The 261,777-nt window shown below is 43.6% G+C and overlaps 2 protein-coding genes across 2 annotated transcripts in view; one reads left to right on the forward strand and one right to left on the reverse strand.

The window, feature by feature from the left end:
• The window catches only part of LANCL1 (LanC like glutathione S-transferase 1), a 19,246-nt gene extending 6,265 nt beyond the window's left edge, over positions 1-12,981 (reverse strand). Inside the window, exons 1-5 of the mRNA XM_074145077.1 lie at positions 12,863-12,981; positions 12,468-12,585; positions 4,721-4,928; positions 645-780; positions 168-314 (exon numbers count right to left, since the gene is read on the reverse strand). Coding sequence (XP_074001178.1) covers positions 168-314; positions 645-780; positions 4,721-4,928; positions 12,468-12,585; positions 12,863-12,946 — 693 coding nt within the window. The 5' untranslated portion in view covers positions 12,947-12,981. The remainder of the gene's footprint in view (positions 1-167; positions 315-644; positions 781-4,720; positions 4,929-12,467; positions 12,586-12,862) is intronic.
• Positions 12,982-34,926: 21,945 nt separating this feature from the next.
• On the forward strand, positions 34,927-136,676 carry CPS1 (carbamoyl-phosphate synthase 1). The gene is made up of 38 exons (XM_074145247.1): positions 34,927-35,049; positions 42,085-42,194; positions 45,919-46,063; positions 47,144-47,233; positions 47,978-48,034; positions 51,245-51,337; positions 55,612-55,701; positions 56,776-56,904; positions 57,488-57,594; positions 57,998-58,139; positions 61,905-61,982; positions 63,510-63,608; positions 64,311-64,406; positions 68,542-68,731; positions 69,318-69,475; positions 70,248-70,376; positions 72,868-73,012; positions 73,402-73,612; positions 74,698-74,896; positions 77,057-77,233; positions 82,301-82,419; positions 94,376-94,517; positions 96,358-96,423; positions 96,966-97,029; positions 101,620-101,801; positions 110,077-110,271; positions 110,844-110,911; positions 113,176-113,251; positions 116,753-116,830; positions 117,849-117,956; positions 119,165-119,254; positions 120,671-120,841; positions 125,203-125,277; positions 128,226-128,324; positions 133,515-133,574; positions 134,547-134,659; positions 135,188-135,317; positions 136,578-136,676. The coding sequence occupies exons 1-38, from the start codon at positions 34,927-34,929 to the stop codon at positions 136,674-136,676; spliced, it is 4,503 nt and encodes a 1,500-aa protein (XP_074001348.1).
• Positions 136,677-261,777: the final 125,101 nt, after the last annotated feature.

Genomic DNA, 261,777 nt, shown 5'->3' on the forward strand with positions numbered 1-261,777 from the left:
GAGAAAGAGAGAGAAAGAGAGAGAAGAAAGAGAAGAAAGAGAAAGAGAAAGAGAAAGAGAAAGAGAAAGAAAGAGAGCGAGAGAGCAAGAGAGAGAAAGAGAGAAAGAGAAGCTCCCCCTTGTCCAAAGAAACATGAAACAGCTGGTAAGGCCCTTCCCCTCCTTACCTGCATGAGATAGTAGTAAATTCCAGCCAAGCCATGGGCTGCACCTACATAATACTCCTGGTACCACTCATACATCAGGGGGCTCTTTGCTGTGAAGTTCCTCCTTTTAGCCAAGTTCTCTCCTGAGGCTACAACTGCCTCACAGACCTGTGGATAGGAACAGATGCAGGTGAGGGAAATGCTGCTGTCTTGGACACAGCACAGTGAGTATCCTGACACAGAACGAGAGCTGTTTTCTGCCCAAGCAGAGGGAAGAGTGTGGGTGAGGGAATGAAATGTATGCCAATGGATATGGATTTATACGGATGGTGGGAGGGCGTGTGGCGCTTTGTCCCTTTGGAAGAAGAGCAGCAGGGATACCATGATGTGGTTTCTCCCTTGTTGCCAGAGTTCTCTACATCTAGCATTAATTTTTACCTGCCCAAAGTTAAGCTGCATGGGAAGAGACAGCTAACAAACCAGCAGAAGCCACAGTACCTGCTGAATGTGACTTAGAGGGATCTTTTCCTCTCCGAAGTTCTTGTTCACAAATACCAGTGCATAGAGATAGCCCACGCGCCCGTACAGCAGTTCATCTGGCACTCGTGGGTCAAGCTTATGTAGATGGAGCAAACTACAAAGAAAAATTCACACGGGGGAGATTAGAGGACACTCAGCCATGTAACCAAGCAGTGAGACTGGAGCTCAAAACCACGACTTATTCCTTCGTGCTTCCTGCACCCCGGGAGATGTCAGGGCAGTTTCTAGGTCTCAGCATTCCAGCTATGCAAGGCGGAGAATCCCCCTTTCCCCTCTGCTTTTTGTTTTGGGTTATTGCTTTAGTCTGCTCAGCTCTTTACAACGCAGTTGCACTATGTGCTTGGTTTTGAGCACCAGCTCTGGGAAAGCTACTTGTGGGGAAACCTGGGATACAGGAAACGGTCAGCATAAAGTTGCTGACTGCTCAGGAAAGGCTGCCCACCATTACCTCCCTGTGATGCTGTTGGCACGGCACACTCTGCCAAAAAATTACTATTTTCAAACTAAACTGGTATCTGTTTACTTTGGCTGCTCAAGGAATGCTGGAAGGTCAAACTAGTGCTGGTGGTACGTGGAAAAATCTCAGAAGTCCCAAAAGAAAAGCCCCTTTCTCTCCATGCCTGCGAGTGGCCTGGGTGCACACTGTTAGTGGAGAAAGAGGTGACCCCATGAGCTAAAAATCCAGGTAAGAATTGGGGAGAAGCAGCTGGAAACGTCATTTAACATCAAGCCTCTGTGGCACATGTAAGAAATCTCCTCTAGGGAGAGCTAACCGGTAGCGAGGGCAATCAGCAGAGCGTGAGTGCTGTGGGTTGTCTGTGGTGCAACCCCACACTGAGGACAGCTTGGCTGGCACCAGGCACAAGTGGAGAGCGAGAGGTCTGCTGGAGTCAGATATTTTCTTTGCCGTTTTTCTAGTATCTAATAACACTTTATCTAGTGTCGCAAAGTTGGTGATATTCCTGTAGCGCAAACAGAGACTGACAGCTCTTCACACTGGTGCTTTGTAGCCCAGTTCACTCTCGACACCTCTTTGTTTTGCCTCCCATCACAAGCAGGGATGTGACTTGTTTTGGCTTTCTTCTTCTGTTCACCCCGAGACAGCAATCTGAAAGATGTCATCACTTTTAAAATACCAGCATAAGTGGCTTCACGGCTGTTCTCTCAGCTGCTTCCTGCTGTTGGCGGCAACAGGGAGAGGGCGAAGAAACCAGCCAGGAGAGCTGTACGTGTGTAGGGCTTCCCTGTCACAGCAGCGTGAGGAGCAGAAAAGGTGCCTTGGCAGCCTTTGCTCCTGGGCAGAACAATGTGTCGCAAAGGAAAGAAGCAACCAAATGTCCCAAGTACCCTCAGAGCAGAGCGAGGACGCTGGGCTGTGACTCCCCACGGCAGGAAACTTTCCCTTGGCACTGGACTCAAAGTGAGCAGGGATATTGAAGGAGAAAACAAAGAGCAGTGTCTCAAGGTGGACTGGCCCTGTCTCCTCACGTACCGCTTGAGACGTGCATTGTTCCGTGGGGAAGATTTCTTGCAGATTAAACCCAAGAGACAGACTTTACATCCAAGACTATGAGTCCCTCTCCAAGCAGGGGTCCCTCTCTCAGCTGTGTGGGTTGAAAGGAAAGCCCTGCTGCCTCCTCATGTCTCCTAGCCCCAAGTACAAGGAAAACAGATGAAGAGGATGGTTTCCAATGAGGAAAATGGTGTTTTGACACACGGATTCTGCCCAGCAGTGGGCTGGTCAGAAGAGATGCTGGCTGGTGATGTTCAGCTCTGAGATGTCAGGGAAATGTCAGGTGCAATAGAAGGAATGGATGGGTGGATAAACGGTAATACCCACAGTGGGGATTTTCTGCTGTCTGGATGTGAAATCTTCTTCTCGTGGGGAAATCAGGAGCAGCTGGAGCTGGAGCTACTATTCTTGGTCCTTATGCATTACTGCTTTTACCTCTAGCTACTTTCCCAGCCAGGATAATCAGGGGAGGAAGCCTGCCAGCAGTTTCTGTTGTTTTTGAAATGTGGGGCAGGACTGCATGGCATGTGTGCGGCAAGACATGCCGGGGTGCTGCTGGACTAATTGCATGCAGAAGGCATTTCTTGGGTGCGAGGGGGTCTGAAAGGAAAAGTCACTCCTGCTCACCCATCAGCCTATTACCTCAATTGTCAAAAATCAGTAGTTTCTGGACAGAGGGAGAGCAAAGCAGCTGTAGAGCAAAATGGGATCTTTTTATACCACTGGCTCTAAAGGGAATCTTTGACCTTCTGAATTGGTGGGAGATGGCAGGGAAAAGAGGACTCCTGGAACACAGCTCAGGTTTTCACAGGCTCCTGGAAAATGGACTGCCCCGAAACGTTAAGTCTCTCCAGAGCATAAAAGCACATTTTTTGGTCCTGAACTCATTTAGGCTAAGAACAAGGAGCTAAGAAAAAGCAATATTCTGTCTCTTCCACTGCAGGTAAAACCTGGCTGATGGATTCTCTCCTCAAGCTCTGTAAAGATGAGGTGCTTTAAAAGACCGAGAACAAAATGGAAAGAGGACCTCCTTCTCCACAGCTGTAATACAAGTGCACTTTCTATGCACTCGCACTCCATAACTTAGCAATTGTTCCATAACTAAATAGCACGCTCAAAATCCACTTAAGAGTTTCGATTAAGGGAGCTATTTCTCAAAGAAATACTCGCTTTTTAGAGGTAGCACGGGCAGGCTAACTGCTCTGGGAATTGGTGGCAGAGTAAGGACAGTATAACTGTTCCTTCCAGAAATCCACATTTTTCTTTTCTCCTCCTCTCAGATGTATGAAGAAACCAACTTCCAGGGCTCTGCCTTTATTATGCCATTAGATGGCAGTGCAGAATTAATCATGAGTTTCCGTTTTGCCACAAAACAGGAGGGATATGGGGAGAGGAGAGCTACAGTAAAAAAACATGAATTAGGGATTTTTCACAACTCGGGGCTTATGCATTCACCCGAACTGGCCATTACTGTTTGACAGATTAGTTCCCTTTTTGTTAGCATATATATTAATCATAGTGAGATTCACCACTGACACAGTATTAAGCAAAACCTAAACCACAGATTATTTCAAGAATATAAAAGAGAATTCTGTCCTCAGACTGACGGTATCCACATAAGCCAGAAGCTATTCTTGGTTAAGGGAGTGGGAACTTGGTGTCCAAACCGTTCAGGCACGTCCCTGGATTCCCACCCAGGGCTTTTTTAATTGGTATTATGAATCACTTGCTCATGGCTGTTTAAGGGCACTCAGTGTTGCTACAAAGAGTCAGGAGTTTTGTCTTGGTTTTGTGCTGACCACGCATAAATTGAAAGTCTTTACAGGGCTGTTTCTCACCTTCTCAAAACTGATCTCCCTTAAGCAAGCAAAGCTTGCAACTGCGTCTCCTTCACTTTTTTCCTTCCTCTACCACATGCTGATCTGACTGTAGGACTGCTTGTTTGTCCTTTTCTTAAGTACCCAACAAAAATACATTTGAAAACAGTTGAGGAAAGGCAGGAAATAGAAATAAATGAATCATAACCAGCTGCACTCAGCAGTTGAAAGGGATGCTGTCAATCTCAGGCTTAAGTCAAAGTCAAATAACAAATAGCAAGTGGAAGCGAGTGACAAAATTAATCTAATAATCCTGCCACATTTCTCCTTTTCATCAAAATGACTGTAAAGCTAAATTTAAGAGTTCTGAAAAAACCAGCAGACCTCACCTTCTGGGTTTCTTTTTTAATTTTGGCATTTTTTTCTTCCTGTGCTTATCGAAATTATTTTTAAGATGGCAATACCAGCTGAACAACATCCTTGCTCCCCAGCCTGCAGGCTGCCAGGCAGGCGTGTTTGTCCTTAAGAGAGCTCTTCCCCCAGGGCAGAACAAGTTTGCAGTGCCTTGCTAAGCTAGTGGATCATCTCTCACATAAGACTGCAAGAAAATGTATTCAGGCTTGGCGGAGAGTGCCCGGTACAAGCCTAGACCAGCTTTATGAGCAAGAGGACCATTAGGTCAAAGATGCAACCAAGCGTTTTACCGAGTGATGCAGTCTTCTGACTGCTTCTGGTTCTGCAGTTTGTGGTAGACGACAGCAGCCACTGCCAGGGGCCCGGCATCTCCACACAAGAAAGTGATGGATCGTCTTGTCAGACAGCTCAGGCTCTTCTTCACGTACTCGTGGGCCACCTGAAGGTAGGCTGGGTCTCCATACACATCATACAGGTGCAAATACAGCAACGCAATGCCTGCAAAAGGAACATAACGGTTGCTTCCACCAGAAAAGTTTACCCTTCCCGCTGTGTGCCCTGGCTGTGTTAACAAACCTAAAAAACCTCAGCCTCTTCTAGGGCATAAGCCTTCTAGATAGGCTTCTCAGGCACATCCAGGGCCATAACCCATAGCTGCAGCATCCACAGCTGCTTTTGCTCCTTTGTGACCTCCTTGTACCTGATGCTGCTCATGAGTGAACCGCAGGTCAAGACAAACAGCAGTGTCTGACCCAGGAGGTCCTGGAGGACAGCAAAGCTTCTGAGACACAGGTTACGTACAATTTTAGTAGCGAGGAGTAAAAGATGAGACTTAGACAAACCCACCTAAATCTATCAACTGTACCTAGGACTGTTGCTAAACAGTGGAGGAAAAAAAAACACCACAATCACCTTTGAGCAAAATGGTACTTGTGGCAAGGCAGTGCTCAGTTGTTACCTTATGTCAATTATTTTTTCCCATGCCAAGAGGTAAAGGGCTGGGTCAGTTAGCTTGGATTAGCTTTTAAAAAAAGGGACATGTCATCAGCACTGAGAAGCAGCACTCTTAAGACATCCTACTTGGCTCTTTTTTTTTTTTTTTTTTTTTGTCTTCTCTCCCACTGGGAAGCACCAGCGAGGTTGTTACAGCTCCCTGGATGTCATCTCCTGCTGCTGAGCAGGTCCCAAGCCCTACGCCAGGGACTGGTGCACCCTAGAAAAGAAAGGGGCTGCCCAACTCTCCTCTGCAGCACATCATTCATAAGATCAGCCCTTATTTGAAACATAAGCAGCAACCTGGAACGCTGGAAAAGGCTGCATGGTCCTCCCTGGAGGTTTTCAATGGGCCGGCCAGCTACAGGAACAACCCCCCTAGGTAAGAAGTGACATCATCTGCTGTCCTTTGCCTCTGTCTGCCGTGTATTCATCCAGCTTTTAGTAGGTAACTGAGGAGTCGGAAGTAAGTCTGAAAGGTCTGCCACATTTGAACCATCCTTGGCATCCCCAAACATGCACTGAAGAAAGCTACTGGACTACACCACTTTGAGAAAAGCTTATTTCTCCCCTTACCAGTAACCATTTCTAAGACAACACAGGTCCTGCATTAAGCCTGAATTAATAGAGCCAATCTCTGCAGATTTTGATGTGGTGAGGCGGGTGCAAGCATGCTGCAAAATTACTTTCCACGGTACTGAGGACAATTTTAAATTTGGATCATTTCTCATTTTGCATGGGTAATCTCCAAACCTTCGTGCTACAGACAATTCAATTCCACATGTATATTAAGGGCAAATCTCCATTTCCTGCTGAAGCTAATAACCTTGTCCTCTCTTTAAGCAGTTCAGCGTTAGTATTTCCAGAGAGAGTTCAGATGTATGGTGCCATCACTCAAGTCTATAAGGATGTGGATATGAAGCCCTTCTTTAAAGGGGAGCCTTCCTCTTCCACCTAGCAAATGCCAAGTGACTACTCCTGATTTATTTAGCACCTAGCACAGTTTCTAGACTTTAATAGGCCCGATAACTGTCTGAGCACAACTTGTACTCTTGATTTGTCTGCTTTAATATATATCTTCTTGCTTTGTAAGTAGCTTTTATTCCCACTGCCATCTTTCCACCCTAATTATGTACATAACTACTGTGCTAACACCACTGTTAGGACTGAATTCTCAGAAAGTTAACGTCTCAGAATTGTTTTCCTCTGACTTCTTTGCTGCTCCTCTTTTAAAAAACATTTCTTGTTCCCTTTCCTCCCACACCCATCCTTTTCCCATCTTTGGAAAAGACTCCAAAAAAACCATACTGAAAGATGGAAGGGATGAGTTACTTCCCCAAATCATTAATTTTCCCTTTTTCTTTAAAACCCAAAGGCCTTACAAACTGAATGTAAAGCCAATTCTCTCAACTCATTCCTGACGGAATTCAGACTCCCAAGCTGATCAGAAGGGCACAATGCAGTGCTGCCTTCAGCCTGCTGCTTGCTCTGTTGCCGTCCGTGAGCCTGAAAGCAGGGAAGGCCAGCAGAGGAGGGCAGGCCCATGCATAAAGTGGGCAATGTTTATAGATGTATGCGGAGGGATACAAAATACAGTCACCTGGGTGGGGAATATCCTACGTTGACCTGTATGGCAAGATGTAGGCAGCGTATCTCAGAGGCAGGGCAGTTTGGGAGACAAGAGAGTTTCCACTTGATGAACTTGGCTCAGCCAGGCAGTGTTGCTTTGCAGAAGCTATTCCACAGCTCTGCCTCACTCCCTTTCCAATAAAACCTTCCTCACCCCAACTGCGCAGGTACGGTTTGCCATCTGACTGGGTGTTTGTTTGGCTTGCTTTAAGTGCTACACAAACACAGCATCATCTGTCAAACGGGGCTAGGTAAGCAGTGGATTTGCTCCATTTCTCTGTGCCCTGGAGGTCTGTGTTCAGCATCCCAGTTGGAAATGTGACCTGTTTTTGTGACTTCCGAGACTCCTGGTTGTTACCAGTAGAACTGCCACACAGTGGCTGCCTGTGGCCTGCTACTGCCAAAGATGTTTGGGCTCTGTTCTGTGTATTGGTTACTATTGTAGTTTCTCCAGATTTCAAAGTTTTTTACTCCTTGCAGTGTTAAGACCTGCTGCATAGCCACATGTGATGGAGGATGCATCAGACATCACTTGATGATGCAGGACTGCAGTGAACACATGTGCTAATGACAGCATATCCCTTAGCAGGGCTCTGATGACTGAAACTGCCATCTCTAGTGAGCAGGAAGCTAATACACTGGAGCGTTAATGCCCAAGATGCTTGCTCACTGCAGGGAATCAGGAGGCAAAAATAAGTTCCGCGTGTGTCTCATAAAGCCTGTTTATTGAACATCTTCAGTAGGACAGTAGACGACATCTCTCTCCTCTTGCCATCCTGTATGAGCAGTATTGTAGGTGCAGAAGGGTGCTTTGCATTAGAGATTTCTTCTGAGCAGGGCTGAAGAGGAGACTTAAATGTACGTAGCAGAAATGGAATTGTTTGCACAGGTTGGCTAGTGCTGATGGCCCTGACTTTAGCCACTATTGCTGCCAATAGCGCAGACATCGCTGGAGATACCAGAAAAGTTCTTGCTCAAGAGCTAAAGCACTGCAGCAGGCTGAAAGGATCTCTCATCCGTACGACCATTCTGCTGATCAAAGAGAAGTAAAGCTGTGGCTCAACTTGCCTGCAAGTTTAGACTTGTTCTGTATGTTGGATTGCACTACCATTGCAAACAGTCCTGCTGGTGGGAAAACAGCAGCAGTGAAACAAAGCTTCCCCTTCACACTGAATAATTCAGAATGGATGAAAGTGAGAGGAAGCACTGCTCCGTGTCAGCTCCACCGCAGTCCCCTTGCTGACAGCACCAGCAGGGATGCGCATTAGACTGTTCTGAACATGCCTCCTTGTCCACCAGGAGCTGAGCTGCAACGTGGTCCTTTCACAAAGGCTATCGGGTTTCCATAAGAGCAGATTTCTTGACCTAATCTGCACCAGTTCCAAATTTGCCATCTACAGTAATACAGAGCTCGGAGATCTTGCGTTGACCCAGGGAAGTAAGTCAGTCAGCACCCTCAAAGCAGGATGTCAAACACAGAGGGAAGAAGCGGAAACCTATCTCTGCACACAGCGATGAAGCCTGATGGTTTCTAGTGAGAAACCTGATGTCATTTTAATGAGTGAGGCATGGGGCAAAAGTTACAGAAGGGGTGGCATAGCTTTACTGCCCAGCTCAAAAGATAATAAGCACCTTTTCTGGTGCAGATGCATGGGATGTTATCTTGCGCTCAGAAGTGTATGCCAAAGCCATGCTGCATGGGACAGTGAGACACCTTCTCCAGAGGGCTGTATCACCCCATGTTCAGAACTGTCTGGGAAGCCACAGGTGCATTTTACTGCAGCTTGCCTTCCTAGTGCACTGTGGGACACGGGGCATTTCTCAGGATGCTTCAGCTTCTCCAGCCTTAAAACCTTGGTAAGAAAGCTTTCACAAAAGAAGCTTTACCCCCAAAAAAGCCCCAAACAAAAAAACCAGCCCAGCCCAAACCAAAGAAACACACTATCTCATCACAGAATCCTACAACAGGGTACATCAGAATAGACCCATGGAGGTGATTCGATCCAACCCTCTGAAAGTAAAGCCAACTTCAATTTTACATCCCATTGCTCTGAGCCCTGTCCAGCCAAATACTGACTATCTCCAAGAATGGAGATTTCATGAAAACTACCCACCAAGCACTTGGCAGGAATGTGGTTTATGTGGGCGACACAAAGTACTCTATTCTCCCTCATCAAATGCGGCCTCACTGCCTCTTATTCTGTAGGGATTATCTGAGGATTTCTGGTTCTTTGAACAGAACTCTCTCAAGGAGATGCGAGCTCTCTGTGTTCTGAGGTTAAAACTAAGATACTGCACTAAAGTGAATGAAAGGTGTTTTTCCAGAAGGTCTTTTTCCTGAACCAGTACGGTCAGAATTTCCATCCATGCTCAAATGGCTTTCCTTTCATCTGATGTGTCTTTTGAAGAGTCCTTTCAAAAGGCAACTCGGCCCTGCTCCTCGTCTCTACTCACCAACAGGCCAGCCAAAAGCTGTGGGTGGGGCTGGCCAGCTGGACTCACCAGTCTGTTTCACAGGCCCTCAAGCTTTAAAGCCATGACTATGACATTGCTAGAGATGAGAATGCTTGCAGAGGAAAGGAAATCTTTCCCTTATATACCGTTTCAGGTGGCAGATCACCTTGTAGTCTTGGAAGGACATAACAGCCCAGCAGGCTCTGGACTCAGGAGCTTCCTAGCTTCTGCGGGCAGCTAAAACATGACAGGAGTGAAGTCAGTCCCCTTCCATTCCCTTTCCATCATCCGTGCTCCCAGTTGAGGTAGTCTTTGGAGCAAGGCCTCTTGCACTATGAGAAATACCAACACATGTGTACACGTACTCTTCGGCATCCTCACGCTAATCTATTTGAAAATGGATGAGGCAGTTGTACTTCTGCCAGGATTTGAACTGCTTCCAATTCAGAATTAGCTTACGGCAGTTTACCTTCCCTCAGTCAACACTCTGATACCAATGAAACAGATTAAGACCACAAAGGCTCTTACAGCAGTCTAGCTAAACTGATTAAAAGACAAGACAGAACACAACAGCTGAGTGTGGTCTATACCCAGGCACGTACCAGGTGTTGCCTACGGGACCCTGATCTCTATGGGGAACTGAACGAAACTGTAACGAGCCAATTCAAATGTGTTTTGAGGGCATTCAGCCGTACGCTGGATAATCTTGATCCAAAGTATGTTTTCACTGCCTCCGAGATGAAAATGCAAGCCCTTCTCTCCCTCTGCTCCAACTTCACGTGCTGAGAAGCTGCGGCTTCCCTGGCAGAAATGCAGACTGGGGGAACAGGGCTCTGTCAAGTGTGTTGGGAAAGAAACAGGCACCAAAGTAAAATGCCAGCATATGCTGTGTATTACTGAGTGTAATGTAGTACACTCAAGTACGTTACATTTCACGCAGAGTTTGCGCTAAGAGAGCCACATTTCAAATCTCTCTTATTAGCGGCCACAAGAGTGCGGGCTGATTTCAGACTGCTGGGCAATGATTTACATGAGAAGATACTCAACAAGCCTTTTCTACATAAGCAATTACAGGAAAAAGCTGCTCTTGGCCCAATTAATTTTGTCTCTGGAAACCAGCACTGAATAAATTAATACAGCTAGAATTAGAAAAGAAGGGAGGGTGACAAAGAGACAGCGTATTATCCGCAAACTTCACTTTGCTGGCTGTGACCTGCAGGAAATCTGTCCATGGGTTTTTTCTAATCCTATTAGCTGAGACGAGAAGGTTGTGTGCCCAGTGAGGAATGATGCCTGGGAGGAAAAGAGGAATCTCTCTTGAGAAACTTCCTCCCAAATAAAAATGAACTGAAATCCTACCAGAGCTCTCAACCACTGTTTCGCAGCTGCAGTCACTTTCCAACATAAAGCTCCTTAAGGCCACCCTAAGGAAGGGAACATGGTCTCTGAAGAAGGGTGTTTACCTTCTCCCCGCAGACTTTCAGAGTACTCCTAATGAGCTAGCTGTCCTCCTGCTTTATCTCCTGAATTATTCTGGCCAGAGGTAGACTCTGCCATCATGCCACGTAGCACCCTCATGACTGAAGACCACCTTTACAGATGGAATGCTTTCCATCCGAGGAGCCTCAGAGCAGGGTCTCACAAACTGGAAGACTGAACCTGTTTCCCAAGGTGAAATCAGCCAGTGCTGAACAAAAATGCATAAATTCACAGGCGGCAGGAGCAGAGTGCTGCCAGGCAGCTACTGATGAAATCAATGTTCTCCCACGCTGGAATTTAATACTGGCACCCTAGCATTTCTTATGAACTGCTCTAGAGTGCCTGTCTACCTTACTAAAATTTTGAAGTAGGCATTTCTGGCGTTGCTGTCATCAAGCTGCAACGTTAGTTTAGCGACAACACGATGAACACCATTCTCCCAAGCAAGCTGTTGGCATCATGTACCACTGCATCCAAGCACAAGGAAGGCAGCCGCACCCAGATTATAATGTAGAAAGATGCCATTTAGGATTGTAGTGTATTGCCAAAAAAAAAAAAAAAAGCAGCAAAAAATCTTGTAGCAAGCATGAGATTAATTGCAACTACCCCAGGGTCCCTCCCTAGAGCCTGGCACGGTGCAGAGAAGGCAGGAAAGCTGACAAAGCAGTAGCCAAAGATGAGGCAGCAAAGAAAGGTGTGTCCTCCCTGGCTCCAGTGCGTAGGAATAGGGAGGGGAAGGCAGGGCATGCTCCCACAGAAGGAAAACCAGGTGGAAAATGCAGAACACAAGAAAGACAAGCTCCTAAAAGCTTTGCACACAAGAGTTAGTGTGAGGAAGGCTTCCATCCTTCGTTATACTCACATTTGCATTTCTGCTCCTCCCAGCAGGTACTGGAGCAGAACCAGCCCTGGCTAAGTGGAGGGGCACTACCTGGGGAACAGGAATGGAGCGACCTGCCAATCAGACAATGTCATAAGATAAAATTCAGCCCAAACAGAAGAGACGGACATTATCTTAAGCCATAAGCTCACCGCTACCATATGCAAGGACTCCTTGCAGGTAAGCCATGCAAGCCCTGTCCTTGCATCGACAACACACATCTGCCTACTTCACAAGAGCACTTGTCACCATCCCCACCATGGCCACATTTGGAGCCGGTCCCTTCAATGGTTCCCGTGTTTGCTCTCAAGCAGGTGTTGGCCTTCTTGGTTGCATAAGTTTGGCACTATCAACCGAGAGAAGATCCCATCCTGCCTTGCAATGCCGTGATCTTCCCTCTGCAGCTTGAAGCCTGCTCCAGAAACGCTGAGTCCCGAGAATGATAGCTCCTTGTTTTAAGGGATTAAAACATGCAGAAGCAGCACCGTTTTTGACACAGATCTACTGTGACCATTCAAACAGCCAAAAAACCCCACGGTCTGCCTTGGCCTGACCTAGAAGTCCACTCTGGAGATCTCCTGCTCCATCCCATCCCACCCTACCTGCCCAGCCGGTGTATGCGGTGCAGTCCTGGGGGTCTGCAGACTTGAGGCCCCTCTCCATCTGCTGCAGCAGCTCCCTGATTTTGTTGTTCACCCGCTGTGTGAATTCTGGGGTCAGCTGTGGAGAACAGAAACAGCAGAACACCATAAGGTGAAGGAAGCACTGACGGGCAGCTGGACTGGGGCCTTGCCAAGATGGAGGTAACTCGGAGGGAGCACAACCAGGGAACCAGGGCTAGCAAACCCTTAGGTACCTCAGGACCAGGCTGGGCTCCTGTCTGCCCAGCCTGGCTTCGCGGCCAGGGAAGGAGAGGGCCCTTCCTGGGGAACGGCCGCCGCGCTGCCCCGGGAAAGGCCCGCTCCCGCCGCGGCCGCCTCACCCCAACCCCACTCACCCTCCCGGCGGCATCGAAGTAGCCGGTGGCCAGGGACTTGTCATAGTCCGCGTAGGGGTTGGGAAGCGCCCGCTGCGCCATCATGGTGCCGCCGTCCCCGCTTCGCTTCGCTTCGCTCCGCCGCCGATCCGCCCCCGCTCCGCCCCGGAAGGGAGCGGGTGTGGGTGTTACCGGCCCGTCGCTCCCGGTCTTTGGGCCGCGCCGTACTGTGCGGCTTCAGGGGCGCCCTGAGGGGGCTTTGTTGGGGTTAAAGGCCCCTGGCAGCTTGCTCTGTGGGCTTTGGATGCTCTTTTCGGCTGGTCCTATAGGCTTTAGGGAGCCCCTTTAGGATTTAGGGGCCCCTTCAAGCTGGCTTTGTGGGGTTTATGGGCCTATTGTAGCTGGCTCGGGGCAGGGGGGGCGGGAAGTGGGCCTAGGGACCCCTGTACAGTTTGGGGTCCCCTGGCAGCTGCCCCTGTGGGGTTTAGGGAGCCCTGTCGGGTTTAGGGGGTCCTTGCAGCTGGCCCCATGGGGTTTAGGGGGCCCCGTGGGGTTTAGGGACCCCTTTCTTGCTGACCCTGTGGGGTTTAGGGGGTCCTTGCAGCTGGGCCTGTGGGGTTTAGGGACCCCTTTTTTGCTGACCCTGTGGGGTTTAGGGGTCCTTGCAGCTGGGCCCGTGGGGTTTAGGGACCCCTTTTTTGCTGACCCCATGGGGTTTATGGAGCCCTGTGGGGTTTAGGAACCCATTGCAGCTGGCTTAGAGGGGTTTAGGGAGCCCTGTACAGTTTGGGGCCTCCTGGCAGCTGTGCAGCTTTGACCTGGGGGTTTAAGTGCCTGTTGCAGCTGGCCTTGTAGGGTTTAGGGAGTCTTGTAGGAATTAGGGGCCCCTTGTGGTGGGCTCTCTGGTGTTTAGGGGCACTGTGGGGTTTAGGGGTCCCATATTGTTGGCTCTGTGTGCTTTAAGGAGTCCTGTGGGGCTTAGGGCCCCTTACAGCTGGCCTTGTAGGGTTTAGGGAGCCCTGTGTGGTTCAGGGGTTCCATGTGGCTCGCCCTGTGGGGTTTAGGAGTCCTGTGCAGTCTGGTTAGCCTGGCCCTATGGGACTTGCAGGCCCTGTGGGGTTTGGGGCCTCTTGCAGCTGGCCCTGGGGGTTTTGTGGTATCGTGGGGGTGGGTACCTGGTAGTTGGCCCTATGGGGCTGGTGGCCCCACGTGTGTGGTGTGCAGGCGATGGCAGAGGGTCAGTTCAAGGAGCACACGTTGAGTCCTGCTCCCCTCCAGCAGCAGGAGTTCCCCGCTGGGGCTGGGCCTGGATGAGACACAGGGATTCTTCCTTGTTGTCCTCTGCTGAGCTGCTGTGTCTCACCTGCGCTGGCTGAGCCGCATCTTCATTGTGAACACAGGGTAGGTCCCTATGATTCATAGGGCTGAGCAGTACTTTTCATCCCAAATGCTACGTAGCTGTGGTGCTCTTGTGTTGGGGGTCTACCTGCAGTCATCCTGTGGTGGTGTTCCCCTGTGCAGCCAGCTGTGTGCTGTGTACCTTTGGCTAGAGGGTAGCATTCATTGGGTTAAGTTGTCCTTGTGTGTCGTGTTTCTGAATCGAGGCCTTGTTGCCTGGTGTTAACACTGTGCCCAACTCCCCTTTGCCTGACTCCGTAGGCCTGAGACAGGTTGTGACCCCCTGCTTGGGGTCTGGCTGGCTGAAGGGCAGGACAGGTGCAGCTTTGGGGCTCCCCAGCACTTCTAGCTCTGCAGGCTTGCCTGGGTGTCTCTTAGGGAAGCACAAATGAATGTGGCTGAGCTTGAAGCTCTTGGTGGCTCGTAGAGGTCTAAGTGCAGTGGTGCTGCCCCTTGTAGGAGCTGAATCCATCTGGGTGGATTTGGGCGAAACAGCTGCTCTAAGAATTTACCTTTTGGCGGTGATCGAGAACACCCATGGGAATACATTAGGGCACTGAATTAATCCTTGGGCCAATCATATAATATAAGGGATTCTGGTTTTCAGTCCATGTGTCCATCCATTATTATAAACTGTAAAAGTAGAGCTCAAAGAAAAGAAAAAAAAATATTGCAGGAGATGGTGAGAAATAGAAAAGAGGGAATTCCAATTATGTTTGCTTTCAGTTCCTTTTTCACTCAGCTGTTCCTTGTTTAGTGAATTTCAATCAAGTCAACGTTGCCTTGCATTCAAGGCAGGGAGATGGATTGTGCAGCTTTAGTATTCAGAGAGGCAGCTCTAGCATCAGCAAAAATAACATGGGGTCTTCTGCTTATGGCCAAACTCACAGCCCTGTATTATGGTCTTCCCTTCCATCTGCAGGTCAAAACAATATTCACTGCTCTCATTCCCCCAGGCACAGTTCAGTGTTAACTTCCAGCATAAGGCACATCATTTCAGCTTTAGAGTCTTTCTTTTGTCTTTGATTCCTCCCACATTGTTATTTTTTTTTCCAGATCACTTAAAGATAAAGATGCTTCTCCTAAATTATCCTGCCTGTTGTTCTCACCCACCCTGCCAAGGAGTTATGTTTCAGTATGTTATTTTCTAAATGGTCATGATCACTCAGGCTTTGATGGACCTGTTGCTGCTCAGGATAAATCCAGAGTATCTCACTGTGGCTGTCACCTGGAACCCAGGTAAGTGACTCATAATTTGTCCTTAGTAACCTGCCCATGCAGAATAGGGAATGAGAGAATGAAATGAGCCTGAGAGGGAAGCTGCTTCTGTGTTCCCATTACAGTTGAAGTCACTTTGGGGGTGTTTGGGGGTGGGGGGCTTGTTCATTCACTTTGTCTGAAAAGGGTGATGCTACATTTACTGAAAACAAAAAAGGCAATTACAGCAGATCTGTTGAGAACACATCTAGAGATGAATTTTGTGTGGAAGCAGCTATCAGAGTAGAAAGAGAAAATGGTGAGAAAACAGGCTCCAGTAACCTTCCTGGCAGTCCCATCACAGGTAGCCCTAGAAAAATCTGTTTCTGAAGTGACTCACAATTAGTGGTTGAAAAGACATCCCAAAATCTTTCTACCTGTGAGAAAAGAACAGTATGTAATATTTTCTGCACCACAGCATTGTCTAAAAGACAAATCCTTACTGAATTTCGGCTGTTGGTGATCCCTACTGGACTGGTAGCATGTCTGGGGGTCCTCTAGTTACGCGGATAAAGCTGATGTTTCACAGTCCTCCCTGAAGAAAACCTCAGGATGCCTGGATTTCTGCTCCCTCCTCCTTCCAGTGAGGATGTGAATCGCAAATCTTTGCCAGATGTTACAGCTGCCTACAGACTACTTGGCATCCTGCCTGAGGACTTACTGAAACATCTCCTACCTGAGAGGAGATACCTCCTCCTGGAGTCACCATCTTTCACTGGCTGTAGGCATCCGTCAATTCTGTAATCTCACCTAGCGCTAATCTGCAGTCAGCAGGTGCCCAAGTTGGATGGTGTAGATGTGGACTTGCAAGTGGCCTTTTCAAGGTGGTGGTTTGGCATCTGCCCCTCTCCATAGCTTCCTCTCAGGGTTGGCTTAACCTCAGACTGGCCTCCATGCTGTGGACCAGATGGCCTTGGCATAGTAATCCCGTAATAATAAATGTGAGGGTTGCTTGTTCTGCCTTTATGACTGCATGCTGTATGTGAGGGAGGGCAGTGAGCAAGGATAAGGTGTCCTTCATAGCCTTGTCAGATAGAAAAGGGGATTTGTGAGGCTGTGTGTGGAAATGCTCCTCAGAACATGGTCATCCTCACTATGTGTGAGAATATCCTGGAAAACTGTACTGGCAAAGCACTTGGGCAGTAGGAGGTTTTACCTCCTGACAAATCACCCCAGGTATGTCTTGGCGCGTTCGCAGAACTACTCCAACACAAGATTTTGTGGACATTTAAGAGATGTAATCCAAGTTGTGGCGTTTATCTCCCTGTCTCTGCTTTCTTTTGTTTCTTTTTTTGTGTTGCCTTCTTGTGTTCAAGCTTCAGACAGCACAGAGTAAAAGTGAGGAGCTTCCCAGCTGTATTTATTAGCCTCTCTTACACATTATTTATTCAGGAGCAGCATGGCTAAAGATGCTGCATATTTAGGACTGATGTCCAAAGTGTGCTAAGGCATATGAAAGATCAAAGTCAAAGATGTCCTTTTCCTCTTTTAATATAACAACTTTGAATATCGGATGTTGTTTCAGCTGTAATGCTATGTATAAAACAGATATAATTCTAGAAACTTTGCTATTCTTTAATATGAGAGCTATTGCTTACTGTATTTGATCCCAGTAAAAACTCAAACCTATATTAAGAGATTGAAGATCTTAGTGCCATTCTGAAGCTAAGTAGACTTGTTTTTGGAAGGTAAAGGAAGTGTTATATCTTGGCATTAGGACAATTTTTCATTTTAGAAGGATATCCAGAAGAGGGAAAAAGCGTCTTATTTTATTGGATTCTTTTTTCCAATTCTCAGTAAGTGTGGCTGCAGATGGCATTGATTGTTTTTCTTTTAGCAGCTTCTGTGAAGAGATCAAAGCCTGAGTATTGGTCACAGAAGCTGAACTAAGCTAGTTGATTATATTGATAGTATATCTGGGGCACCACTCACTTATATTCTGGCTGCATTTGTTGTGGTGGCCAGATGTTAAGCTAAGCGTTCACTAAAACCCAGTCCCGACTCCATATATACACACAGTTGTGTGGGCTCTGAGCTACCGATTCCCATCCAGACCTCAGAGATGTAGTAGGTGGTTCTGTGGAAACACCAGCTCACTGCTCGTTAGCAGGCAAAAGAAAGTCAGTTGTTACTGGGGAGGGAAAAGAGCACAAGCCTAAGAATGCTATTATGTATATCCGTGGCTCACCTGCATCTCAGATAACGTGTTTAGGTCTGATCTCATCTCAAACAGGATAGCAGAAGTAGAACTGGTACAAATTACAGAACTGATCAGGCCAAAAAAAAAAAAAGCTCATCATCTGTGTGGAATGTCTTAAGTGCAGGGACTCAGCAGCTAGGCTAGGACTATTCAGGCTGGAAAAGAGACATCTAAAGAGGGCTGTGGTAGATGTCTGTAAAGTCTTGAACAGTGCTCACAGATGTGGACAGGCAGGTGATAGACTGGCTTTCAAAGCTAGCAGACATCGACTGAAACGACTGCAGCAGCATTCAAAGGTGAAGGAGGTTGTTCATATAGTTAAGCTGTGGCAGGTTGTCAAGTAAAAAGACATCACTGTGCTTGTGCGTGGGAGGTGCCTGAGCCACCGACTTCTGGGAGTTACGAGTCTGCGCTAGGGGACATGGCCTGTGTTTGCTCGTATGCTGCCCGAGCATCAGACACGAAAGGTGGTATTGCAGGATTTCGTCTGATACTACGTGTTTATCTTTTGCTTTATGACATGTAAGCCTGGGTAGAGCAGTTAATAGCCTAACAGTTTTGTGATGATCTGTCTCTGTGTCAGCAGCAGCTGCACCCCACTTAAGCTACCAACTGCCAACCGAATTGCAGTGTAGCTGCGACTTGTGTTGCTGTGGCTTTACCCTGCTTTTTTGGGGCTCAGCCACTAGATGCCCCTGTCCCACAAGCAAGAAGCTAGAGGAGACCTGCACACAGAAAGCAGCTATGCACTGCCCAGTGTGGGATTCGTGGCTGTTTTCTGTCGTGAGTAATGAGCAGAGGTCAGTGGTTCTGTGCATCAGGCCCAAACTCTTCGGAGAAATGCACGGAGAAATGCTCTGTGACATTTCGCCATTTTCTTCTCTTTGTGGGCTGTGAGATATCGACCCCCAATGCAATGGGAATCCATCCTTTCTCAGCAAATGAAAGAGAGAGGTTGGAGAGCGGGCCTGATAGAGAGTAAGAGATCATTAAGGGCTATCTGTGGGCAGGAGCAAAGAAAACCAGACAGGAAACTGCTGAGAGGTGGATGAAGCACTCTGTTTTGGTGATGAGGTTATCTTGGAAGACAGTAGGGTTTGTTGAGCCTTTGATACATTTTGATCCCTGGACAAGACTGACATCAAGTCAGATTTCTTTTGCTTTGCTGTCATGGCTAAAGCAGTTCTGCTTAGGGCACTTGCATCCTTAGTGCTTTGTCTTTAAAGTTCAGTGTGAGGACTGGACATGATCACCAATGGAAACATGATGTGGGTATGGCTGATTGCTCACCCTGGCCCTGTGTTTGACATCTGTCTGCCCCTGCATTCACTGTGCACGTCTACAGGATGAGCAGTGCACAAGCGTGACTGTTGACTTGTTTGCTTAGCCACGTGAACTGTTTGGGGTGGCAGCGATCAGGATCTTTGTGACACTGAGCAATAAAATTGTGCTTTACAGGTGATGTAAGGACTCTTGAGGGGCACTGAAAGCACCCTGTTGTTTCATTTGCTACCCTGTGAAGGTACCTTTTACCCCTTCCTTATAATGGATTCTGCTATTGCTCATGTGCAAGTGATTTTTTTTGGGAAACCATTGGGTGTCATGTTTTTGAAGGATCTTCAATCTTGAGTGTCTATACCATTGGCAATTGGGACACCCAGGCAAAATTGCAAGGTCTGTTCTGATCTAGCAATGCTTTGGCACCTGTGCCAGTATCATCATATTTGTTCTCTAAATCCACCTTTATGGTAATAGATTTATCTATATTTGTTCTGGTCAGTAAATATGTGCTGTCAGGTCTCAGGTTTGATGTTCTGGTAGGTTTCAGGTATCTGCTGTTTCTCGGCGCACCCATCACACTCTGCAGCTCTCTGAAGATCACTTGTTCTGGATTTCCCATTGGGATCGCTCACCTTGATTCCTGTCGCCTGCCCCGGCTAAACTCGCTGCTGACTGCTGTGTTTCTGTGGCTCTTCCCATCACTGGAGAGGAAGGTGGTGGCTGGCTCTAAGGAGGGACTTCTTCAGAGCTTCTCGTCTCCTTCAGGGAAAGTGAGTAGAGATGGATCCATTTAATGAATGCTGTGGCCAGCATTTTCAGACTTCAGATCCAAAAGGGAAGGCAGCAGGTGAGGAAGGAGGTATTCCCATTGTGATGCAAAGCAAGTCAGGGCAGGTAGTGCACAGTCTCCTTCTGCTCAGAGATTGGCTGTGAAAAAAACTGTGGCTCAATTTCAGCCCAAAATGTTTCCTTGTAACTGGTATCCTAGCAGTTTTCCTGTAGCTTATAGATCCTCTTACAGCCAACCTTCCCTCCTGCAGGAAGAGTCAGTGAGTCACACACCTACAAGAGGCAGGTATTCATTAGCATCACCTAACACAGTCCCTGTGCTAGTAATAGCTGTAATTAACAGTGTCAGTAGACAGAAGCCCTGAGACAGTTTCTAAATAAACTACTTTAAATCTTGCCCCCTGTAAATGTGTAATGCCACCTAGTGAACCTAATTTTCTATAGATTTCTGTCTCCTGTTGAATACCCCAGAGGCTAATAAGCTGTGAACTTCTCTTGAACTCTTTTTCTCCTGGTTCAGGTGTTCAGAATGGCTCTTTGCCAATACTTCAGCTGGGTGCTTCTTGGGGTGAAGCTGGGCTTGAAGTTACCTTGAACTTAGAGGAGGATGGAGATGGTCAGATCGTCCTTTCTGACGCATGGTTAATTGTGTTGACAGTTTTATGACTGAACAGGGACTGGTGCGTTAAGCGGTCATTAACAAGCATGCTGGAAATGGCAGTAAAGAATCTTTGTACGTGGTGGGTACCTGGTGAAGGTCCTCTTCCTCAGCGGTGGTGCTGGGTTTGGTGCTGCTGTGTGCACCCTGAGGTTTATGCCTAGCACAAAGAGAAAATAGATCAGCAGGGCTTGTCCTGGGTGACACTCATCCAGCTCTGCGGAGGCTGGACCTCACTGTACCCAGGGAAAGAGCTACCCCTGATGAAAACACAACAGAAATGCAGTCATGGATGTGCACCTGACCTTAGAGAACACTTTTTTACACCTTGGATGTGTCCATAACTCTGTATGCTTTTTTTTTTTTTTAAAATTCAAAAAAAGCGAGCAGTTGTGCCCAGGCTTTCAGAGGGAGGACTCATCCCGGCTGGCACAGGGCCGGCACAGCTGCCTGTCCCTCAGCCACAGGCCATGTTAGCAGAGCCAGGAGGACAGCACTGCGCTTTCTTCTCCAGAGAGTGACATCTCTTGATGGGTCGCTGCCTGGAACACAGGAACAGAGCTTGCTGTGTGCTGCAGAGTTTCTTGCTCTCCTTGTGTTTTATATATTTTGCTGTGTTTTTGTTTTCAGAAGGGCTTTTTAAAGCTTAGCTGTTAAGGATTGAAAATATTTTGCCAACTCATAATGTTGCTCAAAGCAAAGGGGCGGTTTCCTTGCTACGTTCGCAACCTCGTGGCTTCCCACCTTGTAAGAATAATGTTTCATCTCGGTTTACTTTCTTGTGACTTCTCTTACAATGCAGATCAAAGGAAAATAAATTAATTGTTCAGAGTACAGATGTACGTGTTACACTGAAGATATTCCTCCTCAAGGATTCTGTTCTGCAATTAACTCATTTCCAATTTCTCACTTTCTAATTTTCCCTTTCAAGGAGTTTTCAAAACAGCGAACAACGCAAACAAGAAGAAATCTGGTGCACAAGGAGGGAGCCTTCCCAAAGAAGGCTCTTGGATTTAGGAGGGTGTGGATTTCTGCCATTTAAAATGTCTGCAGATTATCATGTGTTTACTTGGCTGGATTAGTTGATGTTGTTTCCAGTTTGAATGACTAAAGATACTTTGATATGGCCCTTGCTGGCAGGCCTTATCCAAGAGGCGGGAAGAAAAACAAGTGTGAAACTAGAAATTTCTTCATTTGGTCAGCAGCAGCGCTGTGCTCAAGCCATGAAGTTCATGATCTTGTCTTGTGCTGAATGGATTATGAACACAGGCAAAGCATCCACAGGTTTGCCTGTGAGGGACTTACACTAAATGCCACAGGTATGGCTTTAGTGCCTATATATTCTTCAGCCTAGGCGCAATATGACGGAAGTGTCCCATATATATTATTTTAGGCGTGTGGAGGGAAAAGGGTGAGCATAACACCAGAGCATTTCCAGCATGGTGAGTTTGAAAGCTGATAACTGTCAAAAAGTTTCACATTCCTTATTTTGCTAGGATGATTTTTGGTTATTATTTATTTGCCCTTTGAAGAAGCCTAAAAAGGGTTGCATCCTGACTTTTCTAGGGGGATGCAAGCAGTGAAAGGATGAAATTTATCTCACGAGTTCCCCTCGTGATCATTGGCAAATTTGGAGAGAGTATATATTAGCTGACTGGCAGGATGGATGGAAATGCTGTTGGGGACATTTACTAGAGAGCGCTGTGGCTAATGTTATCAAAATGGGTGCTGTCCCAACAGAAGGAACATAGTACCTTGAAACAGATATTTATCACATCTTTAGCTGCCTCTCATGGAACCCATTTCCCTGGAAAAAAGGCAGAATTGGCAATAGAAGGCAGTCTGAATTGCCTTAGCTGCAGCTATACTCATAGCTGATACCGGGCTGGTACTTAAACACAGGTCTCCGTATTTCTTCCAAAATCCTCTGGATTTTATTTTTTCCTGTGGGTTCTTGCTACTGAAGCAGCAGCCCTTCCTAACCTCTCCCACCCAGTTATTGAATCTTTTTGTGCCTATGAAATTACAGTCCATCTGTTGTAGGAAGCTGATAATGAGAGGATGGTCATAAACAGAAAACTGGAATCAGTCGCAGCATATCAGCACTGCTGTTCTACCTGCTGGATTGTGCGGGTAAATGTATTAGGGACAGAGCTCTAATGAAAAGAGTATATTTTGTCAGGATGAGGTGTTGTGGTAAGGGTCAGGAGAGGAGGAGGGCTAGGGTAAAGCCAGAAATTTGAATGGGTAAAGGTTTTAAGCTTCACGTGAATTAGCAGAATAAAAAGTTTGAGTCTTTTCCAAAGTCATGGCTTGAGACCAATTTCTTCTGCTGTTGATGCTGGAAATCAGACCCATGCTGCCCAAAATGAGCTTCCAAATTCTTCAAAGCACGCTCCTGAGTGTGCCACAGCTGCGGGGAGATTGCTAGGGGCAGAAGGGAAGGAGAGAGAGAATTAGGTTGGCTGGAAAGGTTAAATGTGATTGCCGGAGTGCATGACTGGCTGGCTCCCCCACTGGAACAGGAAAGAGGTAACACTTGTGTAAAGCACTCTTTTGCGGATGATGCCCCTAACATTCCCATCCAGACTGCCTACCAGCTGATAGGTTCTTTCCACTATATCATTTCTAAATACTGCGTGCTTAGTTCAAACGGTGCTTTCTGTTTGTGACTTCCTGCTGCTCAGAGGCAGACTGTGTGAGGCTCAGACAGCAGCAAGTTGTATCCTGGTTACCCGTGGCCCTTCTGCATTGCTTGGAAGAATTCAGCAGTGCCTCTTTACAAAGTTGTCTCTTGATAAGCTTTCTCACCTCTAGGACTCTGGTTTAGAGAACTCTTTTCTTTTTTTCTTTTTTTTTTTTTTTTTCCTGCTATGACACTCTAGATGCTAATGCTTCAAATAGTTACCTCCTCCCTTGCTTCAGCTTTCATGTATCAGCTTTGGTGGTCCTGTTCTGTAGACTGAGAGACTCCTGGCCAATAAGGCATGCATCTGATATCTGGACAGCTGTCTGAGATGGAGATTATGCTTGTAAGAAGCCTGTGTTACAGGGAGTGGATGCAGTAACATGCAGTTGTTCAGACACAGCAGCACTTCAATGTATTTTTGTTCCATATTTGAACAACCCTGGGCTAGACTTGAACTAGAGTTTCACAGACAACACGTCAGCTTACCGTGGATGATAAGAGACAGTGATCTTGGACACCTCACTGTACGGATACGTGTTTTTAAGTGCTCCCGATTCTGAGGGGTCTGTATTTTTCAAGCCTTATTTCCTCCCTCAAGTCAGAAATGTCAAACTGAAGCTCTTGGCAGGGAGGTTGGAACTAGATGATCTTTAAGGTCCATTCCAACCCAAACCGTTCTATGATTCTGTCATTCTTCTTGACCACATGGTCTGTATAAGACAACTCCACATCTTTGTTGTGTTAAGCACACGCTGTTGTTGAGACCCCTATGATCAGAGACATGAAATGAAAACTTTCCGGTTGTACTCAGCTCTTGTGGATTTTTATCAGGTTAGTGCAATTTCATTGCTCTGGATGTGGTAGTTTATGATTGCTTTGGTTATAATTGATTGTAGCATGATGGAATCCATAACGAGTGGAAATTAATGAATATAATTTATTTTGTGTTTTTTATGGCAGTGGATAAAGATGGAAAACCAAGCATTTAAATTACTTTAATCAGTACAGGAAAGCAAATAAGCTACCTTTGTACTACTCTCCTTTACAATTTTCTCATTTTACTAAAATCTGATAATATTGTAACCACATCTGTTCATGAAGTTAGCTATCTGAACACTAAACCTTGTGTTGAGAGCTCTTAATTGAAGTAGGCATTAAACCCCCCCTGTGTATATTTGATATATTCGTGCTCCAGCTTTGACTCTCGTGGGGCTAAGCCAAGCAAATCCACAGATGAGGGTGGTTTGGTTTTTTTTTTTTTGATAGTACTGTACCATATTGACACTGTCCCAACTGTGGCTGTGCAAGGAACTACATACCAGCCACTTCAGAGGACTGTTGGAGGAGTGTTGGCCAGATGGGACTTTTTGGTGTCTCCAGCTCTGTGGTTAGTTACTGTGCTCTCATGGGGGGCAGGCCTGTACGCTTAGAGGAAGAAGGAAAAGCATCTTGTGTTCCCTTGGCCTTATCAAAGTGAACAGGGGCTCCCTAATTTTCCTCAGTCATCATCTGCTTTGTCTTTCCCGAAGCTGAATGAGACGAAATGGTTCAGTATTTAAGATCTGTCCTTCTGCCAATGAATGAAGAACTAGGACCATGTTGCCTTTGGATACATAGTGACTTCTTCCCATGGGGTGATTAATTTAAAGCCTGTTTAACAAGACTGTCAGAGTGAAATTAGTGATGGGGACATACAATACAGAATATCCTCAGGGAAAGGACAACCTGATTGCACCCAAAGACTATGGCACTGGTCCCACTTGCATCTGCTGGGGCTGTGTGCCCTGTTTTAAGGTGTGCAAGAAAAGTCCCCGCTTAAAAGCATTAGACTTTCTTAAAGCCCAGTGGTCTTTGTGGGGAGGAGCCTATTTCTGGGGGCTTTGCTACAGAAGATGCTAGTGTAAAGGGCTGTATTTGTTGAAGTACAGCAGTATGTATTGCTGGGTATAAAACTTTATCAAGTGTCTCTCACATCCCCATGGAGCATGATATAGTCTTATAATTAAACTCACTCATAAATTTTCCTTGCTGTTATAAAAATACTAGCTGAATAGACAGTCTTGGAGTTCTGGGCTTAAAGTCCTGAACAGCATCAATGACTTTTTCAAACTTCTACGTTCTCCTGCCCCAAAATTGTTTTTCAGATAGTCAAAATCATGTTCCTTCTCCCCCTTCCCAGTTAAATGACGTTGCAGATTCATATAGCAAGAATTTTCTGCAATATTTAAAGAGAGATCTCCATCCTCAGGCACCTATCTGCCTAATGCATATCTATCTGTAAGTTAAAGCAAATGCTTCAGTGCATAGCCCAGTGTACAACAGCCAAAGCTTTTGATCTTTTTTTTTTTGCCACCAGGGTAACCACGGGAAGGAAAAAAAAAAAATAAAAATAGTAGGAGTGAGGAGAAGAAACAAGACAAACAAATTTTGCAAATCCTTCCAATCTGGAGCACCAGGCATGAAGCAACAAGGAAAATGCTGATTGGTCATGGATTCTGTATATATGGTGAGAGACCAAGGCCATGTTAAGTAACTCCTATGAAATGTGAACTCCCCCTCCCACCAAAACCAGGAACATCTAGCACTGCATAGACTGGTGCTAAAGGGTAAGAAACTAGGCTGGAGATAAATGTTGTGCATTTCCTTTTCTATATATTTATATCAAAGGGAAGATTGACTCACTTTCATTCTGTTGAAGTTAGGGAAGAAGCTTTCAGTAGAAAACTTTCTGTATCTTCTCATATAGTATACTTCAATCGGAAGGGGCCTACAATGATCATCCAGTCCAACCACCTGACCACTTCAGGGCTGACCAAAATTTAAATAATATTATTAAGTGCATTGTCTAAATGCCTTTTAAACAGTGACAGGCTTGGGACATTGACCACCTCCCTAGGAAGACTGTTACAGTGTTTGACCACCCTCTCCGTAGAGAAATGCTTCCAAATGTCAAGTCTGAACCTTCCCTGATGCAGCTCTGAGCGATTCCTACACATCCTGTCACTGAATATGACATCTGTTGCAGTAAAAGAAATGTTAGAGCATATTATTAGTAGAGTGTTTCTGCTCAGGACAAGCTTCATTGAATAAGGCTGGGAGATGATACTTTTACCTAAATACTCAAGGTACTAGCCCATAAGTTAATCATTGGGATTCATCATGTGTTCCACGGTTTCAGTGGAGCTGCTTTTTTCCTCAAAATGAGCCTGGCTTTAGGTGTGACCCAGTAATGTGTTGGGAACAATGAGCCTGTTTTATCTGGGTTTTTTTGTAGTCCAGGGAACAGGTAGCTGTCCTGCAGGTGGGACAGTTATTGTAAATCATATTTCAGAGTCCCTGGCTGTGAGGACCTGTTCTAAGAAATATATATGTCTATAACATGCTCTTGTGATCTGGTGCTTATCTCTTCTGATGGATGGTTTCTTTCTTTACTCGATTCCTTACTTCCCTTCTGGGTCTCCCTAGTCGTACATCTGAGATCACAGACCACAGGGTAGTGTGTGATGGGTCTGGCCAAGATCCTCTGTAGATGTTCCCTGAGAAGCTTGGGTCAAATTGTCTGTCCCTGGTCAAAATGCCCATGAAAACTATTTGGTCATAGAAGTTTTGATTTTAGTGAAGTTATGTTTGAGTTGGAAAAATGGACCATCAAAGAAAAATAACAAAACTGCCCAGTGAACACAGTGTGTGCCTGCGTGAATGCACATACAGTTTTATATGCATAAATTAGCAGCTGAGGGACAGTTTATGTTGTAGCCTTCATTCTAGATAAAAGCCTATTTATTTACAGTCTAATCAAGGGCAAGTCAATTTTGTTTTCCTTTGCTACAACAAACACACTGGGGCATGATAACCTATCAAATATTCACCCACAATAGAACTGCCACAGAAGGAAGCAAGCATAAGATGAATCTTGAGCAAATGTAGATAATCTTGCATTGTAAGGTCACATTATTTTTAAGCTGTGTAAAGAATGTGTAGCATGTGGGAGACAGTGTTTCTGTAGCCTTTTTTGTTTTATTTTGTCAAGCCAATTTAGCCATTTTTAGGGCTTGTTCCACTGGGAACAAACCAACGGAATATACGAGCCTCTGGAATCACAAGGGAAAAGGGATGACTCGTAATCCTGGCCCCCATTTGTAAAAATGTCTTTTTAGAAAGTGTCAGGGAATGAGAAACCTTGCTGCCTCCAAACATCTTCCAGTAAATAGAGTTCCGCTCTGGACTGAAGTCAGACGCTGCAGACTCCTCTCGGGTAGCTCTAAGACTCCTGAGGCCGGTCTCCCTTGGTTGCATCAACGTGAAAATAAGAGTTGTGTTTGAGGTGTGGCGCTCCGTCGGGGCGCTGGGAGCAAACTGCACTTTGTATAGCCATTATTAGTCCTCGGGCAACGCTCTTGGTGGTGGCACTCAGTTTTAGCTAACTAAGGGTTTTTGGAAATTGGCCTTTTGGAATAATGTCAATCTCCTTCAGGTATTTCAAGGGTTTTCTATATTTCTTCCAAGTCAGCTGATCTAAGGGGAGCTGCTAATCCCAGTGGCAATGGAATTTGACCCATTCTCAAGACGTTGATTCTTTTTTTTTCTTGCGGAAGATAAGAGCCTTATCTCTGTCAAGTTTGGGTGAAGCATGAGCTCCGTATCCCAGACAGCAGGTGACTGTACCCTGGGCTGCTCAAGCCTTAAAGAAAAGTTTAATCTCCTTGAAAATGGATTTTCTCTAACCTGGGGATAGATACGTAACAGTCTTGTTGTCAAGCATATATAAACTTTAGTCGTCAAAAGGCTGTCTTGATTACTGCTTATACACAAAATTTGAAAAAGAAGGGAGGTGCCAAGGTAGACAATTCAGAATTAACAAGAAATTAACTTTGATTTGTTTTGTTTTTTAAAGCCGTCTTCCACATGGCTGTGGTTTGATATTTTCAATTATTTTGGTACAGCATTTTTTCCTTTTACAAAATGAAAGGTCTTTATTAGCTTTTAAAAGCATCATGTAAGATGTTAACTGAAACTGTCACAGGACCTGTTGATTGATCATTACCACTTTTGTATCCTGAATCCCTTTGGTATTTGCTGCTGCCCCTGGATACTTTGGTTGTTTTGAGGCACGTTTCCTTCATTTTATAAAACTGTGCATTGGGTGTGAGGGTCTGTTTCCACAGCTACGTATTTACTTTGCAGAACTAAATCACTAGTAGCTGTCAGCTAGACTGAACTATTATTTTTGAAGAAAAGTGAAACTGCATCTCAGTTTGATTCTGATGCTTTTTGACATTTCAATTAAAATACCACAATGAAAGTCGTCTTTTTTTTTTTTTTTTCTTTTAACTGAAATTTGCTTTTTGGCTTGTGTTTTGAAAACAAAACAAAACAGAAAGAAAATTTTAATTTCAAAGAAGAAAAATGTGTTTCTCTAACCACAAGAAAAAAAATGTTCTGCAGTAGTTCAAGTAACTACTTGCAGTATTTCATAAAATCAGATTTTGAGCAACTCTGTTTAAAACATATATTTATACTTTATTGTTTGTTTGGACTCCCAAATGAAAAGTGGCATTCAGTCAGAATTAGGAAGGTGTTTCAAGTTATAGTTACTGTGTTTTCCATCCGAAAAGATGAATGTATCCATGTTTTCTTCAGACTGGGCAGCTGAAGACCCATGAGGAAAGAACAGGCTGAATTTTGCACTGGATCTCAAGCCCTCACCAACCTCAGACTTAAGCATCTTGTTCAAATTCATTTGCGTTCCATTAGTTAATGTTGGCTCAGGGCTCAGATCTGACATGCATGTTTTCCATGAGAAAGGACTCACAGAAAATAAAAAAAACCAAACATGCAACAATTGATTTGTTCATTCTTACTTTTTGTTGTGTTCCTGTAAGTGAGCAGTAATGGGGGGGAACTAAACTTCTGTAGACAGGGAGGGTGACTTCTTTCCTCTGAAGCGCGTTCAAGGGAGAGCAGCTTTCAGGATACCTGGAGTGTGGTGAGCAGGAGAGTCACATCAAGGAGCTGGGAGAATGGTACTCATGCAGAGAAGTTGTGGAAGGAAGCAGAGAACAAAATCCAGGTCTCGGGGTAGAAGGGATTAGGGACTGGAGAGGACTGGGCAAGTTTGCATCTCAGGAAGGCACTGAGTTGGATGAAAAACAAGCTACAAGCAAGAGGACACCTATAAGGGCACAGTGGACAGCTGAGAGCTGTCCATTCTTAATTCCTGTTCTTCTTGCCTTGTCACTTGGAATTGTTTCCTTCTAAAATAATAGCTCACCTGAGTTTATATTCAATCATTCCTGTCTTTTATTAGTTTAAACGCAATTTGGTATTCTTTGGGAAGCTCAGAGTAGAAAAAAGTTTAGGGTGGAGTCTAGTTTACTAGGGCTACTGTCATATCCATTCTATGCTTAACTGCAACTGGAATAGGAGGGTGAAAGCTCACAGTTTTATCCAAATGGATTCAGGTCTATGATAAAATAGTAAGTAAAAGAAAAGTCAACAATCAGCGATGCTTGGCTTTTTGGATAACAACCAGTCTCTCCACCTCTGAGGAATCAAGCAGGTGGTTTTTTAATAAGGTTTATTTGGCTTGTCACTAAGTTAGGCAAGCAAAGAAAGTGGTTATCAATGTTTATGCCACATGAAGGCACTCTGAAACAATAAGAGAGCATACAGGCTCAAATGTCTGCTGTTTACTCAAAATTTGAGACTGAAAGGGAAGAGGGATTGCTACGGCCAGTGTTTGATCTTTTTTCTATCTATATCATATATATGTAAACTGTCATATACTTCTGTCAAGGTACCAGTTGGCAGGAGCTGTCAGATCCCAGGTGGGGCAGAATGGATTAGCCATTCCCCCAAATCATGCTTCATACTAACCTGCATGTGTCGTTCTGCCAGGTTTCATGAACTTTCACAGCCGTATCTCTGTGGATATGCACTATGGTTCATGTGATATGAATTCCCAACCGCAGGGCAGTGCCAGGCTTGTCTTCCAAGGATGTGTGCTGTTGAGCTGCACACACAGAGGAGATCTGATGCTTCCACAAAACTTTTATCTCCATGTGTGAGTTCTAGAGAGTTAATCTGTGCAGGCAGAGTGGACACAGCCAGTATATCTAGCTGTCCAGAAATTCTAAATGAATGTATGAAACCATCGATTTCTGCTAATGCAGAATTTCTGTCTGGAAAAATATAGGATCTGGCAAGACTTGAATTTGCTATAATTTGAAATGTAACTTTTTAAAATTTATCTTCTGTGCTGAGGTCAGAACCATGTCTTAGATTTTTTTGGTCACATCTACAAACCTTTTTTGCTTCATATATGAAGGCTGAAGTTCTCTAATAATGAACTGCTACTGTTTGGCTGGACTTCAGGAAGAAGGAAAATGTCAGGATGTACAATCATGTGAGTGGGTAAGGGTGAATCAAAATGTGTCACCCAGTTTTGAAGACTGCTTTTTGACCTATCCCATCAAAATTTAAAATACGCTTTTCCCCAGACCTCCTCTAAAATAGGACAAACTATGGGGAAAAAAAAACACGTTCTGGATGTGGCTTAAATAACAGAATTCAGGAGAGCCGAGGGTAAAACTTGCACTTAATTCTTACTCCTTTCAGTTTCTTTATATATACTCAAGTGAAGATCCGCCTTAGTTTTGAAATTCTTGGCTTGTCGCACTTTGTATCGCAATTACCATGTTTTCTAAACATTGTGGGTTTTGCTTGAAATGCTTCATTTGATCTGAGGTTGGCTCAAAGCAGCAGATCTGAAAGTGTAACTGAGCTTGATTTCTACCCTGTAGCAATCCAAGAGGATCAGGTGATAGGGGATGCCTGGATGCTGTTAGTTCATTTGCATGTGAACAAGATAACTTCAGTTTATTTCCCCCCCCCCATACTGCAAAAAAAGGTATGATCTCTGAGGTAATGGGGTTTTGATAGAGTTGTTAGCAATATGCTGTGAACAAAAAACGTTATCTAGCTCAAACTTACTGTTATATCCACTGCAGTGATCTCGCTTGATGAACTAACACCTGATTAGAAAACATATGGAAAGTCTTAATATTTTTCAGGTGCTTTCAAAAGTCTTACTATAAGATCCTTGGGAAGCAAGTGGAGCTTGCCTTGAAATGGAAGACAAGGTTTCCAAGTAATTTTGAGGGCTTTTCTGCTGGCTCTAGGGATGGAGGAGAGAATTTGTCTTGTTCCCTGTGGCAGCAGAAAATTTCGGTTTTGCTGACACCTTCAACTATTCTGCTTTTCCACTCAATATTTTTGAAATGTGTTTAGTCAGGGCAAGACAGGATGGTCAGAAATCAGACACAACCTGGCAGATGGCAGGAGAGATTTCCAAAAGAATCTGAAGGACACCTGGGGAAGAAAAAAAAAAAAACTCCTCTCTGATCTCAGCTACAAGAAGAAGAGTCCAAGCAATTCATCTGGGCTGCTTTTTACCCTGATCCCAATGCAGGGGAGACTTAATGCCACTGGGGTTCCGCTGAGCTGGAGGCAGCTACTTCAGACTTGCACTGACATGAGTCTGGGCCAACGTGCCCACAAATTGGCCCTGATCTCTTGTCTTTTGAGTAAGAACAGAATTATCTCATGCTTTTTATAGAGAACTTGAAAATGAAAAATCCTGCATAGCTTGGTTACTTATAGCAGAGCTTCCCAGCTGCGGTGAGCGGCTTTGGGAGCTTCCATTTTGGGGTGCCAGTCCTGGGGTGCCTAAGCAGGGCCTCCAGTGGTCTGAACGCTTCTCTTCTGAAAATCAAGCAGTTTGTTTTAAGCCTCTGAAAACGTAGGCACTTAGCTTTCTTTGAATATCTTGGCCCTGGGGATTTACAAAGCCACAGACCACTGATTTTGTTTGATTTTTATGGTACAGCAGGACTGTGGGATGAATTTAATTTCTGGTGGTTTTCACTTGTAAACAGGAAGAAAAAGCTCCTCATTTTAATGAGTATTTTGCTCTCCTTGTCCTGCTCCCTCTCTGTGTGCAATATAGTGTAAATGAATATGAAACAAAAGGCAGTCTGCCTTCCTCTAAACAGCTATGCCAAGTCTAAGACCATGTTAAGGAAGCCTGAGTTGTGAGTACTTCCCCCTCCTCCCCCCAGTATTTGAACTGTTCTTCTCTGAGTGAATCTTCTGCCTTCATGGCTTTACATTCCTGATTTATCTGATAGGTGCCCTTCCTCCAGAGCCCCTGCCCAAACTGTCTTTCCCAAAGGGCCCACACGATGCAAGTTTTAAGGCAGGTTTTAAGCGTCTCCATAAAACCATTGGTCTCTGCTCTCCTTTTCCCACTTGTTTATGGTTGGTTTCTTTTCCAGTATTGATTCCCTGTTTCTTAGTTATTCTGCCTCTTCTTGAAGGTCTTTATGTTAAGCAAAGCACATACTTAAGATCTGTCCAAACCACAGAAGGCTTGTTTGTATGTTGACAGATTTTTCTAAACTGAGGCTTCTCTCAGGAATACCTGATACATTTTCTGGCCTTAAAGAGTCAACAGTTCATCGCCTCTTTTTAGCACATTGGCAGTGAGACAAATAGCTTGGATGTTTTTTACTTTTTTTGGCCGAGGGAAGTTCCTCCATGATGGTGGAAGCTTTGAAAATTAAAGTGGTTCTTACACTGGAGGGATAACCTTCCTAATCTCAGAAGGTCTGAGGTGGGCTTAATCAATTTTGATAATAAAACATGAATGAAAAAAGGGAAGACAGCAAGGTCAAATCTATAGCAGTAGTCAATGGGGCATCCTTGCTGTGGAGGTGATGAAGGAAAGTAGATTTTTGTGTCCCCCCCCCGTAGAGCATTTCATTCTTAATATACAACTGCCACGTGAGATGGGGGGAGTAAGAGGGCCCTGAGTAACTCCCTGACGTTGGCAGAGAGTAAAATAGAGTGCAGAAGTTGCCCGTCAGTATAGCCGTAACAAAGGGTAGTGCTTGTAACCTTCCAAATGCTATGTATGACGTTTGTGGCAGTGTAAAGCTAACATAATGTGAAATGTGACTTTGGAAGAAAGCTGGCTTCTGAATTTCATGGGTGAGTGCATGTTTGTATATTAAGATGACCTTTCTAGTACAAGCCATAGGTGTTTGCAGTCCATTCACTTATAAGCACGCCTTTGCTTTCTGTACATCTCTTCTCCTGTGTGTATCTCCAACCTGGATCACTACAGGCTAGAGCCAAGCAAAAAAAGGAATAGCTAACTAAAGTGTTTCCCAGTTCCCTGTATTTTTTTTTGTTTGCAAAAAGTGCAATCCATGTCTCTCAAGCTCCTTCTATGAATCAGAACGGTTGTCAGCTGTCTTGTTGTAGGAAAAACGGCTATGTATTTCCTAAACCACACTCAAGTTACCAGGGAACATTCTTGGCTTGACTTCTCCCAGCTCTGCACGATTCCAAAGCTCATGTTAAAACAGTGAGCTCTTCTACGCCCAGTCTATCTTCCACCCTATCTCTGTCTCTTTCAATCATCTGGGTTCAGACCTTTGCTATGTGTTTCTCGTCCAAGTCTCCAGTAAGCTCTCCACATCACAGAGGGTACCCAAACCCATTGCGCTCTCTTCTCTGTCTTTTATTATGTACGTGATGGTTCGACCTGGTGCTATAATGAACTGTGCAGGAAATATTTTCATGTGATACTGGCATCAATTTAGACTAATCTCAAAGCACTGTATGCAAAGAAGTCCTGATCATTACTGTTGGTGATTAGAAAAGGTCATCTAAATCCTTTACAGAAGTATATGCCCAGCTGCAAAAAAAAGTCTGTATATATCTTTTTTTTTTTTTTTTTTCTTGCTCTCAGGTAATTGAAACTTTGATCACCTGGGTTTCAAAAGACGCTTCATCATTTTAGTTCTTGAAGAATAATAATGTGCATGCTTCTCCCACAGCTTTCATCTTCATTAGGCATTTTCATGTCTGGCTAATGAGGAACATGATTCTTTTTGAAGACTATAGTGTAGGGTTATAGGGAATATGTGATATTTACCAAGGTCTGTAGTCAGTTCGGAAATAGCATATGGAACATTTCACCCCATGTCAGCTGTTGTCCATTGAAATTTTACCAAAAAATGTTTTTCTCTTGCAGCCATTTATTTTTCCTGGTGATGTCCCTTCCGTTTATTTGGGGAGGGGGGCAGCACTTTGGGACCCGTGCTACAGCTTCTAGTGATGGTGTGAAAAGACTATGGCTTTCCACAGAGATCGGTCTTCCCACTTTACTTTTAGTACAAGTATGCTTGTAGCAGTCACAGGCTGTCCCACTAGTTAATGTGTGGACCCCAGATACACGTTGGAGAGCACTCAAAAGCATACTATGAACAGACTGTCTTAATTTGCCGAGACCACATGCCGGTGCTGTTCCTTGTCTCTTACTGAAATGTAAAGTGTTTGTTTCAGAGGGTGAGGACTGTCTTTGTTGCTGTGGGTGTGATTTCTCTAGCAGGTTTTGCTGTCTTCCAGCAGGCAGAGCTGGTGTCTGGCCTGTGATGCAATCCCTACGACAGTGCTCAGAGACCAAACCCAAAGAGAAGTGTTGCAAGGGTGTCTAAGCCAGCACCCCTCCAAGGAGGGGTGGGAGGAGGTGGGGCTGCACCAGAGACTTTTAGTGACAGAATAAATGGGAAGGTGTAGGGCAGCGCTGTACGGTCAGTCCGGTGCACCCGCTGTATCTCGGTTGTCTTCCCCTGAAATCTGCAAGGGTGTATTGTCTGTGCCAAATCTTGAAGAAATACGTACAAGCAGATTTTTGTTTTGACTAGTTTTCTTTAAACTTTAGCTACCGATCAGCAACTTTCAAGATGACAAGGATTTTGACAGCTTGCAAAGTGGTGAAGACTTTGAAAGGCAGATTGGAGTTTTGCAATGTGTCTGCTGATCACCGGAGTTTCTCAAGGACTGGTACCAGATTGTTGAGCATCAAGGTAACAGTAACTGAGCTTCTGTGGTTTAAGAGATGTGTTTGGCATGCTGAGAGATAGCTTGCTGCAGATAACAGGGCTTACCTAGACACATAAAATTGAACCAAAGGAGATTTGTCTGAACCCTAAGCAAGGGGATTGTTTGGCTTAAATAGTTTTATTGGCTAAGCAAACACACTTTTTGTGTAGTCTGGAATGGAAATTATAGGGTAAATTGCACCAAAAGGTGGAAGTTCAGGGTTTCAGTTAATTATTATGTGGTATTTTCTTTAGAAACACCCCACCCTTCAATAGGACTGATAGCTAGCAGAGCAGATCTTTCAGTCCATATGAGCACGAATCAGCTAGATATTTAAAATATGCATCACTTGAAGCTTGTGATTAATCCTGTTGGATCCACAAAGGATCCATTTTCAACATATTGAAAACCATGATGACTCAGAGATTATTCAGAGAGGTAGACAATTCTTTGTGAATGCATCAGAGTATCAGCTCTTGATTTATTGGGAAAGGAACCCCTTAGTTCACTTCCCCAACTGTCTTCTGCTCTTTAGCTGCTTTCTTCAGCTCTTATACAAGAGCTGCATTTGACCAGCTTTGCTAGTGTAACTCAGGCAGAGCACCGTGGTGAAAATGGACTTTCTGTGTGAATTCTGTAGCACTTGCAGTGTTTTGTCATCACACGCTTTGCGTTGAAAAGGGACTCTTTCTTGTGTATCCTGTTGAATCAACAGTGTAATAGAATTAGCAACTGGAGGAGTGATGTTTCAGTGGGTGGTGGGGAAGAGCTCTTAGAGACTTGGGCTGGGGGTACCCAGTGGATGCCACCTTACCTGGCAGGGTGGAGTACAGGGCTGATCAGCGTCATTTCCGTCCACTGAAGACTCGGGTTTCTCTTGCCTGTCCCACAGCCACTGATTTTTCAGGAGTTCTCTGAGCTCCTGGCAATAGACCCGTTACTTTTAAAGCAAAAATTGACTGCAGGGAAAAACTACATGAGGAAAAAGGCATCCCTATTTTCATCCCTTCCTTCAGCATCTGAGTTCTCAGTTTAATTTTGTCTCACCTCCACTTAAAAACAGAGCCGGTGTTGTGACTAGTGTGGCCCTTGAGATCTCAGCTCAGATTTTTAACACCAACTTTGCCAGGGGCCACGTGACTCTGTTTCAATTCAGAATCTGGAATACAAAAACCTTGAGCCTTTCCTGGCCCGGGGCTTTTGCTTTAAGACAGTGTCAGGCTTACACACCTTTTTGCATGGGACGTACAGAAGCAGAAGTGGAGACGCTTTCTAATATACTTATGCAGCAGTAAAGCAGCAGGCCTGAGGGAAAACTTAAGGATAAGTGGTCCTAAAATTCTGACCGATTGCATAGCTTTGCGTCAGAGTGTGGAAGTTAAATGTAGTTGTGAGACAGGCGACCAAGTAGTGACTTATGGCTGGGTTTAGTGTTCCAGTCATCATTAGGGGTAACGGATATTTGTAAGAAGTTTGAAGAAAGAGTGAAATGTGAAGTAATTAAGGTGTGTGGGCTAATGGCAGTATAGGTAATGATCCCATTCTCCCATTATTGCAGGCTTAAATGAGCGTTTAGTTTCCTTTTATTGCTTTTTCTCAGTGGGCTATTTTAGGGAGCATAACAAAATGCAATGAAAACATGTTTCTAACCTATGTATAAGATAGGTATTAGAGAGCATGAGGGAGAGGTGGTAGTTTTAGTAGAGTGCCTAATAATTCTCCAAAGACTGTTTTCTGTCCAGTTAAGCTCAGTATATGTGGGGAAACACCATCATAGGTGTGCAGTCTGAGATGTGGGGACTCGCAGGTCCATATTTCCCTATTGCATCCCATCCTTCAGTTCTAAAGGAGCGAAGGAGAAACGTGTGAAGGAGGGGCACAGACAGCAGATCGGGTGAAAGAGGGGCACAGAGAGCAGATCGAAGAGCCCTGTGGGCTCTCTTGGGGGGTATTTAACATCAGTGGTTTCAGGGTAATCAAGCTTCTTTATAATTCAGGAATGGGCAGAGAGACTGCAGCTCAAAGCTTGTATCTTTTAATGCTCATCTGAGGCCCATGTAGTTAAATGGGGATGTAAAGAGTAGTACAAGCAATAAATAGGTGGCTTGTAACAGTATAGCTGGCTCGGTAAGGAGAGGATTGGGAGAGCTATAAAAACCACCAGGAGCAAGCTAAAAATATAGTTAGAAATGAGAGGGAGAGGAGGAAAATTTTGGGGCACTGGCTTTAGAAACTACTTCAGCTTACTGTAAAAGGGCTCTTCAAATACATTTCGAGGCAGGTGGAAAGTAACTGAGAAAATGACTGTATGGGAAGTGGAGAGATGGGTGAGGAGGTGAAAGATCAGTCACAAGCTACTCCACTCCTCTCCCTCTGGAGGTGAAACTGAAGGGAAGGTAAAGCTGGGCCTGTTCATCTAGAGATAGGGGAACTTAGTGAGCTGCTGCTGTGGGGCAGAAGAGGTGCTCATTTCCTTGAGCGTTCACTGACTTCTGCTAGCTTCTCCTCTTCCTTTGACTTTTGTCACGAGCAAATATTTGTGGCATTGTTGTGAACAGTCTTAAGAAGAGTTCACTTTGTAGGAGCTGTGGCTTTTCCACCATAGTACCTGTGTTGAGTTTCTGGCTTTGCTTTCTCTTTGGCTTGGATGGTAAAGGAACCCATCCAAAGCCTCTCCCTAAATTTAGCCTGAGTGTGAATCTTCTTTGGTATATCCCAAGACGCTGCTTTTAATTCATTTTTTATTCCTGCTCTTTCTTCTCCTAATTTTAGGAAGAAGCAAATATGCTAAAAGAAAATCATGCATATTAAAAAAAAGATTGGTAAAGGAAGTCTTGGCCATTAGCAATGTCCAGATAGAGATTTTTTTTTTATTTTATTTTATTTTATTTTTTTTTTCAGCCTGTGATAGCATAGTACTCACAAGAAGAGACATTTTTCTATCAAAGAGAAAACTCCTCCTTTGTTGCTGGTTATTTGGTCTTGAGAGAGTGGATGTAGCACAGTCCTGGCACCTTGCTTTCTACTGTAAAAGAAATCTAGTGGCTTTTGGCTTCTTCTGCATTTCTGGTATGTTGGCTGTTATGTAGCCAGCCAGATTTGTGTGCCGAGAAATGTGGCAGAGGCTGTTATGCTGCATGGAATCATGGCCTGCCTTAGAAATGAGATGTTTTATTGTCTTACTGGAGGGTAATAAACTGGCCTGCGCTGAAATTGAATCCCAGCTGTGCCTCTGCCGTACATAAGTGCCCATCCTGGCTTCAGTACTCGGTAAACTCGTAATCCTTCAGCAGCCCAGTGTTCAGGGTTCAACTTGGCCTTGCCGAGACAAACCGAAGGGTTTCTTCGGAGGGGAAAAACTTAACTGCCTTGGCTGGTTACTCTGTGAGGCAAGTAGAAAAGATGAAAAATTACCTGTTCCCTTTCCAGTACAGGGGTTTATAGCAGACATGCTTTAAAAAACAAATTGTACTGCAGATCTTTTGAGGTTTTTGCAGATCTTTATCATCCATCCTGTAGATGGGAAGGGCTGCTACAGCAGGGAACTAACTGGAACTAAATTAATCTGGTTTTTTTTTATGTTCTCTCTCCTTTTTTTTTTTTTTTTAACTGCTATAGTGCTTTGTTTAATTCATGTGTGAAGTTCTTAGTGAAGTGGGACCTGAACTAGTTAGCTGTTCAAGTTGCTTTGAGAAAATGCACAAAATCTAGCGATACTGCAGCAACAGCATGACCCTCTCTGTTAGCCGTCTCCATCCTCAAAGCTATTAAGAGCCCTGCAGCCTCTCTGGAGTATAGGGAGCTCTGCTAAAGGTAAAGCTACTGGTGTGTAGGAGGGAGAAATCAGATTGCAAACGGTGTTTCCCACACTGGGTGTGTGTGTGTAAGAAACATTTTAGTTGAGACTACAACAGAGATTTATCCGAGACTACATGGGGATGCTTCTGAGAAGGGTAGAGACAAAAGGACTTTGTGGAAGCTCTGGGGGGTTTCTTTATTTCTTGCTTGTTTTTTTGAAAGTGAAAACCTCTCCCAACTAATCCCCGATTGAGCCAACTGGCCTTCTTTATAGCCTGTAAATCACTTTTCACATTAAGAACAAAACTGAAAAGACAAGGTAGGCTGTCAGCTTAGGGATATGGTAACACCTCCGCTGGAAATGTAAGCAAGAATAATTGCTTCTAGAATGCTCAACAAACAAACCAACCACTTAATTAAGAATAATAAATCAAGTAAGGGAGAGAAACATTTGAAAATCTATCCCTTGCTATAGCTGAACTGGGAGGCAGGTTATGGTTGTTCAGAGACATTCTTCTGCATTACTTGAATGCTGTGTAGGGCCTCTAATAGTACAACAGGGACTGCTGTTCAACAGAAATTATTTCTGTGCTGGCCTGGTGTGTAGAAGGGCAGGTGGTCTGTGGTGGGAGGAAGGACATGCAGATTCCTGTCAAGTACTATAGAATCATAGAATCATTTAGGTTGGAAAGGACCTTTAGGATCACCAAGATTTAGGTTGAAAAGGACCATTAACCTAGCACTGCGAAGACCACTTCTAAACCATGCTCCAAAGTGCCACATCTACGTGTCTTTTGAATACCTCCAGGGATGGTGACTCAACCGCTTCCCTAGGCAGCCTCGCTATAGTGAGGGTGAAGCTCTAAAGGTCACGGTGATTCCTCTGGATTTTGGCCCTCAGGAGTTAGATGGATCTTAACTTTTTGGTCATTCCATGGTTGTGGACTTAGATGCCTGGGGGATTCTCCCAGGCTGTGTTTGCAGTTGAGACTGCAATTGAAGTGATTACCCCAACTTATTCCAACGAATGGTAGACTTGCTTGAACTGGAGTTGATATTTGGCTGGACTCAAATCCGTGGCTTGCTGGGGGAAAAGATCCATCTCTTGAAACCAAGGCTGAGAGAAACAGGTTCCTATACTCAGTCTCCCTTGTTGGCAGTGTGGGCTGGGTTTCCAGCAGGCTTCAGAAAGGGCAGAGGTCCAAGCAACCTCTATGCTTTGTAATACTTTGAGTGTGTAGCAGCTTTCTGTAATGAGGGGCTTAGTCACATTAGGGAGCTGATCAAACTGTAGTTTTTATTTGGGCTAAATCTAGAGGATTTAGCCACAAAAACTGTATTTATAACTAGGGTGGTGGTGTGGATGCCCCAGCCCAGTCCCAAGCTGTGACTTCTGCCCCCACCCCTGACCAGCTCCCAGCTACCCCCTGGGCATGGCTTACATGGCATGGAATACCTGTGTCCCTGCTAGATCCTGGAGAGAATTATCCCTATCCTTGCTGGAACCAGAACAGAGGTGTGGGGGGGGTGTGTGTGCGCGTGTGGGATTTTGGTGTTGCTGACTATCCCATCCAATGGTGTGGGAAGGTTCAGAAAATGATGGCTAAACCTTTTGAGAACGGCTGGATGTTTGACATTAATGAGGAAAAAATGCAAAGCTAAAAGCATCCCAGATGCACGGAATTCAATTACTTGGCAGCGCAGTTTGATTTTTAGTGTATTTTGCAGTACATTAGTAATTGATCTGTGCAGTATTTGTAACTGCAGAGGAGCTCTAGATGAATGTTTGCCATGATTGTTACAAAATGTTCAATGCTGGGAATAAAATTTCTCCTGTGATTGTTCATCTGATTTACAACTAATGGAAAGTAGCTCTCCTGCTCCTTTCTACAGCAAATTGATCTTGATTCTTCTTTAAAAAAAAATCCCAGTAAGAGGAATTGTTCTGTAAAAAACCCAATATGAAGTTAAATCATGTTGAGAGCTGCTGCCTGGTGGCTTGGCACATCTCCTGTGGCACAGACCATTGGGACTTTTGCACTGGTCATTGCCCTGTGACTGCAGCTCTGTGCCCAGGAGGCAGCTGTGCTTGCATTCCAGAAGTGGGAGCTTCTTGGGGCTCAAAAGGTTCATTGCCCAAATTCTTTTAAGCCCAGAAATTTGTTGGCAAATCTATTTCCAGCTTTGCTTACTCTCTCTCTTCCCCTGCATGTCATCGGTGATCCTACTGCCTGAAGGAATCTCCTGACTCATTCTGTCATTTCTGTTGTGCATATACTCGTTATTTTTTTGGCAGAGGCTGGAGTTCCCAGGTGGTTTCCCATCAAGTTCCTAGACAGGCTAAGAAAGGTTTAGTTTCCAAATGAGGCAAAAGAGATGGTGTTTAGTCTGGTATGTGCAAAGACCCAGCTGTGCCAGTGAATCTCTTAATGACTTCTGCAGAAGTCGCTCTCTGTGTCCTGTTTTTCTCATCTGTAAAATAGTGATTAAGCCTGTAATGGATCCCACAGTTAGTGTGGGACTCAGTTCTGCTAAATGCTCTCTGAAAGAGGTGCGGTTTTATGGGAAGTTTTCCTCTCGGCTGCTCGTTCCATATCTACCTCTTTCAGCACAATTTGTACCTATCCCTCAGGTAACTGAGACCATGAATGTCTGTTTGGTCCACGCGTTTGTCTCTTCTTGTGTCCTACAGTGGAACGGACTAATATTGAGTTTTGCCATCTGACACCAGTCTAGCTAAGCATAAGCTTACTTTTAGCGGCTTAGGTGTACAGTTGCAACAGAAATTAAGCACCTATCAAAGGTCACAGCTGGATGAGAGCCAGCATACTCAGCAGCAAGCCTTGAGCAACGTTGAGGAGAGAGGTGATCCTCTCCCTGCAGAGTTATGATATTGGTTCATTGCAAGATACAAGGGGTGGAAGAAGTGGAACAAAGTGATACGGAAGGAGCCAGGGTGATCCCACAATAATAGCAGCACATGCTCTGCTTGCGGTGAGGTTTGCCAGCTGCCTTGCCCTCATTAGGAGCACAATGTTTCCTAAGTATTAGAAAGAAAAAGAGCATCAGGAGACTAGTAAAAGAGACAGTATCTTGGCAACTGGTAATGGGAGAGGGGCAGAAATACTTACAGCATGAGAGGCAGGTGCCCTAGGAGTTACCTGTATAATCATCAAGCGTTTTCCTCCTGTGTTTGAGTCTCTTCATGTGCCTTTCTCTAGGCGCAGACAGCGAACTTGGTGCTGCAAGATGGGACGAAGATGAAGGGCTATTCTTTTGGCTATCCATCCTCCACAGCAGGGGAAGTCATATTCAACACTGGTCTTTCTGGGTAAGGCAAAACCAAATGAGATATAAGCACCAAAACTTCTCTGGGAGCTTGTTAAAGTGTGAAAGCTGCTTTTTTCCGAGCTCGTGGGGTCCTCATCCCAGCATATAATGTTCTATATAAGAAAACACTCTAGTCCAGGGGTACAGCAAGAGATATAGTTAGTGAAGAGACTTCAGGCAGTCCTCTTAAGTCATAGCGTTTGTGGTGATGAGCAACTTTAGAGATTGATATAACTAACCATGACAGTGAGGTATGCAGGGATCCGATCACTTCCCATTGAAATGCAGCCATTGCTGAGTCAGAGCAGAGAAGCTGTCTTTGTCCTCCCTCCAGTGCCTTGATCAAATATAGAAGCTTGAAGCATCTGCAGCCTCCTGAGTAATGGAACTTGGCTTCTTAGTGCAAAATTTTTAAATCCCAAGGTTCCCAAGTTGGTCATCTATATATGACCCATCCCTTATGACGTTTATTGGCTCATACAACAGTTAAGGATGCATTTAAACTCTGAGAGTAGGATCAGATTCACGCCTACCCTAGCCTGACTCTCTGTCCTCTTGAGTTGTAGAAGCCAGTGGCTCTCTTAGGATGATAGCAAAATGCTGCCAGTGCTTTTGTTGAACTCCTCAAGCAGAGTAAATCTGCCCAGAGCAATGAGGCTTTTGGCTAGGAGAGGGACGTGTCCCTGGGGAGGTCAGACAGCTCGGAGGTTGTTGGTGCTTGAGCTTTTTCTGCAGTCGTTTATAGTTGTCTTTGCCCAGCTGCCTTGCATTCCCCAAATTCTGCTCTCCTTTGGAGAATCAGTACTCACAGGATGAGTTTTTAAATGATCTCATTGGTGAGAGTGTTAAATTGCTGCAAAGGGGAATCTGTTTGCAAAGTTCTGCATTAGGAGGCAATTATTTAAGTGTTTTGACAGCACTAATTACTGGCTGTGTTAATATACCTGCCAACAAGCAACTGTTTAATATAGATCAGAATGATGGAGGGCACCAGAGTTCTCTTCTCGGTGATAGATTATGGGCAATAAATCTTGTCACATCACAAAAGTCAAGGAGGACCTGATGGATTAATTTCCTCTCCACATGTTACTGTGGCAGCAGAAGCTGTGTTTGCTCATTTTCTAGTGATTTGGAGAGGATGCCTGTGAAAGAGAGATCTCTTCTGTGCTGGGGAGCATATGGACATGGAGGGAACATTCAAAATGTAAGGTTGTGTCTTCAGAGCACTCTCCAGGAACGTGACCTTGATTGATTCAGAGAAGAGGAAGATAAGAGGAGACTGTAAAAGTTGTAGAAGTGGCCACTGCTTTCTGTGAAATGGATGTTTCTGTTCTAGATGCTGAGTGGGGTCAGCATGGGCTCTGTGCTGGGATGATTCATATGCTGCTCTGCACCTTGTCTCCTCATCTGGACTCCCCCATTCTGATTCATGTCAGAGAACAGGGAGGCAAAACACTTGATGTACGTACAGCTTTCAGGCTTGGAGTAGCTAAAGCTGACTGAAATGTCACATGACTCTAGAACAGAGGGCAGAGACCACTATTTTGGGGGTGGAATGTTGAATTTTCATTAGAAAAGCATGAGGATGAGCTTTTCAGAAACATTTGCTCAAAAAAAAAAAAAAATCCTAGTATTGCTGCCATCTGTTTGGCATAGGAAACAAAAAGGAAGAGAGGAGATTTCCAATTAAGAAAGAAGAAGAATTACAACCCATAAAATGTTCCCATGTTTGAAACAGTTCAGTAAACGCATTTGCCTCCAATAAGTCTGCGTGTGTTTCCCATGATATTCTAGCGAGAGAACTGATTGACGGGAGTTTACTGAAGCCTTTGGGCAGGCCTTTGGGCGGGCACAGCAAGAATTGGACCTTGCAGCATCTTTGGAGCTCATGCTCCCATCTGCTCCTCTGTGGCTCCAGTGGCTCTCTGTCCTTGCTTGCTGATTACAAACAACATGCAAAGGTTAATTACATCAGCTTTGTCATTAACAAAAAGTCTTTTGGAAGCCTAGCCAATTGACTCGGGAGGAGAGAGCAACGCCAAACGTGCACATGCCATGCACTTACTGCAGTTCTGTGATCACGCTGCACTTTGTGTGGTTGTTTACCTGCAGCAGGAAGTGTAGATTTGAACAGCAGGAGAGGCTTACCTGAAAATATTTCATGGCTGTTGTTCATTCGACATGTCATTGCTCAGAGCTGGCTGGCGTGCTGCGTTGTCTGTATCTTCCTGCAACCATTCCAGGTTTTGTGAAGAGTTTCCCAATGTTTGACAATTAATCTTCTGGCAGTAAGTCTGATGTTCCATAAAAATGTCTCTTGTGACTTGCTGATATCTGGTAGATGGCTCAAGTTGCCAATTATGTATTGTTTAAACAATGATGGCAATAATAAATTATATTTTGTATGGGGCAGATTCATCCTGAAGTGTCTTTATGCATTTGGCTAAATATCTGTTTGGATAACTTCATCTGTTGCTAAATTACAGCTGCTTTTGAGTTGAAAGACAGCAATTGTTTAATGGATTGCTGCAACAGTATGCTACAGTATAAGGGGGAAAGTGAAGGACTGTGTGTTGATTTAGCTGAAGAACAAGAGCATGGGGATGTAGATGATGTTTACCCTGTCCCCCTGTTCGGGGTTGAAAGTGAGACTGGATCTACCGGGGCCAGAGCTGGTACTTAGCAAACTCCTAGGTTCGATCCTCCACTGCAGAAGAATGTTCCACCATGCTTTTAGACCTGTCTTTGCTGAGAAGGGTATTCAGGCAGGTGCTTGAACAAGGTTGCTGTTCCTGGGACTTCTGCCTGGGCTAAAGATGAAAGGCCGTGCTTTGGGGCCTTGTGAACAGGGTGGACTGCTGGATCCCAAAGCATTGCCTTCAACTTGCCTTCTCCAGAGGTATGCAAACCGACTTCCAAGCACTTAGGAGTCTTGTTAGGTGAAATGTGTGGTGTCCTGTGGGTGGGGACCTGGAGATCGCCTAGAAGAGGTGCCAGGCCTTTTCTGGGGGAAGCTGCAGAAGTGGTACTGTGGCAGGGTTTATTGACAGAGCAGGTAGGAGAGAAGAAGCCAGAGTAGTGGTGAGGAATTACAAGGATAATTCATAGCTGCTTCTCTGATTCCCCAGACAAAAAAAAAGGTAGGTATAGATTTGTCTACCTGATCCCCCACAGAAAGGGCAGTCCAGACTGGGGAAGTGATCAAGTCTGGGCAAACAGCTCTGTTGTCTGTTGGCTTTTCAATTTGAACTTTCTATTGCCACTGAGAGGAGCAAATCCTTACACTTCACGAAGGGAAGGAGACAGCAGTGACAAAGCACTGCCCACATGTGGTGCCCAGGGAGCGATCAAGCCCCAGTTATCTATGGGTCAAATGATATGCCATGCACTTACTGCATCTCTGTGATCTCTCTGTGCTTTGTGTGGTTGTTTACCGTATGTTAAATCACAAGGAGTTTGAGTTTTTTAATAGCTCCTGTGCTTTTCTTAAACAAAACGTGAGAAGCCAAAGCCTTTCCTTGTTCTCAGTGTCAAATGTTTAATCACAGATGGGAAAGTCAGGGCAGATTCACAGATGTGTTTGCTTTTATACTGAGAATGCTTTCACATGAATACCGTTTCTGTCTTTTTGTCATATGGGAATTCAGACCTGTCTTGTTTTCACTGGCTCTTTTGATTTCCTTTCAACTCTGGACCAAGGTGTACTCTATTGCTTCTTCATCTAGATACACCGAAGCCTTGACAGATCCCAGCTACAAAGGGCAGATTCTTACACTGGCTAACCCCATAGTTGGGAATGGCGGCGTGCCGGACACGGCTGCTTTGGACGAAACGGGCCTCAGGAGGTTTCTGGAGTCTGATGGGATCAAGGTAACAGTGGGAGATGCAGAGGTGATCCAAAGGGTGATGCTAGCAGCCTGAGTGTGTGTGTTTGTGCAAGAGTTGACTGGCACCCTCATAGAAGTTAGAAGGAATCAATGATACCCAGCCTTTCTTTTTCTTCTTATGGATACCATCCTTTGGAGGAGTGGTGGCAAGAGATAATCCATCTTGCTTTGTGTACCAGGCCATGTGCGGTCTGAAAGTGCTGTGTTTCCCGTCAGTGATACACATGCTACAATTTTTGTGAACTGCTGTCCTGGATGGCTTTTTTTTCTACATTCCCTTCTGCCTCATAATTGCCAGTGTCTGCCCAGGACTGGTTGCCACAGACAGCTCAAATGCCAGTGAGAATGAGAAGTTTCTGTGTGCTGAGACTTTTCTCTATATGCCTGTACTACCACAAACAGGGGAGGTGACAGCTGTGTGGAGAAGGCCATATGTACTAGTGCAGGAACCACCACCCTGTGGTGACAAGGGATACTGACTAGGAGCAGGGCTGTGTCCATGCAGTGGTGGCAGTACTGAAAAATGAAATAAAACCATGTAATTGCAGAACCAGTGAAATGCTTTGTGTGTCCTGAGGTGAAATGACTCCCTTATAAGCTATCTAACTCCACTGGAAAATGGAGTTGACTTTTGAAATGAAATGCCACTTAAAAGTGGAAAGCTTTCTTAGACAAAAAAATGAATCAAAATAAACATTCTGTCTTGTCTTAAATTTCCATTTACTTTTCTAACGAGAAGTGTTTTCTCAGTTCGATGCAATTTGAAGGTTTGGTTACCTGGCAGCCACATTATTCTATGAATTTCCTAAGTAAAATGGCCCAGGTACAATCGTGACAGAGCACTGAAGTCTTTACCCCTTTGCCAGGTACCTGTTCCATGCAGTCTCCCTGTGCAGACTCAAGTTTGCTGTCTTTTCATTATATAAGGGCAGTGGCACCATGTCTGCCTGGCCTCGAATTCAGTCTGTGACGTGGTTTGCAGTGGATGAATAGTGAAAACTCTTTAGATACAGGGCAAGTTCAGTGATCCTTCAGTGCAAAATGACATTTCTTCTCTCTGCAGGTTTCAGGTTTGCTGGTGCTGGATTACAGCAATGAGTACAGCCACTGGCAGGCTGCTAAGAGCTTAGGAGAGTGGTTGAAGGAAGAACAGGTGAGTAATCTAGGGGTAACTGCATTATGAGAACAGACCTGTATGTATGGGAAGAGGGGGAAGAACTGCTGGCTTTGAGCTGGTAATCACTCTTTTCCTCAGATGTTTTCACTGGTCTATACTGGGCTCGTTCTATGTTCCTTAGTTCTCTGGTTCTTCCTCAATTTCTCTTTTTCAGTGTGCCATGGTATTTCCAAGATCTATCCAGAAGGAATGTTAATTAAATGGCTCTCCATAGATGATGATGTTTGAGATGTTTGGCTCTCCATAAAAAAGATACACATTAGATTATATTCTATTCTCTCGTCAAATGTTTCTGTAGTACTGCTCCTAGTGGTTGCCACGGTTGCAACCTCAGGAGATGTTAGCTGCCAGAATCCCACTTGAAGCCATGGGAGTCAAGGATGTGTCAGTAAACTGTCACTGACTCGTGACAGCTGGGAGGGTTAGGTGCTCATAAGTAAGGCAAAATGGGGCTCAGAAATGAGACAAGTATTTGTCACATGAGCTTTTTTTTTCATTTTGTGCTTTTTAGTGCAGAAACTAGATCTGCAGAGCTAAGCTTTTTAGGAGTGGGAATAGGGAAAAGTGAAGAACTGGAAGTGAGGCAGCCTTGGTAATAGTGCTGCCAAGAGACAGAGCTCTGTGAACAAAGGCATGTTCTCAGCAAAGTGATCTGGCTGCTGTCTTCCTCTGTCATAGCTTCTTGTTCTCTAACTTATCCTTCTCTTGTGTTTTCTTCAGGTGCCTGCACTGTATGGAATTGATACCAGAATGCTGTCCAAATTAATTCGTAACAAGGTATGATCAGCTTCCCTTCATCCCGTTGCACTAACCTTGCTACTGCTGGGCTGCCTTGACCTCAGATGCTGCTCAGGTCCCTGTCCCAAAGGCTTTTTGCCTTCTGTACAACTGAGGCAGCGTTCTGATCTGGAGAGTTGGGCAGAGGGGAACCTGATGAAATTCAGCAAGGGCAAGTGTAGGGTGCTGCACCTGGGGAGGAATAAGCCCATGCACCAGTACAGGTTGGGGGCTGACCTGCTGGAGAGCAGCTCTGTGGACAAAGACCTGAGAGTCCTGGTGGACAACAGGATGACCATGAGCCAGCAATGTGCCCTTGTGGCCAAGAAGGCCAATGGCATCCTGGGGTGCATCAGGAAGAGTGTGACCAGCAGGTTGAGGGAGGTTATCCTGCCACTCTACTCTGCCCCGTTGAGGCCCCATCTGGAGCACTGGGTCCAGTTCTGGGCTCCTCAGTTCAAGAAGGACAGGGAACTGCTGGAGAGGGTACAGCAGAGGACCACAAAGATGATTAAGGGCCTGGAGCATCTCTCTTACGAGGAGAGGCTGGGGGTCTTTTTAGTCTAGAGAAGAGAAGACTGAGAGAGGATCTGATTAATGCCAAAAATACTTAAAGGGAGGGTGTCAAGAGGATGGGGCCAGTCTTTTTTCAGTGGTGCCCAGTGACAGGACGAGGTAACAGGCACAAACTTGAACATAGGAAGTTCCATTTAAACATGAGGAGGAACTTCTTTACTTTGAGGGTGACAGAGCCCTGGAACATGCTGCCGAGAGAGGTGGTGGAGTCTCTGTCTCTGGAGACATTCAAAACCTGCCTGGACATGTTCCTGTGCAACCTGCTCTAGGTGGGCCTGCTTTGGCAGGGGGATTGTACTAGATGATCTCCAGAGGTCCCTTCCAACCCCATATCATTCTGTGATCCCAGGGAGTTCCCTCTCCTTAGTTTAGCTCTGGGTTTCCTGTTGTATGTAAGTGAACCAGCACAAGCTGATGTAAACAAAAGGCCTTAGGTAGCTGTGTCAGAAACAACAGGTAGTGCTGTCAACTACATGTTGCCTCGGATAGTAACAGTCAGAGTGAGCAACATCTCTGTGAGATATTGTGAATAATAGGTCACAGACAGCACCGTCTTTGGTCAGTGGCAATTCTCCTGCTCCTCAGAGACAAAGGAATGTCTACAATAACTTAAGATGGATTCCTAGCTCAGGCTGGTTTTCTTTGGCTGAAGCCTGTTATTATTTTTAATTGTCATTACTTTTCTCTGGTTTCCAAGAGCTGACAATTGAAGGACACAAGCAGGATTATGTTATGGAATGGAGGTTAAGGTACATTTCACATTTGCTAAAACAGTGATCAAAGCCAGTCTGAATGTAAATGCACCTTGGAGGCTTTTCTTCTGTAATGGATTATTTGAAACTGCTCTTTACTTTAGGTGATCACTTTGCAGTCTGCAATCCAAGCCCACACCCCCTTTCATTCCACAGAGCAAAATATGAACGACGCAGCTTGAAGAGAGGAATATTTGTAGAAAGGAATTTTTATGGGAAGATAGGGCACTGTCCTGCTCTTGTACACAGCAGACAAGTGCAGCTTAATACAATAGAAAATGGCAATACATTTTCTACTTTCTGGAGACATACTGTTTAATGGATCAGCGTTCCTTTCATCCAAAGTAAATACGGTTTCAATGTTTATCCTGTAACTTAGCAGTGTATGTTAGTAATGCCCATTATACTGGGACTCTGAGTGGTATTGGTTTATGGCTTTTAAAATCATGCATAATGTAGCCTTTTCTCCCAGACTTCTCAGATTGAAAAAAACGGCTTAGTATTTCACTCCATGCCTGCTTATAAATTGGGGGTGAGAACAGGGCTTCATTATGATAAAGGCAGAAATGAGCAGTGACTTGTTAAATTGGACTCTAAAGGTAAATGCAGGGCACCATTTGGCTGAGTAATCAGTAGCCAGGGAAGACAGTGTTCCTGTTTGAAAGCAATGGGTTTCAGGCTTTGTCATCAGCATTTAAGGGACTGACCGCATGGTGGCACTCAGCAGTTTCTGTGGTTCCCAAGAACCTGACTTGTTTGAGATGATGCTGACCTTTTCAGCTCCGTTCCACGCAAAGCAGCCTGGAGTGGTTTTTGGTGTAAGGTGCTACTGGAGATTGGATGTCAGCCACTGTTAAGAGCAAACCTCTGTCTTTAAAACTTGGCCTTAGTAGTGTGCATGGCAATGCAAGATGCTGGCTCTTTCTTGCCCTAGGAAAATGGCAAGGATGCTTCAGATATGGCCAACCAGGGGAAGTATCACTAAACCCAGTGAGCAATCCTGATGGGCATACTGGTCTGATACCCTGATATCCACAGGGCAACCTGAGTTTAACATGTTTTGTCATGCGAGTGTTACAGATTAAAAGTTACAGCAAAACATTGACTTCTTCTGTTTCACTTTCCCCTTGAAAAAGTTCTTGAAACCTTTGAAAAATCTTGAAATCCTTGAAGAGTTCTGTATTGCACACCCTGTCCCCATGCTGAGAAGAGGTTAACCCTAGGTTAATCCCATTTATTCCAGGAGTGGGGAAAAGCCAAAACAGGGATTTTTCCACTGAGAACTTTGATGAGCAGAAGGTGGAGAAGGAAATGCTGCTGGCAGAGAAAGTGTCCTAGCTTCTGTGAGGTGGTAACAGCAATAAAGAGTAGAGCTTGCTGGAGGTGATTTTTTTTTTTTTCTAACAGTTTATTCAGAAAACAGCTGTGCTGACCTGCCTCCTACAGGGCTTTGCCTTACGCCAGCTCTGCTGCCTTGTAGCTATCCACAGGAGGTGACTGAAGACCTCACAGTGGGTTTCCAAAACCAAAAAGCTTCAGACTGCTTTGTGGATTACTCCCAGATCTATACAACCATTATTTGGGGATCTGAATTCTGATCCTCTAAGAAGGCAACCCATTTTACTGTCGCTAGACAGCTTGCCAAACTGCCTATTAACAAATTTTACTGCTGACAATGCCTTTCCCTGAGTGAAGGATTTTAAACAGATTTTTGATACTGTGGTAGGCTCATAAACTTCTGAAGATGCTAGAAATGGTTGCAAGCTGCCAAGAAATCATCTCTAAACAGCTGTTCCAGTTCCTGTGCCTGTCAGCACCTTGTCCCAGTATTCACAGCTTCTCCTTTGCTCACGCTTTGCTGTTTACTGGTGTATTTCCACAGGGCACAGTACTTGGGAAGATTGAATTTGAAGGTCAACCTGTGGAGTTTGCAGACCCAAATAAGCAAAACTTAATTGCAGAAGTTTCAACAAAGGTGAGAAGTTATTCTGTAGTCCCAGGGCTGTACACTCCAGGTAGTAATTGCTCCCCATTTGCTCTGGGAATTGTCCAGGCTTTCTAAACAAACAGTTTAGGGACCTTTTCTAAACCAAACACCTTTCCAGACCTTTGAAGGACTGTCATCTCAACATCATCCTTGTAGAATCCCCATGGCTCCTTAGGTGCACTGCTGAAAATGTAAAATTAGCTGTGTTGAGCAGAGTGTAGTCTGAACAGTACTCTGATCAGAGGATTGTGTGTCACAAAGACAGGATTGAAGAAGTATCGAGGATACAGCTAGACTTAGTATATGGTGGACATTTTCAAACATAAGAAGAATTAATAAAAAGAATGATTGCTTTCCTTAGATAAATTTCAGGAAAGCTCACAATAACATTTGATAAAATTATGTCTGAACACAGATTGTTGAGGTGATTCCAGAAGATATTTATAGATTTCAAAAAGAGACCAAGTAAGGAATCCTCTGTATCTAATATTTACTGGCATTAACTACTTTGTTTATAGATATGTGCAGAACAGCAGTTAAGTTTGTTCTCTGTTAGCTGGGTATGCAAACTGTGTTCGACCACAAGCTGAGAAGAACATAAAAAATCATGAGGATGTATCAAACCAGGCCCATATTAAAAATAAGAACTATTCTTGTTCCAATGCAAGGGCTAATGTGCTAAATTGCGGACCCTTTGGGGATTTAATTGTGGGATAAAGAGTGCCTTGGGTGCTTAATCTCATTGACTGAAGTGAGAACTGAGCATATGAGTCCCTTTTACAAGTTCCATGCTTACTGTGGTATTTGCAGCTCCTTCAAGATCAGTGAGGCTCCGGAAGAGCTCTGCAAATAGTTGTGTACTGTTCTGCGCACACACTGGTGTGTTAGTGGCATGAGTACAAAGTAGTCCTGAATAGACTGCTCGGTGAGCAAGTGGGAATTTGAAGCCCAGTCTCCATCCAGGCTTGGACTTACAGTAGTAACTGGTTACCTGGGATGCCATTGGAATACATAGCCCACATGGCAAATCTCACCTTCAAAGATCTCACCAACTCATGCCAATGCCTCCACTGTGTTTTGAGTCAGGGCCTTGTTGCTACGCAGAAGGATGGCAATTGCTTGTTGAGGTTGTGATCTATGATTGCAAGATACAATTGGAGCCATTTTGAGCAGTAACTCAGAAATAGGTAAGGTTGCTGATGCTAAACTCTGCAATTACTAAGAGAGAATTACTGTAAAGATGCTGCAAATAGCTTCTAAAGGGGAGATATAATAAGATTAACGGAGCTTTGGTGGTTTCATTATGTTTATAACTTCATTTTATAGGCTTAAAAAGCAACATCACAAATAAAGCTGAAAATTAAGTAAGCTGTTCAATGTTGGTAATTACTGGACATGATAATCTATCTGTTGCCAAACAGCTATTTTCATGTAAAGCAGGATACAGTAAGATCAGGAACCTGCTTATCAATTGTGCATTAAGAGTGATAGATTTTTTTATTATTATTCTCCTCCTCCCTTCTTTAGATGCTAGTGGTATAGACTCTATTTGCTAACACTGCCTATACAGGGTGGGGAATGTAGAAAACTGCCAGTATTTTGCAGGAACTTTTGTCGGAGATGTATTTTGGTGCACGTGATGGTCAGAGTCCCAATGCAGATGAGAGGTATTTAACCAGTAGGCAAAAAGTCACTTCTATCCACTCATACAGCCCCACGTACTCTTTTTGTTCTTAGCAGTGTTGCCAGGCAGGAGTTCCTACTCTCCCTGACTACCGTCTCGCAGCCTTCCCACACCATCCTTTCAGACTGGGACGGTTTTTTATAGGCTGCACAGTGAACAGATGAGGGAAATCCTCTGGCTTTAGAAGGAATATATTTTTTAACAGTTCTCTGATCCAGTTGCCAGTCTGGTTTCAGTCTAGACGTGCTCTTGGCCAGATGCAGGGGTCAGTGCTCTGCAGTACAGAAGAATAATAAGTGTGAGAAGTGGAGGAAGGGTTGTGAAGACAGCAGCACCTAAAATCAGTCTTGCTGCTGAAGGAAATGGTGTAACAAATTATAGCCTAATTAATTGGACAGGGAAGAGTTTTGAGAGTAGTTAACTAAAGTACCTCAAAGCAATTTTGTCCCACAACTCTCTCTGGCCATTAGAAGGGCCAAGGATAACCTTTGAGGGAGATCGTTACTTCATAATATTTTGCAGATTGTGAGGAACTGAGGGGTCTCCAAAAGCCTTTTGAAAAAGGAGGCTAGGATTTTCTTAAGGGAATCTGGCACATGACCCTGAGATAGTTTGTGTGAGAACTGGGCAGCCTTCTTGAGATTGTTGATCTCAAGCAGATTTGAAGATTTTGAAACCCACTTCTCAGAGGCCTGAAGGACAGCAGGTAGGAGACCCATACAGTTCCTGTGCAGTGGTACAGTTCTACCTTGGACTATGGAAGTGGAATCCACTTGTATTAGTAACTGTGAAGATATCATGTTTGATGTCAAGCACAGCTTCATATCAGAAGTCTTGAGTAACCTAACAAGACCCAGTTTCAATATGATTTCCATTCTACTCATTCTCAAAAAAGGGCTTGTGGGGTACTTTGCCCCACATGATTATGTAGTATGAACTACAAGATATGTTCCCATACAAAAATCTCCTTTCAACATTACACAGCAGGAATTGCAACAGCAATGGTAATACTAGTGGCTTTGTGCTAAGTCATGTCCTCAGAGGTGGGTTAGGGACCATTGGTGGTTCATGTGTTGCAGCGTCAACCATTGTAATGAAGGGAGGTGGCTCCTTGCACCCCATCTCTTCCACCCTTGCTCCTGACATGGCAGTAAGTCATGGCATGGCAGTCACTCCTGATGGTGATCAGAGCTGCCCTTACATAGGAAATGCTCTTGCATCCTAAAAATCTCTTCATCTTAATATTTGGGAAAATAAAAGTTAAAACAAGAACTGAGTTAGGATAACACAGAGGGAGGAGTTGTAATATTCTGCTAAAAAAATTCATCTTGGGTTCCTTATAGAGGGGGATATTTTTCCTTCTGGCTGATCATAATCCTCCTATGAAAAGATTCAATTCATCACCCAGCACCGAGCATATTGGGCATGGATTTTAGCATCTTTAAAGGGAGCCAGCTGTGAAATATAAATGCCAGCGAAGCTGATTAAAAGGGAGTTACTTAGTTCAAAAAAAACCCCACCAAAAACCTTCTTTTTCTGTGGTGTATTGCATAAGAGAAAAGTCACTTTGGAAAAAGTACACTTACCAATATCAGCTTTCAGAAGCTGACTGTAACTGCAGGTAGGCACAGAGTTTGTTTTTAGAAGGAAGAAAGCTGCCTTATGTGCTTATTGATGAATAACATCCCAGCCTGGTGCTACCTGCAGTCATGTAGCAAGTGAAATAATTCAGCAAGCTTCAGAAAGAAGCTGTTGATAAAGAACCTTACACCAGTGCTACAGCTGTCTGTCAGTACATCTGCATGTTGCAGTATCAAGGCCCATATAACATAAGGTGGTTTGACTTCACTGTCTTCCGTGCTGTTTGTGACCAATAGATAAGTGGTTGTACAGAATGTAATGGTACAGATTTGGGACTGATGATAATTTACTTTGTGGAATGGGTTAAGGAACAGCAGCTAGAAAAGGAGAAGTGTCGTCTGATATGTAAAACTGTCAGGTTCATATGAACGTTGGTCATTCTCAGTGGCCTGCTTGGCCTGATCTGTACTGCTGTGATGCACTAGAGGTGAGTCGTAGGATATCTCCAGCTGTGCTATGCTTTGGTCTTGCTGTGACTGGAGAGTCAGGATGGTGTTCAATGTGATGGCCCTAGAGCTGGTGTGAAGTAGCCTTGCTCCACTGGCATCCACAAGCAAGATAACTTCAGCTGAAAAATCCCTCACCGCGTTTCTGGCATTTCTCTTGGGCTGCAATAATCTGTGAGAACTGGCTTGCTGCTTCACTGCTAATGAGGTGAAATACAGGAAAAAAGCTTGTCATTAGCTATGGAAACAAGTGATTTCTTAGGGATTGCTGTTGCTTCTGTAATCAACAGTATATAAAAGAGAGTTATAACTTCTACTTTCACAGAAAAATGAAGGAAGCGCTAAAGTCTGCGGTACTTCTGGAGATTTCCATGTGAATTGATTGTTAAGTACCAGTTGCTGCATGTTGTTGAAAAGTTGTTCTGCTCCTTTTCCCTGTGCTTTGGGTGTGGGGGGTGATCTGTCATTTACAGCATGGTCTGTCTTTATAGGAAGTCAAGGTTTATGGCAGAGGGAATCCAATTAAAGTTGTAGCTGTCGACTGTGGACTGAAGCACAATGTTATCCGTTTGCTGGTAAAGGTAGGTCAGTGCTTTATGTCCTTCATCTCTTGTTTTGCTTCGGTAAAAGCCTTGCCTGTATTCACTGTCCTTCCTTCCACCTGGACACATCCATTCTAGAAGCAGTTTCCTTCCTAAAATGAGGTACAATTTTTAGGATGATTTTTATGGACTGGGAGGTGTTTTCTAAACATGGTGTGCCCTATTGAGGGGGTAATGAAGGGGACCTCTGCAGCAACCGCTCAGCCATGAGAAGAATTCCTAGAATGTGAGCTTTAAAAAGACACAGTGCAGTGTCTCTAAGGAACAACCAAGGAAGGTCAACTCAACATTATCAAAAATAAATAAATGGGGGGAAAATTTTCACAGTGAGGGTGGTGAATGGCTGACACAGGCCCAGAGAAGTTGTGGAATGCCCATTCTTGAAGATACTGAAAACTCAGCTGACCAATGTCCTCAGCAACCTGCCCTGAAGTTGAAGTTACCCCTACTTTGAGCAGGGTTTGGACCAGATGATCTCCTGAGGTCCCTCCAGCCTGAGTCATTCTTTAATTCTATGATTCTGTGAAAATCTTTTCCTGTTAGCACGGTGGTGTAGCAGTCCTTGCTTCTCTAGGTACACAGGAGGAATGAATGTGGTATCCTCTCATTCTCTAGATGTATAGGGTTTCCCTGTTTTTGTTTTTTAGTTAATGTGGATGTTTGTCCCATTTTTGATGTGCAGAACTGTTTCTGGCACGTCATAGAATGCAGCTGTGAAGCCTTATTTTAGCAGTTAGGATGAATGCACCATGTAAAAGTGAAAATATTTTATGTGTGTACATACACACTTATTTTGCATTCCATTAGTAAGTTTTGATCTAGTTAGTGAATTTCAGACAAACTTGAAAAACACTGAGATGGCTCAAAGAGACTAAGTCTACCAGTTTTGTGAAAGTAACCTGTGATGAGAAGCCTCATTACTGTCCCTGCTAAAGAAATGGCTGAAATCCAAACTCAACCTCTGGGACATGAGAGCATGGGAACAACTTCCTGACACACATTCATTTGTTCCTCTCCTCCCCTCATTTGTTGTCCCCTTGATTTTTTTCCCAGCGAGGTGCAGAAGTGCACTTGGTTCCATGGGATCATGATTTCACCAGCATGGAATATGATGGGCTCATAATTTCTGGAGGTCCAGGGGATCCCATGAAGGCCCAGGAGGTGATTCAGAATGTCAGAAAGGTACAGTGTAATAGCCATAGGCCAATTATTCTTGTTTATTTGCCTTTTTTTTTTTTTTGTAAGTGCCTGAAATCTAAACAGTTGGTTGTACTAAGATATTACGGACCAAATGTCATTCAGTCATTTCAGCTGCCTGGGATATTCCTCATCTTGGTCAACTGGGAGTTGTCTCCAGACCAGTACTTACAACAAGGCCTTACAGACCTTAGTGAACAATACATAGTAAACATGATTACCATAATTACCTTAAAGTACCTTGTGCTCTTTTAGGACCTCTGTGACCTTATGAAAGAAGAGCCCTGATTTCACAGTCCTCCCATTTGAAATGATGTCACACACTAAATGGCTATGATGCAGAGTGTCATTGCTTATTCCCATTGAGTAGACCGAGACACCAAATTGCGCTCTGAGGTTTCCCTCAGAAGCAGAGGAAAGGAGGAAACTTTCCTTTATAGGCTGTTGCCACCCTTGCATTCAGCTTTTTCCCAAGTCTGTGGGGCTGCTGTGAGGGAACTAGCATGGTTTATGCTGGAATTGCTGAACAGAGACACTCCAGTATCTCTTGAAAACCTTTTTGTTTCAGGTTCTGGAGAGCAATCGCCCAGAGCCCTTGTTTGGAATTAGCATGGGGAATCTAATCACTGGAATAGCAGCTGGAGCTACTTCCTACAAGATGCAGATGGCCAACAGGTGCAGCAGCTCTTCTCTTCCCAGGGCCCAGACAGACCAGCTCAGTATTGCAAAAGGCCACAGAGCAGCAGTGCTTTACTTCTGAGCTGCCCTAACGGGAGCTAGCATGGCAGTAACGTTACTTCTTCATTCCAGCCATCCTCCTTGACTTTAATTTAAACTGCCGTGTCATGCATTGCTTTTTTGGAGGGTGTTTTGAAAGTCTGTGACGTAATTGATCCCCATCAAACTGAAGGACAGCAAAGTTTCTCCTAGGGTTTGTCGTTTTGAGATTGGCTGCCAGTATTGAACAGCTACTGTTGAACTGCTATGTATGGCCCCACAGTTATCAGCTCTTCCTAATTGTGGCGTTTGGACACATCTAGCACTTCTGTTCCCTGTTTTCTGATCCTTTCTCTTTCAGAGGACAGAATCAGCCTGTCCTGAATGCGGTGAATGGACAGGCTGTCATCACTGCTCAGAACCACGGTTATGCCATCGACAGCTCTACCCTCCCACCTGGCTGGAAACCTCTCTTTGTCAATGCCAATGATCAAACGAATGAGGTGAGCTCACACAGTGAGTAAAAGCTCACTACCTTCACTCTGGTGAGTGAAGGCTCTGTCTCACTTTTATTTCACCTCCTGGAAGCTTGCTTTAGATTACAACTAGTTATTAGGACTAAACTTGATGATCTACTGCACTTGGGGCCCTGCCTCACACCCCAGAAGATGATGAACCATCACCACTGTTCTCCATACTAGCCCGAAGGGTAGGATGGCAACAGTGACCTTATGATTTCCCTTGAACAGCTGCCTTATTAACTTCCATGATTTCCCTGCCATTAGTGGTGCTCACTCAGCTACTGTTGTCTTAGGGCTTGTGCTGCGGGTGTGCTAGCCTGTGTCACTGTTTTGTTGTGTTAGCTTTGTGTTGCCTGCACAGAAAAGGAATATTATTGCAGTCTAATTTGGTCTGTTATTGTAAATAGAATTCCAAGGACTAAAGTCATGAGAGAGAGAGAGGCAGTTACCTCAAGAGAACAACTTCCAGGACCTAAGGTAGAGGTCTCGTGTCAAGTGATGTCCATGTAGGGAAAAAAAAAAAATAAAAAATGCCTGGCCTCTGGTAGTTCACAGCTGAACATGGAAAAGCATAGGAAGGAGAACAATATCCCATAGCTCAGTTTTGACAAGGTCAGACAGACATTGAGACAGATCTCAGGTTTTGTAATTGCCCATTTTAAATCTTGGCTATTAGGCCCAGTGTTGTACAAGACTTGTTATTTATCAGAAAATCATTGAAAAGAAGGTATTTTTAAAAGCAATTTCCCCCACGGGAGTATGCCTCTCCATTGTTTTGTATAAATGCCCCACATAACGTCTGGCAGATTGAACAGTGCTGTTCAATATCATATCCTGGCTATGCTTTGCAGGGTTGAGGAGCAGTAATTTCCAGCTGATGGTTTTAGAATAAGTTTGTTGTTTGTCAGTTGCTGTTTTCTTTATCCTTACAAACGTATTTAAACAGAGACAAATGTTACCAAACAAGATATTCATAAAAAATTTTGCATCTATTCATTTAATTTTTGAAATGAGTTTGTTTTAGCTGCTTTGGCAAACTGAACCCTTTCATCCCCAGGCCTTTCACGTTTGCTTTAGCTGAAGATTGTAGATAAGTGTGATGGTGCTTTTGCATAAAGCAGATGATAAGGTTGGACGTGAGTCTTCAGGATCTAGAAGCATGACGTTCTTTTATGTGAGCTGAAGGACTCAGTGAGCCCCAAAGCAGCATCACTCTCCCAAACCTCTGTAGATGGAGAGGGACAAAGAGCAATTATTTTTTTGGCATGGGATGCACGAACGGGAACAGGCTTGGATGGACTCATGCCCAATCTCTTGCATTCTTCTTTTTGAAAGAGGAAAAAACACTTCTTGTGACTGACCTGACCCATCACAGCTGGACAGGGCCAACACAGGTTTACAAATACTGACAAGCCATGGAATGAATTTTTAAAAGATATTTATATGTAATTAGAAGTAACATGAGCGTTCAGGGGAAAATGTGACAGAATGATGAGATTTTTTTATTCTGAGGGCAGAAACTCATACCATAATGGATCAGCCGTGGTCAGTAGCTCATCTCTTATCCCTATTCTATCCCAGCATCCCACCCTGCAGTTCTGGGTGGCACTGTTGCTCTAGAGGAGCTGTTGGGACTCCTTTGTCCATTCCTAAGGGAAGCAGCTTGTATCAGAACTATTTTTTCCTGGGTTCCCTTTTGAGGGACTTGGAATCGTTTTGGTTGGAAAAGAACTTTAAGATCATCGAGTCCAACCATCAACCTAGCACTGCCAAGTTACCACTTAACCATGTCCCTGCATCTACACATTAAATACCTCCAGGGATGGTGACTCAATCACTTCCCTGGGCAGCGCACTCCAACACTTAATAACCCTTTCAGTGAAGAATTTTTTCCTAATATCCAATCTGAACCTCCCCTGGCACAACTTGAGGCCATTTCCTCTTGTCCTATTACTTGTTACTTGGGAGAAGAGACTGACCCCACCTCACTACAACCTCCTTTCAGGTAATTGTAGAGAGTGATAAGGTCTCCCCTCAGCCTCCTTTTCTCCAGGCTAAACAAGCCCAGGTCCCTCAGCTGCTTCTCATAAGACTTGTTCTCCAGACCCCTCACCAGCTTCATTTCCCTTCTCTGGACGCGCTCCAGCACCTCAATGTCTTTCTTGTGGTGAGAGGCCCAAAACTGAACGCAGTACTCAAGGTGGGGCCTCACCAGTGCCGAATACAGGGGGACAATCAATTCCCTAGTCCTCCTGGCCACACTTTCTGATACAAGCCAGGATGCTGTTGGCCTTCTTGGCCACTGGGGCACACTGCTGGCTCATATTCAGCACTCCAGGTCCTTTTCTGCCGGGCAGGTCTCCAGCCACTCTTCCCCAAGCTTGTATGGCTGCATGGGGTTGTTGTGACATAAGTGCACGACTCAGCACTTGGCCTTGTTGAACCTCATGCCATTGGCCTCAGTCCATCGATCCAGCCTGTCCAGATCCCTCTGTAGAGCCTTCCTACCCTCAAGCAGGTTGACACTCCCATCCAACTTGGTGTCGTCTGCAAACTCACTGAGGGTGCCCTCAATCCCCTCATCCAGGTCATTTATAAAGTTGTTAAAGAGAACAGGCCCCAATACTGAGCCCTGGGAAACACCACTTGTGACCGGCCGCCACCTGGATTTAACTCCATTCCCCACCACTCTGGGCCCAGCCATCCAGCCAGTTTTTTACCCATCGAAGCGTACACCCATCCAGGCCATGAGCTGCTAATTTCTCCAGGAGAATGCTGTCATGGTGCGGAAAAGCTTCACTAAAAGTCTAGGTAAACAACATCCACAGCCTTTCCCTCATCCACTAAGTGGGTCACCTTATCATAGAAGAAGATCAGCTTTGTCAAGCAGGACCTGCCTTTCATAAACCTGTGCTGACTGGGCCTGATCACCTGGTTGTCCAGTTCGTGCCACATGATGGCATTCAAGATGTTCTGTTCCATAACCTTCCCTGGCACTCTACTTCCATCTGGAATCAGGGGCCATAAGCAATCAGAGCTATAGGGTAGTCTGGACCATGCTGCTTGGTGCTATCAGGCCATACAAATGAGAAGTCTCTTTCTCCTTTCTGAGGAAACTACTTGAAACTACAAGTACTGTCTCCAAACTTAGTTTAAGTCCTTCATAGCTCTTGTTTATCTGGAACAGTAGTCCCACTTCATCACAGGCCTGCCTGACAATGATCCAGGGCAGAGATCATGTGCAAGACCCTGTGTCAGTATTTAAAGTGAGTTACGGTAGTAAAGAGCATGACCCAAATCCATCTCTTCTGTAACAGAACCAACCAGACCAGGATGGTAGAATCATTCATTCCGTAACAGTCTTGTCTGAAGTGATCTTTTCTTGCCATGTACGTTTTTTCTTCTCTGCCTGGTGCAGGGTTACTTCTGGAGGGAGACTAGCCTATCTTCTCCCTTAAGTGTTTACAACTTAGTAGCATTTGATGTTGTAGTGAAAGGGATATCTCCACTATGCTTCTTGTCCACGCACAGCTCAGTGGGCATTGGTGCATTAGCAGAAAAGCAAGAGGCTCAATGTCTCAGATACGACATTGTTTGAAGACTGGGAATTAAATGGGTATAAATTTGGCAGCCCCTAAAACCAGCCCGGTCCTTTGGTCTTCAGTGGTTACAGGGGTAAGGTGTGGCTTTCTTTTCTTTTGCCTGCTTTCAAGGAGGCATCTAAGATGATTGTTTTTATTCCTGCAGGGAATTATGCATGAGACCAGACCAATTTTCACAGCACAGTTCTACCCAGATGCGAATCCTGGGCCAAGAGACACAGAGGTATTGTATGAGAATTGATCTGGGCTTGCTTTCAGATGGCCTGGGGAGTACAGATATGTATCAGCTACAGTGACGAGTCTTTATGTTGGTGATGGTCCTAAATCTCGGTTTTGGAAATGTCAGGATCCTGACAGAGGGCCCAGGTATGCATGGGCTTGTGTCTGCTTAGCTTGATCCACAGCTAATTACAATCAGCAGCAAGGCATCTATTGACTGCTCTGTGCTTTGGATCAGTGATTCCATTCATATGATGTGTATGCCTTGAGTCCTGGTGGGATTATTTTTGTCTTGGAAGTTACTGAAGTGCTTAAGCCTTTGCAGGATCGGGCTCAAATCTCTTGTACCTGGGGTGATTGCAAAAGGAAAAGGATTTTATCTTAACAGAAAAAAATACTAGCCAGATGCTTTGTAATAAAACCATTAACTTTCTAATACATTTTAGTTCCACTTTCAAATTTTATAATTACTGTAGAGTTATGTAAATGGATTCACACTTCTTCACTCTGGTTCTCCTAAGTGAAATGAAATTTTAATCCCCCATCTGTGACTTCGCACAAATTCTATAACAACTGGTTGCGTAGTCACAGAGTATGACTAAGCAGCAACGGGGGATGTGGAAGGCAGAGGAGGCATGTCTGAACATAAATAAACTGTTTAGCATTTCTTGAGAGAGGAAGATGGAAGGATACATGGAAGTGCTTATTTTAATCTTAATTTGATGATGTTGATTGAACCTGCAAGTAAATCTCTTGATATCAAGAAGTATCCTAGCAATCTGATTGACTAGTGAGTCTCAGAGAACTGAAAACAACACTCAGCTGTGACTTTTCCAAGTCTGTGCACTCCCACTGCTGGAATGGGTTTGATAAAATAGTGCCTGTCGTGCTAGGCTTGCAGGACCATCCATACTTCTTCCATAGGTGAATCCCAGCAGCCAGCTTCAGGGGCCATGTGGACAGAAGCTCTGCAAGCGTGGGGTCCAGTGAGGAGCTTGTCCCACTCTCTGTAGCTGCCTATATGCCAGCGGTGGTCATGCTACTTCCCCTGCTTGGCATGGCTGGAGAACACTTTTCTCACAGCTGATCTGGGATCTCCTCTGGAAGGACAATACTGATTTAGCACAACTGATGTTTATATATACCTTTTCAGATCCCCGCTCTGTAAGCAGGCTCCATTCCAGATGGTTCCCTTGAGCTAGTTAAGTGTATGGTCTTCTGTATTTTGGCTTTTAATGCAAGCTCATTCATTACACTGCCAGCCATAAACAAGCAGAGCACACAGAGGTGATTGATAAGTGTTTTCTTCCTGATATGGCCTCACTTTCTTGAATGCACCTTTTTCAGATAAGTTAAAGTTGTTAAATAAATTTCAAATAATGATCCCATCTTCTCTGATGGTGTAAATCTGCCTTCTGAAGGCAGCAGAGCAGAGCTGATAGCTTGAGCTCACAAATGGCCTGCTTTTTCCTTCTTTGCTTTGTATGTATTTAATTCCACTTAATTAAATACACGTGTTTATTTTTCCTAGTTCCTGTTTGATTCATTTATTTCACTGGTTAAGAGAGGGAAAGGCACTACCATTTCTTCGGTCCTGCCCAAAGCTGGAGCAACAGCTTCTAGAGTGGAGGTCGGTGTACAGGTACTCGTTATTCATGCCTGTCAGTGAGGCTAGGAGCTAGTTAATTCCTACTAAACCCACAGTACAAAATGGCACAAAAAGCTGGCCATGAAAGTCAAAGGAGGCTTCCCTTACAAAGGCCCATCAGCTGCCTGTCTCACAGTCATCGGGTGTCTCTTGTGTTATTAACTTCCTTTTCTTTGAGAACGTTTCAAGATCTGATGTTTCATGTATTTTTTCTTTGTAGTTCTCCCAGGAAAGGTACTCTCGTAGCAGTATATGGGGTGCCCTGGGATAATCTGACTGTGAGATTTTGTGCTAGCAGCGTAGTGTTGATGCTCTGTTGCTTAGCAAATAAGTCTGAAATTCCTAGTGTGAGCTGAATTTCATACAGTTTTGCTACTTAGAAGGCAGATGGACTTTGTGGGCAGCCAAAGTGAGGCATGGTTGTCTATAAGCACTTGATACAGTTAACACGTTTATTGTATACCCTATGCATATGTCATGTGTTTCTCTACCTAGAAATATATGGAAGAAGTCCAGTAGAAATATTCTTAAAAGTAAAACTGCAATGGTTTTGGACTTTCTTTTCTTTTTAGAACTTATGTTTCTTAATTTGAGGGTGTTCAGTGCGGCACAGTCTCTGTTATTTTGACATTCGCTACCACGGGACTGATTTTTTTTTTTTTTCATGCTATTTGACACTTCTAGGTCTCCAAAGTTCTCATTCTAGGATCTGGGGGTCTGTCGATTGGCCAGGCAGGGGAATTTGATTACTCTGGATCCCAGGCTGTGAAAGCCATGAAGGTGAGAGGATACTCTGCAAATACTAACCTAATGCAATTTACTTTCCCTTCTCACAGCTAACTATGATCATCCAACCATGGTATCACTGGGGCAGGGAAGCTGGTGAGAATAAATGACTCTAGGCATTTAGGAAATTTAGGCATATTTTTGTTTGTGAATTTGTGGATTGAGTGACGTGAGGTAACCACCCACAGTTATCTTCCGAAGAGGGACATTCTCAAGGTTTCCATTGCAGTCTTCAAGCAGTTTATTTGTGACTGATCACTCCAGGGTTTTCATATTCAATGGAAATGAACAGGAGGAATATTGTCAGCTACACCTGAGCTGAAATTACCGGAACTTTTGTGATATTACAGCACGCTGCAAGGTAGACAAATAGTATCAACAGCTGAATGGTTGGCTGTTGTCAAAACTGTTATGGAACAGATTTTGAACCTCTTATCAAGGCAGTTTTTCTGAATGGTATTTATTTTAAATGGGATGAATGTTTAAAAGTTCATATATGCCAAGTTTTGTTTCTAGAATAGATTAATAATCTTGAAAGATATGAATGAAAAGTCATTCCAAGTAAACTTATTACCTGGTTTCTGATGTTCCCTTTCTGAAGACTTCAGAGCTGTATTATTCTGAAGCAAGCAAAAATGCATGCGTACTTCTGACCATGCCTGAGAAATGCATGTATTTAAAACGGTGCTTGTGCTGAAGCATCCTGCGTAGTGCACTCATATGGTGGGTTTTGGGCTCTGATTCACTCTGACTGCTTCATGCTGCAAAAGTGCAGAGCACCTAGAAAGGGTGTTAGGGGAAAAGCTCATGCTAGGAGAAGGTGTGTAAGCACAGAAATATTCCTGTGTTGGGGTTATCACTGGTAATGTAACAGTTACCTGGGCTCCCTAGTTCATATCTAACCTCATGTGAAGAAGGAGAGCTTGTAGAGGTCTGACAGATTCAAAGTAGATGTACCAGCTGCCTTCAGATGAGGTGATCATTGTGAGCGGCTCTGAGGCTATTCTGACGCTAGGGCCATTCTATTCCTGTACTGACCCTGGAGTCAAGGAAGGAAAAAATCAATTACGGTAATCTTAAATATAATCTGGGTTTGCTCTGTGTTGGTCCTGGTGGTACAACACGTATTGTATATGGTTTGTTTGTGTACTGTATTGCTGTTGCTGGCTACTAGTTCAAACTGGCCGCATCATCAAGACAGCAAGACCGAGTTAGGAGTAGAGGATCCCAGAGTTGGTGAGTTCAGATAATGACCTGAGTTGGAAAGGAGGCATCTCTCTCCCTTTTTTTCTCTTTTGTCCTTCAAACTCAGCTCTGGTTTGTGGAAGAAAGTGGATTTTTTTTAATGATAAATCTCCCTAGCTTGACCTCCTACAGTGCCCTTTCCTTTCCTGTGGCCACCAGCCAGCTGCTCTGATCTGCAGGCTAATCAGCCATTCCAGCAGCAGTGCTTGCGCTTCCTGACCTTGCCTCTGGCAGAGTGATTTACAGTTGCATTTTAGAGAGAAGGTAGTTGGTCAGTGCCTGCCAGGGGAAAGCTGCAGAGCATGGGTGGGAGAGATCAGGGACAATTAACAGGAGATAAGAGAGATTTCTTTCACCTTAGACTTTTTCCTTTTTTTTTTTTTTTTTTTTGTTATAAATAATCAACATTGATTCTCACTGTTGGATGTTCTGATTCATTCTGCTACGTACTGCTGTTCTTGCTAATCTGCTGGGTGCCAATTCATTATAAGAACGTGCTGTTGTTAGCATTCAGTCCTATACAATTAAATGGGTGCCTCCTTTAAAAAGTAAGATCCTGCAGAGCTGGGACTTCCCCAGTCAGTGAATTTGTATTTGCAAGAATGTTCATCAAAGGTAGGAACATCTTCTGAAGAACAAGACCTGGAAGCATCTATGAAAAGCAGAGATTGGCTTGTGGTCCCCTGAAAAACCTTCTGGATTACTTGCTGTGGGGATTCTCCCAACTGGTCTGAATACAGGTGGATATTACACAAAAAGAGGAATGGAGCCCACTGTTTTAATTAAGTTCTAACAAAGATCTCTAGTCAGGATGGCTGGCCATGTGCTATGTGCTTATAAAAACTTAAAAAGGCAGAAGTTGAAGGAAAGGGTTGCAAGGACAAACTGCAAATGCATTGAAAAACAGCATCCTGAACAATGGGGCCAGAAGATGTGATATCAGCAAAATGTGTCTCTCGTAGCACAGTGAGCATTAATTCTTTCATTAATTATCTTCCTCCTTACTGCTGGATGGGCCTTTAAGACACCTTGCCCCAGATAAGTAGGATCTCAAAGGTCCCTTCCAAGCATGAGGATTCTGTGAAAGAAAAGGCTGAGATGTACAGAAATTCCAGCTTGTTTGAAAGTGATACGCCTCTCCCTCCGTCATTAATTTCCATTTCTGAATACATTTATTAGAGAAGAATATTTTGGTTAGAGAACTACTCTTCTTCCCTCAGCAGCACCATGAAAACTACCCAGTTTGGGGTCATTTGTCTAAATCCAAAATATTTTCCATAAGGACTTTATTTCTTCTTTCCCTTCTCTGTTCCACACATTTCCAAGGAAGGTGTGCTTCAGTGAAAAAAGGTAGGGGGAAAAAAGGTCAGAAGAAGTTTACAGCCAGTCTTTAAGGCGGCATTTTAAGTTATCAAAGAAAGGAGAAGAAATGTTACTCAATACTTGAACTGAGCAGTCAGAGTTCTGAGTGAGAATCCCACTGCTCCAGGTGGGAGGCGAGCTATATATTTACATAGGTGAGCTATATATTTGTTCCCCCAAAACAGTGGGTCAATCAATCACAAATTTTAAACAAACACAGAAAAGGCCTATGGCATTTTAATGCTTATTGTGAACTGGGGAAAAATAGCAATTTCTATACTTGTCCCAGGAACACTTCCGTAGCATTTGCTCAAGGAATGGCTGACTTAGGCTACCAACATTTTTTCTATTTCTTTTTACTCATTTTTTTAGTATCATCAGAGTTCCTGTTTATAATGAGACTCATCATTGTTGTTTCTTAACCTCCCCAACTTCCATATAGCAAATCTTTCTCTTAAAATGTATTTTGCATCTATATTTAGCATTGTTTGCAAATCATTTGTAGAAGTTTATTGCCTTACAAGAAGTTGATGGAGATTAGAATGAGTTCCTGTAAAAATGAGGCCACAGCCTTTCTACTTCCCAGTCCGTCTTTTTAACAAAGCAGTAGTACATTGTTCTTTATCTGCTTGTGGCTGATGTGGTTTTTTGTGGCTTGGCCACATTCTTGTCTCATCATTATTAGCAACTAATATTTCAAGAGTGAGGAGAGCTGATCTGCCCAGCTCTGAGTCAGACTTTTCTATTATCGAGCAAACTGTAGTGAATTTCTGTCTGTAGCCAAAAGAGTGTCAAAACTCCGATTGGTATAGCAGGAAGCAGATACACTTTATTATAACTCTATCTCATTATCTCATGTGTGACAGAGAAAAAACAGTGTGAAGTTTTAGCTAAGCTTTGTCTTGCATATGGAGGCAGAGTTTGTCTTTTAGTAAGTGCAATATCAAAAAAAGTCATGGAGAAGATTTTTAAAGTGATAACACCAGGAAAATTAAAATATCTTTATGGAAAGTCAAAGCAAAAAATGTATTCTTGTACTGTTACTTATCAGTACAAAAAACTGAGAACTATCTGGACACCCACGATCAAAGACCTACTGCTTGGCAAGAAAAGATCGGGTTTTGATTAAATTTTTTTTGCTTTGTCACTTTTAGTCTGCCTTCTAACAGAAGACAGGCATGATTATGCTGGAGTTTGTTCCTGTCTCCCCTATGTAATTCATAAATGTGTTCATAAATTTCAACCAAATTTTTGAATCAGGTGGGTATCTCCATTCCCTCAAGATTCACAGACAGGCAGAGGCACAAAAGTAAAGAACTGGTGTTAGCTCAGCCTGGTACAAGGTACCAGAAATCCCTTATGGGAGAGTACATAAGGAACCAGGCTTTCCAAATTCTGTTGTTGGTGAATTGCTTGTTGAATTCTGTCTCTCGTTGCTGCTGCTGTTAGCTCTTTTTCCACGTATGCCAACCCCATATCGTTCTGTGATTCTGTGATTTTAATGCAAATTTTCATTTTTCAGGAAGAAAATGTGAAAATTGTCCTGATGAATCCCAATATTGCTTCAGTGCAGACCAATGAGACTGGCTTAAAGCAGGCTGATGCTGTCTACTTCCTCCCCATCACTCCACAGTTTGTCACAGAGGTCATCAAGGTGGAGCATCCGGATGGATTAATTCTGGGAATGGGTGGCCAGACTGCTCTCAACTGTGGTGAGTACAATACAGGTGCATTGGCACTCCTTGCAGGAAAATTTCATGGTCTTTACCACATGTTCAGCAGACTTTATTTGGGTAGACATGCAAGACCCACGTGCCTGATGCATTGCCCAGGTTACTGAGGAATACAGGCAGAAATACTGACCATGGGGGAGTGAGTAATCGCTAAGCTGTGAACATAACATCTAATTGCTCGTTTTGATACTTAAAAGTAATTCATATATCCTGCTTTTCAGCTTAAGTCTTAGTTATCATAGTTGGATTGGGGATATTCAGACCACCTTGAGGCAGAGACTGGAAGGAAAAGTTAACTTCATTTAGCTTCTTGCAGCAGTATCCAGCTGTGGTGCTTTGTTTTGTGTTGCAGACGATGGCCAAGCAGGAACTTTACTTATATCCCAGGCTTCATAGGTTTGAGGACAGAAACTTTCATGTTATGGTTGAGTTCTAATATTGACAACAATAATAAAATTAGCTGTTGATGGAGCCAGACAAGTTGTCAGCTAGTCAAATATCTTCTGAATACTTTCTTCTTCATCTACCATCTGTCCTCAAAACTGTGGCTTTGTTTACTCTGCAGGAGTGGAACTCTTCAAGCAAGGAGTCCTGCAGGAGTATGGTGTGAAGGTCCTAGGTACATCAGTTGAATCCATCATGGCTACAGAGGATAGAAAGCTTTTTTCCGATAAACTGACTGAGCTAAATGAAAAGATTGCTCCTAGCTTTGCAGTGGAATCGGTAAATCAGACAATTTTGAAGATGTGATTACTATTACTGTTGCCTGTTTGAGTTATTAAAAAAAATATTCTAGTTTTATTGAGTGAAAGCTGAATACAACTTTTGATACTGTAGCTTCTCTGCTTTCATCAGCACTCCACAGTGGTTGATACTGGTTCACCAAGATTTAAAATGAGGGAAAATGCAATTAGGCACTTGGAAAGCCTAAGCTAACTTACCTATTGACAAGAAAAGTAAATTAGGTTGGGGTGACTTCTGTGCTGCAGCGCAAAAATATATAAAGTTTCAGCGGCTACTTTTTAAAAAAAAATCTTGCACAAGCCATTTAGACTTAGGATTCCAGGTCCTCAAAATCAGCAGTGCTGAAATCCTTCTTGAGGCTGGGAATGTGAAAACAAAAAGTTGGTTCAGTGGGAAGGCCTTTTTGAGTTTGGAGGAAACCAAACAGGTCTTAAACCAAGACGTCTTGTTGGAGGGACTAAAGTCTGTGAAGACAGACCAAGTTAAGGACATTGTCTGTGGAAAGTCATCAAGGAAGTCTATACGTAACTAAGGAAAGAAGTCACCTCCTCGAGTCCACATTCCAGTTTTCTGCTGTTTGGCAGAACAAAGAAGCAATGTTACGAAGCCAACTTTTATTCTTTTCATTTTATCTTTAAACAGCTTAGTGTCTTACTGGTGGGATTTCCAGTTAACCATATAACCAGAGTTGAAGAATTTATTCATCTTAATTGTTATCATATCTCTGAAATGTATTCCCCTCTCCTTTAAGATTGAAGATGCTCTGAAGGCAGCTGAGAAGATTAGCTACCCAGTCATGATACGTTCTGCTTATGCCCTTGGTGGTCTGGGGTCAGGCATATGTCCTGATAAGGAAAGTTTGCTGGACCTTGGTACAAAGGTATGTCTGCAATTGCAAGCTCTGGAAATACAGCTGAACATCTCATTTTCTTAGATATTCTTCTAATAGTCTCAGACACTGGAATTGTACGTACCCTACTTTTCATCGTATCTGTAAAATGTTATCCTGATTCTTTCTAATGCCCTCTTTGACTTGGATAATGAAAATTCATGAGAAATAAGTCAGAATTTGAGCAAACGTTTCAGCAATTTTGGTTTGAAAAGAAACATAGTGGACTATATTCGCCTACTTTCTGGAGTAAATGACACATGAAAGATGTTAAGGAAGTTGAAACATTTGAAATGCTGAGTGATAATGTAGTGTCAGAGACAGTATCAGAGAGTTGGGAGGTTTGGGCCTCTGCTGTGTTTCTGTCTAAAGACGATATTTTTGCTAGGTCAGAAGCTCTTGTGGAGATTTAATGGGATGACACTTCATAATTTGACATCCGACAGCTGTCCCAGGCTATAAGGAGACAACTCTTTTTGTGTAGGAACTCTGGGATTTTTATTTTTTTTTTATAAATTTGCTGTTAAAGTAAACAGATAATTGGGAAAGAGAAAACAAAACCTTTTTTCCTTGGCAAAAATGGAGAATTTTAGGAAAATAATGTCTATCAGTTGGTCTGTAAAATTCTTGGTTTTGTCTTTTCCTGATTTGCTGAACCTCTTAATCTTTCACATATATCTAGAAATGTTGCTGATGCCACTAAGAGCTGTATGTGAAAATGATGTTTTTGTGTTCCGCCACGCTGCTGTCATGCAAACAGATTTGGGTCCAGCGTGCTTCGTGCTGAACAAACAGCTGCTCAGGGAGTGTCTGTTGCAGGGCTGCTCGGTGGACAGGACTGACAGATGCAGGAGGAGGCAGTGGGTGCAGTAACCTCGTCTTATGGATGGGTGGCTGAGGTTGGAAACACTTCGCTTGCCCAAGTTCACGCATGGTCTCTGTTTAGAGAAAGCAGAAATTCACCCAGAAACCCTTAGAGTGTGGCTGTCTGAAAAGCTTGTATCAAAACATTTTTCAGTAGGACAACCTGGTTTTGATCAGCATTTCTTGGTGTTTTTTAAAAAAAGTCATTTCGAAAATCTCAATTTTCCCCTGGAATTTGTAAAACAATAGCTTTTTATAAAAATCTTATTTCCTGTAAAATTTTAGTAGTGGGGCAATTCATGGTTTTGGTAAGATTTTCATGTTTCTGAAAGTTTTCTTTTTCTCTACTAAAATTCTGATTCTGTTCTACTTTCTAAGTAAATATTTTCATTTTCTCAGAAATTATATTAAAAGACCTTCAGCATTTTGAATGAAGACCAATATTTCAAAATTTACAGCGTAAAACAATTTCAGTGTCGTTGAATTAACTCAATTTTGGATGCTGGTATCCACGGCTCAGCAGAAACTCCAATCTTTTCAGTTAGGAACATGATCTGTAGTAATTCTGTGAACTGGATTTTCAGACACTGGACTGCATATAATTCAGATAACTGAACACCTTGAGTTTGTGTCTCCTGACGCTGCTCATTTTTAGTGAGAGGAGGCAACAGACAGTAACACAGGAGCAGCTTAGATTGTTTTACAAGTGTGAATAGGTGTGCCCGCTACATCGCTGCAAATTCAGGGCCTGCTTAGGCTGGATGTGAAGTGCCACTCCTCAAAATTATATATATATTTTTTTTTTTTTGTGTGTGTGTGCAAGTTTGACAACTGAGCTGAGGGCAACATATGACTAACAGCTTGAGCTAGCTACAGAGGGGACCAGACTGAAGACTGATTCATGGGCAGCATTAAAACAAGAAGCTTTGCCATAAAGGATGGATTGATAATATGCCCGTTACTTTCTAGGATTTTAAGTGAGAATTGATTAACGTTTTTTATCTGCTAATATTAAGGCCATTTATTCACTTAGATTATGCTCATTTACCAACAAACTGTATTTTTCATTTTTGTCTCTTGTGCTGAGGAGTGCTTTCAAGATCAAGTTTAAGAATAAATCACGAATCTTGCTTCCGGTTAGTATGCCGGTGAAAAGCAGCATTATTATTGCTATTAATTACGTGGCATTTACTGGCACCCACACTCCCCATCACTTAGTCATTTAGCTTTCTGCAGAGTTCTATTGAAGTCTGTGGGGCTGCCCACGTACACAAACAAAAGCGTGTGTCTGTTGTATGATTGAAGCCTTAGATATTTTTATATTCCTCTTTGTTATTTATATGCCATTGCAAGCTCACATGCTCTGCCTTTTTTTCCCATCAGATCACATAAATATTTTCTGTGCCTTTCAAATGAAGCTAATTCAATTTTTTTTTTTTTTTTAAAAAGAGAAATATAAGGTGCTTGTCATCGGTGCTATGAACTTTGCTTATCTTCATCTTTCAATTTTTGTGTTCATCTGGGATGCCTGGAGATACACCACAGTATTCTTAACTATGGGAACGTGTCCTAATAAGATTTTCTTTCTTACTGTTCATTTTCCCTGACGTATTTCCAGGCATTTGCAATGACTAAACAAATTCTGGTGGAAAAGTCAGTTGTTGGCTGGAAGGAGATAGAGTATGAAGTCGTGAGAGATGCTGCCGATAACTGTATTGCTGTCTGCAATATGGAAAACATTGATGCTATGGGAGTCCACACAGGTAGGCCTGGGCTCAGGGTGACTCACTGGAAATGACTCGTTAACTTTTTCATGCTATGCAGTGCCCTTCTGCCTGCTGTTATTGACGTAGTTTTGTGACAGATGAAGTGAGCTCTAGAAATACTCTTCAAATCTTGGATGGAGCCAGTTAGTGTTAAACAGATAGTGTTAGGCTAAACCTACCCCTACGATCGTGTTTTCGGTAAGATTGCCTAGCATCTCTAACTCTGGGCCTCTGACTGTCTGTGCTTTTCATCAACTGTACGTCCACAGGTTTGAATGTCTGTGTTAACTTCAGTATTGACAATGGGTTAGTAAAGACAGTGACCCGAAATTTACTGCTACTGAACTTCTTCTCATTTTCCTTCTCTGCTACCTTGTGACAAACAGGAGATTCTGTTGTAGTGGCTCCAAGCCAGACACTCTCTAATGAGGAATTTCAGATGCTGAGGGATCGTGCCATCAAAGTTGTCCGACATTTGGGCATCGTGGGAGAGTGTAATATCCAGTTTGCTTTGCATCCAACTTCCCTGGAGTACTACATCATTGAAGTTAATGCCAGACTCTCAAGAAGCTCAGCTTTGGCATCCAAGGCAACAGGGTAAGATTATTTAAAAAAAAAACAACCAACCACCACAGAACACTCAAGTGAACAAAAAAAAAAACCGAGGGGAGAAGAGCAGAAAGAGAGAATTTTACCGTAAGGGACTTGGTTCAGTGTACTATTTAAATATGTGATTTCTGCAAGGAAGAAGAGTTCATGCATCTGCTCTCCATGCAGTTAAGACAAGGAGGCTTAATTTGCAAGGAAGACTGAAGTTGGTTTTTAGGAAGAAGTCTGGAGTGGTCAGGGTGGTAAGGTGCAGATTTCTGCCTGGGAAGCTTCTTAAGAACAGTTCTTGTCAGCATCTGCTAGTATTGACCCTTGGAGAGATGGTCCTGCTGGGAGATGGAAGAAGGGGTTAATGGGCCCTCCAGGTCCATTCCAGCCTGCCAGTGCTGTTACTACGAATGGAAAAACTCCCAGGAGGTGTGTGGGGGGAGCCGAATAGCTGTCCTTACAAAGCATATCCACTGTATCCTTATGTTGGCTGCAAATCATCTCTGGGACCCAGAGGACACAGTTATTAATGAGCTGTCTGTCAGACTGATGCAAATGGTATTGCTAGCTGCCTTTGTTTTGTTGGCTAATCATAAACTAATCAAGATAAGGATGGTCAGAGCAGGCTGTTTAAAAATTGGCTTCTTAATTGCACTTTGCAGATGCTGTTGAGAGGCACAAATTAATCTCTAATTTGCAGTTCTCAGCAACTCTTGTGGTTGTTGAAGTGCCATAGCAGACTGGAGGTAAGCCATGATGTTGAACAGTAGGCGCTTGATTGTTTTCTTTTTGGCTGACAGACCTAAGAGCAAAACATATCTGTTTATGTGGTCTCACTGTGGGTGTGACACGTATTTAAAATGACAGCTTTGCAGATAATAAAGCAAGTCTCAGATCTAGGTAGGTAGCTCTACAATGTGTTAGGGTAGGAAGCTGGACAGGCCCTGCTGCGCTTGAGCACAGTAACCTTCCATTGCGTTGAGGACGGAAAAACACCTCACACTTGTTTAATTTGATCCACTCCTGGGATTTACAAAAGCAAAGTACTTCCCACTCTGCCATTCTCTACCTTTCCTCTATGGCAGGTATCCGTTGGCATTCATTGCTGCCAAAATTGCCTTGGGGATCCCCTTGCCAGAAATCAAGAACGTGGTGACAGGAAAAACCTCTGCCTACTTTGAGCCCAGCCTGGATTATGTTGTTACCAAGATACCCCGCTGGGATTTGGACCGTTTTCAGCATACGTCCAACCGGATTGGAAGCTCCATGAAGAGCGTGGGAGAGGTGAGCGCAAGACTCTCTCCTTCCCTTCCATCCCACTGCATGGGAAAGTCATTTCTCTTTCTTGGAAACTCTCAGAATATCAATCTTCGGGGACCTGATGGCTTTTGAAGAGGTTTATTCAGCTCAAATGATTTTTATCCAGTACTGCAATTAATTGAAATGAGTTAGGAGTGTGTAATCTTGGATGTCGCAGTGTGAATTCGTAAATGGTTTGACTCTTAAGGGAAGAAGACCCACTTTGGATCACCTAAGGTTGACTTCATTCTTCGCACTCACTACAGAACTCCCAGAGTTATTTTTTGTTTGGGGTTCTGTAGTGGTGGTTAATTAGAGGATGACTTCAAGAGTTGTAGTCCATCAAGATTTTCAGTGACGCCAATAAGCCACAGCTCTCAGTTGTTCCCATAGTTATTTGTCCTCTCTGTTAAAACCATGTGCCAAATCTCAGCCTACTTCTCTTGAAATCCGAACACAACCTGTAATCTTGCTCTGAAGTTTTAACTTCTCTTAGTGATTAAGTCTCTTCTATCTGGAACATGACAGTGTGACTTTTAAACCCTTATTTTAAGGCATCTGGGACAATAACAGCATTTTCAGACCACGTTTTGAGAAGTGAAGCAAAGTGGGTAAATTACACACTGAATTAGTTAATTATGTCTCAGCTACCAAAGCAAAATAATTAATCGTGTATTTTTTCAGTTGCCTTTTTTTCTTAATGCTTTTCAAGTAGCTATTTTATCAAATTATTTTGACACATGAGACTTCCCTAATGTCAATTCTATCTTGCTGAGACAAGAAGCCTTCATCACAACTGGAAGGATTATTTAGAACTTGATTTTCCAGTGGCTTTTCATGGCAATGAGATGTTAGTTTGGTTTTGGTTTGGGTTTTTTTTTTTGTTTGTTTGTTTGTTTTTATTTCTTTTGACTATTCTATAGAGCTGGGGTTCCTAAATACAGTTGTCCTGTGCACCATCAACTGTAAACACTTCCTGGCCATACGCATTTGCAGGAGGAAGAAGTATTGAGTCCTTCCAGCGGTCATATATATCACAAAAGCAGAACTGCGTGAACCCCCTGTCCTTCTCAAGGCAGGATGTTGGGTAAAGGGAGGGGGGAGACATAGGAAAAGTCAGTGCTCCAACTGTGCGGGTCTATGGCTGCTGGGGGGTGAACCGAAAAAGGGCTGGAGAAGAGTAAGAGATGAAGTTTGCAGTTGGTAGAGGTACTCGGCAAGAAGGTTAGTCTGCAGGACTTATGTCTTTGCTTCAAAGAGTTTCTTGCTGCTGTGTCTCTATTAGTATGGCACAGTTGTCTCCCTAGCCCTGAACTCGAAGCCAGAACGCACAGCACCTGCTGCATTCTTATTAATTGAACAGTCTGCCTGGTCTGTTTTTTCCTGAGCTCTGTTGTGCTGGGCAGTGGGCCTGGAGCTGTGAGAAAAGAGAAAACAATGTTATTTTTTTCTTTGACATTTTTCAACATTGCGTTTGAGAAGATTTTTACGCTGTTAGGGTTTCACTGCACTGGGAAATAAAAATGTTGAAATTAGAGAAAGGGCTCTGTTACCTCACGGATTTCCACAGAGAAAGGTTTGTTTTCTTATTAGATGGGATGTCAAGATTGAAGGAGGGAAACCCCAGTGCTGCTATACCAATGAGGAGTAATCCTTTAAGAGAGATCTCGCAGGGGAGAGTCACTGTTAAATGTAGTTTAAAGAAGAGGAGCAGATTTCTTCTGGACCTTAGAATTCCCACTGTGAGTTTCTATCTCTAACAGGCTGTTAATCAGAAATATCCTTCTGCGTTACTGCACCCATGCTACTGCATAATGCTTCCGTCTCCTGAAGTGCTTCAAAGCAGTTTAGAGGAGAGCAGTGGCTTCCTGTATTTTACAGATAGGTAGACAAAAGCAGAAAGCAGTCACTTGTCTGACACTCTCTTGATAGTATTGGCAGAGTCAGGTCTAGAAGTGGGACTTCCAAGGCTCAGTCAGCTGTGCCTGTCTTAAAGCCAGCAGGACTGTCTTATGGAGGAGGTCCAAAAGCTGTAATCTTTCTGTATGTCCATCTTCGTGGTTTAAATTTGCACTCCTCTGTTATTCAGGGGATAGCTGGGCAGCAGCTCACTGTAACTAATGTTGGGGGTACTCTTCATTACAGGTCATGGCTATTGGACGCACTTTTGAAGAGAGCTTCCAAAAGGCCCTGAGAATGTGTCACCCATCTGTAGATGGCTTCACTTCACATCTACCCATGAATAAAGCCTGGCCAGCCATTGTAGACCTCCAGAAAGAACTCTCTGAGCCATCCAGCACTCGGATATATGCAATAGCCAAGGTAACGAAAGATAGAAAGCCCGTGGCTTACGTCCCTTGATTTATAGCTACCAGACTGGGTCAGCTGAGGTGACAGATTCTTCACCCACTTGCTTCCCTGTGTCAAGCACACCGAGACCACCTTGCGTAGGATCCTTGCTGTTGAAGTACAGATACTCTCTATCACATGTAATTTCCTCTGCAGAACATAATAGCTGGGTAGGTATATGACTTTAATTTTTCCTGCTGACAACTGTATTTTCCTGCATCTTCTGTATTCAGGTAATGTGTTTGGTACTATCTTAGCCAATGCTCATTGCATTCAGCAGCAGGTGCATTCCTGTGTCCTGACACTTCAGTTTGTAGCTGAGTGTTGGTGGAGAACTGGATCGCTTTCCTTTGCTTGTTCCTATAATATAATTGTTTACTAAATATTGGCTCATTCTCTGCCCTGATTTACACTAGTGTAAATGTCAGTCAAAGTTGGCCAGCTTTGCAGATTACTGTTAATTTATAGGAAGGTAAGAAGGAAAAAATGAAGATCCTTTTGAGAACTGAAACAAAGGATGATAAAGAATGGCAAGCTGCAATCTGCTGCACTGTCTTTTTGCAATTTTGGCATTGGTATGGTCTTGAAACTAAAAAAAAATTAATAATAAAACTCTACCTTAAATTTAACATACAAGAAATCCCCTGTTCTTCGAAATAGACTCAACTTCCCTAGCATTCTTTTAACCTCCTGTCACACTGGGCAAATCACTTCATCTTTCAAGGTGTCTGTAGTGGGGGGTGTTATTGTAAGGGAAGCTAGGCTGTGAAATTATTTCTTCCTTCAGCTCCAAGGTGTTTGCCTGTGTATATCACTTGGTAAACGTGGGGTTAGTTACTTTACAAGGTAGGTGCAATTTCACACTTTGGTTTTGCTGCAGCTAGCTTGTCCATCTGTCCATGCCCTCTATGAAGAGGAAGGGACAGCTGTCTTTTATAGCTCTTACTTACCTGTTGGAGTTTTTTTAAGATGGCAAATCTTCCTGGCAGGGAGCGCCCAGTTACTATTTTTTGTGCCCCTGACTTTGTGTGGTGGAGGCTTTAAGCCCTTAGAGTTCATGTTTAGATACATCTCATTACATCCTTCACATGAGTGTGTGGAGCTGAGGGTGTGCTGTGTTTGTAAAAAGGTTTTCACATAGATGTTCCTCTTATAAATGACCTGAACAAAAAGCACAAGATGTTCTGTAAATATGTGGCTTGTCCAGCTGTTGACTCTTGCTTTTCAAGCTGGGGAAACGCATGTCTTCGTAAGTGTAGAACATCCTTCAGCAGCTGTGCTTGGTCTTTGTTATAGCTTTCTCTTGTGACTGAGAGAAAAATCTTGCTTCTTGTCTCTCTGAGTGGCTCAGAGAGCTTTTATGAAAGGTTAATCTTAACCCCATGTTAACACAGGGGATCTGGGAAGGTGAAGGTGAATTTGTGCCCCACTGAACACTCTGGGTGTTCCCAGCTGGTGGCATTTTCACTGGGAGCTGTCGAAAACAGCAAGATCAAAGTTTTAATCCCACTGAATAAAGAGCTGCTTCTGCCTGACACAGTGCACTAATTCGTCCCTGTTAATAACTGAGGCAAGCAATATCAGTAAGAAGTACTTCTGGCAGCTGGGGCTGCCTGCCTGGAAATCCCTTTCCAGCTTGCTGACATTTAAAAGCCAACAGTTAGTCCCCTTTAGCTTTCAGCTTTGTTTTGGAACAGAATGGAGCTTCCTTGTATGTCTTCTCCTCCCCCACAAGCCCCCCTACTCAACTCTCCAAGGCTTTCTACTTTTTCTCTCTCCTTTGTCTGTGGATGATGAGAACAGTAACTGTTCAGGTGAAAGGGAAGGGAGTTCACCTGCCATTCCGAGCTATTGCTGTTGTAATGGGACTCCCTGTTGTAATGTAAAAGAAGGCACTGGGAAAGAGTCTGAAATGGATGAGACTTGTTCCTTGGCCAGAGTGGCCAAGTGCTGCGAGGATGTAGCTGCCTGCTGAGCAGGGATGCTCAGGTTCTATCAGATCTTTTCTGGGCCCTCTTAGGGTTGTATATGAGTAGCCTCAGAAGATTTATGCTGTGGAATTGATCCGTGCTCTGTTTCACACCAGAGCACTGATCTCCTAGTTGTCCACACTACGGACATGTTAGTTTGCACTTGTGCTTGGTCCACAGGCAGCTGAATACTTCCTTTGGTGAGGAGCGGGGATGGGAATGAAGGAATAAGGATGCTAGCCCTAGAGACAGCACAGGCAGCTGAGTTGCCCTCCGTTGCTTGGCCTGGAGACCACGCTTGCTCTCTGCCTCACAGTGTGAAGGCAGTCCCATAAACCCCTTGGCTTCCCAGCATGGGGCCAGTGTCTACTAGATGGGATGCCCTTGAAAGTGAGCAGGGCTCTAAAGTCACTGTCCTGCTGTGGCTCCCTCCCCCTTCTTCCATGGTGTGTTTAGGCTGTACTCTTTCACGTAGGTTTGAGTAGAGTAAAGGTATCTGAGTGCTGTCCAGGGCCCCTGATCAAATCCTTCAGGATTTTTCTGCCTAGAAACTGATTTGCCCCTGTAATGTGGTGATTTGGGAGCAAGAACTTCCTACAAACTCATTCTTCTCTCCCAGTCTCCGGATTTATGCCGCTGAGGTGAAGATGGTTTATTTTCTCTATTCCTCCTCTAATGAAGGAGAGGAAGGCCTTTGCTTTTTTCAGTTTCCCTTGAAGATCCCTAGGACTTTTAAATAGTGTCCTAAGCAGATTAAGTGTATGCATTAAGTGTACCCATTATCAGAGAGATAATTTGCTTTTTACGGAGCCAGCAGCCAAGCTTAAACTGATGGCAACAAGGATTGGTGGCCACTAAGTATGCGCCTTAGCTAGCTACAGGGAGGAATATTCAGCCTGCAGTTCTGACTCCTCCAGCTGCACGCCTTCCCGCCTCAAGCTGCCTAAATCTCAGACCCAGGCTTCTCTTTGCAGGCACTTGGAAGAGCAGTGGCTGTCGGATGCCAAGCGCTAGCTGAAGGTTTTGTGTGTAAGTGACTTGTTACTCTAAAGGAGCAAAATGTGCAGTAGAGATACTCACTGCTGCTTGTGAGCAAGCAGGATATTCAAGTCAGCAGCCTATTACTTCTCAGGAAAGAATAATTGTGAGAGGGGAAGTACGACAAGCTGCCTGGAGATCCTATAGAAAAGGGAGAAGGTGGTGTCAGTATTTTGCAGTGCCCGATGAGAGCTGTTGCTCATCCCTGTCTCATTGTCTGTGCAGGTGGTGCCTTCTTGGAGCACAGCGCTGAAGCGACCTGTGTGTTTCTCCCAGCTGGCATAAAGGCTCCACATCACAGAATCACATGGGGTTGGAAGGGACCTCTGGAGATCATCTAGTCCAACCCCCCTGCCAAAGCAGGTCCACCCAGAGCAGGTTACACAGGAACATGTCCAGGCAGGGTTTTGAATGTCTCCAGAGAAGGAGACTCCACCACCTTCCTGGGCAGCCCATTCCATTGCTCTGCCACCCTCGAAGTGAAGAAGTTCCTCCTCGTGTTTAGGTGGAACTTGTGCCCATTTCCTCTTGTCCTGTCCCTGGGCACCACTGAAAAAAGACCGGCCCCATCCTCTTGACACCCTCCCTTTAAGTATTTATAAGCATTGATCAGATCACCCCTCAGTCTTCTCTTCTCAAGACTATAAAAAGACCCAAGTCCCTCAGCCTCTCCTCATAAGAGAGATGCTCCAGGCTCCTCATCATCTTTGTGGTCCTCTGCTGTACCCTCTCCAGCAGTTCCCTGTCCTTCTTGAACTGGGGAGCCCAGAACTGGACCCAGTGCTCCAGATGGGGCCTCACCAGGGCAGAGCAGAGGGGGAGAAGCGCCGAAAGCATGCGGTGGAGCATGCGATGGATCACAGTGCTGAAGCATGCGGTGGCGGTGCGACGCTGTGTCGTCTGCAGCTTGAAAACTCGGAGGGATAATGCCGGGGTGCGGTGGGACGAGCTCATGCCTGGATTAATGCTGGAGTTTTCTTCAGTGGCGTTGCTCTGGCTTTGTTCCAGGGATGCTGCCCTGCAAGAAAACAATTAAGCGTGGTAACAAATTAATGAGCCTGATTACTTCAGCTCAGCAAAAAATACCGTGCTGGTGTTATCATTATGGTTGATTATAGTTGTTTTATCAGGAGAGTTGTAACTGTACACCACTGGTGAGACCCAGGAAATATCAGTGATAGAAGATACAGCTGTATCATACTGGGGGGGCTCTCTAGCATATTCATCTGAGATTTTTTTTTTTTAATACTACAGTGTCCTGGAATCCATTGTGTTATGAATAATAGCTCTGTGGGGTTTCTTTTTACCCCATGGTTGCAAATAGTTGGATAAAAATAATAATAAAAAAAATTTGAAATAGCCCCTATGAGATAATGCAGGGGAATTCGAATGATCTTGGCATTAACTTGAGATACAGTAAGAGAAGCTAGGGTTACGCTGTAGCTGCAAAGTGTCACCCAGGACTGGACTTCCCCTTTCTTCAGAGGTATTTCAAGGCTACATGTTTTGATTCAGCCTTGTATTTCAGGGGTAAATCAAGTTTTATGCTCCACAGCAGAGAGTTCCTCCACAGCTGAGAATCAGGACCTTCCTGCTTACATTTGCTGCTGGGAGGTTGGCACGGGTCTGAGATTTAGGCAACTTGAGGCGGGAAGGGGTGCAGTTGGAGGAGTCAGAACTGCAGGCTGAATATTCCTCCCTGTAGCTAGCTAAGGCGCATACTTAGTGGCCACTAATCCTTGTTGCCATCAGTTTAAGCTTGGCTGCTGGCTCCGTAAAAAGCAAATTATCTCTCTCCCGCTCAAACAGAAGCCAGCTTTTGGTATCAAAGCATGAGCAGATGAGACTGGTGCCTCCTGACACTGCTTGAGGGGCATGCTTTCTGTTGCTGTGGGAGACAGGATCCTGTCTCAAAGAAGTCTACCATGCTTTTTATGTCTTTATATAGTTGCTGCTACCTATTTTCAGACTAAATCTGTATTTGCAAAGCACACATTCAAGGGCCTGTTTGGTGCTCTCCTCTTTTTGGCAGGCTTTGGATAACGAAGTCCCTGTTGATGTTATTCATAAACTCACAGCCATTGACAAGTGGTTCCTGTATAAGATGCACAACATCGTGAACACTGAGAAGATCCTGAAGGAAATGAACAGGTAAGAAAAACCAACAGCCTTGTCCTAGGATATAGCCTTGTCCCCCCACCTTCTGGGGATCCTTCTGCTGGGAAACCCGTGATGACCCTGATCACAGATGCAGTCAATGCGGAGAAGTTATTTCGGTGCTCAGAGCAAGCAGTGTTGTCTGAAAACCAAGTTCACTGCCTCACCAGGACAGAGGAAATTTCTGAGACCACTCTTTTTGGTCAAAAAACTTCTTTGAGTGTTTAGGCATCTTGGCTGTTCTCAGGGATTATGGAAGTTCCAGTTTATTTTGGAAAATCCTCACTGTATCTTTGAGGCTAAGGCTGGGAATGCGGATAGCCTGCAATGAGTAACAGCAGCTGCACTTGGATACCTAGGACAGAGTTAGCCTTCAAATACAGGACTTGTCCTGACTTATTACATCTGAGGGCCAAATAACATGGCACTTTTTTTTCCAGCCTGGCCAATCGATTTTTAAGCTTTTCTGCCTTTTTGTGATCATGCAGTATGTGTTGCTTTTGTGCTGCACTTTCAAACATCTATAACTCCAGACATATTTAAATATAAATCTTCTTCTTTCTTCAAGAAAAATGACCATATAAAACTAAGCAGGAAAGAGAGCAGTAAATTATAGCGCTGGGCTGTATTTCAGCTCCAGCCTCTTGCTGACTTGAGCTTTCCCTTCATGGTTTACGAGGTTGGGAGAACCTCCTTGCTGAGTTATTGGCTCTATGTTGGCCGTTTTTCCTCTTCGGGTACCCGTTGTGCTGACCACGTTTCACCGCATGATGGCACTGGGAGCGCACCGTAGCCAGTGCCATCGCTAAGGGTTTAGTTGGTTCATCTGCTGTGATTTCTGCTTCTTTGACCAGCTGCACGGTTTTAATTGAGCAGCTCTTGCTGTCCCTTGCCCCCCGGAACAAGCTGGATCTGGAGCTAAACAAAAATAAATGTGGAGGGAGATGTTGAACAGAAGGAGTAGCTTGATTATTTAGAGAAATCTATTGTTTGGCTGCACAAGTTTTTGCCCTCTAACATCCGTGTCATGTTGCATTTGTCTCAAGTGCCTTAAATATATCTATGTGTAGCTCCCGAGGAAGAAAAACAATATATCCAGAATCAGTTTTATTTCCTTGCTGTTGGATTGGCGTACTCCGGAATGATGCACTTGGGACCCCAGAAGCTGGCCCCATCCCCAGCTGTTATAAATCCAGTATCACTCCACGGAGGCTAATTGTGCCGAACTTTCCTGTATCACTGAGGTTGCTTTCCCTTTCTCTGCTGTGGGTGGCAGGTGATAATACTACTATTATGTGATCAGTAGCTGGTACTATCCCACAAAGTTTTTCATCCTTCTAGTGACTAGGCAGCAGACTGTGTAGCTGGCCTGCTACAGCAAGTCCTTTTGCAGCATCCGACCTTGCATTTGTATCGTACACAACCAATGTTGTGTCCCTTGTAAATGGATTCAAGCAATTCAACTCAGATTGCAGGTGGTATTAATTAACTTAGCCTCATTCACTTATCAATACAGATTTTAACTCCGGTATCCTTGTTCAAACCTTCCCAAGGAAACTCTCACCTCACAGCCTGCACTGGAGGGAGAGGATGGACTCTCTGGCTGCATGATGTTGAAGGCACGTTGGCAGAAAGGCAAAGAGCCAGGGAAAAACACTTCTGACCTGAACTAAGACACTAGTCCAGTGAGCCACATCAGGAAACACATCTCTGCTATAGCCAAGGGAAAGCTAATTGAGTGGTGCAAGTGAGACTTGGCACACACGTGCTCTTCCTGCAGCCAGCTGTTTCCAGTCCCCAGCATGCCTGGCATGAGTTTTACCTGTGCTACAGGATTGTTTCCAATTGAAAAGAACGGGCTGTGACACCATCATTGCTTTAAATCTTTCTCTTGTTGAAATACAGTTACCAGAACCAGAAGTAGTTGCCCTGTTCCCAGGCACTGTTGCTGGTTACAAGCTTGCTCTCTGTTCCCTCAAATCTATCCCTTTCTTTTTGCCTCTTGATTGGTTTGGGGGTTCTTTGCAATGAGGTTTTGGATGCAGTTGGAGTAACATCTCTGCCAAGAGTCTTGATTTGGGCCCTGCAGAGCTGTTGCAGACACCGGTAACAAGGAGATGGTCTCTGCCAAGAGGAAATTTAGAGCTAGAACAAGTGGATGTGACAGACAGATGGGGAAGGGGGATCAGAGGCAGGTGGAGGCCTTTGTGAGCAGTTCAGCAAGCAGCATTCATATACCGCATGCTGCCTTGCAGCCTGGCCACGTGGGGTGATTCAGAGGTAAGCAGAAGGCCTTACTGATTTGTGCACGGAATCTCTTTCCATCCGTGGAAGTTGTATGGGATAATGTTATGGGGAGAAAATCCTTTCTGACCTATAAACATTTGTCCGTTCTCAGTGGTGTACAGGCAAGGCCAGCCATTTGCAGAGACAGGAGAGACTGGGAAGGGCACGCTCTACCCCATTTACACTTGTCCCAGAGAACTTCTTTCCAAAGAAGATTGGACCTGGTGCTGGTGAGGCTGTATAGCATTTGTCACGCTGCAGCAATGTTTCTATTTGACTCTGCCTCTGGGCCCTTTAAGATGGAGAAAGTTGTTTCAAGTTATATGATTTGGCTGCAGGAAAGCAAATGGCCTGAGTTGAATTGGGAAAGGAAAGTCATTTTGAGAGTACTTGCAAGAATATCCAGTAATATCACACACATCAAACATGTGCCTCTGCTGTTTCTCTTGTGACCTACATATTTTTCATTTCAAGTGGGAACTTAAATTGTGGGGGGTTTTGTTGTTTTTTGACCAATTACCTTCATACCTTCAGTAACGTAATCTTAACTATAACCTTCCCCACCACACACACAACCAAAACCACGTATACTTACAGGAAAAAAAGCAAGCACCATCCCATGCTGTCAGTCCATGAATAGAATCATAGAATCATTCAGGTTGGAAAAGACCCTTGGGATCATCGAGTCCAACCATCTACCCTACTCTGCAAAGTTCTCCCCTACACCATATTCCCCACCACCACATCTAAGCGACTCTTAAACTCATCCAAGGATGGTGACTCAACCACCTCCCTGGGCAGCCCGTTCCAGTGTCTGATCACTCTTTCTGTGAAGAATTTCTTCCTAATGTCTAGTCTAAACCTACCCTGTTGCAGCTTGAAGCCATTCCCTCTTGTTCTATCGCCATTCGCTTGTGAGAAGAGACCAGCACCAACCTCTCTACAATGTCCTTTCAAGTAGTTATAGAGAGTGATGAGGCCACCCCTCAGTCTCCTCTTCCTCAAACTAAACAGTCCCAGCTCCCTCAATCGTTCTTCGTACGATTTATGCTCCAGGCCCTTCACCAGCTTCGTTGCCCTCCTCTGTACCCGCTCCAGCACCTCGATATCTCTCTTGTATTGAGGTGTCCAAAACTGGACACAATACTCCAGGTGCGGCCTCACCAGTGCCGAGTACAGGGGGACAATCACCTCCCTACTTCTGCTGGCCACACTATTTCTAATACAAGCCAGGATGCCATTGGCTTTCTTGGCCACCTGGGCACACTGCTGGCTCATATTCAGCTGCTTGTCAATTAGAACCCCCAAGTCCTTTTCTGCCAGGCAGCTTTCCAGCCACACTTCCCCAAGCCTGTACCGATGCATGGGGTTGTTGTGGCCCAAGTGCAGGACCTGGCACTTGGTCTTGTTGAAGTTCATACCATTAATGGTGGCCCATCGATCCAACCTATCTAAGTCTCTCTGTAGAGCCTCCCTGTCCACATGCAGATCAACACTCCCGCTTAACTTGGTGTCATCTGCGAACTTACAGATGATACACTCTATGTCATTATCAAGATGGTCAATGAAGATGTTAAACAGAAATGGCCCCAACACTGAGCCACTTGTGACCGGCCGCCAGCTGGATTTAACTCCATTGAGCACCACTCTTTGGGACCATCCAGACAGCCAGTGCTTGATCCAGCAGATCGTATGCTCGCCCAGGCCATGTGCAGCTAGTTTTTCTACTAGAATTCTGTAGGGAACAGTGTCAAATGCTTTTTGAAAGTCCAGATAGATAATATCCACAGCCTTTCCTTCATCCAATAATCGGGTCATCTGGTCATAGAAGGAGATCAGGTTCGTCTGGCAGGACCTGCCTTTCATAAACCCATGCTGACTAGGCCTGATCCCCTGGTTGCCCATTGTATGGTTTGTGATGGCACTCAAGATGACCTGCTCCATGACCTTCCCTGGTATCGAGGTCAGGCTGACAGGTCTATAGTTTCCTGGATCCTCCTTTTTGCCTTTCTCGTAGATGGGTGTTACATTTGCCACCCTCCAGTCCATTGGGACCTCCAATGGACTGGTGTATAAATAATAGGTGTATGGTGCAGCAGCAGTGCAATAGGATATGCTGTTTTCAGGAAATTCTTTCCCTATATTTAGCCTCGCCTGTCCCGTAAGAGGAAAAAATGGAGGAGAAGGGCCCTGCAGTGACCCCGCTGGCTGTTCATCACACTGACAGCTCATGAAGGAGATGGAAATTCGAACAGACCATGTCTAGGGGTCTGAGACAATGAGGAGAGAGATGTGGCTTTAAGGCCAGGGTTATGGACCCAGTCCAGATTGTCAGGTTTGCAGTAGGGTCTGGTAACACTGTCATCCCCAAGAGCACAATTTGAGAAAGACCCAGGGAAGATTGGGCCGTCTTGCAACAGACAGAAGTGTGAGTATATTGCCCAAAGAGAAACATTCTAATCTTGATAAAAGCCTGTGAAGTATTATTTGAGTGAGGAAAAGAGGAGCATGAGAAAACCCTGTTTTGCAGTTGAGGAGCAAAGCGTAGAGACAGTAAGGCTTGCCCAAAGTCTCAAAGACAGTCTGGAAGAGCTGTAAACTGAACTCTGTCTTCTTAAAGCTCAACTCTTCGAATTAACCTTGATGAAAACAGCAGATCTTTCTTTTGGTGGATACCAAACTGGCCAGGCAGTGGAAAATGATGGCACCAATCATACTTTAGACCTTTGTTTTGGGGGAGAATGTAGCCTTTGGCATTGTGTCTGTGGGCATTGATTGAAAACACCTCCTGGCCTGTGGTTTGCTTGGAAGGAGTAAGTGCAGTCCTGAGTGTTGCTCTTGTCGTTCCTAAGGAGACACAGGTTAATAGAGGCGAAGCAGAAAATAGCAAGAGGGTGCAGACCCACTTCAGCTCAACATTTGTAGCCTGATGCTCTGCTCAGTGGCCCATGGAAGAAGTTGTTTATTGTGAATTCCTTTCCGAAGCTCGTGTCCTTGGGTCTGTGAAAGGTGTGCTTTGAAAGCTGCTTGCCAGAAGCATGACTTGATTTCAAAACATGACTGTGGTGGAGTTGCCACAGAAATGCAGGTGCTGGAATTAAAACCTGGTTCCAGCAGGTGATGTAGGAAACAGTGCAGGCAGGGAAGATCAGACAGGCCATCAGTAACCTGTGCTCTTCTGCACTGGGTGTTGCACACCTGCTCTTCTCAAAAGCAATGTTTCTGCTGACTTAAGTGCTTTTGGGACAGGTCAGAGAGTGTAAGTCAGATCTTGTGTGGGTATAAAGCAGAGCAAGTCCAGTGATGCTAAATGAGGCTGCGCTGATTTATGCTGTTTGAGGAGCTGTGGCTGACAAATTTGTTGTACTTGCTTTTAACTAACTGGGAAAATTACTTTTGTCATCTTTGTGAACTGTGGGGCAGGGAAGACTCAGGAACAAATTAGGAATTTGGTACATGAGGAGAATATAGTATAAACAGTTACTCAGCACTGTTGTTTGTGCATTGTGTGGATCTGACATAAGATACTTTCTATTTGTCTTATAGAGCCATTGGTAAAAATTTCACAGCTGTATTTTCTTTCACAGCATCTCTAAATTTGTAAATTTAACACAATATACTTTTTTTTTCCATGATACGGAGGATATACAGGCATCACCCTTCAAAAGCCAGTGGGGAATCTCTGTAAATGATATATACAATGCCAGAAGCAAGGGAGTCCGTACCATGGGACCCCGGTAAAGACCTCAAAGCTGTCTTTTACCAGGGGTAGAAAATAGGCTTTGAGGAAGCATCTATGACCCATTTGTTGGCTGTATTTTGGTGTGTGCTGCTGCTTCAGCGCATCGCTTAATCCTAGGTGTGAGTCATTTAGGTCTTCGGGCACAGTATGAGGTTCATGTTACTCAAGTCAAGATGTCCACAAGGGGATTTATTAGCCCAGGGACCTGAAAGTTAAAGATGCAGAGTGTAGTGATAGTTGTTCAGTGAGCAAGATTTGTTGGTTTACAGCTCCTGCTTCTCTAAACGCTCCTTTGACAGCTTTTTGTCAGTCATCTCATGAGCTTCTCAGGAGGGGAAAAATGGTAACAGTCTGTCTTCTTGAGTAGGGAAGCAGGGAGAGAATTTATACACCAATCTCATGATTTTAATTGTAGCATGTTCAAAATCTTATAAAACATCAGGAGCAATCAAGGAAGCCACTAGGAGCCTTGAAGAAGAGTGGGACAATGAGAAAAAGAGGAAGAATACGCATTTGTACATAATCCAGCCTGAAATCAAGTAGGCTTTTGAAACCCTTCAGGTCTATGACTACTGAGACAGGAACGGCTCTCTTGGGAGTGGGCATTAGGTATTTTGGTTCCAGCACTTCTTGCTTTTGGCCCACTTGGCTTGCTATAGTGAAACTGTAGGCTGGGCTTAAATCCACCCCCTCCAGATCCAGGAGGAGCTGAGCTCAAGACCCGTGGGCTGAGCTGGAGTGCGCTCATCTTTTCAACTCCTATGTGCATGTCCACGCCACATGAATAGAGATAGCTGCGGAGGTAAACCAAAGTGACCTGCAGGGGTGAGCCTGCGAGCTTACAGGGCAGATGTTAACTGACACAATAGCTGTGTCCAGAATGCTCCCCGCTCAGGCTTTGTCTCTCAGTTCACAAAATATTCCTGATCCTTTTGATCAAGACCCATTAACGTGCACCTAAGTAATACGTGGATGGGCGTAAACTTGACAACATACCTAAAATGAAGCGGAGCCTGATTTGGGAGACAAGAAAGAGAGTGCTGCTTCCCATATCGAGCTGGGGCTTTCTACCAGCACATTTATTCAGCGTTACTCCTAAACCGGTGGATCAGATGAAAGCCAGTCAAGTGGAAGAGAGGGCCGCGCTGAAGCGAGCAGGCTCTCCTGATAATTGCAGTGCTGCCAGTGTTCCTCCAGTCAGTTAATAGATTTCCTCAGGTCCTCTGTGCCAGGTGAAAATTTCCTCATTAAGGAGAATTTATTCCATTTCCTTTTATCGTTTATTATTGAAGAAAAAGTGAGTGGCTGGAGTTCCGAAGATGACAGGGTGGAATTTTAAACAAAAACCAACAAACAATCAACACTGGAAGCTGAAACAGAGGCACAAGCAACATGCAGGAAAAGCTTGTATTGTTTATAAACTGCAAAATGTGCAGGGGTCTTTAGCTTTCTGAGGAAGTGAGCAGCCACTAAATGATTTTGGCAGCGTGCAAAAGTCTAATCGTCTGTTTTTGAAGCTCTAAAACTTCTGACTGTCATTTTGCAAAAGCAAGTGTTAGGAAAAAGGAGTATTATAGGAGTCTGGAATCATGGCTGCTAAATCTTCCCTTGTTTCAAAATTGATTATAAACCAGTGAGGGAGTTTAATCTTTGGAAGACTTTTTGCTCCCTGTTTGAAGAGTAAGTGATGCTCCAGGGGAAAGTGGGAGGCAATGATGTAGTACTGGGTCATGTGTCTGGGAATAGCCAGAACTAAGATTTTTATTTATTTATTTATTTTCTTCTTTTTTTAGTGCTGGATTTCTGGTGAGGTCTTGGAAGGGTTATTTGAATTCAAGCATTCAAAGAAATCAGCCTGATTCTGCTCTTGCTGGCTTTAATGTCTCCAGCAAGTCCAAAGGGCTGTTTTTGAGCAAAGGCGGTGGGAACAGAATTAGGTCAATGTCTATCTTAAAAAACATAACCTCTTAACCTTTTCATGTCTCAGTTTTGCTATCTGTGAGATAAGCATCACCCTACCGACTGTTTGCGTGTTTCTTATATTCTTTCCGTGAATGTTGAGATATAAATGCTAAAAATTACCCTTAATAGTAAATGGAAATTATCCAGGAACGATGATGTGTGTCCAGTACGTGTGGAGAGGCAGCCTTATTTCCGTATCAGTGCCAAGGGATTGCAGCTCTTTGATCCAGTTCCCTTTAAACGTGGTGGAGCAATTCTGCTGGCTTACTCTATCTTTCCCTTCTGGTTGTGCCTCCAAATCCCTGGGTGTTGCCTCGGAGATTGTTGGCAATTTCCCATCTCGTGGCAGATGCTGGTTTCAAGTGCTTGGAAATCAGCATTGCTGGGTGTTTGACTCTTGCTGATTTTCTGCGACAATATTAAATGGCAAAACTGTTACGTCCCCAGGGCTGGGTTGTCAGTTCTAACCTTTCCTGCCTCGCGGTGAGCTGGGTGTGTTTCCTCTATATTAAGTTGCCTCCGTGGCAGTAAGAAATGAGAATACCCTTCCTGTCTAGGTGCTGCTTCAATAGAGGTTCCCACCGCATCTTTCTTACTAGCCACATTGAAAGCTACATTTCTTATCTTTTCTTTATCATCCATTGGCAGTAGCAAAGGAAAAAATGCACGGTTTCATTTCCCCTTTAGATATTGAGCTTTTCTCTTGCACACTGGTTGTCCTGTAGAAAACTGGTTACCTTTTTGCATGGATTAGTAAGTGTCCTAACCTAATTCAAGCTGTTAGCCCAAGGCAAATGAATCATGTTGCCAAATAATCACTGCTTCTCTTCTACCCACCCTGCTGGGGGGGGGGGACACACGGACGATGAATGATATTGTTATACTGAGATACAAAAAACTGAATTGAAACAAGCTGCAAATGAAGGTAATTTTCTTTCTCTGTCAGTAATCAAATGACAGCCAGCTATGTATGTTTCTGAGGCAGAAGGGAGGGAGAGCAAGGGAGCAAACTGCACTGAAACAGGCTCATTTACTTGAGGTCATCAGGTCTGCTCACTTGTACTTAGGGAGTGCTGGATCTAGGAGAGAAATCTAACGTGGCTGCGTTCGTCCTAATAGCCAGTGACGGCTAGCATCTGTTTTGCCAGAGAATTGGCAGATTTTGCTTGCTGTTTTTCCTCCTGTGAAACACCCATCCATGCCTTTAGTTCTGGCGTTCACAGTATCTGCAAGAAGTCCTGCCTCCGAACTGAGATCAGAAAGAGCTGAGGAGAAGCAGAGGAGTTTCACGGTGGAGGAGTCAGTGCATGGGAACCGAGGGCTTTAACATACTGCGGTGTTGCAAAATGGGTCTTATTTTGGGAAGTCTTTCTGCACCTGGAACTAAATTCAAAACCTGGGAAGCTCAACCTGCTGGATTAGGCAGGACTGTTTCCTTTTGACATTAGCAAAGAGGAGGATCTGCTGGAGTAAGAAGGGTGATGCGGAGGGTTGTGGAGAAGATCAAGGGTGTAGGTGGCACTCCTGCCTGGAGTCCCCTGAGGGCAGAGCATGCTGGTTGTTAGTGCCAGGCTGGGGCACAGGGCAGAAACCAGCAGTTACTGAGAGTGTTTCCTTTCTGCAAATCCTTACTAGCTGTCTGCCATGCTATTGTAGGCAGGTGGAGCACTCTGTTCTCATATTGCAGGGGAAGGAGAGATGGCATTGGGGAGTTTATAGAGGAAAACCCACCCACCCAGGGATCTGAAAACAAAAGTTTCTGATTCCCGGTTCTGCTCTCAGTACAGCTGGTTTGACGCTTCTGTGACTCTCACCTGTTTTACGTTTACCTGACTTCACCGAGGGCAGCAGAGCTGCTCTGTGCCTAAGCCAGAGTGGAAAATCCAATCCAATGACTCTTCCATGCTTCAGCTTCTTGACACATTCCAATAAAGTGGCCTTACCCCTCTCCTCCCACTCAAATAACATAATGCTATTTATTTAAAAATACCATCAAGCAAAGGACATAATTCAAAAGCTCTGATTTAGGAAAATTGCTTGTTTGTTAATCATTTCCTTTTTCCTGATTCAGAGCTTGCTTGCTCATAAAATATTGATTTATTGGGCAGGCAAGGATGCTCTTGGCAATGAAGATGAAAAGCAGAAGTGCTGATAAAAATACATAGGCTTTTTTAATGTTTTTGCAAAAGCTAAGCTTAGAAAAGGTAGCTTAGAAACAAGAGAGGCAGAAACTATAAGGGCTATAGGTGGAGTCAAAACAAAGTGGAACAAAGCGTGGGAGAGAAGAAAAGCAGAGGGAATAAAGGGGGAGTGGAGAAGATGAAAAAATCAAAAGCAAAATGGGCAAGAAACTGTTGAGCTTTAGAGATGGTCAGGGAAAGCAATGCATTTGAAATAAATAGCAAAAATTAGGACTCCTGAAAAGCAAAACCAGGAGAACAAGAACATATGGAAGTATTGAGAGACCCTGATTGCAAATAAGAAATCAAAAAAGGCACCCCTGCTTTACCCTGTCTATATCCCCCTCTCCCGTTGTTCATAATGCAAGAAGTAGCACAAATGATATGGAAAAAAGTATACTTGAGGCTGTCAGAATGAAAGACCTACCTTGTGTGTGAGCCTCTGAAGGTCATTTCTACTATGTAGCTCTGAAGTCAGACGCTTTTTCAAAATACTGGCCATTTCTGAAGGTAGGCAGAGCGTCCTCAACAGCAGAAAGAAGGGCTTGTTTGGGACAAATCGTAGTGTTTTGAGGCAAGTTGTCCCCCAGTTATGCCTCTGAATGGCACATCCCAGAGCTTCAGGAATTTCATGCCTTTGCATGGAGTGGGGAGCTGCAATGGGAGGCAGGAGATATGAGTACATAAATAATAATTATTGATCCAGCCCAGTCTGGTGAGGCCTCTATTTAAAAATTTAGACTGGGAAGAGGAATGTAAGGGAGAGAATGGGTTAAAGTTTGGGTATGGAGATGTGGGGATGCTGAATCCAAGAAAGGGATCACTGCAGCTCCTTCATGGAAATCATGCAATGGTAAATGACCATACAGTCGTTGTGGATACGGTGACCTTGTACTAGCCTGATGGAAATTCTGCCTGGAAGATGATGGACCTCATCATGAGTCACTCATTCCTGTCTCAAAGGTGCAAGGAAAGAAATTATTTAACTTCCTAGTATCATCAGTCTGTCTGTAGACTTTACCTTATAAGTGTTTGTGGTGGGCATCCAGTGCAAAAAAAGACCGTTCATATATGAATCATAGAATGATAGAATCATAGAATGGTTAGAGTTGGAAGGGACCTTAAAGATCATCCAGTTCCAACCCCCCTGCCATGGGCAGGGACACCTCCACTAGAGCAGGTTGCTCAAAGCCCCATCCAGCCTGGCCTTGAACACCTCCAAGGATGGGGCATCCACAACTTCTCTGGGCAACCTGTTCCAGTGTCTCACCACCCTCACAGTAAAGAGTTTCTTCCTAATATCTAAATCTCCCCTCTTCCAATTTAAAACCACTATCCCTTGTCCTGTCACTACACGTCCTGACAAAGAGTCCCTCTCCGGCTCTCCTGTAAGCTCCCTTCAGATATTGGAAGGCTGCTATGAGGTCTCCCCGGAGCCTTCTCTTCTCCAGGCTGAACAACCCCAGCTCTCTCAGCCTGTCTTCATAGGGGAGGTGCTCCAGCCCTCTGATCATTTTCGTGGCCCTCCTCTGGACCCGTTCCAACAGGTCCATGTCCTTCCTGTGTTGAGGACTCCAAAGCTGGACACAGAATTCCAGGTGGGGTCTCATGAGCGCAGAGTAGAGGATTGCGTCGCTTAGCTGCATCTTCTTCCTTTTCTTGCCTTTATGTGCATGATCCTATAGCAACTCTATGCAGAATGGAAGACACAAGCACTCATGTATCTTCAAAGCATTCCTGTAGAGCCTCATGCAGCGGTGTTTCTCTTGTTTAATCCCAGTGAAACTGTTCCAGAAGAGACACTGAGGAGAGCCAAACAGATCGGGTTCTCAGACAAACAGATTGGGAAATGCCTGAGGATGACTGAAGTCCAGTGCCGTCAGCTGAGACTGAGGAAGAAAGTAGTGCCCTGGGTGAAACAGGTATGGAAGAAACATTGTTGTTCAGGGTGGGGGATTCCAAGAGTGCGAGGAGCAGGAGATCTCCATGGCCTTAGGTAAACAAAGTGGAAGGCCTGGTTATGTTAACGTCCATGGGAGTTTTGACATTGACATTAGAGAAGAACAACTTTCACCCATGTAGCTGTTACTTCTGCATTGCAGGCATCAATGTAATGACACGAACGTCCCCTAAGAGAGACTCAGAAAAGTCTTTTTCCTATTCTGTGTGGCTGAGGGGGAAACACAGCTATCTGGCTTCAGGAGAAGTGGTGGCCCACCATGGTGTGACCGTGAAAAGTGTAATATGTCTTTTCTCTTGGTAGTAACTTTTTACAGGGTAATCCTTTATTTGAAGTGTGCTGTTGTTATGGGTTCATTTGCTATTCATTGTGATAGCACCAGTGTAATGAGCTCATCTAGTATTCATGGCAGTGTCACCAGTGCTTTGCTAGGTGTTCTGCTGCTGCATTTAAGGTATGCTGTTATTAAACTGCCACCAGCTGTTTCTTTTGTCCTTACGGGGGGGAAAAAAAACCACCCAACCCAAACTACTGAATGTTTCTGAAAGAGCCCATCTGTATCCTCAGGCCCAATTCCAGGTGCCAAATCTCCTTCTGTTCCCCAGCTGCTGTTTTTCTTCCATGTCCTCACCTGGCCCACAGAAACGTGCCTGGTCTCGCACTGCGTTCTTTCAGCTGCGTATGGCGCTGCAGTGCTGGACTGATTTGTGTGCCATGGTACCCTTAATCAGGTCATTCTACTTATGCCTGCATTTGTGGCTTCAAAGCATATGTTTCTTCTTGAGCCATGAAGTACAAGTTGCAGTATTAGCAACGGTAATGAGCAGCAGACACTTACATAGTGCTAATGACGTAAGGTCACATTCTTCATTAGTCACCAGGATTTGGACAGCTAGTGGGGACTCCTGAAAATAGTTGAAGATTGGACAGATTTTTAAATGCTATAGCATGTAAAAATTCGTGTCAGGACTGCTTTAATATTATTCCCTGCTCAGTATTCTGTGTAGAAATGTTTCAGCTGTTCATTCAGGGAACTTCAGCAATTGCGGTGACCTAGATGGACCAGTAACCATGTATAACATGCAATAAGTAGTTGACATAAATAGTTTGTGAACAGCCTAGTAGGCAAATTATTCTTCTGGGCTCTCTGGTGACTAATTACATAAGAAATTGTTGAAAACTACATGTAAGGGGTGGTTGAAAATCACTCTTGCTTTGTGTACCATTTAATTATCAAAGCACAAGTTATATTGTAACATAAATACGTAGTACTTGCAGTGCTGGCTGCTGCTCGGCATGATCTCAAAGTGATATTGCCTGCAGGTTTGTGTTCAGTGTGGGAGTAAGATGGGGTCAAGAGTATGGTGTGAAGATCCCAGACGGTGCAGCTAAAGAGGATGGGAGACCTGGAGGAACGGAGATCTGTGTAATTAACGCTGCCAAACTAACTAGAGAATGAGGGCCTCAGCGAGAAGGGATGGATGGGGAAAGTTTCTGGGCTGTTGAAGGTGTTTTACCAAAGAGGGGTGCAGCTAAAACTGCAGCTTAGAAAGAGATGGTAGACTCTCCTGTTGACTGAACTGTAAGGTCTGGGGAGAAGTCCAGGCATATGCTGCGTCGCCAGCGTGTGACAGGTGACTTCCTTTTGAGGAAGGAGGTGATGGGAAGATAACAGGACAGAAATATGAGTAGAAAAGGAAAGAGGGAAAAGAAAAACCCCAAAACACCTGCATGTAAGAAAGATCTGGCACTGGCCAAGTCACAATCATTCCTTACAGTCCCTCCTCTTCTTCTCCGTACAGATCGACACACTGGCAGCAGAATACCCAGCGGTAACTAATTACCTCTATGTCACGTACAATGGGCAGGTAGGCACATTCATTTGATCTCTTTCCCCTAAGCTACATTATTTCTGGAGATCTTGCAGATGTATCGTTCTCTATAGCAATTCTTTTGGATGGTGTTACATATGATCCCCTTATAGCAGGCCTAGAACATTCTCTTGCGCAAATACTGATCCAGAGCATTTAGTGTTAATGCCCCTATGTTGTTATGATCCTGTCCTGTATCATCTGTACTTGCATCCTCTGTGCACAGGTCAGGTGCTGGGAATTTAGAACTCGAGTTTCACTCATGTCATCCCAGCATTCATTTTTGTGTGAAACTTAACAGCTCCTTAGGCTGCCCAAATACCCAAATCAGAGGTGCTGTGTCTCCTTTGGTTTGGCTGCAGCACCACTAATTCCAGTGGAGTTGCACTTGGTTTATACTGCAGTAACCAAGATCAGACTTGAGCCCTGAAGGGTGAGACTGTTGAATATGGTCTGGGCACCAGAAACTTTTTCTGAAAAGCAGGGAGTTAGGTGCTGTGGAGCACAGATCCTAATGACTTTTCTCCCTCTCTTCTCAGGAACACGATGTAAAATTTGATGACTGTGGAGTGATGGTGTTGGGCTGCGGACCATATCACATAGGTAAATCTTTCTTACAGCTCCTCTGTTCTCCTTGCACCCTCGAGCCTTCTTTGGATATTCTTGTGGTTCATTTGTTCCTCTTCTCATATGGTGACAAAACCCTCCAGAGTGCAGCACACAGGACATCAATTCCTAACGCAAGGTTTGCCTTTTACACTTGCTTGGAGACTTCATTTCACGCCCTGGAAAAAACAGGAGAATTTTATTACTTTTCACTTAGTTGTGATTTCCACAAAGTTTTAGAGCATTTTTTTTAATCTTACTTTTTGCACATGTTAAGGTCTTGAGAACCTGTTACCTTGTACAGAATTTTGTTGCTCCCACACCTATCTTGTATGTTTACTGCCAACTCATGACTATGTTGTTATATACTATGTGTTTTACTACTATAAGTATAGGTGACTATCAAAATATTTTGAAATCTTCTGCTGCTTTTGTATAAGCAATTCTCTGTCTGCTGTTTTTTCAGCCCACTCAGGTGATTATGCAGCATAACAGTTTCCTCATGGAAACTCTTATCAGGTAGACAGACTGCCAAATTCTGTATATGATGACTTTCACTTTTTCTTTTCATGGATCCTTCCAAATAGCTTGCAGTTATCGACAAGAAAGAGATTCCTTGTTATTCAGAAGTATTTTTGCTCAGCAGCTCACAAGCTGACATTTAAAACTGCATCTGTTTGTTTTGCTTGGATGGACAGGTCACGTGCTACACTCTCTTGCTGTTTGTAGCTTGTGGTTTTGAACTCAGTTTCCAGTAGGAACGTTGAGATGAGTGAAATCAGGAGGAACGCTCCATGATTATGCTTATTTTTTGTGAATGCTTCTGCCAGTCAACATGCTGTGTAGCATGGTTACAAAAAATGAATGTAAGAAGTATGGCAGTGTTCTTTAATAATTTGATCAAATGTATGTGAATACATTTTGCACTGTTCACCTAAAACTCTTAATTGCTTAGGTTAGCCATAGAGGTCTGATCTTGGTCTTACCTGTTCTATAGCTTTGTTTAGATCAAGACAGTCTTTGGAAGAGGTTGCAACTAAATAAAGGCTGCTAAAGAAAACCATTACTTGCACCTCTAAAAGATTTTTTTTTTTTTTTGGTAGGTGCAATAGCCAAGTTGATTTATTTTTTATTTTGTTATCTTTTAAGCAGCATGCTTTTCCTCTGTGCTTTCAGAATCATAATTCAGTGGGATCAACTTAGTGTTCCTTGTGGATTTACAGTTACAAAACAGGAACAGGTCAGAAAGGGCTAAATGATTTGGATGGAAGTTAAACATGAGATTTTATTTTTTATTTTTAACAACAAGATTCTTATTTCCTTTGTGAAAACTGAGTTTTAGATTTTAAAAAAGCAACCTTATGATTTTTATTTGAAAATATTTTGAAATATGTTACCAGAAGAGCTTGGGTATGTTGACACTTTTTGCGAAGAAATAAAATTATTTGGGGGAAGTTTGATATCATTTCAAAAATCTTGCTATATTGAGTGACTACATCAGTGGACAGAGGAAGAGCTATGGATGTCAACTATCTGGACTTCTCTAACACCGTTGACATGGTCTCCCACAACATCCTGCTCTCTTAATTGGAGAGATATGGATTTGATGGGTGGACTGTTCAGTGGATGAAGAATTGGATGGTCACATCCAGAGGATAGTATTCAATGGATTCATCCAGAGGGACCCGGACAAGCTCAAGAAGTGGGCCCATGCAAACATCATGAGGTTCAACAAGGCCAAGTGCAGGGTCCTGCACCTGCGTCAGGGCAACCCCCCCGGTGTATCAATACAGGCTGGGAGGTGAAGGGCTGGAAAGCAGCCCTGCTGAGAAGGACTTGGGGGTACTGCTGGATGAAAAGCTGGACATGACCCAGCAATGTGTGATCACAGCCCAGAAGGCCGACCATACTCTGGGCCGCATCAAAAGAAGCGTGGCCAGCAGGTTGAGGGAGGTGATTTTGCCCCTCTACTCAGCTCTGGTGAGACCCCATCTGGAGTACTCCACCCAGATCTGGAGCCCTCAGCACAAGAAAGACATGGACCTGATGGAGCAGGTCCAGAGGAGGACTACAAGGGTGATCAGAGGGCTGGACCACCTCTCCTATGAGGACAGGCTGAGAGAGTTGGGATTGTTCAGCCTGGAGAAGAGAAGGCTCTTCAGTACTTAACGGGGGCTTATAAGAAAGATGGGGACGAACTTTTCATCAGGACCTGTTGCAATAAGACAAGGGGTAGTGTTTTTAAACTAAAACAGGTAGATTTAGACTAGATAGAAGGAAGAAATTTTTTACAATGAGGATGGTGAAACACTAGAACAGGTTGCCCAGAGAGGTGGTAGATGCCCCATCCCTGGACACATTCAAGGTCAGGTTGGACGGGGCTCTGAGTAACCTGGTCTAGCTGAAGATGTCTCTGCTTATTGCAAGCAGGTTGGACTAGATGGCCTTTAAAGGCCTTTAAATCACTATAGTTGCACACTCTTGAACTTCAGAGCTTGCCTTGATGCATCTTTCATCTTTCATGCACACGTAAAGGCCTGTGGCTTGCTGAGAGCCTGAGCTGCAGTGTGTGACCTGTGCTCTGTGGGGGTATTGCTCAGATATTCAAGGTGATGCTTGCTCTTCAGTTCCTGCCAGAAGAGTACCTCCTATCCTAGGAGAGGGGTCTGTTCATTTGAAAGTCAGCCCTGAAAGCAGTATAAATAAGCTATTCCACTAACTGCATGGACCAGCAGAGTGCTCTGTAAATTTTAAGGTGTGCACATAGATTTAACATGATTGAAGCCTAAAATGAGTTCAAAAACATGCCTGTATTGTTCTAGTAATTATCTTTTGAAGAGCAGTGTCTGGTTATGTTACAACAGTCATTACTAGCGTTACTAATGATTTGCTCTCTTCCCACTGTTTGGACGTGACCATTACTGGACACGGCTGGAATATCACAGAATCATAGAATGGTTAGAGTTGGAAGGGACCTTAAAGGTCATTGAGTTCCAACCCCCTGCCATGGGCAGGGACACCTCCCACTAGAGCAGGTTGCTCAAAGCCCCATCCAGCCTGGCCTTGAACACTTCTAGGGATGGGGCATCCACAGCTTCTCTGGGCAACCTGTTCCAGTGCTTCACCACCCTCACAGTAAAGAATTTCTTCCTAATATCTAACCTAAATCTACCCCCTTTCAGTTTAAAACCATGATGTCTCATCCTATTGCTACACTCCCTGATAAAGAGTCCCTCTTCCCAGGGTGTATCTAAAGCAATCATGTGGGGACTCCAGATGACCACTGTGTTCCAAAGTTGAGGTTTCTTATGTGTATAAGAATACCTGAATAATGGAAGTGGAATACAGAAAGTGAATGAGCATCTGGTGACCCTTCTGGGAAAGATCCAGTTTCAGGTTTGATTTCCCCTCTCTTTTCTGTGGGGTTTTAGCTGAGGCCTACAGATGTTTTGAAGTTCCTATTTGACAGAAGTAGGGAAATAAATTGTATGCCTGTCAGTGAGTGACCTGTGACAGCCATCTGTTTGTGACTAGGTAGCAGAGGCAGCAGTTAAGCACAGCCTGAATTTCCAATGTATCGTGTCACATAATCATACGTATAAATACTGGTACCAGTTGTTAATGTTCATGTAATGACTGTGAGCACATCGTGATGAGGCCAAGGTTTTCTTGTAGACTGTGAGCATAACCATTTAATGATTTTTTTTAATGTGTATCATTCTCTGTTTATGGTACCCCTTTTAGAGGTTTGAGCATAGAAATTTATGGGGCAGTAGCTGTTAGCTGGACTGCTGAAGCCTGCAGTGCTGCTGAAGTCCCAAGTCCTGCAGCTTGCCCAAGACCAAGCACCAAGTCCTGGTGCTTGCCCGAGCTCTGGGTGACTCCCTCATCGCCACTTTTCTTTAGAGGTGGCCACAGTTCTTACTCAGGGTTCAGGACAGTAGGATGTGCTTGTCACACAGTGTTGCCATAGTCCCTGTGGCCTTTAAACCGAGACAAAAGGATCACAGCGTGGCTCTAAAAGTGTTCTACTGATTCGCTTTATCTTGGATCGGCGCACAGGAAGGTCAAACCCACTGAGTTGTGATTTTTCTGTTGTTAGGCTAGCCACACTCTGCTCTTCTGGAAGGTAAAAACCACATCAGTCTTCTGGTTTTCAAACCACACCTGTACAAATGCTTCATGTTTCCTGGAGTAAACAGCGCTGTCTCATAATAACGGACACTCAATTTTGTCACCTCTAAGCTTCTGCCTCTTAAGTTTACCTCAAAGCAGGTTGGTTGGGAGACGGTAGTAACTGGATGGGCAGCAAGAGCAGACGTGTTTATGATCACAGGATGACAGAAGTGTTCTAGAGGCCTGTCTCTCCTCAGCAGCTGAGCCAAGTTACCTGTTGTGCTTGGAGGCTTACCTTCGTGGATGATTAGTTTCTATGGGAGGACAATTAGACCGCTTGCTCTGAGCTGACAGGAGGCAACGCTGAGGTTTTTTTCTTTTTCTTTTTTAAGCTTGTGTGCTGAGAATGGCTGTTTATGTTTTCTTCTCTGCATCCTTCCTTTCCTTGCCCGCTTTTCTGTCGCCTGGCAGGCAGCAGCGTGGAGTTTGATTGGTGTGCTGTCTCCAGTATCCGCACGCTGCGTCAGCTTGGCAACAAGACCGTCGTCGTGAATTGCAACCCGGAGACGGTGAGCACAGATTTTGATGAGTGTGACAGACTGTACTTTGAGGAGCTGTCATTGGAAAGGATCCTGGACATCTACCAATATGAGGTAAAGAAAAGCAGAAGCAGCAACAAAGCGCCATGAAGCAAACCCAACTTTTCAAAATTCATGTCACTAGCTTGCTTTGGCGGAGCAGCTGGGGGTGAGCCGGGAGAGCTTGCTAGCAAAAGCTGTTTAGTTTGGATCCCGATGTTGCATTTTACACATCGTTGATGTTCCTAGCAGACTGCTCAATAATGAATGCCAAATAAATATTAAATTATTTTGCAAGATGCCATATTGTGCAATATTTACAAGCAGATTTAATTTGCTGCACAGTCATTTATCGCACAAATTGTTCTGCCCTTGCGGTGCTGAGCTTTAGCACTTAAGCATATCCTTGACTTTAAGCACAAGTACTCCCCCTGAAGCAGTATAACAAGTTACGCTCATAATGCTAACACGTGCTCGAGAACTTACAGTCTTGGTCTTGCAATACAGTGGTGGTGGATGTGGTCCAGCATGCAGGTAGGCAGGTCAGGAAGGAGCATCGGAATTGCTTTCAAACCAAAACATGTTCCGGCTCCTGATCCAGACATTGCGCTTGTCTATCTGGAGTTTTCGAGTGCTCAGAAGTGCTGATACTAAGAGATGGAGAAGAATCCCAGACAGATTTGGTAATGGGAGGATATATAATGTAAACAGTTGGTCCCAATATGGAAAATGTTCATTTCTACCTGGTAACACACTCATCTTGGATTAGGGGCTGAGGCTTTCAAAGGCGCTTACAGGAACTTTATCTCCCTTGAAATTCAGTGCGAGTTGGCCATGTAACTTGCTCAAACAACTTTGCAGGACCCAGGTCACATTGAGCTTATGATTTTTCTTGGCTTTTCCCACCCAAGTATATGGCAATTTAAGCTCATCTCCTTTGTGAATGGGTGCAAGTTTCTAGAATGGTTTTATAACCTGGCTGATAACATTTATAGCATTTTGACCATTCCCAAATTTGGAACCAACAACCAGTGTTGTCTACCTGGACTTTGGTAAGGCCTTCGACACCGTCCCTCACGGCATTCTCCTGGAGAAACTGGAGAATCATGGCATAGACAAGTGTACCCTCCGCTGGATAAAAAACTGGCTGGATGGCCGTGCCCAGCGAGTTGTGATTAATGGAGCAAAATCTGGTTGGCGGCCGGTCATCAGTGATGTCCCTCAGGGCTCAGTTTTGGGGCCAGTCTTGTTCAATATCTTCATTGATGATCTAGATAAGGGGATTGAGTGCACCCTCAGTAAGTTTGCGGATGACACCAAGCTAGGTGGGAGTGTTGATCTGCTTGAGGGTCGGCAGGCTCTACAGAGGGACCTGGACAGATTGGACCAATGGGCCAAGGCCAATGGGATGAGGTTTAATAAGGCCAAGTGCCGGGTCCTGCATTTTGGTCACAACAACCCCAAGCAATGCTACAGGCTTGGGGAAGAGTGGCTGGAAAGCTGCCCGGCAGAAAAGGACCTGGGAGTGTTAGTGGACAGCCGGCTTAACATGAGCCAGCAGTGTGCCCAGGCAGCCAAGAAGGCCAACGGCATCCTGGCCTGTATCAAGAATAGCGTGGCCAGCAGGAGCAGGGAAGTCATCGTGCCTCTGTACTCGGCACTGGTGAGGCCTCACCTCGAGTACTGTGTTCAGTTTTGGGCCCCTCACTACAGGAAAGACATTGAAGTGCTGGAGCGTGTCCAGAGGAGAGCCACCAAGCTGGTGAGGGGTCTGGAGAACAAGTCCTATGAGGAGAGGCTGAGGGAACTGGGCATGTTTAGTTTGGAGAAGAGGAGGCTGAGGGGAGACCTCATTACCCTCTACAACTCCCTGAAAGGAAACTGTAGAGAGGCGGGGGTTGGCCTCTTCTCCCAAGGGAATAACGACAGGACCAGAGGAAATGGTATGAAGCTGCGGCAAGGGAGGTTTAGATTAGATATTAGGAAGAATTACTTTACTGAAAGAGTGGTCAAGCACTGGAACAGCCTGCCCAGGGAGGTGGTGGAGTCACCATCCCTGGAGGTATTTAAGAAACGTGTAGACGTGGCTCTTCAGGGCATGCTCTAGTGCCTGGGATTGTTGGTTTGTGGTGGGGTGTTGTGTGTGAGGTCATGGGTGTGGGGTTTAGTTGGTGGGTGTTTTTTTTTTTTTTTTTTGGGGGGGGGGGGTTGTTGTTTGTTTGGTTTTGTGTGTTGTGTGTGTCTGTTTGTTTGTGTGGTTTTTTTTTTTTTTTATGTGGTTGGACTCGATGATCTCAAAGGTCCCTTCCAACCACTAAGATTCTGTGAAAAGCACATCAGAATTCAAGTCCCAGTCTCTAGGCTCTGTTCTTAAACCATTTGCAAAATACTGTCTAGAACTATTTTTAGATTGTATGTTCATACTTTCCTATTTGTACATCTTTATTTACCTCTTCTTTAAATTTTCATGTGAACAGGCTGTTACTGGAAGGCAAAGATTTTGGACAGGCCAAAAGACTCTGGAGTCTTAAAGACTGATTTTTTTTTTGTTTAATGCTTTAGGATTATCCATGAGGCTCAGCTCTATTAGCATTGAACTCTTGTTTACTTAAGCAAAACTGAACTTCTGAACTTGGGGCGGGGAGGAAACTGGTGTGACAGTTTGTCAGACAAATAACACTGATGAAACACAGCATCTAATTACTGCAGGATCAAAGAGAAGGTAGAGATAGGTGATGAGGGAGCAACTACTCATTTAAACATGTAGTGCTAGTAATTAGCAAGTTGTGTAAGAAAAATATGTGAAAAGAATAATGCATACATATTGAAGCATACATTATCCTGCTTGTCACAGCAGGGCTTGGTGGGTTTGATGGGAGGTGTTGCAGATCTCAAGGTCTAATAGCAGCACCCTGTGGTACCCAGAACTGAAGGGGAAGGACACTTGGCAATTTCCCCAGCTCAGCCAGTGGTGCTCATCAGCTGGACTGTGCTCGTGCTTCTGGGCATTTTTTTAGCCTGTCTTCCTTGTGAAGTAAACCAAAAAGTGATCGTGAGGTGAGAGAGGGCAGGGAGGAGGCATCAGGAGCTGAGGTGGTGGGAATAATAAGGGAGAGAAGAGAGATGCTGGGAGTTTGAAGAAGATTCTGCTACTCTGACTTGAGTATGAAGACAACCAATTTGATGTTTGTTCTAGATGTGTTAAAACCATCAGGATGTGATGCCTAAATACACAAAGTTAGAGTTACGTTGTGCTGTCTAATAAACCCCAAGATGAATAATAAATACTCAGCTGGTTTAGAACACTTTTCTTAAGTAGTGAGAACAGGGAATGGTGTCATTATGCCAAATTTGCAAATAGGGAAACTGAGTCTTTGAGGAGTAGAGGGACTACGCAGAGTCATGCAGAAGGACATAGGCAGACCTGGAGACAAACTCCAGACTGAACTTCAGCAGAATGTGGTCTAAAAGACATTATGTGCCATGTGTCATTTCTTAAAAGTGAATGAGCCAAATGCTAATATCCTGTTAACAGAATACTTCCTCAGGCAAATGCAGGTGGAAGTCAGTCCCTAAGGAAGTGACCAAGTTAAAAATTCAGGATCTGTTTCTGAGATCCCTCACCAATCCTGCACGTAACTACCTCTCCCAACTTAATTTACAAAGCATGAATAGCGCCATGATTTCAGACTGATCTTTTAAACTTTCCTGCTCATTGGCATCCTCTAGTGTTTCATTCAGATACTCTGACAAGTCCTGGACCATTGGCAGACCATGGGTAAAACCATCAGCAAACCCTTTGCCCTGAGTGGAGATGATACATCAACTCCCCTAAATGTTATTAGGATTAGCATCAAACCCCAGGCAACTATTAAGCTCCAGTAAATACGTGCACTGACTTTCTCAGTTTTTCTGATTAGACAAAGTAGGCTACATAGAGGAGAAAGGTTACCAATGAGACTGAGGGGGCTGGAACCTGCCCACAAAGAGCAGCTCACAGCTTCACATAGTCCTATCCTGGAGACATACTCAGCTGTCCCTTCTCTTCCTCTTCCTTCCGTCCCTTTTACCTCTCCCTCTCCAGTTGACATTTACAGCTGACTGTAAATGACTGAGCATAACGCAACAGAGACATGCTTTGGAGGGAAGTTTAATTTACTGTGAATGTGCAAAGTTAGGTGGTAGTCTATGAGGGCAATAATTTAAAAAAAAAATATTTCCTTCTCTCGGATTTATTGGATTTCTGTTTCCAGAGAAGATGTTCCCTTTTTATTTTAATATCTATCTGCTTGAGGGCCTCTTCTGTTCTTCTTCAGTTTCTAGGATCATTCTGAAACAATTCATAAAACTAAAGGAGGCTCTTAGGTACAATTTTAATGGTCTAATTTGTTTTCAAACTCAGGAAAAAGAAAACCCAACTCTATTACTAATGACATAAAAGCAAGGTAGTAATAAAAAGAGTGATTTTTGTTATAAAGGGGAAAATAATTCTCTCTAGGCTTCTTTCAGTATATTATGTATAGTGTGTGTTTTACAGATATCTATTGGCAAGGATGTTACTAATTTTCTTTATAATTAAAATATGGCTGATGACAAAGTGATCTGCAGTGGAGTCCATTTCTGTCTGCCCACGTTTCTCAGTGGAGCAGTCCAGTTCACTAGCAGAGCAGTGGTCTACTCTGTGGGCAGGAACATGCTTTGGGAAATAACAGCAGAATTTTAGAGGAAGAAGTAAGCAGCAGCTGGGTCTCAATTTATGGATCTTTTGGAGTGAAAATGAGTATATGATTCTTTGCTATCTGCTTGAATAAGCTGTCTTCTCTGTCTCCTTGGGGCTGGAGTCCCTGATGCCATCCCAACTTTGATGTAGGCAGTATTTGGGTTTTAGAGGCTCATTGACTAGAATTGTTTTAAAGAAAGAAATAAGCGGGAGCTGAAGAGAAGCTGTTAGCCAGGTCATTCACATTTCAAATATGTTGAGGATAGATTAAGATGTTGGTTGACCTTGGCAGTAAAGCAAGCTTGTCTTGTTATCAAACAAGAACCATTCCAAGCTGCAAGAAGGGGTTTGCTTATTCACTGTCTGGTTGTTGTCCATGGGGGATGATAAGGGGTCCACGGACTAGAGATAAGTACTGTATTTTGGATGGGTCTGAAAGCAGTAAGGAACAGATTTTTCTTTTGAGTTGGAGATGGCGAGCTCCAATGTCATGAGACACCTCCATGTGGGCACAAAACAGCTTCTGTCCTTGCTCCACCCTGTACTAATGAGGCATTTTTCACTCCCTCTTCTAAGCTTTTTCAGATGGTTGTTGTTGGCCAGCAGCAGCATGTCATCCTGTAAGTGACTGCATAGCAAAAAGGAAAAAAAAAAATCGCTAGCACTCAATATTAGCATGTTAAGCAAATAATAATCTTGTAGACCTTGGGGTAATAAGTATTTCTTAAATGCCAGACTTTTTTGGTGGATTTTTATTATGGTAGGAAATGAACCACATTAAAGTTGAGCAGGGTTTGTACAAGCATTTATCATCTGTTTTTTCTCAGTCAGTTCTAGCCCATCTTGCTTTCAGGAACAGATCTGCCACTCTAAATCCCTTTAAATCCCTCATTAAGAAGTTCCTCTTCCAGGAAGGCCAGTGGGGCTAACCTTCTTCAGGAAAAACACACTTGTTAATTAAAAGACCATTGATACTCTAAAAGATAGAGCCAAACCATGGATCATTTGATTTATGTTTCTCGTTTGTTAGAGGTGGGTAAAACTGTGTAAAACACATTTGGTTCAAAAGAGCCTTTCACTACAGCTGTACTGTGGGACTGTTTCTCCTTTGGGCAAAGTTTCACCAGCTTTAATTTGGAAGTGAAGTGCCCATTATTTAATTACCCTCAATTATTACCCAATCTAAATGTAATTCATGTCCTCGTAATTGTTGCAGGTACTCTAAGGCCTGTTATTTTTACTATTGAAAAATTTCACACCAAACTAGATTGTACTTGAAAGCATAAGGGGTTCTATGTAAAAAGAAAAACAAACAAACTAAAACAAGCTTGTATTTGCACCTGAAGAAGGATGTGTGTTTGAAAGGAAGCTCACCTGTCTTCTGTTGTTTGCTGTTTAGTATTTTCTCACTTAAAATGTTGTGATCACCCAGTGACAAATGTGAAATGTGCCATTGTGGCTGGAGGGTGCTGTGCCGCCTGTCCCGCCTCATCCGCTTCTGGAATTGAGGTGCTTGCAAATAACATATGTAGAAATGAGCATGTATGAGAGTTTGGCTGAAACGCTTGTTACTGTTGAGCGTGCTACCAGAAATGAGGAGCTAGTCAGGAATAATGAGGATGAATTAAAATAAAGGGCTCGGGGTATCCAGTTGTTAAAGTTTGAGAGAACCCATAACAAGATGATCAGAGGGCTGGAGCACCTCCCCTATGAAGACAGGCTGAGGGAGCTGGAGTTGTTCAGCCTGGAGAAGAGAAGGCTCTGGAGAGACCTCATCCCTTCCAATATCTGAAGGGAGCCTGCAGGAGAGCCGGAGAGGGACTCTTTGTCAGGAAGTGTAGTGACAGGACAAGGGGTAATGGTTTTAAGTTGGAAGAGGGGAGATTTAGGTTAGATATTAGGAAGAAATTCTTTACTGTGAGGGTGGTGAGGCACTGGAACAGGTTGCCCAGGGAAGTTGTGGATGCCCCATCCTTGGAAGTGTTCAAGGCCAGGCTGGATGGGGCTTTGAGCAACCTGCTCTAGTGGGAGGTGTCCCTGCCCATGGCGGGGGGTTTGGAACTTGATGATCTTTAAAGTCCCTTCCAACTCTAACCATTCTATGATTCTATGAATCTATTGTCGTTAGACAATTATTCTATCACCCGATGACCCCTCCCCACCTGGAAAGGGGAATTGGGGAACACAAAGAAACACAAGGGTTGAGATATAAATAGATTTAATAGACTAAGACTAAATAATTAACAATAATACTAAAGAACCAGTATTAACCCCGATACTGATATAAGATATACAGGAATTATACTCAGCCAATTATATCAGTAGGAAGCTGTGCACTCCCAGCAGGGACAGCAAATGGCGGACACTGGGAGCGCAATGGCTTCAGGAGGAAGGGAAAGCCTCAGGGTCCCGGCACCGGGGCAAGGAGTTGCCTGGACCCGCCGCCATCAGGGAGAGAGCCAGCCACGCAGCAAACTTTTCTAATTTATATTGAATGTGACGTTCATGGTATGAAATAATCCTGTTGGCCAGCCTGGGTCAAATGCCCAGGCCTCGCTCCTCCTTGTCCCTGCCCCTGGCAAGGCTCGAAAACACTAACCTTGAATCCCACAGAGCCTGGCTGGCTATAAAGTAAATATTTTCACAAATTCAGACACTAGAGTCTTCTAAAAGTGCAATTTTCCTCAGCATTAGAAGTAAAGTTAGTCCTGTGTCTCTCAACCCAGGACACCGGTGTAGTTCACCGTCACAGGCTGTCTGAGGGACTGGGCTGTGCTTTGGTTTGTACAAGGCTAGCAAGGGGTCAGCCTTAAAGGAGTGAGCGCTCCTTAAAGGCTGGCTTCTGTGGGCTAGGAAAGGATGTTTGCTTAGCAAATAATGGTGCTGGCAAAAAAAAAAAAAAAAATTAAAAATAAATAAATATTCCAGTTGTTTCCCATTTCCTTTCTCCTGGAGGTAACTTCTAATAAAAAAGAGGTTTTGTGAATGTCTGTTACTCCGGTAGTTCCTGTCAATGAGCATGGGAGAGGCTGTTTTGTTTTCTTGGAAGAGCTGGGGGATGTAAACCATCTTGTTTGTTGGAGCAGGTGGGTGGGAGTGGGATTGGTTGAAGTCGTGGTCCCCACGTGAACACGGGAGGGAGACCTCACCCCACCGAGTGGAGTTTTGCGTTTTGTTGCAAGGTGTAGTGTTTTCAAAGCACAGCGCTGTGCCTCTGCAAAGCAAAGGAGCATGTGGCAGCTTGGTGCTTATCCTCACTGGGAAAGCAGAAGCACCTAAACATGACATGAAAACAAGGTAACGGTCTGTGGTTCTAGCAGAAATTTTAAAATCTTGGCTTGATGACAAAAGGCATATGAACACTGCAGATTCCTTTAGTTTCCTGGGAAATTTGACCTCAAGTTGCTGCTTTTTGAGTGATATCAAGGAGGATATTTCTGGTTTAGAGAGGCTACACTCTCTGAATCACACTTTGCAGCCTGGATGCCTCTGGTTCAGCACAATTATGATCTGCCTTTACTCATAGCAACCTAAAAAGTAATGTAATGTAAATATTGGATGCCTAGTTATAGCAGCTCTTAATGTTAAGCTAACTTGGACATGACTGTGCTCCTTTCTCTCTGCCAACAGGGATGCAGTGGTTGCATTATTTCTGTAGGCGGGCAGATTCCCAATAACTTGGCAGTGCCACTGCACCAGAGTGGAGTGAAGATCCTTGGCACAAATCCTTTGCAGATTGACCAGGCGGAAGATCGCTCCATATTCTCGGCTATTTTGGATGAGCTGCACGTGGCCCAGGCTCCCTGGAAGGCAGTCAGCACACTGGTAAGTTGGGCTGTGCATCTGGGAAATGGTGAAGTGGCTGGGGATTGTTACGAGTACCTGCTCAGAGGGTACCAACTTACTGATACCTTTCAAGATTTCAAAGACATTTGACAGTTTTTTATCACTGATATTGAAGAACTTTTTGATCCCTGTCAAGTGATAGTATAGCATCCCTGGGAGTGGGATAGAAACTGGAAGGGAAGCGTCTTTAAATCACCTTTACACAACATGGGGCATACACCGAGCAAAAGTTAGCACCACTGTCAGTCTACTCTAGTTTATCCTGCTGGCTTTGAAAACTATCCTAGCAGGTGGAGATTGCAGAGGAATAGAGCAGTGCTCTTTTTTCCTGGTGAAGCTCTATGGACAGGGAAGGTCTGAAGATGACAACCTTGGAAATTGTGTATTATGCTCAGTCCAGGCTGTAATCTCCTGCTTCCAGTCCTTCTCCCCCTGCCACCCCCACTCCAGTCTTAATGGCTAATAAAGTGAAAATGCAGTTAGTGTTAAAATTTTGGTATGACTTCAAAATATTTTCTTGTTCACAGCATGTTTTTCCTCCTTGTCTTTAGAGAGATGCAGTTGAATTTGCAAGCTCTGTGAGTTACCCGTGTTTGCTGAGACCTTCCTATGTTCTGAGGTAAGGCTCAACCACCGGAGCTCATCAAGTTGGGGGTATGAACTACAAAAGCCTCTTTGAGACAAAGGAGAATAATTTCCGGGGACATGTGGAAAACACTGGGCTAGGTACATGTGGCATAAAGCTGCCCTTCTTAACAGGTGGGACAACTGCTTAAACCAGTAAAGGAAGCCAATGATCCCATATGTCCATCAGGCACAGATCAAAGATAGAATGTAGTCATAAGGATGTCTGTTTAGCTGCGTTACCTTTTTTCATATCTCAAGGCCAAAAACATGAACCATCTAGGATATTCCTTAAGGTTCCTGAGACGACTACCTGTACAATTAAGCTAGAAGATTGTTTGCCACCAGGAAAAAACAGAAGGGAACATGCTGAGGCCATTTATTGGGGTTCGCATCTGTTTTCAGAAAATGACAGCACATCTTTTGATTCCAGCTTCTTATTTGCTAAGCTTCTCTGCTTACAGGCATGTTTTATGTCCCTATGCTGTGGCAGCTGCTTCTCTTTAAATAGGCTTTGTACAGAGCCACACATTTCCAACAGCTAGACTTTTTGAAGAAGTTACAGCAGTGCATACACATGGCAAAGTCACACATCCTGAATGATCACTCATCTCTGCGAGGAGTTTCTTCATAGCTGGATGACTAGGCACGGAGAGGCAGTTTGCTGGGCTCAGTTTACACTGAAAATAAATTTGAGACAGGATCCTTTTCTTATGAAGAAGAGGTACATATCAAAATGAAGAGGCACAATATTACTTTTCAGGGGAGAAAAAAAATATCTATTTATTTAAAAGGAAGAAAAGGATTTCTTGTATGTTCAACCCTCAGGAAATATCCTTTAGAAGAGACTGCTGCATGTGACTTCTATCCAGTTTCTGAAGCTTGCGGTGGCGTTGCAAAGCGAAGTTAAAAACCGGCACTCAGATCAGGAGGATAAGTTAGAAACTGCTCCTGATGTTATTCTCCAGATTTTTAGGAAACGCTTCTTTTAGCCTATTGTTTCCATCTGTATTAAATCCAGTATAGGCACTTTCCATTCTAAGTATTTGCTAAAGGGTGTTTTGGACACGTTAGGGGGGAAGATCAAACTGCAGAATGTCAAACTTGAGGAAACAGAAAGTGGAAAGCCCTAGCACAGCACACTGTCTGGCCTCTATTTGCAGAACAGCATCAGGTCCACAGCTAGACTTCTTCATCCTTTGAACAGATATGGCCTTTAATATTTGCCACTTGCCTTGAAAAACTAAATGCGTTTCCCCACTAGTTATATACCGTGCATACCAGCTCACATCCTCAGTGGTGCTACTGACATAGGTCCATGGATTTAATTGAACTCTGTTGATTTACATCAGCTGAAGAGGTAGTCTGGTAAGTATAATCACCTAGGTACTTGTGTCTATTTATCTTAATGTTAAAGTGACAAATTTTTTTAATGGGCTAGATCCTTCCTCCACTTTTCCCCACAGCCTCTGTGGGCTTACCCACCAAAGCAAAGGGGAAGCTGAGCATCAGTGGTAAAAATGACCAACATGACATCTGTTCTAAAAGATTCTTGTCTTTAAAAGCGACCTGAGTCACTGACTCTTGACCCGTGTTCCCACAGATAACCCTCCCTGGTATTACTGACAGCTACATTTCAAAGTGGCTTTCAGATACAGACACTGTATCTTCTGTGCCTCTCCCGTAAGGACTAAGACATTAGGGGAGAGGCACAGTGAAATGGACAGCAAAGAGCAGCCTATTTTCATCTGCATTTACACTGTCATAACCATCACCAGTGGCCTGTGCATTCCTTGCTTCATCTGTCACTGATGAGCAATCAGGCTAAAGTCAGCAAAGCATCTGTTTTGTCCTGAGCTCACAGCTAACCTGAACATATGGTAAAAGTCTGGGTCCTTAGTGGAGCTATCTGGCTGACTAGCCATCTCCCCCAGCTTAGGAGGAGCTTTAAAGGCTTGGGTCAGAAAGGGAATTAGGCAGCAGTGCTACGGCTACACAACCACAGTTCTTCATTTGATTCTTTGTTATGGTTCTGGAGATCGCCTGTCTCTCTGGAAAGTATAACGGAGGTTCACTGGGCACCAAGTCTGCCTTTCTTTCAGTCAAGGGTGGAGCAAGTCACTTGAGTCAGGAGCTTGCTTGGCTAGTCTGTCATACAAAGGAGTTGGCAACCCTGTGCTGTGGTGTCTAACACTCTGATATCTCCCTTGAAGTCACGAGGGAAGCTAACCTGTTTTCTTTTCTTTGCCATTCTCACAGTGGGTCTGCAATGAATGTAGTATTCACTGAAGAGGAAATGAAGAAGTTCTTAGCAGAAGCCACTAGAGTCTCTCAGGTACCGGTCTTTGTGCTGCTACTGCTTTTTCTTTTTGTGCTTGCTGTATTCGTTTCACCTCCTACTGTGTTTTCCATCTCTTTGTTTCTGTATTGGGTATTCCTTGCTCTTTCCCTTCCTTGTTTGGGGAGGAGCCAGTGAAATTAGCGTTTGACTCATCAGTTTGTTCCCTAACAGGCAGACCATGGGGGCCTGTGCAAGCATCCTTACTGGCACCACTGGGATGCCTGCATGGAGCAGGGACAGCAGTTAGCTGTTCTACACAGGCATCCATTTCTGACCAGTTAATTATATAAATAAACATAGGTTAGTAGGCTGACACCCTTCCTACCCCATCCAAGCTTGCTAGTAGCTGGTTATGTCAACCAGCATAGAACTGAAAACATCTTTCACTCAATTTCTGAACTGTTTTGCGTGTCTTCTTTGAACAACTTAAAACTTCATCCTAGCAACTTCTCTCTCACCAATGACCTTCCTCCCCCCCTCTCCTCCCCCTTTTAAATGCAGGAACATTTGCAAGATTTTGCTGTGACATTTAACTCTCCAAATCATGTACTGAGTTCCATGTTCCTCCGATACAAAAGCAGGACTACTGCCTGCTTACTGTTAATCCAGTGGGATTGTTGATCTGTAGAGGATGTAATGCAGAAGATAAAAGCTCTGGTTTCTGTTTTAAATGTTTTTCAAAAACTTTGAAACTGTTTTTCAAAAAATTGGGGGATTTTTAAAGTGTGGGTTTTTTCTAGCCAGGGGAAGGATTTGGTCTGGTACATTGAAATTTAAAAAAAAAAAAAAAAATCTGAGCAATTTCCCAAAGACATGAATGCTTTGGAACATAGTAAACAACTCTATGCCTGAATTTCTTCTATACCTTCTATCAGTGTTATTGAACAAGGGATGTTTGGAAAAGTGCGAATATGGGAGGAGAAAGTTAAATGTTCGAGGTTGAATGAACATACAGAATTCAAAGCCTGATGTTTCAACAGTCTCTGAGTTTGGCCTCACCTTTTGGTCTGTTGTCTTCTGAAGGTTCCACACCCCCCCCTTTTTTTTTTTTTTGGAATGGTCACTGTACAGAGCAGTAGTGTGGCACCATAAACACTGCTGTCACAGGCATCTTGGAGTTAAAAATAACTAAGTTAAAGAGGAACTCTCTGAAAACACAACTGGCTGTGGAAGCCAGACATACTACTGAGTACTCAGGGGGTTTCTTAGGTGGTAAAAGCTTGAGCAAGAACAAAACCATGTGGTTTTTAGGTGCATGGGGCAAATGGTGAAAGCTTAGCATTTCAGCAAAAAAAGATGGAATGAAAAGGAGATACCTTGCAAAGAAATAATATCCTGAAAGCTAGGTTAGTGTGAAGGCAAGCAGACCACTAATTATCATCTTTTAACAAATTTTAAGGGATTTTTGAAAGCAGGAGAGTACCACTGTTATTTCCATCAGAAGGAATTATATAACTAATTCTCAAAAGACTTACAGGGTCAACCTGTGGTAGAAACCAGATTCTTAGCAGTGCTCAGCCTCTCAAAGCACCTAGCTTCTCTCTGTACTTGATGAAGTAGTCTGCTTTGTGTTTCCCACACACTCACGGAATCAGACCAGGCAGCAGCCTTAAGCCACGTTCAGCGGGACAGATCGCTTTCTCAGGCCCCTCTGTGGCTTTATGATGGCAATGGATACCCTATAGGAGGCTGAAGCCCAGGAAAGTGACCCTTGTTCAGCTTAACTTGTCACAGCTTGATTGATTTGAAGTGGGTAATATTGTTGTTCATTGCCGAGAGGTCTCATCCTTGGTACAGGAGGCCCTGCTGGGAGTTGAAATTGTGGAGTCTTTGACAATACATGATGCATTCCTAGGGGAAAGAGCGGGTGTTCCCATGGGATCCTTATGATGTCCAGCTCCGCTACACGAACAAGGCACTGACACTTGCTGCAGTGGCAAGTGGTGGCACACCATGAGTCTTTGGGTGCTCTGGCCCTGATCTTGCAGAGACTTAAACTATATTTACATGCTAGATTTTTGCTAGTGTAGTCAGACTGCGAAGGGAAGACTTCCTTCACCATCCAGTATTTTCTATTGACCAAAGCTATAGTATACTTGAAGCAAACCAGAACAAAAGTATTGTATTCTGCTTCTAAATTAGGGAGGATTTTTTTAGTCTCGTCGAGGCTTTATGGCCTGTGAGTAGTTCCACAGAAGCTAGCAATATTAGTTGTGAGCCTACAACTGAACATGAGCATCTTTTGTAGGACACAGGCTTCATTTTTCTGGTTACAAAGCCTTACCTACTTCTGCTCCATCCCACAGAGCATCTCCAGATAAGGTGCCTGACCAGTGTTACTCTGTTGTTTTAGCTGCTTTGCTGTTATGCTGTTGTGTCATTATGGTGTTTATGTTGTCAATAATGTTCAAAACTTCTTATGCGAGTTGAGACAGATTGGAGTAAACAAGGTTGTATGCACATAGAAAATCTTCTGATGAAAAACTGCAGCAAGACAGAAAGTTACAGGACACAAGCCACTAAATTCATGAAATAGTGTAGGCTGTGGCATTGTCCTTGCCTGTGAATTTACCCTTGTACTGATAAATGTAAGGAATTGTGTCTTGTAACTTTTGGAGTTGCTTTATATTTTTTCAAGAGGAGCCTTTTGAGCATGCACAGACTGTCATTTATTCCATTTTATTCTCTAATAAATAACAGGCAGTTAATAGTGGGTAGGACAGGTAAAATGTTGAGACATAAAGCTGGCCAGGAGGAATGCGGATTAGATTTTTAACTGTCTGTTGGAGCAGGTGGCTGGAAGAAGGCGGCATTAGAGGAGAGCGGGAAGCATGTGCTAGCATCCCTGAGATAGGCAGGAAGAAGAGGAAGGAAAGAAGGAAAACAATGTGTACCAGGGAACGTATTGAGAGTCAAGGACAGGTCATTCCTGGCCAGCTATAATTGGTGGCAACCTCTCCCTGGGAGACCTAGAAAACCAGGCAGAGAAATGAGAAGTGAATGGATCAGTTGCCTAAAATATATGACTCTCTAAAATAGCAAACAGCCACTGTACAAAGTCATTAAGTATGCCAAGAATCAGTCGCTTACTTTGTGAAGCAGTATGTCCAGTGAGGTGGCTGGGGGGCTCAGAGGGAGGAAGAACTGAAGATCTTGGAGGTAAGGACCATCTTTGGGAGATAGAATCAGAGGTCACTGGATCCACACACATGCCTCACTGTCTTCTTTTTGCCATCATCTCACTTAAAAACTCTTTGTGGTTTTGCCCCAAATTTTCCTGTCATGTTGACATTATGGAGGACTCAAACTAATGTTTCACTTATCTTATTAATGTTTCAAATAAAGTTCACTTATCTGTGGAAATAATGTTATTAACAGATTGGTCTTGTGGGATTCTGCTTCCAAAGGTTTTCCAGTGATGAATAGTGGAGCACTTGGATGGTCCCTAAACATGTCAAATAAAAACTTTCTTCTTTTATCTTGTCTTGATGACAGGATCACCCTGTGGTACTCACCAAATTTATTGAAGATGCCCGTGAGGTGGAAATGGATGCTGTAGCCAAGGCAGGAAGAGTAAGAACTTAGCTTTTCTTTAATATTAAACTTGTTTTTCAGGATCAGAGATTTGCAAAAATGTGTGGTTTGAATGATGTACTATTCAGCCCTGGATTCGTGCTGAGAAGAGTAGAGAAACAAGAAAAGATTAACGTATCTTAGGTTCAAAAACAGCGTGTTTGAAAAGCTCAACCTACCTTATTGTATACATCTAAATAGTTATTTTCTTAAGCATTGCTTAACCATGTGAATGAATCCTTTAGAATATCATTTTTACTGGATTCGCAAATCACTGGCTTCGCAAATTACTTTTTTCAGAATAGTATCAGCATGTGTTACAATATTACCACAGTTGTTTTATTATTACAACTTCACCTTGCATTTCATTACGTTTCACAACAAAGACAGTTCTTGCAAAAAAAATCACAAACTTTAACAGAAATGCTCTGTTTTCAATCTGCATTTTTAACCAGCAGACAAGATCACTTTCTCACTATTAGGGTAGTACGCCTCGATGCAATTCATTCAGTTTAAATCCTTAGGCCTGAATTTCCTCTGCTGGCTTTTCTCCGTGATTAAAACACCACAAAAGAATGGGGGGAAAAATAATACACAAATTATGTTAGTCCATACTTGTTTCTTTTGGGGAATGACAACTTTTTTGTGTTCGTGGCAAGCAGAACTTAAAGAGCTAATTTAAAGTCTAATTAGCTTTTACCTTCTGAGTCAATGAGTGTTAGAGAGGGGAAGGAAGCCTTAGGATCTCCAGGTTGTGATAGGTTTTATCACATTCACAGTTTGCTTAACCATGGTATAAAAGACACTAACATGTTCCCCTTGTTCATATGCCTTGTGTCTGCTTCAGGCCTGTTCTTCCCAAAAATCTTGGGAAATTCCCTTCCCCCCCCCCCCCCGTGTCTGTATCCTCTTTTGGATACAGCTCTGTTCAGGAGACTGCTGGGCTGGTGATGGAGATGCTGTTTGTGAGAGAAGGTGAGGTGACTAATTGCTCTCTTGCTCTTGTTACTGTGTGCAGGTTATTTCACATGCTATTTCAGAGCATGTGGAGGATGCAGGTGTTCACTCTGGAGATGCCACCCTCGTGTTACCCACACAGACTATTAGCCAGGGAGCACTGGAGAAGGTAGGTGTTGCACTAGCACTGAAAAGAGAAAATAAAATAAGGGCTTGAATCTGCTTTCCCCCTTTACTTGGGAGAATTCAATCACCAATGGAGAAATCAAATCACCAATGTTTTTTTAAAGGCCAGTGTGATATGTACAAGTGTAGGATGTCAGCGACTGGCTATACTGTACATAGGATCATCTGAACTGTATCCCATTAATTTAAGCAGTAGATGTACACACTTTCAGACTCATTGGGTTTTTTTGTTTCATTGGTTTAGAACCAGCTTTCATAGCAGTAGAGGATTGTCTAATTCATATATACGCCACGGTTCATTTTCCACTTCCTTTTCTCCCACAATCCTTAAATGATTAGATAAGGTATGTGGCTTTCTAGCGGCTTGCTTTTCCAGAAGGGATATCAGGATGAATGAATCTCACCTAATCTTGACTTTTTCCCCTTTCAAGAAAAAACTTAGTGATACAGACTTGTCAAAATGGATTTTCGAAACGAAATGTGTCATCCCCCATAATGTCATCCTGTTAAGGGTTTGCTTGGAAGCTAGCAAGAGCTGTAATGCAATGTTCTGTGCTCCAACTCTGTTTACAAGAATGTCCAAGGCCTTGTTTCTGAAAATACTCATCTGGAGCAAAGCTATTCAAGCGCTTGTACTGAAATGGCCCATATTTCTTGGCAAACCTAGAAATAAGACCATAGTGTTTTCTCCCATTTTGTTCTAGAGTGTATCTGCTGAGACGCCTCCCACTGATCTGTGATGGGACAGGCATGTTGGTGAAAGACTTTTGGGACATTTGTAGAACTGACTAGTTAATCTCAAGTGGCAAAACATCATTATTCATTATTTCACCAAGAAAGGTATAACGGCTCCAGTGTGCTCCAGTGTAGGAATTGCTACAGACAGGGCAGACTTTTATTTCTCTCTTTCTCCTTCTTTCCCCTGATTTCTCACACATGAAGCTAATTTTTACTTCTGCCCTCAAACAGCACTTCAAACTGTCGGTTACCAGGCATATAAAACATGTTTGATTCTGAAAGATAATGCTATTGCCAAAATGAAGGTGTAGAGAAAAAACATGCTAGGGCAGAGATATATGACATTTAAAGGAATCCGCATGTGAGGTGATTTATTGCCACGATGCTATTTTGTGGAATTGATTTATTTATTATGTGTATACACATTTTCACTTTATTTATTTATTTTTATAGGTAAAAGTGGCTACAAAAAAGATCGCAAATGCCTTTGCCATCTCTGGTCCCTTCAACATTCAGTTCTTGGTGCGAGGCAACGATGTGTTGGTAAGAGTTCTTCTGACTGTTGGAAGAAGTCAGGCTCTGCTTTGGATAGTTAGGTGCATGGTTCCTGCACTCCCTGCCATGGAAATTCTGTGGCAGTAGCAGCTGTGGGTTTCTAACCTGCTTTGTCTGATGATGTGGGGCTCACCTGGGCCACCCCTAGTCACGCAGCTCTCCCTGTCTGTGTGGGAGGGAGCCTCCTCCCCTGCCTTCACCTTGAGGGTGAAGTGAATCTGGTTGCGTTGCCTGTCAGCACTAGCTTTGTTTTGCTGTGGGCTGCTGTCCTTCCCAAAATTATCAGTTTTGAATATGATGGACAGCACTGGGGCCTGCGCCTCATCCTATGAACTGAATATCAGTGCTTTTAGATCTCCGATATCCTTTCTCATCTTCAGCTGTTTTGATCATTAAAATAAACCTTCCAAGGCATTGGAAAGAAAGCAAGACAATTTAAGTGTTTTAGCCTTTAGTATAAGCCATTAAGATGGTTATCTAAATAGCGTGGTCCTAGTAGCTATCAGTAGCAGAAGTTCAGCAGATGTCTGACCCTTTATGGGTGGCAGTTGGCTTTCTGTTGGTAATGGAAGATGGCCAGAGGAATGTGAGCAGAGTATGACTGAGGAAGCACTGAATAGAAAGAAAACCTGACATGGTATAGAAGAGGCGCATTATTGGTGAGAGATCCTGTTTGGACTATTAGTTGAGAAAAATGTACTTACCGTTCTTCACCTTTCTTCTGGTTCATACATAGTTATTTAGAAACTACACAGAGGGACAGAATGCAGTTTTTCCTTCCTTGCTTTTCCTCAGTTGTGCTTGCCTCTTCTCTGGATAAACCCCGCTTTTTCCATTCAGTCTTAACTTTCCTGTTCTTGCTCCCTCCATTCCACCTTCATTCTCGCAGCAATTCCTCTTTTGCTAATCAACTCCATGGTGTGCTTCTAACCAGGATGCAGAACTTTGTTTCTTGTTTGGGTCACTGAATGACTTCTGCATGTAGATGGAAGGTTAAGGGTAGACCAGTCATTCATGAAGTGCAATTACCATGGAAAAAGAAAAAAGTGGGCTTCTCAAGGTTGTACTTAGTGCCCGTGCATAGGTTTCCATGCCTCTTGCACATTAACTTAGGGTAGAGTACAGCACATTTTCCAAAATAACCTCTAGATTACTCTCAGTTCTCATTTTCAGACAATAGAGGTGAAACTCAGTTGCAGAACGTCAGGCTCCTTGTATGTCAAGCTGGCCACTACTCATTCCTCATCGCTGTTTGTAATAAGAGACACAGAAATCGTGTCTCTTATTTGGCAATCTGAAGAGCATCTCTGCCAAGAGGAGCAAGGACTGATTTCCAGAAATATGAATCAATTTCTTCACTGCACAGTGCCTGACCCTGGTATTTCTCCTTTTTAATCCCATCAGGTGATAGAGTGCAACTTGCGGGCCTCACGCTCCTTCCCTTTTGTATCAAAGACTCTGGGTGTGGACTTCATCGATGTAGCCACAAAAGTGATGACTGGAAAAGAGATTAATGAGTCATCCCTCCCCACACTGGAACATCCCATTATTCCATCAAAATATGTTGGGATTAAGGTATGGTTTCCAAAAGAACACCAAAAAACCCACAACAGAGCCAGCACCTGGCACATTAATAGGCAATTAGTATTTAATGCCCAGAGAGAACAATTTACTCATTGGTCAAAAGCTCAATTGACCTTTTGTAGTTTCTGTCAAGATAATGTATGTTGGGAATTTTAGAGAAAAATCAAAGGAAAATTATCCAGTGATTATTAACAAAATTAATCTTCCTTTTTTCTTACTTCTAACATACTCTGAATCATGTTTACAAACTGCATAATATGCACCTGTAGAATTGAACACTGAAGTTCAAGCTATTTCATGATACTACCTAATATATGTATGGACATGTACAAATTTGTGTTTTGAGTGCCTTCCCCAGATTTTATCTTCAGGATTTGGGACATGGGCTGTTGAATGCATGGAATCCCCTTTATCTGCACCACCAGTTAAAATGGGGGTGAAAGTTTTGGATCCTTGATTTCAGTGGAGCCAGGATTTTACTTTTCATAATTACTAAGCTTATATAGCACTCAAAATACCAAAGTCTACTGTAAATAGTTTTGAGTGCTTAGAGGAAGAAAAAAAATTAATTGAAGTTCCCAATCATAAAAATCTAGAACAGCAGTGCAGAAAATACTATGGATGGCGAGAAATGTTTATACAGAAACTTTCAAGCTTTAATAGCTTCCATATCAAGTGAAAACTGAGGAAACGGAAAACACCTAACATCTTTCTACTAATAAAATGTTCAAACCTATTAAAATGCAAGCCAAATCTGTGGCCCAAGCCAGCTCAGGTTGTTGGTCAGCCAGTCGGTCTAGAAGTAGCTTTATGTTTTATTTTGGTGCTACAGATAGGCTTTATCTGAAATTCTGAGACTTTTTTATTTTTGTCTTATTTATTTTTATAAATTTCTGTTATTTAGACCTGGGGCTTCTGCACTGTTGTTGGCTAAACTGTCAAGAGTTTTTGTCTCTCCTGGGAATGCTGGCTACAGAGTGGAAAACCCAACTATATTCTTGAAAACTTCACTACAAAGCCTTTTATACTGCTTGTGTTCTGTGTGGATTTGTCGAATATAAAAACCTGCTAATACCTTTGGAAATGCTCAACTTTGAAAAATATTCCAGTTAAACCTGGTTCTCATTATTCGTGCATCGTATTTTCTGTCCTCTTACATTTTTATTGCTAGGAATATTTGCATGGAAATGGGATTTTGTTTCTCCAGTAGTTCTTAAATGCTCTGAAAAGAGACTATGAAACTCTCTTCTTCTTTCTCAACATAGCTGCTCCTTTGTGGATTCGGAGTCCCACCGTTTTAGCTTTAGTGACTGAAATATAATCTTGCCATCTTTGCTTGCAGAGTGACGCAAGTATCATAGCCTGACCAAGATTAAATCCTGGATAGAGCATGACTGACTAAGTTTGAAATAGGATTTATTTGCGGTACCAGAGCCTGCTCCTGCTGATGCATTTTCACGTTTGTGGCAGACAAAAGTTAGGGAGCTGGCAGAAGGCTTTGTTGCTTGTTTACTTTTCAAGAAAACATGTGCATTAAAAATAATCTGCTTTGACTGCTATATCTCAGCTTCAGTCTGTAGAGTGGGCCACTGTAAAAATTTTCTCTTCACTTATAGAAGAAGCAAAACTGATCGAGAAGTCACAAAGATACATGACATTTTTTGAGAAACCTTTCGCAATAAATTTCTGCTGTCACATTTTAGTTGGTCAGTGTTAGGTGTCATGAAACAGCAGCTGTCTTGTCTGCACTGTTAACCTCAGAGACTTCCAAAACCAGAATTATGTCTTTGGATTTAAAAATAGATTATTTTTTAAGCAGCAAGGATGCCGTCTTCATGCAAATGCCACTAGTAGTTTAAGATGTAGAAAATCATAGAATCATAGAATGGTTTGGGTTGGAACGGACCTTAAAGGTCATCTAGTTCCAACCCCCCTGCCGTGGGCAGGGACACCTCCCACTAGACCAGGTTGCTCAAAGCCCCATCCAGCCTGATCTTGAAAACCTCCAGGGATGGGGCATCCACAACTTCTCTGGGCAACCTGTTCCAGTGTCTCACCACCCTCACAGTAAAGAATTTTTTCCCAATATCAAATCTAAATCTACCTTTTCCCAGTTCTAAGCCATTACCTCTCATCACTACATGCCCTTGTAAAAAGTCCCTCTCCAGCTTTCCTAGGCCCCCTTTAGGTACTGGAAGGCCACTATAAGGTCTCCCCGGTGCCTTCTCTTCTCCAGGCTGAACAACCCCAACTCTCTTAGCCTGTCTTCATAGCAGAGGTGCTCCAGCTCTCTGATCGTCTTCATGGCCCTCCTCTCGACCTGCTCCATCAGGTCCATGTCTTTCTCATGCTGAGGACTCCAAAGATGGATGCAGTACTCCAGGTGGAGTCTCATGAGAGCGGAGTAGAGGGGCAGAGTCACCTCCCTCGACCTGCTGGCCACACTTCTTTTGATGCAGGCCAGGATGTGGTTGGCTTTCTGGGCTGCAAGCATAGATTGCTGTCTCATGTTGAGCTTCTTGTCCACCAGCACCCCCAAGTCCTTCTCCTTAGGGCTGCTCTCAATCCATTCTCTGCCCAACCTGTATTTGTGCCTGGGATTACTATGACCCGGGTGCAGGAACTTGCACTTGGCCTTGTTGAACTTCATGAGGCTTGCATGGGCCACCTCTCAAGCCTGTCCGTGGCCCTCTGGATGGTATCCCTTCCTTCCAGTGTGCAGCTGCGCCACACAGCTTGGTGTCATTGGCAAACTTGCTGAGGATGCACTCAATCCCACTGTCCATGTCGCCAACAAAAATGTTAAACAGCACTGGTCCCAGTATTGACCCCTGAGGAACACCACTCATCACTGGTTTCCTCTTGGACATTGAGCCATTGACCGCCACCCTTTGAGTGTGGCTATCCAGCCAGTTCCTTATCCACCAAGTTGTCCATCCATCAAATCCATGTCTTTATGTCTTTCCAATTTAGAGACCAGGATTTCATGCAGGACAGTGTCCAGTGCTTTGCCTAAGTCCAGTTAGATGACTTCTGCTGCTCTCCCCTTATCCACCAACGCTATAACCCTGTCATAGAAGGTCACCAAATTTGTCAGGCATGACTTGCCCTTGGCGAAGCCATGTTGGCTGTCACCAGTCACCTCCTTATTTTCCATGTGCCTTAGCAGAGATTCCAGGAGGATCTGCTCCATGATCTTGCTGGGCACAGAGGTGAGACTGACCAACCTGTAGTTCCCCAGGTCTTCCTTTTTTCCCTTTTTGAAAATGAGGGTTATGTTTTCCCTTTTCCAGTCAGTAGGAGCTTCACCAGCCTGCCACAACTTCTCAAATATGATGGATAGTGGCTTGGCAACTTCATCTGCCAGTTCCCTCAGGACCCGTTGATGTATCTATCTCATCAGGTCCCATGGACTTGTGCACCTTCAGGTTCCTCAGGTGGTCTCGAACCTGATCTCCTACAGTGAGTGGTTCTTCATTCTCATAATCCCTGCCTTTGCCTTCTGTGACTTGGGCAGTGTGGCTATAGCACTTGCCGGTGAAGAACGAGGGAAAAAAGTCATTGAGTACCTCAGCCTTTTTCATATCCTGGGTGACCATATCTTCTCTAGTCTTCCTAGCCCCATAGGAAGTTATTCCTTAGCAGAAAATTTGTTCCATGTTTGCCACGTGTGGTCATTGGCTCTTTAACAGAGGGAGTTTCCCTTCTGCCCCCCTCTTTTTTTTTTTTTTTTTTTTAAAGTCAAACTTGAGAAGAGAACTCGGAGACCTCAGTGGCCTAAGCCCTCAGATAATGATAATGATTTTCATACAAAAGATTTAAAAAAAAAGGGTGTGTGTTTGAGGGGGATCAGAGAGGGAAAATATGTAAATAATTTGCAAAGTTTCATCTGGTTTACATTAAAAGAGTATGTTCATGGAGATTGGTTTGATTCCTGTGAATGAAAAATTTCTGCTGGAGAACAGTTTTCTCAGAAAAACTGACTGGCTTCAGATAGTATCTCTCCTTGTTTCATGAATTAGGTGCTTCACAACCTTTCTGTTTTAAAATGTGTCCTAAAAATGATAGTGACAGTGGGCTACCACAGGTTAAAATCCGCCATCAGAATGTTAAAAAGACCACAAGAGTTAGAAAGATGATTTATTGGTGAATACATGTTTATTGGTTCCAGTCCGTCATCAAGATGCTGGGGGAACTCATTCGCCAAGTACTCCTTTGCTTATCACCCTTGACCAGTGTGGTTTACTGTTTAATTCTTTCTGTCACTTCCAAGTGTAGCTGGGTGTTTGTTTTTTTAAATGATCCATTAAATTTTTGTTCTTTTTCTCCCTCCTCCCTTTTTCTTTTACCAGGCCCCAATGTTTTCTTGGTCCCGGCTGAGAGATGCTGACCCTGTTCTCCGATGTGAAATGGCCTCTACTGGGGAGGTATCTTTTAGATTTGCTTTTTTTTTTTTTTTTTTAAACCAAGTTGCCTTTAAACATCATGAATCTTTGAAAGTGATCTTATTACTGCCTGAATCATGATGGCATCTGTAGCTTCTTCAGAAAATTGAAAACATCTTTCTTAGCTGTAAAACCACATAGTCCTGCCAAACTCAGTTTATTCAGCCACTGGATGTCCCTCTTTACCTGCACGTCAGCCCTGAGTTGGACCTGGTCGGTTTGACAGCCTGAAATGAGTTTATCTGAGAGCTGTCGGGTTCTGGGAGGATCTCAGTGCATCAGTCCATTTTATGAATCACCCGCTTCTAGACAGACAAGTGCTTACAGCTTTCAAACCCCCCCATTGACACACGCCAGAATAGTAATATCAAGCGTCCAGGTCATGAGCGTTTGGTCTTGGAATGTGCTAGTTACTTAAAGGCAACAAACATGTGGTGATATTTTTGTTGCTGCCTGGTAACCATCGAGGCATGTCCCAAGGTGCAAAAGGCGAGAAAGAGTGAATAAAATGTGATGGCTGCAGTATTGGCTGTTGGTAGGATGAGGGGGAGACTGGGCTACTTTACCCACTCTTTCTACAGCAGGACTGTGAAGTGCTTCTGAAACCTATCTCATGGTACGTATGGCATACTGTAAGGGCACAAAGCCGTTCCTCTCCCTGCATAGGCTCAGCACTGATGGGAGCCCTCACCCCTCAAAGGGTAGAGGTTTCCATTTACGTGATTTGAAGAGATATTAACTCATTAAGCACAAAGAGGCTTGTTTATGAGTTATTGCTGAGCTGTCAATAGGTTCTGTAAATATAACCCGTTACTCTAGAAAAGAGCTGCAGTGGCAAGAAATTTATTCTGGGCTAGAAAGCCCATTTAGGAGGTGATTAAATACCGAAGCAAGTAGGTTAGTCTTAACTCTGCTCTACCAAAGCTAGGCAGGTGGCAGAGCCTGGGCTGCTCCGTTTGATATGAGTTTGAGTATGTCTACTTGAGCTGTTTTCATTAGGACAGACTTATCATTTCAGTATGATAAAGCACTATACCCAGATACAACGTAAGAACAGCCTTAGGTCTCCTACATCTCTCCAGAATTACTTTATTTTGCTCGTCATAATGTGTGGGAAATCAGTATTGCAGAAGATTTCTTTTCAGTGTAGTTAATGGGCAGAAAAATGCCAAGTGACTTCCTTATTTTCGGAACAAAATTGACTACACAGAAATCCACCCCCCCCCCAAAAAAAAAAGAAAAAAGAGATAAAAATGTAACTAAGGGCAAGAATTATTTTTTCTGAGCTTTATGTGGAGTTAGAGATTACCTTGGTCATAAAGGAGGGGTTATTAACTTTTATGAATAGGAAAGATCCATATTCACAAATGCCATAAAATGTGACAGTTATGAAAGTCTTTCTTATGAGTGAAGTTAGGATAATAACTTGCTTTGGGTAAAATGCTCAATTATTCCTCAAAGACATTTTTCCCACACACGGCTTCATTTGGGCTTGAATTTGTCACATCTATCTGGAAGAGATGTATTTAGCTGGAAGTCACGGTTCCCACGATAGTAGAAGACATAGCGCTGGGGGTCCCTTTGAGTAATTGTGCCTGATTTGACCACGCCACAATGGTAAACCTTCCCTGGCAGGCTGGAAACCCCTGGTCCAAGCCTACAAGGCAGGGGGCTGTCCACCACCCTAGAAAGTCCATGACATACAGAGCCCTTCAGCCAGATACAGCGTAGAACAGACTGAACACTCAAGGACAAGTTTTTAGAGAAAAGCTGAGATACCAGTTGTCATGATTTTTTTAATCCCTTCCTTTGCGGGTTTTTTGTTTGTTTTATTTTTTTTATTATTATTTTTTTTTACTTCAGAAGATCTGGTAAATCGTTATTTGTTCTACTTACATGAAATACTGGTTTCTGCTCACCATGGTAACAGTGAGACCATGAATCTGAGGGCTCAGAGTGAGAGGAAGGACCATAAGAGGAAAATGGGAGAGCGATTCTCAATCAGCCCCTTTATCGCATCTGTATATGTGTGTAAATTTGTTATTTCAAAGAGAAAAATCTGTGGCAGTTTCTGCTTCTGACCGCTTTTCAGCGAGTGTGGAGTTTGCCAGAAAAAGTGAGGTGGTCTTTTTTCCTCTTTTTTTTTACTTTCACAAAAGCTCGTGCATTCCTCCTCTTGTCATCAGAATCCCAAATTTTGGTCAGTTTAGCTCTTTCAGAAGGTCGTTACTGTACGACAGTCTGTAAGCAGCTGAGCTCCACAGGCAGTTCTGAATGATGGAGAATTGCTAAATAATTTTTATTGATTTCTTTACCAAGTTTTTGTTTATATAAAATAAATTATTATGAATTGGCACGATTGCTTTGTTTTTTTCCCAAGTACATATTAACATTTTACTGGCATCTTGTACATTTGTGGACTTCTAAGGGAAAAGCATCTCTATATACTGTGGTTAATCTTCACAAGAAATGCCAGGAGTACCTGACGGCATAAGCGCTGCCTTACCCAAGTTCGCAGCGTGCGCGGAGAGAAGCATGCCTGCATGCAGAACGCTCACTGCTATTTAGCATTATAGAATGTTAAAGAATTTGCAGTGCGCTCACAAACGTTGGAACAGAGGCTGCGTACAGCATTTCCACAACTCAGCAGAATCAATTCTTGTTACTCTTTGGTGTGCTGTTTGAAACTAAAGCGTTGCTTATTGCCTCGTTATTACTTCATTAAAATTATGAGATTTGTCTGCAATGATTTTTCTGATTTATTTCCCTTCCCTCCTGCCTGCAGTCTCCTTGACAAAAGCAGTCTGATTCTACATGAAGAAGTCAAAAGAGCCTATTTAAAAATGTCATTCCTGTTTCTTTTTAAAGCAATATTTTTGGGTTGTTTTTGTTTTTTCTCCTCATGCCGCCTTCTTTATGCCTTTTCCCAGGTCGCATGCTTCGGGGAGGATGTGTACTCTGCCTTCCAGAAGGCTATGCTTGCCACAGGGTTTACGTTTCCTAAGGAAGGAATTTTGATTGGAATCCAGGTGAGTCCTAAAAATTAAAGCTGAGAAAGGACTGACACAGAGGACGTCAGTAACTGTTGCCATGTTTTCATTCACGTACCTTTATGGCTTAAATGTGTTTCTGTGCAATCCGTCTTGAAGTGCAGTAGGACAGTAGGGAACAAACACCATGGAGAGATGTTTACTGGATTCCCTTGGGCTGGCCTGGGTTTTTTCCCTCTGGCTCCTGATAGTTTCTACTGGGAGCTGCAGAATTTTGCTAGGGTCAAACCCCTAGGGATTGCTGGAAGCAGAGGCCTGGGATCAGAGAGTTAGAAGCCACCTTCCTGTGTGGAACAAAGCCCGTAGACAGTCAGTTCAGAGAAACGTCCCAGCTAGAGCTCAGAGCCCACTCCTTCCTCCCTCCCAAATGGGAGCCCTAGGGATGCTACTTTCCAGTCCTGACATATAAACTCCCTTCATCTGTACAGTGCCTCTTCCCCTTTTGAAATCAGTTCCCTTCCACCCCCTGCAAAAGGGTGAGACAGTTTCCATACTGCAAAGCTGGACCTGCTTAGCTTTCTCCATAGATGTATATATTTCGTTCCAGGCAGAGCTGTAACATCATCCAACAGTGTAGAAAACATGATCTTGTTAGATCTTGTTAGAGTGTTGTGGGGTGGTTATTGGTGTTACACTGTTAGGCCTCCACCAGCTATTGCAATGTCATGTTCCTCTCATCATTGGGGTCGTGATCGGAATAAACTTGAGTGCAGTGGGGCAAGGGATCAAAGGACAACAGTCTTTACCCTGCAGCCTGCTTTCCTGGCTGCCTAGAAGTGTGGTTGCCATTATTCCTTTCACAGAATCACAGAATGATATGGGGTTGGAAGGGACCTCTGGAGATCATCTAGTCCAACCCCACTGCCAAAGCAAGTCCACGTACAGCAGGTTACACAGGAATGTGTCCAGGCAGGTTTTGAACGTCTCCAGAGATGGAGACTCCACCACCTCTCTGGGCAGCCTGTTCCAGGGCTCTGCCACCCTCAAAGTGAAGAAGTTCCTCCTCATGTTTAGATGGAACTTCCTATGTTCAAGTTCGTGCCCATTTCCTCTTGTTCTGTCACTGGGCACCACTGAAAAAAGACCGGCCCCATCCTCTTGACACCCTCCCTTTAAGTATTTATAGGTGTTGATCGGATCCCCCCTCAGCCTTCTCTTCTCTAGACTAAGAAGACCCAAGTCCCTCAGCCTTTCCTTGTAAGGGAGATGCTCCAGGCCCCTCATCATCTTTGTGGTCCTCTGCTGTACCCTCTCCAGCAGTTCCCTGTCCTTCTTGAACTGGGGAGCCCAGAACTGGACACAGTACTCCAGATGGGGCCTCACTGTGTCCAGTTTCCCTGTTTGATGATGGTGCATGGCCAATATTGTTGCCTACCATGCAGCTCCTATCAGCTAGGACTAAGTAGCATGGAAAGGAAGAACCAATGCTACATTTGTGTAGCAATATTTCTGGTTTCTTTATCTTGCCAGAGCTCTCTCCTATTAGGGACTGCCTTTCAGGCATAGATTCTGCAGGTCCAGTGATTCCATACCAGACTAGAGCTTGGACTTTAGGGTTTCATCTCTTGCTGTCAGCATCCCTCAAAGTTGCTATTTGTGACAGAATATTTAAATGGTGTTGTTATAGGAACGTTCTCCAGTGCAGTGGCTGCTGCAAACAGCCTTTACTTGAGGGAGTTCCCAATGGGTTTGCCTGAGGAACCATTCACGGTTCTGTATCAGTAGGGAGGATGGGCATTTCAGGATGAAAAGGTAGTTCGGCAGAAAAGCAAAAAGCGTTGGTTCTTTATCTCAGGATAATTACCAACTGCAGGAGTTGCTGAAGTCAGATACACTTGTAAACTTTGAGATGTTTATGTTCCTCAAAAAAAAAAATCAGACATTTCCACTGCAACTAGAACATTCTTGAGGGCCAGAAAGACAACTGATTGCCTCATGCCATTTTCCCCTTGTGCTTGTAATAAGCTTATGCCCTACATGATTGCATAAAGCCTATAAAACCAAAAAAGAATAGAATAGATGAATTTTCCTTTCAGATAACCGGGATGTGAAAAATGTGTTGGGCTGTCTGTGCCGGCAGAGGATGTGAAGGAAGCGTGTGAAAAGTGGCCAGAAGGAAACGTGCCTTCTGATAACACAGATTACCGCTCAGTCCTTAAATATACACATGTATACACACATCTGTGGATTAAAGCCGTTGCACTAAATTACCTCAAATTAGCAGAAGAGTCTTTGCTTGCTACCTAGATAAAGTTTAAAAGTTCAGTATGAAACTTTGGGCAGTTGGTACTGTATGTCTACTGTATCTCTAATCACTGCGGATTTTAAACTAGCATTTAAAAAATGAGAAAAAAAAAAAGCCAGGGGAAGAAAAAAGGAGAGAGCCTAGCATTTAAAATTTAAGCCTATTTACCCAATAGCAGCTAAAAGAGAACAGGCAGCAAAGAGTAATTTTAGCTGTAGAAAGCATTTATGTAGGTTCTGTGTCAGTATCTGTTAAACAGAGCCAAATGTTCTTTGTACAAAGGTCTTAAGAAAAAAAAAAAAAGGAGGACAAAAGAAAAATAAAACAACCCCAAAAGCTCACTTTTACCCCCTACCCCCCTCCTGCAACTTTTAAAAATAGCAAGATTCTGTCCTTTTTAATGAGTGGTTTACAGTTCATCTTCTTGCAAGAGAAACTTGAGAACAACAGATCAATCACTTGAAGGTCTCTCTTCATCTTAGCATATTTCTTATGTAATGAAATTCCAAAACAAGAAGTGTAAAGTTAATGCTGAGAACCACATACTGCTCCCTCACCACTCTGGAGTTTGTCACCTACCTACTTTTCAATGGTTTGTTTCCAAACAGAGGGGAAATCAAGCCTTGTGAGAAGGGAAGGTTGAAATGCTGACCTAGACCTGACATGTAGACTATCCCTGAGTATTACAGGCTGGAGGAAAGGGGGGCCCCACACTGCAGACACCAGAGGCACAAGGAATGAGGCATAAGGCGGGCTGTGAACACCAGCAGCGTTGTTCTCGCTTTAATCGCACACATGAGGTCATCAACCTCAAAGTGACAGCGTTGTCAGTGTACCCTCAGAGGGGAAATACAAGCTCAGAAGGACAGATACAAGGTCGCCCCTCTCCATGATCACCTAATGTTTAAATGTCGTTGCTGTGAAGGGGTGGTGGTTGATGGTTGGACTAGATGATCTTGAAGGTCGCTTCCAACTTAGACAATTCTATGATTGTCCTTCAGTAGTGAGTGCTCTGACATTGCACAGGTCACGGTTCCCCAGGATTTTAAAGGCCTGACGCTCTCGCAGGGTAAATGGAGTACAGCTTTCTTGTTAGACAAATGAATCTCTGCCAGTTTATGCAAGCTGATAATCTGACCTCCTTTCTTTTCACAATTTGGAGAAATCCATGATGCTGAAACCCTGAGCCTGCCATTAAATAATTTATATTTTAAGCAAGAGGAGTTGAAAAGCGCGTTTTATTTTCTTTCCTGATTGGGCTATTCAGTGATATCTCTGGGATGGAGTGCATCTGTCTTACATCTGTGCTGGTGACCACGAGATGCGGAAAGCATTGATGGAGTATTTTATTTTTAAATCCCAGCACTCCAAGTCTGTTTTTCAAGGTAACCTTCTGCCTTGGTTCCTTACATATCCGATTTTTTTGCATGCTCCACAGTGGATTTGGATACAAAAGTCAAGATTATCACAGGAGATGACGTGGCTTTGTTTTGAGCTGGTCTTAGCAAGAACTGGTGTAGCTGGACTGAATTAACTGAGGATGTAGCCCGTTACAAATAGTAAGGCGTGCTAGCAAACATGAGAGAGAGGTTATAAGAAACAGAACTTTTCCAATAAAGGAAAAAGAATACAATTCTCCTACAATAAATATCTTCCACTAAATAAATCTGCTTGTACTTTTCACCTTTAGTAACTAATGGTTTCTTACACAGGTTTTTTCAGCCAGCTTGTAAATCTGAGGCTGCTCCGATGCAAGCTGACAGCTGTAATTTTTTTTTCATGGAGAGGCTGTTTTATGTGTCACAAGTGTTCAGTACATGTTTGATAGAAGTTTATAATATTGTTGTGAAAGCCAAGCCCCCTGACCAGAAGGCAGAACCATTCTCTCTGACTGGAAAGCTGCCAACATTGTCACGTTGTATATTTATATTTTCCAGTTAGTGTACAGACAGAGATGGCTTTCAGAATGAGGTTCTTTCCAGGGAGCTTGGAAAAAAACCACACTGTTGACTCCTTTTCTTCATAGGAAATTGTTCACCCTTCAGAATATTGCGCTCTCACTCGTAAAGGTTAAGCTATCAGTAGCTCCAGCAGCAACAAGGGAGCTTGCAAGAATCTTACTTGCAAATGGCCAGACCAGGCTAAGGTTAAAAGCACGGGTTGGCCTGCCTCGGCAGTGAGAAGGGCATGTGCTGCAGCTGAGCTTTGCACTTCTGTACCTGCAACATCCTGAAGAAAGTTATGTTGGGATCAAATTTTCACCGGGCTGTTGCTCTAAAACGGCTTGTTCAAGTGCAGATGGCTACAGGAGGTCATCTTATCTTTACTTCTTCTAAATCACGTTGGATCTGGGTACGCATTATGTATGAGAGAGTCGGGTCCTCATGGGAATAGGGTGTCCCAGTCTCCTGAGTGGTTTTCTGCTTTCCATTTCCATATACCCGTGTGAGTTAGAAATGAACTCACATACACAAGCTCTTGTTCATGTGAATCTGCAAACAGAGCATCCAAAGGCAGCCCAAAGCCTGCCCATATGTGTTATCTACCAGAAGAGAAGGCCAAATGTTTGAGCAATGATTGAAAAAATATTTAATTAGGAGCAGAGGAGACTCTAGTTGGTGTATTTGAGAAGGCAATTGTCCAGATATTTAATATGCAGTAGTAAATATTCTGTAGTTGCAGTCAAACTTGGTATGAGAACACTTACCCTGGTGTTGTAACAAAATATGTATTAGCTGGGAGTGACTTGCGCTTCAGGATCTAAACATTTTTCTTGAAATGGCACTGCACATGCATATTCAGACATTTCTGCACGCACGCGCGCACACTCTCAGCACAGAAAGATTTATTTGCCTCTTGCCCAACAAAATCACCGTTTCTAAATTCTAGCTTTGATGCCGTGTCTAATAAATTTCCTTTTTCAGAAGTCCTTCCGCCCCAGATTCCTTAGCGTAGCAGAACTACTGTACGAGGAAGGTTTTAAGGTAGGTGGTTTCAGTTATTTAAAGCTAGAGAGTTTTCAAAATCGGAAACATACTCAGCCTGCTACAGGAGTGAAAACATTGGAGTTTATTTTGAGATAGAGAAAAAAGGACATTTCTAACGTACATCAGGGATTTTTAGCTGAGTAATCCATGGAGTCAGCAGGTATCGCCCAACTAAAAGTTTTCATGATTGTTTAATCGAACGTACGGGACTGTCATGAAGGCAAGAATTGCCCTGGCTCTGCTATCAGCCTGCAGCCAAGATGTCACATTATAAACTCCTCTAAGTTCTCCAAAAAAAGAAATGCCAACAGGATTGCATGTATAACAGGAAGGGAGGAAGGGGAAGCCTTTTGTATGGAGAAGGTCTTTACAGTGCTTCCTCTTCAGTGATGTTCACAAGCTGCAGACACATGAAATTTGTGGTGGTTGCATCCCTCTTGTAACTCTTCTGCATCATTTTGCATCCCTGTCCCTACGGAAAGGTAACTAACAACGCAAGCACAGAAGATTGGTGAGAGCTTTTTAGTACAAAATATTTAAGTACTATTTTCCTGAGTGGCATTAGTGTAACTACTGGATTTAAAGTTCTGCCTTTTGAAACCTAGTGCTAGGCAAAAAAAAAAAAAAAAAAGAAAGGGGGGGGGGGCAAAAAATGTATACATTATTGAACCATTGAAAGTCAGAGGGATTTAGGTTTTCCTAAGCCACTTAACTGCTTCTGGATGTGTTGCTACCAGTCATTGACTATCATCCATAGCAAACCACAGATAACAGAAAGTTGGGAAAGTCATGCTATTCTCTGCTTGGAGAGATACCCTTGTGGTGAAAAGTGCCCTCCAAAATCAGCTGTGACAAACAGACTGTATGTTGGGTGAGACCCATATGGATTAAATTAAAAGTTTTGGTATTATGAAGTGCACAGTAAGTAACCTTTTTTTTTGTTTTTTGTTTTTTTTTGTTCCTGAACAGCTTTATGCCACAGAAGCAACCTCGGACTGGCTCAATGCTAACGGTATCCTGGCAAATCCTGTGGCATGGCCATCGCAGGAAAGCCAGAGTCCGAGCCTCCCTCTGGTCAGGAAGTAAGAGCTGTACTTACCTTGTCAAATTTGGGTTAACATCCGGGACAACAAGGGCAAATTACTGTTGAGATCAACGACTGGGATTTAATGGGACTCTGTATTTGATCCAAAAGTTTTGTTTTATCTGATTCTGTCCGGAATTGCCACGACAGGGAGGTTTCAGCTTAATTAATGAACATCCCATTGAACAGTCCTATTTAATATGGCATGGATGTATTGCTCCATGTTACACTTTCATGCAAGGATACGTGGGATTTGAATATTTAGCCTTTAATGACAGTCAGTCATGCCTTTAACAGAGTTGTGCTGAGCTGTATGAAGGCTGAATATTGCTTTGCATCACTGAACAGAACAGAAATGAAGCCCAAATTCCTGAGTCGCAGCTTAGTGCCTTAACCCCTCAACCATGCTTTTTTTGGGATGTAAGACTAAACTCAAATGAAAATTTTCAGTGTTGTTTACCTGCATTGGTCAGATTTTCATTAAGCAAGACACACTGTGATGCTGTCTTGGGCATTGTCTCTTCAGGCTGGTAAAGGATGGAAAAATAGATCTGGTGATTAACCTGTCTAACAGCAACACCAAGTTTGACCATGATAATTATGTGATCCGGAGGATGGCTATTGACAGCGGGATTGCTCTGCTCACTAATTTCCAGGTACTTTCCATGTTGTTCTTTCTCCTCTTAGTCATAAGAACCTTTAGAGCTTTCAAGCACTTGTGACCTTAGATTCCAGTCTGTTTGGACCCTCATTGTCTCTGACAAATAATAGTGTGCCTGAAAATCATGGCAACACAATTGTTTGAATGTATTTTCTTTTGCTACTATACGAAATAACATTGCTCAAAGTAAAACAAAAAACAAAGAAGGAAATCGTTGAGTCCTGTACAGCAGCTAAAGTTGTTGCTGTATTATTTTCATTTCAGAGCAAACTTTTGCACAGGGTTGCCTGTAACATGTTTAAATTATGCATGGGAACAGTTTTTTAGTGGGATGTTTTTCCAGTAGGGTCCTTAAAACTTACAGCAGGAAGTAGCTGGGCTTTCTTGAATGATCCTTGGGGCAATCCAGTTCCAAAGTGCCATCCAATCTGAATTGCTGCCTGTCCTGTTGTAGTCCCCAACTGCCAGTCATTATGTGTTTGTAGCTCCTGACAAACCCCTTTCACAACTGATAGGGGAAGAGATATTTGGTAATGCAAAGTGAGACTCCTGCTGCCAGCAGTACCTTGACTGCCTTTGTAAGTGGCTTCAACTGTCACAAAAGAGCCTCATCTGCCTCTCGTTAAGCGCAGCAGCCAAATGCCCGTTGATTTCGGTGGGCGCTGACGTGGAACCCGGTGACTTGAACTGGGGTCCAGCTGTGCAAAATCTTCTGCTGTGATTGGAATGAGTGAAGAGCAGAGAGAATGCCAGGCTGTAAGTTCACAGACAGGATAATGCCAGACATGATTAGCAGGAATGGGAAATTGAAGACCCATCCTTTGCCTATGAGCAAAACAAACACTGTCAGCTAGAACAGGGGTCCCCATCCAAAATTTATTACCACCCCTGCTTGATGCATTTCATTTAACCCTTTTGATTGCAGAGTTTTAATCTCTGATTTTTGAGGGAGGAAAACAACCCTGTGTTCTCTTAAAGGCTTGGGTAAAAAACAGCTCTCATGGGACAGAGCTGTCTTGCCAAAGAAGCCCAGCACCTCCACATCTCTCCAGCTGGACAAGCAGGCTCCAGAGGGCTGGAGCCAACACCCATGCACAGTCACCTTGAAATTTTTATTAATTTGGACGGACTCAAGGAATGGACCTGCAAAGGGTAGTTTCAGGGTGACAGCGTAGAAGTGTGGAACCTGCTTTTTTACTCAGCCTTCTGCAGATGACTTTGCAATGCTCAGTCCTCCTCTGCTTTATATTGACAGGTGACAAAACTTTTTGCCGAAGCTGTCAAATACTCTGGGAAATTGGACTCCAGGAGTCTCTTCCACTACAGACAGTTTGACAATGGAAACTCTGCCTAGAAGAACTATCTCCAACCTGCAATCTTACTGCTTCTGGCATCACAAAAGAGGGGGCATCTCAGATCATCTACCTAACCATCTTTCCACATATTTTATAGCATCTGCACTGATTGTTTTTCCAACTCACACAAACTAATCCCTAGCTAATATTTTTGATGGCTCATTGGAAAGCTGTCCTCTCCCCCGCCTCTCCATTTCCACATAGGATCAGATATTAGTTACTTACTAGATCTTACTTTGTTACTGGCTAGATCCAGACACCACCATCGCAGAGCAAATGAGTGAGATACAAGCGATGCTACCTGGGGGTTGTTCCTTCTTTTCATAACCAAACCTGCTCCTCCTTAGAAACGCCTTCCTTGGGTCCATAATCCCAGCTATTCTCATGCTGGTCTGCTAGAGCCTGCCCCAAACTCCCATAGACAGACATGTAGCTCTCTATTTCCATTGCTGATTATTGAGGATTTTACGATTTTATGTAACAATTAAACATCCTCCTGCTTGACCCACCTGATGATATCATGGATGCCTGCCATGGTGATAAATGTGATAGGAGCTCTTTAAAGACAGATGAACATGAATTCCCCATTATTCCCTGCAACAGCTGACAGGCATGATGCAGCTACTGTTTGTTTGGTTTTTAACCCTGGCCAAGAATAATCAGCCTGTAGAGTTGATGGGAGAGGAAGTCTATATGTGTGCCCTGGAATTGCTTCCAAGTTCTGCTCACTCCTTCAGGCTATTATTATTTTTTAAATTCTGGTTCAACATTCTGAATTCAGGCAGTTGTCCCTGTATCATAAAGGCTCTCTCTCAGCTTTGTGTCTAGCTTCAAAAGTGGAGAACTCCCCAAAGACTTCCATGTGTTGCTGTCCAACATTTTGTGCCGTGATTCTGGGCATTAAAAATGACTCCTTTAAAAATGAGGTGACAGTGTTGCAGTGCTTTAACCCTCCCAATTAAGCAACCTCTTCACTTTTGCTCCAGCCTTCTCTGCTGCTCTTTGAACTCTTGCAATGCCTGCAAATGCTGTCCACAGAGCAGACACCCGCTGCGCCACATGGTGCATGTTATCCCTTGCTGTGTGCATGGCAAAAGACTTCAGCAGCTCTAGGGCCAATGGCACTGCATCCTGCAGCATATACAGTGCCTGCCTCTAAAGGTTAACAGCTAAGCAATGTATGTGTCTGTCTTTTTCCTGCCATGTTGAAGTACGTACACAGCACACCCTGGATACAGGAAGATTCAGAGCTGGACAACTTCTCTGATACTGGCGGGAGTAAGCTAAACTGGAGGATTTTCCTCCAGTCACGCTCTGTCTGCCCGAGATGATGACCTCAGGGCACTGCTAGCTCGTAGTTACTGAACTTCAAGGCTGTGCCAAGAAATACTGCTGCCAGCTAGTGCTAGATATATGGTGGTGGAGCTGGGTACCACCTAGCAGTGCTTTTTCTGAAGCTATCAACACTGAAAATTGTGCACTTTAGGCTGTGTTGAGATGAGCAAACCTAGGCTGCTTCTTGCATTTGCTTTCAAGTCCTTGCTTGCTTGGGTCCAAAGAAGCTTCAAGTGGAGAGAGAGAATAAGGGTGGATAGGATAGATAGTTTAGGCGTTTTTAAATTAATGCTAAAATATTTCAGGAAGGATGTAAAATCTGATGAGAGTTGTTATTGACAAGTGCAGAGGAGTAGGCAGCGGCTGTGATGTCTTTGGGTACCATGGGACTCTGAACAATTGGTCCTAAGTGCCAAGACCAAATTTTGAACCAGGCATGGACTTTTTTTTCTGATCTGGTTGACATCCCAAGTGCTCTTGCCACGGGCATTTCTTCAGTACTAACTCTTGTGATGAACACAACCCTGCCTGCTGTGCATAGGAAGAGTTTTGCACCTTTAAAGTAGAGACGTTATTAAAAAAAAAAAAAACCAAACAACAAAAACCCCCACCCAACCAATGCTCTTGAAGAGCCTGAAGCCATCAAGTGTTTTCCCATTCGTTTGTGAAATGGATGACTAATGGTGGTTAATGAAGCAGCACTCTAAATGCATCCTGCACACTTTTTTTCAGTGTCAAAAATCTCATTAACAACTGGTGTCATCTCACATCCTCCCACCATGCTTTTACCTCTAGTAGTGAACAAAGTGACATCTTAAAACATCTGTATGCTCTTGTTCTTCCTCTTCTATTTTTTCACTCTTCTCGTGGGCTGAAAATGAAATAAATGCCCCAGATTGTAACAGCTACTCGTTCTTAAATTCTGTGTGGCCTGGATTCTGCCCTTCCTTATTTTAAGTCTTTTGGGTTTTTAATTATTTTAGTTTAACATTGATGAACACTAGTCTGTTAGGAAACCATCATTGTTATGTTTGACAGTGAATGCATCATTTAATATGGAGCTGCTGTATGCCTCAGAGGTGAGGAAGTGGTGGGAAAAGAGCAGCAGGACAAAGCGAATGCTCTTTCTCTTCAGCTGCACGTACACAAGAGAAAGGAGAAGCCCTGATCCCCCAGGAGGGACATGTGAAATGTAAGTGAGGAGCCAGATGATAGAGCAGCAGGCTAAAAAACATCAAAGAGATGGGAACGTTAAAGAAGGGACTACCAGTTTTGGAAAATGGGAAAACCTTTACTGCTTTTAATTCAACTTTTAAACAGTGCTCCTGCCAATTAGCAAACAGTGTGGGTGTATGTGTATCTATGTATACGTGTATCTATACATTCCTGTTGTTACTTATTGCAGCAGCTGTAGGTACTTAAACCACAGCTTCTTTGGTGTCCACAGACTCTCATATAATTAGAGTGGAATTTAGTAGAAAAACACACCAGGGCTGAATATATGCTGAGTGCTCTGTAATTATGAAGTAGTGTTAATGTTTTGCTGCTGGTGCTAAACACTGGTCCCTTCCCCACTCCTCTGAAGCAGTTGACACTAATGTCCTTCCACACTTAGACCCATCTATATATACACACCATCCCCTGAGCTGTCCTTTCCTCGATCTCCTTTTGGTGTCTCCTCCCCTTCCCCTGCTGAAGAAAAAAGGCTCTTTTTAGTCTGATTGATGCAATATGAAACTCTTAACTCCTATCGTGGTCAGAAGGAGGCAAGAAATCATCCCCCAGCTTTACCTTGTGAAAACACTGAATGCTGGCTGAATTTGTTTCTCAATGTGCTTTTCTTCTTTGTGTAATGAAGGTGTGGACACTACCTTTAAGTATCTATAGCTGTTGGGATCAATGCAGGTCTTAAAAAAAACAAACAGAATTACAATTAGTATCCTTTGTACCACGCTGTTTGTCACTCTCCCCAAGATTAATAAGAAAACGACACATGAAAGAGGGTGCTGTTCAGAGCAAGAAATTTGCTAATCTACGAGCAGTTAAATAATGGTATTCTTTTTTACTGTCTCTAAAAGAGGGTTGATAAAGAGATACATGAAGGTATAAGAGACAGTACAAAACACAACTTTTAAGATAAGCACAAGAAAAGGTGGCAAGAGCCACGCTGAAATATGAAGGGAGCTGATTTTTAGTAACACACATGTTTTTTTTTTCTCAGTAGTCAGTCTACTGAGCCACTCTCTGGAGCCATAGCTCTCCAAGTGTGCCGAGTGCTGAGAAGCTCTGGAGGCTTGATTTCCTGGGAGGCACTGCTGAATATTGGGGTCAGGCTCTTTATCTAATTGATCACCTTCCTGGATTTACTCTTCTGCAGTTAGCACCATTTAAATCATTTGGAGGTTGCTCAGGCAGCCCCCGCAGAGGTTAGTAGCAAAGCAGTGATTAGATAACATGGTGAAAGCAAGAAGAAAAGAATGTGAGAGAGTGAAGACAACTTATTGCTACCACTTTCTGCTTTCCTGGTAGACGTCTTAAAACACAGCAAGATGAAAGCATATGCTTTATAGAAGTCAAAAAAAATTAGTAAAAAACTTTAAGAAACCTCTTTTCTCCGAGACCACTTGAAAGTCAAAATCAGGTTTCTGAAAGTCTTAGGAAGCAGCCAAGTAGGAAAGATTCCATGATCTGAAGGAGCTCTTGGCAGTGAGCAGAGAAATAAGTCTTGCTTGGCTTGCAGGTTGCTGGGTTTTCCTGGACAGGATGTTGCTACTAGCCTGTGAGGCATTTTGTGTTCCTACACCCACATACAAAGTACTCTCAAGGTTTTAAAGTCTAGTTGTGCTTTGGTTCTCTGTGCTTGCATCAGAGGCATCTAGGAGTCTGGCTGGGAGCTTAGCACCTCTGTATCTTTATTATAAAATGATCCATAAAAGTAGGGAAGGGATTGGAAGTTAGCACTATATGAAAACGCACAACTGCAGTGTGTGTGCAATACCAGGGGCTGGATGCACACCTGCTGCCCGTATCCCAGTCAGGGGACAACCACTAGCAGGAGGCTGGGCTCATGCAACAACCAAGATGAGCTGGTAATAGGAGAGAGCACCTCTGGCTTCTTCTGTCGATAGTATTTATGATACCAGATCATAGTCAGAGCAGCCCTGGAGATGGGGAAGCTTTCAGCAAACATAATTAGGGCTGCTGTTGTCTCTGTAAGGACGGGAGGTGCTGCCATGCCGTATGAAGCATATGAATGCTACTGCTATAGCCATCTGCAGGATATTGAAATCTGCTGTACTGCAACAATCAGCTGCTAAATAGTACCCAAAGCCTCAGGTTTTCTTCCTTCTGCATCTCAACGCCTAACACTGCATAATGTAATTTATAGGGGATAATCTAGTTCCGCTGTAATATTTGTTTTGCCCTTACATTGCAGAGAATTTAAATATTAACCTTTTAATGTGTCCTATTTAAATGGATAACATGATATTTTGTCATTAACTAGGTAGACTAAGCTCTCGCTTGTCCTCATAATTAAAATATATTGAATTCTGCAGACTGATAATACCAGTTGAGATAAACTCTTTTAATTCAGGGAAGTTTGTAAAGATGAAACTGAGAGACAAAACCATTTGTTGCAAATTATGTTCAAGCTTTATGATAAAGTCCTTTGGAGAAGAGATGAGTAATTGCTAGGGAGTAATGCTAGTGCTTTGGGAATACCATAATCTTGGATGAATACTCTGGATTGTCTAAAACAGTATCCAAGAGCAGCAAGTGCAGCTGTTTTGCAGGGGGCTCCAAGAAGTGCCAAGAGTTTGTAGTTCTGGCACAATTCGTTCTCCCAGGGAAAGTTTCTTGTTATTAAAGGTCAATTTTTTACTCCTATAGAATGAAGTTTCTTAAACTCTATGGATATGGGCTTTTGTCAGTCTCCACAGAGTTGCTTACACTAGTGCAAAGCCAGCATAATGTGCTGTGCTGATTTTACACTGCTTTTAGCCTCTGATGTAAATGATTGCCCAAGATATTAATGATGGAGAATCAGGCGCCTTTTCAGGAAAAACATTTGCTCTTCCAGCTCTAGACAATCTTGTTCTTTTTTCTGACTTCCTGAGCATTACTAAATGCTGCCAAGCTCTTGTCCTTCAAGATCTCTTGTAGTAATGAGACCTCATTATAGCTTAAAGCAGCCCTCTGCTATTCACCATCTTTGAGAGGCGTTAAAATCCATCCTCTTATGACAGAAGCACTTGGAACAACTCTTAGAAAAGTGGGTTATGTTCTGACTAAGCCTCATGGGGCATGGAATGAAGTGTTTGCTGCCTTTCATGATTCATGGGAGACAGAATGGTGAAGGTGAGGCAATCAAAATGTGACCTTTGCTGAGGGTCACACCTGAGCCTTTAGTCAATTTTTGAATGCATTGATATTGCCAGCTGGAACCAAATAAATAGTGTGTTCTTACTGCCAGTGGGTCTCAGTTCTTAGTATAGCCTAAAATAAGCATTGAAATCTTTTGTAGTGCTCTTCCAACAGCTATAAAGGTACCAGTATTTATCTATTTTGCAGCTTAGCCTGAGCTGCTGATCCTGAAATGAAGGTCTCAGCAATGCTGTATCATTTATATCTCATTTGGAGATGCTATGTGGATACCCAAGCACATGGTGCCTCAGCAATAGTATCTCGTGGGGAGTCTCCAGTATGCAGTTTTCATATGGGCAGCAAAGCATGGCTGTTAGAGCTCGGCACAGGTGAGTCCTCTAATGGTGGCGAGGAGGAGCTATATGCCCCTGTTATCGTGGGCATCAGTAACGTAGTGTAGTAATGCCATTCACCATCTGAACACTGTGCAAACCAGACAGAGAAAACAGACTCCTAAGGGCACTTAGGCACAGACCCTGAAGGGCACAGAGAGAGAGTACAGGGGAAGAAAGATTGACGTTTAAGTCACTGGGCAAATTCCAGATTTGTTAGCTTACATTTGTTAGTAAATGCTTTTAAGTAATTTCTGATAGATATGATAGCCTTAGAGGTTGTTATTTTTGAATGGGCTGGAAGCTATTTCAAGTGCAAGAGAGGTCATGTTCTGTAGCTAGCTGCGAGAGAAACACGAGTGGAACATCAAAATGAGAAATACAAGAACTTAACTGATGGTCCTTCTTCATCCTCATGCGGTTCAGGCTGGGTGAGATATGCTGCTAGTCTGGAGGGGAAGTAGTTCATTTTCTGTTTGAAATTGCAGCAGCATGTGGTGCAGGGAGAGAGTGAATATGGGCCACAGCCACATCAACACAGAGCAGGAGTCACCTGGTTCTGCTGTGGTCTGGGTTAGCACCACTGTTACTCCCCAACTAGAGTGCTCGTACAACACCTAAATGAGTACATGACAAAAGAACCACTTGCAATTTCTGTTCTTACTAGCATGAATGTACGTGAAATGAAGCTGGAGACATCCAGCTGTTCTGAGATGAAAGTACCTCTGAACAGATAATAAATATCTGAGACCTCAGCAGAGAGGAGAATGCCAATTATATAAAAGCATATCCAAGAATTTCCTCAAAGATTGCATTTCTATCCTGTGGGATCTAAACTTAGCGCAATAGCACTGTTTCCTATATTAGTGTAAGCCTAGGCATCCTTAGCTAAAAGCTGATTATTTTTTTTTTTAAATTAACTGCAGGAAAAGCAGCCTCCACAAATTCTGTTCACTATCTGCCATCAAGAAAAGCCTATTAACAATAATTGCTGGGTTTTTAGTTTTCAAAGAACCCATAATTAAATTTTATTGTCTCATAAGTGATTAGAATTAATTGCTTCCACACTAGCTCTGGTGCTCATTATCTGCTTTAAATTGGGAGTGGCTTTTCTGCAGAATTCCTTCGTTTACCACAATCCCTTTCTGTTAACGTTCCTTGCCAGAGAAAATCCATTGCAAAGGCTATTCACTCTAAGGAATTACTAAAAAGTGACAAGTGTTGATTTAATATATCTTCTTCAACAGATCAGGATTAACTAAACAGAATAGCTTCTTCCAGTGTTTAAACAGAAATGTTATGTTTGTCAGAGAAGAGGATGGAGAAAGCCACTTCCACATTCATTAGATTTTCAAACTCATGTGTTAAGACCGTGTGCTGTGTATGAATTCTTTTTTGCATGGTTTTCTGCTACTAATCTGTGTAGAGGGGAGGATGTATTACAGATTTGCTCATGTGTTACCATAAATAACGGTACTTGTCTTCAGTTGCTGTTATGATGATTTAAGACCCTTTTCTCACCCATTTGCTAGGCTTGACTCCGAGCTTCCAATCATTAGAGCCATGACTTTTATTAAGCTTGATTTGGACATTGGGTGGGACTTGCAAGTCCTACAGACCTCCTAAAAAGCCATCTCGGTCTCTGTCCATACACATCCCTTGCCATTTGGGATTTGCCCAAGCAAAATCCCATGGCCATTGGACTTGCAGCATCATACCCACTTCAGTCTTCTCCAAGGTCTTTTCTAGCCAGCAGGAGGACATCAAGGTGTAACCCCTTGTCTTCACTTGTTATGTGACCTTCCTGTCACTGCTTAGGATTTGAGTGCGTTTTCCCTTCCCACTTAGTAACTATTTGCATCAGAAGGTGTTAGAAAAAGAAATTTGTTTTTATCCTACATTAGTTCTCTCAGGTACTACCTGGCTGGGCCGAGGTCTCAAGCCTCATGTCCAAATGTCTCTAAGCCATCATGAAAGCTTTCAAAAGCTGTAGACTAAAGGCTCTGCTCAGCAGTAGTGCTGCTGGGGCTCAACTGAAAAGCAGGGCTCATCTCCTCATGATTTTTTTTTGTGGGTCACTCTCTGAAACAGTAATCCTGCAGCCTTTCCCCTGCTGTGCACAGTGGAGGTGTTTGGCCCTCCATTTCCGATACTAACCTGTAGCAATGGGCAGCTGTATAAAATCTGTTTGTGCAGAGAACCTCATCCAAACCCACTTCCACTTGCATGTGGTTCTCTACTGGTGAGAGGATGACTTAAAGGATGCCTGGATCCTTAGAGGGCACTGTGTAAGGCATCTGGTGAATGGGGTTGCATAAGAACTGGATAAAATAGAATGCTACAGTGCTTAATACAGCATGACTTCACTCTTGGGCTGTATTTTTGGAGGGTTAGAGTGCTTCAGAGGATGTATTTATGATAAGGAGATGTTTTCTTTCAATGCAGGATGCTGCTTTTATGGAAAAATCCTATACAATTTTCATACACTTGCCATTATACAAATTATATAGAGTATTAATTAGGCCCTTTGTTACAAACTGGGAGGGTTTAGCAGACAAAGTCTTACTCCCTCTGAATTGTGGTAACTTCTGGAATTTAATGGATTTAATTTAATTATCTGTCCCATGGAAAGTTATCACTGTCTATTCACCTCTAGGACATAGCAGAAGGTAGGAGTGATTTGCTCTGCAGAAATGGGAGAATTAGAGTGTAAGTAGTATAGTCACAGAGAATTTATGTGGATGGTTTCCAGTCCAGCTGAATTTCTTTATATATGTGGAAATATTAATAAAACATGTTTCATTAAAACGTGTTAATGGCAGCAAGGAATGCCCTCAATTGCTCAGTTCAGCAGCTAATCTATCTATAGGTGCTTGGATAGGGAAGAGCCTCAGGAAGACCAGGAAGTTATGCTCTATAGAGAACCTTGAAAAGTTGTTGTATGGTAGAGTATGTATTTACAGCATTTTATAATTAGCAGCACCGCATAGCACTTTGAACCCAGCTGGAGGGGATTCAACCTTGAGCTCCTCCTCTAGGATGCTGTGATTTGTGTTACCCTACTTTAAAGGGAAACACTTGGGGCACACTGGACAATGATCTTGTCTGGTCTGTCTGATCAGAGCTGCTGCTCAGAGGGTTTCTCACATGCCTCTTAAGCGCATGGTTTGCCTTATAACATGAAGAAGGACTTTTTTTTCCCCCCACATACGTCAGTTGTGCCACTAATAGCGATTCACCTTCCCTGCAAACCTTGCTCTAGGCACATGACTGCCAGCATTATCTGAAGGAGCGATCTGCTGTTCCTGGGGATGTACACCTGGTGGTAGGTGTAAACTAGCACCTTGGGTGCTAATGAGGAATAATCCCTTTGATGACTTTGTTGCCTTAAGCAGGTCAATAGTCTAAATTCATACCTGGAGTCAAAGGGATTTTTGTTGCTCTGGATAAGAATCCCAGATGAAGCTGCTGAGGTTTTTTGCTGGCTGGCTTTCAGGTGCTCTGGACACATCTCTATCTGTGGTACCTCCTCCAGGCTGCAGTGCTGGCATGCCACATCCAGGCTCGATGGGGAAAAGTATTCACACAAGGAAATCTTATTTCTTTCCATGTATTTATTCCAGGGTTTCTGTTAAACAAGCAAACAAAAAAAAAAACACACAAAAAACAAAAAACCAACAAAAAAAAACCCCAAACCCAACAAAAAAACCCCCAAACACTCACCAACCCCTCCCCCAAACAACAACAAAAAAAACAACACGAGAGGGAAAGTGTTTAATCATCTTTTCAGGATCATTTTTGTTTATGTTAAAAAATATAAAGAAAGAAGCTTCTGAAACCAGACTTTCTTCACAGTAAAACAGGTAGCAACAAATAGTACCACTTCAGTAAAAGTTACCGTTCATTTTTCAATAAATTACCAATTTATACTTCTGAATGCAGTAATAAAAAGAGATAAAAGGACAGAAGAAGGAGGAAAACTTGGGAAGTTTATGTTTACTGCCAAGCATTTGGTTTTATGTTTATCTCATGGAAAGTAACTCTGTATATCATGATAATTGACTTCATCAAGTACCTTCGGAAAAAAAGGCTTTGCTACAAAACAGTATCTTGTGCTAGAGAAGAATAAGCATGGTTTTTCCACTAAGTAAGACATTCTCTTTTGAATCAATGGTTTAAGCTTTTTACAGTGTTCTTATTTTGTGGTTCATTTACCCAGTTGGTGGCTGAGAACAAGCAAGGTCAAGACATAAACAAAAGCAAAACGTTTATAGTTCCTTTAAACCCCAAACAAATCATCACTTACCTACCATCACTCCAGACTAATTGATTCCTGAGAGTTTTATAGAGTGAAGGCTTCCTCCCACCCCACTTCCAGTTATTTGCTTGTTACCATTTTAACTGCAACGATGCACAGACAATTCTTTCACACTCCTGACCAGGGACTTTGATCCACCAGATTTTCCCTTGGTATTCTGGAACAAGAAACAAGGACTGTTAAGCAGCTGAGATTTTGAATTTTTCCATCGTTTAACACAACAAAAGCAAGTTTTGTTGCTGATCTATTTTGGAAACAACATTTGTAGCAGTTTGTCTCTGAGTCAGTCAGAAGAACAGAGGGTGGGGTTGTGGCAGGCAATAAAAAACCCTGCTGCTCCTATAAGGACTTTAATTACTCACCTTGTTCCAGGTGAGACCAAGGCAGGCTGGCAGCAATGCCAGCTCCAGCACAGCTGCGAAGGATTTATTTTTCACAATGATGAGTGGAAAAGGCTGTAAAAATACTGTACAAGGTTGGCTAATAAACTGTATTTTATTAGCCATACTTATTACGAGTGTTTACAAGCTAGTGTGCTGATAGGCATTTTGATGAGATAGTATTCCTTAATTGCAATCATTCAGGGATTACAAAACAAAGGATAGAAAGCCAGAAAGCTGGAAAACATAGCATATGCATATGTCAGGTCAAGATTTATAGCCAGACAGTGAGTAGCTAGCTTGGCAGCAGGTACTCTAAATTGTTACAGTGCTGGCCTCCTCAAGTCATTTGTGGCTTGTTCAAAGCAGATTGATAGCACTGATTTGCAGATGTTTGTGATTGCGAGGAAAATGCATGTGCTTTATCCATGGATCTCCTTGGAGCATCTCAAGCCCCTGAGGTCTGATAGCAGACTAGCGAGCTGATGGCATCCCCTTCTGCCTCTGTTTTGCCTTGGTGTCTGTGGTGGACACTAGGGAAAGGATGAAAAGGCCTGGACAGCCTGCCCATACTGTCTCATGCAACAAGCCCCTAGTGAAGTCAAGACTTAAACTTGGGCGGTTTGAATCCCATTCTAACACCACCAAGCTAAACTCCTTGTATGGAGTTACAATACAATTTCCCTTTTCTAGTGCCTGCTAGCAAACTGGCATCTTGCAGGTTGGAGCCATTTTCTAGGGTGCTTCCAGCCAGTAATAGCGGTGTGCTTCCTAGAAATGCCGCTTGGTTAGAAGTTGCAATTAGAGGTTAGAGGTACTCTCCTGTTGGCAGTTACATCTCAGGCTATGATACACCAACAGTAACAGTCCTATAATCAAAGTAATGACAAGCTAGTGGGAAATTGCATTTAATCTGAGAAGAGGCTCTGTGAAAACACCTTTGTGCTTATTGTCTTTGGCTCTCTGTTTATTGCCTTTCGGTCACACAACCAAAAATGCGCTCTGCTTACAAAAGGTTTTACTGATTTTTTTTTTTATTATTTTTTATTTATTTATTTTAATTGTGCTTCCTTCTTGCCTTGCCCCTTTGCTGGCAATCCTGCAGATCCAGCCTGAGTTGCCAGGGTCATGCTGGTTTCTGTACTTTTTTATGCCTAATCTCCAGTAGTAGATGTTCTGCAGGCAAGCCACATCCCCTCTGTGGTAACTCTGCAAGCCTCTTGTGGGCTGCTGATTTGCCCCGGTGCATCCGCGTGGTGCTTAGGTACCAGCCACGAGCGATGCCTGCAAAGAAGCAGCTCCATGCTGCTCTCTTAGCCGTGGTGGTCCCGCAGTTCTAACAGCTAAAAAGGGAAAAGGGCTGTGGAAAGCAGACAGCATTCAGAGCAGTAGTCACCTAGGACCCATTTTTTTCAGGGATTTAGGTATGTAAAGATGCAGATCAGAGGCAGTTTCATAGTTGCGTACTTTTGTAAATCATAATTTGTACCAATGGCCATTCTAGGAGTCTTAATCCCATTCAAACCTTGCCTTTTATCTCAGTCCCTCCCTGAGAAAGAGGAAAAAGCAGGTATGCCCTGTTCTGTTAGTGCTGTAAGAATACACCTGTGAATATCCATGATGGGGATGGAGCTTCTTACTTGAGGCCTGGTGAATCCTCTTGGGAGACTTTCCATTAATTTCTTTGGGGTTATGGAGATCCCAGAGGATAATTTCCTCAGATATGAAAGGATCAAGTAGATTTGTAGCTTCTCTTCTTCTCTCCCTGAGCTGACTCTCTTTTCATTGTCTGCATCTGGGAAAAGAAGCAAGAATGTGTATATTTTAGGATGTAAGCAATGGCTACCAGCCGTCATGGGAATGTAATGCATTCATGAGTGGCATAGTAGGTGTTCTTTATATTTTGCTATGAAACAAGTAGCACCAATGAGGTAGTCATCCAGTTAAGGATGTGGTCCGTGCTACTAGACATCTCTTTGCTAAGACAGGATAAACAGCATCCACTTTCTGGTTGAGCTGGTGGGGAACTTTGCACAGGGTGTGATTATGTTAAACGGACTTTTAAACTTTTACCAGAACAGTTCTGCAGAATTCAAATGGCTGATCGATATGTTCTGTGTTGTGACAGCTTTTTGTTGGTCTAGTTTTGGCAACATCTTAGAAATCGCACGTTGACTACTCTTTTATTTTGAAAAGAAATTGCAGTTCTCATTAAACTTCAAAAAGTGGTCTTGAAAATGGTTTTTGGTTTTACAGATGTGGCAGAAAAGCCCTCAAATCTCCTAGTATGAGTGCTGCAAGAGTGTTCGTAAAAAGAGGGACTACGCTGAAAGCTGAATTAAAGACAATTTCAAGCAGCTTTATAAAAATTATTTCTTTCATGCCTAGTGGTTTAGTATCAGATCTTCAAACAATACAAATAGTTGGAACAGCTGGACCATCTTAACTGCCACCTCACCAGATCAACCTGCAGGCAACTGCAGAGCTGGGTACTGCTCACCATGAACTCTGAGAGGAAAGCAGACACTTCATTATATCATTGATACCCCATCTTTTCCTTAAAGGTCACCTATCTAAATATTGAGTAAGTGTAACCTGCAGTGGTGGCGCCGGCAAGGCCTGAGGTGAGCCCGAGGCGAGGGCGGGATGGCGCTGCACGGAGGGGTGTCCGAGCTCAGGGACCCCCCCCCGCTTCACAGCCCCAAGGGGAAGCGGGAAGTCCGCGGCAGCCAATCAGGCGGCGGAGGGGGCGTGGCCAGGAGCCGCGCGGGGATTTGAAGGCGGTCAGAGCAGACACTCGGCGGCGCGTGGCCGCGGCAGGGCTGACTAGAAAGGAAACATCCAGAGATGGTCTCCGGTTGGTCTGTAGCCACAGTCAAGAGGAAGTGAAGTGCTGGAGCGTGTCCAGAGGAGAGAGCCACCAAGCTGGTGAGGGGTCTGGAGAACAAGTCACTGAGGAGAGGCTGAGGGAACTGGAGAAGAGGAGGCTGAGGGGAGACCTCATTGCCCTCTACAACTCCCTGAAAGGGGATTGTAGAGGGGTGGGTGTTGGCCTCTTCTCCCAGGGGAATAATGACAGGACCAGAGGAAATGGTCTGAAGTTGGGGCAGGGGAGGTTTAGATTAGATATTAGGAAGAATTACTTTACTGAGAGGGTGGTCAGGCACTGGAACAGCCTGCCCAGGGAGGTGGTGGAGTCGCCATCCCTGGAGGTATTTAAGAAACATGTAGATGTGGCACTTCAGGGCATGCTCTAGTGCCCGAGATTGTTGGGTTTTTTTTTTGTCTGCTTGTTAACAGGGAAGGTCTGGTGGGGGATGTAAAGGTTGGAGTTTGTCTTGGGCAGAGTGATCATGAAACCATAGTGTTTTCAATTATTGGAGAAGCAAGTCAGGGAGCCAGCAGAACCTGCCACCTTGGACTTCTGAAGGGCAGACTTTGGCCTGTTTAGGAGTATGGTTGAGGGTGTCCCTTGGGAGACAATCTTGAAGGGCAAAGGTACCCGGGAAGGCTGGTCGTACTTCAAGGAGGAACTCTTAAAAGTACAGGAGAAGGCCATCCCCAGGTCCCGAAAAACGAGCCGATGGGGAAGAGCACCAGCCTGGCTAAATAGAGAGCTTTGGCTGGACCTTAGGAATAAAAGGAAAGTTTACGGTCTCTGGAAAAGGGGCTTGGTAACTACAGGCCGTTTAGTCTTGCCTCTGTCCCTGGGAAGGTAATGGAGTGACTTGTTCTGGATGTCATCTCCAAAATTCTTAAAGAACAGGAAGTTATTGGAAGTGGTCAACACAGATTTACCAAGGGGTAAGTCATGCTTGACCAATCTGATAATCTTCTATGATGTTATAACTGGATGGCTGGATGAGCAGAGAGCAGCAGATGTCATCTACCTTGACTTCAGCAAGGCTTTCGATGCTGTCTCCCATAACATCCTCCTTAGGAAATTAAGGAAGTGTGGGCTAGACGAGGGGGCAGTGAGGTAGATTGAGAGCTGGCTGTGTGACAGAACTCAGAGGGTTGTAATTAAGGGAGCAGGGTCAAGTTGGAGGCCTGTTAGCAGTGGTGCCCCCAGGGGTCAATACTTGGTCCAGTTTTGTTCAACATTCATCAGTGACCTGGACAAGGGGAGAGAGTGTATCCTCAGCAAGTTCACTGATGATACCAAACTGGGAGCGCTGGCTGATGCTCCAGAGGACTGTGCTGCCATCCAGCGTGACCTGGACAGGCTGGAGAGCTGGGCAGAGAAGAATCTAATGAGGTCCAACAAGGGCAAGTGTAGGGTCCTGCACCTGGGGAGGAAGAATGCTAGACACCAATATAGGTTAGGGGTGGACCCGCTGGAAAGCACTTCTCAGGAGAAAAATCTGGGGGTCCTGGTGGACAGTAAACTATCCATGAGCCAGCAATGTGCCCTTGTGGCCAAGAGGGCCAATGGAATCCTGGGCTGCGTAGGGAAGAGTGTGGACAGTAGGTCAAGGGAGGTCATTCTCCCCCTCTACTCTGCACTGGTGAGGCCACAACTGGAATACTGCATCCAGTTCTGGACTCCCCAGTTCAAGAGAGATAGGGAACTACTGGAGAGAGTCCAGCGTCAGGCAACAAAGATGATTAAGGGATCGGAGCATCTCCCTAATGAGGAAAGGCTGAGAGAGCTGGGACTCTTTAGCCTGGAGAAGAGAAGGCTGAGGGGGGACCTTATCAATGCTTATAAGTATCTAAAGGGTGGGTTGAAGGAGGATGGAGTCGGACTCTTTTCAGTGGTTCCCAGTGACAGGACGAGGGGCAACAGGCACAAGCTGGAACATGGGAAGTTCCATTCAAATATGAGGAAAAACTTCTTTCTGGTGAGGGTGCCAGAGCCCTGGAACAGGCTGCCCAGGGAGGTTGTGGAGTCCCCTTCTCTGGAGATCTTTGAGACCTGCCTGGATGCAGTCCTGAGTACTGTGCTCTGGGCGATCCTGCTTTAGCAGGGGAGTTGGACTAGATGATCTCTAGAGGTCCCTTCCGACTCTGACAATTCTGTGAAAACTGTCTGCATTTCTCACAAATCAGATGAGTAATCATTTCCTAATGATCAATCTTTGTGCTTTTTTCTTCAGTTCAGGGAATGCAGTGTTCATTTGTCTAGCTGAACAGAGAAGGAAAAAAACAAGCAGGGAAATTAGGGTTAGGTCTGTCAGTCTGTAAGTACTCTAATGCTTGAAGTTAGGAACAAGATGGTCTTGCTTGTTTGATGAGCACGATGAGGATAGTGGCCATATGTGTTAACATCTGCACTGGAAGATCTAGGACTAATCATGCCGAGTGAATGAGACTCGCACAAATGCAACTCTATCTCCCTCCGTGTGCTGTGTGTAAAATTGCAGGTGGCCATTATGATATGGGAAGGGGACATATGGCTAGTGGTCTACACAGAAGAGGTTTGTCAGACCTTAAATTTAATATTTACATTTAAGAGCAGGAAAAGATTGAGACTAAAGCCCCAGAAGATATATACAATTGGTGCAAAAGTGGAGTTTTTTGTGACTGAGCTGATGTCAGGTAAATGGCTGTGTCTGCTGAGTATGCTGTACTTCATCTTGTGATTCTCAGCACTGTTGACAGCAAAGGAAGACAAGGGAAAGTCTATAGAGATAAAGGACTGAAACTTGTGCCTCTAATACTAATCCTGTTCTGCCAGACCCACTTTTCTGTCTGGTCATATAGAGGGGCTTGCGATCCCAGGAACTTTCTTATGCCTACCTTCATGAATTCAGGGATTGGAGCTCCACAGTGGCATTCATCCTGCCTAATTCTTGCTGTCTATAAATTACACATCTTGTGGAGAGAAAGAAGCTCTTACACATCTTGCTTATCTGAAATGTCTGTCTTGGGAAGATACAAGTCTGTCTTTGGAGGGGCCTGTGTCTGTTCTGATGGTACAGAGTTATTCGGGATAGGGAATGAAGTCTGTGAACATCTTCATGAGATGTCGTACAGTAAAGTGTGAGCTAAACTACAATGTAACATAATGCCATTAAGAAAAAAAATAAACCTAACATCTTATGTAAAATGGTGGGCCTCAAGTTGACTGTTAGCGATGAAGAGAGAGATTTGGCCTACAATTGAAAGTGTCATGAAAATTTCAGCCCAAAGCTTAGCAGAAACCTCAAAATACTGGTGGGATTGGGAGAGCAGTAGGGGACATCTCTCAGTGCTGCTGTACAAATCCATGGCTGGCCCACACCTTGAATCCTGTAGGCAGTTCTGGTCTCTGCATCTCATAAAGAATACAGTAGAATGGAAAGAAGCTCAGGAAAAGGGAACAAGGCTGATCAAGAGCTTAGTTTTCATAGGAGGAATAAGTTAGGAAGCTCTGCTTCTCTGTGGTGGAGTCTATAAAAACCTACATAGAAAATGAGTAGGAATCAGACAGTCACCACAAGTTTATACATATTCAAGGGAACTTGTAACAAGTTAATGAAAAAGAAATCCAATGCCTTATAAATATACAGCAATCACGTGCAGTGCCGAAAGGTGATAGGCTGAAAGCAGTTGGAGGTGCAGCCATTTCATGTTCTTACATTAATTACAAATTATGGCAAAAACTGGTAGAGAGCTGATTCTTTGGCTAGATAAGGTTGTGCTCCTGTATGAGGAACGCACATCTATGGTGGTTTATAGCTCGTGAAGGATCTAGTAGCAGAAACCCAAGTATATGCTTGACTCCACTGAGCTACTTAAGATACCTACAGAATTCTCCCTGTAAGTCTCAAACCTGTCAAGCTAAACTAAGCTCCTCTAGTAGACCAAGTTTTTTATACCCCAGTGTATGCTTACAAATTCACAAAGATAATGCAAAAAATTATGATGCCTTTTTTTAGAAAGTGTTGTCCTAAGAAAAAATGCTGCTCTTGAATCCATGCTGAGATATAAGCAATGCTGTCAGGTATCAAAGATAAAACCACCTTCGTATATTTTGTAGTCATTCACACAATCTTTTTGAGCAAGATGTGAAAGAGGGATTTGACTGGGTCTGATCCAGGACTTTGTGGCTGCAAATGTAGAAGAGCTATTGAGAAGCTGAGTCTTGGGGCTGTTACAAGTTATTACAGAGGTGTCATGGTTGACATTGGACAAATGTGGTGTAATGGGACAGACTCCTTCTTTCTGATGTGTATGACCTCCTTGATAGTGAACGTGTGAGGACAGGACTCTGCCTCTGTGAAAAGGTTACATACCAAAAGGCAGAGGATGCGCTACTGTAAACACTGTGGATTTGCAGAAAGTATAAATCGGGTCTAAACCTGGCCCAGGGGCTGCAGCAGCCTTCTCTCCTTATTCCAAATTTCAGACAAGATTTGGGTCTACTGAGAAATTGTGAAACTGATGGTCTGATTGGATTTGAAATCCCTCCCCCAGCACTATCCCTGCTTAAAATTCCTAGCTATCAAACAGCTACTTCCTCACAGATTATTGGCTTTTCATGTTGCTCAAGTGCAGCCTTTTCATCAGATCGCATATGTTCTGATCACTTTCTGGCAATTTTTCTTATTGTAAATAGAGCCCATTCAGCCACAGTTTATATAACCACTATGCAGATAATACCCTCCTAATGACCACTTTCCCCGGAGAAACACAATTATATCTCTTTCCACATTTCTGCCAATTGCATTTGAGTTTGCCACAGAGCCAAACATGGCCCCGCTATTGTACTAGTGCAGATGGGTGGGAGCCACAAAAGCCTGAATTGGAAAATTCCCAATCTCTGGGCAAGAGCTTTGGTCTACTTCTTTCTGCTGTAGGGGTTCCTACTAAATGAGTTGGATAGAAGAACTTTTCTGTACTTTCAGACTTTTTCAGACAAGCTTGAAGGGATATGATTTCAAAGGGTTTGTGGAAAATTAGAAGGTTTGTGTTTAGATAGAATTTCAAACAGGAAAGGTACCCAAAATCTTGCCTGATGGAGTGTTGTCTGCAAATAATTGCATGGGCTCACTTTTGCCATAGGTATGCATTATTCATTTTTAAGATGATTGGGGTCCATTTAAGATGCTACAGATGCATGTAACCTGGGGATCCAGGGCAGATGAGAGCTGGAGGACAAGCAAGAGGTTACCTCAAGGAGTAGCCAATCACTTGGCCACCAGCTGGAGGGCAGTAGCAAGTTGTGTAGACAGACATACTGGCAGCAGGTTACATTGGTTGGTTGCATTGCCAAAATTCTGCTAAATTCTGTGGTATTTGAAAGTGCTGGGTTGTCACAACACACCTCTTGACACCAGGGCAGCTGGAGTGAGGAGTGGTATTGAGTGTGGCGCAGCTAGCAGCTACCTTCTACAAGTATTGACCCCCAAAGCAAATGTGTGTGCTGAGTAAAGTCTACCTCCCTTTCTCAAGGTCCCTCTGTGAATAATTGGGGTGACTGTGTGCGTCTGACCCCTTGTCCTGAACCTGGCAGGGAAAGGTGCAAGAATGTCCTTGTTGCTGCTTTCCTGCAGGCTTCCCAGAGCCCCACAACATGGGGATTTCACAGGGAAAGGGGAACAAGGCCACAGATGCTGAATGAGCTGCGTCTCAGCTCCATCCAAGCCAGGAGGTTGATATTACATCTCCCCACCTCCCCATCCTGTGCCACATGGGGCTAGTGTAGGGAAGATGACCTGGCAAGATGACCTCTTGTGGGTAGATGTCCTGGTTTGAGGTAAAACAGAACTAATTTTCTGTTCAGTAATTTTTCCTTTTTAGCTGGGCCTCTTCTAACTAACTAAACTCTGAAATTAACGGCATATTGTTCAGAAACTGCTCGCTCTCATAGTGATAAGACCTGATAATACCAAGGAATGGTATGCAGAGAGGCCCTTGCTTATACTTATTGCTATAACAACCAAGGTCAGGTAAATTTGTTATTTGCCCCGTTGGAGGGTCGGAAGCGGAAAGCGTAGAGGGGTCACACCTGTAGGGAGGAGCGGACAGGACAGGTGACCCAAAACTGACCAACAGGGTATTCCATCCCATCTGCATCATGCTCAGTATAAAAGCTGAGGGATCAAAGGGTCATCTCTCTTCCTTCAATGGCCGACATCTGAGGAGGACCCTGTCTGTTCGTCTGCCTTTGATCCCGATCTGAGCAATCCTGACTCCAGATCCGGAATCCAGCTCCTGTCCATCACCGAGTCCAGCCTGGGACTTTTCCCTTGTGCCTGCCGGTGACGTGATCATCACCCTGGGAGCTTGATACGTTTTTGTATATACTGTATATATATTTTTTTCTTTTCTTTTTTTTTTAATTATTTATTATTTCATTATTTATTAATATTTTCATTAAAGTAGTTTAGTTTTTTTCTAAACTCATAAATCTCTTTTATCTCTTCCTCTCCTCTCTTTTCCTTAGGGGGGGGGAGGGGCCATCTGTTGCTCTGATTGGTTAATCTGGTCAAAACCACGACAGTAGATGACAAACTGAACAGTTTGGGAAACGAGAGACACATTTTCAAAGGCTTTCACCCAGCTCTTCAGGTGCCTGCATATTTAGGCATCCACCAGAAGGCTCAGTACAGGGGCCATATTTTCATAAATATTTATTTTTCTAAAAAATGTTGCTCCTTTTAGTACTTTTGAAGTATAGAGTCTGAAATTGTTAGTTAGGCAGAATTACTAGGCTGCAGATGTGGCCGCTTCAAAAGCGAGGTGAAATACTTCCAGGACTGCTGCTGCTGCAATCCAAGTGATCTCAGGTCACCCAAAAGACAGTGTTAATTAGCCAAATATCAAAGCAGGTGCAGCTATTTAATTCTGTAACTTTTAGACTCAGCTAGAAAGATTGAAGGAGGAGGGCCAGAAAGGTCTGAGTTAGGATGGTGCCTTCCCACAGACGGTGATGGGTGTGACAATACAGGTTTAATGTTATTCTTGCACAGATAAATGGCATTTGGCTGGTTTTGGGATAGCATGGTGGCCTCGTACCGGCTTACAAAAGGTGATATAGATATATTCTAAGAATAGCCATAGGAATACGCACATGTACACATGTAGATGCATGCAATTATGTACATTCAGAAAGTGAAGTATCTCTCAGAGAATACTGATGTGTTTAGAATTTATTTTCATTTAAGGGAAGCAAGAAAAATTATGCATTTTTTTTTTCCTGTCACAAATAACGAAGTATCACAGCTTAGAAATATCCTAGTAAGGTAACCTGCTTGGCAAAATGCAAAGGCATACTCTCAGATCAAGCAGAACAGAAAGAAAGATGAGGAAAACCCAAAATGTCTTTCAGTTGCCTTCATGTGAATCAGACAGACAGAAAGTTTATTATCCGTCTGTCCTTTTCTGGTGGTTATAACATCATTTGTTGCCCTTTGTGGGGAAAACTCCAGACCCCTTGCAGACAATGCATGTTGTCTGTGCTAGGAGAGCAGAGCTTGCTCGTTTTAGCTGGAAGCACATTGACAAGGTGAAGCTCCTTGACTCGGACTGGACGCGTGGCCCAGGGCTCCCTGTTTTGCCAGGGGACCATGTGTACAACATGGACTGACAGTTTGGCTGGACGTAATACATGCAGAGGTTTTCCCATTAGGCAATGAGAGAAAGAAAGGGAATCAGTTCTAGATGTCTTCAGTAGCCTTTATTTATCATGGGAGAGCGCCCTTCCATTGCCCTTCCTCATGTTTCTTTCCCAGCAGTTCATTATCTATAATAATCTCGAGGACTGAGCCTAATGGGTAGGTTGTGGGCCAGAAACGTATTGTGCTACGTGCCGTGCATGGACCCCGAAGAAGACCATTACTGCTCACAACACATGGGCAATTTGGAAATTACACAACTAGATAAATGTACCCCAAAACTGTACAAAATGAATCACCCATTGACTGCATTAGACTACAGCATGAAGTTTGCAAACTGTTAGCAGTGAATTTTAACGGGAAATATTTATAAATTCTTTTATATTTTTAATATTCTCTGGAGATTTGGCTGATACTGCAATTCTTAAAATTGCACAGAAACATGATATATGGCATATTCACTGGTCTAGAATATATCAGCGTGTCTTTCCGAGTCGCTGCCAGCATACTGGGGATGTTTTCAAGGTAAGTCTGTAGGGGAAAATCACTGCTGGCTCAGTGGTGTAAGTGTCAATGCCAAGTCCTGTGACATTGGATCACAGATTTCACTGCTTCCAAATGTCCTGAGTCTGCTTTGTTACATTGCCAGTGATGCCCCTGTGAAGAGAAATCAAGCCTGAGGCTCCTTCTTGGGCCAGATGGCCTCTCAAACCTGGAGGCCAAGCTCCAGTCTTGCTGACACTAGGCAGGATCCACTGGAGTATCGTGTCACCCTTCATCTTGCTTGAGTCACTCTGGGCTGATGTGGGAAGGTGACAAAGAGCCCTGGGTTTGGCTAAATGATCAGTGCGGCCTTTGTAGCTTGCTGCAAAGCTTTAAATCCCTCTGTGGGTCTTGCAGTGAATAAAACCCTGGCAGGAATTAGCCCCAAATGAGTAATAGCGGCTGGCTCAGACAAAGGAGACAGCAGCACTCAGACTCTCAGAGAAAACAGTAGCAGGTTTTCGGTCCAGAAAAAAAGGGAAAGTGAACCACAAGGCTCAAAGTAACAGTCTGGCAGAGAAAATATATCTCGAACAGTAAGTTATTTAAACAGGCATGCTGAATTTGCTGCTCTCTTGTGTCGGCGCCATCTATCGATTGCTTTATTTATTTGTAAGGCAGAGATGTACAGAATAGCGGCGAAGCTGTAGAAGCTGCAAAGGTTGCTCACGGCAGTGGGTCCCGCCAGTTGGATCAGACTTCAGCTGGGGAACACTCAAATAATATGAGCAGGATCTGACCTCATGTTAGCTGACCGCAGCATTTTATTGTGCGGTGCACATTATGCTGGGCAGAGCTCACCCCTGTTTAGCAGATTCCTTAATGCATGCCTTGGAAAAGGCACACAGCATCATTCACAGGATCTGTCCCAAGTTTTGTTTATAAAAAGACGTAATGAGAAATTCTGAGACCTAATATTGGTGGACAGACTCCCACTAGTCAGGGCTGTCTGTACCCAGGTGATTTGAGCATAGCCACAGGTCAGCGCAGGGACCCTCCAGGGTCAGGCAGAAGATGCTATGGAGCATTTTCTGATCATCTCAAGAGGTGTCAGAACCTCTTCTATACACACAAGTCTCCATGGCAGAAGATGTGTGTTTAGACCTCCCTTCGAGGCATCCCCAAGCCAGCTGTAAATTACCAACTTCAGGTGTTGCTACGAGTTAACACTGCAGCCCTGGAACTGCCTGAATGAGGTTTAACCTTGATTTACCCTTTATTTTATAAAGTTTACCCCTTATTCAGAGTACAATACCCTGAGTACAATATCTCCAATCAATCCTGTTTAAGATAGGCACCTCTTCCCAGCCCAGCTCTGCTGTAAGAGAAATGGGTGATGATGAAGCCTTGTGTTTGTTCAACCCTGTTTGGAATTTACAGCGCTTCGTAAATGATTTATTGCAATCGTAAATAATTGATGCCTCTGGAAATGGATTCCTGTCAACAATACATTCAGACTCAGGCCTTCATTTCAGCCTTATGGTGGCAATATGCATTTAATGGCAAAATTGGTCTGGTTGCTTTAGGTTCTTGTTTATGTCTTGCAATGTAGTGCTTATATGCCTGGTGGTGGTTCTCACTTCCATAAAAAGAAAACTGTGTGGAGGGTGCAGGCTCTTCAGGAGCAGGAGCTATGGTACAAGTCCTACCTGTGAAGGTGCGATGCCCTGCTTTGTGGAGAAGTGACGTGAGGAATTGTGGTGTGGGCTTTCTCTTATGCTATCAATCTGAAAAGTGGAGTCTTCCCAGGAACACAACATAATCAGAAGATCTTGACTGGTGGGGGTAGACATAACCAGATGAAAACATTAAGGCAGATCACAGGATCATAGAATGGTTTGGGTTGGAAGGGACCTTAAAGATCATCGAGTTCCAACCCCCCCTGCCATGGGCAGGGACACCTTCTGCTAGACCAGGTTGCTCAAAGCCCCATCCAGCTTGGCCTTAAACACTTCCAGGGATGGGGCATCCACAACTTCTCTGGGCAACTTGTTCCAGTGCCTCATCACCCTCACAGTCAAGAATTTCTTCCTAATATCTTGCCTAAATCTCCCCCCTTTCAGTTTAAAACCATTACCCCTCATCCTATTGCTACACTCCCTGATAAAGAGTCCCCCCATCTCTTCTGTAGGGCCCACTTTAGGTGCTGAAAGGCTGCTAGAAGTCTTCCTGGAGCCTTTTCTTCTCCAGACTGAACAATCCCAACTCTCTCAGCCTGACTTCATAGGAGAGGTGCTCCAACCCTCTGATCATCTTCATGGGCCTCCTCTGGACCCGCTCCAACAGGCCAATGACCTTCTTGTGCTTAGGGCTCCAAAGCTGGATGCAGTACTCCAGGTGGGGTCTCATGAGAGCAGAGTAGAGGGGCAGTCACCTCCCTCAACCTGCTGGCCATGCTTCTTTTGATGCAGCCCAGGATGTGGTTGGCTTCCAGGGCTGCAAGCACACATTGCTGGGTCAGTATTGTGCTTCTTGTCCACCAACACCCCCAAGTCCTTCTCCTCAGGGCTGCTCCCAATCCACTCTCTGCCCAGCCTGTATTTGTGCTTGGGATTGCTGTGACCCAGATGCAGGACCTTGCACTTGGCCTGGTTGAACTTTGTGAGGTTCACACAGGCACAGCTCTCAAGCCTGTCCAGGTCCCTCTGGATGGTATCCCTTCCCTCCAGTGTGTGACTGCGCCACACAGCTTGGTGTCATTGGCAAACTTGCTGAGGATGCACTCAATCCCACTGTCCACAACGCCAACAAAGATGTTAAACAGCATCAGTCCCAGTACCAACCACTGAGGAACACCACTCATCACTGGTCTCCATTTGGACATCAAGCTGTTGACTGCAACTCTTTGACTGAGACCATCTAGCCAACTCCTAATCCACCAAGTAGTCCACCCATCAAATCTATGTCTCTCTAGAGACAAGGGTGTCATGTGGGACAGTTTTGGATTCTTTGCACAAGTCCAGGTAGTTGAGACATCAGCTGCTCTTCCCTTATCCACCAATTCTGTAATGCTATTGTAGAAGGCCACCAAATTTGTCAGGCATGATTTACCCTTAGAGAAGCCATGTTGGCTGTCACCAGTCACGTCCTTATTTTCCATATGCCTTAGCATCCTTTCCAGGAGGATCTGTCCATGATCTTGCTGTGCAGAGGTGAGACTGACCGATCTGTAGTTCCCCGGGTCTTCCTTTTTTCCCTTGTTTAAAAATGGGAGTTGTGTTTCCCCTTTTCCAGTCAGCACAACTTCACGAGTCTGCCATGACTTCTCAAATATGATGGGTAGTTGCTTAGCAACTTCATCCACCAGTTCCCTTGGGACTAGTGGATGTATCTCTTTAGGTCCTATGGATTTGTATACCTTCAGGTGTCTGAGATGGTCTTCAACCTGCTCTTCTCCTACAGTGGGCAGTTCTTCATTCTTCCAGTCCATGCCTTTGCCTTCTACCACTTGTGTGGTGTGGCTAGAACCCTTGCCGGTGAAGAACGAGGCAAAAAAGTCATTGAGCACCTCAGCCGTCTCCATATCCCAGGCAACCAGCCAGGTCTCCTGTTTTTCCTTCTGGAGAGGTCTCGTATTTTCCCTAGTCTTTCTTTTATCACTGACATACATGTAGAAGCTTTTCTTGTTGCCCTTGACGTCCTTGGCCAGATTTAACTGGGCTTTAGCTTTCCTAACTTGATCCCTGGCTGCTTGGACAATTTCTCTGTATTCCTCCCAGGCTACCTGTCCTTCTTTCCGTCCTCTGTAGGCTTCCCTTTTCTGTTTGAGTTTGTGCAAAAGCTCCTTGTTCGTCCATGCAGGTCTCCTAGTGTTTTTGCCTGACTTCCTCTTTGTTGGGATGCATCACTCCTGAGCTTGGATTAGGTGATCCTTGAATATTAGCCAGCTTTCTTTGACCCCTCTTCCCTCCGGGGCTTTATCCCATGGAACTCTGCCAAGCAGATACCTGAAGAGACCAAAGTCTGCTCTCCTGAATTCCATGATAGTGAGCCTGCTATGTGCTCTCCTCACTGCTCTAAGGATCTTGAACTCCCCCATTTCATGGTCACTGCAGCCAAGGCTACCCTTGAGCTTCACATTCCCCACCAGCCCCTCCTTGTTGGTGAGAACAAGGTCCAGCATAGATCTTGGCCTCTCACTCTTCACTTCCCCTCAGCTTGAGATGGAGACTCCTTTGCTTGTCTTCTCTCATCAAGACTTCTCCTAGAGACCATATAGTTTCTTACTGGGATTCCATTCTGGTCATATCTTGTGGTAAAGAGGAGAAACATCTTCTAGCATGCAGACCAGTTTTAGGTTTTTCATTAGATTTTTCCCTTTCTTTCTCACCAACGTGCTATGAAAGCTTCTGGATGAGAGTCCTTGTCTTGCAGTACCTGGGCTGTTGCCCTGTTGTTAGATTTGGTTCCCATCTGCTTCCACCAGTGCCAACAACTCTTCTACTGATGGGCACTAAGTGCTTTCTGCCTACATGAAACCAGGACACTTTGGAATTTTGGAGAAACTGGCTGTTCCACTGTAGCTGCAGTCACAGTTGCTCCCACCAGGGAAAACATCTGGGGATAATATCAACATGGAAAATATAGGGAAGTTGCACTCGTTCAGTAGCAGGCATTTGTCTGTGAACTCACCACCATCATGTGAACTGACTGCAAAGGAGGAAATCAAGGAAGGAAGGGTCTCTCACCAGGACATAGATACAGATTCTGCTGAGTAAGTTCTCCATATCTGCATTCACAAGTCCATCTACCCTCTTCCTTGGAGTTTTGATATCTACAGCTTCAGCCACATTGACCTGTGGTCTCAGCTGTGACAGTAACACAGTTCTGTGAAGTGAAGCACGTTGCTTATGTATTTTTGAAGTAAGGATAAAAAACTTGTATGGATTTGTTAATAAATGCAATAGAAAAATAATTCAACTTGTCCTTTAGAGTCAGTAATCCCAAATAGCCAGAGGTTAGGCATTTCACCTAGTGCCTGATTACTGTTTTCAATCATCTCATTAAGTGCCTGCTTTCACAGTGACTGCAACACGTTATCTCTAAGGGGATTAGCACACCGAATACAGAGTAATTGAGACCTTGCGATCATTCTGTCACAAGTATCAACAGAAGGGAGAAAAAAACCTGTTATTTTTTTAAACTAGATACTTCAGGGGAAGGAATTGCCTTCCAAAAATAGAAGCCAGCGCTTTCAGAAGTCACTTGTGATTTTAAGGTGTCACTGTTGTTTGATACATGATTTTGGTACATCTTGAGGGCTGCAGGTTTTAGAGAAGTGATGTCTGTCTTCACTGTGCTATTTACTGAGTCGTGTACAGGGACCGAAGTGCAGAGGGAATATGCTTCGATTTCTTATTAGAAAGGCTGAGTTGAGAAGGGATGAAGTCTTTTGTAGGTGTGACCCTCTAATGTGCCTGTGGGTGAGCTGGCCTGACCCCCTAAGATAGCCTTATGTCATGCCTAGTTGCCTGAAACAAGGTGGGGCAGACTTGATGCTCCAGGTGGCTTTTTTGCTTTTCTCTTGTATACTCCTAAAGTGAGATGGGTTTTTTGAGTTCTTTTTGCTTGTGACTCGGAACAAAGCCACGTTTGAACCCTCAGCATGAATAGACTGGCTGAGATTTGTCTGCTAGGGACTCTTCTCCAAACGCTTAGCTCTCCTTTTCCTTCAGGGAATTTCCTGACTGATCAAGATCCAGTTTTCATTACTTTCTGTCATGTGTTGTGCTGATGGCTTTTGCCTTTCTTGCAAGGCAGTCTTTGCTTGCAGTAGGAAGATTGGGACATGGTGATGTGCTTCTCAAGTCTTGGGATGAGTTCGTGTGACTGGCAGATGGAAATAGCCAATGTTTTAGGGGCTAATATAGATGACATGGCTGCAGGGCCCATTGGAAACCCTTCAAAAGACCAGAGGAATCAAAGGGAATTAAAAATGTTACCTCAAACCTAGCTGCAAAACAAGGGGGTAAAACTGCTTCACTAATTCAAGCAGAAGGAAAGCAGGACGTTTTTGATTGCATTGCCACACATGCAGCCTGCTTCTGTCAGTTCACAGCCTTGCCTTTGTGTTTCACTGTGTGCTGTGGTGGTTTTTTTGCTTCTGGAGGTAGGTACCTAATCGTGAGCCCATGGATCTCCCTGTGTGTTAGGTTCTTGCACGTGTATGCTTTACTCCCATCTGCAGTGAGAAAACAACCGTGCCTGCCCCAGCAGACGGCTGTGCAAGTAAGGAGTGAGCATTAGGCAAACCTGTGACTGAGGCTTCCCTGAGCAGTGCTGGTGGCTCAGCAACAGCAGCTCAGAGCCATCATGCTGATGATAGCTCGATGACAGTTTCACAGGCTGTCAGTGACCGATGTGCCTGAGTGAGCCAGCTGAAGGGTAATGGGATTTAATTGCTCTTTGGAGCAGAGAAGAGATGGGGGGGGGGTGTGGTGTTGAGGTGGTGGGGGGTGGGTTGGGGTGGGTTTTTTGGCACTGTAGCATGCATTTAAAAAACACTTTATGAGGTGAGGTTGGAAGGGAAGAGGGAGTGGAAATGGATATGTGCCTTTATGGAGTGGCACCAAGCTGCTTTAGAAAGCAGAGGGGATTCTTTGATGCATTTTAAATGGTTCTGTGGATAGGTGGTCAGCCAATGCAAACAGCCTTGGAAAGGCTGGAACAAGGCGGGTTTGCCCTGCTGAGACTCTGCCCCTCTTCTCTTTGCGTTCCCCATCCTTCCCACTCTCCCGGGCTCCTGGGGCTCAGGCTCTTGCCACAGGCACCACATGAAGGCTGCTGGGTCCGTGCTGCCTTTGGGCTCCCAACCAGTTTGAGATCTGGGGACTCCATGGGAGTGTATCACTCCCGTCCCCTAGACCGTCTGTTCAAGCCACAAAAATCGCCCAGTAATTTAATTTGACTCCATCTCACGTGGTTTGGCTCTGTCTCTGCAGGAAGGAAACATCGGGGACATTGGCAAGGCAGCGCAGAAGTGAATCCGACCCAGCTGGTAGCAGGGAACTCCTGTCTACACGGTGTCTGGCACCAGCACCAGTTCTCAGTCTCCCCCTTAACTCCCTCCTTCCTGAGGAAACAAAAAGAGGCATCTTGGCTCCTTTCTCCCCCAGCAAGTGTCCTGGCAACGGAGGAAGGTCAGTAATGGTTTTCCCTTCCCTTCTTCTTTCCTATTCCTTTTGTCTGGCACGAGGGCCCCTGGCAAATCCAATTTATTTTTTCATTTTTCATTCTTGGCGGTGCATTTGAAGTGCTAACTGGTGCCACAGGAAATGAGCTGTGGTAGAAGCCTGCGGGGACCCAGGGCTGTGCAGGCACTGATGGATTGTGCAAGTCAGGAGAGCAAAGGAGCTGCTCTCTTCATATTTAAAGGTACCACAAAACACACTGCCAGGGATGAACACACCCCCAGAGGTTTCTTGTTGGAGACATGTTTATCTATATTATGAATATTCATGGCTCCTTGTTTTGAAAAACTCTTGCAATTAAGGGAAATTGCAAGAGTTTTTCAAAACAAGGAGCAATGAAATTCACTAATCTGTGTTAAACATTGTCACATCTTCCAACACAGACTACATCTGCGGGTACCCGCTTGCTTCTAGTCATGTGTAGTGTGTTTTGTTTTTTGCTTTGTTTATTAATTTCTACCGAATTAACCTCTTTTTTTTCCAATAGCCAGGAGATAATGAGCTTGTATAGTAGTCTTTTATGTTGTCTGTTAAACGCTACTTTTGATGCAAGCTAAGCTAATGACACGGGTAATTAAACCTCATGCTTCAGGATGTAAGATGATTGGCAGCAGACTCAGGATGGCTTTATTCCCTCCCCACCTCCACTCTCCCTGGCCAAGGTGGCTATGCACAGATGTGTAGGGCCAGTGTGTGGGGAAAGGTCACCTTTCTCTGGAGCAGTGAGTCTTATGAGAAAGACTAGGGTTAACAGGGGCTAATACATAGCTGTGGTCTGAAACAGTGTGCCAGACTTCATAAATGAAGGTCTATCTGAGCAGACCCTGAAACCTCAGTCTGAGTCCCGGTAAGGGGATGCTCGTGCCTGGAGCAGGTCCCACACACTTCACTGCCAAAGAGCATCTTGGACAAGCCCTTGAAATTAAAGGGTGACTCTTCCTGTGTGAGCATTAAAAGTCATTATGGAATCTCTATTAGCTAAAACAGTCTTCTTGGCCAAAATTAATGTTCCTTCCAGATAGCTCTTCATCTTGCTACACAGTTGGATGTGCTCTTTCCTTTCCTTATCCTGCACTTGCTGGGCTGCACAGACATATAGGCACTGACATGTACTAGAAGCAGCCATGTATAGATCAGGGATCAGTTTGTGCTGTATTGGACTTGTGTGGCAAGGTTTTGGTAGCAGGGGGGCTTCAGGGGTGGCTTCTGTGAGAAGCTGCTAGAAGCTTCCCTTTGTCCAATAGAGCCGATGCCAACCAGCTCCAAGATGGACCCACTGCTGGCCAAGGCAGAGCCAATCAGTGATGATGATAGCACCTCTGTGCTAACATATTTAAGAAGGACAAACAAAACCCAACTGCATGACAGCAACCAGGAGAGAGAGAACTATGTAGAAACCAAGGTCAATGAAGGAGAGGGAGGAGATGCTCCGGGGGCCAGAGCAGAGATTCCCGTGAAGACCATGGTGAGGCAGGCTGTCCCCCTGCAGCCCATGGAAGTTAACAGTGGAGCAGATATCCACCCACAGCCTGTGGAGGACCACACGCTGGAGCGGGTGGATGTGCCCAAAGGAGTCTATGACCCCATGGAGAGCCTATGCTGGAGCAGACTTCTGGCAGGACTTGTGAGCCTGCAGGGAACCCATTCTGGAGCAGTCTGTTCCTGAAGAACTGCACCCTGTGGAAAGGACCCATGTTAGAGAAGTTTGTGGACAACTGCCTCCCATGGGAGGGACCCCATGCTGGAGTAGGGAAAGAGTGTGAAGAGTTCTCCCGCTCAGGAGGAAGGAGCGTCAGAAACAATGTGTGATGAACTGATCATAATCCCCATTCCCTGTCCCCGTGCACCGCACTGTTGGAGGAGGTTAAGAAAATCAGGAATAAAGTTGAGCCTGGGACAAAGGGAGGGGTGGGAGAAGATATTTTAGGATTTAGTTTTTATTTCTCATTATCCTACTCTGATTGGATTGGTAAATTAATTTTCCCAAAGTCGGGTCTGTTTTGCTTGTGACGGCAATTGCTGAGTGATCTCCCTGTCCTTATCTTGCCCCATGAGCCTTTCATTATATCTTCTTTTCCCCTGTCCATTTGAGGAGGGGGAGGGATAGAGTGGCTGTGGTGGGGTCAACCCACCACAGGGGCTTTGCTACCAAGAGCAGAGAGATGACAGTGATGAGAACTTGTGGAAAAAATCTCACCGTGGAGCTTCTATTTTCTATCCGCTTTGGCTCTGAAATGAGAAAAAGGAGTTCACATTTTTAAAATATTGCTTAGTAAATCAGTAGAAATTAATCCCTATTCCACAGAAGATGGAACTTCAGCATAAGAAAACAGCAAGCAGATCATTAGCTGTTAGAGATGTGATAAGTTACTTGCTGGGGAAAGTGATAAATTTGTTTTCTTGCACATTTGCACACCTTCCTCTTACCTCCTGCCCTCCATCCCTGGATAGCTAAGACTGTTTAAGGGCAATTTCTGTTACCCAAGTATGTCACTGACCCATGTTGGCATGAGCTGACGAGCACTCTGCAGCATATAATGCAACAGATAATTTTGGCAGAGCTCAGAGTAACACCACTCTAGTTGTGGGGTATCTGTATCAAGCAGGTACTATCTATAGTATCATTTAATTGTTTGAAGCAAAGAGAAAAGCAATGAAAAAGGAAAAAACCAAAGGGAAAAGATAAACTGTAGATAAGTTTATATTTTCTATTCTGAACAATAGATCAGAGACCTGCAGTAACAACTACATCAGCATTTATTGCATCTCTGATCCAAAAGCTGTCTGATTAAATTCTAGCTAATTTCCAGGCTTGGTTTAGAACGAAGCAGCAATTTCTTCTGAACGTCTTTTATATGCCCATTTTTATTGCAAAGCTATGAAGTAATTTTTTTTTTTTTATGACTTGCCTTTAAATGTCCTCCAGCATTATGCCTTTGCTCATCCATTGACTACTAGCCTGGTCTGACACACTGCAGCTGAGCTCTGTAAATATTGAAAGTCTGTACCAGTTCGATGCTTCAGGAGTCGTGAGCTCTGTTTCAGAGCTGATGTAAACTGTCACACTCGCGTGACAGAAAGTGTACAGCTCTGGTCAGCGGGTCCTCTGCAGGACTGAACAAGGGGCTTTCCTTGGCAAAGCTGTTCAGGCTGTATCTGCAAAGGTATTGACTGGAGTGGGAATTTATATACCCTCAGGTGTAGTGTGCATTCCTTAGTTAATAACTGAGTCCTGCCCTAGCTGAAGCTGCTAGACACTGTCCCCATAGGAACTCAATAATATTTTCTAATCAAAAATAGCTGCAGTTTTACCTTGTCATTATTTCATTACAAGTACTCGCAGAAAGTATTTTTAGATCATATTCTGCTTTGTTTTCAATAGTTTGTTGTTAATTTGGGGTATTAACTCTTGTAATGTATTTTGTTAAATTATTTTGCTTTTCACAGTTATATGCCCCACATCTTTGAATTATTATTGTGATTTCAGTCAAAAATTCTTACTAAACCCTTTGGGTTTTTTATGAGTCTTGTGCATCAGTCCCCAGATTCAGGGGGGATCGGGGTGGGGGGGGCTTTCAGTGTTGCAGCATAAGTGCTAAAAACCCAAAGCCCCAGGGGTTTCCAGTTCGGAAGCCCAGCTCCATTTTTTTTTTTTTTTTTTTTTTTTTCTTTTAATGGGAAACCCCACCAGGAGGCCCAGTCTGAGCAGAGACAAAAGGGGGCACTTCCTTGGGAGCAGGAGTGCCAGCTCACTGGGAACGCTGACTTGTTCTGAGGAAAGGACAGTGATTTGGCTGCTTAACAGTGCCCTCAAGAGTGGGAAATCCAGGGACACACATTAGTGTCCATTGAAATGAACCAGCAGGTTATGGTCTTTCTGAGCCCCAAGCCTGCAAGCTGGTTGTTGACAGTGTTGTGTTAGCCATCTCCAAAGGGCTACCGTCTAAAAACAAGCAAAACAAGATATTCTCCTCCCCCAACTCCCACACATTCACCAAATACTTTCACAGGGGATTCTTCAACACTGGGAAAAAAATAGAATAAAGGGAATGAGCCCTTTCAAGGACTCTGTTAATGGCCCAGGGACTGAGCTATATCCCAGGAGATGGAGCTGTCTGTCTTATACAAGAGCTACAAAGCCTGCTGGAAAAGCACATGTACCCAAGAATACTTTCATTATGACTCTATCAAGCTCTGTGTTGATATGCTGAAAGATAAGGACAAAGTCAGGCTAGTCATGATTTCTCTCCCTTTCTCCCCTTCCTCCTACATTGTCAACACTGAAACCTGGAGTTCCTGGTCTCCACCACCCCAGTGAACTTTTTTAAGGCAGGGAATGTGGCAGAGCAAGTCATCCTGTGTCCTGGAGAAAAATAAACTTTCCCCCCTCAGGGGGAACTGCTGAGGCTCTGAAGTAAATTAACATGCTTTCACTGATACCATATTATTTCAGTGAAGAAGATTTTGATAATATTGAGATTTTAATAATGGGGTGGACACCACCATTGATGACATATCACTAAGGACATGTAACATAATTAACCCTATGTATCTCTCATGCAATCTGCTGAGCTGTAAATGCAATCAAGCATTTTTAATTCCCCCCTCATTGCTTTGCCGGAGTTCATGTAGCCTGTTTGGATCGGGTGCTCTGTGGTGCTGGGGGTTGGTAGTATATTAGCACAAGCCTACACCTTGTGGTTACAAACCCTGGGAGAGATGTGTGATAGTTTTCTTCAGCTATATGTGAAAGAGCTAAGTTATATGTTAGAGCACTGGATGTCATGAAGATGGAGTCACTTTGTGTGTGATGAAGGAGGTTGTGGGAGCCCTGGGCACCCAGCTCTCAGAAAGCAAGGGCAGGATTTCTGAAGTGCTGAGTGAGAACGTGCATAATGTTTTGTACTAATGTCTGTTTAAAGAGCCGTGTTTGTGCTCCTGGCACCCTCTACATGCAGGCCTCCATAGAAACTCCTGGAGAAAATTTGATGTCTGTGGATTGGGAGTTGGAGAATAAAATCAACACAGAATGCAGAAGCTGGAAAACAATAACTTTGCATAACCTGATGTTAATTTTGTATGTGGTATTCTTCTTGTGAAGCTTAATGTCAAGTTGATGATCTAGAAGTGGCACTATCTCAAGTTTAGCTTAGACAGAAGACCTGCATTCGCTGAAGTCAAGCATAAGCATCCCTGACCCTCACCAATAACAAGCAGGCACTCACTTTTTAATCTAGTTATCAACCATCTCTGATAGATCAGTGGGTTCTTCTGAAAGACCTAATGCAGCCATGTGGACAGGTATCTCAGACAGAGAGTATATACCTAGAAAACACTTCTTCTTCTCATTGTGCTGCTGGTTAATAATCAGCAAATGGAGAAGCAACTTGAAAACATTTAGGCTGTTATCAGTGGTGGCTTTTTTATGTCTACTAGAAAAAACAACTTGATTATAAGGACAGTAAAATGACAAACGGTAGAGGACAGGGCATTCCCTCTTTTGTATCACGGTACTTTGGTCCCAGTGCTGTGGGAATCTCCAGGAAGGTAAGGCCAACTGTTGAGACTTGCTACTTTTCTCTGTGTGTCTTGTGAACGTTTTTAAGTGGAATTACTGGTGTGACATTTCCGATGGAAGTCTTTGGCTGTGTATCACTAAGGTTAGGATGAGATGGGAGCTCCAGTTTTGGGGATACAATTTTACTTCCAGCTGAAGTTCAGAAAGCAGAGCGTGATCTCTGAAGCAGTTACTTCTATAGATAATGACCAGGTCTCACCCAACTGAAACCTCCCTGTGCCTTAGCAACCGCCTTTCCCTCCCAGGAAATGATGGATTAAGTAATCTGTGTAGTGGTGCTGCTGGCTGTAACATTGTAAATCGTGTGCATGTGCTTCCAGAAATACGAGATCCCACATTGGTTTTTAAAGAACTGCCACAACAGTAATGCTGATAAAATCTCCCTCTCGCAGGGGGTACGCAGTGAGCCAAAGTCTGCTCTCAGACAGGCCCATGCATCAATGGGTGATGAGCACACGCCTCTGACAGCAGACGCTTCCCTTTAAGGGCTGCTGAGCTGAGTGAAATATCTCTTCCCGAGATGTTTTGCAGTAGGTTGGCATGTTACTGTACGTGAACTATTGCTGAGGCAATTGCAGGCAAACAAGAGCCATTTAGAAATAAAATGAGAATGAAACAAATCATAGAAACAAAGCCTTTCTGCTTCAAAAGGATGCTTCTCTCCTGCGGCCCTGGGCATCGCCGTGGGTCAGGTCAGTATCTGGTGCGGTTGTCCATCTTTTTGGGTTGACTTCAAGCAGGTGATGCCACTTTGTACCAGTCAAGACCCAAGGTCAGATATTCACATCAGCAGAGAAACAGAAGTAGCAATGCAAGAGCAGCAATCTCATTTTTATCATCCCCAGCAGTGACTTACTGGGACCTCGGCAACGTCTGCCTGCCAAGGAATAGGCTGTGGCTCTGAATCTGTTCTTTGTGCCGACTGCTGGCAGTAAAAGTGATGTTTGCTACCTCACGCTTGTTGTCATCCAAATAATCGTGGGGCCACGCTCTCAAGTCATAACAGTGCAGTGATAAGGGCTTCAGTGACTTTCAAAGGCTTGTTAGTATTGGTTTTTTTTGTTTTGTTTCAGTGTTCTGGTTGGAGCAAAGCCTAGCAAGCTGTTGTATGGGTATAACTGGGGGGGACAGGGAGGGATGTGCCATGTCATCCCTGGGCTTGATGCCAGGAAGAGAACAAAATACTGCCTCGAGCCCAAAAGGAAAGCACGAAGCTTGTCTTGCCCTGTAAGCCTGTCTCTTCCGAAGGGCAGCTGCATGTGCTCTGCCATGCAACAGCCCATTCATCTCATGGAAGTACTCTCTCTTTGAAATAAGCTCCTCTTCCTAAGTCCCCCATTTGGGTTGCCTATTCATGGCTGCGTCCTGTTTTGTCTCCTGCATGCTAAACATTGCCTAGTTCCTACCTGCTCAGAGATCAGTCTAGCTGGGGCCAAACTCGTGTTTCAGAGGGAAGTGAAAGGCATCAGGAATCTGAAAGTGCCCATACAAGGTGGGATGTGATTTCACTCCTCTTGGTTTGATGGGACCATATCTGAGAGCTGCTCATCTCAAGCTAAGCCAATCTCCATTTTGGAGCCTGGCAGGACCCCCAGCACTGGCTCCAATTTTGCTAGAGATGGTGTTTTGGGCTGGCAGCTGTAACACTGCAAAGCTGTCTGACAGCAAGTGGAAAAGTCCCCTCCTAGCATTTGTTTCTGAAGAAAGGCTATAGAGCTCTTCAGAAACGAAAAATAAAGCAGTAGCAAAGATAATTGGGGTGGCTGTGAGCTAGATTGGAACCAAAGTTGTTTGTAGCTGAGTTGCAGTTTAGGGAAGGCAGTAGGACTTGGACTAACAGGAGAAGGGAGGTAACACCATACTCTGGGGACTGTGCAGCATTGTTGCTTTTTACTCAGGGTTTGAGGTTTGACCTCACCTCATGCCTCTGGGAGCAGCTCTACTGGGAAGCAACAGCTCCCAGTGTGAGCTTGAGCAAAGTCTCCTATAGGTTGGCTGTCAGCCAGAGGGGCTTGCCCACCCCTACTACCCAAGTGTGGCCAGTGTCCTCCTGCCACGTCAGTCCCCCAAGGAAAAGCCAAGCAGCCTGTTAAATGGTGATTTTGCAATACAGCCCAGAGGGGGATTGGAGGAATCCAACAAACTCACTGTTTGCATTAGCGATGCAAGGTGGAGCGTGGCAGCAACTGCACTGTCCAGCTCTCGCTGCTTCCCGAGAGCCGGAGCAGGCAGCAGCCTGTGCCTGGCTTTGCTCCAAAATCACTGCCTCCTCCGTCAGACCAGTAGAGAAGCTGCCTTAGCACTGCTAGAGGGAGAAGTGACAAAACTGCAATCTAAATGTGGCTCTTTCAAGATCTCTGAATGACAGAAAACACCTGACACGCTGTGTTGGGGAAGGCTGGTTCTTTCTTTCTGCACATTGACAGGGGCATTAAAATGTATTTATAACAGCTGGGGATGGCTTGCCCTGAGGAGTGAACTTAATTCTTAGTCTGCCAGGCACTCCTTTGTGAGTGACAGTGATTTGTCCCCTGTGTGTTCGTTCTCCTTCTTGCCCTCTTGCATTCCCCTTGCATTTTATAGAGCTTGATTTGACAGTCTAATTTCATATAACTAATAACATTATGTAGTGAAATGAGCTCAAATGTCCGTTTATCTCTCCAGTGCTGAACTACTTGGTAAACACTACATTTCCCACCTCTCCTGTTGAGCCTCTGCCATGATTCAGTTTTGTGATCTCTCTTTAAAACAAATATTTTGATGAAAGAAGTGCTCTGACTTCTATCTTCCATGTGACTAAGCCAGGGAAGTGCTTTATACAGCTGAAAGAGGTGTTTTGGTGACAAGCTGCAACAAGTAACTAAACAAAAAGCTAACCTGAAATTGGTTATTTTAATTTTTCAGGTAGAAATCTTGACAGCACATCTCAACCCTCCTCCTCATCTTGACATTGAAACAAAATGAATGCAAAAATCCCAGCTCTGCCAAAATCAGGGAGAGTGCCAGTGCTGACTTTGACAGGCATCAGGCTTTGACCCTGCAGCTTCTGGTCTTTCCTATTCACCCTTGATCTGGAGCCACCGAGATCTAGGTTGTTTTGCCGAGCCAAGAAGGCCCTTTCAGGTAGAGGACTTGGATGCACGTGTTACAGCCCCCTCTCGGTGGGGGTGATGGTGGGGAGAATGCAGAACGGTGGGGAAAGGCAGAGCTTCAGGTCAGTGCAGGACGCCTGAGACAACTTACAGCTCTGGCTGCCTAATTAGAGGGATTTTCTTAATAAGATTCATGAGGAGTTTTGTAGCTGAGGATATATATTGCACACCGGCTATGACTGCATACAGATTCCAGGCACTCAGAGAAATGACTAATGGGTTTTGTAACAGCTTCTTAAAAAGTTTTTGTTCTTGGCCACCAAAATACCTTGGGGCAATCAGTTCTACTGGGTAAGCCTCTGGGGAGAAATTTTGTTTTGGTAGCTCATCTTAATATAGCAGGCAGATATATGTCCTTGCTATTGTGTGGAAAAGGTACAAACAGGAGTATATGTGCCATCATCAACTTTTCTATCCTGCTCTTGATGTTCCAAACCTCTATCATCCCCTTATTGTCCTCTTTGGACATCCCATTTGCATCTTCTGTTCCTGCAAGGAAGAGTCAGATGCAGGTTGCTTTTGAGGAATCAAGCTCAGACCTGTTTTGAAGCTAATGTTTTAAAACTTATTTTTATTTTTTATGAATCTTTGCTTTTCCCATCACATTACACCCATGAATAATTTGTTTTGGTCAATTCTTCCATCAAATTCTTTTTAGCCAGGTACAAGAAAGCGCTCTGATTGAAAACTGCATCTTTTACAATGTAATCCTGCCCCCGGCCTCGTCTTTTCCCAGTTGTGGCTCAGCCTTGGCTTCTGACATTAGCATGGATTTTCCTGACAAAATGAATTCCCAATAAACGGAAGGAGAGGGGGGAGGCACAGCTCAAAGCTGGCAGCTTCACAGACCTAATCCATCCAACAGAGCAGTGCAAATGACTCTGCTTATTACCTGTTTTGCAGAATATCATAGCACATCCTCCAGAAATGGGAGAAACAGATGTTTTTCTACTCATTACCTGTACTTCCACTTCCCACGAGGAAGCAGAATGTGAAGGGAAGGGCTGGTAACAGTGCAGCATATCTTGCCCATCTGTCCTTTCTCAGCATATATAAATACATATGTGTGTCCATAGATAACTTGTATATATGAGGTGGGTTATCCCCATGATTGTATACAGCATGTGATAAAGCAAGTTAAAAGCATGGAGGCAGGTCCCCCAGGTAGTGGGGACCACCTCACCAGCAAAACTGTTTGCTGTCAGTCTTGGCCTTTGCTCGTTGTCCACGTGGGCTGAGAGTGGTGACCTCTCCTGCCTGCTGTTCCCAACCACCACTGCTCCATGGCTTGTTTATAGCCACAAACAGTGTGAAATGAATTTGGGATATAGCCACAGTTGACAGCAGCAGTTTCTCCTGCTATAGGAACCTGGCCCACAAGATGTTGGATGTTTCCTGCCCATTGTGGAATCAGTAGGGATAGGAACAATAGCTACTTCAGGATCTGCAGATGTGTTGTCCACCCTCTGTAGTGCAGTAAAATGGCTTTAGCTGAGAATGAGGATCCCGCTTGCTAGGCATGTGCTAAACATACACTGAAGAACTGCTCCTGCACCTGGTGATTTACAACTAGCTCAGGGATAAAAGGGAGAAGAAATCACCTCAGTTTATGGTGAGGAAGCAGAATGCTAGAGAGAATAAATGAGTATGGACAAAATAAGGGGTCAATAATACATTTCAGCTCACACTTTGGAGCACTGAATCTAGCCCTAAGATCCTTCTGCTTGTGTTTTGCCTTGTTTCTTGCTATGCCATGAAAAAAAAGACCAACCAAGGAATGATGATTTCCCTTCAGGGTAAAGGAGGAGGGAGAACATCACATGGATAGCAAGTGTGTACTCCTTATTCTCTCAGTCCATATGGAGTGCAAGCTCAGTTGTAAAGAAAACGCCAGAAAAGTATTTAATATTTTATTTTTAATAATAGATATTGCCATGTGGAGTAATTAGAAAGATGGCAAGCACTAGACAGTGAAGGGGTTACTTTCTGATGTTTTCACTGACATCAGTTCTTTCGACCGGCTTCAAAATCACAGTTGATAAGGCCTAAATTAGCAGAATTGAGCTGCAAAACTGAGAAGAGCTGCAGATCTTTTTTTTTTTCCCTTCCTGGCATTCTCTATAAAGTTGGCTCAATGGGTTTTTTCCTCTCATATTCATTAATATATATTTTAAATGCTTAATTTAGAAACGACCACAGTCCTTGATCACCTTCCTTTTTACATTTTGATGTTGCACTTGGAGCAAAGGGACCCCTCTTGTACTTCTTCTCTCCCTCCTCCACTCTCAGAGCTTTGTCACCCTCCTTTGGGATCTCTTTTCAAAAGATCAAGACTAGAGAAAAGGCTCCAGATGCCATAAATATTGCAGGAACCAGTGTTCATCAGAGAACGGCCTCCTTTAAGATCAATATGTCTTCCTGAGGGGGCATTCAGTCCTTCAAAGTAAACAAGCTGGGAACTTTAATTCAAATGCTTTTATACTAAATACATATACATGAAGTAGCCTGTGTGGCTGTGATAAATAAGTGTTATATAAGTGAGGTTTAAAGCAAACCACACATGCAAAAAAAAGCAGACTCTGCAAATTCACTTGGCACAAGCCAGTTCCTACTGCTGATCTTCTGATGACCGAGATAATTTTGTTAAAGGGCTAAAAGGAAATTCTCTCCACCTTTGTGCATAGATTGATCTGGGCTATCAGAATCTTTTCCTGAGAGGAGGAATACCATTATGCTGATGTGTAAGTCGAGATACTTTGCAAAATGTGCTGAATCTACAGTTTGCAGTCTGTCATTGCCTGGGTGGTTGTTTCTCGCGGCGGAGAGATGGGATTACCTCCATGTCAAGGAGGGACGGTGGAAGCAATATGTCTTTATTTCTCTCTGTGTCAGACACTGAACAGTGCCTCAGACTGTTGTCAGATATTTTGAGCAGGTTTGTAACCTGCCAGTACTTCCCGAGATGGGCAAATTGCGGAGCTGTAACTGCCCTGCAGTTACAAAGCCTGGCAAAGATTTGGCTTGAACTGGAAGTGGGTAATACTGTTTGATTCTTTCATGATTCTGACACCAGATTCCCTCTTCCCAGTGCCACAGAGCACCAGGACAAATGAAGCTTGTTGGAGAGGGGGTCCACAGAAATTCAGGAAAATTGGGATGGTTCTGAACTGACTACTTGGGTTTGTTCATGTTCAGAATAGCCCCCGTCCCTCAGTGAAATCACAGTCTCCTCCAACCCTGGAGGAGGTAGGTATTCTAAGAACATTTGAGTCCCTAGGTTATTAACTCTCGATGATGGTTTCAAGAAAATCCTTCCCTCATAAAGTATAACAGGGAAGAGAACACAGCAAAAAATAATAATCACAGGAACACAGGAGAGGTCGATCATAGAAAAAATGTTAATTATGACGCATTTGAAAAATGTGTTAGAGTAACCAAGTGGAAGAAAGGGGGAGGAGAAAGAGTCTAAATGGGTATGGGAATTAGTAGAAAAATAGGCTTGTGGTCATCAATTCATATCTGGCATAGCTGGTAATGCAAAAAAAACACACCTATATTAGAAAATGGGCTGGATGGTGGTTAAAGCATGGGACAAAGTGGTTGTTTGTTGTTTCATTTTTTTAACACTACTTCATTTTTTGTGTTTGAACAGCTGGAGGGTTTCCTCTTAACCCATGAGCTCTCTAATTCAGCAGGGTAGAAAAAAAATCAAAGCCTTCAGCATGACTTGGCCAAACCTCCTGATTATGCCAGGCATCAGTGCAGAAAAAATGTATCTCTGGGCCTGTGCAGATGCAGACTCAGAGTATTGCAGACATGATACAGTACCAGCATCTTGATGCCAATGAAAGTACATATGTTTTTATAGCTTAAAAGAGTTTAAGCCATCTAAATAGTTGATCAATTAGCCTTTATGCACTACTTAATTCCTTTTCTGCCAGGTGCTCTGGAGTCTCCGATCTTGGGTGGTGGTGAGCAAGCAGATTTATATCACAGCATTGTGTGTTGAGCGACTCGAACATGAGGATGTTCCTTCCATGCCCTCAGGCAGGGGTGAGTCCACCTGTTTTTCTGAGCACAGTTTCCTTTTGTGTCACATAATCACACGTCCAGCAGCCTTGAGTGCTGTGACTAAGACTCATGAGGAGACCAGCAGTAGGACTCTGCAAGGGCAGGCTTTGCTGGGTTGTTAGTAGAAGAGAGGGTGAGAAGCAGGGCAGGCAGCTGAAAGGTTGAATCTGAGAGGCAGTCGTGCTATCCGCCATGCTCTTGGTGTTGAAGGGTGAAGTCTGCCTTTTTATTGCAGAAGCATAGAGTTGCAAATAATTTTGGCAAATGACATTGCCTGCTCACAGGTCCTAAGGCACCCCTAGATTTCCCCAGCTAGACACTGAAATAGACTTTCCATTCATCTTCCTCTTTACCTTTAAACTAATGGGTTGAGATCTCCAAGTAGCTTTCTTCTTTTTTTTTTCCAATTCGAGGCTGTAATCCTCTGAAAGGAAGACTAAGTGAATACGAAACTCCCAGCCAGGAGGGTGAGTTTTCATGTGGGCATTCTGGTCCTGACATGCAACAGATACAATTTAAAGGAATTTCATACAGGGGGGATGCAAATAGTAAATCCAGCAGGCCTGGTAAGGCTGCTGAGAGTTATTCCTTGTCCTTGGGCAGCTCCACAATATTTATATGCATTTTGTTCATGGCCTTCCTTCTCACAGATCCGTCTGCTGCCTACTCTAATGGGGATAATAAAGACTCCTGAGACATTTCCCAGTGTCTCTGATACAAAAGCCACAAACTCCTCTCCATCAACCTCATTCAACACTGTTGGAATTGGTCTGTTTGTTTGGGACTGTGCTCACTCTGTTCCTCTGAAAGTGTTTGACATTGAGGTTCCTCTGAAGAGTGTAAAAACAGCCACGTGTGCAGAATATATGGAGTATCAATTCTGACTAAAATCAGTTATCATCATATAAATTTTAATCAATATTTGCAGCATTGTAAATAACTGGGAGGTGATATTTGACTAGCTTTTGGACATACTGGATGGATGTATTTTCCATGTGTGTAGCTGGGAGGTCACTTTCTGAATTTATATTATTTCCCTGCAAATAAACTTTGACAGGAATCAGAATAAAGCAAAAGCATCCAAACAACCTGGAAGGGAGGTGCCTCCTGCACAACACATTGTACAGGATAAGCGTACCTGTCTCCCCTGAGCAGTGCATCATAATTTGTCCTTTCATTTATTCTAGCTCTTGTGCTCAAGTCATTGCTTCACTTTAATGAAAGCTCTTGATAGCTGCAATTCTCCCTCTTCTTCCCAAATCAAATTGTGATCCAAAGCCTCCTGCAGGCAATGCAAAGACTCTTGTTGACTTTGAGGTTTTTGAATCAGACCTCAGTGAGTTTTCTAGACAGAGAGAAATGCAGTTACAGCTTCTCTATCCTACTCTTCCCCTATTCTTTCTCTTGGCATTCATGGTTATGAGTCCACAGGCTCTTTTCCAATGTGAATTTTTCTTTTTAAAGGAGGGATTCCCTGTGCTCCATACCATATGGACCACATGTCCGTATGATCAGTACTGAAATAGAAAGCCAAGTCTCTTGAGCAATGGGCTAATATTAATATAAGCCACCTGTCTGGAAGCTGTGAAGAGTGGGCTTGTGCCTAAGTGATTTAATTTGCTGCTAAAAATCTGTTCCTCAGGCTTAGCAGAGCAGTGGGGTACTGGTATCAGTCCAGCAGAGAGCACATCAGGCTGCTGAAGCTGCACAAAATGAGTCTTTGAGGTACTTGAAAGCTTGGTGAGAACAGGGCAAATACCTGCATGGATTGGCTCTGTGCATAGCTTTGTCTTTTACAGGTTAGGATTTTCAATCTATAGGGAGCTGGACTCACCCAGCCCTTCAAGGCCATGCAAGGCAGGCTGACGCTCAGCAAATAAAAATGCAGCAAAGAGTTTCCTGCAACTTCTCATTCTGTTGTAGTTCTGGTTTATTTAATTTGACTTCTGCTATGTCTAAGGTGGGGAAGACACGACACAAGCAGGCAGGCAGTGATATAAAAGATTAGCTTCAGAAAGAGATGTGGGTGTATGAACAAGCAGAAGCGGACACTAAAAAAGGTCAGCTATTTAAATGGCCTGATTTAAGTAAGGCACAAGTCAGGCTGTACTGCCCCCAGAGGAGATTCCTCATGTGAGTTTATGAACTCTGGGAAAGGGGCCAAGTTAGCCCTAATTATATTTTGTTTAATCAGCTATTTAAATAGCGAACTGCTTTTTTGGCTCTCTTCCCCGTCGAGATCACATCTTTATACTCTTGACCTTTTTATTTTATGCAAGAGACTCTCTTATTGGTTTGGACCATACTTCTGAACCCAGGTAAGTCAGCTGCACTTAGCTTGCTCTTACATCACCTCTCTTCTTGGAGGAGAGAAAACCCAAGGTTATTTATTTCTCATGTTCTCAGTGTTAAAGAAATATAGAATTTCACTTTTTTCCATTTTCACTATGCAAACTCAAGAAGGCCCTATGGAATAAAGGGAAGTATGTTTAAGGATGTAACATAAGTAGATTTCCAGGCAATATCAGAAACATCTTGCAGTTTTGCTTTGAACAATGTTTGGAGAAAAACACAGCTCACCTATCTTCAACATATATATTACTCCTCTCTTCTAAAGCTTCATTTAGCTGTAAAGAAATGACAGGAGGGCAGAGGAATTAACTGTCTGAGAGGTATATGCAGTGTGTTTCAGAGGGCCGTTCTCCACCATGAATACTGAATTACTGAGTTCCTTTGAAATTCAGCAAGGTCTGGAGGTATATTAGTTGAAGAATAGAAGACTAAAATGATGCCTTTCCCACCTCTCAGTTTGGGAAGGAGTGAGATCTGGGCCATATACAGCTTCCTTTCTAAAAAGCTAATATCATAGGTCTGGAACCTGCCTGCTGGTGGGTAGAGACCTGCGTATTATCTTCAGAAAATGGAGGCAGCCATATCACAGTTATTGTTGTAATTTCCTTCAGAGAATTTCTAAGCATTTCAGTTACTTCTCAAGAGCTTGAAAAACAATTTAATTACAATTGTGGATTTAACAAGAACAAGACACTATCGAACAGCAGCCAGGTGGATTTTAATGAGGAACATGTTGGCCCTCCAGTTTATCTTGTAGGTAGACTCTTGCTTCCCAAGCGGACACGTAAGTTTTAGCAGCAGTCTGTAAGCTCTTTTGCCCTTGGTTGGGAGCAACTCCTCTGGCTTTCCGTCTTTAAAAGGAGCCTCCTCACATTTAGTTCCTGAATTGGCCCTCTCTGAGAGAGATCTCTGCCCTCTCACCTCCATTATGGTGTGTTTGTGGTTACAGAAATTTTGAAAGTAGGGTTGTCAAAAAAAGTACCATTGATGCTGTGGAAACCTGTCTGACCAATCCCTGCTCCCTCTCTCCCTGCTGCCTCTCTGCGCAGCACTGTGTTCAGGGAGGTCAGGTTCATCTCTGTGAAGGCCACGGTTCAGATTGTCGTGCCCCAGTTATGAGCTCCTCTCTGGACTCAGCAAGTCATGTGTGTTATTAATCATCCCCTCTGCAGCGGTGGCAGGATGCTGAGGGGGTGGTTTTGTCTTTGCTCTGGCAGCAGGGCGGGATTCTGCTTGCTCAGTAGTGGGAGGCCACGGGTCGCTTGTGCACCAAGGTGATCTATGTCCGGAGAAATACCCAGGCTTTCAAAGAGGTTAGAACATTACCATTTTACTGTTGGGACACTGATGTGCTTCTGGTGTACATTCTGCTTTCTCAGATTAAGGACCTAGGGTTGGGCATGCTAAACAGCCAGTAGAGATATTTTGAAGCAGAGGGTCTGTATATACCTGATGCTTGGCCATAAGGGCCTAATTCCCCTCAGGTTCCCCCACTGCGCAAAAGCGGCCTCCATTTCTAGGCAAGCAGCTGCCGCTGCCTTTCTCCCTACCGTCATCTCCTTTCTCCTTACTGCTCCTCTTGTGCTGATGTGCATCCTGGGGTGGCGTCTCTGGGACAGTTAGTGTTGTTTCTGCAGTGTGGTAAATGCGGTTTTTCTGAGGGGGAGGCCTGTCATTCTTTGGCACCAAGTGCATCTGTCCCCTCATCCATACACAGCAGCTTATTTGCACTCTGGTCCTGAGGGAATAGACAGACTGAATTTTAAGCAGCAAATCGGCACCAAGCTTTCCTTGGCACATCTTGGCTTTAGGAGGAAAATCTGAAAACAAAGGCAACTTGCATTGAAGGGGTCCCTGGGCAGGGAAGGGAAGTATCAGTAAAAATCATCCCCTTTTGAAAACAACAGAGTTCCCCCTCTGCCGCATATTCCCCTTCAACGCCTCTGTCTCCCAGAGGGAAACCGCTCCACGAATCCGAGATTGCGAGAGCCTAAATGAGTCAGACCTCCCTCTCCCTCTTCAGCAAGGTAGGGCAGGCTCCAGGATTAGTTATGCATCTGATTGTGCCTCTAATAAACTAAATGTAATTAAAAAATAGAGCAGGGCCATTGCATTTTAACAGCTTGGAGCTTTCCCTGTGGAAGGATCAGCAAACAGTGAAAGAATATGAAAATTCAGCTCCCCAGCACCTGCTGGGCAGCCTCTGTCAAGATTAACAGCATCTCACCAGGTTATTAGAGTGAACATGAATACTTTGGAGGCTCTGTGGGTAGTTATGGTATCACGTTTTATTATCTTCCACTGAAATGAAATTACTTATTGTAATTGCTTGTCAGTCACAGGCCAACAAATCTGACAAAGGAAAGCTTTTGTGCTGTGAACGGGGAGCAGGAGACAGAAGGGATAAGATGGACTGAGCAAAATTCTGCTCCAATTTTTTTGGGGGGGGAAAAGGGGAGGTTGAGAAAATATAACCGGAGAGGGAGGGAGAGGAAGGGCTTCTGCCTTGCATAGGGAGCTGAGACAATTCTGGCCAAATGACCTAAATTGAGCAAGCGTTCTTTAAGAGCTGTGAAAGGAGTGAGTGAGCTAAACCAGGGTGGTGCCTTAGGCTGGGTGGTAGTGACTGCTTTGTGGGTAGTGTATCAGCCACAGCAGCTCAGCAGTTTCTTGATAACATCAAATATTATATCTCTCAGAGTCACTGCTGAAGCTTGATGCCTGGGGACTACCAGTCAGCAGGAGGTGAAAGCTTTGCACATTGCAGAGATCCACGTCAGACAAGAAAATGATCGATTCAGTTTGCTTGCTGTTGGATGGCCCAGTCTTTTCTGTAAGACTTGGACTTAAAGGAGGGAGAATGGTGTCTGGGAACAAAGGTGCTGGCAGCGAAAGGGAGAGCAAGGGAGCACTGCAGATATTTGGAAGCAAAGATTGCTGTACCAGCAGATAGACGTGCTCTTTGAAAAAAAAGAGCTCAGGGAGCCAAGATTGCACGAGCCCAGTAATCACACATAATCTGTTATGGCGCAAGGGAGAGATGTGATCATTTTGGCTGCAGGCAGTCAGCAGTTCCAGCCCCACCAGGAGAGTGGAGCTCGCTGCAGCTGTTGCCTTCTCCATCTGAAGAACATCTCTCAGGTCTGCACCAGCAGAAGGCAAAGGGCTCAATGTGTAATTAAGATGGAAGTGTGCCACTGGTGAGGCAAGTGGCTCCAGCGTTTGCCATTTGCCATGAAATTACATAAATCTGCCAAGTAACCGTGTCACTCAGCTGTTTGAAAGCATTATAGTGAACCCTAATGGGATATTACAAAAAAAAAAAAAGAGAGAGAAAAAAAAAGACAGGCTCAATCTCAAAATCTCCAAGTAAAAGGATGCCCTTGAAAGGACTCTGTGTCTTGTGTGCAGCCATAGCCAGCATCAGGCAGCAGGAATGGGTAAGACCTCAGGAACAAGGCAATCATTCCCTACTTCCTCAGTCTTCGTGCTGTTTTCTGGCATTTGCAGCTCCAACTTCCAACTCAGAAGTATTATATTTCCTTTTGCATCCATGATATTGATATTCTGTCACTTTTGGAATTTCTGTATATTGTAGAATCTGTAGTTTTCTGCAATATTTGAAGGACATATCTCCCTTCATGTATTCTGAACTTGTTACTTCCTGACTTCATCTGATGCCTCCTCATTGCTGCTTCAGAACAGACTGTAAGCAGTTGCTCCTTATGCTATGGCTCATGCTACTCAAAATGCCAACTCAGTGACCCATTAAGTCAAACTATTTATAAGAAAAGCATGGGAAATAGCAGCTTCTAACTTCGCCATGGGCATAGAAGAAAACCGTAGCATTGAACATCACAGATCATGTTGGATGTCCAACATCATGCAGATTGCCAGCCCAGATGGCTTGTCTGTGCCACAGCTGAAAGGTACAATCCTTCATTTACACAACAGTAAATGTACTAGACACTGTTCCAGAAGCAAGTATGTTCAGCTCTTTAATTATTGTTTTGTCTACTGTATCTAATTTCCTAGTGCATGAATCCCTGTCTTGAGATAGTTTTTTGTTATGTAATTGCTGTTAATGATTAGAGCTCAGCATTAATTAAACAGATCGGTTTTCATTCTCAGACATTTTAGTTAAGATGCCTTCAGGCTATTAGACTGGGAGGGGGTTCTATTTTTTTAAGCACGTCTTCATTAGAGCTTATGTCTCTTTTATCTGCAGATGAAGATTCTCTGCTTTCTTTGTACTGCAACGTCAACCAGAGTAGTATTGGTTTTTCCTCCTCTCAGCAGAAACTAAGATCCAGTACTTTATTAGAGATATAAAGGAAGCCTAGTGATACAATTACAGCTCATACCTTTTGTTATTTTGGTTCCTGTCCTACTGGCTGCTTTTTAAATCATGAATGATAGTATGATATTTACATACCAATTTTACAACTTAATCTTAAAACTAGCTGGATGCCATGCACTGATGTTTTCAGCTGAGCTCTAGAGTTTAACAATATGACATCCTCCTTTAAAGTTTATTCTGTGATGAAGCATCTAAACACGGACTGCTTATGATAACAATTGCAAATTTTGTTAACAGTAAAGGCAGGAGGAGTCATTGCAATTGTTTGGACATCATGTATAACACAAAATGAAAAATGTCATTTTATAACTCCTATTTTGCTCCTGTCTTATGTGTGAGCTACAACAGACCCTTGGGAATGTCATCCAATCTTCACTTACAGCAGAGTTGAATCCATCACATTCCTGTGTTCCTGTAGTTAATTGTCTTCGTCACTGGAATTCTGAATCTTGTTTTGAATCCGAGTCTGTACCTTTTCAGTTTTTGGTCCTTGAATCTTGTAATTTCTCTGTCTGATATATGTAAAGTGCCTTATCATAATGAAAATCTTCACTTCCGTAAAGATAATTATAGGTGCTCAAGGGTTATGTCCAATTTGAATTTCAAAATGGAAGTGATTAAAACTCCTGCAATCATTAGTGAGGAGGTTTGAACTGTTCTAGACTTTCATGATTTTAGAAGGTGGGATGCTTCTGTAACAAGTTAATCAATATCCTTCTCTAAGAGGTAGGAGTTGGTTCTGTAGGTTTCTGATCAGAAGATCTGACCAAATGGGTAGGGCCAGGTAGATTTCACAGAATCACAGAATATTTTTGGTTGGATGGGACCTTTGAGGTCATCGAGTCCAACCAACAAAAAAACAAACAAAAACAAACAAACAAACAAAAAAACCCCCAAAATCCCAGAACACCAAACACCAAAACCAAACCAAAACAAATACCCACACACCACCCCACCCACAAACAGACACAAACCAACAATCTCGGGCACTAGAGCATGCCCTGAAGTGCCACATCTACACGTTTCTTAAATACCTCCAGGGATGGGGACTTCACCACCTCCCTGGGCAGGCTGTTCCAGTGCCTGACCACCCTCTCAGTAAAGTAATTCTTCCTGATATCTAATCTAAACCTCCCCTGCCCCAAGTTCAGACCATTTCCTCTGGTCCTGTCATTATTCACTTGGGAGAAGAGGCCAACACCCACCTCTCTACAACCGCCTTTCAGGGAGTTGTAGAGGGTAATGAGGTCTCCCCTCAGCCTCCTCTTCTCCAAACTGAACATGCCCAGTTCCCTCAGCCTCTCCTCATATGACTTGTTCTCTAGACCCCTCACCAGCTTGGTGGCTCTCCTCTGGACACACTCCAGCGCTTCATTGTCGTTCCTGTAGTGAGGGGCCCAGAACTGGACACAGTACTCGAGGTGAGGCCTCACCAGTGCCGAGTACAGAGGCACCATCACTTCCCTACTCCTGCTGGCCACGCTATTCCCGATACAGGCCAGGATGCCGTTGGCCTTCTTGGCCACCTGGGCACACTGCTGGCTCATGTTAAGCTGGCTGTCCACCAATACCCCCAGGTCCTTTTCTGCTGGGCAGCTTTCCAGCCACTCTTCCCCAAGCCTGTAGCGTTGCCTGGGGTTGTTGTGACCGAAATGCAGGACCTGGCACTTGGCCTTATTAAACCTCATCTCACTGGCCTTGGCCCATTGATCCAACGTGTCCAGATCCCTCTGTAGAGCCTGCTGACCCTCAAGCAGACCAACACTCCCACCTAGTTTGGTGTCATCTGCAACCTTACTGAGGGTACACTCAATCCCCTTATCCAGATCATCAATAAAGATATTAAACAAGACTGGCCCCAAAACTGAGCCCTGAGGGACACCACTGGTGACCGGCCGCCAACTGGATTTCACCCCATTAATCACAACTCTCTGGGCCCGGCCATCCAGCCAGTTTTTTATCCAGTGAAGAGTACACTTGTCTATGCCATGATTCGCCAGCTTCTCCAGGAGAATGCTGTGGGGGACAGTGTCAAAGGCCTTACCAAAGTCCAGGTAGACAACGTCCACAGCCTTCCCCGCATCGAGAAGGCGGGTCACATGGTCATAGAAAGAGATCAAGTTGGTTAAGCAGGACCTCCCTTTCATAAAGCCATGCTGGCTGGCCCTGATCCCTCGGCTGCCCTGCACTTGCCATGAGAGCTCACTCAAGATGATCCTCTCCATGATCTTTCTCGGTACCAAGGTCAGACTGACAGGCCTATAGTTTCCTGGATCCTCCTTCCGGCCCTTCTTGTAGATGGGCGTCACATTGGCCACCCTCCAGTTGTCTGGTACTTCTCCTGTTGACCAGGATTGTTGATAGATAATGGAGAGAGGCTTGGTGAGCTCTCCCACCAGCTCCCTGAGTACTCTTGGGTGAATCCCATCCAGCCCCATGGACTTATGCGTGTCCAGGTGCATAAGCAAATCATTAACTACTCCTCCTGGATTACGGGGGGGTTGTTCTGCTCTCCATCCTTATCTTCCAGCCCAGGAGGCTGTACACCCCGGGGGTAGCTGGTTCGACTATTGAAGACAGAGGCAAAGAAGGCATTAAGTATCTCAGCCTTCTCCTCGTCCTTGGTTGCAATGTTTCCCCCCGCATCCAGTAAGGGATGGAGATTCTCCCTGACTCTCTTTTTGTCGTGCACCTTATGCTAGTTAGTGAAAAACACGTGCCATATTTTTCCAGGAAGGTAGGCTTTTTTTTATTGCTGCTTATTATCTTAATTTTCTATTGGTCCTTGGGCTATAGATGATAAGTTTTGATGAGTCATGTTGCACAGGGTAAAGTAAATAGCAATGTGGACATCTTGTGAGCTACAGGTATTATCCTTTATAAGATGATCTGATAACCTCCATGGTATTAACCTGTCAGCTGCACTCAGTCATGGCCCAAATTCTCTTTGAAGAAATTAGTAAGAGCTTGGGTGGGACTGAGAGTATAGAAAAGGGCCCAGGTTTTCTGCACTTTGCAGCAACAGTTATCCTAAGAGTTCCCCAAAGTGGCCTAGGTCTTGGGGCTCAGAAGCTAACAGGAAAGAAGAAAATACAAAAGCAGCAACAAAATATAACCTTGCCTTGGTTTTCTCAATATCAAGTGACAGAGGCCACCAACAAGAAACAAATAATAGAGCTGGCTAAATACTCCTGGATTCCACTGTCCAGCCATTTGCAAAAATGATGGATTCTCCTCAGCATGACACAGTTGGAAGTGCTTCATCTTCTCTTGGATGCCTGTAAATCCTTTGGCAAATTATTGCAGTTCCTTATTGATCAATTAGTCATGCTACCTAACACAAATTACAAATTACAGTTTACCTCTTTTTAGTTTCAGTTCATTGCTCCCTGCTATGACACATACGGCTTGGCCACATAGTGGGATTCTTCTCCTAAACTCTCATGGTTACTTATAGCTTTGTCTCAGTTTTAACCTTCTCTTCACCATCTCCTCATGCATCCAGTCCTCAGCGCTTTGAGAAGAGTGTGTCGGAGTCATTAGTTAAATATTACGTTTGGTTTTGTTTACATGGAACAAATACCCAAATTACAAGGCTGGGTTACAATTTCACCTCTGTCATTAATGGCAGCCTTTTTATTCACACTTTCTTCCATTAGCAAACAAACACGTACTGTAGTAAATTGGACAAAGAGTGAAGCTGAGGTTTTGATCCTTGCTTTGCCCAAACGCTGTAACCAGGGCAGCCTTCACCATCACAGTGTAGCCCTAGGGGCCTTTTTCAAGGCTCAGTTAAGTCAACTGGGACCATTGATTTAAAGTGATGAATTGGCTTTTCATTGCTCACGTGGGTAAGGTTATTCATCTACTTTGCAAAATAAAGTCCTCTGGATGGAAGTAATGGCCAGGAGACATAATCCCATCCTGATTCCCCAGCACATCTTTCCTTATTTGAAAAGATTTATGTGATTATTTTTTTATTATAATTTCTCTCAGAAATGAAATTGTAACCAAATACATTGCGATACAGGTTTCAAGGCTCATTTCCTCGGTGGATAAACCGAAATCTCTATTGCTCTAATTCTTTAACACTTTCAGAGTCAGTAAATTACAATTTGGTGACGGCAGGTTTTGCTCAGAAATTTTTTCCTCTGTAAGGTGTCTTCATAACAAGGGGGCTGCAATAATGTAATAATTGTGTGGTATTTTAAAATGACTGTTTAAATGTGCTTTACCTCATATTAAAGTGGGCTGATATAAACAGTGTTCTGTTTAAACACTGTTTAAAAGGACATATTTAAAGCCCCTAGAAGCACAGCTGGCTTGTTTTTTTTTTCTGTCTAATCAGATTAAGTGTAATATACAATGCCTTTCTGTAAAGGGAAGTAGAATGCACTTCTCATCAATTTAAGAGGAGCCTGTGGCAGTATTTAAAAAAATTAATTAAAAGTTGTTCTGTTTAGAGGAGCCAGCCTGAAGCATAGATCCTCATACACGCATTTACATTTCTAAAGCCTGCCTGCAAAAGAAGCATGTACTTCTCCAAAATGCTCCAATCCAGCTCCTTCACACCAACAGTTTATGGGGTTGGCAGAGCAGCCCGGAAGACTGGTAGGGGACTGGCCTTAATTGGAAACAATCCAGAGTTACTGGTTTGGTATTTATTAAAAGGCTCCACCCTATTTTCCATCTTGGATCAGGAAATTTCACCTGAGAAAACGTGAGCATTTGTAAATAAGCCTCTTTAAATGCCATCTTATCACATGGTGTTTCAGGTGTTTGCTGTATCACTGAAGGAAAAATACACAGCAGACTAGGAAGAAGTAGAGAGGAAAAGGCCAAACCACAGAACAAGGTGAGCTGTGCATATCTGAAAATCAAGTGGGACTTCGAAGATCTCAATTTTTTTTTCCTTGGTGCTTTTAGACATGGGCAAAGCATTTGCTCCCACGGCTTTGAGTAGTGCCTGTCTCCCTGAAGGTAATGAGAAACCGTTGGTATCCTGTCAAGAGTGCATGAAATGAGAGAAATCAAATAGGTGCTCTATCTAAATTCTGTAGGTCCATTGGGGGATCCTCCTTGAAGAGCAGTTTGAAAGGGAACAAAGTAAGAGCCAAAGAAGTCGAGCAGCCTTGAAATTGCTCCATAGTCCTCTTCCTGTTCCTGGGGCTGGGGACACTACATTTACACTGAGTGGTGTTCTCTCTAAAAGGAAACTAAATGGGGCATGAACAGCAATTCAAGTCTCTGGGGAAATATAAGGAAACTAAATCAGATTGAGCATGTAGGAGAGAATTGTCAAAACCATCCCAGGTGATAGAGTTATGGGAGAACAAGGAAGGACATAGACAAATGTGGGAAGGAGAAATAGATGCTGAGTGCTGTGAAGCCTCCTGTGTCGATGCAGTCAGGACCAAGGGCATCCTGACCTTCCCAGGAAGGAAGGAAGGAAGTTGGTCGAGAGACCGATGGACTGATGGCTACTTGTCCTCACTGAATTCATAAAACAAAACTGAAAAAGACCTAGCTAGTAAAGAATGAGGCCTGAGTAATTCTGACTGTTTACTAAATGAAGCTCCTAGCCCAGGATTTGCATGTGCCAGGTAAAGAAGCGGATCAGCATGTTTTCTGGTTAATGAGGGAATGAGATGTTACATGATGTTACACTGTCTGTGATCATGGCCACTGTGAGAGTGAGCACTATCAGGTCAAGCAAACACAGCCAAAAAATTGCTCACCCCTCTGCAATCATTTCTGGTTTATAAAAAAGACTATTTTGTCATGCAGCCAAGAGTCTCGGTTAAGGACTTCTTATTCATTATCTGTCCACAGATCCAGAACGGAGATCATTGCATCATTTGTAACCATGACTGGGAGCAAATGGAATTGAACAACTGTATGAAATGAATTAATTTTCAGTGAAATGTGTCCCTTTTTACTGGAGTATCTCAAGATCTATACTATCTTGTAAGTACCACCTCTTTTGTGGCCTTTGTCACTGGTGCAAATTTTCCAACAAATGCACCTTTATCTAAATATTGTAAATCAGAAGCAATATTTTCTGGGTAATGTCACACAAACCCAATACAGAGAATAAGAAATCCAGAAAATAGATAACAAATAGTCTGTATTGGGGGAAGAGCATCCTAAGGTAATGCTAAGGTGTCCTAAAGAATACCATTAATGGTATCTTTGGAAGAGAGAAATGCAGGAAGAAAAAGCAGCTAGCCTCTCCTTGGGAAGCTACTTAGAGATGACATTTTGAAGAAAACAGCCTATAATTGAAAGAGACATGAGAGAATGAGCACCCTGTAGGTGTAAGCAAACAGGTGCAAAAATGAGAGTGGCAAATCTCTCCACCTTTCCTCAGCTTCCTCCATCTGCAAATAAGATAAATTGTTTAGAAGGGAATAATGGACGCGATGAATTAAAGCTGAAGTAACAAAGACTAGAAAAGCAACGCACAGGATGCAAAATAAATGAAAAATACACCTCACTCCTGTTGTGTGGTGATCAAAATCTGCCATCTAATTACACACTCTGAGATATGTGTAAGGGTTGGTACTGGAGATGGCTCTCCGAGTTTTTAGCCTTGTGTCTATGTTCAGAGATAGCTGCAAGCTGGCAATCGTTTCTTGCAACCAAGTCCATCTATGAGTGTATGTGGGGCAGATAATCTTTTCTTTTCCATCTGAAATTGAATAAAGGGTGTAAACTATTATGGGCCTGGGAAGGGATTCCCAGGGAAAAAAGCAACAATCAAACATCTTGAACAAACTACAAAAGTGACAGTCTATAGCTTTATGGCTCTCTTTCTGTTGCATGGCTCCACACTGTATATGAGCAAGTCCCCTCCAAATGGAGGTTCACCAGAAGAACTGATTTTTGTTCCCCACAGGAAAGTGAAAAAATTTTTGTTAAACAGTTATGTTTGCAAAAAGGGGAAAAAAAAAGAAAAACAGAAAAAAAACAAAGGAAGGCAGCGGGAGCTCTTCAGTTCCTGAGCAACGCTGGCTATGGTGTAAAAGCAGGTATCTATTCAAACTCAGGGCAAGAGAAGTTCAAAATCCGGGAAGGAAACGATTGTTTTTCTCTGCCCAGGGTGCAGCATGGAAAAGGTACAAGAAAGGCAGAGAATATATATGATCCCTGCAGGATAAAGGTCTTGTCTCAGTCAACATTTACTCTCTGAATGAAGGAGATGAAATCATCCCAAATGTACACAGTGCTCTGTCTCTTCTTTATACCCTTTCCCAGAGGTGCAGTCTGAGGTGTTTCAACCTGCAATGGTGGTATTAAATTACAGAGTACGAGGATTTTCCTGTGCTTCCTTCCCCAGAGGAGAACAGTAGGCCATTGAGTAGGTTGTTGCAGCATGGATAAGCTCCATAGTTTCCACACATAGTGCTGCTGAAAAGTGGCTTAGAAGAGTGTGAATCCCTTTGATTATGTTCCTTGTCCCCAGGTGGTTGATTGATTTATGAACATGCAAAATCACAAGTCCACCAATGCCAGCCCAACAAGCAGTTTGTTTGGTTAAATGTAGAAGAGGCTCAAAATTACCAGTCTTCATGTTTAGAGGGATGTTTTTTGTTAAATATTTATGTCAAATATGCTATCCTCCTCCAGAAAAAAACTCAGCTGTCAGTGTGATTGAAAATAGCAGGGGACTCTTGCCTTTAACTGTCAATTTGGTTAAGCAAATTTAGCAGTAAAGATTTTCTAATATTTCAGCTTTTCATTAAAAAATGGCAAGTTAAGGGTGACAAAATCCTGCAGAACTTCTTCCTTGCTTTGTTGATGCATTGCTTAGTTCTGAGAATTGCAGCAAAATAGTCATGTGGAGCCCTCCAGCCACAGGGCTCGTGTAACTGGTGTTCACCTGTTGTTTTTGTCTGGGAGAACTGCTGGACTGAAGGTCCTGAGAGCATGGTTAGAAAACAATAAGTTTTATATGTTTGCCAGGAATCTGTGAACCAAATATCCTTTCAGCTATGTATTGTCTAGGTATTTTAATGCTCTTTGATCGTAATTGGACATGCAGAGTACTTTGCTGCTTCTCTATTGCTGTAGCTGTCCTGAAGGCAGAGTTGAATCCAGCACTATTTTGTGGTGGTGTGTTGCCCATGTCCAAGAGGAGAGGGCAAAGGTTGTTTTCAGAGACGTTTCTGAGGTTCGTGTTGATTACATGTATTTCGAGGAGATATTTTCAGCCAGTTTCCCATCTGCTAATCCTAAATACCCGAGTAACAAGACGTCTGTAAAGCAGCGTGGGTTTTGTCCATCTTCTAGACCGTGACTCTAACTGTGCAAAGTCCACTGCCCTGGTGCTTAAGTAAAGAGTAGGTTGTATCATTGTACTACAGAGATAAAAGGGATTTCAGCAAAGGCCATGGTTTTTTTAAGAGCCTTGGAATTATGTGTTTAGTCCCTGTCAAATTTCAGTGAGATTTTGGATACTCACAGACACCTTCCAAAAAACCTCTGTCTGAATATTTCCTATGTTTGCTGCTCCCCCTGGTCCAAGCTACCCACAACTGCACCTGCCCGCATTTCACTGTGTTTATTCCAAGAGGTTTCCAGGCTTTATCCAGAGGGAATGTGCCCAGAACAGGCTGAAATATTTTGGAATATGCACTGAGACATTTGAATTAGGATGAACCAGACCAGGCCATAGAAATGACTTATAAAAGATGGCTGACTGCTGTCTATGCTGAGATCACTCAAACAGTGAATTTGGAAGTAATGGAGTAATAGGGAAATATATTCAGAATTAATGTATTCATATAAATATTGTACAGTAAATTATTTGCCAAATAGCATTCATTACTCTGCAGCAGAGGTCAAATAATGGAGAAAATGTATTTGTGAATAAATTATTCAACAATTAATGCAAAATGTAGCGGCTAAATTATTCACAGAGACTAATTCAACCAGTTCTAATTCATTTCTACTTTGAAAGTGTTTCTGGGTGCATCTACATGAGCATTTCAGCTGGGGTCACGAGAGCACTTTTGAAGTGAATCTCCCGGTTGCCGGCACTCACACGGTTTCAGCTCCCGTCCCTCTGCCTCCTCACGGCATGCGAGTGGGGTTTGGGGGAAGCTGAACCAGGAGAGCAGCTAACGTGCTCCCTTTGTGGCACGTGAGGGTCAGTCCTCCTCCACGCTGGAGCAAACACCCCGCAAAACACGAGGGATGGGGCTTCTGCATCCTCAGTACTGGTCTGTCTGTGTGGATCTGCTTCTGCGGTGCCATGCTGCTGCCTAACTGGGGTGTCATCTGTGGGGAGCCCACACATCCCAGCTGAGTCCCGTAGGAAAGCTGAGGTCCTGGTTCTCCTTGGTGGTGTGGGATAGGGGGAGGAGGATTGAAATGGGAAATGACAGCAACATGGGATGTGTGCAAGAACACTGCCCTGTTTCACCCACCCCAGCATGGAGAACCCCAGCTGATGGGAAACGTGTTTAATCTGGTCGGGAGCTGCTTTGTAGAGGGGTGCCAGAGAGTAAGCTTGCTGTGATGTCAGTGTGTGGCTCTCACAGCCAGCAGAGACCATTACTCTTATGCTCTGCAAGCTGCAGTTACTAAATTTCATCCACTAAGGCCTGTGTGGAGCCTGATAACTTGTGCTTAACTACATAAATCCATATAAGTGTTTATTTTTCACTTGAAGACACAAATAATCTACTGCTTTCCTGGACCATTTCTCCCAGTGTTGACTACTCCGGTATAAAAAAAAACTCAAAACCCTGCAAATTAGTCTTAAATTGAATTTTGTTTCGAGAACAATTTCACTGGAAGTTGTTACGCCCCTTCCCACCAGCCCAAAGTGGTTTTTTTAGGAACCAAAACTTCTGCTTAGGGATCTTAACATACTTTTTCAGTTATGTAAGTGGTTCGACCTCTGTCAGCTTCAACCTGTGAGATCATTTCTTGATAACCTCGAATCATGGATGTGCAGAAGAGACTCAAACTCCTGTTTGTTGGGTGAGTTCAAAAAGAAGGTAAGCAGCCCTCCATGAGGTATCTAATTACCAGTTTGACTAATAACATAGACCTGGAATAATGACACCACTTCCGCTCGTTAGCATTTACTTTTCTTTTTTCTAAGGCAGGGAGCGAGCAGCGCCATTTTGTGGTGGCATGGTAGTCAGTCCCTTTGCAGAAGGTCCCCCAGGTGGGGATGGTTTTGAGGGGCAGTTGGACCCGCTTTGCAGCGTGGCAGCTCTGACTGTGTGAGAACCCCAGATGCGTGTTCGCAGGACCAGGGAAAGGCTGGGGATTCCCCGTGGCTGCTGTAATGCCAGTCAAGTTAATGAAAGTGCAGGAGGGAGATAAGAATTACATATGTATTAAGGAGGTTAAGACATGTCAGCAAAGATGACTAAAAAAAATGACATTTTTCATAGTTAATTGCAGTTTAGAGTAACAAAGTACAATGTGCTTCTTGAGGTAAAATCTGAATGCAGAGAAACACAAAAGAGCAACGTAGTCATTCATATATTTCAAGACCCCATGTTTCCGCTGTATGAGCAAAGCAAGCTGCTTTGCCAGCGGTGCTCCCCAGCTCCTGAGAGAACACCACAGAGTGGACTTGTTCAGGGGACAGCCAGCTGGCGAGTGGGTTTCTCCCTGGGCAGAGGCACCTCATGGCCCCACAGCACACATGGGTCACTGGTGGTCTCCAGCTTGGGGGTGGCTTTTGCTTGAATTTCAGTGTACAGAGTCAGGATTTCTGGGTGCAGATGCAGGAACGTGAGCAGGAGCAGAAGGTGATGCAAGAGCAGGAGGGAATCCAAGAGCAGAAGCTGGTGCAAGTGCACAAGATGGGGCACGAGCACCAGGAGTTGGAGCAGGAGGCAATGTGGATGCAAGAGAAGTATGAGGGGGTGCAGGAGCAGGAGGTGATTTGGATGTAGGAGCAGCAGCTGGTGCAGGAGCAGGTGCAGGTGCAGGGCCTGTCCCACCTTGCTTAATTGCCTGATTGCCCAAGTGGGCTCAGGTGTGTACCTCTCCTCAGCCAGCCCTCAGCTCCTCAGAGCAGCCATTGCCCAGGCAGGAGGTGTAGGCTGCCTGGGGAGCACTGTCCCCTCAGTGGGCGCCTGAGGGGAGACCCGTGTGGGCCTGCAAGTTAAGGCCGTGAGGACCTCTCTCTTTGTCTCGCCTCTCCTGACCTGGCTTATCGTGTCCACAGAGGATTTGGGCTTGAAAAGGCGCAAACATGCAGGTCAGTCAGCTTTGAGATGGGTGGCCATCTCCTCACCACATGGCATGAGGCCGCGGAGATGGCTCCCCCCTTTCCTGGTGGAAAAGGGCATAAAGCAGCACTTGGTTCCAAAGGTGTGGGGGGCCATGGGGTGAGGTGGTGTTTGAGGCTTTTCTGAGGAGAGAAGGATAGGTAAAAACGCTCTTTTAAAGTTAAACAGGCACCCCAGCAACCTGTGCTTTGGCAGGACTACTCCATGGTTATTTTAGGGCTGCTCTGAAGAAGAGAGAAATGGCAGACTTCTGTCATGCGGTGTGTTAGAGGCCGGAGATCACGGAGGTCTGCGAGCAGGCTGCCCAGCAAGGGTACGAAAAACACCCTGTCAGAGGAGGGGACAGTTTCTCTGCTTCTAGGGGTTTCCTTCCTCAAACAGCGATGTGTGGTGTTGGGTGTTTGCTGTCAGCAAACTTTATTTTTCTTCTAAGCCTTATTCGAATCAGCCTGCTTGCAAGTGGAGGGGCAGTGTACTCCTCCCAAAAAATCAAGGTTTTAACCTCTCCATTCTGCAGAAGAGCCAGGTTTGCAAGTTCGGAAACGTTTGGAAACCGGAATCTCAGTGAATTTATGGCCTGTGACAAGGTGTTAGGGGCATTTCTTGATAGCTCCTTCTAGCACAGACAGGGCATGGTGAGGTAGATGAAAAATACTCAGACTCTCAGGACCTGAAACTGTGGTGTTTATTTGGATTTACTTTTGTGAGACGGGGTTTAACATAGTCTTCGATGGAGTGGAAATCTTACCTGAAGAGAATGAACATTTTTCTCTTATCATCTATTTTGAGAACATACTATTTTAAGATAGCTGTTGTTTTTAAATATTCATGGTGGTTTGGTTTGGTTTTTTTATTGTTGGGGTTTTTTTGGGTGGGTTTTTTTGTTGGGTTTTTTTGTTGTTTTTTTGATTTTTTTCACATTTTCTACCATATATCACAACCAGAAGTTTGGAACAGGTCACTTGTTCCATTGACACAATTTCTTATTCCCACTGAACCAGAATCCCCAAATTTGCAAGTATTCATTTGTGCCTTCATTATGTGCTGCTGAAGTGTAATGAATACATGGATGCCTCAGTAGCAGATCCAGATGCCTTGCAAAATAATCATGAAAATTAACCAGCCCAAGCATAAAATGTACTCTTGCCCTTACCATGATCATATTGATATTAATCAGGGGGAAAAGAAGCTATTAACTGACTTGGAAAGAGTATGAAAGGAATTATTCATTTCTAGTACATGAGATTCTGGAGTTTTCACTAGAAATCTGTGTTTTGCTGTCTCCAGAGAGTTGCAGTGGGTGCTGGCTCCCAGCCCCTGCCGGCCCGTGGCCGTGGGGGCCTGGGGGTGAAGTTTTTAGGCAGGCAGGGCTGTGCGCGGGGCCTCGGTGCTCAGTGGCACTGGGGCACTGGCACCAGCTCAGGACTTGCTGCTTTGCTCTATGTTTTTACAGGAGGTTTAGCAGAAACTTGTGCGTGAAGAAAGCATGTTAGGCTTTATAGCATTTCACGCTGCAGCTTTCCGTGGTCTCCCAGGACTAAATCTGCTTTTGTGTTGCTGGTAGCAGGAGTAACTGCTGGTGTCTTTGGTGTTACAGCAATGAAATATCAAAATTATTCACCTGTAAGAAAAGAGGTTGGGTTTGACAGTGCTCAGGCTCAAAAGCAGGTTACTGTGGCTTAATGAATTCTCCTGCGTTAGCTGAACAGTGTGTGCCTTTATTCAAAATGTGAGATAAAGCCACGTTAGAGAACGTCTCTGTCATTAAGGTTTAAACAGGTAACCGGGTGTTTGCCACGTTTTGAGTGTATGCCTGGCAGCTGCCTGCCCGCTGACCAACAAGAGGTGGCAGTGTTTCTGTGCGGTTGCAGTGTTTCTACTGATGGCTCTTCATTTACCGAAGTGTCTGACAGAAGGGCGTTCTGACTATACAGGAATATACTTTTTATAATCACCTCTAAGAATATTATGACAGACGATTAATAATCTGACAGCAAAGTAACTATTTTTAATGGCTTTAAATGAACGCTTTATTTCATCTCTGAACCAATCCTCACTGTAATCCCATTACTGCAATAAAAGTTTGGGTAGCTGAGTATGCGCTGGTCTTGCTCTGCCTTGGTGAGACCTGTGCTGGCAGGAGCAATGTGTCTGGCACCAACACAAAAGCCTCAGGGCAGAATTGACCTGCTAGGGCATGTAAATGTGGCAGCATCTTAGTTACAAAACATCTTAATTAGCTTCAAAGTAATATCTGTTTGGTTTTGAGTGGTGATTTTTATTTGGAGAGAGAATTTCTGAGGATGTACACCTGTTTTTTAAAGGGAGACACTGAGGTGTGCACAACATACTCCAGAGTGCTGATCTTCCTGTTACACAACATAAAACTTCATCCAGATTCTGCTGAACTTAGTTTAAATAGTCTGCAAGGTGAACTTGGAGCCTTCCCAGAAACTTTTGTGACCTTTAGATGAGATTTTGCATAGCTGACAACTGTTCTTTGGTATGTAAGCATCCTTGGTAAGGCTTATTCTGCTAGTGTGATCATAGGTACAGGCTTCCTTATTCCTGGTTTCCATCTATTGCAGTTTTCATTTGAGAATCTAAAACCTGCTGTTACTCAAGTCCAGGGGAAAATGGTGCCTTATCCTTAGACACAGCTATGGAAAAATAATAAACAGAGTCACTCCTTGGCTGTAAAGAAGGCTGTATAGCTTTCAGCTAAAACTATGGCACTTTAGCAATATGCTGAACTGTATAATAAACTGTTTCTTCCTGAACTGTGTGCCAACACACAATGTGTGCATTTGAAGGGGGGTTAATAGAATATTTTGAATTATCATTGGTAAGCGTTACATCGTACATGGCTTAAATCCAGAATGTGACAGATACTGCAGCTCGCTGTGATTCAGGTAAGGAACATGAATGATTCACGAGGTTGGTAGAAGTGGAGTAAGTAATTCTTTCATCTTGATCATTTTCTCCCTGAAGCCAAATATCTCGCATATGGTGACAGCTTTGTAAAATAGCAAGATGGCCAGTAAGGATAGGGGGAGCTTAGAAAAGACCTGCTAAAACACATTTGATTTGGATATATGAGATGGAGCCTGTCTCTCTGTCTTTTTTTTTTTTTTTTTTTTTCCCTTTTTCTTTCTCTCTGAGTACACAGGGAGTTGTTAGGAATGAAAGGTAGCTGGCCCAGAATGCTAATATCTCTGCTTTGATAAGTATGAGAGATGTTTTAATTAGGAAGAAGATGCAAAGACTTAGAAGAATGTAGTTACTCGTGTAATTTGAAAACCCTGGAAACAATCCTGAGGGGCAATAGCCTGAGGAACAAATGCAGTTTATTTCTTTGGGAAAATATAGCCAGATGTAGCTTACGTGTGGGTTTCTGATGTAGCTTTATTGGAAAATACCCGTGTGATTCAGTTTCAGTTGGCTGTTCTCTGGACAGAAGAGCCCTAAAATGCACTTAGTATATTTTCAACTGCTACTACCCTGGACCTCCTCACTTGCTTTAATAATGTAGATAAAGAGCATCTTTATCTGAGCCAAACCCATAATCTAGTAGACGTGGGATGTAATCCATGGAGGAATCCCTGCAGTAAGCTGGAGGAGAAGGAATCACTTGTTATGCTGCTGAACATCAGTGCAATTCATTGCCAGAAGCTGAATCTTGCCAAAGAGGCTTTGTAGTGCCAAACCTGGCCATAGAAGCCCACTGGGGACTGGCCAGTCACATAAAAAGGGAAGGATGGTCTCTTAGCCTGTCCTAGCATAAATGGTCAGAAGGTCCTTGTTCCTAGGATCATGATCACCTCAAAATTGCTGCCAGACTCATTACTCTTGAAAGGATGGTTTAGCATAACTGAGAACTGACTTCAGTATGTGTTTCTGCCTTCTTTTTTTCTCTGCTTCTGTCATTTTCTTTTTAAGAAAGACACCCATCCTTTTTTTCTTTTTTCTTTTTTTTTTTTTTTGTCTTTTTTGTCTGTCTGTCTTCTTCGGTCCCCTACTCTGAGGCCTAATTGCAGGTCATCAGCACAAGGCTTCCTCCAGCTCACCTTCCCTGCATCAGAAAGAGGAGTTTCATGAGCCAGTGCAAGGCATTGTTGCCTTCTTTCTTGCCTGCAGTGAACTCCTCAATACAATGATAAACTACTTGTATTAAACAACAGAAGAAGAATTTTGAGGCAATAAATAAATCATCTCCCTGCAGAGCAAACCGGTAGACGTGAACAGGGTAAGCTTTAAGCACTTCCAACCTCAGGAGCCACAGCATGCATAAGGATTTGGTCCAACCCTGCTGAAGTCAGTGAAAAGAATCCTGCAGGCTTCTAGGAGCTTTGGATTGGGATTTGTGATTTCTGGGGAAGCATGAACTGTCGGCATTCTTGTTAGCCCAGCTGCCTCCATCAAAAAAAACTAAGCAGATCTCACATGTTCTAGTTTCACTCTGATCCCCAAATGGCACTCTGATCCAGCAGTGGTACTAGGGCAAGCAGGAATCTGGACGTTAGCAAACATCAGTAACCTCACTTGTTTCTCTTCCATAACATTCAGTGGTAATATTTCTTTTTTTTTTTTTTTTGTTTAGAAAAGTAGATTTAAAATGAGTTATTCATGATAATCTGCTTTCTGCTGCTTGTTAAGTTTTACATTTTGACAATTACTTTCAGTGATAACACTTCAATCAATTTTAATGTTTACCGTAATTATGAGCTTTGTAAGCCTGTAATCCACAGTTTTGCATTTCTTCTGCAAAATGGTGGTCATGTGATTTATAAAGATGATCAGAAACTTGGGAAAGAAATAGCAGAGGCATTGGCCTTTAAGGTTACCTTATTCTATCTCCCTTATTGTCTCTGGTCACAGAACTTTGTGTATTGGGATGAAAGCCAACCTTACTAGAGAGAAAGCAATGTTTCTCAGCAAATCCACTTTCAAGAAAGCTCAAAAGCAATTACATTGGGTAAACAAGAAAGGATGTTGTAGATCTTGTCCCTTTTTCTAGCTGGGTACTAAATGCAAAGCTGATGGGATTATTTGATTTCACTCTTCCAAATCCTACTGTGTGTTATCCTTGCTGAATGACTTTTATGTAATCTTTAGTGTGCATAAATACATGTTAACAAAAAATGATGCAATGAAAGCAAAATGGCAAGCACCAAAAGCGAAGCATTATCATGCGAACATCATGATACTAGGCTTGTGATTTACATTTTTTTATTATTATTTTTTCCCTGTAAGCCCATTGGCTTGGGTACTGCAGGAATTCCTTATGTTCCTTTTCCAGAGTGCAGATTCGTAAAAAATCTAATGTGATATAGAAGCTGAACATATATTACTTTAAAGGAATGAAGAAAGCTTTGTGTGGTTGCGATCATGATTTTCACCTAATCACGCTGCATTTGTTCTCCTGGTTTCTATCAGATACTGAGCAAACTGGGGGATTCTCACTTTTAGAGCTCCACCTCTGTTTTCTTGTATGTGTTTGTCCTTGTGAGACTTGTAGTCAACGTGTACCATAAAGTTCCTCACCTCATAATGAAATGTATGCCCTGCTTTTTAGAGGGTGTGATGAAAACTTTCATCAGAGCTTGTCACTTGGTTTTCAAGGGGGGTTCTTGGCAATCAGCAGTAGAGAAGGAAATGTAAAGAGCTGTGTAGCAACCATGATGATTCTTCATTTCATTGCAGCTGCCATCTGGAGGGGCTGCCATCCCTCATTTCACATACCAGATGGTGCTGTGTCTTCTGTCCTGAAGTTTTGAGCCTCTTGAACACTCCTCAGAGCTGTTTCGGAAGGAAGTAAATTACATCCTTTGGAATCAAATGTACAAGAGGAAATCAACTAGATCGTTTCTCATTTCCGCATTTCAGGGAAAGCAAAGTACTCCAAGAATTTAAAAAATGGTTTAGAAACACTGATTCCATACTGGCTAAGTCAGGTGCATTAACCATTGCAGTAGCATGCCATTCTGCTGTCCCCAGCTTCTGCCTATGACCTGCACTGTAATACAGTGGGAATGCAGCCACTTCTTCAGTATTTGTTGTTCAGGTACCAGCCTTACCTCACCGTCTTCATCTGAGGCCCCAAAGGTGTACCTAGGCAATGAGAGCATCTACTTTCATGAGGGAATGGTGCCTTAGATTATGTCTTGCATTTCTGATTGTGAAATTTGCTTCTATGTTTGGGGAAAACATTGAGGTTTAAAGGCCTGCAAAATGCCCTCTCTTCCAGATTTGATTGCACATTCATTATTCATTACCTCATGGTATGCAGTTTGCTGTACAGAGTAGCAGTAGTGCTATCAGTAATATCTACTGTAATTAGCATTTGAAGATAGGAACTCTGGAATCAGGCCAGCCAAGTCCAATTTTGCATCTTGGAAATGATAAACAGGAAAATTGTGCATGCATGAAATAATGTCACCTCAGGCTTGGGCAATTTTCTAATTATGACATGATGGACCTTCTGCTGTAGGAATGGATGAGGGGTGCAGATCCATCTTCTACCTTCATGGTCAGGAAAAAAACATCATGAGTATCTGACTGCAGCAATGGCATCTCCATGCTTGTGCAGTGTTCTTACCATTCAGAACTGTGCTGCCCAATTGCATTTCAATTCAGCCCCGTCTGACCTTTCAACATCTTGCAATAGGAAATTCTATAAGGTGCCCACCTGCAACTTTCATTTGTTTGACACTGACATGCTTGTAATTTCATTGCTTGAACTCCTGTTCTCTTGTTCTAGAATCATAGAATTGTTTTGGTTGGAAAAGATTTTTCAGATCATCAAGTCCAACCTTTAAGCTAGCACTGCCAAGTCCACCATTAAACCATGTCCCCAAGCATGACATCTACATATCTTTTAAATACCTCTAGGGATGGTGATTCCACCACTTCTCTGGGCAGCCTGTTCCAATGTTTCATAACCCTTTTGGTGAAAAAGCTTTTCCTAATATCCAATCTAAACCTCCCCTGGTACAACTTGGAGCCATTTCCTCTTGTCCTACTGCTTGTTACTTGGGAGAAGAAATGATCCCTACTTCACTACAATCTCCTTTCAGGTAGTTGTAGAGAGCGATAACATCTCCCCTCAGCCTCCTCTTCTCCAGGCTAAACAATCCTAGTTCCCTCAGCTGTTCCTCATAAGGCTTGTGCTCCAATCCCCTCACCAGCTTCGTTGCCCTTATCTGAACACGCTCCAGCACCTCAATGTCTTTCTTGTAGTGAGAGACCCAAAACTGGACGCAGTACTTGAGGTGGGACCTCACCAGTGTTGCGTACAGGGGGATGGTCATTTCCCTAGTCCTGCTGGGGCCACACTATTCCTGATACCAGCCAGGATGCTGTTGGCCTTCTTGGTACCTGGGCACGCTGCTGGCTCATCTGTTGACCAACACTTCCAGGTCCTTTTCTGCCGGGCAGCTCTCCAGCCACTCTTCCCCAAGCTTGTATGGCTGCACGGGGTTGTTGTGACCCAAGTGCAGGACCCAGCACTTGGCCTTGCTGAACCTCATCCCATTGGCCTCGGCCCATCAATCTAGCCTGTCCAGATCCCTCTGCAGAGCCTTCCTACCCTCAAGCAGGTCAACACTCCCACCCAACTTGGTGTCGTCTGCAAACTTACTGATGGTGCGCTTGATCCCCTCATCCAGATTGTTGATAAAGATATTAAAAGGAGAGATGGATCACTTTCATATTATGCCCTTCATAATCATAAATACTTTAATAAAATTGCTACTAACTGTAATATAAAGCAAGAATGAAGATTTAATAATGTTTTACAAAAGAATTGAGCAAAAAGGCTGTGTCTCTTCTTAATTCCTTGTGACAGTTACAGAACAGGAGAAAGGTTTGGAGATGTAATGTTTTTTAACTTAATTGTAGCTGGAATGGAGTTAGTGAGAACACTGTGGGTAAAATAACAATTCAGTCAAAATGTTATTTTATCAAAGCTGGAGGGTTTTGCAGAGGCATATTTATTTCTAGGATCCTCTTGCAGGGGACTCTTGGGTCTGCGGCAGAAAGCAGCGTTTTACACACTGACCTCAGCTGCAAAGAACTTGTGTTCAAATCTTTTTTTTTTTTTTTTTTTTTTAGGATGAAGGGAAAAAAGAAAGAAAAAAGTGCTTTATAATTTGCAGTCCTGGGACTTTGCACATGGGATTTTTTGCATTGTAAATCTTCATACATGTTCTTTTAGAAAAATTTGCAAATATAGCTCTTCTTTGTTTAGTGGGAAGGCGAATTTTGGCATCTTAGCTTTTACCTTGAAGTTACAACTGTTGCTTTCTGCTCTGAGTACTTCATCTTCTCTGGATTTGCTGGGGAGGCTCTGGGGGATGGCTGCAGCACATTCCTGGTACCTGGGGATGGGGAGGGGCGTTGGGTATCGGGAAATTAGTCAGTTGTTTGTGAAAGATTTCTATTGGTGTTTGGCTTGAAGTATCATCTAGAGGACCAGTCACAACTTGGATTCAGTGGTGCTACAAATGCTGCAGAAAGGGGTGCCCTTTTTCAGAGGCACCAGAGTCATATTAGGTGAGGCAGAAAGTGCATGGGAGAAGGGAAATGCTCTCGTGGTTTTATAGAGGGGAAATGGAGATGTGGAGATATATAACGATCACCTTGAGCTTGACAGGAGCCTGCAGTAGAGTCAGAACTGCAGCTCTAATATTGCCCAAGGCTCAGAGGAGTCCTTCAGCCTCTCTTTGAGCCTGGGGAGCTCCTCTGCTTCCCCCTTTCCCAGAGACAGCCAGGAGGCACCTTGCAGTGAGCCAAGGCAGGTGCTGAGTGCAGTAGATGTTCCTTTTATATTTAGTGCTTTACTTCCTTAACCCAAATGAGGTAAGCAATGGTGACTCTCATAAAGCTCCTAAGAAATACACCCACTAGATAGTAACTGTGGTACTTTGTGCTGCACAAACCCTCCCAAGCATCAGGCCCTTGTTTCATTGAGCACTGTGCAAATGAAGAGCTGAGTCTTACCACAACCCAGCTGAGGATGTGGTTTCAGAGCACAAGTGCAGGACAACAGTCCTCCACTCTTCTTGCTTGGAGAGGACACGGCAACGTAATCTAGTGATCCAAAACTATGAAATGAAAAATTCTTACCTTAACACTTCACGCACCAATTTTTGGGAGTCCTTTGTAGACAATTTCCAGACAATGGAGCTGAATGCAATAGGTTATTATTAGTATGATAGTGTTATGGTTTGAAGAACCCACAACAACATATTGTCCCAGGAAGGGGAATCGGGGGAAAAAAACCAAGGTTGAAATGCTAACAGATTTAATAGCATAACACTAAATAATAATAATGAATAATAATTCTTATAATAAGAAGAACCAATACTGATCCTGATACCAAGATAAGACATACGAGGATTACACTCAACCAATTATACCAGTAGGAAGCTGTGCGCTCCCAGCAGCGGACAACAAATGTCGGACACTGCAAGCACTATGGCTTCAGGAGGAAGGGAAGGGCTCAGGGGTCTGGCATCGAGGCAAGAAGTTCTCGGGATCTCAGCCATCATGAAAGAGGAAAACTCCTCAGCGAACTTTCTAATTTATGTTGAATGTTACATTCATGGTATGAAATAATTCTGTGGGTCAGCTTGGGTCAAATGTCCAGGACTCGCTGTTCTTTGTCCCTGCATCTGGCTAGCTTAAAAACACTGAGACCTTGAAACCTGCATACTATAGCTGGCTATAAAGTAAATATTTTCACAGATTCAGACACTGGAGTCTTCTAAAAATGCAGTTTTCCCTAGCATTAGAAGAGACCTTACTGAAAAGTAAAATTACAGAAAGAGAAATTAATTCTGTGTCACTCAAACCAGGACAGGTGTTAAACTATGAATATAATGCAAATAATATTTCATATAATAAAATGACTGAGTAATGCAATAGAAGGTAAAGACTCAGTCGTGAATCCCCAGTCTTTTTTGACCTCCAGGTAGTGGTATACTTAGGTTCTTCCACCAAGACACATTTGGCTATTAGCCCCCTTTCTGTGGACTACCAACGGCTTGGCAGTCTGCACCAGAAAGACTTCTTATTTCCCCACTCAGCTCTGCAGGATTTTGTCATAGATTTCATGAAGACCAAGACTGCAACCTCACGCATTGACGGTTAGTGTCACTTAACAGATTTCAGAAATCCTTAAGCTGGGTCAATCCTGAAGCACTATGTCAATGCAGCAGCGCTTCCAGACAAGGGACTAGTCTTTCTGTGATGTGGGATTATGCCAAGTAAGGAGGTTCTATGTGCTTCCGTGAGAGCTGGGAGAGTGACAGCTGTTTGTTATCGATGCTTTATCCCAAGATCCAAGTGTTGATGGAGGGAGGGAGGACTTCACTGCCCTTTCATTAGATTTGTACTCTGCTCACATTGCTTGGTGTGAAATTCTGCTCTGCTGCAGTTAGTGGAGCTGTTAGCACTGATGCTGAGATTTCACCCTCAGTACTTCCAGAGTCACCACGATTTGCACTTGGTTTCCAGGCAGGCAGCTGAAGGAACTGAGAGCTGAAAGGAAGGTCTGCAACCTGCTTCTCTCAAGCCTTTCTGTGGTGCTTAAGAGAAACAGCTCCTTCTCAAAATACCAACTCTTCAGATTCATTGGCTCTTTGCTTAACATGAAATAGTCTTGATTTAAGGGACATTGAAGCAGCTGGAGTCAGGTTGATTTTAGACCTTTCTGAATTGTTTCCTAAATGTAATGTAAGTTGCTGTGAGAAATTTACAGCAGTGTGAGAACAGGCATTTCAAAATGTCAGATTGTGTCTGTAAATTGCTGTGTCTGGTAATAAACCCACCTGTCAAGTAACTGGCAATTGCATCCTACTGGTGAATCTGATTTTGCTGTGCACCGTTTCTTGAGTGAATCACAGACAGAGCAAAACTAGGTGATTCTTTCTCATACTCTCAGCAAATTTTTGGAAATTCAGGTGAAAGCAAACCTGGAACTGTTAAGTTCAAATGCCCCAGCTAGTTAAAAGCAACTCTAGGGAGATAAAATTTTAAAGCTATACAGTTAAGCATTTAAATCAGGAATTCTTTAAACTAAGATTTGTTCTTCAAACCTGCTCCTCAGTGTGGTTATATGCATAAGAAACAGTAGCCTACAAAATCTTCCCTTAAATATTTGGTTCGCCATATATTGACTATTATCCTTGCTGTGCATTTTGTGCACACTTATGCGGTGTGATGTCTGGTGTGCTTTAATTCTTTCAGTTCAGCCATCTGATCTGAAGAGGGAAGCAAAATTATAGCCGTAAAACTGTACCCTCTGATTCACCTTCCTGTTCTATTTATGATTTTTGCAACTGGGATGAATAAACTCCATAGTCAGCGTTCAGATGGGCGGGTGTATAGTTAGCTCATTTCTCTGCACGTGTCCTCAGAACAGAATAGTAAATCTCGCTATTTTTGAAAACACTTTACTGCAATATTGTAATTATAATTCTTTTGGCATGTTTGTATTTAAATGTGGTATATGAGGTGAATAAGACCAAAAGGCATTTTTGGAGTGCTGCCCGTGAAGGGCATGCGTAAGTTCATTAGTTGTCAATTGTATTAAAACACTGAAAAGATACCAGGTGGGCAAGTCCTCTGTGTTGAGAATTATCCAAATTGCCTTGCCCGTTGTCGGTTACTGTCTTGTCTTCCTATGTTTTTAATAAACAGTGGTATCTCCCAAAATGGTTGACTTTCAGAAAGTGCATGCCCATCTCTTAGCTCTAATTGTTGCTGAAGCATATGCCACCTAAATTCCAAAAAGGTACACCTTGACCCTAAAATTCTGCTAGCGTCCTAAAAACGTATTTGATCTACAACTTCCCCAGTTAGTTGGGCATTAGTTTGGTAGTTTTAGTCTGAATTTTTTTTTTTTTTTTTTTGCCCTTAATTGATTTTTGCAACTGTTCGAGCTCAGACATCTCTTCCTTGCAAGGAAAACCACAAGAAAACCCCTGTCCAAAGATGAGTTCTAATAGCTGTATTTTAGGTACCGGCAGCTAGAGGGGGTCAGCAACATGGTTTGAAGCTTTGTCCTCTCAGACTTTTTACCTGACTGGTGAATCTTACAGCGTGTGTTACCTGGTGGGGAATGTTATAGTGTATATCAGTAAATGGTGGAGTCGCTGATATACAAGGCTCTATATTCTTCCAAATAATTTGTTTTAGCACATCTCAATCTCAGAGATTTTTTTGAAAAATTGCGTGTCTTCTAGAGCATGTTTTCAGCCTCCAACTCTCACTTGCTATGGATGATGATACTTTCTAGAGCTCTTCAAATTTCCATGGTAAAAATCTTTCTCCACAGTAAAATCTCTGTAGATGCAAGGTGAAAAGATTTGTTTTCTTTTTTCCTTTCCATCCAATTTGGCATGGAAACCTGATGTTTAACTGTACTTCACTGGTCTTCCCCACCAAAGTTGAGGCAGTGATGTTAACTCCTCTTGTGCAATGGAGACGACTGAGCCAGGGTAGTCTGAGCAAATGCGGGAGACCAGGGGTGGTACAGAGACTTGATTCCAGGTCTCTGAGCCATCAGCTGGTTGTCCGCACTATTCAGGTGCCCCCCAAAAGGATGTTCATTTGGGCAGAAGAAACATCAAGATGTGACAAACACACAAAACAGGGGCTGAAGCATTTAACCAGATAGTATCTTGTGTAATCACTAATTACAATATACCCACAGCCTAATAAAGAACCAGACTGAACAGAATTGGGAGGCATGCCAGCTCGGTGCTGTGCCAGAAATCAGCCTGGCATTTTAAATCCCATTTCAGTCACTCTTTTCCACTCAATGAAGCACTTTTACACGTGTTTATGAAATGCTTTCTTGTTGTGGGACGTCACATGTCCTTGCCTTTGGTATGTTCCTACCCGCTCTCCTGTAGGCAGTGCTTCATCTGATACGGTGTATAGTAGGATAGTTTTAGAGCAGCTGTATTGCTGCAGAAAATGATAAATCGGGTTTCTTCAGGGATGTTATAAAAGCATTTACACAGATGACATTCCTGAAGCTCAGTAATAGCACAAATGTATTGGGGATGTTTCTCAAATATTTAATATTCTCATATATCCCCTTCCCCCATTTCCTCTCACCCCCTCCTTGTAGCTCCTAACAACAGGGATGGCTGTGAAAAAAGAAAATAGGTTTTTCCCTATTCATGATAAAGCATGAAAATCCAAGTCACCCAAGGGAAGCCTATGAAATCACATAAGCTCCAGACATCTGAAGATGCTACAGGTTTCACTGAGAATGCAAATACTCTGGTGAAGCTGTTTTAGATGTTTGTAACAGGAGATTAATTCAATTAGCAGAGCTGGGAAATGCTGCCACAGCTGAAGTATGCTTGTAACAGGCCATACTGCTGTTTCTTATGGGAAACCTCATGGGCCAGGGATAAAGGAGCATGGTTCCTTTAGGAAATTCCTCTAGTAAAGCTGCTAGCTTATCAACTAATTACCTCCCTTGTTTGCTAGCCCAGCCTGACAGAAAATAGTAAGTGTCCATGGCAGACCATTAGTTAGGAAGTCCCTGGGCTAGTGGGAAAATAAAAGTTAGGAAATGGCTGTTGCACCAGAAACAAGCATGGAGAATCTCTCAACTCTAACAGGGCTCCTCTTCAGAAGCACAAAGATGTGCCTGGCAGACACACTGCTAACTGTGGTGTACAGAGTAATACTGAGTGCACGTTGACAGGTGTATTTGCTAGAGATTCAAGCTGGTGTGGATGCACAACAAAACAGATAATTTCCTTAAGCTGTTTTCTGTAGTAAGGTCATAAAGAATGAAATCGCTTCTTCTCTTTTAAGTGACTCCACTTTAATCCAGCTGAGAAGCAATACCAGGCTTTATTGGTGTAAAGGGACTTTCCTTGCTCTTTGCCTGTATAGTTACTATTCCACGAATCAATAAGAGCCTGCAATATTTATGTGACATCTTGAAGTCCTCTATACAAAAGCTCACTCCAACAACAAATATATGAAAATTCCCTCGGTTTTCTGTCCATTAGAGCCTTCAGCTGGGAAATGTCAGGGAAGGACTGCTCAGCTGAAACATGACCTGTACTTTTCCTTGAATGAAAGAGACATTGATGTTGCAAAGTATTGATGCCTTCAGAAAGATGCAGTTAAAGAGCAATTTTATTTACTTTACAACATCAACCTCTGTGCTAACTCAGTGCCCATAAATGAAGTCATCATTTACGAATTATTCTAACACAAAAATAATCAGGTTCTGCAGCAATTTTCACCTCTCAGAGTTGGGGAAGATCTGTGTTATCTCCATTGGAGTACCACCGAGAAGGAAAATGGGAGGTTTTGTTTATTTGGGTTTTATTGGTAAAGACCTAGATTTACTAAAGCTTTGCCACACATGCTTGTTAAAGTTCTTGTTTTGGTCATCTTCTGTGCCTGTTACCCGAGTCCCTCTTTGGTTGTGTAAATTAATATTAACTGATGGTGATTCTGTTTTTTATTGAGACATTCCCAGAAAAGAGGGAGAGGGCAGAAACCCCTTCCTGTCATCACATTCTGCGCTTAACTTGGCCGACTAGTTCTAATACTGCAGTGGTTTTAGACTGAGATGAGATTCAGCAATTAGCAAGTGAAATACAGCTATTGCAGAAGAGAGATGTAATACTAGTGTTTGTTCTTTTGCATGTACTGTGGCATCTCAATTAAACACCATGGTATTTTTTTCAAAAGCTGCTGAACACACTATTTTTAGATAAAGAATCTGGCACAGCCCACTAATGAGAAGTTTGTTCCTTGCTGCTGCTAGCCATGGCCTCTATTTTTTTTTTTTAAATTTGTTTAAAAGCCAAGTAAGTAAATATTGCTAGGCTCTTGCCTTTTTAATCTGAAGATCAAATCATTCCCATGAGGAGCTTCTGTCTCTTCTCATACAGCTGTACTCCTTCACAATCAAGGGCCAGCATTTTAAAGTGGCTGATATATTAAGTGCTTTAAATTCTGGGTGCTTAGTTTGACATGTTCACAGGGCTGATTTTCAGAAAGTCCCAACCCACCCACTATTAAAATATTGGGTTCTACCTGCTGGCTGCACAGAATTCCCAGCCAAACACCACTACTTTATAGTGATATTTTAAAAGCAAAATTCTTTAACAAGAAAGATCTTCTGGAAATTATGCCATCAGTTTGAATTTATATTTGGGGCTGTAAAACAATATGGGAGCTCAAATTGTAGAATCATAGAATGGTTTGGGTTGGAAGGGACCTTAAAGATCATCTAGTTCCAACCCCCCTGCTATGGTCAGGGACACCTTCTACTAGACCATGTTGCTCAAAGCCCCATCCAGCCTGGCCTTAAACACCTCCAGGGATGGGGCATCCACAACTTCTCTGGGCAACCTGTTCCAGTGCCTCACCACCCTACCAATAAAGAATTTCTTCTTAATATCTAATATAAATCTACCCTCTTTCAGTTTAAAACCAATATAAATCTAGCCTCTTTCAGTTTAAAACCATTACCCTCATCCTATCGCTACACTCCCTGATAAAGAGTCCCTCCCCATCTCTCCTGTAGGCCCCCTCTGGGTACTGGGAGGCTGCTATAAGGTCTCCCAGGAACCTTCTCTTCTCCAGGCCGAACAACCCCAAACTCTCTCAGCCTGTCCTCACAGGAGAGGTGCTCCAGCCCTCTGATCATCTTCATGGCCCTCCTCTGGACCTGTTCCAACAGGCCCGTGTCCTTCTTGTGCTGAGGGCTCCAAAGCTGGATGCAGTACTCCAGGTGGGGTCTCATGAGAATGGAGTAGAGGGGCAGAATCATCTCTCTGGACCTGCTGGCCACACTTCTTTTGATGCAGCCCAGGATGTGGTTGGCTTTCTGGGCTGCAAGCGTACATTGCTGGGTCACGTTAAGCTTTTCATCCACCAGTACCCCCAAGTCCTTCTCTTCAGGGCTGCTCTCAATCCACTCTCCACTCAACCTGTATTTGTGCCTGGGATTGCCGTGACTCAGGCGCAGGACCTTGCACTTGGCCTTGTTGAACTTCATGAGGTCTGCATGGGCCCACCTCTTAAACCTGTCTGTGTCCCTCTGGATGGCATCCCTTCCCTCCAGCGTGTCGACTGCTCTGTGCAGCTTGGTGTCATCAACAGTCTTGCTGAGCGTGCACTTAATCCCTCTGTCTATGTCACTGACAAAGATGTTAAGTAGCCCTGGTCCCAGTACCAACCCCTGAGGAACACCACTCATCATGGGTTTCCCCTTGGACATCAAGCTGTTGACCGCAACTCTTTGAGTGCAGCCATCCTGCCAGTTCCTCATCCAAATGTGTATCCTCTGGTTCTGCCTCCTTGTTACCAGATGCAGGTGAGGAGAGGGTGACCTAGGGACTGGGATGAAGTCCTGTGGCTGTCAGTGGTCCAGGTACTCAGACAGGCAAGCTGAAGGGAGCCTGCAGGAGCTGAGGGCTCCTCCCTTCAGTAAAGTCACAGGGGGCAAGCTTGGCTAAATGCAGTTTTTGTCTTCTCCTTTCAGTACACTTGCTCTCTTCTCAAGCATACCAATCAGATAAGCTTGCATATGTGTTTGTTTACTGCTCTGTTGCTGCTGTTCTACCATCCCCAGAAGCTTGGTGGAGGAAGTAAATTACAAACTGCCACTCAGCAAGAGGTGATCACAAACAAAACTGATTTCTGAAAGCAGAGCATGTTGGGCTCAGAGCACATCCATATCAGTCACTCTCAGTTTTGCCATCAACTTCTGAGACATCTGGCAGTGACTTCAGTGGAGCAAGTTTGCTTTTAGCCAGCTGACCATCTGCTTCTGAGCACCTTTCTTTGCAATGCATAAAAACATCTTTTCCAGCAAGATTTTCACCTGGGGCAAATCCTTGCACTTCCATGAAAGTCAGCAGAGCTGTGCTGATTTATTCCAGCTGAGCATCTGACCTTTGCAGTCCAGCCTGCTGAGTTCCGTCCTCAGCAGCACCCTAAATCTGAGGGGACGCTCTGCAGCTGCAGAAGATGAGGGACATTGTTTATGGACTGGTATAAAGAGTCCAAAGCTTTCCAGGGATAAGTCCTTAATTTCAGTCCCTCTTGTGTCTAATACTTCATAATGGAGACAGTCTATCACTGGTGAGGCTTTTTCCTAGTGTCCTATTTTAGTGCTAAAGAAAATGTGGTTCTTAGAAAGAGGCTTCTGCTATTGTGGCTGAGAGAGTTGATAATTTTTCAGCCTGGATATGTTGAGATGAACAGCTTTTTAATTTGTCATGGAAATTAATCATTTAAAATACATGTTTTCATAGTTAAGTGTACTCACTCAGCGTGAATCACTGTGTGAAAAGCCACGCAGAGCCAGCCTCGCTTGGTGATCCATGTGAATCTCTGGAGCAACACTTCATCAAAGTCAGTAAATTTAATTTAAATAAAGTAAATCCAGTGTGAATGAGTCTGGAATCAAGTCTCATGTTTTCAGACATCTTTGGTGGTTTCAGACCTGACTGGAAGCAGTTGAGAGAGTGCCACTGGGTGATTTTAATGGCCCGCAGGAGAGTGCCTCTATAAAAATGATGGAGTGGCATTACTCATTAGCTGCAAGCTCTGAAGGTGAAGTAGATAAACTTCACAGCAAAAAAAAAAAAAAAAAAAAAAAAAACAAACCAGAAAGGGGGTCTGCGAGCCATTTGTAGAACATGTATATGCCATGCAGTTGAGAGTGAGAAAGCACCCACTGAGCTGCCTGTCTGCATATTCTGTGGGGGGGCTGCTGCGTCTGCCACATGCTGCTTTCCTGCCCTTGGCACAGACTGCCTATAGGCATAGGAGGGGCATAACTTGTTTAGATCCTAGATGGTTTGGCTTTTAAAAAAGTGGTGTTGGATCATAAGATGGGATTTCAAGTAGAGTAAGTGATTTAGGAGCCACACATAATTTCTTGCATTTCTTCTAGACTGTTCTGTCAGTCCCCACCACCTCAGCGACCACTGCCGTTAGCAGTGGGGGTTAAGTTTCCTGTGCCAGGGCTTCAGGGCTGGAGAGTATTCCTCTTATGTGGCCAGGATTAGTGGCCTCTAACATCTGTGTGGACTTTTGGTACTTACTAAACCTATAACTTTCAGATTTCCCGTGATGTTCATGCAAAGGGAGATTTTCCATGTACTCCACGTTGGGTACAGACATGGCCTTGCCTTGGAGGATTTATAAGGGTATCCATGGGGGTTCCACCAAAGTGTAAGGGCCTAGTTTACTAACAGGAGTGGGAAGAAAGTGAGAAAAATAGCTGGTTATCCAAACTAGAGGATCCAAATTTTGAAAATTCAGGTATGCATTTGAAAATGTCTACTACCATCTTATCTCTGCACAGTTTCATAGCTCCTGCTGCTTGGCCAGTGGCAAGTTGATCAGTAGCTCAAGCAGCTCTGATGACTTTTGCCACGAGCCTGCTAGTGACGCAGTGCTGTCAATTTGTATTCCTTTTTTCCTGCCATTGCTGGATGCAGCAGCAGAAAGCTGATAGCAAGGCAAAGCAAAGAATACTCGTGTCCTTTTTTCTGTGAGCAAAACAGTGTTGCCAATTTGTTGGATGGTTTCTGATTAGCAGATGCTGGCTAGAATGACGTGGACATTGGAATACATTTTGGTTCCTTGTTTGCAAGTGAAAAGGTATGAAAAACCCTAATGGCATTCAGTTCTGTTTATTTTAAATTATTAATTTTTGTAAATAATGCCCATTTACTTGTGGAGGAGCATAGTCTGAATTGTCTCAGCACACTGCACTAGAAATTATCACAGAATCGCCATGGTTGGAAGGGACCTTTGAGATCATCGATGTGTGATTTTCCTGATGTAAATCGGACCACCTCCCCTGACAGCTAATGTGCACCAATTGAGGATCTGGCATGCGCTGTTTTATTACTTGTTGATTCTCCTGTGATATTCAGATCCTGCAAAAATAAAAAGCTCTCTGATGGGGTCAGATAAAGCAGGTCTTTCTGGAAATGTTTCTTCACAGAGATGAGAGGTAGCAGATTTCTTCCCCACCGCTTGTCTTGCTGAACGCAGAAATGCTCCAGTTGAGTAGATTGGATGGACTGAGTTGACACTGGTTCATCATTGTTATGCTGTAGTCAGCAGAGGCCTCAAAACCTTACATGTTTCTGAAAAATTAGGTGTTGCTGTATATTCCTCTGCACTGGATGGCTCAGCACAGGAAGGACAGGGACCTCGTGGAACGGGTCCAGAGGAGGGCCATGAAGATGATCAGAGGGCTGGTGCCCCTCTCTTGTGAGGACAGGCTGAGAGAGTTGGGGTTGCTCAGCCTGGGGAAGACGAAGCTCCCAGAAGACCTCTAGCAGCCTTCCAGTACCCAGAGGGGGCCTACAGGAGAGATGGGGAGGGACTCATTATCAGGGAGTCTAGCGATAGGATAAGGGGTAACGGTTTTAAAGAGTGGAGATTTAGACTAGAGATTTGGAAGAAATTCTTTACTGTGAGGGTGTAATTCTTTATGCCGTGAGGGTGTGTGAACGCCACCCCTGGAGGTGTTCAGGACCAGGCTGGATGGGGCTTTGAGCAACATGGTCTAGTGGGAGGTGTCCCTGCCCATAGCAGGGGGGTTGGAACTAGATGATCGTTAAGGTCCCTTCCAACCCAAAGTGTTCTATGATTCTATGTGCTAATGATGAGACTATTAACCCTCAGCACTGTGAGATAATGACAGGGGTCTACAGAGCAAGAGTAAGGTTTGCATGTTATGTCCCTGTTACTGGTGTTGACCATGTTTGGACACCCTCCTTCAGCACCCAGTTGGTCATCTGTACAAAAGGTGGGAAGATACGAGTTGTCTTCTCCTCATACATGATTGCTTCTCAGCGCAAACATTCAACCCTTGCATTCTTGGGAGCCCAGTGATTTCAGCAAGTGACAGGCAAGCAGTGAGAGTCAGCTTTTGACCTTGTGTCTAGTACAGGTTTTTCTCTATTTCAGTGTTATATTCCACACCTGGTGCTAAGGTAGAGCAGCTCCAAGGAAATCACTGTTCTTGATTTTCTTCCCCCTCCATTATACAATTAAAAGGCTCTTGAAGCTTCTGATCCTGAAAATGAGAGCACTGCTGGGAATTTGAGTGCATCATTGGTTTTACTAGAGCTAGTCCTGAAAGCAAATTTACTTAGGTGTAAAGTTAGTGTTTGCAAAGCGAGGTTTTGATCCCGTAAACTGTCATGCAGGGGGAGAGTGCTTCCCAAGAATTTTGAGACATAGGAATGAGCCCATAACAAGTGTATCTCTAAGTCATTTAGAAGCTTGTAATCTTGCTTTAGTGTTAGCACACCTTCAGAAGAGTGTCTGTCAACACTTAACTCGGAATCCAGTTAAAGGCAGCTGGGAGGAGGTGGCTGAAAATGTCGGCTCGAAAACTGCATATGCTCCATTCAGTCTGGATATTGCTGACATAAATATGGATAATGAGTCTCTACAGCTGTCAGTGCATTTACCCCAGTGCAAAACTAGGATGACAGGGCTACGTCTGGTGTCTGTCATGAGTCACGTTGCTTAATTTTTTCATGTCAGGACTTTTTTTGCACTTTTATTTCAGCTTAGTATGCCAAACATTTCAACATATGTAATTTAAAAAATAAAATAAAATACACAAACCTTGCATGATGAAGATGTGGTCCTAAGGGATTCTGAAGTGTGAGGTATAGCAAAACCAGGGTACTTCATGACTAAGACACTTCTGATTCTTCTGCGTCACTGTGTTATTTCTTGTGAGTTTTATGTGGGCTGAAATAAAGCAGGTGTTTAGTCCATTTTGATAAGGAAATGTCAGCTTTAGTCTGAATACAATGAAATCAATAAGCTCAACAAAGCTGTGAATGGAAGAGTTGGCCGAATAATCGGAGGGTTGAATCCCATGGCTCCGTCTGCAAAATAATAGCTGCTTTCTACAACTGCCAGGACGAGATTGTATCCTGGGTGTTGCCAGGGTCTCACAAGAGGGTGTGGGAAGGCTGGTAACTGCTGGAGCATGAAGCAGCAAACCAGCTTGCATCAGGCAGCTGTGCAGCTTGGGTAGAGAAGACCTCTGAAATGCAGATGTTACTTCAAAGCTAATGGAAACTCCAAGGCATTAAGGGTCGTTCTGTATGGGAGAAGGCCAAAAATGTTTCACTGCAATGTCTTCTGCAATGTTTTGTGTCCCTCTAAATCTAGGACGCATGCAGGCTTTTAAAGTAAGATCCTTTTAAAGGTTTTTGACTACATTCATTTAAAGCTTCCTAGAAAATATACAGGTAATTTCAGAGCAATGTGTGGTGATAACATTAGTCTCTTGAGTGGTTTCTGCCCTGGAGAGGCGACATGGCTGGACTCATCTACAGATTTTTCCAAAGGTGATATGTCTCAAGGAAGGAAAGGCTAACAAGAAGATCTGCCAGCCAGCTGGAGGACCCAAAGAGCACAAGCAAGGGGGAAGGGCAGCTCTGAGGATCAGTGAAGGTTGTTTTAAAAGTTTGAGGGAAAGGGTTCATCTTATGCTGGGTGTTGAGCAGCTCGGCAGTCTCAGGTCCACTCGGTTCAGGCAATAGGGAGGGGAGGTGAAAAGCTCAGATCAGATTTGTTTTAAGGAACAAGCAACTGTTTGTATCAGGTTCATGGGTCCGTTTTGAGGAATGAGCAGAAGTTTGTGGTACTTCATGCCACCCAACTTGTTCAGCCATCCATGTAATAATAATGTGGCCTCATGTAAGAGAAACCACTCTGCACTGGTTATGGGTGGCCTGACCTACTGTTAGGGAACTCAGTACAGGTAAAATTCAGTTGTTCATTGAACTGCTGGGGAAAACAACAGCTGAGGTCTGACTTGGATCCTCCAGTGATGTTACGTGTTATGAACTCAACAGGGCTCTCTGGTAGGGATGGGTGCTGTGGGCAACAAGAGCACTTGTGATAGGTATCTCCAGTCCTCCATTTAACAGGAGAAAACATCACTTTTCAGGTCAACTGTTACTCTTGGTCTTTCTTTGTCTGTGTTTGGTCTCTCTGCATGGCTTGTGTCCGTCCTTGTTAGTGCTGTGTTTTTGCCTGCCTTGCTATGCCAGGTGTATCAGGTACCAGTCCAGCCACCAGCTCAAAGAGGTGGCAAGGAATGAAGGGACCTGCTCACTGGAGCAGATGCAGCTCTTCAGCATGGCATGGTGCTTGAAGGAGGGTTGTTTCAGATCCTGGCACCTGGTCCATCCCTTGTACAGACCTGAGCACTGTGGTGATTCTCCTCCTAGTGTAGTAAGCTAAGGGCTTTCAGGCAAACTACTCTCTTGAACTGTATGGAAGGCATTTTGATGCAGGGGGTATTATAATATGTCAGTTGACTCTCTCTGACTACAGTATGATTTTTGTCTCATGAATTTTATTTGATTTTCACATAACATCTTCAGAGTGTGAATACAACTTCTTTGTAGTGGGTTTCCCATCCCCCCCCCCCCCCCGCCTTTTCTTCTTCCTTTGATTAAACTGCTGTGGATTCGGGTTGCATCCTGCATTCACGTTCATGAGCATAATATTCTTGTTACTGCATGGATACCAAAAACATTACTCTGGTTCACCCTTGTGCAACAGCCTCAAGCCTTTTATCTATAGCTGGGTTATGGGACTCCTGTCAAAATAATCTATTTATTTATTAATACATTGCTATTTAGGGCCAGATTGCGGGATTTTTATAATTTTTTTTTTTTTTTTTTTTGTTCCTTTCTTGCTTGACAACCCTAGGGACAAAGGGTACCAACTGTACAGAGCTTCTTGAAACAGTAGTGTAGGGCGAGCGGCTCCTGCCATCTGCACAGAGGGCACTCTGCAGCGCCCCTCCTGATACACAGTGATTTTCTGCCTTTCCAGACCTTGGCTGCATGGGGCCAGTGCCCAGGTAAGCCCATTTGCACAGCCACTGTGCTTTGGGGAACCACTGACTGTGACAGCAACTTCGCTGAATTTACTGATCAGTTGGAAATGCTGCATTGTTTCTTGCTGGCATGCAGTCTCCTTTGTTATTGACTGGCTGATGCCTACGTGCACACACGTGTGCACAGCTATCGGGACTGGCCAGCCTGTGAGTGCTAGAAACATAGATGCCCTTATATTAGAATGGGAAGAACAGCTTTCTTATGGGGTTTTCTTAGTTTCTCTTTCTTATATTCCCAGTTCCGTAGGAGGGTGTGTAGTTTTAATAAATGTACCGTTTCATTTCTCATGTGATGCATTCACACGCCTACAAAAGTGCCGGGCTTATGGACCACACTCATAGCAGGGTTATGAAACATGGCTCAGTAGATTAGATGCCTCTGTTCATGTGACGCCATGTCTATTTTCCTTCCAGCTCCTTCATCGCTGTGCATGACTCCAAAGACATTTCCTGCTGTTTTCCCTACACTCGCATCTCGTGTTGGGTGGGCGTTCTTTGCCTTTGCCTTTTTTTAATTTACTAGCCATTTCCTCTTTCCGCAGGACTGTCTGAGGCTAAATGAAATAGTAATACTGAGGACTCCTAATAAAAGGAGGTATTATAGCTCCAGAACTACTTTCTGACATTCACTTATATATTATACCCTCATTCTAATTTAGTTACACCTTCTTCCTCCTCTTTGCCTTCCCACCCACCCAGCTGCTCTCTTTTTATAATCTCCAGTGTTCTCCTTACACAGCAGAATCACAGAATCATAGAATTGCCTATGATTTTGTTGCATAAGGAAAATACTGGACAATATGTGATCTCGTCACAAAACCAATTTCTTCTTTTTGGGCAGTAGAGTATTAAGATTTCCCTCTGCATCTGCAGTAATAACATAATTAAATAAAGTAGTAATGATAATAATAATTCTGATGTTTTGCTGTGATAATGTGATGGCCACTGCTAGTGTGATCAGCATGGAGATGTCTCTTGCTGCTGGTAAATATTTGCGATTAACACAGAGCTCCGAGATTTTGTTTTTTCTGTTCCACATTATTTGCTTTTTTTAAAAAAAATTATATTTTTAAGAAAAATACAGAAGGAGGCGCTAGAAAACTTGCAGTACCTTTAACTTCATATTGCCCACCTTACTCAACCTGTGAAAATTGAATTCCAGCCAGGTTCCTTTTGTCTGTCATGCTTGCTGGCTGCTCATGGACCTCTGCAGCATGAGGTCTCAGGCATCGACATGCTGAAATTTGTAATGAACAGCCATTACTTATGGATGGCCTGGCTGTTTTTCTCTCGCCAGAAGGCTTGAGTCCTTCATGTTTCACGTGCTTCTCTGGGGACGATGGGCTGCGGTGACCTCGGGCAGCATGTACTCTTTGCTGCTGGAAAGGTAATTAAAAACGAGAACTGGTAAACAGGGCTATGGCAAGTTCTCAGTCACATGGAAAAACAACCACCACTTCATGTTAGACTTCTTCCTGGATAGGGAGAATGTGCACAAACTTGAGCTTAAGCTCAGTGTGTAGCGCTGAATCCCGAGAGATTCTCAGCAAAGGTCACCTCCTTGCTGAGACAGAGGAAGAGGTGGTAGGACACAGGAGTCATGGGCTTGGAGAGAGGCACATCTGAGACCGCTCCTGCCCCAAAATATTGCAGTTCCTCTCAGCTCCCATGAAAACAGCAGGAGTCCAATACCACTGTGCGCGGAGGCACGGTAGTGGTGTGTCCATCTGGGTCTGATTCCTGGAGATGCTGAAAGTAAAGGTTCCCACCAGCCTCCCTGCGTGCTTTCGCAGCTTAGCAGCCTTTCAGAAAAAGTTAACAGAAGGGTGAATGGCTTACGTGTTGTTTTCTTTCCCGTTGTGCAGGCGAGTGGGACTGTGGTGTGGGAGGGGAAGCATGCATTTCAGTGGGGTGGTGGGAATGGACGGTGGGAGCCGAGGCAGCTGTCTGGCACCCAACTTTCTCCTGCCCCAAATGACAGCACTGGTACTCAAGTGGAGGAAAGTGGCAGTCTGGCCCTGTAATTAAATCTCAGCAACTGTGCAGTGTTCAAGAGCCCGTCCTCCCAGCCCATCAAAAACCCATCACTCAAGAGAGATCCTATTAATTGCCTGTGGAGATAAGCAAGAGGCATATGCAGCAAGGCGTGTCGAGCTGGCTGCTCCTAGCCCACCGATATTTGCTTCCAGAAGGCTGCGTTTAGTCAAGCCGATGTGTGGGGCCAGCAAGGACTCGGAGCTGTAATTTGCACCTCCTAGCATGATTCAACGGTAATGGGATGAAATGTTATGGCAGGGTATTGACCTCTCGCTGCCGCAGTTGCTCTGGCATTGGGAGTAAACAAATGTTAACGTGGGGGCGGTGATTCTCTCATAAACAGGCAGCAGGGATCCTCGGATGCTGTTTTGTGACAATGAATAGATCACACTGAAAACAACAGATGCTGATTTCAATAAAATAATAGCATTTTCAGGCAATGGTTTTCTGCAACTTCAAAGAGCTTTGCAGGCCAGAATTAATAAGCTGGTGTTGCTGTGGATTGTTGCTGCGCAGCACAGCGATAGACCTATTTCATTGCTGGCTTTCAACTTAGCCTTGTTCTTCACTCCAGTTAATAGTAAACTGCTTTGCACAAAGGTAGTTTAACAAAAAAAGGCTCTACTGGCTTTTATGAATGGGCAGAACTCTGAATTATAAGACGACAAGAGGTTCGACGTGCATTATCTTATCAGTTATTTACTGATGGACAGCCTAGTGTGATACTGAACATAATTGTACTTATCTGCAATTAATAGAGAGGTCTTTTTCAAGTCCTTGCAGTTGGAGAACACTGATTGTTCCAGCCTTCTGGTTCAATCTGCAGTCTCGGCACTGCTCTTAGCTGGCTGAATTTGTGTACTGAAATAGTTCCCTGCCCTGATTCACTATTCCAAGATCTCTGAATCTCAGACGTTCCCTGAAGAGCAACAAAAAGCTGAAATGCAAAATTGAACAGGACAGTGGACTGGAGAATACAGAATAGGAATACTTTTCTTCCTGGTCACAACATGGCAGCAGATATCTTTTTCTCCATTTCTATTTTTCTATTAACTTGTAAAAGAAACAGAAAACCCGTTCTTTTGGGGTTAGGCTCTAAACACACTGCAGGCTGAATAACTATTTGGTAATTAAGTTGGTACAAAAGCCTGGTGGAAGACAAGTAGATTAAAGCTGTGTATTACTGCAGGAAAAGAAAAGCATCAGTAAATGTTTTCTTCTCCATGCACTGTTTTACTCATCCCAGTGGTGTGGGAGCCTTCTATCCTCAGTGCCAGTCATTTTGCAATACTAACACTGCACAGTTAGTGAGTCTCCACCTTCCAGGAAGTGCCCTCTCCTCCCACATCTGTTCTGCAATGTAAACATTGCATGTATACAAATAGAGGACTTGGTAAGATGTTTTGGGTAAACAAGTAAAGCTTTTTGTTAATACAAGCTCTGTGTTTTGCAGTCCCTTTTCCTGGAGATAGGTAGATTTTTCTGACCCTGCCTGGGAGGCTGTTCCAGATCCTCACTGCTGCAATGATTGGAGATGTTTTCCCCTTTTTTCCTACGCAGGTGCTTCGTCCTCCCTTTCCTAAATGGTGATGATGTGATCTCAGATGATCTGAGATCAAAATGAACTCGTTGCCCTCACTTCAGTGCTTTGAAAGGTCTCACGCTTCTTATGTAGTGATACCTCTCTCTTCTTGTTTTTGTTGCTGAAAGATCTTTTATTATTTGTCCAAACTTCCTTCAGAAGATGTGTCCTGGTTTGTTTGTTGGGCAGGCCTCGTTCTGTATGGGGGGAGTATGCTGTTCTGTATGCTCCTTCACCACAGTAACAACAGCTTTACTGGTTTTCAAAAAATAACAGGCTCAAGTGTTTTCAGAGCCCTGCAGATGGCACCGCCTTACTGGGCTATTTGAATGCCCGCTGTACGTCTCTGTGGCGGGCTCTGGGTAATCTTCAGTCAGAGCAGAAGCTGCTCTTCTTGCAGCTAGAGTAAATAGCTCAAAAGTTGTGGCTGTGGGATGTTTTTAGTTAACAATGAAAAATAACATGGAAAATGCTCAGAACCTTTCCCCTACTCCTCTTTAGGTGGTTTTGTTTTCTGGACTTCTGTTCTTTTTGAGGTTTATCTTTAAAGGGTTTACAACAACTTCACCGTACAGCTATTTTTTTCTCCCCATTACATTTCCCTGTACCACTTAACTGCCGAGTTGGCTGCAGAGTTAATTGCCTTTTCATAGGAGGACCTTGCTAGCAGGGACCAGGGGAAGGAGCTTTTTTGTCATTGGTGTTCCCTCCTCACAGGGCAGAGAGACCCTCCTTATAAAGAAGTGACAGCATCAAGGACATAGTGGTAGTGATGCACCTCCTGGTGGTGGTGTTGCTGCCATTTCTTTGTTTCTTTCCTATCGCTGCCATCGCTTTGTTTGCATGTAGTGGTCAGTTCCCTCAGCTTTTCCTGAAGGCCTGAGAGGTGTTGGGGACATACCTTCCCCATTATGCAAAGATGGAGCACTGCTGGCCTCATGCTTGCAGCTCCCCAGTCGCCCTGTGGCTGTACCCTGCCCAGCACATGGCAGCTGATGCGAGATGTTTGTTTTCTGGGGTGCCTGCACAGCCCGTGGGAACCTGCTCCTTGTAGCCAGCAGTGGCTGGTTCTCCAGAGGTGGTCTCACACCCTCCAGGACTCTTATTCCAGGTCTTCCAGCCCATTTTTACATCATCTTCTGTCCTATGCTGGCTGCAACACAGAGAGACTGCAAATTGTTCAAAACCTGCTGACATTGCAAATTGCTGGCAAGCAAATGGAGGTCTATTTTCTATGATTGCTCTCTCTGGGATTTCATGGTGGGCAAAACGATTTGTTTGCTGTTGCAGTGTTTAACGGAGGCAGCAGCTATCATATGTGAGGGATCTGCCATATTTCCCAAGAGTCAAAATAGCCACGGAGAGGTGTTTTCGGCTGCTCCCTGTACATAAATCCTCAGCTACCTTCCTTCAAGGTCAATCGGGTATTTCATGCCTCATAAGTGGTTCGCTTTGTTGAGTGACTGGGAAGTACTGCTGCCCAGACATATCAAATCTCTGATTTCACTGCTTATATTTGTTCTGTATGGAAACATTCGAGTTCTGCTTTGCTTCGTCGCCAATATAACTAATCACATATGCACACTAGCAGTTCTGGACCAGCAGCTTTCAGGATGAGGGCCCTGCAGCCATTTGCAGGGAACTCCATTTTGTGATGGCAGGTGGAGAGCTGCTGCCCGTATATGCCGAGGTTTTTTTGTGTCTAGCTGCTGGGGGTGGAATCGGTGTTTGAAATGCCCCATCTCCTTGGGCTCTCTTAGTGCTACTTCATTTGAAGTATTTGAAAAGGAAGCTTTGTGTCTCTGCTGCCAACAAACTTGTCTGAGTTGGCTTTTATGTTGAAAAGTTTAATCTGCAGCATGTATGGCAAACTTTCTGCGTTTGATGCTACATTAGTTTTCTTAATATATTTTTTTAAGTGGTTTTGTATGTTCATACATGCAAAGTTAGGTTTGAGATTTATTTTTTGTGTGTGTGCATACCAGCTCCCAAGGACAAGTGATCAATGAGCAAACCTTAGGTTGGGAACAAAAGGAAACTAAATCTCTGGGCTGTGAAGAGAAGCCTGAAAGCCAATGAATGGTTTAAAAACCAGAAGGCAGTCAGGCGTAAACTCAGAAATAATATTTTGGTCTGAATGTAGTTTTCCTGATTGTACAGCAAACCATGCTGTCACATGCTTGTGACTACGTATTGCAACGACGAGGACTGGTTGAGGGAACATACACAGCCTGGGTTCCTGGCTTTGGCGGCACAGAGTACACAAGCTCTGGCAAATTAAGCTGTACCTCAAATCTTCATGATGAGATTAATTAGCAAAACCATCATTCATGTTACAGTATCTGTAGCATCAAATTATTTTAAAAATTTCTGTTGGACATGTAACCAGTTGTTATTAGAACTGATCAGGAATTAGAAGTTAGGTTGCTCTTAAATAACTGTCCTTTATTTCAAAGACTTCATGTATCTTTTCCAAATTTAAGTGGGCAGTAAGCTGTATGTCCCTGCCACAGTGGCTGTTTGCAGGATATCAAATCCATGTTCTTTGGTATGGTGATAACAGGATTTTCTGCAGGGGAAAGAACCATCTCCATAATAATAATAATAAATTTTTAATCCTTAAAACAGTTTCCCCTCCTATCATGACCCCACTTAATTTTGAGCTAAACCATTAAAACTGAAATTCCCTTTCTTCCTCCAAACAAAAAGGCTGCCTTGTACAACACCTCTCAGAGGAGACTTCAGTCTGAATGGAGGTAGTCTGACAGAGCTAATAACCAAACCAGGACATCATCGTATAGTGGGAAAATTTTGTGTAACAGTAGTAATCAGTGAACATTGCCTACAGCTGTGTGGGGTTAAGAACTAGAATATTTTTTTAGCTGCTTGAGCCTTTCAAAAAAAGCCCTTCAAATACTTTTGTTGTCTTATTTTTGAGAATTTCTTAGCTTTAGAATCCAGAGGTACAGAGGGATGGTAACAGGTGAAAGATATCCAGAAATGTGAACATGTGGAAATACGTATTTAAGGGTCCTGGTGCCTTTTAGTTCTGCTGCTCTCCTGACATTAACCTCAGTCATTCCATCTTTATATATACATGACCCAGGGTCAGGTCTTTTCTATGTTCAGCTTGGACGTGTAAATTTGTAGAAATTTAGTGTTGGAACAGCAACCACAAAGTTCCCAGCCTTCAACTGCTGCCTCACTGTCCTTTCTTTTTTCTGGGGCATGCAAAAATAGTATTGAGGAGTCTGGTACTGCAACAGCTTTGTAGCCCTCTTGCCGTGCTTGCTTCCTATCATAGCTCCTACACAGAGGCAATAGCCAGATTTTGTGTAAGTCAACTGAATTTCTCGGTGAGTTCTGCAAAAAGGATTCTGGCAAGCAGATGGGCACCAGCAGCAAAGGCCTCCTTGCAGCTTTAGGGAAACTTCAACCAAGAAATGGTAGATGCGAGTGTTGGTGTGCGAGGGCCATTTCATGCCGTGCTCATGTGAAATTTCTAATGCAGACCTCTGAAGCACTGCCTGAGGAATGCTATAGCTTTGAGGCTTGGGATGGTCCATGGGGACTATGGAGCAAGTGCAAACAGGCGTAGCTGCAGTCAGGGCAACAGGACTCTGCCCATTGCCTGACAAACCAGTCCATGGCAGGCTTCGGGCTGCTCATTTGAGGATAGGGTTGCCCCACAGTGGTCCATGGCACATCTGCAGAAACATGACTGCCTTGGACATTTTTCATTTCAATGCTTTAGGATATTCCTGGTTTGGGAGAAATTTTGGATGTCAGCAAATGGTAAGAAGATGCTGACAGTGCTGGCATAGGCACAGGTTTTCTCTCCTGGCTCTGAGCTAAACCCAAGCAAAAATATCCTTTGAAAGGTAACTAGGGCCATGCTCTGGTTTTATATCTGCTTAAAATCTTGACTTACAAATGGGTTCCTATTATATGCCTCTCTAAAAATTAGATTTTTTTTTTTTTTTTTTAAATGCCTTTTGAAGTTATTGACTTACCAGCCCTGTCACTAAAACAGAATTGAATCTAGCACCTCCTGATTGTTATCAACTGCTCCTGGTTGGCTACAGTGCATGATTGGTATCGATCTTGTGGGAATAAAACTAACAATGCTTTTGTTTTTGGATCCAGAGAGATATTTATCTTTTCATCTGTAACTATCATTTTCTATAAAAGAACATATCCAGGTCTGTAAATTCACACTACAGTTATACACTTTATTATTTTCTACCAATGATTTTCATTGGAAATATTGAGCGAGATGCTGGGTTTTTGTTGTACAACTTTCCACTCTGTTCTTGTCTGGTAATGTTCCTGAGGGCTAATGGATATCAATATGTAGGATTCTGGGAGATGAAGAGGGGTGGAATCATTTTACAGCCTAGGTCTTCATCGTCTATCAGAACTGTATGATGATTTAGATTTTATTGCATGTATTTTTTATTTGTATATTGTATTTGGGTCAGATGCACAGCTATTTAATGAGCGTATCGATTATCAGGTTTATGTACCTATCAACAAGGGAGGAGAGACATGAATGTAATAAACAAGCATTTAGTACTAGTTCGTCCTATGCCATGATATTTATTCAGATGGGTTTTCTGCATTGAACTCAATCTGAAAAAGAGGAAGGTGGACAGAACCCTCCTTTTTGCTGATTTTCCCCCTCTGATGCCAGCGCAGGAGGTTCCTGGGAAATGGAGGAAATGGAGCAGATGCAGGGGAGGCTGACCAGATCCCTCTGTTTGCTAGGTTTGCTACTGTTATACCTGGTGATCCCAAACAACAGGATGCTTCAAGAATATCTTACAGCTTTGGTGGGAGGAGACAAAAGGAGGCATCTGAGCTGCTTTCCTTACCTGCTTCTTTGCTTCCAGCCTGGGAGAGTTTGCTGGCCTGGATGAGGTTGCTGCTCACCCTTGTAGAAGCAGCACTCGCCTCCCCTGAGTGCAGGAACACGTCTCAGTGATCACATCATCCATGGGGTTTGTCTGCTCAACTTAAACAGCTACGGACTCAGAAAAACACACAAGCCTGCATCAAATCAGATACAGGTGTTCATCCTGACACATTTCAGCAAAGCTCCTGTGCATGAGTTCATGATAGGATCGGTTTCAGATTAATGGGACTTGGGAGGTGCCAAACGATGGATCCTGGCTTGTGTAGTCATTGGAAAGAGTTTGGTCATTCCTCTAAAGCACATTGCTGAAGTGGGCCTTTTAAAGTCCTCCTTAGAGCCAGAAAAGAAATCAGAAGGTAGTGAGCTGAGAACACAGACTGCTTTGATCTTATGACATTATGAATGCCAAAAGGTATATAAAGGTTGTTCCCTTTTAGTTTGGATGTGGGAATTACCAGAGATGTGCAGAATTTAACACAGGGAGAGAAATCTGGTATTTGATGCCCTACACTCTTGAGGTTTTGTAGCATTGGTTTGAGTTTCATTTAAAATGCTTCAAGAGGAGTCCATCTTATGGAGCAAACTGAAGTTTCGGCGAAACATTGATTTAATGGGGTTGGTTTGTTTCACTTCCTTTTCATTAAGATGTGCACCGCTTGATATGGCTTAATGCTTATTTATATATTAGTAAATAATATGCTATTTCTAAATTCAATCATGTCATCTCTAAATTCATGTATATGTAATAATGACTTTTTCCTTGTCTTATGCCATTTCTAGTGAATGGGAATTTAAACACTGTCTCCCAAGATGCCAGAGGAGTTTTCCTTGTTGACCTAAATGCTGTATATAGAGAGGAATTGTAGCCAATGGTTTTTCTGGTACTTTGTGGGTTTTTTTAAGTCAAAAATGAACTTTTCTAAATAATTTAAAAAAAAAAAAATACTGGACCACAAAACTATCACTGAAGTATCAGTGTCCTGGAAAGATGGACTTTTGACAGCACATTATGAAAAAAAAAATCATAAAGTGAATTTTGTATCACACAAAACGAAAGTACCTTCAAAATGTTGTGTTATTTTGTGGTTCAGATGAACAACTGTTAAAATTGTCAGCATGTCAGAAATTGATTGGACATGTCCTCTAAATTCTCACTACTGAGGGGACAGTAACAATGGAAAATAAAGGCAGTGCTCACAGTTTTCCAGTGCACCTTTGTACACTGCATAATGCCATAAGACACTCTTAATGGTAGGCAAATATGAGCGGGGGGGGAGCTCTGCCTGAAGGAGGCTGAGATAAGAGTTCCAAACAAAAGCATCTCTCTTAATTCTGCATTGCTAATTTCTTCAGTTTGTTTGTATGCATAGGGAGAGCTGGTAAAACAAGACAGAATAATCTGAATAATTGCTGTGAATAGAAAAACATGAAGTGAGGAGATATAATGAGAGATAGATGGTACATTATTGTGTGAGTTGCAAATGTTATCAAAAGGTTATCTTCAGCTGCTGGTGCAAACAGACAGTGGAAATGGCGGCAGAGCTTCCGAAATGAGTGCTTATCCAGGAAAAGAAATGGACAAAAAAAATTCTAAGTTCCTAGGTTTTCTGAGCTTTACATGTGACATTTGGGAATTCAGACAACTTCTCCCATGTGAGCAGTTTGCCTGATCAGGAGGAGACAAGGACTGTGTCTTACTGGCTGCTAAGAGAAATTCCGGAGTGGTGATATTGTGCTCTCTGCTGCAAGTATGGCAAAGGTCATTAGTTGGTGAATGCTGTGAGCATTTAAAGATGTAACTTGATGTAAGTTTCATTGCCTTTTGGTGGAGGAATGGGTTCCTGGGATATGAGATAATTACATTTCTAGGTTTTCCTTCATCATCATGGATGTTAGAAGCTACTTTTTAATGAAAAGGTAATTTCCTAATCCTGTGAGTCTAGGAGCTGGTAGGTTTCAAAACTTTTTTGAGAGCTGGCATTGAATTTGTGGTAATTAGGACCACTGACTATTAGCTGTGATCACATTGTGCGTGTTCAGCTCCTATAAAGAGCAGTCTTCCCTGTAAGAGAACAGCACATAACTCATAATACAGTGTGATAAGCCAAGGACTGTCCCTGCACTGAAACATTTATATCTCAGGCAGTGAAAACATGGCTAGCGATAAGGCAATAGAAGAAGCCAGAAGAAAAAACAAGCATTAACTGGTGTTTGGCATAATGGCAGTCATAAGTTGTTTGGTTTTTTTCATATTTTTTCTTCCACCAAGGAAAACCGTCCTGTTCAAGCTGTGTGGCTACAGCTGAAGACTGAGGTCATTATAACACCAGTGGCAGAGCTGTGACTAAAATTTCCTGGGAAATATGAGCTTCACAGGGAGCTGTCGACAGCTTGCCTGGATGTTCTGGTCTGCCAAGACCACTTCCATTTAGAGCGTCATGGCTACGTGTCCCTGTGTTTCCGCATTCCCTAGATGTTGCATCTCCCATGTTTTTCTTACTATTGATTTTCAGCAAGATTAAGTTTCCCCAAGAAGCAGCACTTTCAGTTGATAGCTTCCGAGTGTTTAAGACAGGTAGACAGCCATATTTTGGGGCAAATGTTAAGTGCGGTTTCAGCCACCCTGAAGTTGTGTTTGATTTTCTTTGAACTAGACACACAAAGTTCTAAGGTAAATATCCTACTGTGAAGTTTAAAAGTTAGCATATTAACTCAGCCTCAGCAAGTCTCAGCGTGGTTTCTAGCTTAGCTTAAACTCTCCTTTTGCTGTCACTACCAGAGAAATTTATTTTCCTGGGGCAAGGTGCCTTCAGCCTGTCTCTCTGGCATTGTTTCTTCACTAACTCAGTGGATATTCGCTGCTGTTGGTGCACTAGCTTCTAGGGGTGTGTTCTGTTCACCATTGCAGGGAATCTTTCTCATGCCCTTTCTCCATGACTTTATCCATTGCACTGAGCAGGGTGGTGGCTGTAGGTGGTGGAGAAGACCCTCTCCAGCTCCATCTTTCAGAAGCGTGCTGTAATCCACGCAGGGGTTAAAACACTTAGATGAAAGGCAGACTCCCAGCCTTAAGTCAGGTTTCCCTGATCTGCTTTATTGAAGTTAGTATTTCCTTCCCTATTCACACAAGCACACATAACAAAACATTTAATTTCAGAGCAAATGGAATGTCAAGTGAAATGATGTGGTGGTGGGATTTTGTTCTGCAGAGGAAAAAAAGAAATGATCCGGGACTGTTTGTTTAATTTTTTTTATTTTCATTCTCTATTTTTTTGGTTCAGCAGCTGAACCAGAAAACCAATTGTTCCTACAGTCCCTGCATAGAGGGGCAATACAGATGCAACTAGAACCATATCATTTTAATCTGAGCTTACTATTTAGAGGTGGCACTGAAAAGTCTTTTGAGATACGCAAATGTCTAAATACTACTTTAAAGAGAGTAATAGAAACGTGAGTGTTTGGATAATTGTCATTTGTTCATAGATTAATTGCATAGAGAAAACAGGCAGAAATTGTACATTTTAAAATAGGAATTATGGCATTTGATCCTGATAATTTAAATTAGTTTCACAGACTCTGTTATCTTACTTGATTGTGATCACACATATGGCTTAACCCACCAATAAATGGTTGTTAGGCACTGAAATGAGGTGTTTCTGCAAAATATTGTTTTATTTAGGTCTCTGCAACAAATGAAGCACAGAGACTGAGCTGGGATCAGTACGCTGCCTGCTATGTTTGGGACCAGAAGTGGGACCCTGGTCGGATAAAGGATGAGGATGGTGAGGCAGCTGCAGTTGGGATTATGGGGAGAAACAGTGTGCTAAAGACATGTGCATTGTGGATAAGAGTAAAACTAAGGCTGGGAGCAGTGTGGGGTTGTGGATTTTAGGGATAGAGCTGAAAAGGTCTGGAGTTCCCCAGGTACTATTAGGATGAGACTGGTAGGAGTTAGTTTCCCAGACAGGATCAGGGTCAACCTTATATAGATTTTGCTGCTAGTTTCATAATTGCTCTGTAATTATGACAAAGAAGGTATAATATAAATTTGTAAAAGCCTGGTAACCCAAAGAGCTAAGTGATGCAGCCTTGCAGCAACCCTGGAGCAGTGGGAGTCAAGACTTATTGATCCAAACATCCCAGAGGCACAGGTTCCCTTTTAATCAATGAAAAATTGATTTCAGAGCATCTGTGGCTTCATTGCAAGTGCAGCGATGTTTGTTTGGCCCTCTTTTACAGTCACATTGTGACTGGTTGAGAAGCTCTTCTCTTTAGGCTGTTAGCGTAATCCGTAAAGAGAAGATCCTCTAGAAGGGAATTGGGGCTGTGATTCATTTTCAGAAAGAAGCTAATTTCTGTCAACTGACAATGGAAATAGTTTAAGGGAAAGTGTCATCAAGCTGAGTGAACACTCCCCAGAACAACCTTCTCCTGCTCTTTGATGCATTACTTCTCCATGAACTTTCACGAACAGTTTTACCACTGAAGGATAGAGCAGCCTCACTGGGTTTCAGGTCAATGTACTCTGTTTTTATAGTTTTGTTGAATGTTTTGCTGCCAGGGAACACTTCAGATCTACCTCAAACTGTAACGCAGTCTAAATCAAATTGATCCTCCCTTCACATAGGCATCTGTGACCTCTGCTGGTCCCAACAACTGATTTGGACTTTCTGGAGCTGCCTTTGTGTTGTCCCCAAAGCTCCGCAGAGGCTGAGATCTATCCTTAGCCTAGTCCCTTCTCATGTTCATTGAACACCTTTATTCAAGCGGCCAGTTGGTGGCCAACTTCAGAAAGTTGTCACTGCTAGAAGTCCAGCTTGCATGTATGTGGTTGCCTCATGTGTGCCCTTGGCTGTTGGCAGTGGTGTAGGCACTGGATGTCTCTCATGGGGTGGTTGTGAGTTCAGTGAAGCTTCCGTCTCTCTTTTTTGTTTTTTGTTTTTTTTTTTTAAATGAAAACTTGAGCAAATAATTGAGCATAAAGAAGCTCAATTTTTGTTTTTCTTAGCACTTCCCATCTCTAGTTGAGCTGTGCTTGAGGAAGTATGTCTGTCTGCTGGTTTCATAGGCAGGTGGGGTTTAATCAATGGCTTGTAATGGAAGCAATGCTAACTTAAATATTTCATTTGAGTGTAGAAATTCTTCTTTAATTAAATATTCTAAGGCAACTATTGAAATCTTTAAAGGCAGTTTCTATTTGTAAGAAATATTTAATGTAGTATAATATTCCCACGTAGAGCTAACTTCACTGTAGACAGGTCTTCCTTAACTTACAGAAGGGTCTTGTTCTTTTTAAAAACCTTCCATTACTGTCAAACTACACTAGGAAAAAAACCCCCAAATCTCTCTCTTGAAAATTTGCAGTGTGTTTTAGAAGAATACTATGTCATTTATAATGCTGTGAAAGCTCTATTATTGACTCATGGGTAGTCTCCATTAAAATATTAAATTATAGAGTCTGTCTAAAAAATCACTAGGAGAGATGCATTAACTCTGAGTATTTAGATGGGTCAGTGTAACTGTAGTTACAGTGGTGGGTCACTGTAATCCTGATATGATCACATGGTTCTTAGTGACAGCAATCCGGCTCCCACACAAATCAAAAGTAGAATTTCAGCATTTCCAAAACTCTGAGCCCCTGGGAATTTTACCAGGCTCAGTGAGTTCAAAAGTTGGCATCTGTTGTTCCTAATTATTCCTTAATAATTAGTGATGCAAATCCCACTTGGGGAGGATCTTCCCTGTGCTTTTAGAAACTAACAACAGAAGACAGAGCCCTCAGAGCTGAGGTTCAGTGCTCAGTGAGGTGATTATGCAGTTATGTTAGTAAGGATTAGAAAAAGCGAGCCAGCTGCCTCCGCTGCTCCTGATAACACAAAAAAATGATATTTTCTACTTGGTGTGATTTTTCAAGGAAGTATTATCTGATGCATCAGTGACTTACAGCTGAGCAAGTCTATACAGACTAAATAAATTATCATTTTTGTTTTTAAATACTCGTCTCCCCCCAAAAATGTTTAATGTTTTACCATTAAAACAGCTAACTAATTAGAATGATTTCAGATTGAATTAATTTCCTGTTGGTTTACAAAATTCCTCCAAGAATTCTGTTCTCAATGATTTTATCTCACGTGATGTCTGTCAAACCCAGCCGTGAAAGAGGATTTGGGCCCTCTGATTTCAGTCTTTTCTGTAAATGTTTGTCTCAACTTGAATGTTCTTCTAGTAAGATAGAAAATTATATCTTTTGGTACAGTTACAGTAATTACAGTATATCTCGAGATTGTGAATCATTCAGAAAAGAATGTATACTGTCTAGCAACAGCTATCCTTAGACAGTACAGAGTCAGAATAGCACGGATAACCCTGGAAGACCGTGCATTTTGGGTCATGAAATAAAATGTTGTGCTTCTGTTGTTCCTGCTCTCAAGAAGAGGTGGCTCTGATTTTGTGCTACAAGCTCCAGATGGGTATCTGCACTATCCTGTCCCCAGTGTCATGGCCAAATACTTATCTTCAGAAATGGCTGTTGAGCTTTCCACTAGAGTCATTGCTACTGCTGTTTGGTCATGCCAGGCCACCCCTCAAGACCCTTTTTCTGTCTCTCTCTTTAAAATTGTCTCTCAGTAATATGTAAAGTCTGATTAGCCTCAGAAGTGATCAGCTGTCTAGATTGCATCAGGGAATTTCATATTCATGAAGTAACTTAAATGTGTTTCTTACGCTCTCAGATGATTTAGTTTCAGTGTACAATTTATCTTCACAATGTTTGACTCTTGACGTCTCATGAAAAAAACAAGAGGCCACAGAATGACAGGAGTGTTGGCTAGGGGAGCTCTCTAGTCCAGCTTCCTGCTTGGAGAAGGACAGTCACCAACACTAGACCAAGCCAGGCCTGGCTTTCTCCAGCCAATTCTTGAAAATCTCCAATGATGCACTTTCTACCACCTCTCCAGGTACCGATTTCCAGCTGACTGGAAAAGGGGAAACATAACCCCCATTTTCAAAAAGGGAAAAAGGAAAGACCTGGGGAACTACAGGCTGGTCAGTCTCATCTCTGTGCCCGGCAAGATCATGGAGCAGATCCTCCTGGAGTCTCTGCTAAGGCACATGGAAAATAAGGAGGTGATTGGTGACAGCCAACATGGCTTCACCAAGGGCAAGTCATGCCTGACAAGTTTGGTGGCCTTTTACGATATTGTCACAGCACTGGTAGATAAGGGGAGACCAACAGAAGCCATCTAACTGGACTCACGCAAAGCATTGGACACTGTCCCACATGACATCCTGGTCTCAAAATTGGAAAGTCATGAATTTGATAGATGGATCACTCAGTGGATAAGGAACTGGCTGGATGGCTGCACTCAAAGGGTTGTGGTCAACGGCTCAATGTCCAAGTGGCGGCTAGTGATGAGTGGTGTTCCTCAGGGGTCAGTACTGTGACCAGTGTAGTTTAACTTGGCTTGTTTGAAGCACATCTCAGTGCTGCCTTGTGTTTTATGAGCCACAGCACACGAGGTATCTACAGTCAAAAAAACTATGCAAGAAGGTAATGCTTGGTGCTGGATGCAGGATGCATACCTGAAATTGAAACCATGGCTGTTAATTAAAAAAAAAAAAAAAAAAGAAAATTGAGACTTCCATAGACCTCCATCTTTGACTTGCTGAAGTTACTGGAAAAGTAATTTGGCCATTGCCTTTTGTGGCTTTTTGGCCATACCTGCGCAAGGCCTTCACACGAGGGGCTGTTTTTCCATTCTTTGTGACTTACTAAGATTTTGGAAAACCTTTAATTCTGCATGCCAAGAACAAGCAGGACCTTGTAATTTTTCACTTAGACCCTGAGCAAGATGCCAGAGGGGTCATGCAATCAGAGTCCTTTGCCTGAATGTTACACAATGAAATTCAACTTCACCTGCCTGAGTGAGCCCAGGCTCAGTGTTTCAGACTCATACACAGCAGGCAAGAGCTTTAGCTGCTGCTTCTGCGCTGCATCTCTCTGGTTTTGACCAGATAGTTCATTCAGGACCAGAGGAATCCAGACAACAATAAATACTGTTTAAACTTTTAGTGGTAAATAACAGATGCAATTTCAATGAGTCAACATTTTCTGACAAAAGCAAAATGTGATCAGGAAATCTCTGACCTGATCTAAACCTTACCAAAGTTTTGGTCACTGTGTAAATTCTCTTCACTGCAGAGTTGTAAATCATCATTTTAGTACAGACATTGAAAAATTCTGTTCTCCTGATGCAGAAACAGTGCTGCCATTTCTTCCAATTAATTTTCATCAGCCTTCTCATAGTAATTGTTGTTTTGAATCTCCTTCACCTAAATTCCTGTGAATATTGGCTTGGTTTCTCTCTGTGGGTTTTTATTTGTTTGCTTGGGGGTTTGGGATTTTTAGTTTTGTTTTAAGCAATTTTCTACCCTTGCAACTAAAGAGGAAAAACTTTAAAACCCAGTTGAACAGTAAGGAGCAAAAACCAAAGTACAAACAAAAAGAACAACTATGAACTCTCCCGCTGGATTTTTCAGACAGCTTTAAAACATTTAAATGTAGATACTGGGATTACATATTGTGGGCTGCATCCTCATACCTCCTGTTGGAGTCAAAGTAGGAGTTGGATGACGGCATACTCTGTATGTCTTCTGCATCATCTACATCTTACCAGGCTGGTGGTTTATTTCCACACATAAATGCTGTCATGTTTTCCCTCTCCTCATTATTCTTGCTTGCTGATGGCTGTTTTGGTTGCATAATTAATTGCAGAGGTATTTATTAAAAGGGGCTTTTTCTTTCAAGATACTTGGTTCAGCCTTTGCTTTCCCCTGCTGTTGTTGCAGTAAAGTGCACTTCCACAATTAACCATTAAGCGGGGATATAAATTAAGCTGCTGGACTAGCAGATAAATGAAACTGTCACACGTATAATTGCTAGGCAAAGTGGCTACAATTTTAGCTATTTTCATTGGCCTATTATTGCAGCTTTCTATTGCTAAAATAATAAATCATTGTTTGCGTGGAAAGAGGTATGGACCATATGAAAGAGAGGCAGAACTATTGCATATGCAATAAGGTAGATGTCGGGAGATTTTTAAGCAGCGATTTTGTATAGGAGAGCTTTGGCAAGGCCCCAGGTCCATTATAAGTTAGAAAATAATTGTTTAAATGGGATACAGTGCTGTCCTGGATGCTTTGCTAGTGTCCATGGACAGTGTGCTTGAAAGACAATGCCAGGAGCCGAGCTGAATGTGGGGTGTTGGCAGCCCATGGAAGCACCAGGCTGGTGCTCTACCAGTGCCCAAGTGTTCCCTGGTGGGTCCAGAGACTAGGTCAGACCTCCACATGAGGTCAGCCTCTGTCTTGTCTGTTCAGCTGTGAGCCTGTTTCGGGGACCGTGTCTTACCATATGCATATGCCACAGTTCACTCAGCGATTTGCATTGCCACAATATAAAACACAGCGAATAACTTGAAAAAGTCTTGGCAAGCTTTCATTTTTTCTCCAAAAGTAATTCTTCCCTAATGTTTGTTTCTGCTTAAAAGAGAGTATGGTGTATTTGATCATTTCCTTTCTTGTATGATATCCAAGAGACTTATTCATATGCCAGGTGACTAGAACATATCTTTCACTTAGAAGTGAAATGAGAACAGTTTGGTACATGCTTTTGATGCATTTTTCAGATTGCTCTGTGTAACTTTAGCCTGTCTGTTATTGTGCAGGTATTTGGAGCGCTCAATAGCACTTGCTTTGGTATATCAACTGGATATTTTGATTAGTTAAAACTTTCATTTTGGGAAAACCCAAGATTAGAAATTCAAGTTTTATTAACTGTGCCTACAGCAGAAAGTCATTGGAGTTTCAAATAGGTCTCAAGAGCCCAAGAAGCTATAAATCATTCAAGCTCATTAGAATGTTGCTTAAGCTCTTTTGTTTGCTATCCTAAAATTCTCTATTATGCGGTATTTTATCCTATATATAAAGTCCGTATAACTCCTCATTGTTATGAAAAACAAACGCAGATCTTTGCAATTGTTTGGTCTGTTTTCATGGAGGAAACTTTTGAGATATCACATGAAGGATCTATACTGCACTTTAAAAATAAAAAAACAAACCAACAAATAATAAACAAACAAACAACAGCCCCCCACTTTTTTGGACAAAGTTTCTGAGGCTATCCAATCCCTCAAAGAGATGATAGGCAAGTGATGGAAGCCCCATCTTTAGTAAATTATGCTACTGTAAGGAGTCTCTGGTGGGTCACTCAGACATTCTGTCTGCTAAAAATACTGACCTCAGTATCTCTCTTTACCCCAAAACTTATCAGTAGCATTGACAAAGGAACCCTGTCCTGGACTGAAGTTCCTACTTTTAATTGGAGAATATCACATACTGTAGGCTCTGAATAGCTCCAGCACAGTTGCAGATCCAATTCAATATGAGTGAGGTGTTTCGTCTTTCTGCAATTTCCCAATATTGCAATTTTCCCAGAAATATTAGCAGATAAAGATAAAGCAATTTTAGCTATTCCTCAGTGGCATCCTCTGTACTGATTTCAAGCTCTTCTTGAAATGCTAATATACCATCCTCACTGCTGTACTCTTGCAGCCTGTTCCCCGAAGGGGATTCGGATTGCCTTCTTAGTAGCAGATTATTTCCTGATCACATTTCTCATATTAGGAAATCCATGTGTTCAGCAAGAGACCAAAGCGCAATGATCATTTTACAATTTAGCTTTATCTAGTCATCTATTAGCAAGTCATATGATATTTCAAGTCATTTTAGCTTTGATGAGGAAGAGAGCTCACCAAGACATTAATCACTCAGTAGTTTGTATACAAAGCAAATAGGTGCCTCAAAGCATCTAAATAAAATACTGTCTCTTTGCCTAAAAAACAGATACTCTTACTACCAAGGGCACCGGAGGATGTTTACAGATGCCTTTATGTGTCTGCTTTGCTGGACCATTTAATGCTAATCTAGTGTTGGATTACCTTTCTGAAACTGCTAATAAAATCTGTTACATTACTGTGGAGGCCCCAGGGCTTCAGAGATGAGATTTCTATCCGCTGACAAATCATGGCTGGGTGAAAACTCAAAGCAGATACTTTTCTGTGTCAGGTGTGAAACACACTCGCATCCTAATCCTGCCAAATGATGGGGTAATGGAGAGATGTGTAAAAGGTTTGTTTATTCCACAGAAGAGATTTCATCTGGGGATGAGGGCAGGGGAAATATATATCCTTGAGCTATATGGAATTGCAGAAAGGCCAAAGTGGATGTAAAATGCTGTTTGGCACCTGGGGAGTGCAAATTTTAAGGTCTGTACACAGTACAGAGTGGTAAAGGCTAAGAATCTGTTTGTCTTCCCAGCTCTGCTGGTCTCGCTGGTGCAAACAGTCCAGGGAATTCAAGAAATCAAAGACACCTCAGTGAAGAGGGCTTGATAAGAGATTTTCAGCTAGCATAAATCTGTATCATTCTCTCATGTCCCAGTGTAATTATGGCTGCTAAGCTTTTGGGGCAAGAGTTGGTGAGTAAAATGGGCCCTGGAGAGCATGTCTCTGGATCGCAGCGTGACTGGAAGACTGAGATTTTTCCAAGACTAATGTGACCCATTGGAGCTCTGTGCTCGTGTTATTGATGGAGTTACTCTATTGTATTTATTGCCCAAATGTCTTCCCTTTTAACAAATGACAAACTGTATTTTACAACTACTGCTATTCTTGGAAGATTCCCCTGGAAAACGACTCAAATTCCTTTGTGTAGGGATTCACATTTAGGGGTCTCTAATGTTTTGGATGGATAGTGCTGGCTAGTGCCCAATAGGCATGCAATTTGGAAGGAAGCTTGAGTTTGATTTTTCACAGCATTCTATCTTGTGCAGCCCTTGAAATCTGGACACTGAGAGTAGGAGATAAAACACCTCTCATACAGAAATTCAGGACACTGCACTGGCTTTGTTCTTTCTGCAGTGCCATCCGAAACTGGAAACCAGCAGGAAAAAAAGCCTTCTCTTTTAGCTTTCCAAACAATGCATCCGATTCCTTCTACTTCAGATGGCAGCAGATGAGCTACTCATCCAGACTTACTTTATAATCACTGCTAAGAAATAGGCATTTCTAGAGTATGATTCATCTGATCTGTTTCAGATGTCTGCATTAGGAGGAGGTGGGATACACTCCTTCTCTCTGCCACCTGTGAAGGGAGGCTTTCTATGTCTAGTTCAGAGTTAAGTGTCTAATCTTAGATGACAGATCCTGGCCCATATGTTCAACCCCTTCCCCTGACAATCTTAGCTGGCCCTGCTAGAGAAAAAGACCTCTTCTGAGTCAGTCTCTGTGTATGTGGCTTTTTTGGCAGCTGAGCAGCGCAAAAATGCAAAGCCCAGTGCAGATATGCAAGTCCTCCAACTTAGAACAGGCAATTCCCAGATTAAAACCTACATGTTTCCAAGGCTTGCTCCTGTTGAAGAAATGCTCAGTGATGGTCTTCCACTAGAAGCACTGAGTTCCGCAAGGGGTGAATTGCCCTTTGCAGAAGTGGGACTCAGTGGGATGTTGGTTCCCTTTGGCTGCTTTAAAAAAAGAGGTGGCAATTTCCTTTCAGAATTGAGTGTGAAAAGCTGGGGCTTGACCCCCAGTTCTCTGGTCTTATTGCAGCAAGGATTGACTTTGCACATGGCAGCTTTCTGCCGTACCTTTTGCTTCAGCTGCCCACCCCCTCCTTGAGACATTTTGCCTGGATGACCAGATTTTCAGACTTACCCCTTGCTGTGAGTCTAATGGGAGAAAAACGAAGAATGACTCAAAGGCACCAACTGCAAAAAAGGGAAAAAAAAAAAAAAACCCAAATGGCTTTGTTTATAGAGGGGAAAAGAAATTAAGAGCTGGTCTGAAAAAAGGCTGGGAGTTGAAATGAAGATTAACTAGAAAACAGTAAGCAGTCAGTAGACAGGATGGTCATTTTTTGTTCTTGAAAACTCTTTGCTCTTATGAATACCAGTGACCCTTGAAGGATCTTTTTGATTGATTGGACAACTCCAGCTAAGTGGGGAACACAGCAGTATATTTTTCATAGATCCTAGAGACAGGCCTTCTAGCACAGGCTCAGTAGCAGCTTGGATGGCTCTTTTCTAACCCTTTTGCACTGCTATTAGACATTCTGCAGGCTGCCAAAGCAGGGATAATGAAAATCAAGCCAAGGGAGGTCTAAAAACCTCACTCCATCAAGGACAGTGTCTGCTGTGGGAATTGTCAGGAAAGGTTTAGATATTGGCACAGTCTTCTCTCCTGGAGGCAGGACAGTCAAGCAACTGAATTCTCCATAAATTTTCCTGTCATTCATCTGCCAGGAGTATTTTTCAGAAAAGCTGCTGTTCCATCCAGGTACTCCCCTTTTGTAATCGAATGATGATTTATTATCCAAGCAATGAAGAAAAATATATTACCTTGGAATTTATGAATGCATAATGATATGTAAGCCATAATAATGAATCACTCCTTTCCCTCCCCTCCCTTCCTCATGTATATTTGGATGTTTATTTCCATATAAATTTCCATTTATTGATGTCCTCTGAAGTTCTCTTTCACGAAGGGGAATTCCCAAGTTAAGGTGTTGGAGAGTTTGAGATACTTGAGTTAAAGAACAAACAAGCAAAAACTGTATGCCTTCCAGCTTTCTATGTCCCTGTTTACTTGCTTTCCCAACATTTCCTCGGTCTCCTTGTCTGAGCTATCGCGTGTCCCTTGCAGACATGTTTTTGACTCAGGTAACTATTTACTTAAGGTTTGGGTATGGAGCGTTGTCCAGGACTGAGCAAAGGCTAAGGCAAGCCAAGGTCCTTGACTGCTTCACCGCAGTCACGTGGTTCAGCCAGAACTGGTGCAGAGGCAGAGAAGTGCTGGATTGCCTGCGGATTGCCCTGGTGAGAGATGCCAAAATGGTGAACCCCCCAGGACAGCAGCGTTACATGCCTTAGAGTTGTTCTCTAGTCCATAGACTTGGGTTTTACCTATATTTGAGTAAAAGCAAAGGAGCCAAGGGTCTAACATAATCCAGGCTAGAGTAGAAGGAAAAAACCTGTCGTTAAACCCTTGAGGGAGCAGTGTTGGAGAGAGACTGAAGCCTGGCGTGAAGTGAAACGAACCTGGTGATGCAGCTTGTTCAAAGTAACTCCAAATGTATGTGCTGCATTCAGGTGCTGAACTCGGCTATCATGACGCCTAGCCTTCACTTGCAGGGTTATTTTTTCCACTCTAATGCATTACTCCATCTGGACCCATTTGGAAGACAAGTTAGTGACATGCACAATGGCAGAGCCATTATGAAAGAAGAAATCTATCTGAACTGGACTGAAAATTGTTTAAGCTGGTTCAGTGGCATGGCCTTGGCCAACGCTGTGCTCTACAAGATGGGGTCGATCAAGAGTAATTCCATGATAGCTAGAAGTGACACCAGTTACTGCATACCTAATTTCCCTGCCACACATTCCCCAAACTTCTGCTACTGTTTGCCAGGGAATCTTCTAGCTAGGCTGGTCCTTATGTTTATTTTCTGGAGTTATTTGCAAATATTTGTGTGCCGTTTACAAGCTTCCCCAGCTGGTTGCTACTATGCGGTGCTTGAAATGTGGTTAGCAAAATGCATCCTTTTAGGCTGGAGATGTCAAAAGAGCTTTGTGGTGGTTAGAGACCCAGATCTACTGAAACCTGAGAGGAGCTGGGTGTCTAACACATAGATACTTCATTGAAAATCCCAGGCTAGGCCGTTTGTTATGCTTGGTATATTCACAGCGTGTCACGGAAAAAAAATTGTGGCCCATAAAAGCTGTAGGGAACAATCCCACAGTTTTGGCTGCTCTGTTGAAGTCTCATAAGGCAGGGTAGACACTGCAGCAGGCTTCATCCCTTTGGGGCTACAACATGTGGCTCTGAAGGGATTAATAAACCCACTGTATTTCAATGAGTGCTGTAACAAGATGGTATTGCAAAAGTGTCTCAAATACTGAGTAGGACTTTGGCCGGAGGCAGACTTTTCTGTGTCTGGAACTGCACGCACACAGGCGCTCTTAGCTTGCTCAAGACTAAATCGGGCTTTAGCAAAAATGAAGATGTTACTGGAAAAACATAAAACTTTATCCATCCTAGCAGGCTGCATTTGCATTTGAATGGGTTTTTTTTCTTTTCATGCTCATAAAAAGTGTTATATTAAATATTAATATGGTATTTTTCTTGTGTTACTGTACACTTTCCACAGACCTGGAAATTAACTCCATTGTAACCATAATAACCCTCTAAAAGAGGACAAACCCCTCTGTTTATATTAGTGGAAGAATATTGCAAAAGCAGATTGAAGAGTTTCATTTTTCCACCGGCCTGCCAAATTCCTTGACTAACATCACTAAAGAGACAGGCACGGCTATCTCTATGTTCCTTTATTATTAAAATGCAGCAGAAGAACAGGGCAGGTAGTGCTTGGTAAAGCACGGAGAAGGAACTCGTAAAAACCTGCTTAACAGCCTTCTCTTATTTTAGGGAGTTTTGCTCTCTGGAGGTGAGTCCAAACAAGCATGAAAATTTTGACTTGAGCTGCAGGGTATGTTGTCCCTGATTTTTTTGCAGGCTGGAGTGGGACGTGTGTGTGTTGGGAGGAGATGAGACGGGAGAGGACTACATGAATTCCCTTGCACTGGCTGGCACCATGAAAGCACACCAGAAACATCCTCATTAATGTTACCGTGAGCTCAAGGGCAGGCATTGATTCTGGTGCTGTTCCTTTTGCACTTACACTGGCTTGAGTAGAATTCAGTGGACTTTGCTCCCTGTAGCAATATCTGTGCTCTTACTGCTTTCCATTCTTTCAGCATTAGGTTTTGGCATTTCTGAGCAAGATATGAATATGTGAATTTAAACTTGAATTTGGAGCAATGCAGAAAAGGAAGAAGGAAATTTTCAATAGGTATAATGGACTTTAGACACAGAATATCTAAAAGCGTGGTAATTACATTTTCATGCTCTCAATCTGAAATCTACTAAGGTATCTCAGCTGTAGTCCCTCATTAAATTGCTATTTTATCTGAAGGTTTGTCATGGAAACTCCATGTCAAACTTCAGATCTAAGGATGAATCCTCTCTTCTTCTGAGGAACAAACTGATTTGTTTAGGCTTGCTACACTTATGTCAAATTCTTCCTGCCAGTTGCTAGTGATTAAATAAAAATAGCGAAAAGATTCTCTTTCATGGTTCTGGTCAACTTATGTTGCAAACCGGCTCACTGGTCTTCTGAAACATCCTCAAGTTGTGCCAGGAGAGGTTTAGACTGGATATTAGGAAAAATTTTCACACTGAAAGGATTATTAAGCATTGGAATGGGCTGTCCAGGGCAGTGGTTGAGTCACCATCCCTGGAGGTATTTAAAAGACAGGTAGACATAGTGCTTAGAGATATGGTTTAGTGATGGTTTTTGTCAGTGTTAGGTTGACGGTTGGACTAGATGATCTAAAAGGTCCCTTCCAACCTCGGCGATTCTATGATTCTTATCAAGCTGACCTTACAGAGAAGGGAAAAGCTGAAAGAATCCAGACCAATCCTACCTGATAAGACGAGAACTGCTGACTCAGCTAAGCCGTGTATTTGAATTGCACGTGCTAAGCTAACAGACTATAGTATTTACAAGACTTCACTAAACACTTAAATCTGTTTTGTGGACAAAAGGATTTTAAGTTAATTTATTTTGTTGAGAGAATAATTTAAGCAAGTTAGCATTTTGTTGACAGAATTATGATGAAATTCATTTTCTCTACATAACTGATTGGACAGTTAGCTGAATGCATTTTCTCCACAGAATCAAGTATGTGCCAGGACTGTCAAGCAGGGCTTCCTCCATGGTTTCAAGTCAGTTTGTCAACAAAATGAATACAAAATCCTTTTGTCTACAAAATGAACTTAGGTGTTAATTGTTTGTCGATAAAGAGTGCAAAGCCAAATGATCCTCTGTTGAACACTGATAAAAACGTATTGGGGGGGGTATGTGTGTACACAAACACACAGAGATGTGTAACTTGCTTTGTTGTCAGAGTCCAAATGTCACAAACCAAGTGCTTGGCAGGGAGCAGTGTCCAATCCAAGCTGGGGTGAGACATGGTCTGGGTATTGTGTTCACGTTGAGAGCATCATAAGGAATTAACTAGTGTAGAAACGCAAAACAAAGGGGCTGGAGAGCCCTCAGTATTGTTTCTAGCAGGCATTCAAAGCCTCCCATTGTGAGTGTTAATTCCAGTTCTACTTGATATGGTAAAACCGCACATGGGGATGCCGTGGTTTTCCTACCTTGAAGAATTGTATCACAAATAGATGTGGCAGATGAGGAGCAGAGAGAAGATGTGTTCTATTCAGATTATGCTGGCTGGGAGCTGAGGCATAATGAAAGAAAGTCATTAGTTTGAAGTCCTATGGGGAAACACCTCTGAAAGACCAGGAATAGATTTAAGTCGTCTTGACCACGTAAACTGCCCTCTCATTCTGAGCAGACGCTAATTAAGATGGTACACCATGAGCCATGTGTCCATACAAGATGGAAATGTTACTTAAGCCTTGATTTTAAGCACAACTGGGCTCATCTAAAGCTCACTGATGGCTTCATTTTCTTTTGCCATTTCCATTTTTTTCATATTTTTGCGGATACAGTGTGATTACAACTATTCCTAGAGCTCAGTTTTGAAGATAGCATCTGGAGTGTCAGCTCTGAGCACCTTATGGGTAGACATCAGAACATAATGGAAAAAATGTGTGTTTTATTCTGAAAATAACATTATACTTTTGGAGCAGTCTGCTTACCATTAAATATCTGGAAAGGAACAAGAAAAAAAAAAGAAATATTCACTCATTAAATATGTCATAAAAATTGCACAAAATCTTTTTTTTTTTTTCCTTTTCCCTCTTCTCCTTTGTGCTTTTAAGAGGGTTAAAGTCAATGGAGGGTAGGAAAAATACGAAATAAAGCTATGAAGAAATATGACAGTGTCATAGTGCAACATAAAAGTTCAGCCATCTAATATGTTTTCATGTTCATTCAGGAGGAAACAACCGACTAATCCCCAAGTTCATTTATACTGTTTAAAGTACTCTGGCTTTCAGCTCTGCTAATTGTCAGAAAAGCCAAAAGGAAAGAAAAGCAGTCCCTTTTCAGCTGTGTTTTCTCTAAATATTCTAGTCACTGCTAGAGCGTTGAGGTTAAGGAGAGATACATTGGGTATGGAGGGGCGAAGTTAAAGGCACAAAAGTTGTTTCTCCTAATGAGGTTTGTCATTTACAAGGGCATAATCATCTCTGTTTTCTGCGAGGGAACATTTATGTCAGGAGCACTATGTGAGATGCCATTTTCAGTCTTTTGCAGAATGTGACCTTTCAGAGAAATGCAGCCCCCCCACCCGAGGGTTTAAGGCTGCTCAGACACGGCACAGGTTGCAGCAGCGCTAGCAGGAGCTCGGCCGACGCTGGGGCCTTCCAGCTAACATTGGACACACAGAGCGACTGGCCTCACATCAGGAGGTGACAACCCTGTTTGGGCTTGAGTGCCCATTGCTCTTTTATTATGTGCGTTTTTTACAGTGTTTCCAAAATATTTCCCTACTGGCTTTTGCTTTTTGCTTTCTGTTGAGAACCGGTCCGTGGGGCTGCGCAGGAGCAGCATTGGGGGTTTTGCAGTTTGATTATACCATTTGTTCGTGCTTTTTTAGTTGTGTGCATTATGCTGTGTCCTGCGAAGAGCCACAATTGCTCTTCCTGCAGAAGGTAAAGCAAATAAGACGTGTCAGACTCCCTTGTTGCTCAACAGTCGCTAATGACTGCAGCATATGTTGCTGCTTCCCGGGCTACTGGGAGCTCAGCACATCTGTTACTCCTCCAGGAGCCAAGTCCTGATTGTCAATACTGTGATCCCCATGCACTTAGTCAGCAGAACCGTGGTGGTGGTAACTGGTCCCAGGCCAGCAGCAATGAAGCTCGAGAGGGACTATGCTGGAGAGGGTGTATTGGGAAACCCAGGGAGAATTAGGCAACAACTGGGAACCGTGACATGCTGATCTGTAATACGCAAATGATGCGTCTCACAGAAATCTCAACCTGGAAATGAAAAGGTTGCAAATTGCAGATGTTGTGTTAACGTGGGTTCATAAAGCACTCACTGAGGGCTGCATGCATAAATTGTCCAGGTAATAAGCAATTGCAGTGCTTGTGCTGAGGGACTTCTCCAAAGCCAGGACCTCTCAAAAGGATGCAGTACCTGTAGTGTGGGGTATCTGTAAATCTGGCCAGTGGGCTGTGACTGTAAAGGCGGGAGACCACATTTTTAAAATGACCTGGTAAAAACAAAATGACAAAAAAAAGGCTTTAGTCACCTCTGTATTTCAGATACCTCCTCGCCAACTCACATATTTGCATACTTCCCAGCAGATCACACTGCATTTCCATTTTACCCTGAGGTCAAGTCTGCAGTGTAGGCAAAGTCACACCTATTCATAAAAATGATTTTGCAGTCTAATAAGTCTCTTCAGGGCTGGGGAGAGGAGAGTGAGATTTTAATACAGGAAAAGGCAGGACAATTGGAAAAAATAAAAAGTCTGTACTACGTGCTATAAGGAGGAGAGAAGGGAATATCTGCTATTAAACTTATAATGTCATAGTATATAATAAAACTAAAATTTGAGCCACTAGAAAGGCCAAACCCTGTTCTCCTTTGCCTACCTGAATTTTCTTTGCTAATGTAGTTATTCCTGCTATTGGCTCCAGCACAATCATCTCCTAAATGACTTGGCCTACATTACATCTCACTTTCTAGGGGAAACTGTAAGTGTCCTTTTAGTATGTTGAGGTGATGTAACAGACCTTCTCAGTATGTAAATTATTATCAGCTTCATTTAAAGCCCTAATAACTAAGTGCATGAATGACTAGAGATTCTTAGTAAGGTCTGTCTGCAAAGGTCACATAGGATTATTTTGAGTGTAAACTGCAGAAATGGTTTCTGGAAAGGCTGTGTGGAATTTTGATATAAGGGACATAAATGGCAGCAGTTATTCCACCAATATAAAAAGAAATCGAGATGTATGTGGTTTACAGCTTTGAAGTAGAGTTCGACAAAGGATGGTTAGATCACCCTCGCTGCATGCAGGCCACAGGAGGTTTCTGCTGTTCAAGGCATTTGCTCTTGTTTTGTCCAACAGAATCCCAAACTAATGGAGCTGTCACATAATCTGACAGGTAGCTAACTTATAAAGAGGGAAAGATACATGACTCCGAGCAGCACTTGTTTGGAGCTATCTCATTAGTCACATGCAGGAAATCAATCAGAGTGCGGTGGGGCTCCTGTAATTCAAATGAAAATAAAATAAAATATAAGTATACTTCATAGTCTGTGCAGGTGACCATTTTAGATCTGTGCTGGAGAGCTTTTCTGGCTCTGAGACAATTTTTTTTATGGTATTCCTACCAGGACTTCTGGGTGTAGAGAGGTTCACAGTACCTCCTTGAACACATTTGCTTAAAGACATGGCCCAGCTACCCTGCCTGCCCTTGCAGAAGCGATGACAGGCTGAAGAGATGGTCTGAGTGCTCTGCTGGGTGAGCACAGAGGAAAAAAGGAGGCAAGATTTCCTTCCTGGAAGAAACCTGAGCTGGTTTGCTGCACAGTCATACTGGATTTGTAGCCCATATGTTGTAGGTAGCCTGAACTAGGGTGAGGGCAGCCTGCTAATAAGAGGCCCTGTGGATGGACAATGGCAGGTCTTGGGGGATAACCTGGGAATCAGAGCACGATTGCCATCCTCCCATGGCCTTGGAGCTGAGTCCTTACTCATCAACATGCTGGAGCCTTTGTGCATGTCTGTGTTTCTGTGTTGCACTCGGTCATTTTGCTGCTTCCAAGTAATTTCCTGGTCACCTTGTACTCTCCAGCAGCCTTGCTTTTAGTCTCCCACTTATCTGGAGCTACATGGCTGGCAGGCCCCTATCTCCATTAAACACTCATGGTGCCCATCACGAAACAGATGATTCTTTCTCTGGACTGCTCAGCACAAGACACGAGTCCCACCACCACATCCCTGCATCTGAAAGGACCATGTAGAGGGTATACACCTGGCAACTGAGGTGAGAGAGATGTATTGTATTAAGCTCTTATGAAAGAAAATAACTTTTTCAAGCTCACCTTTAGCGTGATTGTGACCCCACTATACCCATTTTGGGAACAGATTTCATTCGTAATGGCCAAAACCAAATCCTACCTTTCTTTTTTGGCTCAATTATGTCAGCTAGAGGGGCAGCAGCAGCAGTGTTATCTTCTCTTTTTATAGCCTAATGAAAAAGCATAAAAACGATGCTTAGAAACAATAGGGTTGACTCATAAGGGATGACTGTATGTGACTCATAAGATGTGAGATTATTCCAGAGACCTGAAGTACATATACATGCACTGAGACTTGGGCTTGGGGGGGGTTATTTTTCGTAACTGGAAGAAGAATGTTTGCTGAGTATTTTGAGATGTGCTTCACATATAAAATAATGTGTTCCTTGCCGTTGTATATATGACTTATAAGATTCAGTGGTCTTTCTAAAATATTCCCACTCTCTGAGAAAATCCAGAATTAATCACGCTTTCCACATCCTTTGCTTTAACTCAGAAGGCTATGGCTGATGGCTGGAACAGTGGGAACTGCAACTTTCTAAAGAAATTGAAATCACCAGGTTTTGTTAGAGACAGCCTGGGAAAGAAGAGTCACAAACCAAGGTTTGGCCTGTAAAAATCCCCAGTATTATCCTGGGATTTTGCACTGATTGAAGATGGCTCTGCCATTTTGCTTTGAAAACTAGCAAAGCCCGATTCAGGAATGTCTGTGCAAGGGACAGACATCCTATGGATTAATGGCCTGTCCCTTTAAGCAGCACAATTAAGCACCAAGTATCCCTGAGTGACAAAGATGTGCGCTTTCAGTGTTGCAGCCTCTCTAACAAACCCTTGTGATCAATCAGCTGTCCTGTTCAATTAGAAAAGAAAGATGTCACTTGCCTTCCCTCTGCCAGAGGTGTCCTTGCAGTCAGCTGAGTGGAGGCACTAACCTGGAGCCCCGGAGCAAGACTCAGGGTCACTGCCGGGTGAGCACTTGTTCCTTGCCTCGGGAGCTTTGTTGGTTTTCCAGCCAGAGGAGGCTTTTGCAACTCTTCATTACCACATGCTGGCAAGGAAAGGCAGCGTGATGAATTAATGAAACAAGCCTGCTTGAATGGGGCTAGTAAGCTATCGATGAGTTTCCTCTATAGCTACGTTGTTCTCCTGGATTATAACCAAAGCTGCTTTTTCCTTAAAATAAGAAAGCTCTTGGGATTACACCTGCCAATGTTATTTTCTGATACTGTGACACGTAGTGGCAGTAGTGGCATCTCGTTCCACTAAATTGCAACTTGGAGAATATAAAGATCTTAAAAGAGCAGATCATGATAAAATGGGATAGTTCACACAGCTGAATTGCAGGGACCCATTAGTCCACAGGGAAAGATCTCTCCTTCCCGCTCAATGGTTTCTTTTATTTGGCTGCACGTAGCAAAAAATAGGGGCTTTTCGTCATGTGCATCCAGGTCCTTACTGCCTTTGAATTCTCTGACATGCTCCAGTTATTGAAGCGCCTGAATGGCCTAAATGAAAGGAGCACGTCTTTGGCATACTTTTTATTTTAAATTGATTAGTTTGATGTGCATCTTGTGCCACGTATGATTGTTTAACCTGTGCTGTGGGGATACTTTCTGACAAATTCCAGCAGCTTCACAGCTGCTGCGAGCAGGTTAGTTGCTCCTCTCCCTTCTCACCATTTTATAGAGCGATCAGCTGTGGTGGAAGGGAAAATGCCAGCATAGCTCAGTTGGTCTTTTGGGCCACATCCTGGGTGATAGTCATTTCCAAGATGATGTTTGCATGTTAGGCTGTGCGCATGCTTGGGTGGGAGAAGGTTATTCAGTATTTTCCTACACCGCCAAATCAGCTGATGTGAAATTAGAGGTCAGAGGATTTTATTGGGAAATTTGCCCCTTGTACCAGCCCAAAGAGTCTCATCCTGCTAGTTGTGGTTCCCAGCATAGTGCAGATGTGCGCTCAAGCACTGATCACCTCTTCTCTCCATACTCTACTTGCAATTGTTTATCAAAAGGAATGTGAAGAGGCTGTTGCGAAAGCGTGCCATGCTATAAATAATGGCTTTGTTGTGCCGAATATGAGCCATTCAGTGACTGGAGCAGAGACAACTGTTGACAGAAGGCTGAATTGTTCAGCAACAGCAGACGCCAGGATTAGGTGTGAGATTTGGAAATTGCCTTATAACTTGCACAGCAGCGTTAACGTGACATCAAAGATTATTGGTGTTGTCAGGCATGCGCTCTCACAGTAAGCTTTCTTTGAGTAGGATTTTCCTCCTGGAAAAAAAATAAGAACACAGATTTGTGTAACTCTTTCCAAATTCTTAGTCTATTTTGAAGCTCTGGTTTGTTGCTCCCTTCTACAGCTTGCAGCCCTTATCCCAGCTCTAGCTGGGATCCACGCAGCAGTGCGTGGTAGGTCAAGTGTGCACATACTGACTCTGGATGGTATTTTAAAGAACAAGGTGTCTTCTGAAAAAATTGTTGTGTGATAAATTAACCCTTTCAGTCACGTGTGTGTCCAGCACCAGACTTGTCCACTAGCTACATAGCATATGCAGAAACCTGTACTCAGATTGGGATTTAGCCAGCATCAGAGAGCTCTGTACACGTAGCCTGAATTTCCCACCTTCAGACAGAGACTGAGTTACTTTGATACGTGTGGGCACAGCAGTGTGAACACGTCCCCGGGCTCCAAGGTGTCGGGGTGCAGCGCAGCCCAGCAGACTGGAGCACGCTAGCTCTCTCAGTGAGGACTGCCAGGGAAGAGGCAGGAAGGGAGGGAGGGAGCTTGGCAGCCCCGCTCTCAGCTGGGAAGATACCCCGGGCTGCTCATCCGAGCAGTTTGCGCGGGAGCTGCTCCTGGGCTTACAGCCAGCAAGGCGCGAGTCCTGGTGGCTGGCTTGGTTAAGACTGTTCCAGTCTGGTTCACGCTGTACTCAGGGCAGCTGAGCAGCTGGGTGTGTGACATCCTCGTTTATTGAGGAAATACACATGATGTCTCTGACACCTGATACTATAAACCACCATGAGGATCTGCTTAGATGGGAAAGCGTAGGATGCAACAGGAAAACCCCTATTTCCTTGGGGCTGTTTTTTGTTTTGTTTTCCTTTTTACAAATAGTAAATATACTGTATTAGGGACTGTATGTCTAGCTTTTCATGGTAATTATGGTTTGGAAAAGATGACAAATATTAGATCCCCATATTACAGAGTGCAGCAGTCCAGCAGCTTGATATTTGGAGCTTAGAATCACAGGTTCATTCCTTCTTGCTTGTACCAAAATCAATAAGCAAAGTCTATATTAACAGTGTAAGAGAGGCTTGGCAAGAGATCCAGAATCTTGGCAGGAGATAAAAAAAAAAACAGAGTGAATCCACAAATCTTTTTTTTTCAGGAAAGCATTCATTTTAATTGCCTCTAAACATGTGGTTGGACATGTAAGGTGGGGAAAAAGCAAACTATTCTATTGTGGTGAAACCAGGACAAAGTGGGGGTATAACTCAACATGGTTCCTGGCTTCGGAGTGGAAATTGGCACAAGGAATTTTTCCGTGTGTAGCTGGGAGGGCTTTGAAACTGTGCCAGTCTGAGCTAGCTTGATTTTTTTCCATCATAGTCAGTGGTTTTTGCTGTAGTGTTTACCTTATGAAGCAGGGCTTTTCCTGCTCCCTTTGAGAGGTGCTGCCACAGCCCTGTGAGATGTTAGTTGCAAGAAGGTTTTCCTGGTCTTTATCCTACGTTTTTCCCTTGCTCATTCTAGCCTGTTTTTCATCATTAGAGTTGGTTAAAGTGGGGGGCGGGGGGGAGGGAAATTTTTTTTTTTTATTTTAGGGAATTTGTTGAAAATCCACTCACTCTGTTCATCCTTTTGTAAGGGGGAGATGTGTAACTGGCAGTATCAGAAGTTTTGATGAAACACTTTGTTGGACTCATGAAGGTTTAAATGAGCTGTTTCCCTAATTGGTAACGGGCAATGTCACCTTCTCGTCCTCCTTCCTGCCTCTTTACTGGAGACTTTGGGCAAGCACTGAACTTTCATTACAACCTCATTTCACAGCTGGCTTTCTTGAGGACTTTCCTCCATCCCTCTGTCCTCTCTGGGAGCAGCTTGGCACCAACCTCGTTCCTTGCAGCGGGTGATGCAGTGACACGTTGCTGAGCCGTACTGGTGTGAGGGGCGTACCACTTCCACCTGGTGTCAACAGACCCACCAGGGCACAGCTGAGCCTGGCAGTGTTGCTGGTGGCGTCTCTGGGAAAAGACATTGAATAAAGGGCAAAAAAGCTACACAGGCAAAAGAATGGGGAGGAGGTGGAGTGAGAAACAGGAAGGTCATAGAAGGAGGAGGGTGAGGAGATGCTCCCATGCATGACAACAGGTGCTGCTTGCAGCCTGTGGAGAGGACCATGGTGGAGCAGGTACCACTGGCAGCCCATGGCGAGGACCACAGTGGAGTAGGTATGACCTGCAGGCTGTGGAAGACCACGGTGGAGCAGGGGGAAGATGTGAGGAGGAAGGAGCGGCAGTGCTGAACTCAAACCTCTGTTTCCCATCCCAGGGAGGAGGTAGAGGGGTTGGGATTGAAAGAGTGAGGCTGACCCTGGGAAAGGATTGGGGCGGAGGAAGGTGGTTTAGTTTTGCTTTTGTTTCTTGTGCTCCAAATTTGTTTTAATTGGCAATAAATTAATTTTCCCCATGTCTAGTCTGTTTTGCCTGTGACAGTAATTGGTAAGGGATCTTTATCTTGACCCATATGCTTTTTCATCATATTTTGTCCCCCTGTCCTGTTCGAGGAGGGTGAGTGAGCGAGCGGCTGGTTGGGCGTCTGGCAGATGGCCAAGGCCAACCCACCACAGAAGAAACATGAGGGTCTGTGGCATTGACAGGAGGTGACCCTGCCTGCGTTGCACCACACAGAGATTTGTGGTGATGATGCTCGCGCCACCCAAGCCCTCCTAGCTGCCACAATGAAATGGAGAGACCGTTTTCTCCTCCTTTGCTGCGGAGCTCGTAGCAGGTATCTGCTGATTAGGATCAACCAGTATAGTAGCCATTTCTGTTTGCTTTTGCCCTGCCAGAGGACAGTGCCTGGCAAAAATTCAGCAGCTAGCATTCAAGGTCTTCCAAACCTCCTTGTGTCTGTGCTGGATGGAAATAGGCCCGGTGGACTATAAACACCCTTGCTGTGGCAGATGCTTGACTTTGGGAATTTTGTTTCTGTCTGTGAGGGTGGCTGAAGGACTTTGAAGTCAGCAGAAATCAGTGTCATGTTCACTGAGGTACAAACCATCTATTGTCACTTTACAAGCTACAGATACAGAAAGATTAATGAGGAACAAGTTACACAGGTTGAGGATGGGCTGGTTTTTTTATCGCATTTCTGCAGCACTTCAAAAGGACTGAGAGAGAAAAAGAAAAGGCTAATGCCCAGAAGTTTTGGAGATGAGTAATTATTATTTTGGGAATGAAATATCATTTCTTTTCAGTGTCCCAAATAAATACCTGATCATCGCAGGAGGAGGGATTATCAGTTACCCCAAAATATCCCCCCAACTCATCAGTCACTTTTTGCAGTTGACCGGTTTTGTAACTCAATGGGTAGTCCAACTTTCCTATTTTTGTGGTAGTTTAAAGTCAGCTGCCTCTTCCTTACAGGGCACTTTCCTTCTTTGAGTCCAGTCTTTGTAACTAAGCAGGAGATGATATTGCAATGTGTAATTCACCATGTAGAAAGCAAGAACTTCAAGACAGAGGTGGTTGCAAATGGATACTAGAAATGCGCCTCTTCTGAATGGCACACCTCAGCAACTGTTTACCTCCCTCCCTCCCTCCCTCCCTGGTTTTACTGGACCAAAACTGGATCATCTTCTGCTGCCTCTGCTGGAACATATTTGTCATGTCTCAGCCACTGTTCATCTTTCTCCAGATCTCCGCTGGAAGCACATCATCTTTTGCTACATCTTTTGTTTATTGCTTTTCCATTATTATTCATAGCCCCTTGACTGTCTTCTCTTTCTGAAGGACAAATACTTTTTTAGATTTTGTGAAGCTGGAAAGCAGAGCCACACATATCTTTGTGGATCATACAGATATAGAAATTGTTCGTGTCCAGCGGTCTGCATTGAACATAGTCTCGTAAGCAGTGACTTCAAAGTCTGTCTTTACCTGCTCACTGCTTAAAGCAGTTCACAGTGATTTGAAAATATAGTAAACCGTGAATCTACCATCTACATACAATTCACCTATTGTATGTATAAACTCATGCATGTATATATTTATATAAGTAACAAAATATTTTCAAGTCATAACTTTTGTTTCTCTTTCTAGGAAGTTGTTATGCCTCCATATAATTTAATGATGTATTTACCATCTTAGCATAAATGAGTAGAAGGCCCTAATAATACAGGATGGAAAGGGAGGTGAAATTTGAATAGACAAGCCTTAGTGGGAAAACTATAGGTGGTATAAACACAGGAGGAGGACAAGGTGGCTCAGAAGGCCTTGTCAGATGTGCTTGTTGCCAGTTACGGGTGTCCGCTCTCAGCACATAGGCAGGGAATATATGAGAGCAGGGAAAAAGCAAAGTTGTTCAAGTGGGATCTGATTGTGCTGTGAACGAGAGGAGGGTGCAGAGCCATCCCCCTGGAGAAAACCTCCACATCAGAAGTGACCTCTTAGTCCCATAGCTGATTCCCAGGACTCCTGCCTCCCACTTGCAGAGACAAGCTAAACACCTTTGATCCTGTGCAGGGTTTGACCTTGTAAGAGATGATCAGGATTGCAGGAAATTCATTAGGGACTTGATTCCTGCTTTTTATGAAGAGCACAGACAAAAGCAGCAAGAAAAAAACTTGCAATGGGGGAGAGGAAAGATTAGGCTGTTGCTTAGGCAGCAGCATAGCCTGGGATGCTGGAGGTGCCAGGGGGCATGTTGAGAAATTGCTGTGTAGTGAGTTGAGGATCACTGCCTGCTGCCCTGTGGGGGGAGATGCCTGCCCCCTTTCCTTTCTTTAGCACTCTAAGATTTAAGGATAGTTTTTCCCATTGTAAAGGTACATAACTGCTACTTGTGTCAGGAAAAATTAAATTTACATGTTACGTATATTGAGCTTCACAGTATCTTACCTGTAAGGGAACTGTTGCCTTGTTTTCATTGCAAAATGAGACAGTCACAGATAGGTGAGGGGGTAACAAAAGCAAGCAAAAATAGCTTTGGTATTTATCCAGTCTGTGAAGAATGCTGTGAACAACTGTGTGTGAATTACAATAGATGTGTCATACAGCGCTTTCTTTACCATGGTTTCCTGGAAATTGCAAGGCTGTTTTTAGTTGCTGATAATTTTGTCAGACTTTAATTGCTTGGGTTGATCTTCTCTACAAACACAGCTGTATTCTGAAATTGCTATTATTTTAGCCAAGTCTGTTCACCTGTTTTTGGAAACAGGTGATTGAGAATGCTGCTTTGATCTGTACATACTAAAAAACTCTGGAAGCCTTTTCCTGAAAAGTTTGGGTTGTGGTGGCTCTTGCATCCAGCATGCGGCTTTCTGTTCCACTGTGCAAAGTTAGACTAAGCTTGATGAGGTGTCTGGGGAATATAGTTTGTACATGGTGGAGAGACCTGTTGATTTTAGCAGGGAAAAACCTCTTGGAGCACATGCCATCCCTTCTACCCGCTAGAAATGACTGATGGGTGCAGGTTTCATCCCAACCGAGTGACATCCCATGTCTCCCTGGCCCAGGACTACAGTGCTAGGTCAGTGTTTGATATTGCTGCAGCCGTGTGCCCTGGGGGAGGCTTTTATTGCCATGTGAGTTTGCATTTGTGCGTCATTCTCGTGTTTGCACAGTGCAGGCAGGAGAGTCATCCTGGTCAAATGCAGAGCGGAGGGGGGGGTGTGAGGAAAATTAGGCTTTAGTGCTGGTGTTTTGTGACCTTTGAGTGCATGATGTTGCAGTACTAATAATGATATTTACTGTGATCTGGAGCTCGTGCACAAGAGTTAAGCTGGAGTCAGCTTTCAGAAAAGCATCTATGGTGCTGAAGTTCCTTTTTAAAACAGCTGGGACTAGGAAAGGGACAGTTGCTCACGGCTACAGAACAACATTTCACTCGCAGAAGGGTTCACTCATGCTGTATCAAAAAGGAAAACAATTTGAAATATGCAGTGGATTTTGAATTATAGATGTCCAAAGCCTGAAGAAACCAATGAACCCATCTCACTTATCATTCTGTATCATCAGATCAGAATGGTTTCTGATTCCTCAGTAGAAGGTCCTGAACACATAGTGGTTAAATTTTAAAGACATCAGGAGGGTGTCTAGATTTTCTGTCTTCTTACTTCTGTTCATTATTGATCTGCTTGTTAACATTGCAGATGGGTTGAACTGAACTTTCTAACACACTTGCACTATGGATCGTTAAGTACTGTGTGCCCGAGGTGGGATGAGCATACTAATTGCTGCCATCTTCTGGTGGGATGGTTTTTCCAGATAAGCTCGTTGAACTGAGCAGTGGCCATGCCACTTCTGCATCTGAAACCCTCCTGAAAGCAGGAACAGGCAAACTGTAGTCTATGCAGGGACCAGAAATTGTCTTCTGTAGAGCAGGAGGAGGACTTTGCCTCAGAGGATCTGTGGGTGCATAAGCCAAGGATTTTGACCTCAGACTCTGGGCAGCCATCAAGGGTCCACATTTCTCTAAAGAGAGTAGATGAGAGAAAACTCCTCATGGCAGCTTTGTGTCCTCTTGTGAGGAAAGAGAAAGTGAAATGCTTTCTGGAAAGCATGCAGAATGGATATACTGACCTGACATTGCACATCCTAAAGCTCTGAGCAACCACATCGTATGTCATTGCTGACCCTGCTTTGAGGTCCCTTCAAGCCTGAATTTTCCCATGATTGCTGCATGCAACAGCTGCCTCAGAAATTTCTGTCCCAGTTCACTCACCTTTTCTGCCACAGGCTTTGCATACTGAGCTGGAGTGATACTGAGGAGAGCTGGAATCACAGGCAAGGTATGAGGGACTTCCACCAAGTCCTGGATGCACTGGCACCCAGAGCCACAGGAGCATCCCACAGAGTGTGGTGGCTCTTCAGCCTGTGCTTCCCTCTAGGGCTGGGTTTATGGAAGAGATGGGGGAACCATGGGAAGAGAGGTTCCAGTGCTGCTCTGTGTCCTAGGTGGGAATGGGTTTGCTCTTTGCTGCAATCACCTCTTCCCTTCCCTCCCGGGCATTTGGTCTGATATTTGTAACGCAGCTGGATTAAGGCCTGCATGCTGTGATTATTACCTGTGATTAAACCCTAAAGGAATAGGACAGCTGGGAAATATGGAGTACTGGTATCTTCTAATGTGAACAAAAGGTAAAAGTTGACCTGCTGAGGAACAAATCAGTCTGGATATTTGTCACTCTCTTGTTGAACATTAAATTCTGGCTCCATGCTTGCCATTTATTCTTTCCTTTAACCTCCTATTCGTTTTCCCTCCTTCCCCTTTTTCAAAATTATTTTTCAGATGCCTAAATGAGTGGCTTTGCAAAATGCACAGTGTGTTTTCCTTATGTTTCTGCCCAGACTAAGAATAAATTATAGCTCAAACTTGGGAATGCTACATCTGCCACTAGTTGTAAAGCGGCCTTGAAGAATTTTGCCTTGGCAAGGGGTAATTGCTGATAACTGCTCCTTTTATGCAAATCTCGGCACGCGTGGGACTGCTAATGTGGTGGGGGGCTCAGCAGAGGCGTGCAGCTGCAGTGGGCTTCGCAGGCACTGCTCTGCATTGCAACGGCATGCCCCGGGAAGCTGGATTTTGAATGATCATTAGTTTAGATACCTGCAAACAAGCCACGTGGTATTGAATCCAACCCAGAGAAAAAAAACTACTTGCTTAAGTTTCTGCTCATCACTAAATTAGTCTTCAGTGTTTATTTTTATATACAAGGAAATTGTCTTTCGAGCTGTGGTTGCTTTTATTGCCTGGTTCCCTTGCCTTCAACGGTAAATACAACTGCAGTGTGATCATGCTGCCTGCCAGCTTGGCTCGTGGGACTCTCACTGAATTACTACACCATCTTACCTGCTTCTCCCTTATCACAGAAGCAGTTATTGCTTGGCAAAAACTGGAAGTATAAAGTCATAAGGCTGCCAGCCCCATCCTTGGCCTCCAGATGTAGTTACGGTGCTGAGTGAGCAGCCTTGCAGCCACTGAGCTGCAGTAACCCATGTGTACCTTACAGGAAATAAGGTGAATCACTCTCTTTCTGCTCCTTCAGTTAAAGGAGCAACTGCTAAAGGGGTGGTAGCCAGGAAGAATGTTAAGATAAGGCTACATGCTTTGCTGAGCATCCTGTAGAAGAGTCTCTTCTTGCTTTAAGGCTTTGCTGAAGCATATTCACATCACTGGGAATCTGTCCACCCAGTTAACCGTCCCAGAGACAGGTACTGTCACAGCAACAACTCTGAGTATAATGTGCACACCGTTAGCTAGCATCTAGCTGCTGAGATCTGCACTACCAAAAACGGAGTAATTATAGAGCACAGTGGGGCTCAGTGCAGCGTGTGAAGCATATGTTCAATGCTACATGGCTAATAGTACTAATTGTAATACCTGACTTATCTGGAAAGGTCAGCAAGCAATGCAGCTGGGCGGCTCTTGTGATTGTCACGGCTGTCTCTGCAGCCTGTTGTCAGAGGCTGGTTCCAGCACATGGATGCTCCAGTGGGGCTGGCATTCAGTAGACTTTTCCTTTTTTTTCTTCCAGGGTACAACAGAAGTCCTGAGACCCGGTGTGATACATGATGCAGAGATGCAGGGCCCAGCAGGAGGAGATAGCCCAGGTTCAGCAAGTCTTTGTTGTTGGCTTGTTAACAGGGAACAATCGAGTAGTTATTTGTTGCTTGTGCAGAAGTGGCACTTCCCTGGGTGCTGGTGTGGGAGTCCTCAAGACGGGAGGTGTGATAAGAAGCATGGATGCCCCATTCATGTGAGAGCTGGGCATGTGCTCTCGGAGCTGTCAGCTTTGAGCTGTCAGCTTGGGAGAGTGTCCTTCAGCATGGCCTTGCTGGGAGCGCTGCTGAGCAAAGTTTTCCTGCCCTGTGACCCTTTTCAACCAGGTGTAAGCTGGAGTGCAACAGAAAGCTCAACACTGTGCTGCAAATCCAGGTGGAGCAGCTGTCAAAGGGAGGGAGGTGAGGTGGTCACAGAGGGAGCCTGAAATTAAGTGTTAGCTTGACATTTTGAATGAAATCTGAGCCCTGGTGTACTAAACCCCTTAAAAATAGATCAGGAGAGAAATGCTTGCCTTCCTTTTTACAAATGTTGGACTGGTTTCCTTGAAAGGTGTGCTGGCACTCTAAGGGACACAAGGTAGCATTGACCTGGAGGTGAGTTCTCAGCTCACATGTCTGGGAATTCTTATCAGGTGGCACCATTTGCATTATCACCAGCTTGCAAGAGCAGAGACAATATTTTCTTGCTGTAGTCTGAGTTTGGCAGGTACAGTTATCAATGCCATAGACTGTGTGTCCTCTCATTTGTCTGTGGCTGGGCTCCTCCTACCATGTCATAGATTTCACTTCCTGAAGAACAAATAGGGCTTTAATTGCACAATTCAGAGTGTACAGGGACCATATCGACCTGGAGCATTCCTGCTGGCACTCACTCCATTTCACCTCTACCGCAGTGAGCTCCTTGCTCAGGTTTGCTGTCACAAGCATGTGTGATGCCACACTGCAGACCAATTTGGTGTACTACAGTACAAAGGCTGCAGTAAAATGCAAATAATACAACTGACTTTTTCTTGGGTCTTTGCATCCTTCTGGAGGAATAGTTTTTTCCTGTGTGTTTACGGCACAGCTCCATGGATGTTTTGGGGAAGTGCTGTTGCACAGCAGCATGACATGCTGGAAAAGGATGGAGAGAACAGGCTCCTTCAGCTGGCCTTGTCATCAGCGTCTCTATATGGTGAACCTACAGCCTGAAGAAACTGTTTGTTGGAGGGTAGTATGACTGGGTTATTTGTTTTTTCCTGGCTTGAGATTTTTGTGGCCTCGGCTGGAGAAAGGGGGCTTGGGAGGAAACCTTTGGTCTGATCATGTACTGGATCATCTTATGCACTTATGATCAGTAACGTTGGATTTCTTTCATTTTGCGTACCTGTCAAGAGATGGGCTCAAATGTCTGATTTGCTACTTTTGGGTGCTTTGTGCTTCCTGAAGTCATTTTTTTAGGGGTTGTCCAGTGAGAAATACAGAAACTGAGATGGTCTGAGATCACCAGTGGTTTTTGAAAGTTTTGGCTTACATTCACTTCAAGATACTGTGGGATCCAGCATAGTTTGCTGTGTATATGTATTGCCAACTGAGACTGCTGCCCCTTGGTAGTGGGCTGTACACAAACGTACCGTGAGAGATGGGGTCTGCCCTGAGAAAAGTGTAGGCTCCACAGACAGCAGATGTGCAAAATGAATAAACTTCTGTGGATGTCTTCTCCTCAATGTAGTGCTCTGCCTGCTGGACCGTACAACCTCTTGGGCCTAAAATTGGTTCTGTCATAAAGACAGAAAGACATAAAGGCAG

This window comes from Numenius arquata, chromosome 3 (genome assembly GCF_964106895.1).
Source record: "Numenius arquata chromosome 3, bNumArq3.hap1.1, whole genome shotgun sequence".
NCBI classification, from domain to species: Eukaryota; Metazoa; Chordata; class Aves; order Charadriiformes; family Scolopacidae; genus Numenius; species Numenius arquata.

What these genes read in the sequence shown, in the direction of transcription:
- CPS1 (XM_074145247.1), top strand. Translation starts at nt 34,927, where the DNA reads ATGACAAGGATTTTGACAGCTTGCAAAGTGGTGAAGACTTTGAAAGGC. An exon ending in CAACAGCTTCTAGAGTGGAG is followed by an intron (nt 63,609 to 64,310) that starts GTCGGTGTACAG and finishes TGACACTTCTAG; the next exon opens with GTCTCCAAAGTTCTCATTCT. An exon ending in TGCTATGGGAGTCCACACAG is followed by an intron (nt 73,013 to 73,401) that starts GTAGGCCTGGGC and finishes TGTGACAAACAG; the next exon opens with GAGATTCTGTTGTAGTGGCT.